The following is a 205,000-nucleotide window of genomic DNA, read 5'->3' as shown; positions in this document are numbered from 1 at the left end:
GCCGTCAGGGCCCCACTGAAGGCCGTCAGGGTCCCAATGAAGGCCGTCAGGGCCCCACTGAAGGTCGTCAGGGCCCCAATGAAGGCCGTCAGGGCCCCACTGAAGGCCGTCAGGGCCCCACTGAAGGTCGTCAGGGCCCCACTGAAGGTCGTCAGGGCCCCAATGAAGGCCGTCAGGGCCCCACTGAAGGTCGTCAGGGCCCCACTGAAGGTCGTCAGGGCCCCACTGAAGGCCGTCAGGGCCCCACTGAAGGCCGTCAGGGTCCCACTGAAGGTCGTCAGGGTCCCACTGAAGGCCGTCAGGGCCCCACTGAAGGCCGTCAGGGCCCCACTGAAGGTCGTCAGGGCCCCACTGAAGGTCGTCAGGGCCCCAATGAAGGCCGTCAGGGCCCCACTGAAGGCCGTCAGGGCCCCACTGAAGGTCGTCAGGGCCCCACTGAAGGTCGTCAGGGCCCCACTGAAGGCCGTCAGGGCCCCACTGAAGGCCGTCAGGGTCCCACTGAAGGTCGTCAGGGTCCCACTGAAGGTCGTCAGGGTCCCACTGAAGGCCGTCAGGGCCCCACTGAAGGCCGTCAGGGCCCCACTGAAGGCCGTCAGGGCCCCACTGAAGGTCGTCAGGGCCCCACTGAAGGCCGTCAGGGTCCCACTGAAGATCGTCAGGGTCCCACTGAAGACCGTCAGGGCCCCACTGAAGGCCGTCAGGGTCCCATTGAAGGTCGTCAGGGTCCCACTGAAGGTCGTCAGGGTCCCATTGAAGGCCGTCAGGGCCCGCCAGGGGCCCGCGGGCCTTGCAATGAAGAATGGCGCTGCACGGCATTATATATATATCAAGAGCATTGTTTGCCTTGTATTATATATATTTAATGTTATACATTGTATTGTTAGCAATGTGCATTGTATGCCATATACGTTGCATATAGTCTAGTCTCTAGTGTTAATTGTATATGGTGTAATGCATTGTTTATGCTGTACAATGTTTCAGTGCAGTCAAAGTAACTTCCTGCTCAAATGAGCATTGGAACATCGGTGCTCATCGCCTGTTTACAGCCCTGAGCTAAAGGTGGAATTCCACATTCCTATGGCGGGGATGAGGAAAGGACGGCCACTGTTTACTTCTCCACAAAGTGGTATAATTTTTCTCGACCACATAGGGATAACGGATGACGGGCTGTGTCACAATGTGCATTATCTATAATGCAATAAGATTGTCTTACATAAGTTTGATTCCGTACACTGCCAACACAAGTGACAATGATGTAGACCGATCCTGGGTCGACTCATCCTCAAATGAGTACCTGGTGTGGTGTTTAAGCATCGCTATTGGGGAGACAAAGGCTGTCGGACGTGGTGCTGGCCACCCACTCTCTCGTGTGCCGTTTCGGCCTTCATAGGTGCTCGCTAACAGCACTTGCCTCTACAGTCTGTTAAGGCTACACGGGGGATCTTTGTCTTCGTGTGTGAGTGTGGGAGGCATCGTGCGTGTGTGCGAGTGCTCCCGGGTGGGACAGTGAGGAGGAGGCGCGTCTGGGTCGCCGGGCCCTGCACAGCAGCTCCCTGTCGTTATTAGGCGGTGCAATTAGCGTCGCCTTGCCTAATTACACTAATGGGTAACAGCCGCGTGCCCCCCCCCTCACCTCGAACTCCCCCCCCAACCACCGTGATGAATGAACAGATTCACTTCAGCCTGGCTCAATGAGCCCGCGACGTCACCGAGGAACAGGTGAGACGTGGGGCAGTGATGATGGTGTTGATCGTAGTGGTTGTTGATGGTGGTGATATTGGTGATGATGGTGGTGATTGTAGTGGTGGGGCGCGGTAGTGTGGCGGTGAGCGCGCTGCGCTACAAACCCGCCTACCCGAGGTCGATTCCCGCTCATCGGTGCTCGCTAATCGCCTTTGGCCCGACAGTCGATGGCGGTGGCGATAGTAGTTGATGAAGGTGGTGGTCTCCTGCTCTCTTCTCCGATCTCCATTCCTCAAGGCCGGTGGCTTAGCAGTGGAGCGAGCGGCTCGTCAGCAGAAGGTTGCGAGTTCCAATCCTGGTTGGAGGTTGACTCAGCCCATCATCCCTCTGAAGGGGCGATACAATTAGTAATACTTTGTGGGGAATATCAACAGTTTTTGTCCTGTGGATAGCCTCATTCCTGCCATAAGAATATGGAATTTCTATAACTGGCTCAGGACTGTAACAAAAAGATGAGCACTAATGCCTCAATGCATTTGGTTTTATCCGTAAACACAACACGTGTAGCAGCATTGATAACAGAAACGAATAAGTAAAAAAATATGTGCACTGCAAATAGACTAAAATAAATCGTTGTAACAACTATCATAAACACTGAGCTGTGCATAAACAAAAACACCAATAATAATATCAATAGATATGCGGAGGGGAGGGGATACAAGGGGTGAGGGATGGGGGTGAGGGACGGGGGCGAGGGATGGGGGCGAGGGATGGGGTCGAGGAGGTTTTCGGGGGAGAAGAGAAGAGCTGAGAAGAGATGGGGAGGTGAGGAGTCTGTGGGTGAGGAGGCCCGTGGTGGGGGTGAGAGCACCTGGTGAGTGGAGATTGTTTTCCCTGCGGTCAAATCGCACGCGATTCGCCCGGGGGCGGAGCCGCACGGCTCGTGCTGGTGGCTGTTGGGGGGCTGTTTGGGGGCTGCTGGGGGGCTGTTGGGGGGCTGTTGGGGGGCTGTTGGGGGGGCTGCTGGGGGGCTGTTGGGGGGCTGTTGGGGGGCTGTTGGGGGGCTGCTGGGGGCTGCTGGGGGCTGTTGGGGGGCTGCTGGGGGGCTGTTGGGGGGCTGCTGGGGGCTGCTGGGGGCTGCTGGGGGGCTGCTGGGGAGCTACTGGGGGGCTGTTGGGGGCTGTTGGGGGGCTGTTGGGGGGCTGTTGGGGGGCTGTTGGGGGGCTGTTGGGGGCTGTTGGGGGGCTGTTGGGGGCTGTTGGGGGGCTGTTGGGGGGCTGTTGGGGGGCTGCTGGTGGCTGCTGGGGGGCTGTTGGGGGGCTGCTGGTGGCTGCTGGTGGCTGCTGGGGGCTGCTGGGGCCACCAACGGGGGGTTATGTGGGAGACCTTCGCCGTTGTGCTGCACGATGCTGACCCGGCTATGCTCCTCGCCTTCCAGCAGTGCCGCCCAGCGCGGTGAAGTATGGTCAAATATAAACATCACGAGCCCGCACGGCGTGGGAAGGCCCCCCCCCATCCAGCAGTGGAGACTGACACGAGAATCTGCTCGTGTTCACAGAGACCTGGGCTAGAGTCCCCTCGCTACTCTCGCCATGGCCCCTTCCTGAGCACGGTCCCTCCCGTCTGTGGGGTCGTGGCATCGAGAACGCCGCTCCCTCGCAATTTCAGCCTCCCGGGTCTCCCCGGGACCCTCCTCCCAGATTTCCCCACGGCACGAGCGGCGCAGGTGAGGCGCAGGTGAGGCGCAGGTGAGGGGAGGAAGAGGGGAGGAAGAGGGGAGGAAGAGGGGAGGAAGAGGGGAGGAAGAGGGGAGGAAGAGGGGAGGAAGAGGGGAGGAAGAGGGGAGGAAGAGGGGAGGAAGAGGGGAGGAAGAGGGGAGGAAGAGGGGAGGAAGAGGGGAGGAAGAGGGGAGGAAGAGGGGAGGAAGAGGGGAGGAAGAGGGGAGGAAGAGGGGAGGAAGAGGGGAGGAAGAGGGGAACACGGTAGAGGTGAGGGCGAGGGTGAGAATGGGCGAGGAGAGAGGAGCCGAGGGTAATGGAGAGTTGTGGTGCGATAGCGGTGAGGTGTGGTGAGTGATGGTGAGGTGTGGTGAGCGGAAGAGAGGTGAGGGAAGCAGTGGTGAGGTTGTTCAGGGGGCGGGGTGAGAGGGAGGGGGCTGAGAAGGGAGGGGGGCGCGAGGTTCGCTACTCGGAGCCCCCGCGCGGGTCCCCCCCCCCTCCCCCGCCCCCCCCCTCTCCCCGTCTAGACGCGGGGTTTCCTCCCGAGCCCCCCGCGCTCCGCTCGGGCCCAGGAATGCGGAGAGCGCGGCCAAGGGCGGCACGGGGCTGGGGGTGCGCTCACCATCACTCACCACTACCTCACCATCACTCACCACTCACCACTACCTCACCATCACTCACCACTACCTCACCACTACCTCACCACTCACCACTACCTCACCACTACCTCACCACTCACCACTACCTCACCACTACCTCACCACTACCTCACCACTCACCACTACCTCACCATCACTCACCAACACTCACCACTACCTCACCACTCACCACTACCTCACCACTACCTCACCACTCACCACTACCTCACCACTACCTCACCACTCACCACTACCTCACCACTACCTCACCACTCACCACTACCTCACCACTCACCACTACCTCACCACTACCTCACCACTACCTCACCACTCACCACTACCTCACCACTACCTCACCACTACCTCACCACTCACCACTACCTAACCATCACTCACCAACACTCACCACTACCTCACCACTCACCACTACCTCACCACTACCTCACCACTACCTCACCACTACCTCACCACTCACCACTACCTCACCACTCACCACTACCTCACCAACACTCACCACTACCTCACCACTCACCACCAGCTCACCAACACTCACCACTACCTCACCACTACCTCACCACTCACCACTACCTCACCAACACTCACCATTACCTCACCACGACCTCACCAACACTCACCACTATACACCAGAATACACACCACAATTCTACGTAACCACCGCACTCCACACCCCTCGCATCACACACCCGCCACCGCCCTGCACGCACCTCACGCACCTCGTGCACCTCACGCACCTCGTGCCCCCTCCAGCTACAGATCCCCATTGGGATCCCCCGGTTCCCCTTGAGGCTCCACGGTGCTCATCCGCTCACTCAGCACTCACCCACTTGCTCACCCACTTGCTCACCCACTTGCTCACCCACTCACTGGTACACTCACTCGAGATCCCCCAGCGCCCTACGCCTGTCGTGGCGGTCTTAGCACGAGATCCGCTCACCCCCCCCATCCCTCACATATCCTCACCCCCACTCCCTTCCCCCCCTCTAAACTCACCCCCTTTCCTCACCTCATTGCCCCCCCCCCATCCCTCACCTCCCCTCACCCCCTCCCCTGGGCTTCCTCGAGACCAGATGTTTCCAGAGGCCGCGTCCCCCACCCCCGCCTCTCGCCCCCTCCCCCCTCGTTTCCATTTCGCTCCGATAACAAAAGCTCCTGTGTGTGTGCGGGCCCACGTGCGGCTGGGACGCAGAGCCCCCCCTCGCACCCCCAGACTCCACTCCTTTGTGGACACCAAACCCCACTCCTAGGACCCCCAAACTCCACTCCTCGGACCCCCAAACTCCACTCCTCGGACCCCCAAACTCCACTCCTCGGACCCCCAAACTCCACTCCTAGGACCCCCAAACTCCACTCCTAGGACCCCCAAACTCCACTTCTAGGACCCCCAAACTCCACTCCCCCCAAACTCCACTCCTCGGACCCCCAAACTCCACTCCTAGGACCCCCAAACTCCACTCCTAGGACCCCCAAACTCCACTCCTAGGACCCCCAAACTCCACTCCTAGGACCCCCAAACTCTACTCCTAGGACCCCCAAACTCCACTCCTAGGACCCCCAAACTCCACTCCTAGGACCCCCAAACTCCACTCCTAGAACCCCCAAACTCCACTCCTAGGACCCCCAAACTCCACTCCTCGGACCCCCAAACTCCACTTCTCGGACCCCCAAACTCCACTCCTCGGACCCCCAAACTCCACTCCTATGACCCCCAAACTGCACTCCCCCCAAACTCCACTCCTCGGACCCCCAAACTCCACTCCTAGAACCCCCAAACTCCACTCCTCGGACCCCCAAACTCCACTCCTAGGACCCCCAAACTCCACTCCTAGGACCCCCAAACTCCACTCCTAGAACCCCCAAACTCCACTCCTAGGACCCCCAAACTCCACTCCTCGGACCCCCAAACTCCACTTCTCGGACCCCCAAACTCCACTCCTCGGACCCCCAAACTCCACTCCTATGACCCCCAAACTGCACTCCCCCCAAACTCCACTCCTCGGACCCCCAAACTCCACTCCTAGAACCCCCAAACTCCACTCCTCGGACCCCCAAACTCCACTCCTCGGACCCCCAAACTGCACTCCCCCCAAACCCCACTCCTCGGACCCCCAAACTCCACTCCTAGAACCCCCAAACTCCACTCCTAGAACCCCCAAACTCCACTCCTCGGACCCCCAAACTCCACTTCTCGGACCCCCAAACTCCACTCCTCGGACCCCCAAACTCCACTCCTATGACCCCCAAACTGCACTCCCCCCAAACCCCACTCCTAGGACCCCCAAACCCCACTCCTAGAACCCCTAAACTCCACTCCTCGGACCCCCAAACTCCACTCCTCGGACCCCCAAACTCCACTCCTAGGACCCCCAAACTCCACTCCTAGGACCCCCAAACTCCACTTCTAGGACCCCCAAACTCCACTCCCCCCAAACTCCACTCCTCGGACCCCCAAACTCCACTCCTAGGACCCCCAAACTCCACTCCTAGGACCCCCAAACTCCACTCCTAGGACCCCCAAACTCCACTCCTAGGACCCCCAAACTCTACTCCTAGGACCCCCAAACTCCACTCCTAGGACCCCCAAACTCCACTCCTCGGACCCCCAAACTCCACTTCTCGGACCCCCAAACTCCACTCCTAGGACCCCCAAACTCCACTCCTAAGACCCCCAAACTCCACTCCTCGGACCCCCAAACTCCACTCATAGGACCCCCAAACTCCACTCCTCGGACCCCCAAACTCCACTCATAGGACCCCCAAACTCCACTCCTAAGACCCCCAAACTCCACTCCTAGGACCCCAAAACCCCCTCATCAGACCCCGTTCGGACCTCTGATCCCCGTCCATATTTGGGTTTCTGAATCCCGCACTTGGACACCACACGCAGAAGCTGGATCCCAGACGCCACAGCGAAGCCCTGGCTACATTCAGCCCCCTCAGTGAGGTGTCAATTCAAAACTGAGTGAGGAGGTGAGTGAGATCGTGAGTAGATGGGTGAGTGAATGGGCGAGGTGTGGGGTGAGTAGATGCGTGGGTGTGTTAGTAGGTGAGTGGGTGAGTGGGTGAATTAGTGAGTGAGTTGAAATATTCTGAGGAAGACTGGAGCTGCGCCAAGCGGTCTCCTGGCGCAGGCGCTGGCTCGGTCGCCCTCTCCATCCTCCTCGCCCTCTCCATCCTCCTCGTTGTCTTCCTCTTCTCCATCCTCCTCTTCATACCCCTCTCTATCCTCTACATCCTCTTCATCCTCATCTCCATCCTCCCCTTCGTCATCAAGGTGAGGGATTGGGGCGAGGAGAGGGGGTTACGTCGTCCTCGTGTAATGGTAGACGTCGGCTCGATTGGCAGAGAGGTGACGAGTTATGAGAATGAATGATGAGGAGGAGTGAGGCGGTAGAGGATGAGCGTTGAAATTCAGTGAATTGAAGCGATGGAGACCGCCTTAAAAAAAAGAAGATATGGATAAGAATGTTGTGATCTGCGATAAAGGAGGAGTGAGAATAAGTGATGAAGATTGGTGATGAAGTGGACGATGGGCGATGAGGGGGGGGGGGTGAGAAGGAGGAGGAAGGGAGGGCGAGGAGGAGTCGCCGCTTCATGTCTGGGTCACGCGAGGAGCTTCCGCTCGCGGAGCGAGAGTCATGGGGGGCCTTACCCGGGGGGCTGGAGGAGGGGGGGGGGGGCTGTGTGTGCGTTTATGTGCGTAGTGTGCGTGTGGCAGGAGTATTTGAGGAGTGTCTGTGTATGTGAGGAGTGTGTGTGTGAGGAAGTGCGTGTGGCCTGTGTATGTGTTTGGTGTGTGTGTGAGCAGTGTGTGAGGTGTGTGTGAGGTGTGTGTGAGGTGTGTGTGAGGTGTGTGTGAGATGTGTGTGTGTGTGAGGTGTATGTGTGTGTGGTGTGTGTGTGTGAGGTGTGTGTGTGTGTGTGAGCAGTGTGTGTACGTGTGGCATGCAGGAGTGTGTGAGGTGTGTGTGTGGTGTGTGTGAGGTGTGTCTGTGGTGTGTGTGTGTGAGGTGTGTGTGTGAGTAGTGTGTGTACGTGTGGCATGCAGGAGTGTGGGAGGTGTGTGTGGTGTGTGTGAGGTGTGTGTGAGGTGTGTGTGAGGTGTGTGTGAGGTGTGTGTGAGGTGTGTGTGTGTGAGGTGTGTGTGTGGTGTGTGTGAGGTGTGTGTGAGATGTGTGTGTGTGTGGCCTGTGTATGGAAGAGACTCGTTAAGGACGCTACTGGGCAGTTGGAGGCAGTCGCCCTCCAACAACAATGGAGGGCAGAGGAGCGACGCTCACAACAACAAGCGGAGTGCCGGGCCGATAAAATACAGCAAGTTGGCAGAGGAGGGGCACAGCTTTGCATCTGCCAGTCATCTCAGTCAGTCAACCCATGGCACCTGGGTCTCAATTTTATTAGAAGAATTTTGTTGCACTTATTGGTGACCTGGTTTAGACCGGCCCGCCTCTGTTGGGTTTGTGCTATATTTGCCCAATGAGCTGTGCCATGCAAAGGCTTTCAGTGCGCGTCACGGCCAGAATAGATTATGACCGATGGTCAAGCATAGCGACGGAGTGGCAGTCAATGGATGGAAAGTTTCCAAGTTGAACGTCCATCGGGGAGATGGAGCGATGGAATCAGCTCGTGTGCGAGTGCTAGATGGATTATCGCATGGAAGGACCGTTGCGACAGGGTTGGTGGCTTGGGGGAGGCCTTCATCCAGCAGTGGCTTGACCAGGGCCAGAGCCAGTGATGAGTGGCGACAATTAGACGTCATCACGCGAGTGGTTTGCTTCATCGCCGCTGTGCGAGCGGCTCCTTGCACGTGTCAGACTGCGGCTACGCCGCTCATCCTGGCATCCTCCAGCTTGTGCGGTTGAGTAACGTTAAGGCGGTCTCCATTCGACCTGGGAGGGCAGCAAAGCATTACACACAAGACAAACGCAAATGTCATCAATTGCAATGTGTATGGGGAGACACATCGCGATAATCGTCGTATCGTTCGACATCGTACCGTCCGTCGAAATGCCGATACGCCCTCGTGTGCACACGTTGCTGGCCGCTGAGTCAGCGGTGAGGCATGCGCAGGTAGGCGCAGGTGTGTGCAGCTTCCAGGGCGGGAGCAGGCGGGCGTGTACAAGTACGTGTACGCAGGCGTGCAGACGCGTGGGGCATCACCAACACCATCATTACCATCACCACCACCATCATCATCACCACCCCCATCACCACCATCATCATAACCACCACCATCATCATCACCACCATCATCACCATTACCACCACCATCACCACCACCACCATCACCATTACCACCACCACCATCACCACCACCATCACCATCATCACCACCCCCATCACCACCATCATCACCACCACCATCATCACCACCATCATCACCATTACCACCACCACCATCATCACCACCACCACCATCATCATCACCACCCCCATCACCACCATCATCATAACCACCACCATCATCATCACCACCATCACCATCATCACCACCCCCATCACCACCACCATCACCACCACCACCATCACCATTACCACCACCACCATCACCACCACCATCACCATCATCACCACCCCCATCACCACCACCATCACCACCACCATCATCACCACCATCATCACCATTACCACCACCACCATCATCACCACCACCACCATCATCACCACCACCATCATCACCATTACCATCATCACCATTACCACCACCACCATCATCACCACCACCCCAATCACCACCACCCCCATCACCACCATCATCATCATCACCACCACCACCACCACCATCATCACCACCACCATCATCACCATCATCATCACCATCATCACCACCACCACCACCATCATCACTACCACCACCATCATCACCACCACCATCATCACCACCACCATTACCATTATCACCACCACCACCATCATCATCACCACCACCCCCATCATCACCACCATCATCACCATCATCATCACCACGACCACCATCATCATCACCACCACCATCATCACCACCACCCCCATCACCACCATCATCACCACCACCACCATCATCACCATTACCACCACCACCATCATCATCACCACCACCACCACCATCATCACCACCACCACCATCATCACCACCACCACCACCATCATCATCACCACCATCATCACCACCACCACCATCATCACCATCACCACCACCCCCATCATCACCACCACCATCATCACCGTCATCATCACCACGACCACCATCATCATCACCACCACCATTACCACCACCACCATCATCATCACCACCACCATCATCACCACCACCATCATCACCACCACCATCATTACCACTACCATCATCACCATCATAGGTCCTCAGTATAGTCTTTAACAAACTGTTATGGTAAGTGCTGTTAGTGAGCACCTATGAAGGCCGGAACGGCACACGAAGGGGTCGGTCGCCAACACCACGCCTGTCTCCCCAGGGGCGATGTTTACACACCGCACCAGGTACTCATTTGAGGCAGAGTCGACCAAGGAGAGGCCCAGGACCGGTTCAGATAATCGTCACTGATGATGGCCGAGAGCGGGAATCGAACTCGGGTCACCGGGTTCATAGGACAGCGCGCAAACCGCTGCACCACCGCGTACACGTGTGGCATCATCACCACCATCACCACCACCATAATCACCACCACCATCATCAATCACCATCATCATCAATCACCATCATCATCAATCACCATCATCATCAATCATCATCATCATCAATCACCATCATCAATCACCATCATCATCAATCACCATCATCAATCACCATCATCTCCGCAATCCGTCACTCGTGGGTGCACACGTATTGTGTAGAGGCGTGTGCACACAGAGGTGTGTGTGTACAGGTGTGTGTACAGGTGTGTGTGCGCACAGGTGTGTGCGCACACACACAGGTGTGTGCGCACAGGTGTGTGCGTACAGGTGTGTGCGTACAGGTGTGTGTGTGTGTACAGGTGTGTGTGTGTACAGGTGTGTGCGCACAGGTGTGTGTGTACAGGTGTGTGTGTACAGGTGTGTGTGTGTACCGGTGTGTGTGTGCACACAGGTGTGTGTGTACAAGTCTGTGTGTGTGTATGTACAGGTGTGTGTGTGTACAGGTGTGTGTGTGTACAGGTGTGTGTGTACAGGTGTGTATGTGTATGTACAGGTGTGTGCGTGTGTGTGTGTACAGGTGTGTACGGGTGCGCGTGTGTGTGTGTGCGTGTCCCCGATGCCCCTGGGCCAGGTGTGTGTCCGCACGGGGACGCGCTGCCCCCGTGAGAGGGCGCGGTGGCCCCTCCCAGCCCCGCGGGGTGGCGGGGAGGGAACGGGCGGGGGAGCGAAGAGGACAGGGGGAGGGAGGGGTTGAGGGCTTTTGATGAGAGGCGTCTCAACTCTCAGTTGACGCCTTCGTTAATAACAACGCCGCGGTCTTTCAAAGAGAAAAAAAACACGAGGCGACGCTTCGGGAATCGGCCCTTCTTCCTAGCACTGTACACATAGAGGCCGGTAGAGAGAGCCAGGGGATGATCAGAGTTGGAGACTGCACTTGTTTACACAAACGGGGCATGTTGTGTGGTGTCTACTGTGTGTACTGTGTGGGGTGACTGTGTGTACTGTGTGCACTATGTGTACTGTGTGTACTGTGTGTACTGTGTGTGGTGTGTGTACTGTGTGTACTGTGTGGTGTGTACTGTGTGTACTGTGTGGTGTGTACTGTATGTGGGGTGTGTACTGTGTGTGGTGTGTGTACTGTGTGTACTGTGTGGTGTGTACTGTGTGTACTGTGTGGTGTGTACTGTATGTGGGGTGTGTACTGTGTGTGGTGTGTGTACTGTGTGTACTGTGTGGTGTGCATTGTGTGCACCATGTGTGGTGTGTACTGTGTGTACTGTGTGTACTGTGTGGTGTGTACTGTGTGTACTGTGTGGTGTGTACTGTATGTGGGGTGTGTACTGTGTGTACTGTGTGGTGTGCATTGTGTGCACCATGTGTGGTGTGTACTGTGTGTACTGTGTGTACTGTGTGGTGTGTACTGTGTGTACTGTGTGGTGTGTACTGTATGTGGGGTGTGTACTGTGTGTACTGTGTGGTGTGCATTGAGTGCACCATGTGTGGTGTGTACCGTGTGTACTGTGTGGTGTGTACTGTGTGTACTGTGTGTACTGTGTGGGGTGTGTACTGTGATCAACATTCCTGCTCTCATCTGGGACCGCGCCCGGGCGACTAAGCCCCCGATCTTGACGCGGTGAGTTGTGAGCGAGCTGAGTCGGTGCGTGAGGTGAGAAGTGAGTGATGGTGGTGGTGGAGGGGTGTGCGAGGTGAGTGATGGTGGAGGGGGGTGAGGTGAGTCGTGGTGGTGGAGGGGGGTGAGGTGAGTGATGGTGGAGGGGGGTGAGGTGAGTCGTGGTGGTGGTGGGGTGTGCGAGGTGAGTGATGGTGGAGGGGGGTGAGGTGAGTGGTGGTGGAGGGGTTTGAGGTGAGTGGTGGTGGTGGAGGGGTGTGCGAGGTGAATGATGGTGGAGGGGGGTGAGGTGAGTGGTGGTGGAGGGGGGTGAGTGGTGAGTAGCGAGGTGTTGGTCGGGGTGCGCGGCCTAGGCGTGGTTGTGAGCCGGGTCCCCGTGTTCTGCCCTCGGGGGGGAAGGGGGGCGACTGCCCCCCCCCCCACCGCAAAACTGATTCCCTCCATCACCCTCCCCCCGCTCATTAAAGAGGCCGTGATGGGTCCACCCCTCCCACCCCATTAAGGAGGCTGTGTCCCTTGTGTGGGATGGGTCCCTGGGATGGGTCCCTCCCCCCCCTCCTCCTCCCTCCCTCCTCCTCCTCCCTCCCTCCTCCTCCTCCCTCCCTCCTCCTCCCTCCCTCCTCCTCCCCCCCTCCTCCTCCCCCTCCTCCTCCCCCAACACTCACTAATGCCCCCCCCGCCCCCCCCCGGCCCTCTCCGCCCCCGCGCCGCCTCTGCCCGAGTCGCGTCTCCACGCGCTTCCGCTCTCTTCTCGCTTTAAAGTGGCGAGGCCGCGCCGACTGCCGCCTCCCTGGCCTCCATCCCCGATCTCCATCCCCTCTCCACGACAGTCCCAGATCCCCTCTCTCCGCAGTTCTCGTCTCGAGTCGTGCCACGGGACCCCCCCCCCGACCCCCCCCTCCGATCCCCCCCCCCCCGATCCCTCCCCCCCTCCGCCGCCGCCCCCACCGCCGCCCCCGCCATGAGCTCGCGTCTCCGCAGCGGCTCCCTGATCCCCGACCCCTCGCCTCTGATCCCTCTCCCGGTCCGCGGGCTCCGAGCTGCCATCCCCGGTCCTGACAGCAGCTCCCTCGCTCCTCTCGCAAGAGCCCCGCTCCCTGATTCCCGCTCGACTCCCTCCTCCCGAATCCCCGAATCTCGTCCCTGATTATCATCATCCCGGTCTCGGCTCCTGACACCGACTCCTGCGCTCGTCCCTACGGTGAGTGAAGTCGTGAGCGAGTGGTGAGGAGTGGTTGTGAGTGGTCTGGTGAGTAGTGTGGTGAGTAGTCTGGTGAGTGGTGAGTGGTCTGGTGAGGGGAGTGGTGAGTGGTCTGGTGAGGGGAGGTGGTGAGTGGTGATGAGTGTGGTGAGGGGAGGTGGTGAGTGGTGAGTGGTCTGGTGAGGTGAGTGGTGAGTGATACGATGAATGTTGTGGTGAGGATCTGCGGTGAGTGATGTGGTGAGTGATGTCGGAGCGGCAGTGCAGCTGTTAGCGCGCTGCGCTACGAACCCGGCCACCCGAGTTCGATTCCCGCTCACAGACAAAATCAGTGACAATGTTTTGAACCGGTCCTAGGCCTCGCCTAGGTCGGCTCAGCCTCAAATGAGTACCAAGTGCAATATGTGAAAACGTCACTGTAAGGGAGACAAAGGCGTCTTCGTGTGTCGTCTTGGCCTTCAAAGGTGTTCCTCGCTAACAGCACTCAGCCCAACAGTCTACGAAGGCTATGGGAGGGATACGTCTGTGTATCGAGCGGAGTGCTGAGAAGCTGTCGTGAATGGCAGTGAGTGATGTGAGAAGGAGATGGAGTGAGTGGTGAGTGATGTGGTGAAGAGGGGGAGCGTGCGATGTCGTAAGTGACATCGTTAAGAGAGGTGGTGAGTGATGTGGTAAAGGTTGTGGTGAGTGATGTGGTGGGGAGATGAAAGTGAGTGATGTGAGGAGAGGTAGTGAGTGACGTGGTGAGATTAGCACGGTGGGCTACGTACGGTGCGAAAGAAGTTCACCATACATGCATTATATAGTGAGTGTTGAGCGGTAGTGAGTGATGTTGTTAAGAGATCTAGTGAGTGTTGGGTCATGTGGTGAGGAGAAGTGGCGGGTGATGTCAAGTATGCTGTGTGTGTGCGTGCGAGTTGACACAATGGGAAGCACAGGAGGTGCATCTGCCAGTCACCCAGAGCAGCACCCGGGTCTGTCCCGTGACCTTCTGCATATCGCCTGGCACAGCAGTCAACCGATAGCACCCGGGTCTGTCCCGTGACCTTTGCTTACACGCAGCAGGGAGCTTTTCACACTTCACATGACGGCGTCAAAGTGCACCTAGCCTGGCACAAGGGATGTGGTGACATCAGCCACTCGTGTACCTGTGCTTGGGATGCACTTGTGCGCTTGTTTATATGCACCACGTGTATGTCTGCGCAATTAATCCGGTGACCTGGGTTCGATTCCAGGCCACGGCTAACATCATTGGAAATCTGCGTATGAAACGGTTCTGGGCTTCCCTAGGTCGACTAAGCCTTAAATAAGAAGCCGCTGTATAAACATCGGCACTTGGGAGACAAATATGCTCGGGCGTGGGGCTGTGCATCCTGCCCCTCGTGTGCCGTGCCAGGCGTTAGAGGTGCTCGCTTGCAACACTCGCCTCAACAGTCTGTTCAGACTATAAGGGGACCTTTATGTACGATTCTGTGTATACTTAGATGTGTATATATGTGTGTGTGTGAGTATATGTATGCGAGTGTGTATCTATATATGTGTGTTGTTTTTATCTGTGTATCTTAGTATCTGTGTGTCAGTGTATATTTGTGAGTTTGTGCATCTGTGTGTGTGGTGAGTGCGTGCCCGTGTGTGTATCTTTTTACATTTGCATGTCTGTGTGTAAGGGGAGCGGTAGGTCAGTGGTTAACGCACCGCGTTACGAACTCGGCGACCCGGGTTCGATTCCTGCTCGCGACCAATAACAGTGGCGAATATTTGAACCGGTCCTAGGCCGCCTCCTAGGTCGTTTGGCCTTAAATGAGTAACTGGTGCCATGTGTAAATATCAGTATTGGAGAGACAACGGTGGCCGGGCATGGTGTTGGTCACCTACTCCTTCGTGTGCCGTGTCGGCCTTCATACGTGCTCGCTTACAGCACTTGTCCACCAGTCTGTTAAAGTCTATAGGGGGATCTTTGGTTCTTGTCTGGATGCGTGTGTGTGTGTCTGTGTGTCTCTATGAGTGTGAATCATCTTTTTCGACCACGTAGTTCGAGAAGGAATTCCTATCTGGTACAGATGCATGTGGTGTATGCTCATGATCTGGTAATTTCTGCGCACTCTGCGGAGGCTGAACCTGGAGCATGCCATTAATATATGGGATCTTACCATCAGCCCAACCAAAAGTAAGCACCTGCCTGGTTATTCTATGTCATAAATCACTCCACCAGCTCAACTCCCCATGAGTGATGGAGCAGTTCTAGAGAGAGTTGAGAAGTGTATTGACCAGTATGCTTATGGCCAGCTCTAGTTTGGCAGCGGAGGTCTCACACCGAATCAGTCGAGCGGTATTATCTTTTCTGCGTAATTCTGTGTGGACGGTATCTAGCCCATTCGCTACACACGAAGCTTAGGACTTCTCATCCACATGTAATGCCCTCTCTTCTATATGCTTGCGAAACGTGGACCGATTAATAGAGCATCTGAGCATGTTAGAAACGTTCAAGCTGGCGTGCCTACGATCCATCCTGGGTTTAACCAGACTAGATTGTGTGAGGAGCTCACATATCCTTGAAAGTTTTTGTCACAGTCCCATCAAGTGAGTGCCTCCGGCCGGCGAGGCTGCGTCAGTTGGGTCATGTAGCCCGCATGCCGAGTCACTGAATGCCCAGGCAGCTGATGTTTGGACGGATAGAGGAGTAAACGGGCGCGGCACTGACGAGAGAAGAGATGTGCTGATGTGGTACAGGAGGATGTGGAGCTGATCGGACTAGGAGGTTACTGGTACCAGCTGATTCAAGATCGGCCTCTGTGGAGGAGGCTCGTGAAGGATGTTAGTTGGAGGCAGTCGCTCTCCAACAACAACAGAGGGAAGATGAGTGACGGTCACAAGATTGCAGCGATTATGCACAAAGGGGAGCACAGGTGATGCACTTGCGAGTCGCCTCAATCAGTCAAGCCAGGGCACCTGGGTCTGTCCCTTGACCTTCCAGCGAGCGTTCGGCACTTCACGTGGCCTCAAGGTGCACCTAGCCTGGCACAAGTGCCGTGGTGACGTCACCGCCAACGGTGGTTGTTGTTGTCGTTGTGTCTCTATGTGCGTGCGAATGTGCGTGACACTGCTCATGAATGGGTCCGGCGAGAAGCATACTGATGGTGACGTCAGTCTTAATGACGGCGTGTGGACCGCTCCCCCCTCCCTCCCCCACTGCCTCCCTCCCTCTGTTCCACACCCCCCTCCCCTGCACGCCGCACGACCCCCCCCCCAACACTCCCTCCTTACTCCCCACCACACACCCCCCTCTCACCACACTCCCTCTGCCCCCCCATCGCTCCCTCCTCGCCACACTCCCCCAACACTCCCCACACCGACCGAGTCTCCGCAACGCTCCCTCCCCGTCTCGCAGCAGGTGCCGCTGACGTGGCCAGGGTTCGGGGTGTCCCGGTGCAGGGCGTCTCTGTGTCTCTGTGTCTCAGTGCAGGGCGTCTCTCTTTCTCACACCGGGCCCCGCAGGGCCAGGGTGTGACAGTGGAGGGTGCGGGTATCTCATTGTCGGGCTTCACTCTGCAGGGAGTCTCTGTGTCTCACTGCAGGGTGTCTCAGTGCAGGGAGTCTCTGTGTCCCAGTGCAGGGAGTCTCTGTGTCCCAGTGCAGGGAGTCTCAGTGCAGGGTGTCTCTGTGTCCCAGTGCAGGGAGTCTCTGTGTCCCAGTGCAGGGAGTCTCTGTGCAGGGTGTCTCTGTGTCCAGTGTCTCTGTGTCTCAGTGCAGGGTGTCTCTGTGTCCAGTGTCTCTGTGTCCAGTGCCTCTGTGTCTCAGTGCAGGGAGTCTCTGTGTCTCAGTGTCTCAGTGCAGGGTGTCTCTGTGTCTCAGTGCAGGGTGTCTCTGTGTCTCAGTGCAGGGTGTCTCTGTGTCTCAGTGTCTCAGTGCAGGGTGTCTCAGTGCAGGGTGTCTCTGTGTCTCAGTGCAGGGTGTCTCAGTGTCTCAGTGTAGGGTGTCTCTGTGTCTCAGTGTCTCAGTGCAGGGTGTCTCTGTGTCCCAGTGCAGGGTGTCTCTGTGTCTCAGTGCACGGAGTCTATGCGGTGTGTAAAACATCGCTACTGGGGAGATAAAGGCGGCCGGACGTGGTGCTGGCCACCCACCCCCTCGTGTGCCGTGCCGGCATTTATAGGTACACGCTAACAGCACTTTCTCCAACATTCTGCTTAAGGCTGTACGGGGATTTTTGTCTTTAGGAGTCTGTGTCTCGGTACAGGGCGTCAGTTTGTCAGTGCAGGACACAGGGTGGGTGTCTCTTTGTGTGTATGTCAGCGGGGAGCGGTCGCAAAGTGGTTAGCGTGCTGCGCTATGAACCCGGTGAACCGGGTTCGATTCCTGCTCACGGTCAATACCAGTAACGATCATTTGAACGGGCCCTGGGCCTCCCCTAGGTCGATTCAGCTTCCAATGAGTACCTGGTGCGGTGTGTAATTATCGCCACTAGGGAGACTTGGGCGACCGAGCGTGGTGCTGACCACCCACCACATCGTGTGCCGTGCCAGACTTCATAGGTGCTCGCCAACCGCATTTGTCCCTAGTCTGTTGAGGATATATGAGGAATCTTTGTCTCTGTATATATGTCGGTGTATATATGTGGGTGTGTGTGTGTGTCTATGTGTGTCCCTGTGTGTGTTTATGTCCCCCTCCCCACTTCTCTCTCGGCCCGGGCACCACAAAGCGCCTCTTGTGCCGTTTCCATGGGGAAGCGGTGAACACACAAGATGCACGCTCACGAGGCAAACACACCCTGATTCATGCCTTCCATTCGTTCACTCACTTCTCCACCTGGGGCTCCTCCCTCCTCCATTCCACTCATTCCCTCCACTCATTCCCTGCCTTCTTCAATCATTCATCTCGAGCCCTCAACCGTAATTTATTCCCTCCCTTTGCTGCCCGTGATGTGGGGTGATGTTGCGCAGTGAGAGGGGTCCCGGTGATTTGGGGATCTTCGACTGGGATTCAGAATCTGGCACTGAGGTGCTGTGCCCGGTAGCAATGGACGCCGTGAGCGATTCACGCTGCTGACTATGATGCGATATTCCCAATCTGTGGGCCTGCCACTGGGATCTGGCACCTGGGTGGTGAATCTGGGATTGAGGATCTAAAACTGCATTCTGAAATTCAGACCTGGGGGGAATTATAATCACAGCGGTATTGTCATCTGACATAACAATTACACTGCGATTGTAATTCACTACTACGGACACAATCTCAAGTGATTGTGAATCTGGGATATGATATCTAGGCCCTATGATTGAGATCTGAAATGTTGAGGCCTGGGATCTGCCATAATACACGTGGGATATTGAATTCGGGATCTGGGACCCAAGGTGATGATCCGTCATTCGGGAACTGGGATGTAGGATCTGAGACCTGGGCCGGGGGAGGCTGGAAGCCGGTGCGCACGTAATGGAGCCCCCCCCCCGCCCCGTGCTTTCATGGCACTAGAATGGGGGGGGGGGGGGTGCTCGTCTCCTTTGAGGGCGGTGCAGGCGATCGCACATGCCACCAAGCTAATGTCAGTGTTTATAAGGAGCCCTTTGTGAGGCCCGGGGCCCCGGCAGCGCCCGTGAATGTCAGGGCAGGCGAGGCCTGAATACCAACGCGGTGGCCATTGTGAGAGAAGCACCCTCCCCGTAATTGAGTCACTCATCCCGAGAGCGCTGCTCCTCCTCCTCCTCCTGCTCCTATCTTCCTCATCATCCTCCTCCTTATCATCTCTTCCTCATCTGTCCCTCAGCCTCTTCTCTCTTCCTCATCTTCCTCCTTCCCAAAATATGCAATTGTCATCGTGCAATTGCATATTTTGATATGCGGAAGAGGTGAGAGAAGGAACGAGGTAGTGAGGGAGGGGGTAGGGAGGGAGGGAACCAGTTGGCGAGACAGGAAGCAGCTGAGTCAAGGAACGAGCTGAGCCAAGGAAGGAGCTGAGTCAAGGAAGGAGCTGAGTCAAGGAAGGAGGTGGTGAGGACGGGAGAGAAGCCGCTTGATAGCCTCCTAGTCTGACCTGAACGTTTCGACCCAGATTATGACCGTGACCCTGTCCCCTACTCCAAGGCCTTAGGAGTATCATGTGGGATTGGAGGGCCCCTATCGGGGCCCCCCTTGCCTCTCACGAGTGAGATCACCACCTGGGGTCACGTCACAGGCCCTCACTACTGCCCTCTTCCCCTCTCCCCTGCCCAGGCACTGCCCTGAGTTGCCCCACGTGGGCCCCGGGGGGCCATGGTGCGCAAGAAGACGCTGCCCCTGCGCACCGTGGTGGCCCCCGCGGGCCCCGAGGACCCGGAGGCCGCAGCCGAGCCGGGCCACGCGGGCGGGGAGGCCTCGGACCCCCTCGCCGACCGCGCCGACGCGGCCCCGCGGGGTGGCGTCGGGGGTCCCTGGAGCCCCGAACTCGACCGGCCCGGCTCCCCGGAGGGGCCCGGGTCCCGGGACGAGGCCGGGCCCGACCCCGCGGGGGCCCCGCCCGGGCAGGACGCCGGGGGTGGCCCCTCGCCGGGAGGTCCCGACGCGAAGGCCCGGGGAGGGTCGCCGGCGGCGGGCGCGCCGGCCATCGCGGCCTCCACGCCGCGGCTGCAGGACTTCACGTGCGGCGCCTGCGGCTACAGCTACCTGGGCGGTGACCCCGCCGACCTCGTGAAGCACGTGCGTCGCTTCCACCTCGGCCTGCACGCCCGTGGCCGGGACCCCGACCCCGACGGGAGCCGGGTCCTGGCGGCGGGGCCCCGCGCCCCGCGCCGCGTCCCAGAGGTGGGCCCTGCCGGGCCCCGCGCCGTTGAGCGGCATCTGCTGTTGCTAAGGGATGGGGCCCAGCCCAGCCCGGGGGCCCATGATGTGCAGGTAGGGGCGATGGCTCTTTCCTAAATTATTTAGCTTTGATCAATCGCTGACAATAAACAGAGGCCACGCTCGACCGATGCTGGGATCCTGCTGGTGCTGACTGCACCCGGTCGCATTCAGTGTAAAGCAGCAGTGAGGGCCATCGATTATAATCCAGCACTAACCAATCACTCTCATCACATGCTCACCGGTGGTCAGTCGTCTCCTTATTGTTCTTCTCATCGCTAAACATAAATAAACCCAACTACCTTACTTATTAGGACTTTGCTTGATTCAAGATCCGTGTTGCCTCTTATATATTATAACTTTAACAGTGCTGTTGTTGCTGACCACTTGCTTCTCTCATACCGCACTGTGCCCCATCCCGTCCTCTACGCTCCCAATCTTTACCGCCCCTCTCCTTGCTTGCCTCGTGCTGCGCCCAGCCTCACTCCCTCATTTCTATCCTTTCTTGCTCCCCCTCACTGGAACCAACTCCCATTGCAGCACATACAACAATAATCTTCACTAATCTGTTCCCATTCCTTCCTTTAAACAACTCATCTCTTCTTCTTTGCCCATCCTGCTACTGCTACTTCCTGCCCCTATGACCAGGCCTACCCCAACTCCTATCACTACCCCAACCCCTATCACTACCCCAACCCCTATCACTACCCCAACCCCTATCACTACCCCAGCCCTATCACTACCCCAACCCCTATCACTACCCCAACCCTATCACTACCCCAACCCCTATCACTACCCCAACCCCTATCACTACCCTATCCCTATCACTACCCCAACCCCTATCACTACCCCTATCACTACCCCAACCCCTATCACTACCCCAATCCCTATCACTACCCCAACCCCTATCACTACCCCAACCCCTATCACTACCCTATCCCTATCACTACCCCAACCCCTATCACTACCCCAACCCCTATCACTACCCCAGCCCTATCACTACCCCAACCCCTATCACTACCCCAATCCCTATCACTACCCCTATCCCTATCACTACCCCAACCCCTATCACTACCCCAGCCCTATCACTACCCCTATCACTACCGCAACCCCTATCACTACCCCAATCCCTATCACTACCCCAATCCCTATCACTACCCAACCCTATCACTACCCAACCCCTATCACTACCCCAACCCCTATCACTACCCCAACCCCTATCACTACCCCAACCCCTATCACTACCCCAACCCCTATCACTACCCCAACCCCTATCACTACCCCAACCCCTATCACTACCCCAACCCCTATCACTACCCCAACCCCTATCACTACCCCAATCCCTATCACTACCCCAACCCCTATCACTACCCCAACCCCTATCACTACCCCAACCCCTATCACTACCCCAATCCCTATCACTACCCCAACCCCTATCACTACCCCAACCCCTATCACTACCCAGCCCCTATCACTACCCCAACCCCTATCACTACCGCAACCCCTATCACTACCCCAGCCCTATCACTACCCCAACCCCTATCACTACCCCAATCCCTATCACTACCCCTATCCCTATCACTACCCCAACCCCTATCACTACCCCAACCCCTATCACTACCCCAACCCCTATCACTACCCCAACCCCTATCACTACCCCAATCTCTATCACTACCCCAACCCCTATCACTACCCCAACCCCTATCACTACCCCAGCCCTATCACTACCCCTATCACTACCGCAACCCCTATCACTACCCCAATCCCTATCACTACCCCAATCCCTATCACTACCCCAACCCCTATCACTACCCCAACCCCTATCACTACCCCAGCCCTATCACTACCCCTATCACTACCGCAACCCCTATCACTACCCCAATCCCTATCACTACCCCAATCCCTATCACTACCCCAACCCCTATCACTACCCCAACCCCTATCACTACCCCAACCCCTATCACTACCCCAACCCCTATCACTACCCCAACCCTATCACTACCCCAACCCCTATCACTACCCCAACCCCTATCACTACCCCAACCCCTATCACTACCCCAACCCCTATCACTACCCCAATCCCTATCACTACCCCAACCCCTATCACTACCCCAACCCCAATCACTACCCCAACCCCTATCACTACCCCAATCCCTATCACTACCCCAACCCCTATCACTACCCCAACCCCTATCACTACCCAGCCCCTATCACTACCCCAACCCCTATCACTACCGCAACCCCTATCACTACCCCAACCCCTATCACTACCCCAACCCCTATCACTACCCCAACCCCTCCTTAACCATTCCTACCTGTCTTCTTAACTATCACCATAACTACACCACTTTAAATAACAACCCCACTATTTTAACCACTATAATCTTACTTGCAATTTAATGATTGTTTGAAAGTACCGTGGATTAAGGTGCTAAGCAAGACATTTTGGGCCTATGCCCAGCAGTGGTGTACAAATCAAGATTGTCATGGAGCACAGTAAGCGATCACAGGAGGTTGGGGCGATGCAGGCTCCGTCTTCACGAGGCCCAGTGGCCGCCCTGGTTAATACTTACGTGTATGAACCCTAACCCAAAACCTAACCCAGTGTCCGCCCTGGTTAATGTTGAGCGTGTATGATCTCTAACCTGAACACAAACCCAGTGTCCGCCCTGGTTAATGTTGAGCGTGTATGATCTCTAACCTGAACCCAAACCCAGTGTCCGCCCTGGTTAATGTTGAGTGTGTATGATCTCTAACCTGAACCCAAACCCAGTGTCCGCCCTGGTTAATGTTGAGCGTGTATGAACTCTAACCTGAACCCAAACCCATTGGCCGCCCTGGTTAATGTTGAGTGTGTATGATCTCTAACCTGAACCCAAACCCAGTGGCCGCCCTGGGTAATACTGCGCGTGTATGAAGCTTCACCCTTGTCATCTGCTTCACAGTGGACGTTAAAGATTCTGTAACGTCATTCGAAAAGGAGTCGGCCATTGTGTGCTGACGTCACCATTCAAATTTGCCAAATAAAAAAAAACACTTTCAAATTTCTTAATTTGGTAAAACTACAAAACATCATCAATCTCTCTCATGAACTATACTCGTTTGTGAAACATCACGCCTTTGTGTTCACCTTGCGCTGCAAGAATGGCGTGAATACCAAATGTACTAAAGTATCATCAATTATCACGATATTTGACATAAAACATCTCGGGCAATAGAGTTAATATAAGAGCGAGTCTAACCTAGAGGTTTATGTACCTCCAGGGGACTTCTAAAGAAAACGGGGTCCGAGGAGACACATGCAGGGTCCCTGTCGCAGAAAACAATGTCCACTGGCTTGGGGCCGAGCAGGGCCAGGGGCAATGTGAATGCAATTTGTCACACATCTACATTGCAAATCGACGGGTTCATTGCGTGTGACATCAGCCGCACATTCCGCACCTCTGATTAGCACGGTTGGCTACGTACTGTGCGAAAGAAGTTAAACATACGAACATCATTACGAAAATCGGAATTTGGTCAGTCGTTTAAAATGTTCTGGTCTCATGCACGATTCGGGCAAAGGGCGTGGCTCCCTGAGGAGTGGGTGGGGTCCGCAGCAGAGTAGGCGGGGCTGTGTGCATCTCCCTCAACGTGAGGCTGGGAAAGATCCTGGCAAGGATTATTTAACATCGCCTTGCAGGGCAGCGTGCTGAGGAGAGTCTTGCAGAGCCCAAGCGTGGTTTTGGGCCGGGGCGATCCTACACAGACTGCATATTATCTGACCATCTGCTACAGAAGAGGTGTATGGAATTTCAATGGCTTCCTTTTCCCTATGTGCACTGCTCCGTCGGTGCTCCCGCTTGACTTGCCCACCCCTCACCTACCTCTCGCCCACCTCTCATCCGCCCCTCACCCGCCCGTTACCTGCCCAGGTGATGTGCCGAGGAACTCACGTGGGCATCGGCCGCAAGACCCCGGACTGTCAGGGCGACACCAAGTACTACCGCTGCAAGTTCTGCAACTTCACCTACCTGGGCAGCTCCCCGGCTGAGCTGGAGACCCACGCCGTCTCGCTTCACCCCAGCAAGGTGAAGGCCGGCACGGGGCCCGGCGTCGGTGGCAAGGACGCCTCCTCTTCCTCTTCGGATGTGCGGCCGCGCGGCCCCCCCGTCGCCGACGCCGAGGGCCAGGGGGCGGTGACGCGAGGCCCCTGCCCGGGCCACGGCGGCACGCCGGGTGCCGTTTACGTGTGGTGCGGCCTCTGTGGCCTGTGCGGCGAGGCCGAAGCCGGGCGGGGAGCGCCGCGGGCCCCCGAGGGGCCCCGAGGGGCCGAGGCGGCCGAGCTGATGGCCTGGAGTGCGGCGGGTGGAGAGGGCCAGGCTTCGGTGATCCGCTGCCCCGGTGGCCTCGAGTCTCCCGGGGGGCAGCAGCAGCCCAGGGGTGGCAGGGACGCGCACGGAGGAGACGGAGGAGGGGGCCGCCTGCTCGATTGCCGGGAGTGCGCCTTCAGGACAGCCGACAGGACTGCCCTCACCACTCACTACAGGTGAGGGTCCTCATGGGTGGAGATCTCACAGGTGAGGTGGTGGTGATGGTGGTGTGTCGGTGATTGTGATTATGGTGTCAGTGTATGTATGTATGTTGAAGTTCTTTCGCACCGTACGTAACCAACCGTGCTAATTGGAGTGGTGTTGATCTTAGCAATGTTTGCACTGTTAGTGTCGGTGGTCTGACTATAGGTGAGGTAGTGTGGTGGTGAGATTAGTGGTGTTGGTGGGGGTGGTGATGGTGGTGATGTTTTCGTCAGGAGGACCCACTCCTGGCTGCAGTGCGGCCACTGTGACTTCGTGACGGATGACTCGGCGGAGCTGGAGGAACACGCATCCCAGGGCCACCAGGACGGGCCTCCCCGCTCGGGCCCCAACGCTGGCCTGGACCCCCCGCTCGCATCGCAGCCAGCCCTGAGGGCCCTGCAGAGGCCCCACGAGGCCTTGGGACCCCTAACTCTGACCCCTGAACAGCCGCCCCGGCAGCGACCAGGACCCAACTCCCCGCCTATTTCCTCTGCCAACCGGCCCATCGCTGGCACTCAGCAGCACCTGAAGCAGCAGCAGCAGCAGCAGCCACAGCACAAGATGAAGGAGGAGCTGCCCTCCCTCATGAGGGTACGGCTGGGCGGGTCGTGGTGCCTGCGGGTCCCACTGTCCCTGTAGACGCCCATGGTCTCTGTAGCCTCTTGTGGTACACCTGAGGTCCCTACGATGAGTTGTGCTTTCTCAGGGTCCCTGGTTGGGTCCACGTGGTTCTCAGTGGGCCCCTGTGGCCTTCAAGGTTCCATCATGGGGCCTGGAAAACCCCACGAAGCTCAGTGGTCACATATAGTCCCCATGGTGCCCCACGGCCACCTGGTGGTTCTTTTTGGTCCTCATTTGGTTTTCGTGATCACAGGTTGTCCCCAGTGGTAGTCGGAAATCGCACACGGTCCCTTGTGATCTCTGCTTGTCTTCCATCTTCTCTACAGGGCTACCATGGTTGCCAGTTGTCTTAAGGGCTCAATTCCAGCCGGGTTTGTCCAGGTTTGGTGACCCAGAAAACATTTCCACACCCGGCACACCATGTCTAGAATACTGCTCACGATGGCTGTGGCTACAGGTAATGTGCCCCCTACTCCGGTAAACCAGCGATGCCTGGAACAGCAGTCCCAGACCACGGTCCCCGGCATCCCCCCTTGAGACTCTGGTTCCGTGTGCGTGGTGCAGAGGCGGCGCGGGGCGGGCGTGTCGTGCGCCAACTGCCTCACGACGCGGACGTCGCTGTGGAGGAAGAACGCGAGCGGCGGCTACGTGTGCAACGCCTGCGGCCTCTACCAGAAATTGCACGCGGTGAGCGGCGCCGCGCCAGTTAAGGTTTGCGGCGTGGTCCTCCCCGCTTCTCGCGTCCCGGCAGCCCCACTCGCGCCACGAGGGCCTATCCGACTCGCGTGGCAGCTGGAGCCTAATCTCGCCGGCGTTTGCCCCCCCCCCCGCCCCTCTCGACACACCCCTCCCACCACCGCAGACGCCGCGGCCCCTCAACATCATCAAGCACAGCAACGGTGAGCAGATCATCCGACGGCGGACACGCAAGCGTGTCCACCCCGAGCCAACGGACGTCGTCGCCGCCGCCGCCAGGCAACTCAAGTGGACGTCCACTGACGACGGAGGCCCAGGCGGCAGCGGTGTTGGCGGCGGCAGCGGCGTTGGCAGCGGCGTTGGCGGCGGCGCTGGCGGTGCTGGCGGTGCCGGCGGCGCCGGTGGGGCTGGCGCGGCTGCGGCCACCAAGGGCCCGCCCGGCAAACACGGTGATCGCCCGCCCCGCGTGGCCACGCCGCCCTGCCACCCTGGCCCGCCCAGGCCGCTCTTCTCCGTGGCCGAAGGTCGCAGCGGCCCGTGCTCGGAGCGGCGGCAGCAGCAGCAGCAGGCGGCAGCGGCAGGGCCAGGCGGCCTCCGGGCCGGGGACCAGCTGTGTCGCACCAGCCCCCCGGAGGACGGCGGGGGTTCGTCCGAGCGGGGCAGCCCCATCGAGAAGTACCTGAGGCCACCGGCACGGGCGGGCGCCACTCCGCCCGGCAGCCCCATAGAGAAGTACCAGTTCCCGGGGCTCGGACTGCCGGTCCCACCAGGCCACGCCGCACCACCACCCTACGCCTACCCGGACAGCGAGTGGCTGCGCTTCTGGTCCAAGTACCGCTCGGCGCTGAGCGGGGGCCCCGCCGCTCAGCTGCTGGTGCTGCAGCCCACGGGGTCCCTGCCCTGGGACCCAGCGTACCCCCCCTATGCGCTGGGACCGCAGGCGCTCGCCTGCGCCGACGCCAGTACCAGTGGCGGCATCAGCAATGCTCCGCTAGACTTGGCGGTGAAACGAGCGCCGGCGGAGGAGGCGGAGGGGCGTGGTGGGGCGCCGGGACGACGGTGGCGCGGCGGCGGCGACGACGGCGGCGACGGTGGCGCAACGACGGTGGAGAGGGGCACGCAGGACGAGGCTCCCCGCTGCCCGCACTGCGGCGTCCTCTTTCTGGATGCCGTGCTGCATGCGCTGCACATGAGCTGCCACGGCGACGGAGGCCCCTTCCACTGCGCTATCTGCGCCTACGCCTGCGCCGACAAGTACGACTTTGCAACCCACATCCAGCGCGGCCTGCACCGCCCTCCGCCCGCCACTCCGGCCAGCCCGCCTGCCAGCCCGCCCGCTAGCCTGCCTGCCGGCCTGCACGCCAGCCCGCAGGTTAGCCCGTGTGTTAGCCCAAATGCCAACCGGCACGCCAGCCCGCGCACCGGCCCGCACGCCAGCCCGCACGCCAGCCCGCACGATAGCCCAAATGTCAACCGGCAGGGCAGCCAGCTCTCCAGTCCCTATTCTAGCCCACAAAGCACCCTCTACATCAGTCCGCATGCCAGCCCACCAGCCTGCCTACGAACCAGCCCCCCGGGCTTTCCAGCCGCTAGCCAGCGCAGCAGTCCATCCACCTGCCCATCGGCCGGCTCGCCAGACGGCCCACTCATTGGGTCGCCCGTCGAAGAGAGGCCTTCCTCGGGGACCGACCCGGGTGGCCGCGAGGAGCTCTAGGTGCGAGGAGCGGGGACTTGAGCAGAGGGGCGGTGACCCCGTCGCGGAACCCGGCGTGCGAGGACAGGGCTGCGCTCGGAGCCGGGAGCACGCTCGCCGGCGGCGTTAAATTGGCTTCGCTAATTAGAATGCGGTAACCGGACTTAAGAATCTGCATGCCCACCGCCGTGTCAGCCAGCAGGGTCGGCAGGATGGCGCGAGGTCCGATATGTTTTGTGACCCAGGCACCGCCTGCACTTGGCTGTGTGAAACTCCTCCGCGTCGGTCACGCGGAGCGGGAGGCGTCGAAAGGAAAACCGCCCCGAGGGGTGTGCGGTGAGTGACGCAGCCTCCTCTCCCCTTGGTCCGTGAGCCAAATCAGAAACCGGTAACACCCTAGGTATCAAAACGTACCGCAAACACTAGTTAATTACTTGATAACCCCACTAATATCAAACGGTTATCGAGTAATTCACGTACATATATTGGAACTACTAAAGTTACTAAAGTTATTCCACCTCTGGTGGTGTACCAACGAGTGAGATATCTGCCTTGGCTCACAGACTCCCTCCCCCCGTGGCTGCCCCCGTCACCACAAGCCCCCCGTGACACCTGCAGAGCGCGACGAAGTGGCAGCAGCAGGAGCCGTTCACACGAAATGGTGGAGGCGTCTCGCTGTGAGGGATGCCGATGGATCCTGCCTCCCTCCTCTCCTTCATCTCTGTGCCTCCCTCTCTGCCCCCCTCCTCCCTCTCAGGCTGCACAGCCACCACCTTTGCCTGCACTGTTTGTGTCCGAGTATGTTTAACACGAAAGTGCTCTCTCTTTCTCTCTCTCTTTCTCTCTATATATATTTGTATATTTTTTATTTACGCAAATTGTACGCGTTCCACTGTTTACGGCCGCATTCGCCACAGACGAGGCGTGCGGCGCGCCTCCAAGAGGTGCGCCAGGGAGCCGTGGGGGCCCTGCCTTAACCTCCGAGCCCCAGCACCCGGGGCCCAACTTTGCACTGAAGCCCCCCCCCCCCCTCTCCCCGAGTCTCCAGAGCGGACGCCTCGCGACGGTGATCTCGGCCGAGAGAGACTCGTGGCTACGCTCACAGACACCCGCCGGCCTTACGGAGCACGGCCGGCGAGCGCCAACTAAGGCGCGATGTGGTGGGGTCGGCACGATGCACGCTCGGCCACCAAGGCCTCCCCAGTGCCGACGTTTACACAACTCGTGCCGGACCACAGAGAGGTCGGGCAAGGTTTGTGGTGCACGATGGGCAAAAATGTAGCGCATTGTGTGTCAGCCACGACACACAGACACGCACGATGACACATGGAGACACGCAGTCGCATGCCACTAATTAACGCTCAATGTTTGAGTCCGCACGAGGGGCAGCCGTAGGGTGAGAGTCCAATGGACTCCATCGGTTCTCAAGTCACTCTCGCCAGCTGGGTCGCTCTCATTGGCTCCACGCTCACGTCCGTTATACAGAACCACCGGAGGAATTTCCGCGTTGCTGTGGAGAAGCCCGGTCTATAGGATTCCATGATGTGTACAACGTTGTGCTCATTTGAGTGGCCCCAAAACAATGATGATAGGCTGAGCCAAGCTGCATTAAATATTGTGTGAAGCGTGATGATTCGAGCCACTCTACCACCCACCACTGGCCACATGTCCCTCACTCACTACACACATCACTCACTACACACATCCCTCACTGCACATGTAACTCACTACACGTGTAACTCACTACACGTGTTCGCTACACGCATCGCCCTGTGCCACTCGCACCTTCAATACAGGCCATGAAACCGGTCACACTGACTGTGCCGTGAACGACACCGACACGCACCTGCCAATCGATGTGAGGGCCTTCCACTAAGAAACACGAGCATTCACACAGCGTTTAGTGACACGCACTCGTCCCAGCAGCCACGAAATTCCTCATGCATTGAAGCCGCGTGGTTGGTGCCCAAGTCAAGACTGCATCGCTCCCTTCCCGCCCCTTCACTGTCAAAGATACGACAGAGGCATGCAAGCAATCCGCTGCATGGCAGCTTAGACATTCGCAGGCGGACGAGTTTGAACATAGCGATGGACGACGTTGCCTTTCTTGGGAGTGAGCAGTTGTCGAACCGCTGTCCACGCTCCTCCGCCTGTCTCGGAGGTCCCCACAGATGGCAGTGCGAAGGGGCTGCCTCCATGCTGTGTGCCGGACGGCCGAGATCTTCCCGTGCTGAACGCCGCTGCCCTCCTCGACAGTCTCGTGGGGTTTCTGACAAATGTCAGCCTGTGGTGCTCGGACAGATCACGATGCTGACTGCACCTTGTTGACTTTCCTGGAAACCAAATTCTGTCGCGCCTTGCATGTCCATATTTTTTTATTTTCTAAAGTTTCCAGCAGGGGACTTGGTTTGAAGCCCTGCAGGAGAACCCGGGAGTTTCCATTCGGTGTTCAAGCACTCGCCTCCTGGATCAGGATTGATCCGGGTTTCATTGGCGGTGGTGATGCGGGACGAGGCTACATTCACTGCCTCCACACAGGAGTCTGGAGGGCGAGGCAGGAGTTAACAGCCTACCCAACGTGGCCATCATCGTGCGTACATTGTTACCCGCCTGTTGTCTATACTCAGGGCTCAACACGAGTCGTGTGGCCCGGAGTTTGTCTCAACCAGGACTCGCACATCTGTCATCTTGGCACATGTTCCGATTGCATCTGATCCACCCATTCACAAACTGCACAACTCGCAGTCGTCACTGTATTGTGGCTTTATTCTTTGTTCCGTTCCACTTGTCCACACGCTCACGACGAAACATAAACAACAGCAACAACTTGCTGCTAGTACTGTATGTGCAATCTTGCAAAGGTGCCGTGCCAACAGATTGAAACGCGTGATGTGTCTGCCATCTAGTGGTAACATCGGTACACGCCGAGTCGTCGCGTATCCCGGCCCCGTGGCGCAGCGGTCGAGCGAGCGTCTCGCACCCACGAGGTCCGTGAAATGAGCACCACACAGTGAGAAAGTCAACAGTGGTTGTCCGCTGGATAGCCTCGCCCCCGCCATAGACACGAACCTTGAGTCCCACGTCAAAGCTCAACGCGAGCAGGAAACTGCCTCTCTGCCCAGTGAATCATTCGCCCCGCAGTTGGTGCCAAGTTCGCGTTGACGTCAGTCGCACGACTGTGACGCTGCCGTGATACCCGAGTCACGAATTCGCTTGGCGTTGACACGACGCCGAGTGCAGTCCCTACGCGCTAGGAGGAGAGGTCGCGTGAGTGTGGTGAGAATCCGGTGAGATGCTGGCGAGTGGTACGAATACGGAGAATCGGGTGAGAGTGGTGAATATCTGGTGAGGTTGGCAGGATGCTGCTGGGGACCTCCATCCTGTCAAGACGTGAGTGTCCCTCTCATCCCGCACGCTGCAATATCATCGCGATCGCTGCAATGACCGCGTCACGACGATGGGTAACACGAGAATGTGGGGCTCAATCATTCAGAGTTTTGCACAACTATACCGTGGTTTCCCTGCCTCGTGTGAGCTGCCATTTTCAGCTGCCCTTATCTCGTACGAAATGTCCTTCCATAACATCAGTGTCCGTTCCCTGTAAGGGATTGCCCTTATGTGCTATCAGCTGCCTTTCCCTGGTACGAGCTGCCCTTCCCCGGAATGCACTGCCCTTCCCTACATACAAGCTGCCCTTGCCTTTGAGCTGCCCTTGCCTTTGAGCTGCCCTTCCCCTTCTCTCCCTGCCGCGGGTTTTCCCGGATTGCTCCGGGCGTCTCTTATCGTTATCTTCGTTTTAATTGCGTCCCCGTGTCCCCGCTGTCCGTCCTTGTGCCATGAGCGGACTCTGTGGCCTGGCTATGGAGGAAAATAAACTCGGATGAACTTTCACCCGCGTGGTCGCATCTGTTCCGATGCCTGCACGTGCACAGGTGCGGTCGCGCGTCACAAGTGGAGGAATCCGCGTCGCCTACGGAAACCACTTTGTAAGAGAGGATAGATGAGTTTGAGTGTAAATAGAACAAAGGGCATTTGAGGAATACAGGTGTCTTGAGACGGGTGCCAGAATCCATGCAGAAGCCCGCAAGAAGACACGGCCGGTGAGTTGGAGATGCGACAAACGGCCACGCTGGGTGGGACCCGTGCAGGATGGGTGAGGGCCCGTTGCCGAGACGGGCATTGAAGCGGTCTCCACGTGCCCAAGGACCAAGGGCCAGGACCTCAGCGGGTGGTGGGAGACCGTGAGGGCAGATCTCGGAAGTCGCCGCGTGTTCTACCCTGTAGCAGCAGCAGCAGCTGCTGCTGCTGTAAGGCTCGTACACGCTGGCAAGGAGGTTCGATTGTATCAACGACTTTAGCCGCACACGATGACTTCTCGATCTGGGTCTCTGATATCATTATGTCATACAATTTTTGTTCCTGGGTAGCAAGTGTTATTTCGTAATTGCTTATGCCTAAAAAGTATAGAAAATGGCCTATTATTCCCCACAAACTTTGCTTTTGTTACCAGGACAGTGATATTTAGAAATTGACCCTTTTTCAATGAGAAAACGGGCGAATGTGTCTCTTTTCGTTCACATAAAGTCAGAAAAAAAACATATGGATCCAAATTAACATGTATTTATGCTAAAGTAATCAAAAAATTACTACAAAAGATTTTGAAGTGAGTAATTTTTCGAGATTTACGATCAATCTGAAAATCACTTTCATGATTCAGTCCCCAAATGTAGTCTCCCATCATGTTCTCGTTGTACTGTCCTTGGTAGCGGCGTTCACAGTCCAGTATATCCTAGTGGAAGCGCTCGCCTTGCTCCTCCGAGTCCGCTCCCATGTTCTCCTTGAATTTATCAAGATGAGCATCAAGGACATGGACTTTGACGGACATCCTACAGCCCATTGTGCCGTAGTTCTTCACCAGAGTTTCAACCAGCTCCACATAAATTTTGATTTAAAGCTTTCGTGACTGCAGGGATTCATATTCTTGGTTCTTTCGGTATAGTAACGTAGAAGGGAAATACGACGTTTCGACTGCAACACAAGCAATCATCATCAGGTGTGAAATCCACAGCAAGAAAATTTTCTTCTACGTGACTTTACCGAAAGAAACAAGAATACAGCTCCACATAGTTTTCGACCTTGTGATTGCCCAGGAAGCCACAAACCACTGCGACAAAGCTGTTCCAAGCCATGTTCTTCCTTACTAGTGAGCTTCTTAGGGAATTCATTGCACTCCAGGATCTTCTTTATCTGTGGTCCGACGACGACACCAGCTTTGACCTTTGCCTCAGACAGCTTCGGTAAGAAGTCTTGAAGGCACTCGAAGGCTTCCGACTCCTTATCTACAGCTCTGACAAATTGTTTCATAAGGCCCAATTTGATGTGCACTGGTGGCATCAGCACCTTCCGGTGGCCCACCAAGTGGCTCCCACTTGACGTTGTTCCCCCACACAGAGAACTCGGTCCGCTGTGGCCAGTCCCGCATGTGGTAGTGTGCCTTGGTGTCACTGCTGTCCCAAAGGCAAAGATAGCAGGGAAACTGGGTAAAACCGCCTTGTAGACCCATCAGGAATGTCATCATTTTTAAGCCTCTGATGACCTCCCAGCCGTATTCATCATAATTCAAGGCATCCAGCAAGGTCCTGATGCTGTTGTAATCCTCTTTGAAGTGCACCGAGTGAGCCAGGGGAAGAGACGGGTACTTGTTACCATTATGGAGCAGCACGGCTTTGAGGCTCATGGATGAGCTGTCAATGAAGAGGTGCCACTCATTCTGGATACAGGCGATTCCGATTGCCTCGAACAGACTGGTCACATGTGGCAGAAGCAGAGCCCATCTTGACGGGTGAAGAAGCTGCAAAACGGTTGGTGACGCTTCCTCTGATCTCTAATCCAACAAGTTCCACTGCTTGAGCCTAGACGTCAAAAGCTCGGCATTGGACTTGGGGAGACCAAGACCTCCGATCAAGTCGTTGATGTATTTTTGGTTGGGATAGGACGGGTTTCTCTCCTCAGCTCCACCTCTGAAATTGTCATCTGGATCTACAGACGGCTGCTCTCTCTGTCCAGAGGAGTAGGTACGGGGAGCTCATGACAGTGTGGCACTGAGGCGATGGATGAAGGAAGGTCCGGATACGTGATAGCAGGTGCATTTTTGCCAGTCCGACGTTTGGAAGGGTCCACCATGCAGAAGTAGCAGTTGCTTGAGTGGTCAGTGGGTTCCCGACAAATTCTTGGGATAGCGAACTTCATGGCTCTCTTTTCCCCTCTGTACCATACATTTATTTCACCCATGACTAATGTGTAAAAAATTCTCGTAACATTTTTCAGAGATGATATATTTTTTCAATAACATTGGAAATTGTAAAACATTTTAAAATTAAAAACTTTAAGAATTTAAAAAAATGTAACAAATTTTATAACATTAAATTCCGAGCAACAATTGTACATCTCACCTCCAAAGTTTGTTTGCATTGTTCGCAGGTGAAATGAGGTGCCCAGGGTTTGTCTTGATCCCCGACAGGCATGCCGAAATATTCCTTGTAGGCCTCACACATCTCAGCAGATGCTTCCACAGAATACTTTTCGCTCTTGTCTTGATAAATTGGCTTAAGGCCCCTGTATTTATACTACTATTTATATTACTGGAAAGTTCTAGAATGTTCTAGAAGTTACTCCGAGTTTTCTCAGCACTAAAACTATCTAGAATGTTTTGGAAAATAGGTAAATTTATAAATATCACTGTTCTGGTCACAAAGGAAAAGTTTGTGGGGAGTCATCGTTTTCTGTACTTTTGAGGCAGAAGCAATTAGCAAATAACACTTACTACCCAGGGACAAAAAACATTGTTACACAGTGTCTTCAGCCATGTTAGCTACAGTATGTACGACTAACTCGCAAGGGTATAGGCCATTGTGTGTCGGCGTCAGGGTTTAAATTTGCCAAATTCGGAGAAAAAAGTGCGTGCAGGCGCCCCCTAGTGGAGGCGTGGAGGCGCCCCTTAGTGCAGGCGCCCCTCGTGGAGGCGCCCCCTAGTGCAGGCGCCCCTCGTGGAGGCGCCCCCTAGTGCAGGCGCCCCTAGTGGAGGCGTGGAGGCGCCCCCTAGTGCAGGCGCCCCTCGTGGAGGCGCCCCCTAGTGCAGGCGCCCCTAGTGGAGGCGCCCCCTAGTGCAGGCGCCCCTAGTGGAGGAGCCCTCTAGTGGAGGCGCCCCCTAGTGCAGGCGCCCCTAGTGGAGGCGCCCCCTAGTGGAGGCGCCCCCTAGTGCAGGCGCCCCTAGTGGAGGCGCCCCTAGTGGAGGCGCCCCTAGTGCAGGCGCCCCTAGTGGAGGCGCCCCCTAGTGGAGGCGCCCCTAGTGGAGTCGCCCCCTAGTGGAGGACCTCTTGACGTGTCGTCCACCCGCTCCCCCCAACACCTTTGGGGACGGCTACGTCATTACGCATGACACATTTGACGTCACCACCGGCTATTGCCACAGCGTGACGTCGCGATACTGATTCCTCACGTGTCATGACGTCATGAAAACGAATTCAGACACCGCGTGACGTCCTTTAGAAGAAGTGACGTCACGTCCTGATCCCACCGCCGCCGCCTCCTCCTCCGCCGCCGCCGCCGCCTCGGCTTTGTGGCCCCGTACCGAGGAGCGGCCACGTGCACCGCGACCAGGGAGCCCCGCTCCGGACCCCCCAAGGCCCCCTCGGTCTCCGTGCCGCCGCCATGGGCGCCTACCTGACGCAGCCCAACGTGGAGAAGGAGTCGTGGGAGCGCAGCTCGGGCCGCCTCTCCTTCGGCGTCTCGGCCATGCAGGGATGGCGCGTCGCCATGGAGGTAAGTGGGACCCTGGAGGACGTGACGAGCCCTGGGGGACGTGGGGGGCCCTGGGGGGCGTGGGGAGCCCTGGGGAACGTGGGGGGCCCTGGGGGACGTGGGGGGCCCTGGGGGACGTGGGGAGCCCTGGAGGACGTGACGAGCCCTGGGGGACGTGGGGGGCCCTGGGGGGCGTGGGGAGCCCTGGGGAACGTGGGGGGCCCTGGGGGACGTGGGGGGCCCTGGGGGACGTGGGGAGCCCTGGAGGACGTGACGAGCCCTGGGGAACGTGGGGGGCCCTGGGGGACGTGGGGGGCCCTGGGGGACGTGGGGAGCCCTGGAGGACGTGACGAGCCCTGGGGGACGTGGGGGGCCCTGGGGGGCGTGGGGAGCCCTGGGGGACGTGGGGGGCCCTGGGGGGCGTGGGGAGCCCTGGGGGACGTGGGGAGCCCTGGGGGACGTGGGGAGCCCTGGGGGACGTGGGGGGCCCTGGGGGGCGTGGGGAGCCCTGGGGAACGTGGGGGGCCCTGGGGGGACGTGGGGAGCCCTGGGGGTCGTGGGGAGCCCTGGGGGTCGTGGGGAGCCCTGGGGGTCGTGGGGAGCCCTGGTGGACGTGGGGAGCCGTGGGGGACGTGGGGGGCCCTGGGGGTCGTGGGGAGCCGTGGGGGACGTGGGGGGCCCTGGGGGTCGTGGGGAGCCCTGGGGGACGTGGGGAGCCCTGGGGGTCGTGGGGAGCCCTGGGGGTCGTGGGGAGCCCTGGGGGACGTGGGGAGCCGTGGGGGACGTGGGGGGCCCTGGGGGTCGTGGGGAGCCCTGGGGGTCGTGGGGAGCCCTGGGGGACGTGGGGAGCCCTGGGGGACGTGGGGAGCCGTGGGGGGCGTGGGGAGCCCTGGGGGTCGTGGGGGGCCCTGGGGGTCGTGGGGGGGCCTGGGGAGCCCTGGGGGTCGTGGGGGGCCCTGGGGGTCGTGGGGAGCCCTGGGGGACGTGGGGAGCCCTGGGGGACGTGGGGAGCCCTGGGGATCGTGGGGAGCCCTGGGGGTCGTGGGGAGCCCTGGGGGACGTGGGGGGCCCTGGGGGACGTGGGGAGCCCTGGGGGACGTGGGGAGCCCTGGGGGTCGTGGGGAGCCCTGGGGGACGTGGGGAGCCCTGGGGGACGTGGGGAGCCCTGGGGGTCGTGGGGAGCCCTGGGGGACGTGGGGGGACGTGGGGGGCCCTGGGGGACGTGGGGAGCCCTGGGGGACGTGGGGGGACGTGGGGGGCCCTGGGGGACGTGGGGAGCCCTGGGGGACGTGGGGAGCCCTGGGGGTCGTGGGGAGCCCTGGGGGACGTGGGGGGACGTGGGGGGCCCTGGGGGATGTGGGGGGACGTGGGGAGCCCTGGGGGTCGTGGGGAGCCCTGGGGGACGTGGGGGGACGTGGGGGGCCCTGGGGGACGTGGGGAGCCCTGGGGGACGTGGGGAGCCCTGGGGGACGTGGGGAGCCCTGGGGGTCGTGGGGAGCCCTGGCGGTCTAAGTCTGCGAGATCAGCCAGGGGGTCTCGCGGGGTCCCCTCTGGCGGGGTCCTCTCTGGGTCCTCTCTGGGTGCGCTGTGCTCGTGGTGTGGTAATGAGGGGGGGGGGGTGCTCGTGCTGTGTGTGCGTATGGCACCTTCACAGGGGGTTTGCCGCGATGTTTCGTGGTTATTGTTGGTGTGTCATTGCTGCTCCGTGTGTGTTGATGGTATCAGTTGTGAACATTGTGATGCGTTATGTTGGTATGGTATGCTAATGATGTGTTGACGGCGTGTGCTGTAATTAATGTCATGTTAGCGCGTTAGTGTGCGAGTTTAGGTGGTGGTTCGTGTCTTTTATGTTTACTATTCTTCAGATTGTTTACCCAGGAAAGCCTCGCCGAGTCGCGAGTGGTTGTTTCAGGAGGATCCGACCACACGATGCTTTCCTCTATATATTACAATTAATTAATGTATCGAGAAACGTGTCAATGGTTTCGATGTGTATTTTAGCGGTGTACGTTAATGGGGTGTGTTGATGTGCCGTGTTGTGGGGTGTGTTGGAGTAGCCATGGTATTAGCCTGTGTCGATGGTGGTGGTGGTGAGTATGGACGGGGTGTGTGTTGTTGTTATATTGTTGGTTGGTGGTGTCCGTGTGCTGTGCCCGGGATGCGCGCCTCACAGGACGCGCACAGCTGCCTGCCGGACCTGGACTCTGAGACGGCGCTCTTTGCTGTCTACGACGGCCACGGAGGTAAGGATTGGAGGCACGAGCGGTGGTGGTGGGGGGGGGGTTCTGACGGTGACGCGAGACGCAGGGCCTCAGCAGCACCTCCTGGTGTGTGATTGCGTCTTGCGCAGGTGCCGAGGTGGCACAGTATTGTGCCAAGTACCTACCGGATGTCATCAAGGAGCAAGCGGCGTACAGGGACGGCAAGCTGCACAAGGTGAGAAACACTCACACGAGACAAGGGGGGTTGGGAGCATGGGATATGGGGTACAGGGACACAGGAATATGAACACATGGTGACAGTGAAATGGAGAAGTGAAAAAACACAAGGCATGGGACATGAGGAACCGGAGACACAGAGACGTGGGGTACGACACAGAGACGTGGCAACACGGAGACACAGGAGCAAGAGAACCGAACGGGAAGAGGACACGGGGACACGGAGACACGGGGACACGGAGACACGGGGACACGGAGATACGGGGACACGGGGACACGGGAGCAAGAGAACATGAGGGGAAGGGGACACAGGAACTCGGGGTCACCGCCGTGTAACTGAGAATGTCGCTGTCTGCAGGCGCTGAAGGACGCGTTCCTGGCGCTGGACGCGCGTCTCACAGACGCTGCCGTCATCCGAGAGCTCAAGGCCATGGCCGTGCACGACACGGGGAAGGGTGGCACTGAAATGGCCGACGAGGACGATGGTAAGAAGGGTGTGAGGGTGAGGTGCATTGTGGTGATGTGAGGATGGTGGTAATTACGTGTTATAAAGGGACATTGCTTGACATGTCACCTATTTTTCCTTTAAAGACTACAGTTTTATTGACGAATGTGTTCGGTTTTTGTTTGTATACGAGTAGTGCTGTATGTGTGAGCACCCGTGTGAAGGAAAAATGTAAGTGAAGAGTGAGTACTGCATGTGTGAGCACCCGTATGAAGCGTGTATTATACTGAAGTGGGTGTGTATGTATGTTGAACTTCTTGCACACCGCACATAACCAATCATGCTAATTGGAGGTTTATTGCATATAATATATTAAAGTGAAGTGTACTGTGTAATTCCTGCTTGCATGGTGTAGATGAGTGGTGAAGTATCGAGATTACGTATATGAGTGGAGTGCGTATGATACGTGGTCGTATATATGTGGAGAGTACGGAATTGCGTGTGTAAGTGCCCGTACGCGTCCGTGTCTCACTCTGGCCCTTCCCCAGTTGATAACGAGGAGGCTGCCCTCCTCCATGAAGAGGCCACGATGACGATGGAGGAGCTGCTGCGGCGCTACGGCCAGGGTGGCAGCGCCGCCCGGGCACGCAAGGGCATCCCTCCCAAGCCAGAGCACGACGGTCTCAACGGGGAGGGCAGCAGCTGCCCCGGGGAGGCCGGGAAGGAAGCGCCGTCCGACGGGAAACCCCACGGTGCCGCCGCCGGCGGCAACGGTGTCCCGGAAAAATCGGCACCAGAACCGGCAGGCGCAGCAGACGCATCCCCGGGGAGTAGTGCCGGCCGTTCGGAAAGCAGTGGCGGTGGGGGAAGCACCGCCGCGTCAACGGACGACCAATCGGGCACATCGGCAGCACCGCCGGCTGCGCCATCATCGTCGGCAGCGACCAAGAAGGGTGCCGGCGCGGCCGCTCGGAGCGCCCGCTCCGCCACCAAGCCGGTGTTCTTTGAGGACAGCGACGACGACTCGGACGCAGACAAAGCGAGCAGCGACGAGGTGAGACGAGGGGAGTGATGGGGAGCCAACGACGAGGGCGTGTGGCCATGTCTATACGTGAGAGTGAGCGTCTGTGTCTGTACGTGTGTCACAGGATGAGGACAGTGAGGATGAGAGCTGCAGCGAGGAAGAGGAGGAGAGCGAGGAGGAGGAGAGCGAGGAGGAGAGCGAGGATGAAGAGGATCCTGATGATGAGGACGTTGGGATCCCAGGAATGGAAATCAGGGAGGAGGTGACAAGGGCTCAAGGGGACTGAGGAGATTTCCAATCAAGGATACCCAGGGGCTCTTATGGCCTCGGGATGATGTCCAGCCCAAGGTGGCCTGGGAAGCTCCTCTCACAATGAGCCTTGGGTCCTAAGCTCAAGTTGATTGGAGCAATTTTACTGAAACAATATTGGCAGCAACAATGTCCTTGTTCTTGTTTATCGTGGACTGCAACATATTGTATAGTGGCACGACAGTGACGGTTGAGTGTTTGTGTCACTGCACATATCTCGCAGCCTGGCTGTGATAGCGGCACTGTGGCGATGATGGCACTGTGGGTTTTATGCGGGAGATGCATTCCAAAAAGAGGCGCATGAACCCAAATAGCATAAAACGAACTCCGTCACCCGACCCATAATGCCCCACACCGGACAGCTGACTGCTTAGTGCATACAGTACAACAACAATGTCCTACATCCGACTGTATAGCCACATCTGAGTGACTTCAAACCACATGTAACGAATTTAGGGTAGAAGTAGGTTAATTGCATTTACGTGAAATCACGGAAACCTAACCCGCTTAAAGAGAGGGAAACCTGTCCTGTTCTATGCTGTCTCCCAGCTTGGCTGTAATGGCACCGTCACGACGGTGCCGTGCCTTTTTATCACCGTTTGTGTCACGACGTTTCTATGTTTTGCTTTCTCCAAGCCTGGCTGCGACAGCGGCACCACGGCAGTGGTGGCGCTGTTGCGTGGGTCGCAACTCGTGGTGGCGAACGCAGGAGACTCGCGCTGCGTGGTGAGCGGCGCCGGCGGCAAGGCGGTGGAGATGTCGTGCGACCACAAACCTGAGGACCAGGCCGAGCTGGAGAGAATCTGTGCGGCGGGGGGCAAAGTGACGATGGATGGGCGAGTCAATGGGGGGCTCAACCTCTCTCGTGCCATCGGTATGGGCCCCCAAAAAACGAAGCCCCCTTATGTGATTCAATGTGTGGTATGGTACCTTATGTGCATGTTGCTGTGTGCGAGTTGTGGTGTTTGTGTTACGCAAGGTCAAAGTTATTTCCTGCTCATTTGAGCATTAAGGCGGTGCTCATCTGTTTACAGTCTTCAGCCAGCGGTGAAAATTCCACATTCTTATGGCAGGGGTATCTCCATAGAACAACCACTTTTGACTTTCCCAGAAAATGATAGATTTTTTAAAATCTCGCAATGTGATAGGCTGAGTCACCTCCCAAATAGGGTTTGAACTCGCAGTCTTCCAATTGTGAGCTGCTCTACCACTGAGCCAACTGTTACGGTGTGCTTGTGCTTGTGTGTGTGCTGCACTCGGTGGGGAGTGGTCGTGTAATGGTTCGAGTGCTGCGCTACGAACCCGGCAACCACGGCCAACACCAGTGACAATTATCTGAACCGGTCCTGGGTCTTCTCTAGGTCGACTCCGCATCAAATGAGTACCTGCGGTGTGTAAAATTATCGGCACTGGGGAGGCAAAGGCGGCCGGGCGTGGTGCTCGCCACCCATCCCCTCGTGCATCGTGCTGGCCTTCATAGGTGCTCGGTAACAGCACTTACCCCAACAGTCTGTTAAGGCTATATAGGGGACTCGCGGGAAGTACCCAGCATTGCCTGGGCGAAAAAGACACACACACGTCAACTTACACACACAGACATGGACCCACACACGTAAATGCATCCACTTACATATACATCGACCCACACACATACACATCGACTTGCATGCGCACACACACACACAGCGACTCTCAATGGCAATGTTTACACATCGCACCAGGTACTCATTTGAGGCTGAGTCTACCTAGGGGAGGACCAGGACTGGGTCAGATAATTGTCACTGGGTGTTGGCCGTGAGCGGGAATCGAATTCGGGTCGCCGAGTTCGTAACGCAGCGCGCTAACCGCTCCACCACCGCACCCCACACACACACATCGACTTGCACACATCGACTTGCACACACACTAATGGACTTACACACTCACATCGACCCACGCACACATAGACTTAGACACACACATGGACTTAGACACACACACATGGACTCACATACATGGACTCACACACATGGACTCACACACATACATGGACTTTCACACACACATACATCGACGCACACACATATATCGACTCGCTCACACATGGACAAAAACACATCGACTTACACACGCACATAGTGCCACACACGCACACATAGACCAACACACACACACATCAACTGACACACATCGACCCACACACAAACACATCGACTTACACAAACACATGTCGACTTACAAACGCACACATTGACTGACACATGGGCACACACACACCGACTAACACACACAAACACATCGACTTTAACACACATACATACTCAAACGCACATGGAACTACGCACACACATGGACTTACACACACATCGACTGACACACTTAAACACACCGCACACACATACACACGGACATACACAAACAAACACAGCGACTGTCACACACACACACGGACTCACACAGACACAACGCACACACATATGGACTCGCACGCACACTCTAACTTTTATATAGACTAAATAAGTTTGTAAATAATAGTTTTCTATGTGCGTGACTTTAGCGAAAAAAGCAAGGGAGAGGGGAAAAAATAATAAGTAAGTAATTAGGAGCGACTGCGAGGGTGTTCTGCCATTTATGTGTAAACATTTGCCAGGAGCAAGAGCGGCAAATTAATGAAAGTCGACGAATACAAAATGAACCTCACCCACCTGTAACTATGAGCAGGTGCGCACCAATCAAGCGTAGTTAACATAACGTCACTGCTCAACCCCGTACTGAGGGGCCAAGTGTAAATATGGAATGAAGACGTAATTGAGAATATTGGTTTGCCCCTGTGCAGTAAGTGATATTGCTTATGCCTCGAGTACAGAATAAGTAATATTTTAAAAAACTTTTTTAAAAAACACGCTTTTATGAAATGTACTAGTAATGGCAGAACTCCATGACTCCAGGAAGTGGCCCCGAAGCTTTGCATAACGTAAGGCACCGTGGCCAATTACAGCCAACGTCAGTTGACCGTGGACAATTAGACCCAAGCCGAAGCATAACATAAAAAAGAATGTAAATTTTTTTTATGATAGAATATAGTATTGTCATCAATATGACATAAGTATACCAAGTTTGCAGTCGATACCACATTGGGAAGTGGGTTAAAATTGAGTTACAAGATTTGAGGATACAACAACGACAACAGTGAGTTAAAAGAAAGCGTGTAAAAAGGCTATTATTCATAAACATTGCTTCATCCCTGTCATGAAATCTTGCCTATAAAAGGCAATTTATAATGAGTCAACAGTCATGGTAATAATTGTTTGAAGGGAGCTGTAAGTCTGTGTGTGTTACCTTGTGCAGTATCCACATGAAAGAGAATTCCCCTCTCACCCCCACGGAACGCGTGTGCCTGCGAGTTGGTAGGGTCGAGCACGTGCTATGCAAGAAATGAATAACCCAAAACAGCACTAAATCGCTAATTAAACTACTTTAAATGTGACGGATGCGAAATCGGAATAGCGCTGGCTCCGCACGGGGCTTATGGCGTGCTACCTGGGTACTTTGTAAAACCGTGTACCCCACGGTTCGCGAGCCAAATCCTTCGCAAGTTTCGGCCACACACAGACAAAAAATGCCTTTTTTGGTAAGTTCTTAAAATTTTCTGCAACGTATGTCATAGTGTGTCATATGGTGTGCCTCACCATAACTTCTTGGCAATTGTGGTATTGATAGGTACTCACTAAAAGCACTCGCCCCAGCAGTCTGAGGATCCACAGGGGATCTGTTTGAATGTGTCGCTGTGTTGGTGTAGGGGACCACTTCTACAAGCAGAACGCCCTGCTTCCCCCAGAGAAGCAGATGATCTCGGCACTGCCAGACGTACGGAGCCTCACGCTGACGGAGGAGCACGAGTTTATGGTCATCGCCTGCGATGGCATCTGGTAAACGGCACTGGCATGCGCGCGTGTGGGTGTAGTGGTTAGAGCAATGCGCTATGTACCTGAGTTCGATTCCCATTCATGGCCAACACCAGTGACGATTATCTAAACCGGTACTGGGCTAGGTCGACTTGGCCTCAAATAAGTACCACAAAGTCCTGGCCACCCATTCCCAACTGTGTTGTGGTGGCCTACATAGGTGCTCGCAAACAGCACTTACTACAAAAGTCTGTTAAGGCTATACGGGGGGATCTTTGCCGTGTGTGTGTGCACGTCTGCATGTGTGCGCATTCGTGTACAATTACGCAGCAGCAGTAGCATACCATGAAAATCCATCGTGCCAAAAACAACGACAGGAGGTGTGTGGGGTTTGTAACTTTCTGACCCGCCCCGACTGGACATTTGTGAAAAAGAGCTTAATAGCTCATCGGATTCCTCCAGTAATACATATTCTGATGCTGTGTATTGCTGCGTGTGTGCTAGTCGTATTGATGGTAGTGTGCACTGGTGGTGGTATGTATTGATGTTACTGTATGTTAATGTATGATATTTGTGTCGTTTGATGTTAGTGCTTGTTGTTGATGTTTTTTGTTGATGTGGATGCTGCCAGGAATGTGCTGAGCAGTCAGGAAGTCGTTGATTTTGTGTCCGAGCGCCTGCACCGGCGCGATGCTCAAGGGAACCTGCTGACTCTATCGGCCATCACGGACGAGGTGTGTGTACCCTGCCTCTACACGCGCGTGCACAAACACATAATTGTTTAAATACACACATTCCCCTTACACTCAACAAGGCACACTCTAGCAAGCTTGCCATTTTTCGCTCACCCATGCGTTTGTGTGTGTATCTGTCTGCGCCATGCTCCATAAGCTGCTGGACCAGTGCCTGGCTCCAGACAACACTGGCGACGGCACCGGCTGTGACAACATGACATGCCTCATCGTGACGTTCACCCTGCGGCCTGGCTGCCCTGCTGCTAGTGCTGCTACTCCTGCCAGCCCCCTCCAGGAGAGCAACAAGCACAAGCTGGAGTCATCCGTGGATGGGGAGGAGGAAGGGGAGAGAGTAAGCGATGGGGAGGTGCGACAAAAAGAGAAGAGGGCCCGTACAGAGGCATGATGGGAGCGTGCGGTTTGTGCAGGTGCTCAGCCACGAGGGGGGAGGAGGCAGGAGGGAGCAGAGGTCGAATTGACAGTCGTGCACACACACACACAAGGGTCCAGGCAAACCGTTGGCCATCGTGAGGCATCCATTCTGCATTGAGGCTGCGCGCGCAAAGTTTTTAAATGGCTGCGTCCGTGCGTTGTGGAAGCGTTAGCTGATTGCTGATGCCGAGGAGTCACGATGTCGGTGGGAGCCATCACAGGGTTAGTGCAGCATCCAGGCACCTTGCTCAGGAGAGCCTTGGCGGTTGATGCGTCGGGGTCACCCAACACCCCTTTGCCCCTTGTCTCCCCGCGCGTCCCCAGTGTGTCGCCGTGGATGCAGACTGTGAGATGCGGGCTAACGGTTTGTAATGTATCTCATAAACCCTACGCTGTCATCGCCACTTTATCTACGCCAAGCAGTGTAAGCTGTCCGTTCTGTCTCCCTGTGATCGTTTACCTGGGCTGGCATCGAATTCTTGTTGCCTTCTGGCCTGTGATCTCGTACCCCCTGACCCCATGCCCACTCCCTGTAACCCTGATAAGCAGTTGAGCCTTCCTGGCAAGTCGGTGTCTGTGCCAAGTATTCACCACAAGGTTTAATTACTCGGGTTTCTGATGATAATTGAACAGATGCCTCAGGCCAAACGTGAGCCTCACGAGGAAAGCCTGTGTTTAAGTCCGTGGCATTGTTGGCTGTGCGGTTCCAGCCTGGCCCAGTGCTGGGGCGAACCCTCACCCGAGTTTTTACAGGGAGGCTGTGGTGTGTGTTAGGCGTCCGTGTGTGGTTGAGTGGTGTCTGGTATCTGCGTGGTGTTCGTGTGGCGCGAGTGTGTCCATGCGGTACATTACGTCCTGTCGGGCAGAGATGGAACATTTCTAAATTACATGTAATGTAAATATGTAATTTAATTACATTTGTAATTGGTATCTAAATTACACACGTTAAAGTAATTGGTCATTTGTATCTACATCACATTTCCTCCAGTAAATTGTAATTTGAGTGTATTTTGCCTGCCTTGCGTTTGAATGGATGGAGTTTTCACTCCGCAGACTCCGTTTGTCGCTGCCCCTCATGTCGCTCAAACACCGCAGTCCTTTTCCGTGGAAAACGCTCCCATGAAGTGAGGTTTAAAAACCAGACCAGGCTGGTGGGGTAATAAGTTTGGGTTAGGAGCTGGGACGAGGAACCTCTCGATGGCCCATGGATTGATTTGCGCTGGGTCTCTCCGGGCCGGCGACCCAGGGAATGTCTCTCGCCACATCCAGGATCCCTCTCGTGAAGGATGCGGCTCCCAGTCGCCTGCCTTCTCTCGTCTACCGATGACCTGGAAAATATTCGGTGAAAAATGAGGCCCTGGTCGTGGTCCCAGGGGGTCGGCATTTTGTTGAGGTTTCATTGAGGCTGCAATGAAGCATTGTGAGGTCTCATTGCTGCAGATTTGTGTTTGACCTCGGACCGGTTTTCTATGATCGTGGCAGTGATGGCGTTAACGCCATCACTGCCCTCGGATGAAGGCAGCGCGCTCGCTCCTCCCTCCACTCGCGATGATCCCATTCCAAAGTCTCCGCTAGGAATGACCAGGTGTGTGTCTCGGCCGGTTCTCGTCTCGTCAATAAAGGATTCGTGTTTTTACTCCACCGCGTTCTCTCGGTTCCTTTACAGGCATGGGGCCTGTGGCCCTTGTTCATTCCACCACTCGCTCGTTCTTTCACTCGCCCCCATCTCCATAGGAAGAGGGTAGCCCCGAGCCAGGGAGCTGGTGAGACGAGCACAGTGGGCTCACCTCACCGACAGCTCGTCTGTGACTCACCCACACCTCACGCCACTCACCTCGTATCTCGTCTACCTACAGCTCGCCTCGCCTCGCCTGCGCCGGACCCACCCCTCAACGACGTTAACGACCCTGTCACGTAATACGCGAGATGAGGCCATCGTGTGCCAATAGCCATCGTCGCCTCCAAGTGAAAACTGAGCAACCTCCTGAAAGAGCCGAGCGAGACTCGTTGAGGCTTTCCTTGGTAAACAACGCGCGTTGGAGATTGCGGCGAGTTGAGACACCGGGACGCAGTTGCTATGGACACCGTTTGGCCATCTTGGGTGGGGATTGAGCAACGGATGTTGACGTCATCGACAGGCGACACGGGGCCCTACGCAACATGGCGTCCAATCGATTGACGGTGGAAGTGGTGAGCCAGGGCGACCTTTGCCCCGGCAGTGAAAGGAGTCGACGGCATGGCGACCAAGAAGGCGGACGCGGCCGTGCCGGCGGAGGAGAGCGACCAGCTGCTCATCCGTCCCCTGTGAGTGCCCGGCCCCAGCCAGCTGGTGCTCCTCCTGCCCCAGCTGGTGCTCCTCCTGCCCCAGCCAGGAGCAGCTCCTGGCTGGGGCTCCTGGTTTTACTCACGAGGTCCCAAGTTACAGGCAGCAGCTCTGGTGAGAAGCTCCCATGTCTCGGCGTGAGCGCTCATCTTGATTTGACTTATTTAGCCAGGATAGGAAGGGCCCTGCTACATCGGGGTGTTTGTTGTATCGAGGCGTGTTTAACCAACTAATAATGTGTGCCTTATACACGTGGGAGGAAACTGGAGCACCTGGATAAAACCCACGCGCGCGCGAGGTGGAAACTGTCGCTGTACGGATGGAAACCGAGGGCGACTAGTCCACTTGCTGTACTGCCTTCTGTCGAGCCAGGGGTTGGCACCCCCTCGACGTCCACGGGAATGGAGTTCACATTTGTGCGATGCATCAACCCTGGCCACCGCAGCGCTGGATTGCAAGCGGCACAGACACCGCCGCCCGGCGAGACGGGAGGCCACCGCTCGCGGGCTGACGCTGCGCTTGTCGTTACAGAGGCGCGGGGCAGGAGGTCGGGAGGTCCTGTATCATCCTCGAGTTCAAGGGAAGGAAAATCATGGTGAGGCTCGCAGGGTCCTTCGCGCGCATCTCCACTCCATCGATGTTCGTGCCTTTCGAGAACATTAATCAGAATTTAACAGCAGTCGCGAACGTCTGCGTGTCTCTTTTATAAACTCATGCCCATCTGTCCATCGGCCCTTCGGACCAACGTTTTCTCTCGACATTTGTTTCAGAAAGCAAACCCTGGATCGGTGTCGCCCTTAAATGTCTCCGAGCCGAGTCGGGCCCCTTGCCTGCTGCTGCTGAGACGCATTGTGTTACTAGAGCATGTACACATGCAGCTGTCTTGTCAGTGCACTGCCGAAAGAGGACCTTCCTACGCTGTGTTGGTCATGGGCATTATTTGACCACACTTAATAAGGCTGGTCGGTGCGGGTTGGTGAATACGGGGAGAATTTTACAGTACAATAATGGATTGGACCACACTGCCCCACAATAAAGCTAACTGCAGCAGCATACCTCTTTTATACAAGGCGGTCACCCATCCTAACACGATCCAAGATAAAACCTGATTTGGTCACAGCAAAGTTCCTACACAATCATTTAAATGTCAGCCAAACTAGCGCATTGCTGTTGAAAGCATCTGGCCAGGAGGCCAGGCGGTGAACTGTTTGGCTCGGGCGCATGTTATGAGAGTGCGGTGTCTGTGTGCCCCCTCCATGTGGTGTCAGCTGGACTGTGGGATCCACCCGGGACTGGACGGAATGGACGCACTGCCCTACATTGACATCATCGACCCCGCCGAGATCGACCTCCTGCTCATCAGCCAGTGAGCATGGGCGAGCGCATAAACACACAGATGGACAGGTAGATGGTCAAAAGGCTATTGCAGATGGGCAGATGCAGATGGGTGAAGGGGGCCGGAAAAGGATTGAGCTGACATAAATTGGATAGAGAAGTTTGCAGACATGCATACAGGTGAGCAGACATGCACATGGATGAGCAGACAGGCTCATGCTTGAGCAAATGGGCTCGCTGGCAAGCCAGTGAGCCTTGTGGCACCAGTGGCGCTTTTAGCCACTGCTGTCACACCAACCCTCGACCTCTGTGTGTGAGCGTAGCTTTCACCTGGATCACTGTGGGGCCCTGCCGTGGTTCCTGCAGAAGACCAGCTTTAAGGGCAGGACTTTCATGACCCACGCCACCAAGGCTATCTACCGCTGGCTGCTGTCCGACTTCGTCAAAGTCAGGTGAGGTGCTTGGTTGTTTGTGATAATGACGCGGAGTGAGTGACGGGCCGTGCAGTCCCCCCATTGGCTGGCCCAGTCGAGATGGACACAGCTTAGAAAGAGGGCTCCTGTATAAGTGAGGTCTCTTACCCCAACCATAACCCAGCACAGCAGTCTACCCTTATCCAAACAGTCTCCTTTACAGTGTGCAGTCATTGGTGACAGGACTGAGACTTGCCTGCACTGGACAAACCCCCTTTATCACGGGTGACTGAAACTCGAATTCGAACCCATGCTCTCTTGGGTGCTGGCTCAGCGCTCTGATCTCTGAGAGCCCGGTCACCTCAAGTCACCTCAAGTCACCTCAAGTCACATCGTTACATAACCGTTCAACCTCTTAACTTAAGTTATCTCTGGAAGCCAAATGTGAACCAAAAATAAGAACACGTCTAAGAAGATGATCACCGTGGAGATTGACAGATGAGATTACTATAGTTCATGTGCAGGAGTGAGATGCATGGTAACAACACTGTACCATGGGGGATGGCGACAGCATGGGCAAGCCTTTATCCAGTAGTGGATAGATAATGGCTTGTGATGATGATGATGACATGAGTGACGTGCGTGCATTTTGTCGCTCCCAGTAACATCTCGGCCGACGACATGCTGTACACAGAGCAGGACCTGGAGGACAGCATGGACAAGATCGAGACCATCAACTTCCATGAGGTGAAGGAGGTGGCCGGCGTCAAGTTCTGGTGCTACAACGCGGGGCACGTGTTGGGCGCCGCCATGTTCATGATCGAGATCGCGGGAGTGAAGGTGAGCAAGGGGTGTGGCGTCTCAAACGCACACGCACCGCCAGCCGGGCAAGCCCAGCTGCGAAGCGGGCCTCGGCTCCACAGTGAGACTCGCTGTGGCACAGACCAAGATGTTGTTGTGGTTGGGTTGTTGGTTTTTGTATTGCTGTGTTGTTGCCGTGATTGAGCATTTCTAATATTGTGGTATTGATGTGTTAATGTTATATTGTTGAGTTTTATTATGTTGTTGAATTTTTTTTGATGTATTGCTGTTGTGCTAATGTGATGGTGAGTTGTTGTTGTTGTTGTAGGTGCTGTACACAGGTGACTTCTCGCGTCAGGAAGACCGACATCTCATGGCCGCCGAGATCCCCAGTGTCAAACCCGACATCCTCATCATCGTGAGTGACACTCACTACTCCCTCACCACTACAGCTGTCGCTCACCACACTGTGAATTACTTACCGCTCGCTACCTGTGCCTCAGTTTAACTCAAAAACGGGTGCAGGAGTGAGCATGTGGCCTGGGAGCGATAGGTGGTGTGTGTGTGATATATGGTGGGGATGCTGTCTGCCTGTGGTGATAGTGATATATGGGGGTCGAGACGGGTGTAGTTTTGTGGTGTCGCATGGTGCGGCTGTGTAGTTGGTGTCATGTGCTGTGGTTACACTTGTGGTGGTTGTGACACAGTGATAATTACTATGGTGATGGTACGGGGAGCGATAGTGGAGAGGTTAGTGCGCGGTGCTACGAACCCAACGACCTGGGTTTAGTTCTCGCTCACGGCCAACACCAGTGACGACTATCTTAACTTGTCCTGGGCCTCCCTCAGGTTGACTCGGACTCAAATGAATACCTGGTGCAGTGTGTAAATATTCGCACGAGGGAGACAAAGGCGGCTGGGCGTGGTACTGGCCACCCACTCGTGTGCCGTGCCGGCCTTCATAGGTGGTACTTACAGCACTTGCCCCAAAAGTCTGCTAAGGCTACACGGGGGAACTTTGTCTTGGGTGGTAACACCTTGTGGTGACGGTGGTGGTAGTGGCACATGTCGTTGCTGTAGTGATGATGGTAGTAACACGTGTTGTTGTTGTGTGCATCGTTACTCAGGAGTCAACGTACGGGACTCACATCCATGAGAAGCGCGAGGAGCGCGAGGCGCGCTTCTGTAACACAGTGCAGGACATCGTGAATCGTGGGGGGCGCTGCCTCATCCCCGTCTTCGCGCTAGGACGGGCGCAGGAGTTGCTGCTCATCCTGGGTGAGAGCACGGAGCACTAGTGTCATGGCCGCTGGCGCCGTGTCACTGGCAGCACTGCCAACACTACACAGCACTCCTGCATCACCGCTACCACCACACAGTGACACTGATTGATCCTCCTGCCATAGTCAGTCAAGGGTGGACATTCATAGCACATGGGTCATGGGCTTGAGTTGATGAACATTTAGTGAATGGACTCACAGCTATTGGTGCTGTATTTATACAGCTGCAAATGTGTCCTATCCTCTTTGCTGTGCATCTTTCTTGGATTTTTCCTGTGCTGTGTCCTCTGCTGTGCTGTGTGGTGTTATGTGCTGTGCTGTTTCTACTGTCTAATGTGTCCTGCCCTGCGCTGTGCTGCTGCACGCAGACGAATATTGGGGGAACCACCCGGAGCTGCACGACATCCCCATCTACTATGCCTCCTCCCTTGCCAAGAAGTGCATGGCCGTGTACCAGACGTATGTGCACGCCATGAACGATAAGATCCGCAAGCAGATCAGCATCAGCAACCCGTTCGTCTTCAAGCACATCAGCAACCTCAAGGTGTGAGTGCACGTGAGATTGCGTGATGCGATACGTGGTCGCGTGGGGTCATTGGGTCACGTGGAGCAGTGTCGAGCAATGTGTTGTCATATGGAGCTGTGTGGAGCTGCTTGGATTCGTTTTGAGCTGCGTGGATATGTGTCGAGCTGTGTAACCTTGTGCGGTGGTCTTATGGTGCGCGTACACAGAGCATGGATCACTTTGATGACATCGGGCCCAGCGTTGTGATGGCCTCCCCGGGGATGATGCAGAGCGGGCTTTCACGCGAGCTCTTTGAGAGTTGGTGCACGGATAAACGTAACGGTGTCATCATCGCCGGCTACTGCGTGGAGGGCACGCTCGCCAAGGTGCCGCTTTCCATACACAGGCCCCCTAGTGTATACACCTAATCCCTAACGCTTACGCATCGTGCGTGCCTGTATCTCACCATGACCCCTAACCAGGTTGGTGACGTGGTCAAGCATAAGTACGTGTGCCGCTTGCTTGTAGTTTGAACGCACGGTTTGAACAAACGGCCACCCTGCTGATAGTTTGGGTGTATTAATCATAGATATGCACTGTCTGCTTCACAGTGGATGTTAAACATCGTAACGTCATTCAAGGAAGAGTAGACCAATGTGTGCCAGCGTCATGGTCCACATTTGCCAAAATAAAATAAAATACTTGCAAATTACTAAATTTTTGAGACGCAACAATTGTTGCTTCCTCCTGTGAAAAGTTAACAGGACCATCCTGAATAAACAAGTGGAATGTGATATGGTTTAAACTATGCCTAACCCTAAAGCCGACAATTTACCTCTAATCTAAACCCCTAAACTACATTTGTTTATGGCTACCCTGGACTCCTCCACTCCTGCCCACTGCTGTCACACATCCTCTGCCTTCCCTGCGACCCTGCCCTGTCGCCGGTGTCTTAACGCCACTGCGTGCCATGTGACCTCAGCACATCATGTCGGAACCTGAGGAGATCATGACCATGTCCGGCCTCAAGCTGCCACTCAAGATGTCGGTGGACTACATCTCGTTCTCGGCGCACACAGACTACCAGCAGACGAGCGAGTTCATCCGCGCACTCAAACCCCCACACGTGGTATGCGAGGACATGGGGGGACGTGGGGGAATGTGGACTTGGAAGCGGGGACATGGCAGGCATGGGGACAGAGGCACGGGTACACAGAGAGAGGGAGACATGCAGACAGAGAGGCACTGGGACATGGGGACACGTGTAGCTGTGGTTGTATTGGAGTGAAGACGTGTATCTGCTCCACATGTGGAGGTGGCGTGTGGTGGCTGTGGCTATGGTTGCCTGCTGATGGTCATGACCGACAGTTGCAGATGACTCTAGTTGTGGCTATGGTTGTGGTTGCGGTTGTGGTCGTGATTGATAGTTGTGGGTGACTGGCTGCGTATGAATACGTGGTTGGTTGTCGTGGGTGACATTCTGTGACTGTAGTCGTTATCGTCGGGTGGGTTGAGCGCAGGTGTTGGTGCACGGGGAGCAGAACGAGATGGGGCGGCTCAAGGCGGCCATCATCCGTGAGTACGAGGACAACAAGGAGGTGTCGATGGAGGTTCACAACCCACGCAACACCGAAGCCGTCGCGCTGCACTTCCGCGGAGAGAAGCTTGCCAAGGTCAGTTGTTCCGTTGCATTGGAACGGCCTCCACGAGTCTGACGGCTCAGGGAAGGCCTAATAGCAGATGGTGGGAGACTGTCAGGGCAGATCGTGGAGATTTCTGAATGTCGATTGTGCAGCAACTGTGGGATCTGGTGGAAAGCAGAAGTCGTTGGTAGCAGGAGGTGTATTGGTGGCATTGATGGCTGTGGGCTTGATTACATCTTGATCTTGACCGCTGTGATAATGAGAAATGAGATGGACGATGGAGAGGAGCCAAATGAAAATCGATTCGGGACCTAAATTGTGACCCTGAATTATGACGCTTTACTCGTCGCGTGCCGAACAGCGGTGGGGCTGTAGTACGCGTGGTGTCGTGTGTCACAGTGTGCTGCTGCCGCCCTCCCCAGGTGATGGGAATGCTGGCGGTGAGAAAGGCCGAGCAGGGGCAGAGGATTTCAGGGATTCTGGTGAAGAGGAACTTCAACTACCACATCCTGGCCCCCAACGACCTGTCCAGTGAGCTCACCCTGCCCCCCTACTGCCACCAGCCCCGATTAGCATGGTTCGCTACGTATGGTGCAAAATAAGTTCAACATACATACCACGCTATCCCTCACGCACTCACACAACCCCTCTCTGCCCCCCACCATTGATACCAGTGATGGAGTCAGTATGGATCTGAGGTTAACTGGAGGTAAGAAGGAGGGTAAAGGAGACGATGGTGAGGAGGAAGAGGTGATTGAGTGTTGTTGTGTTGTGATTCAGATTACACGGAGCTGACGATGAGCCATGTGACCCAGTGCCAGGCGGTGCCGTACACGGGGCCTCTCACACTGCTGGCCCATCACCTCCAGACGCTTGCTGGTACCACACTCACCATCGCCATACTCACCCTCACCACGCTCACCTCACCACACCGCTGCTCTCAACCTCATCATGCTCACCCTTACCACACGACCATGCTGTCTGTGTGCCTGTGTAACGCGGTTTGTGTGTGTGCCTGTGTAACGTGGTGTATATATGCTGTGTGCCTGTGTAACCCGTGTGTGTGCAGGCGACGTGGAGGAGGTGGAGGTTGGAGACAAGCCAGCGCTGCGTGTGTTCCGTGCCGTCACCATCATCCAGGAGCCTGGCATGGTGGTCCTGGAGGTGACATTCTCCCAAAGCCCTCTAGCCCCTCCCCCTGAGCCCCCCAAACCCCCCCCACCTGATGTCCCATGTGTGCTGTATTTGAGTACTGTACATTGTGTGTGTGTACTTTGAATGTGGGCAGAGTGTTAACCACTTTGAATTTGCTGTGTGTAGTTACATGTGCTAAATGCCCAAGAGTGTGCTGAGTTTTTGCAGTGCTGTGTTTGTGCTGTGTGCATCATGTTTGTGCCCGTGTATGCATTGTGTTTGTGTACTATGCCTGTGTTATGTGTGGCCAAGCATGTATTTGTGTGCTTTGTGTAGTGAAGTGGTTAACACTCTGCCCTATGAATCCAGTGTTCCGAGTTCGAATCCCGCTCACTGCCAACACCAGTAACAGCTTATCTGGATCAGTCCTGGGCCTCCCCTAGGTCGACTCAAATGAGAACATGGTGTGGTGTATACATCGGCAGTTGGAAGACAAAGGCAGCAGGGTGTAGTACTGGTCACACCACCCCCTTGTGTGTCATACCAGCCTGAATAAGGTGCTCACTAACAGAACTTGCAATAACAATCTGGGATGCCTGTGCTGTGTGTATCCGTGTATGTATTGTGTGTGTATGCTTAGTGTTCCCTTGCTTTTATAACTGTGTATCTGTATGTAGCTGTATGCGCTGCATTCGGGTACTGTGCGTGTGCCCTGTGTATCGTGTGCAGTGGGTCGCCAACCCCGTGAGTGATATGTACGCCGACGCTGTCGTCACGGTAGTACTGGAAGTTCAATCCAACCCTAAGCTCTGCAAAGGTAACAGCCCATCATATGGGCACGCAGCCGGTGCCGTGCCGGTGGGAGGGGCGCACCAGCAGTAATGGGGGGGGAGGCGCTGGTGGTGCTGGTCTTGACTGACCACCCTCTGTCGTGTGCAGTTCCGCACCATGGACCACCTGAGAAGACGCACAGCGCCGTGTTCCTGCAGAGGGTCCTCACCATGCTTAGGTGTGTGGCCCGCGACCCGTGGTGCTATGAGCGCTACTCACTCCATGTGCTTCGGTTGTGGTATGCCATGGTTCAGTTATTTTTGACTTTGTGGTTCAGTTTAACCAGAGCCGTGTGCCACCCCCACACAGCGACATGTTCGGAGAGGACTCGGTGTCGCTGTCGCAGGCTGGGGATGCCCTCTCGGTGAGCGTGGACGGACGCACGGTCAACGTCTCCCTGGACACGTGTGTGAGTCTCACCCCTCTCATTCCTTGTGGGTAACGGGGCCATGTGTGTGAGTCTCACCCTTCTCACCTTCTTGTGGGTCACGAGGCCACTTGTGTGAGTGAATATACAGTAACCCACTCGTTTCAAAAGGTTATGACATTGAATCATTGTTAGTGGTCAACTACTTGAGGACACACCTCCTCAACTGGTACCGACAAGTGAGATGCCTGGGATAGTGGATTGTGTGTGTTCATGTAACGCTCTCTTTCTAGCTAATTTTTCCTTGTCCTCAGCGTGCCGAGTGTGCCGAGGGGAACGAGGAGGAGGATGAGGTTCTGCGAGAGATGCTGCAGAGCTGCGTCACTCGCCTCTTCCGCTCGCTCGCGCCTGTCATTGTGTGACAAGCATGGGGGGGCCCTGCCAGGGGACCCACGGGACCCCGCGTCAGGAACACAGGAGGCCCACGGAAACAAGCACGGATGGAGACGGGGAGAGCTTGTGACACCAGTTGCAGGCTTGAGCATAGCTCGGTCTCGAACTTGATGATACTGACCCACACCACCCAGTAAATTTTACGAACTCGCTATCCCATACTCCTGGCACCATGACCTTGCCACCGTTTCTCCAGCACTTGCGTTTTCTTACCAGCGAAGCTGTGATGGCGAGGGTGATAGTTGGGAGGAGGAGGTTCTGAGTCGACCTGGAGCTGGGCTGGGCAGTGTGCCAGCCAGGGTGGTGAGATCCGTGCGCTTCAACAACGCACGGCCCTGAGCCCACGCTCATGTGAGCAGTGCATCCACGCTCCACCTGGAGCGGCTCCACACACAGGCTCTCCGTGGAACCAGAGCTGTGGTCAATTATAATTACAATTATAGCATTGTTAGATAACATTACAATTATTTAGAGTGATAGCAATTGGTTATTAGAATTATTTGACCTCGGGTCTTAATGGAGCAATCCTCCACGTGGAGCTGTTGTCTTTGTGGAGCTGCGCTATGTATGGAGCCAGACTTTCGCGTGCAGTGGCAGTCGACGTGAAATGACACGTGTGGTATGTACGAAGAACTTCTTTTGCACCATCCGTGTGAAATAACTGCTTTTTGTGTTTAGTTGCCCTCGCACACCTCCGATTAGCACAGTTGGCAACGTATAGTGCGAAAGAAGTTCAACATGCATATGTAGCCAATTGCACGAATCGGAGGTGCGGCTGAAGGGCAACAAACTAACCCGAATAGATCGTTGGTGAGAATGTGCCCGTTTCGCCATGATGACGCATCCGCTCGTGCGCTCTGCAAGCCCCTCCGTGGCACTGGGCAGGTGGCACCTTGCAGGAGCAGCGACTCTATGGGGGCTACCCTCGGTGCTGCCCAGTGCACAACACGTGCTGGGCACACTTCTTGGCACTGTCCCGAGCTGGGATGTGTCTGGACAGGATACTGCCATCGGGATGGGATGTGTTCCAATAAACGTATTTTGCAGAAACGGTTTGAGGTTTCATCCTGTGTGCGAGTATGTGGAGAGCACGGTGTGACCCTGAGGTAGGCGTTCTCCCCATTTAACATTCACAAGCACGTGTAACATTACAACTTTGTTCCAGAACTCATTCATTCACCAGCATATTCATTCTTCCACTTGGGCATTCATAAACTCGTTCATGCACTAAATGAAAAAATTTCTATCTCTACCAGCTAATTCATTCACCGAGTAATTAACCCACTCATTCACCAGATCGTGCATCCATTCGTCGTTTGATCGAATTACAATTGATATCATTGACCGACTCGGTTAGTCTAACTATTCCGTGAGGATTATGATGCATCACGTGTGGTGATTATGATTATTATCCATCCAGTCTGAAGATTCTAATTACTGATCTCGGACAGTCCCATCCCCGTGACGTCACGCGCTCGGCCCCGCCCCGCTGGCCCCGCCCCTCTGGCCCCGCCCCGCTGGCCCCGCCCCGCTGGCCCCGCCCCGCCCGCTGGCCCCGCCCCGCCCGCTGGCCCCGCCCCGCCCGCTGGCCCCGCCCCGCTGGCCCCGCCCCATGGAATCGCCGCCGCTGATCCCAGAGCGCGGAGCCCGACCCCTGCGATCCCCACGGACCCCTTTTGTCCCCCTCTCCCCTCGACCCCCTCAGCCCCCTCAGCACCCCCTCGAGCGCACGGCAGAACGCGGCTTCGCAGACTCGGGGGGTCGCGGAGGCGGCGCGGGGCCTAGAGACACGGGAAGGCGGGGGAGGCGGGGGAGGCGAGGGGAGCCGAACCCCGGTGAGTGAGGGGACCCCGCTGAGTGAGGGGACCCCGGTGAGTGAGGGGACCCGGTGAGTGAGGGGACTCGGTGAGGGGACCCACACCCCGTTGAGGGGACCAAGGTGAGTGAGGGGACCCGGTGAGGGGACCAAGGTGAGTGAGGGGACCCCGGTGAGTGAGGGGACCCGGTGAGTGAGGGGACTCGGTGAGGGGACCCACACCCCGTTGAGGGGACCAAGGTGAGTGAGGGGACCCGGTGAGGGGACCAAGGTGAGTGAGGGGACCCCGCTGAGGGGACCCCGGTGAGTGAGGGCCCGGGCTGAGTGAGGGGACCCGGCTGAGTGATGTTACCAATATCACCGTGATTGAGGGACCCCTTTGAGTGAGTGGACCCGGTGAGTCAGCATACCCCAGTGAGTGAGGGGACCCACTGAGTCAGCATACCCCAGTGAGTGAGGGGACCCACTGAGTCAGCATACCCCAGTGAGTGAGTGGACCCGGTGAGTCAGCATACCCCAGTGAGTGAGTGGACCTACTGAGTCAGCATACCCCAGTGAGTGAGTGGACCCACTGAGTCAGCATACCCCAGTGAGTGAGTGGACCTACTGAGTCAGCATACCCCAGTGTGTGAGGGGACCCACTGAGTCAGCATACCCCAGTGAGTGAGTGGACCCACTGAGTCAGCATACCCCAGTGAGTGAGTGGACCTACTGAGTCAGCATACCCCAGTGAGTGAGTGGACCTACTGAGTCAGCATACCCCAGTGAGTGAGTGGACCTACTGAGTTAGCATACCCCAGTGAGTGAGTGGACCCACTGAGTCAGCATACCCCAGTGAGTGAGTGGACCTACTGAGTCAGCATACCCCAGTGAGTGAGGGGACCCACTGAGTCAGCATACCCCAGTGAGTGAGTGGACCCACTGAGTCAGCATACCCCAGTGAGTGAGTGGACCTACTGAGTCAGCATACCCTTGTGAGTGAGTGGACCCGGTGAGTCAGCATACCCCCTTGAGTGAGGGGACCCACTGAGTCAGCATACCCCAGTGAGTGAGTGGACCCGGTGAGTCAGCATACCCCCTTGAGTGAGGGGACCCACTGAGTCAGCATACCCCAGTGAGTGAGTGGACCCACTGAGTCAGCATACCCCAGTGAGTGAGTGGACCCACTGAGTCAGCATACCCCAGTGAGTGAGTGGACCTACTGAGTCAGCATACCCTTGTGAGTGAGTGGACCCGATGAGTCAGCATACCCCCTTGAGTGAGGGGACCCACTGAGTCAGCATACCCCAGTGAGTGAGTGGACCCGGTGAGTCAGCATACCCCCTTGAGTGAGGGGACCCACTGAGTCAGCATACCCCAGTGAGTGAGTGGACCCACTGCGTCAGCATACCCCAGTGAGTGAGGGCACCCACTGAGTCAGCATACCCCAGTGAGTGAATGGACCCACTGAGTCAGCATACCCCAGTGAGTGAGTGGACCTACTGAGTCAGCATACCCCAGTGAGTGAGGGGACCCACTGAGTCAGCATACACCAGTGAGTTAGTGGACCTACTGAGTCAGCATACCCCAGTGAGTGAGTGGACCTACTGAGTCAGCATACTCCAGTGAGTGAGTGGACCCACTGAATTAGCATACCCCAGTGAGTTAGTGGACCGACTGAGTCAGCATACCCCAGTGAGTGAGGGGACCTACTGAGTCAGCATACCCCAGTGAGGGGACCCACTGAGTCAGCATACCCCAGTGAGTTAGTGGACCTACTGAGTCAGCATACCCCAGTGAGTGAGTGGACCTACTGAGTCAGCATACTCCAGTGAGTGAGTGGACCCACTGAATCAGCATACCCCAGTGAGTGAGTGGACCCACTGAATCAGCATACCCCAGTGAGTTAGTGGACCTACTGAGTCAGCATACCCCAGTGAGTGAGTGGACCCGGTGAGTCAGCATACCCCAGTGAGTGAGTGGACCTACTGAGTCAGCATACCCCAGTGAGTGAGTGGACCCGGTGAGTGCGGGAACCCAGACTGGTGAATCATGGCTCCTTTATTACACTTTGTGGTCCCATGGTACTTCTGTGTCCCCGTGGTGTCCCCGTGATATCCCCTTGATATCCTGTCTGTCCCCTTTTGTCTCCATGGTGTCCCCGTGATATCCTGTTTGTCCCCATGGTGTCCCCGTGATATCAAACCTTTTCTTTCCCTGTGGGAGTCCCCTTTTCATTACTATCCCCGTGGTGCCCACACGGTCTTCTCAATGGTTATCGACTTGCTATCCGTTTTTTCCTTTGACATCCCCGCATGATCATTCCCATGGTCATCCTCTTGCTATCCCTTTGATATGCCATGGTGTCCCCGTGGTCTCGACCGTGGTTGTCCACTCCCTATGTGCTCTGATATCCCCTTGGTGTTCCCCTCTCTCCTAGCAGGAGGTGCAGGGCTGGGGCCAGCATGGGCAAGCAGAACAGCAAGCTGCGGCCCGAGGCGCTGCAGGACCTGCGGGAGAGCACCGAGTTCTCGGAGCAGGAGCTGCAGGAGTGGTACAAAGGCTTCCTCAAGGACTGTCCAGGGGGCAGCCTCACGGTGGACGAGTTCAAGAAGATCTATGGGAACTTCTTCCCGTACGGCGACGCGTCCAAGTTCGCCGAACACGTGTTTCGTACCTTCGACGCCAACGGCGACGGCACCATCGACTTCCGCGAGTTCATCGTGGCGCTGAGCGTGACGTCGCGCGGCAAGCTCGAGCAGAAGCTCAAATGGGCCTTCAGCATGTACGACCTGGACGGCAACGGCTACATCAGTCGGGAGGAGATGCTAGAGATCGTACAGGTGAGTGGGCGGCGGCAGTGAGGAAGGTGGTGGAGGTGGTGAGGAGGGTGTACGTTAAGTGGTATAGGTGAGGCGGTGATGGATGTGGTAACGAAGGTGATGGGGAGGGAGTGATCTGGGTGGTGAGGCAGAAGAGGTAAAGGGGGGGGGGTTGTAACTGAGGAAGTGAAGGTGGGAATGGATGTAATGGAGATGGAGGTAATGTAGGTGAGGGGGTGGTGGGTGCAGGTGGTGATGTCGTCTAAGTCGGTGTTTGTGGGATTCTCTTGCACACTACATCCATCTCTAGGCCATCTACAAGATGGTCTCCTCCGTGATGAAGATGCCGGAGGATGAGTCGACACCTGAGAAACGCACTGACAAGATCTTCAGGCAGATGGACAAGAACCACGACGGTATGGTGCAGTGACATCACACATGCTCAACCCCCCAGCCCTTGCACTCAGCCTCAATGCGGTATGAGGGATTAGGCTCAGCTGCTTAGTTGAGTGGGCAGCCCCTTCCAAAACCGCTGTGTCAGAGTATGAGTGCACTCTTGTGATGGTCTGTGATTATTGGTGTGTGTGTGTACGTGCCTGTCGCTGTTTTTTATGTGTGGGTTGGTGTGTGTGTGTGTATAGGTGCATTAATGTTTATATTCGTGTAATTGCTGTTTGTGTGTTGGTGTGTGTATTGGTTTGTAACTGGGTGTCTGTGTGCAACAGGCAAACTCTCCCTCGAGGAGTTCATTGCTGGAGCCAAGAATGACCCTTCCATTGTTCGGCTGCTGCAGTGCGACCCGTCCGGCGCCACACAGTTCTGAGGAGGCGAGCGCTCATCCAGCAGCACCAAAGCACGGAGCACGCGACGTCCCGTGTACCTCACAATACCTCGCTTACCATATCACACTTCACGTACCACAATGAGTGTACCAATCGCACCGCATGTATCATCATGCTACACCACGCGCATCGTACCCTACTTTGTGTACAATGCTGCAGCTACCACACCACACATCGCGCAGCACACCTTGCATACCACCCCACGTGTACCACACCAAACACTTCACACCCTGTGTACCATATCACACATTCCACTGTGTATCGCACCACACATCGCCACACGTATCGTGTGACGTAAAACATTCCACATAATATGTATCTCAACACATACAACATCACACCTCAAGTACCACATCACATGTACCACACTCACCGCGCAATGTCTGATGTATGTCATGCACCAAACCTCACATTACCACAGTCGGCGCACAACTCACAAGTACCACACACATTGTGGACCACACACCACACTGTGTATACCAAATTATATATTCCGCATTATGCATGCGCTACACAACATTTCCTGAATACATCACTCCGCATGTACCAGACACACTACACCCACACCGCATGTATTGCGCACACCACAGCATACTCTGGGTACCAAATGACATTCCGTGTTATGCATGCACCACACCACGCGACACTTGGTGTCCACGTACCACAGCAGGACACTCCCTGAATATCTGGGCGGTGGCAGGAAGGGGGGGTGGGGGTTAAAGGCACCATTCTTGGGTGGCACCACCACTTTGGTTGCTTCTTACAGCCCCGGCGGGACCACGGTAGCATCCGGTGGAGCAGGAAGTGCTTGCTCAGCCACCGCTACTTGTCCTCGGCAGTCCTGAGGTTCAGTCGATAGCGTTGTCTTAGGTGTGTGAGTGTAATTTGCCTGCGCGTGTATCCGTTTCGTGTTGAGGGAGCAGCGTGAGGAGCTGCAGGTGGCACGGGCGATGCTGAAACTTCCAGCACGGGGGATATCCGGGGAAATCCAAATGACGCCTCTAGCCCTGTGGGGTCTTGGCGGATGCTGCTCACATTCCCAATGTGTTCAATTTAAAGAGATTATTTATAATTGCTCTTCCAGTGGAGGTTATGAGAGTGGCTGCTGCTGCTGCCTTTTTTGATTCGCTTGATAAAGGGCCCAGAAAGCATTGCTGTCTTAAACGGCTAGCTCAGAACTTGAGCTGGGATAACCGATTATTTAAGTAATCAATCAATTTCTCTCCTAATTACCAGTCCCATTACACGACCAATACCAACATAGTTGGAATAATGTTTATCTCAGTTCCCACGTGTGTCACTTAAGCACAGACGACGTTTAATCAATTCACTTGATCAATTAATCGTCCCAGCTGTCATCTGAACGAGCCCCACCATGCAGTGTCGGGGTTCAGATGAGTCGCAGTGAGTGCTGGTGCTCGTTGCCAGGTGGTGCTGGCTGGGGAGAACAATGGCGGCCCGAGCTCAGGCCCCACCACCATCCAAAACACCGGCCTCACCTGCAGCTCCGGTCGCTGCTTTTGTGTTGCCGTGACGTCGCGGTCGTGTGTCCGTGTGGGGCTATGTGAGCAAAGGGAACACTTTGGGACGCATCTTGACCATATGATGGTGCCGTGGGGGGACGTTCTGGCCTGGGGTCACTGTTGAACCAGGGGTTCTTTGTGAGCCTGGTGTTAAGTGTTGAACGTGGAGTCGTTGGTGAACCCAGTGTCATTGTTGAACCTGGTTATCATTGGTGAGCCCTGAGGCACTTGTAACCTTTGAGTCAACGGTGAACCTGGTCTTTCATATTGAACTTGGAGTTGTTTGTGACTTTTGAGTTGTTAGTGAGCCCACGTGTGCCAGAGGGCATGGCGCTCCGTGCTGGGCACGGTGAGTGGTATGGAACCACGTGAAGCCACGCCGACCTTTGTGGCCTCCAGGCCAAAGAGTGGGACTGCCATGACGCATATGGGGAACGGCCCCATCCTGTGTAAGAAGAACGAGGCTGTGGAGGTGGTTTTGTATTTTAACAATTTTTGTAGTGATGTCCGTAATGTAAGGCCCTCCACACTCCCACAACCTCATCCAGTATTCTTCTCCAAGTCGCCATCCCCAAGCCTGGTTCTCTTGGCGCAATGGGTTTTGCTGTGAGAATGTGTTTCGGGCTGCTTGGGGACAAATCCCTGCGTCGTTGTTGGATTCTGCACTGTGGAGTGGACAGCACTCAATATCCAGGTGTGGAAGGGAAGTCTCGCCTGTGGGGATTGAATTAGGGTTAGGGTGGTTTGGAGGTTTTGTGACCTGGAATGAGTAAATAACTCAACGAGGGAGGTTCCAGAGCACGAGGGGTCTCGTCCGCACAGAGTACGGAGGTGGGGGGCACCTGTGTGGGTTGTGGGGGCCGGGTAGGTGTTGTGCATGATCAGTTTACAGTGAAGCATTTGTAAACATTTCTTCTATAGCATTCCGTCCCACGCTGGCGCAATAAACGCAGCGTGGCCATTAAACGCACCCTGGACTATTGTACTGTCTGGTCCTCGTCTCATCCCGTCTGTCCTTTCCTTTGGTGTCTTGCCCGATCTGTTCCTACCGCTGCCCTATACCTGGGGGGAGTGGGGGTGGACGAGTGCGAGAGTTTGACCCAGGTGAGAGTGGGGAGGATGGGAGGAGCTCCAGCTGCCCCCCCCCCCCCAAGGGGCGCTCAGCGAATTGCGTAAACGTTTGCTCCGTGAAGGGCGCGGGGCAATGCGACTAAAAATAACGGCGCTGAGCGGCGGACGGTGGGGCTGGGGACAGTGACTTGGCGAACACGTGGACATCGACTGTATGTTAACACCAGCTGTAGAATCATCAGATGTGTGAACATCAATTTTACCATCAACTATGTGATGTGTGAACATCAGCTGTTAGTGGATATTTAGGGGGGGGGGGGTAGTTCGCTCATTCTCTTCTGCTGCCTCCATTGTCTGAAACTTCTTCCCCCCAGCCACCCTCGTAGTCAAAGCTCAAGGATTTAATTTATTTTTACTCTGCTCGACTGCCCCGCTCTCAAAATGAATGTCCACAGATGCAGCAGATTGTATTTCAATGCGGTTGCACTATGAAGCGACACTAATCCCAATCGTACCGCACTAATCAGCAGCTGATGCTCGACATCCACCGGCGTTTCGCAATCTCCGCTGTGCATCAGCCGAGTGGCGGCGGCGGTGTAGACGCATCCCCCCGTCCCTGTCCCGTTCTACGAGGCTCGCAGCGGGGGTCATGGGCGACCTCGGTCTGTAATCCTCGCGTGTAGCTGGGAGCTTCGGAGGGGCCATCGCGGCCCAATCCGGGGCGGATTACGGAATAAAGCCGCGGCGCCGCGTCGGTGGCCACGATGACCTAAGCGGCTCCCAGCGCCGCGTCATCTCCCTCCAGCGGGGTCGCTGCTGCTGCTGCTGCTACCACTCAGCACACCACCACTCAGCCCACCACCACACAGGCCACCACCACCACTCAGCCCATCACCACACAGCCCACCGCCACTCAGCCCACCACCACACAGCCCACCACCACACAGGCCACCACCACCACTCAGCCCACCACCACCACTCAGCCCACCACCACCACTACCACTCAGCCCACCACCACCACTCAGCCCACCACCACCACTCAGCCCACCACCACCACTCAGCCCACCACCACCACTCAGCCCACCACCACACAGCCCACCACCACCACTCAGCCCACCACCACCACTCAGCCCACCACCACCACTCAGCCCACCACCACACAGCCCACCACCACTCAGCCCACCACCACACAGCCCACCACCACACAGCCCACCACCACACAGCCCACCACCACCACTCAGCCCACCACCACACAGCCCACCACCACCACTCAGCCCACCACCACACAGCCCACCACCACACAGCCCACCACCACCACTCAGGCCACCACCACCACTCAGGCCACCACCACCACTCAGCCCACCACCACTCAGCCCACCACCACACAGCCCACCACCACCACACAGGCCACCACCACCACTCAGCCCACCACCACTCAGCCCACCACCACCACTCAGCCCACCACCACACAGCCCACCACCACCACCACACAGCCCACCACCACCACTCAGCCCACCACCACACAGCCCACCACCACACAGCCCACCACCACCACTCAGCACACCACCACCACTCAGCCCACCACCACACAGCCCACCACCACCACACAGCCCACCACCACCACCACCACCACACAGCCCACCATCACCACTCAGCCCACCACCACACAGCCCACCACCACACAGCCCACCACCACACAGCCCACCACCACACAGCCCACCACCACCACTCAGCCCACCACCACCACTCAGCCCACCACCACCACTCAGCCCACCACCACACAGCCCACCACCACCACTCAGCCCACCACCACTCAGCCCACCACCACCACTCAGCCCACCACCACCACTCAGCCCACCACCACACAGCCCACCACCACACAGCCCACCACCACCACACAGGCCACCACCACCACTCAGCCCACCACCACTCAGCCCACCACCACCACTCAGCCCACCACCACACAGCCCACCACCACCACCACACAGCCCACCACCACCACTCAGCCCACCACCACACAGCCCACCACCACACAGCCCACCACCACCACTCAGCTCACCACCACCACTCAGCCCACCACCACACAGCCCACCACCACCACACAGCCCACCACCACCACCACCACACAGCCCACCATCACCACTCAGCCCACCACCACACAGCCCACCACCACACAGCCCACCACCACACAGCCCACCACCACCACTCAGCCCACCACCACACAGCCCACCACCACACAGCCCACCACCACCACACAGCCCACCACCACCACTCAGCCCACCACCACTCAGCCCACCACCACCACTCAGCCCACCACCACACAGCCCACCACCACCACCACACAGCCCACCACCACCACACAGCCCACCACCACACAGCCCACCACCACACAGCCCACCACCACCACTCAGCCCACCACCACCACTCAGCCCACCACCACCACTCAGCCCACCACCACCACTCAGCCCACCACCACACAGCCCACCACCACCACTCAGCCCACCACCACTCAGCCCACCACCACCACTCAGCCCACCACCACCACTCAGCCCACCACCACACAGCCCACCACCACCACCACCACACTCCACCACCACCACACTCCACCACCACCATCGCAGCCCACTACCACCCACCACCACCACACAGCCCACCACCACCACGCAGCCCACCACCACCACCACACAGCCCACCACCACCACACAGCCCACCACCACCACGCAGCCTCCCACCACCACGGGCCATGGCCACAGGGGGGGCCCCATCACAGAGACCCCCGACCTGCTACAGAGGCAGGACTTCTGATCGCGGTCTCGATCACGCGGAGACCGCCTCGTCCCCCAAAGATGCACGTGGATAAATGACGTCACGGAATCGCAGCCGGATGACGTCATCAACAAAAAACATGGCGTCATGCACTGACGTCACAGTCGCAGTGACGTTTTTCCGGTTCCGTGCATCGCGAGTCGTGGAATTTCCGGTCCCGGGTCGCGTCCTCTCCTCGCACGCGTGGCCGCCTCCTCCTCCTCGCCCTCCTCCTCCTCCTCATCGTCCTCCTCACCCTCCTACTCCTCGCCCTCCTCCTCATCGTCCTCCTCACCCTCCTACTCCTCGCCCTCCTCCTCATCGTCCTCCTCACCCTCCTACTCCTCGCCCTCCTCCTCATCGTCCTCCTCACCCTCCTCATGGCGCCGCAGGTTCACGCGGAGCGCGACGCGGGGCGCAGCGCGGGGCTCGCGGCCGAGATGCGCCGCGGGATCCGCGCGGTGCTGCTCGGACCCCCGGGGGCCGGGAAGGGGACCCAGGTGAGGACCGTCAGGGGTGGGGGAGGTGAGGGGTGAGGGGGGTGAGGGGTGAGGGGTGGGGGAGGTGAGGGGTGAGGGGTGAGGGAGGTGAGGGGTGAGGGAGGTGAGGGGTGGGGGAGGTGAGGGGTGAGGACCGTCAGGGGTGGGGGAGGTGAGGGGTGAAGGGGGTGAGGGGTGAGGGGAGGTGAGGGGTGAGGGAGGTGAGGGGTGAGGGAGGTGAGGGGTGGGGGAGGTGAGGGGTGAGGACCGTCAGGGGTGGGGGAGGTGAGGGGTGAGGGGTGAGGGGGGTGAGGGGTGAGGGGTGGGGGAGGTGAGGGGTGAGGGGTGGGGGAGGTGAGGGGTGAGGGAGGTGAGGGGTGGGGGAGGTGAGGGGTGGGGGGTGGGGGAGGTGAGGGGTGGGGGAGGTGAGGGGTGAGGGGTGGGGGAGGTGAGGGGTGAGGGGTGGGGGAGGTGAGGGGTGAGGGGTGGGGGAGGTGAGGGGTGAGGGGTGGGGGAGGTGAGGGGTGAGGGGTGGGGGAGGTGAGGCCAAGGGTGGGCGAGGGAGCCCGATGGAGGAGGAGGGGAAGGGGAGTTGACGGGTGAATGTAGGGGAAGGGTCGCGGCGAGGGGAGGTGATGAGAGACGTTTGGTGAAGAGACGGGTTGAGGGTAGAGGTTGGTGGGGAAAGATGAAGTGGTGATTGGATCAGAGGACGGAGAGATTTAATTGAATTCAGGAGAGCTAAAGAGACGTCGGGCTCGAGGGGAGGTATCGGTTTGAGGCGGGCACGGTGCGAGGTGACGAGAAGAGGGGCGAGGCGACAAGGGAGGGGCGAGAAAGGGTCGTGAGAGGTGATGGAGGTCGCGGGTGAGAACTGTACCGTGGTTGGGGCGAGGGGAGGTGGGGTGGGGGCGAGGTGGGGGGTGATGTGGGGTGGAGGTGAGGTGGGGGTGAGGTGGGGGTGAGGTGGACGTGAGGTGGGGGTGGAGGTGAGTTGGGGTGGGGGTGGGGTGGGGGGCGAGGTGGGGGGTGATGTGGGGTGGAGGTGAGGTGGGGGTGAGGTGGGGGTGAGGTGGGGTGGAGGTGAGGTGGAGGTGAGGTGGGGTGGAGGTGAGGTGGGGTGGAGGTGAGGTGGGGTGGAGGTGAGGTGGGGGTGGGGTGGGGGTGAGTTGGGGTGGGGGTGGGGTGGGGGGCGAGGTGGGGGGTGAGGGGGGTGGGGGGCGAGGTGGGGGGTGATGTGGGGTGGAGGTGAGGTGGAGGTGAGGTGGACGTGAGGTGGGGGTGGAGGTGAGTTGGGGTGGGGGTGGGGTGGGGGGCGAGGTGGGGGGTGAGGGGGGTTACGGGGAGGGTGAGAGGGATGCGTGGTGAGGTGTGTTACGAGGACATGGCATGAGGGGTGGGGAGGCCCTGGAATTCGTGTCCCATCTCGGGCGATGCTGACGTCACTGGTGAGGGGCGGGGGGGGGCAGCAGGCCCCCCCCCGCCCCCCGGGTGCCCCCCCCTGCAGCGGGGACGCTGTGCGGCCGGATTCCTGACGGCGGCAAAGCGCCGCGGGACGACGGCTGCACCCACCCACCCTGGCGGGGCCGGGCAGCGCAGCTCACGGCCAGACCGGCCTCAGTTAGCTACCGAGTGCGGTGTGTAAACATCGCCACCGAGGAGACAAAGGCGGTCGGGCGTTGATCTGGCCACCCACCTCGTGTACCCTTTCGGCCTTCATAGGTGCTCGCCTGCAGCACTTGCCTCAAACGTATTTTGAGGCTATAAAGGGGAACTTTGTCTTGTGTGTGAAGGTGTGCGCCTGGCGTCTTTGCGTGCACAATTGTGTGTGTGTGCTTGTGAAGGTGCGTGTGTGAAAGCCTGTCTCTTAGTCAACCCATGGCACCTGGGTCTGTTCTGTGACCTGCCAGCGAGCCTTCGACACTTCACGTGGTGAATGGCGGTGATGTTTGTGTTTTTTGCGTTGCACAATCCTCGCCTAACACAATCGCTGTGTGGACGTGGCTGGCTCTCCGAGGCGAATGGTGGTGGTTGCGGTGTTTATGATGCTGTCTTATCTGTGTATTTGCACGTCTGTTGCAGTGTGATAATGTTTTGTGGGAGAGTTTGCATCTCTGGATGTGTATGAAAGTTTGTACAATGCGTGAATTTGTACATAATGCGTGTGTAAAGGTGTGTACATAATTACCCCAACAGCCTGTTAAGGTTATACGGGGGATCTTTGTCTCTGTACATAATGGGTGTGAAGGTTTGTGTGAATCAAGGGTGTGTGAACTTTTATGTGCTCACCCAAAGAACTTTCCCCAGCAACAGTCTGTTAAAGGGCATCTGTCGGATTATTTACAGGGCGACAGTCTCATTGTGAAACCTTAACCCAAAATATCCAACTGCCACCACATACGGACATTCACGTGAGGTTAAAGGCCAGTCCAGGTCGGCGCACTGGATGACTAAATCTTACGGTTACAGCATTCACCACGGCGGCTTGCTGATTTTGACCCACAAATGGTTAACCCGCGACCACTGACACCGCCCCATGTGTAGTGTATGACATCTGCTGTGTGTGTGTATACTGTATCATGGTGGGGAGCGGTTAGCGTGCTGCGCTACGAACCCGGCAACCCAAGTTCAATTCCCGCTCACGGCCACCAACACCATTAACAATCTAAACTGGTCCTGGGTCTCCCCTGAGTCGACTCAGCCTCAAATGAGTACCTGGTGGGGGAAGTGTAAACATCACCACTCGGGATACACAGGTGGCTGGGCGTGGTGTTGGTCACCCACCCCCTCGTGTGCCGTCCCGGCCTTCATAGGTGCTAGCACTTGCCCCAACAGTCTGTTCAGGCTATATGGAGGATCTTTGTATCATGTATGTCTATGTATGTATAGTGTACTAGCTGTACTACCCGGCTTCGCCCGGGACTTGGATCCACCACGCCCGGCCGCCTTTGTCTCCCAAGTGCCGATGTTAATACGCCACACCAGTTACTCGTTTGAGGCTGAGTCGACCTAGGGGAGGTTCAAATAATCGTCACCGGTGGTGGCCGTGAGCGGGAATCGAACTCGGTTCGCCGGGTTGGTAGCGCAGCGTAGCGTTAAGCACTACACCCACCGCTCCTCACACACCACACACGCACAGACACACACACAGACACACGCAGACACACACAGACAGACACAGACAGACACACACACACACAGACAGCACGCTAAGCACTACACTACCGCTCCCCACACACCACACACGCACACACACAGACACACACACAGACACACACACAGACACACACACAGACACAGACAGCACGCTAAGCACTACACTACCGTTCCCCCTACACAACACACGCGCGCGCGTCCATAGGTACACATACACGCGCTTGCTGCAGACACACACGACTTTCAGGGTGCGTAAGGCAGTAAACGACTGAAATAATAAAGCGGCAATGCTGTGCGAGGAACGCCTTAGACCAGCAACACATTTGTGTAATGCGAGCGTAAACACACAAACACATACAAACACATACACACACATACATACACACACATACACACAAACACATACACACACATACACACACATACAAACACACAGACATACACATACACACAAACACACACATACATGCACACAAACACATACACAATACACACACACATACATGCAGACACACAGACAGACACGTAACACACATACATACACACACATACATACACAGAAACACATACACACACATACATAGACACACACATAGACACACACATACATACACACAAACACATGCACACACGTACATACACACATACATAGAGACACGCAGACATACACATAAAGACATAAAAAAAAACCCACATACATACACACACACATACACACAAACACATACATACACATACATACACACATACATAGAGACACACAGACATACACATAAACACAAACACACATACACATGACCCGGCTTCGCCCGGGACTTGGATCCACGATGCCCCGCCGCCTTTGTCTCCCCAGTGACGATGTTCACACACGACAGCAGTTACGCTTTTGAGGCTGAGTGGACCTAGGGGAGGGCCAGGTCCGTTTCAAATAATCGTCAGCGGTGGTGGGCGTGAGTTGGAATCGAACTGGGGTCGCTCAAGCAGCTTAATGACTGTTTGTACAAAGAACATATAAAGAATCGATTATAATAACCAGGCAAGAGTCCACATTATAGACTGCCAGTACATGCACTCAGCTTCATAAGCAGGCTAGAGTGTACATGATAGAGTGGCAGTACGCTCACCGAGCTTAATAAGCAGGCTACAGTGTACATGATAGACTGGCAGTACGCTCACCCAGCTTAATGAGTATTTGTACAGTGAACATTAAAGTAATCGATTGTTGGCGCGTTGGGTTTAAAAGTAATATTAATAGCACACATTGTGGTGGGGGTGTAGTGAAGAGTAGGAAAAACTTTGATGAATTTACCTCAGAGTGGCGTGGTGGGTGTCGAGGCCTAGTAGCGTGCAAAGCCTGCGGCCTCGCCTAAAATTGTCGGCTTGGAAAAGGCAGGGTACGGGTGGCGTTCCTTCCCCCCCCCCCTAGCGCTCCAACAATACTGTGTAATGGCTATTATTTAATTAAATACGGAGCTTATGAAAGTGGCGAAGGCGTGGCTAGCCGTTGGCAGGGGCAACCGCCGTCCAATGAAACTGCAGCCCTTGGCGAAGGCGTGGCTAGCCGTTGCCAGGTCCAATGAAAGCGGCGAAGGCGTGGCTAGCCGTTGCCAGGGGCAACCGCCGTCCAATGAAAGTGCGTATGGGCCAAAGTCCACACACACACACACAGACAGACAGACATGAACGATTTTATATATATAGATGATTTATGTTTGCGGATGTGTAGTAGATGTCGTGTATGACGTGCTTGTGTAATACATGTGTCGCATATGGTGCGTGTGTGTGCACTGCAGGCCCCACGGCTGGCGGAGGAGTACTGCGTTTGCCACCTGTCCACGGGAGACATGCTGCGTGCCATGGTGTCCAGCGGCTCCACGCTGGGGCGACGCCTCAAGGAGACGATGGACGCCGGAAAGTTGGTGGGCGCCGATTCCCACACACAGACCTCTCGTAGTAGCTTTCCAGGATGGTGGCGCTATTGCTGTTAGCAAGCACCTATGAAGGCTGGCATGGTGCGTGGCCATCTTTATCTAATGCTGATGTTTACACAATGACCAGATACTTATCTGAGGTTGTACGCGTGCGTGCACGTTTGTGTACGTGCCCATGTGTCCATGTGTCTGTGCATCTGTGTTTGTCTTTGTGCAGGTGAGCGATGAGATGGTGGTGGAATTGATTGAGCAGAACTTGGACAGCCCAGCCTGCAGTAAGGGATTCTTGCTGGATGGTTTCCCACGCACTGTGCGCCAGGCCGAGATGGTGAGCGGGGGTCTCCTGTGTGAGTGGGGCGAGTTGCGTGGTGAGGTGGCAAGCAGTGTGTTGAGGGGGTAAGGTGGTGTGGTGACCGGATGAGGTAGGCGAGTGGGTAAGCGGTATGAGTGGGCGAGTGATGATGACGGGTTGTGTGGTGTGGTCAAGGGGTGTGTGACGAGGGAGTGTGTGGTGGTGAATGGTTGTATTATGTGATGAGGGGGTATTATAATAAAGTGGCTTGTATCACACAGCTCGATGATTTGTTGGATCAGAGGAAAGAGAAACTCAACTCTGTCGTCGAGTTCCAAGTGGACGACTCCCTGCTCATCCGTCGCATCTGTGGCCGGTATGGGAGTCATCCACAACCACAAAATCATAGCCACATTCATCGCTATAGTTACAGCCAGTTATAACCACATTCATAGCAACAGTTATGACGACAAACAGAAATTTACCCCACCTAGCCTGCACAGGCTGTTGGGGGAGGTGCTGCGAGCATACCGGCAGTGCACTTGTGATGGCCGGTACAGTGCACGGGGAGGCGGTGTGGTGAGCAACACACCCGGCCATATTTTTATTCTTAGTCCTGATGATGACACACCACGCAGAGTGCTCATTTAAGGCTGCGTTACCCTGGGGAGGGATGCTTTGGAGGAGCGACTCGGATATCACTAGCGGCTGGTGTTAACCATGGCTGGGATTTAAGCTTGGGTCACTGGATTTGTAGCGCAGTATGCTACCACTTCACCACTATCCCACAGTCGCAAATATGGCTACAGCCATAATCATTAAAACTGTAAGAGCACTCTCCCATTAAACACGCAACAGCTCAATGCTGTGCCAGAACCCAGTAATGTCTGTCTTGTCTGCCCGTCGTGTTCCAGGCTGATTCACAAAGAGAGTGGGCGCTCCTACCACGAGGAGTTCAATCCCCCAATTGTGCCCATGCGTGATGACGTGAGTGCCACCCTCGCCATGCCCTTCTGGGCCTGCTTCTTCTGCTCGCGCTACTGTGGAGTGGTTTGGTCCATCGCTCCACTGCGGTGTCCTGAGCGTTTGCCTCGTGTTTCTTCCCCGTGGCGACGCAGGTGACGGGAGAGCCTCTCATCCGGCGCTCGGACGACAACGAGCAGGCGCTGGCGTCGCGGTTGGCGTCGTATCACATGCAAACAAGCCCTCTCATCGGCTACTATCAGCGGCGTGGGCTGCACACCGCGGTGGACGCGGCGCAGTCTCCCGACGTGGTGTTCGCCAGCATCCAGGCGGCCTTCGCTCGCGCAGAAAGTAAAGACCTGGTCGTGTTCCTTTGAGGTCTCGTGGGGTCCGAGGTGCCCGCTTCGGTTGGTGTCTCCGAGGGTCATCGGGGTTTTGCCGAGGGTCTGGCTCGGGGCTCTTCTTTCCGTCCCCTGTGGACGCTCTCCTGCCTCCTGATCTCTTCCCAACCCAGCTCGGGTCATCCCGTTGCCCTGGGGCTCATGACCCCAGCCACACCCTCCAAGAGCTGGGCTGACTGCCCAGGTGAAACGACTGTGGTATCCCCTCTTGGTGATACACCACCCCTCCTCATGAGGCAGTCCATGGCAAGGGAAATTGGATACAATTTTACTCGTTTTATGCCACTTAACACAGATTCCTTCTTGCTGGTGCCTCTCCCCAGAAGGCATTGTCACCCACCTGACCTCTCTCCTTTCTTTCTGTCCTCAATCTCCTCTTGCTTTCTGCCGCTGCAGATTCTATTCGGCATCTCTACGCACGAAGTTGCACTTGGCTGATTAGCTGTACTTGGTGTCTTTGCACGGCCGTTTAACTCGGCCGGTAAATTCGTTTCGGTTTGCACGGCTGGTAAACTCGGCCGGTAAATTCGGTGCGTTTACGACTGGTAAACTAGGATGGTAAATTTGGTGTCTTTGTGCCCCAGAGGTTATGCTCCGAGCTGACCGCACATAACCTCTTGACAATCACTGACTGGGTGCTTGATCACAATTGTCGGGGTGTGCGATGGTGTGGATTTGTGAAATGACGCAGCCACGGTCGCACTGGGAGACCCGCCCTTGACTACTCTGCTGCTGCTGGCTCGGAGTTTAATTTGCACAAATGTTTCTGTTCCAGAACAAGGTCACTAGGCTGAAGCCTCCACTCGCTCTGCTGCCTTGCAGATGAATCTGCGTGCCTCCTTGTCCACCGTTTACAGTCATTGCTGCACATTACTGATGCAATAAACATTTCACTTGGCCAGCGCCCTCTTGCCTCACTCATCTACGGCTCCAGTAATGAATGCACGCAGCACAACACACACGCTGAATGTAGAACCATTCTCCTGGAACACAAACATGTGCATTTTGTGTATGTGGACACCTGTAGGTGTTAGTGGCAGGGACTTGCCCATTTTTTTTTTACCATTAACACTTTGAAAGTGAAATAGGTAAACATTGTGCCTGCTGAGCAACCTATTTATGTCAACAAGGAATTGCAGTTTCTGACCAAATCAAATATAATTCCCAACCAAAAACGCAGTTGCACACAAAGACACAAGTGTAACTTCCATGTGCTGTTCACAAGCACCTAAAAGTTCAGCACACGTTTATTCTCACCCTTCATTATGCGCACACACAAATATCGCAGGTAATTGGGTGCACGTGCGCTGTGGTGGAATCATTTACCAAGCAGAGCAAGGTTGTCACCGATTCACCGAAGCCACTACGCGAGCTCCCTATGCAGAGATGCACAGGCCCAGCAAAAATCGCACGGTGACAGGAGCAGGGTAGACCACTGCGCCGCTGCCCTCAGTCGTCGCTCTTGACACGCAGCACGACTGGCACCGACGTGCAGGGGATCATGCCCACGTCCGTGATGACCATGGCCACAAAGTCGGGCGGCGTCACGTCGTACACCAGGTTCAGCAGCTTGAGGCTGGGCACGTCGCGCCAGCCGCTCAGGGGAGTCTCGTCCCCGCGTGAGCACACCAGGTTGTCCGGGTCGTCTTGGGGGACGCAGAGTTCCCGTGCAGACACACAGACAAAGATCCCCCATATATCCTTAAACAGACTGTGGGGCAAGTGCTGTTAGCGATTAGCACCTTTGAAGGCCGACAGTGTGGCACACGACGGGGTGGATGACCAGCAGCAGCATGTCCAGTGCTGATGTTCACACCGCATCAGGTAACCATTTAAGGTCTAACCAGACACAAAAATACATGCCCAATTTAACCTTATTGACCAAAACCAGAAGTGACCATGATCAGGTTTTTAGGTTTGACGATAAGGGTGATTTTGATTTAAAGCTTTTGTGACTGCAGGGATTCATATTCTTGGTTCTTTCGGTAAAGTCACGTAGAAGGGAAATAATAAAATAATTGAAATATTATAATATTAAATAATACAAATTTAATATTTTTATTACTTTATTATTTACCTTCTACGTGACTTTGCCGAAAGAACCAAAAATATGATAAGGGTGATGTGGCTGCCTTTTGACATGTGCTGCATCAAATGTTGAATAAAAAGGAAAGGGTCGTCATTTTAACATAATGCACCCAGCAGAAGGCAATCCACCAGCAATAAAAACGCTAAATAGAGATTACCTGAAGAGATACTTCAAGCATTTGCTATTCGCATCGTTGGCAAATACCAAATGTAATAATGCCAAGACCGGCATCGGAGCGGTCTCTACGAGTGCGGCGACCAAGTGGAAAACCTAAGAACAGATGGTGGGAGACTTGAGGCAGAATTACGGGTTTCGTCTAAGAGGTCTGTGTCTGGTGCAGTCGCTGCGGGATTGGCAGAGGGAAGAAAGCATTGGTAGCAATGAGACATCTTAATGGCCACGCCATGGCCAGTGTTTAGGGATGGGCGCCGATTACCGAGCTCGTTGGACACGAAGGAGTCGGTCTGCACGCGCTCGCAGAACTTGTATGTCTCGCAGCAGATGAGCACGGGGACGTTGTAGGCCCTGGCCACCAGCGTCACCTGCGAGCTGCCTAGGCGCGACATCACGTAGCCATTGGCCAGGAGAGCGTGGGCACCCAGGAACACCTTGGACACCTGGAAGCGACAGCACCAACGAGAGCTCGGTTTGTCCATACACTTAGGTACAGGAGGATTCTTGGTATCTGTGGTGCTGTGGGGAATCCTAGTATGTGTGGCTTTATTCCATGGGAAAACAAATTGCAGGTAATCGCAAGTAGAATGTGCCACTCAACTAGGCTGCAAAAATATGCAAAAAGCAAAATAGTTCTGCAAAGAAGGATGGGAAAACTGTGGATTGTCACAAATAGCAATAGTGCCAAGGACAATAGTATCCGTGGCCCTACAGCTGTAAACAATCTGAGTTGCAAGTAATAGGATAACTGTTCAGAGTTCTCCCATAATTCATCACGGTTGACCATCGGTTCTATCACTCCACCAATTGGCAAATACAAAAATAGTGCGTCGTCTCTTCGCACGTGTGCCGCTGGACGGGAGGTGACCGGCAGGGCTTGGTGACGTCATCCGTAGCACTGACCACGTCACGCAGGGTGTGCCTCGCAGGGTGGGGGGGGGGTCCTGGAATGTGGGGGCGGCCAATCGCGGTGCGACGGCACGGGCCTCACCTCCTGCATGGCGTAGGCGAGTGCCGTGACGAGGACGTAGGTGCAGGGCACGCCGTGGCGGACCAGGCGCCGCATCGCCTCGCGTGCTTCCATGCGGGGCCGGCTGTCCACCAGCACGACACGGAACGTGCGGCCCCGCGTTCGTGCCTCTACGAGCACCCTGTTCACCAGCGACGAGCTGGGGCGTGGCGGTGAGAGCGTGTGTGGTGAAATTCAGTCATCTTGTCAGTCATCTCGGTCAGTAAAACGCATAGGCACCGGGCCTATCCCTTGACCATGGCGAATGTATGTGCGAGAAGTGTCTATGACGTGTCTGTACGCGTACACATGGTGCAGGCGAGCAGTGTGCATACACGTGTGTGCGTGTGTACGTGACTGGGTAAGCTCGTACCATCCGTACACCAGGATCGTGTCGCCGTCCTTGATTTTCTGAATGGCGAAGTCTGCGATGGCCTTGGCCGCCAGCTCGATCTTATTCTGTACGAAGCTGTCGATCCAATCGCACAGCAACTCCTTGGCCTGAGCGAGAGACACACACACCACTGTCTAGACACACACACACAACTGTCTAGACACACACACCTGTCAAGACACACAGGCATCTGTCTCTAGACGCACACACACCTGTCTCTCGGGAGTGCCGGCAGGGATGCTGCTGATGCAGCTCTTGAGATGCTTGATGGCATTGCCCATGCTCACAGCCAAGGGTCGGCACTGATTCAGGAAGCTGCAGGGAGGAGTAGACATGGGTCAGCTCAGCTTCTCAACTCCTCCTCAAGCCCAGCGCCGATCTCCAGTCCAAAGATTGGCTGCGGGCTGGGTTTAGGCTTCACAGGGTGAGTGGCGAGTCACCTGATGTCGGGCTTAAGTTTGTTGACCAGGTCACGGCACAGGTCCTCGTTGAGGGGTGTGGAGTAGTCACGGATCACCTGCGCACAGCAAGAGCACGGAGGAGGAAGATCGCAACGCCATCGCTCACTCGACAATCCACAATCACCACCACAATCGCTCTACAATGCCAGTACGCGATGGAGAAATGGTGTCGGTACCGCGGCCTGAGCAGTGCCGCGACCTCAGTGGTATGGGGCCCCCCCCGCCGGCTACGGCTGCCGTGCCCCACGTGAGTACGTGCGTGCGCGTGTCGGGCGCTGCTGTGTGGCGGCACCTGCTTGAACACGTGCAGCAGCGCAACGGCGCGCGCGTTGGAGCCCGTGATGAGGCCCTGGGAGTACTGCAGGCCCAGCCGCAGCACGGACGGGTGGATCACACACGAAGACAGGCTGCGTGCAGAATAAAGTAAAATACAAAGATCCCCTGTATAACCTTAATAGACCGTTGGGGCAAGTGCTGTTAGCGATCACCTATGTAGGGTGGCACGGAATACGACGAGGTGGGTGACCAGAACTACGCCAGGCCACCTTTGTCTCCCCAGTGGTGATGTCAAACTCATTTGTGGCTGAGTCGACCTAGTGGAGGCCCAGAACTGGTTCAGATAATCGTCAGTTGTGTTGGCTGTGAGCAGGAATCGAAATCGGGTCGCCGAGTTTGTAGGGCAGAGCGCTAACCACTGTGCTACTACTCTCAACAATACACACACACCCACACACGTTACACTGAGCAGCCAGAGTACACACACAAATAGGTTACACAGTACAGAGTACACACACAGGTTTCACAGTGCAGCTGGGGTACACACAAATAGGTTACAAAGTACCCAGAGTACATACATAGGATACACAGTACACACACAGATTACATAGTGGTGCCAGAGGGGGAACACATCGCTTACACAGTACACGGTACACACAGAGTGCCAGCGTAAGTGAGACACAGGGTGTGATTGAGACATAGGGTGAGGTCGTAAGTGAACACGGGATGAGGTACCTGAGTGATTAAGACACAAAGTGACGGTTGGGTGAATGAGTGGACACGGGTGAGAACCTGAGTGAGGTACCCGAGTGAGACACAGGGTCCAAGTGTGAATGACACACAGCGTGAGGGAGTGAGTGGACATGGGGTAAGGTACCCGAGTGAGACCCGGGGTGAGGTACCTGAGGGAGTGAGTGAGGGACATCTGCCGGCTGTACTGGTGGAGGTGGGAGAAGAGAGTGACCTTGCGTGTCGAGTCCGTTCGCTGTGGCACCTGCAGTGGTGAGAGTGATGAGCGTGCTGAGTGAGAATGGTCAGCAGAGCGAGAGGTGAGTGGGGCGAGCAAGGTAAGTGGGGTGAGCGAGGTGAGCTTAGTGTGGCGAGTAAGGTGAGGAAAGTGAGAGTTTGCGAGCATGGTAAGCATGGCCAGCGAGGCGAGCGAGGTGAGCGTGGCGAGCGTGGCGAGCGAGGCGAGTGGCACCTGCTGCCGCTCGAGTTTCTTGGCGAGTTTCTTCTGAGCGGCCGGGTCGTCAGCCTGCATGTGCTCCGAGACACGCTTCACCACTGCGCACACACCGGCAACTCAACTCAACCTCAATAAGAATGGGCCACAACACAATTCAATAGATCACATCGCAACACAACTAGTCGTAATTAAACTAAACTCAACACAAAGTAACAACTCAAAACAAATAAATATGAGTTTTTGATAAATGGTCGTTGAGGCAGTGCTTATCTCTTTACAGTCCTGCAGAGGCAGTGGTGGAAATTCCACATTCCTGTCAGATTTGAACTCACAACCTTGTTGCAATCCACTCGCTCTACCGCTGAGCCACCTGGTACACAACACAACTTAACACATTTTAATACAACACGTGACTGAACAATTCACAACGCAACATGACACAGCACAGCACAATTTCAGGATACACATATACCTACTTGACATATCCTGATATTATGCAACAATTTAAGAAAACTTAACACATCACAGCCCAACACAAGTGAACGCAACATTGCCGGACGCAAACCTCACCCCACATGCTGTGCATCACCACGAGGTGGGAGGAGGGGGGGGCACATGAGACATTCACATGCGGTTAAGGGGGTGCCGACCCCACTGCTCTCACCGGGGCCCCCGTCCAGCCCAGGGGGTTTGGGTTTCGGGTCGGTGGTTGGGCCGGCTCCCCGAGATTTGGCAGAGGCGCAAGGAGCGAGGGCACCGCTATCCCCCCCGCGCTTCGAGGTCTTGCCGAGCCGCTCGGCCTCCTGGCGCGCGCGCCGCTCTGCACGTAACTCCGCCTTGCTCTTGCCGGGCCCACTCGCTTCTCCCGGAACTCCCCTCTCGTTCGTAAGGGCCGAAGTGGAGGGAGGGGAGGGGGTGGGGGGGGCAGTCACCCTGACCCCACAATCCCTCCCATCGCCACTCGCTGTAGCCGCGGCCGGGATGGGTGGCGCCGCTGGTGCCGGTTCTGAGAGAGGGAAACGCGGGGTGGCAGGGAAACGAATCCTCACTATGCCACCCAGGCACTACTGATTCACACACCTACACCCACTCGCCTACACCCAGAGAGATACACTCACACGCCTACACACAGAGATACACCCACACAGCAACAACAATAACAGCCACAATTCGCCACTCAGTGATGGTGACATCACCATGCTTGTACCAGGCTAGGTGTGCTTTGAGGCCAAGTTCAGTGTCGAAGGTACGCTGGCAGGTCACGGAACAGACCCAGGTGTCATGGGTTGACTGACTGAGATGACTGGCAGGTGCACCACCTGTGCTCACCACTGTACCTACTCGCTGCGTTTTAGCAGCCCGACGCTCCACTCGTTGTTGTGAGTGTTGGTCCTCTTCCCCCTCTGCTGTTGTTGGAGGGCGACTGCCTCCAACTGCCCAGCAGCGTCCTTCACGAGGCCGATCTGACACCACTGGTATCAGTTACCGACATGTCCACTCAATTCCACATAATCCCATCTCTTTTCAAGCTCGTCCTGCGCCCGTTTAGCCCCTTCTATCCTGCCAAACAGAAGCTGCTTGGGCATACAGTGGCTGGGCATGCGGCAAATGCAGCCTCGCCTGCCGGAGGAGTTCACCGATGGGATTGTTTCGAGATCTTTCAAGGCTAATACCTGAAGCTTCGTGTGGTGCGACAGACCAGGTAGCTTCCACACAGCGTTACACAGCTGATGAAAGATAACACCAATCGACTGATTCGTAATGAAACCTTTGCTGCCAAACCGAAGCTGGTCATAAGCACTGCCCAGTATCGGAAACTTTTCCACTCGTGGGGATTTGTGGGCGTGGAGTATTTGTCCACACAAATTACCGAGGCAGGTGCTTGGTTTTGGTGGGGCTGATGGTAAGGACCCACTTCGTGGTGGCAAGTTCCAGGTTCAGCAGCAGATCATCCAACTTCTCCTCAGAGTGAATAGCAATCACCAGATCACCCACGCACCGTTCACACCGCACCAACCTGAACCTCCACCACTGTCGCCTGTGTCCCCGTGCACTTCCTCCTTATTCTTTTTCTTCTTCTGCTGCTGCTTCCTCTCCTTGCGTAGCCTCTGCTTCTCCTCCTTGGAGAGTTCGGGAACCGCCTCCATCTGCCGGGAGCGGGAGGGCGACGCCACCACACTTCTGGGACGCTCGACCGGGACACGCGGGGACCCCGTAACCCCTACCCCGCCCACTTTTATATAACCCCGCCCACCCACGCACTAGCCCCGCCCACGCACTAGCCCCGCCCACCCACGCACTAGCCCCGCCCACTCACGCACTAGCCCCGCCCATTCACGCACTAGCCCCGCCCACTCACGCACTAGCCCCGCCCACTCACGCACTAGCCCCGCCCACTCACGCACTAGCCCCGCCCACTCACGCACTAGCCCCGCCCACTCACGCACTAGCCCCGCCCACTCACGCGATAGCCCCGCCCACTCACGCGATAGCCCCGCCCACCCACGCGCTAGCCCCGCCCACCCACGCACTAGCCCCGCCCACTCACGCACTAGCCCCGCCCACTCACGCGCTAGCCCCGCCCACTCACGCGCTAGCCCCGCCCGCTCACGCGCTAGCCCCGCCCGCTCACGCGCTAGCCCCGCCCGCTCACGCACTAGCCCCGCCCGCTCACGCACTAGCCCCGCCCACTCACGCACTAGCCCCGCCCACTCACGCACTAGCCCCGCCCACTCAGGCACTAGCCCCGCCCACCCAGGCACTAGCCCCGCCCACCCAGGCACTAGCCCCGCCCACTCAGGCACTAGCCCCGCCCACTCACGCGCTAGCCCCGCCCACTCACGCGCTAGCCCCGCCCACTCACGCACTAGCCCCGCCCACTCACGCGCTAGCCCCGCCCACTCACGCGCTAGCCCCGCCCACTCACGCGCTAGCCCCGCCCACTCACTAGCCCCGCCCACTCACGCGCTAGCCCCGCCCACTCACGCGCTAGCCCCGCCCACTCACGCGCTAGCCCCGCCCACGCGGGGGGCAGGGGCGGGCCCTGGATGTGCGTGAAGCGCGCGGCGCGGCACCGGGAACGTGGAGTGGGTGAGGCCACGAGTTTGTAAACGGAGACAAATCCTGAATCTCGCAAAAGCTTCACAGCGAACACGGAGCAGACTTTCTGAAACTACCGCGATTATCCCGGACGAATCGGGATGGACCCGGTAGCTTCAGGAAAATTACACAGGGAGGGAGGGAGATGGGGCACACGGGGAGATGACAGACCCAGGTAGAGGGGGGCCCGGGAGAGGGGGGCACACGGGGAGCGGGGGGACACGGGGAGAGGGGGGCACACGGGGGGACACGGGGAGCGGGGGGACAACGCAGAGGGGACACTGGGAGACACGGGGAGAGGGGAGAGAGGGGGGACCCGAGGGGACGCGGGGAGAGGGGGGAAGGAGTGGGAGAACCAGAGGACAGAGAGGACTTGGGTAAGAGGGGACTCTGGGAGGGAGGAAGACGGGGAGAACGGGGATACCGGGAGAAAGGGGACCGGGTAGAGAGGAGGGAGACGCGGGGAGAGGGGGACCCTCGCACCTCGTCGAGAGCCTTGCCGACTGCTGCAACAGCACTGTACGTCACGTGGCCTACGGCGCATGCGCAGTGGGGCGCGCCCTGCACGTACAGTGCGCCTCACGCTGTTACTGTCGTTAGCGTTGCGTCCGGCGTGGCCGCAGCGATCAACGAACTAACAACGACATCACTAAAATACTAACAACGACATCACTAAAATACTAACAACGACATCACTAAAATACTAACAACGACATCACTAAAATACTCACAGTGACGTCACTGAAATACTCACAGTGACGTCACTAAAATACTCACAGTGACGTCACTAAAATACTCACAGTGACGTCACTAAAATACTCACAGTGACGTCACTAAAATACTCACAGTGACGTCACTAAAATACTCACAGTGACGTCACTAAAATACTCACAGTGACATCACTAAAATACTAACAACGAACACTAAAATACTCAGCGAGCGAACATCACACAGTCAAATGTGCCCCGTGTTTTCAGTTTTCAGCATCATCAGCCACGATATAACCACTGCTGGATGGTGGCCTCCCTTAGCCACCAACACCTCTCGCGATCCTGGGATGTAATAATCCACCAACATTGATCCATCTCCTCGGGAGTCGTCCCCTTGGATGATTTCATCCTTTGGCTGCCGCTCCGTCACTCGTCTGGGCCGTCGGGGCCCAGCGTCCCTCCTGGCCCTGCCGCCCACTTCTCTTCTTGGGATGACGTCTCTCTACCCCGTGTGACTTCTATAATCCACTGCTCTCTGAGTGTAATTCCATGGTATTTATATAAGGTCATAACATTCGGGTATTGCCTGAGTGTTGTTTCCGTTGGACGTGTTGTGATATTTTTCAATATATTTAATATATATATTTACTGCTGTCGGCACACGACCATGAGCACGGCAGGAGATGCCGGCTGCTGTGGACATTCCGTGACTGGATTTGGGAAGTACGGAAACATCTAAATTCGTTCAGCAACCGACGCTAACCAGCGAGAAGCGTGGCCGAGTGACCCCCACGACCCTCGTCCGGGCACTTTGTTATTCATTCTGCCGACTGGTTCAGTCGGGGTTAGATTAACGTCTTTCAAGTGAAAGACGGGGCAGGCACACGCCACCGGTGACTATGCACGGCAGGTTGTCACTGCGCCACGCTGAGCCACGAGGTGGCAGCAGACGCCGCTACCACAGGGCCACCAGGAGAGGGCTTCGTGGCCGCGTGTTGCGGCAATGCCGTACAAATATTATCTAGGTAAAGTCACGTAGATAGGGTCAAAGGACACAACAAAAAATAACAAAGAAACACGTTTCGATCGCAACACAAGCGGTCGTCTTGTTTTGCGATCGAAACGTCGGAGTTTTTATTTTCTTTGAATATTCTACGTGAGCGAAAAAGAACTAAATCTTCAAATCCAGATTACTATCTACGTTACTTTACCAAAAGACCCAAGAATATGAATTCCTACAGCCACGAAAGCTCTTAAGTCAAGACTTATGCCGCACAAAGTGTAATGATGTGTAGTATTTTAGTCGTGAGGCGCAGTATTCGCTGGAAGGTGTAGAGATTAATCGGCTTGTGAGTAAATCGCGCACAACACACGTTCACATTGCCGCATGCTTGTAGCCGTCCGGTCATTGAGGACGTTATACGGACATCTCGATGGCGAATCGTGAACGTTCAAGTGACGTTCAAGTGACGTTATTGGAGACGAAGGTTTTAATGTTGAGGACTTGAGGTGACATAGAAAAACAGTGAACTGCACACACACACAAGAAAGGGAGAGCGACTCAGTGTCCTTTAATGCAACACCAAAGGCTACAATCCAGGAACGCAACCCTGTTTTTACCATACCGCCTATTATTTGGCGAACGCGGTATTGCCTAACACGGCATTTTCCAGGGATGCAGTACCTATGTCTACGTGTGTAGTATACGTGACCAGCTAAGATAGTTTAAATCAGGTGACCACGTGTCTGGGAGACTTCACCTGGGACGCCACTCGCTCCAACCCACACGGGGAGGGGGCAGCCTCCCGGCTCTGACGTTGGCCCCGCCCACGACTCGGGTAGCCCCGCCCACAGAGCTCCAGCCGCTCCACTCAGTTCCTGAATAAGCTCCCCAATACGTGGAACGAAACGTTGGACACCATGCCAAACAATGCGGTACACTCGGAACACACATGGTAGAGCTATGCACGTGTTTGTCCAGGGCGGCGGCATAATTCTGAGACTCGGGGTCGCGGCAACGTGAAGAAGTTATTGCAGTCGGAGTTGCTTTGCCACCAATATGCCACGCTGTGAGCACGGGTAGACCACAGGGGGCCGATGTCGTTCCTGGCCCATGCCACCGATGAGGCAGCTCTTGGTATCCCATGCTCACTCTTTTGTAGGATTCCCCACTGATACGCCACAATGTGAAGCTGAGGGGACTATGGGAGGCTGCTTGTGAATGTTGATGAGCGCCAATAAGGTTCGATTCTGAGACTTCTCGAAAAATATTCTCCACAGCGAGAGGTCCTCCAGCAGCACCCACATCCAGGGTCAAGCCCTGATTGGCCGTTCAGTTGCCAAAAATTATGGCCCAGATTTCCTGGGGCCCACAGCGCTTTGTTAACAGTCTCCGGCCAAGAAACAGAAGCCAAAGGAGCTGATGGAGAAACTCTGTGATTTCATAACTCGGGAGTTTCACAGGCTCCTAACTTGGGAGACTTTGGTCACTGAGAAACCGAGAGACTCAGCAGTACAAACTCGTGATTATGGAACCCAGCTTAGAGACCCAACCCCATGACCCCAGCTTAGGGGACTTCGGCACTTCGAGCACGAGGGAGACAGGAAATACACGAGGGAGACGGACGCTGGGTCACGGTGCACGTGGTGATTTATTATTTGTGATCACGCGGTGGCGTGGGCTCATCGGTCGGAGCACCTTGTCACGGTGCGGGTAGCGGCAAGTCACGCTTCCGGATGTTACCCGGGGCGAGCGCCGTTCATTCTTCAGAGAACAGCACAGACGAATGACTACCCCCGACTGCCCACAACTACGGTCAACTACCCCTAACTACAGCTGACTACCGGTGAAGCTCGCGGGTACACACACCTCCGTGTGATTATTTTCCAACATATATGTGGTGTGTGGCGGGTGTGGTGGAGTGAGGGGAGAGTGGTGGAGTGACGGTAGTAAAGCTATCATACGTCCTGGTTTGGCTGGGACAGTCTCGGTTCAAAAAACCTGTCCCGGTGTCTCACTCCCCACGTGCTTGCTGGTTTAAAACGTCTTGGTCCCCACGCGGGCAAGGGGCGGAGCAACCCGTGTCAGGGGTGGGGCCTGTGAGCAATGGGCTGGGCCTTTAGTGGGCGGAGCCTGTGACCAATGGGCTGGGCCTTTAGTGGGCGGAGCCTGTGAGCAATGGGCTGGGCCTTTAGTGGGCGGAGCCTGTGAGCAATGGGCTGGGCCTTTAGTGGGCGGAGCCTGTGAGCAATGGGCTGGGCCTTTAGTGGGCGGAGCCTGTGAGCAATGGGCTGGGCCTTTAGTGGGCGGAGCCTGCGGGTGGTGTTGCTTGTGGGCGTGGCCATGTAACGTGGGGTGTGGCTGACCAAGAGAGGGGGCTCCCGGTTCACTGTGTCCCAGTTCAGCCAAAAATGTGATAGCTTGAGTGAGTGGTGAATATGGGATGTGAGTGATGAGTGAATAGGGGATGTGAGTGGTGAGTGAATAGGTGATGTGAGTGATGAGTGAGTGGTGAATATGGGATGTGAGTGGTGAGTGAGTGGTGAATAGGGGATGTGAGTGGTGAGTGAATATGGGATGTGAGTGGTGAGTGATTGGTGAATAGGGGATGTGAGTGGTGAGTGAATAGGTGATGTGAGTGGTGAGTGAATAGGTGATGTGAGTGATGAGTGAGTGGTGAATAGGGGATGAGTGATGAGTGAGTGGTGAATAGGGGATGTGAGTGGTGGATAGGGGATGTGAGTGGTGAGTGAATATGGGATGTGAGTGATGAGTGAGTGGTGAATAGGGGATGTGAGTGGTGGATAGGGGATGTGAGTGGTGAGTGAATATGGGATGTGAGTGGTGAGTGAGTGGGGGAGTATTGGGAGTGGGGGTGCACGTGGGAGAGTAGGTCAGCACAGGGGAGCGAATCAGGCGGCAGCACTCGCTGGTTTCCGGATGCCGCAGAAGCTGTAGATCTTCGCGAGCAGCAGAGACACGATCTCCTCCTCCTCCGAGGCCTGGGCAGACACGCGGGACACGTGTGCTCACAAAAAACACTACCCAGACAAGCATGGTAACACACAACATGCTCACACATGTGTTCTCACAAATACAAGATCACCCAAATAGCCTGAAAATATTGTTGGGGCAAGTTATTAGCGAGAAACTATTTGGGTGAAAATAGTGCACGAAAGGTTGGTGTGATCAGAACCACACCAGCCCACCATTCTCATCTCAGTGCTGCTTACCGCAGCAGCTACTAATGTAAGGCTGAGTCGATCTAGGAGAGGCCCAAATCCAGTTCGGATATCACCCATCACTGATGTTGGCCGTGGTTGGCAATCGAACTCGCGTCACCGGATTCATAGCAGTGAGCTAACCACTACACCACCGCTTTCCGAACATACATGCTATCATGCTGGTACTGGTGGGAGACTGGGGAGGGAGGGTAACGGGAGATAAGAGCGATGAATTGGGGAGATGCAAGGGAGGAACTGGGGAGGTGAGGGGGAGGGAACGGGTTTGTCCCAAGGCTTGTGGGACACCAACGCTCACCTCGTGCAACTGCTGCTCCTCGGCGAAGGCGACAAGGATGACGGAGATGAAGAGGTTGAGGAGGGTGAAGCTCATGAAGATGATGCAGGAGCCAATGAGGAGGGGTCCGAGCACAGGGCTCACCTCCATCACCTGCGGAGACACCGCCACGTCAGTCCCAGCTCTCCCTCACAACATCATCCATGATCTCAACATCATCCATGATCTATCCACCGCTGGATGAAGACCTATCACAGTGCCGCAACTTAGTAATCTAACAAGCGCTGTGTGCGAGCCGACTTCATGGCTCCATTTCCTTGGAAGACGTTATGTCGAATGCATTACATTAGCTCCTTTGGCTGGCACTCTGCTGTTAGCGTTGCCCACTGGCCATCGTCCATTCTGGTCACAGCGCGTCCTGCGCACATCCCCAAACCGCGTGCTCCTCCTCTCGGTGTAAACTAAAATCACGTGCCACTCTGCGCTCATTTGTGCACTTTTCAGATTTTGCTCCACGTCCACGTGTCTGATTGGCATGTCGTGGCAGGCGACAACCTCAAACGTATCTCAATAACAGAGACTCGGCGATCGGCGTCCAGGCCCATTGGTCTTCTCGCCGTGTGCTTCAGTGACCGTGTCAAGCTGCTCACCACCACCACCGAGCAAGAGGCGTGGCTGTGTCAGCTGAACAAGAAACCCTGACTGGTGAGCTCCAGAGGGTGGACAGGGTGACTCACGTCACAGGGTGACTCACCTCACGGTGACTCACAGGGTGACTCACCTCACAGGGTGATTCACCTCACGGGGTGACTCACCTCACAGGGTGACTCACCTCACGGGGTGACTCACCTCACAGGGTGACTCACCTCACGGGGTGACTCACCTCACAGGGTGACTCACAGGGTGACTCACCTCACAGGGTGACTCACCTCACGGGGTGACTCACCTCACAGGGTGACTCACCTCACGGGGTGACTCACCTCACAGGGTGACTCACCTCACGGGGTGACTCACCTCACAGGGTGACTCACAGGGTGACTCACCTGACAGGGTGACTCACAGGGTGACTCACCTCACAGGGTAACTCACCTCACGGGGTGACTCACCTCACGGGGTGACTCACCTCACAGGGTGACTCACCTCACGGGGTGACTCACCTCACAGGGTGACTCACAGGGTGACTCACCTGACAGGGTGACTCACAGGGTGACTCACCTCACAGGGTAACTCACCTCACGGGGTGACTCACCTCACAGGGTGACTCACAGGGTGACTCACCTCACAGGGTGACTCACAGGGTGACTCAGCTCACAGGGTAACTCACCTCACGGGGTGACTCACCTCACAGGGTGACTCACAGGGTGACTCACCTCACAGGGTGACTCACAGGGTGACTCACCTCAGGGTGACTCATCGGGTGACTCACAGGGTGACTCACCTCACAGGGTGACTCACAGGGTGACTCACCTCACAGGGTGACTCACAGGGTGACTCACCTCACAGGGTGACTCACAGGGTGACTCACCTCACAGGGTAACTCACCTCACGGGGTGACTCACCTCACAGGGTGACTCACAGGGTGACTCACAGGGTGACTCACCTCACAGGGTGACTCACAGGGTGACTCACCTCAGGGTGACTCACCGGGTGACTCACAGGGTGACTCACCTCACAGGGTGACTTACCTCACGGGGTGACTCACCTCACAGGGTGACTCACCTCACGGGGTGACTCACCTCACAGGGTGACTCACCTCACGGGGTGACTCACCTCACAGGGTGACTCACAGGGTGACTCACCTCACAGGGTGACTCACCTCACGGGGTGACTCACCTCACGGGGTAACTCACCTCACAGGGTGATTCACCTCACGGGGTGACTCACCTCACAGGGTGACTCACCTCACGGGGTGACTCACCTCACAGGGTGACTCACAGGGTGACTCACCTGACAGGGTGACTCACAGGGTGACTCACCTCACAGGGTAACTCACCTCACGGGGTGACTCACCTCACAGGGTGACTCACAGGGTGACTCACCTCACAGGGTGACTCACAGGGTGACTCACCTCACAGGGTAACTCACCTCACGGGGTGACTCACCTCACAGGGTGACTCACAGGGTGACTCACCTCACAGGGTGACTCACAGGGTGACTCACCTCACAGGGTAACTCACCTCACGGGGTGACTCACCTCACAGGGTGACTCACAGGGTGACTCACCTCACAGGGTGACTCACAGGGTGACTCACCTCAGGGTGACTCACCGGGTGACTCACAGGGTGACTCACCTCACAGGGTGACTCACAGGGTGACTCACCTCACAGGGTGACTCACAGGGTGACTCACCTCACAGGGTAACTCACCTCACGGGGTGACTCACCTCACAGGGTGACTCACAGGGTGACTCACAGGGTGACTCACCTCACAGGGTGACTCACCTCAGGGTGACTCACTTCAGGGTGACTCACCTCACAGGGTGACTCACAGGGTGACTCACCTCACGGGGTGACTCACCTCACGGGGTGACTCACAGGGTGACTCACCTCGGGGTGACTCACCTCACAGGGGGACTCACAGGGTGACTCACCTCAGGGTGACCAACCTCACAGGGTGACTCACAGGGTGACTCACCTCACAGGGTGACTCGCCTCACGGGGTGACTCACCTCACAGGGTGACTCACAGGGTGACTCACCTCACAGGGTGACTCACCTCCCGGTAGTTGAATGCCCCCAGCTGGAGGCTGACAAGCGTCTGGAGTGAATCCCAGACGCTTTTGTAGTTCTCCAGGCACCGGCCGAACATCACGTGGCACTGCGCACAACACGTGGGTGGCAGCGGAGCACGAACCGTCACGCTCGTCTCCCACAGCCTGTGTATGTGTGAGTGTGCATGTGTATGTACATGTTTGTGTGAGAGTGCATGTGTATGTGCATGTGCATGTGTGAGTGCATATGTGTATGTGAATATGCATGTGTGTGTATGTGAGTGTACATGTGCATGTGTATGTGTGAATGTACATGTGTATGTGTATGTGTGAATGTGCATGTGTATGTGAATGTGTGTCTGTATGTGCATGTGTGAGTGTGCATGTGTATGTGCATGTGTATGTGTGAATGTACATGTGTATGTGTGCATGTGTATGTGAATGTGTGTCTGTATGTGTATGTGTGAGTGAGTGTGCATGTGTATGTGTGAATGTACATGTGTATGTGTGAATGTGCATGTGTATGTGAATGTGTATGTGTGAGTGTATGTGTGAGAATTTGAGCATGCCTGTGGATCGCAGTGGTGAGCGAGTTGTGCTTCGAAACCAGTAAGTGGAGTGTGACTAGTAATAGGTTTTTACCCTTTCATCAGGTGTCAGTGTTGGTGTCAGATAAAATGGTAAAATCCTATTTCTATATCTTGCTACTGGCAAAGGAGGTCTCATAATGGAGTGTGATTCTTGCTCACAACCAATAACAGTGGCTACAATCTGAAATGGTCTTGGGCCTGCCCTAGGTCGACAAAGGCGGCCAGACACAGTGCTGACCACCCACCCCCTCGTGTGCTGTGCCGGCCTTAATAGATGACAGTGTTAAAGGCTATACGGGGGATCTTCGCCGTTGTGCTTACCGACAGCGCATACGCCCCCAGCGCGACGAGCAGCACGGTGAGGAAGCTCGCCATGTCGCGCCCGGCGCGTGCCAGTGCGCCCGTCAGCAGGCACATCTTGGGATTAAGGCGCAGCAGCCGCCACAGCTTCACAGTGCCCAGCAGCACCAGCAGCGCCAGCACGTAGCCCAGCGCCGAGTCGGCCAGCGCCGTCTCATAGAAGCTCACGAACCTGGGAGAGAACGCCGAAGCAGCATCGGCATCAATGAACCCTGACCCCGAGCTACGCAGGCTCCAGTGTAGCTTGGATGTGCGTCGCTGCTTGTGTACGTGTGCATTCATGTGTACATGTGCTTGTGTGAGTGCATATGTGGGTGTCGTCAGTACGGGAGTGTGTGCATCTACTTGGGTGTACATGTGAAAGTGCGCGTTTGCGTGTGTGTATCCATATATACTTACACACACGCTCATATGTATGTGCGTATGTAGAGGGAGTGAGTCTATCTATAGGACGACTATTGACTTCCCACAAAGTGGTACCCCTTTTATTGACTGTAGAAGGATGATGGGCTGCATCAATCCGCAATCATAATTTGAACTCCAACATTTGTATTGTGAGCTGCTCACGCCTGTGTTGTGTGTTTACACGCTTGTGTGTGTACACGTGTGTGTGTGTGTGTACACGTGTGTGTGTACACGTGTGTGTGTGTGTACACGTGTGTGTGTGTACACGTGTGTGTGTGTGCGTCCACCTGTGCCCACCTGTTGGGGTTTTTCAGGTGCAGGGCGACGTCGCGCTGCCCCAGCAGCAGGCGCTTGGTGAAGAGCGCCAGGCCGGCCCAGCTCAGCACGATGATGGCCACCTCCAGCAGACTCCAGCGGCAGCGCAGGTAGCGCCAACCCAGCCTGCGCACCGTCTTGACCTGCGGCCAGGGAGGTACACGGGAGGTACACGGGAGGTACACGGGGAGGTACACGGGGAGGTACACGGGGAGGTACACGGGAGGTACGCAGGGAGGTACACGGGCCACCTGCTGATGGACGCCCCCACCTGGGCCGGCGCGTGTCCCCACGGTCCGCCGCACCTGAGTGTTGTCCACGTTTCCTCCCGCAGCGGCTTTGTCCATATCTGAGCTATTGGTTGAGCAACACGATTCCCGGTTCAGAAGCGAATTTGCGCTGGTGGTTTGCTCCATCAGTGCCGTTGCTTCTGCATTGGTTACTGGTGAATAGCTGTAATAGTTGTCTCATCCATTGCTGTGTTTTACATTTTATTTATCGCTGATCTCTATCACAATAACTCTGCCAAGCACGCAGTGGCCTCCTCTCCCCAGTTTACTCCAACGGTCAACGTTCAAGATCGTGACAACCGATCTTAGTTTCACGAATGTGAAAGCGATGAAATGCGTCGTTACGAATATCCGAGCCGATCAATGCGTGACGGTGGAATCCGTCTCCAGGGGAGCAACCAGCTGCGCAATCACTCACTCCGGTGAGAGACGTTCACAGAGAAGCTGCTGCTGCTGCTGCTATTGCTGCCGATGTCGCCCAGTAGCTGCGGAGTGAACCGGGCCTAGCGAGTCACCACACAGCCACCCGGCTCTTCGCGCTCGAGGGACCGTTTGCTTTTATGTCGATGGGCATCTGCCACGCACCTGCACCACCATATAGTAGATGATGAAGAGGTAATAGATGATCTCAGCCATCATCACAAAGATGTGCAGAGACCCCGTGTACTGATACAGGCGCAGGCTGTGCAGCTCCACCCAGGGCAGGAAACCTCCTGTGACAACATAGCACGTGGCGTGGAGTACACGTGGTGTGGAATACACGTGGCATGGAGTGCACGTGCTGTGGAGTGCACGTGATACACAGTGTGCACAGTACACGCGACACAGAGTAAAAACTGTACGGAACACACGTGGCACGGAGTGCACATGGGATACACATAGCTGGATGATGCAACACAGTCATCATGAGCCATCGGAGGCCTTCAGCCAGCAGTGGATTGACTACGGCCGATGACGATGAAATGACGATTACTGCATTGCATGACGATGCAGACACGTGTATGAACACTCATCGGTCCCATGCCCGACTGGCCTCGGGCTAGAGGCTTCGTCCAGCAGCGAAGCGAGAATGACGGCTGTTCTGGCGCTCTCTACTCACCCAGGCCGTTGGTTTCCATGACGACGGCGGCGGTGGTGAAGAGGTTGACATTGGCGTTGTAGACGGTGAGCTCCAGCAGCACGGCCCTGGTGCGCGTGTCCAGCCAGCTGCTGTCAAACAGCACCTGCAGCAGCCTGAGTGCAGCACGCGGAGAGATTCAGCACGCGCAGACACACACACAGCACGTGTCAGAACTCGTGCACGGCACACCTGATGCGTCACATGCAGTGCCCAGTGTGGTGCCGGGTTCTGTGCTGAAGGTTGGGATTAGTGTGCGGTGCTGAATGTGGTGCTGAGGGTTGGGATTAGTGCGATGCTATGTGTGGAGTTTGGTGCAGTGCCGAGTGGTGTTGAGGGTTGGGGTGAGTGTGGTGCCGAGTGGTGTTGAGGGTTGGGGTGAGTGTGGTGTTGAGTGGTGTTGAGGGTTGGGGTGAGTGTGGTGTTGAGTGGTGTTGAGGGTTGGGGTGAGTGTGGTGCTGAGTGGTGTTGAGGGTTGGGGTGAGTGTGGTGCTGAGTGGTGTTGAGGGTTGGGGTGAGTGTGGTGCCGAGTGGTGTTGAGGGTTGGGGTGAGTGTGGTGTTGAGTGGTGTTGAGGGTTGGGGTGAGTGTGGTGTTGAGTGGTGTTGAGGGTTGGGGTGAGTGGAGTGCCGAGTGGTGTTGAGGGTTGGGGTGAGTGTGGTGCCGAGTGGTGTTGAGGGTTGGGGTGAGTGTGGTGTTGAGTGGTGTTGAGGGTTGGGGTGAGTGTGGTGTTGAGTGGTGTTGAGGGTTGGGGTGAGTGGAGTGCCGAGTGGTGTTGAGGGTTGGGGTGAGTGTGGTGCCGAGTGGTGTTGAGGATTGGGGTGAGTGGAGTGCCGAGTGGTGTTGAGGGTTGGGGTGAGTGTGGTGCTGAGTGGTGTTGAGGGCTGGGGTGAGTGGAGTGCCGAGTGGTGTTGAGGGTTGGGGTGAGTGTGGTGCTGAGTGGTGTTGAGGGCTGGGGTGAGTGGAGTGCCGAGTGGTGTTGAGGGTTGGGGTGAGTGTGGTGCTGAGTGGTGTTGAGGGCTGGGGTGAGTGGAGTGCCGAGTGGTGTTGAGGGTTGGGGTGAGTGTGGTGTTGAGTGGTGTTGAGGGTTGGGGTGAGTGTGGTGCTGAGTGGTGTTGAGGGTTGGGGTGAATGGAGTGTTGAGTGGTGTTGAGGGTTGGGGTGAGTGTGGTGCTGAGTGGTGTTGAGGGTTGGGGTGAATGGAGTGTTGAGTGGTGTTGAGGGTTGGGGTGAGTGTGGTGCTGAGTGGTGTTGAGGGTTGGGGTGAATGGATGTTGAGTGGTGTTGAGGGTTGGGGTAGTGTGGTGCTGAGTGGTGTTGAGGGTTGGGGTGAGTGTGGTGTTGAGTGGTGTTGAGGGTTGGGTGAGTGTGGTGCTGAGTGGTGTTGAGGGTTGGGTGAGTGTGGTGCTGAGTGTTGTGAGGGTTGGGGTGAGTGTGGTGTTGAGTGGTGTTGAGGGTTGGGGTGAGTGTGGTGCTGAGTGGTGTTGAGGGTTGGGGTGAGTGCAGTGCCGAGTGGTGTTGAGGGTTGGGGTGAGTGGAGTGCCGAGTGGTGTTGAGGGTTGGGGTGAGTGGAGTGCCGAGTGGTGTTGAGGGTTGGGGTGAGTGTGGTGTTGAGTGGTGTTGAGGGTTGGGGTGAGTGTGGTGCTGAGTGGTGTTGAGGGTTGGGGTGAGTGTGGTGCCGAGTGGTGTTGAGGGTTGGGGTGAGTGTGGTGTTGAGTGGTGTTGAGGGTTGGGGTGAGTGTGCTGCTGAGTGGTGTTGAGGGTTGGGGTGAGTGGAGTGCCGAGTGGTGTTGAGGGTTGGGGTGAGTGTGGTGTTGAGTGGTGTTGAGGGTTGGGGTGAGTGTGGTGCTGAGTGGTGTTGAGGGTTGGGGTGAGTGGAGTGCCGAGTGGTGTTGAGGGTTGGGGTGAGTGGAGTGCCGAGTGGTGTTGAGGGTTGGGGTGAGTGTGGTGCTGAGTGCGGTGCTAGAGGCAGCACCGTTGAGCGTGGCCATGATCCGTGCCCAGCTCAGCCACGTAACCTCCGCCGCGGTAGAACGCCAGGCGGCCCCACAACGGGAATGACCTCGACTTGGCCTGGCTGCGGTAGCGCCACACACCGGCCAAGAGCTCACCGGCGTCATCACCCTGAGGGTACCACACCACGTCACACACACCACACACACAACACCACACATCAGACGCACACAAAACACCACACCACGTCACACACACCACATACACAAAACCACACATCAGACACACACCACACACACAACACTACACCACGTCACACACCACACACACAACACCACACATCAGACACACCACACACACAACACCACACCACGTCACACACACCACACACACAACATCACATATCAGACACACACCACACACACAACACCACACATCAGACACACCACACACACAGCACCACACCACGTCACACACACCACACACACAACACCACACATCAGACACACGCCACATACACAACACCACACATCAGACACACACCACACACACACAACACCACACATCAGACACACACCACACACACAACACCACACCACGTCACACACACCACACATACACAACACCACACATCAGACACACACCACATACACAACACCACACATCAGACACACACCACACACACAACACCACACATCATACACATACCACACATCATATACACCACACTATACACACCAAAGACAAAGATCCCCCGTATAGCCTGAACAGACTCTTGGGGCAAATTCTGTTAGTGAGCACCTATAAAGGCTGGCACGGTACACGAGGGAGGGAGGGGGTGGGTGGCCAGCACCACGCCTGGCCGCCTTTGTCTCCCCAGTGACGATGTTTTTACACATTTCACCAGGTACTCATTTGAGTCGGAGTAAACCTAGGGGAGGCCCAATACCCGTGATAATCGTCAGTGGTGTTGGCCGTTAGCAGGAATTTAACTCGGGTCGCTGGTTCATAGGGGAGTGCACTAACAGCGACACTACCACTCCACAAATCACACACCATTACGTACCAGACACACACACACGGACCACTGCTGTGGTGGATGTTAATCGAGCTGTCTGTGACCACAGAGAGTGCGTGTCTATTATCCCACTGGAAGAAGAGAGAGGGGGGGGCGGGGGAAGATGGGGAGGTGGGGCATGAGGATTTGGAGCAGGAGGGTAGAGTCGGGTGAGCGGGTGCCACCGTGGCATTGAGCTGCGGCTGCTTGGCCCACTGCGCCCCGTGGTAGTGCTGCGTGTCCTCGTCCTCCCAGGAGTAGAGCGCGCGGCACGGGGGACTGACGCTGGAGAGCGGCGGCGCCACGCGGCAGCGCCCGGGCGCCACGCGCAGCTGGCGCAGCCTCACTGCCCCCACGAGGCGCGCCGTGCCCCCCACCAGGAAGCCTGTGCCCCACGCCGCGGGGACGACACCGCCTACGGTTAGCACGGTGCCGTGGTTATTGGCGAGTGCCGATATAGGCTCCGAGTGTGGTCATGAATTAAAACGGACTCAAGATGAGTGTCAGATAAAAAAAAAAATCTGATTTCGGATTCAGTAGAACTGTTGTTGAACGCAGCCAGCATCACGAACCATTGTTGGTGTTAAGGTTGGGCCACGTAATGGTCTGGCCAAGTTTTTGTTGTGAAACTCTCCGCCACAATTACGAAGTGTACACACATTTAATGTGCCAATTATTATCCTTTAAGATCACACCTGCAGTGGAAGAGCAATCCTCACAAGTTGAGCAATTAGATGCAGGTTTCACTTGAAGCTGCGTTGAGCATCTTCAGGTCAGCAACCAGGAAGTCAAAACAATATCAATGTCACTATTGGCCGAGTGCGATGAGCCTTTGGCACCGCGCAACTGCGGGCACATTTTGTCGTGCACGGATCCTCAATGAGCTCAAATATAGCTGTCCCAGGACCGCGGTAGAGTGCCTGAAATACTTAGAATTGTCTGCAGTGCGACAGTAAGTACCAGGGGAGAAGGCACCTGCTGACGGATTACATGGGCACTGACATTTACCAGAGAAGAACGTGCACGAGTCGCGGGCGCCAACTGACCGCACGACGTCCATGTGGTGTGCGTAGCGCTACATGGACAACATGGCAGGTGAGTGTCGTATGTATGATCAGTCAAACACAACTGTGCCGTGTGGGGCCACGTGTGCATGATGGGGGAAGGTCGATTGCCGAGACGGGCATCAGACCGGTCTTCATAAAACCGGCGACCTCGGTGAACACCTAAGGCCAGATGGTGGGATGAGACTATCGGGGCAGATCTTGCAGGTTGCCGCATGTCCGCTGTCCAACAGCAGCAGGATCTGGTGGAGGGGAGAACACGTTCGTAGCGAGGTGGTGCGGTGGTGGCATCAACGGCTTTGGCCACAGTGACGTCGCATGAGCACCAGGGTGCCCGCGCTCACCTGGGTGCTCCGCGAACAGCGAGGGCAGCAGCGTCGCGTTGGCCCAGGAGAACACGTCCCGGAGGCTGACGGGGCCCTTGCCCAGCTCCCCAACGAGGCTGGCGCTAAGCGCGCGGTTCAGGTGGTAGGCGTGGGGGTCACGCTGGCCGTACGCCACGAGCAGCAGCATCCAGAGAAAGCACATGTACACTGCAGGCACGGCGATCACAACGCAGATTGGTGTGACAATTGGCACGGAGATCGACATAGCAATTTTCAGAGGTTGGCAGAGTAATTGGTGCATGGCACAAGAAACAACAAAGCAATTAACACAGTAATTGGCACAGCGATTGCAAAGCATAAAGATGGCAATTGGGAAAGAAACTAGCATGGAGATTGGCATAGCGACTGGCGCAGGAGTAATGCAAACAGATCCCAGCCGACACGTGGCTTGCTCAGCATTCCCAACCCCACCGAACGGCAGGGCGTTAACGTAAGGACGCACACAAAATAACTCGTCTAGGGTCTCTCCCGGTAGAGAGAGGAGTGCGAGGAAGTGCCTGTGAGAGGGAGGGTGCGAGTAGGCGAGTGGGAGAGCTGACCCAGGATTTCCCGGAGTAGGCCGTACATGCGCTGCTCCTTTTCGTGCTGCCTCTTGAGCTGCTCCATGCGTGTGCTCGATGGAGGAGTGTAAACCACGCGGCTCCGCTCTGTCTTCTGGGCACCCGGCTCCAACGCTCGGCTCCGCTGGTCTGTAGTGACGCGGACACACACACACATCCCCTGTAGCCTTGACTGGACTATCAAGGCCGACACAGCACACAAGGCGGGGGCCGGCACCACGCCCGGCTGGCTCGACCGAGGGGAGGGGCGGGACCAGTTAAGATGTCACCGATGTAGGTCATAAGCAGGAATCGAACTCATGTAGCCGGGTTCGTCGTGGGGTGCACTTACCATTGCACTGCCACTCCCCCACACAACACCCGCCATTCACCACTAAGTGGCGGTGACGTCAACACAGTGCTGGTGCCAGGCCAGGTGCACTTTAAGGGCACGTGAAGTGTTGAAGGCTCCCTGACAGGTCACGGGATAGACCCAGGTGCCATGGGTTGACTGACTGGAAGATGCACCAGCTGTGCCCCCGACTGTGCCAACTTGCTACATTTTATCCCCCCGGCACTCTGCTCGCTGTTGTGAGTGTCAAGCCTCTGCCGTCCGTTGATGTTAGAGGGCGATTGCCTCCAACTGACCGGTAGCGTTCTTCACGAACCTCCTTCACAGAGGTCGATCTTGACATGACTGGTACCAGTCTTCGGCAATTCCACTCAGCTCTATAACCTCCCGTAGCGCATCTGTCCATCTCTTCCACAGCCCGTGTCATGCCTATTATTGGTTCTTTCGGTAAAGTCACGTAAATAGAATAAAAAATGAAAATAAAACAATTATAAGATGAATTTAAAATAATAAAATGCAATAATAAATTGAAAGTAATAAAAGCAAAACCCACGACGTTTTGATCGCAACACAAGCGGTCTTCATCCGTCTGATGAAGATCGCTTTTTATTTTATTTTTTTCCTTTTTTTTCTCCCTTTTTTTCTATTCACGTGACTTGACCGAAAGAACCAAGAGCATGAATTCCAGCATTCACGAAAGTTGTTCGTGTCATGCCTGTTTAGCCCCCTCTATCTGGCCAAACAGAAGTTGCTTGGGTATGTGGTGGCTGGGCATGCGGGCTACATGACCCAGCCAACGCAGCCTGCCTGAATGTTTCTAACCAGCTCAGATGTCCCATTAGAGGGGTCCACGTTTCGCAAGCGTAGAGAAGGGAGGGAATGACTGTGGCCGAGAAGACCCGAAGCTTCGTGTGGAGCGACAGACCAGGTAGCTGCCACACAGCGTTACGCAACCGATGAAAATATATTGCCGCCCGACTGATTCGGAGTGAGACCTCTGGTGTCAATCTGGAGCCGGTCATGAGCGCACTGCCCAGGTATGGGGGGAAACTCTCCACTCTCCCCGCAACTTCCCCATCGCCAATGCGAACTTGAGGGGGCGGAGTGTTTGGTGGCACAAACCACCCAGGGGGAGGGCGCTTCGCTGTGAGCGAAGCGCCGCTATTCAAGCCCCCCCCCCCCCCCCGTGCACCAGGCGACTAAACACCGCGCAGCAAGCCACACGAGGCTGCACATTAACACAATGCACGCATAATCATGCACAAAGACAAACACACGCACACAGATACACACACACAAGGCTGCACATTAACACAATGCACGCATAATCCTGCACAAAGACAAACACACGCACACAGATACACACACACGAGGACAAAGAACACAAGTAATACAAACACTGTACACAGACGCACGTTGAATCGCACGCGCGCGAAAACGAACACAACGCGCAACAAACCGCCAAGAAACTCGTTAAACAATCAATTTACGCTCCGAAAACAAACAACGATAACACACACTAACAACGATAACAAACACTAACAACGATAACACACAAACAACGATAACACACACTAACAACGATAACACACACTCACAACGCGCACTCACAACACACTCACAACGCGCACTCACAACACACTCACAACGCGCACTCACAACACTCACAACGCGCACTAACAACACACACTCACAACGCGCACTCACAACACATACTCACAACGCGCACTAACAACACACACTCACAACGCGCACTCACAACACACACTCACAACGCGCACTCACAACACACTCACAACGCGCACTCACAAACGCGCACTCACAACACACTCACAACGCACTCACAACACACTCACAACGCGCACTCACAACACACTCACAACGCGCACTAACAACACACACTCACAACGCGCACTCACAACACACACTCACAACGCGCACTCACAACACACTCACAACGCGCACTCACAACACACTCACAACGCGCACTCACAACACACACTCACAACGCGCATTCACAACACACACTCACAACGCGCACTCACAACACATACTCACAACGCGCACTAACAACACACACTCACAACGCGCACTCACAACACATACTCACAACGCGCACTAACAACACACACTCACAACGCGCACTCACAACACACACTCACAACGCGCACTCACAACACACTCACAACGCGCACTCACAACACACTCACAACGCGCACTCACAACACACACTCACAACGCGCACTCACAACACACACTCACAACGCGCACTCACAACACACTCACAACGCGCACTCACAACACACAGTCACAACGCGCACTAACAACGCGCACTAACAACACACACTCACAACGCGCACTCACAACACAAACAACGCCCCGAGGCAGATGCACCACCTGTGCCCCCTACTGTACCAACTTGCTGTGCTTTAGCCACCCGGCGCTCCGCTCGTTGTTGTGAGCGCCACTCCTCCGGCCTCCGTTGTTGTTGGAGGGCGACTGCCTCCAACTGCCCAGTAGCGTCCTTCACGAGCCTCGTCCACAGAGGCCGATCTTGACACCGCTGGTACCAGTCATCAGCAAGTCCACTCAGCTCCACGTCCTCCTGTACCACATCACTCCATCTCTTCTCTAGCCCGTGCCGCGCCCGTTTAGCCCCCTCGATCCGGCCGAATAAAAGCTGTTTCGGCATGCGGTGGCTGGGCATGCGGGCTACATAACCCAGCCAACGCAGCCTTGCCTGCCGGAGGAGCTCACCGATGGGACTTTGACCAGATCTTTCAAGGATTTGTGAGCTCCTCACACAATCCAGCCTGGTTAAACCCAGGATGGATCGTAGGCAGGCCAGCCTAAATGTTTCCAACCGGCGAAGATGCTCCATTAGGGGGGTCCACGTTTCGCAAGCGTAGAGAAGGGAAGGAATGACTGTGGCCGAGAAGACCTGAAGCTTCGTGCGGAGCGACAGACCAGGTAGCTTCCACACAGCGTTACGCAACCGATGAAAAGATATTGCCGCTCGATTGATTCGGAGTGAGACCTCTGCTGTTAAACTGGAGCCGGTCATAAGCACACTGCCCAGGTATGGGAAACTCTCCACTCTCTCCACTACTGCCCCATCACCGATTGGGAGTTGTGGGGGTGGAGTGTCCGATGGTACAAAATACCCAGGCAGGTGCTTAGTTTTGGTGGGGCTGATGGTAAGGCCCCACCTCTTAGTGGCACGCTCCAGTCTCAGCAGCAGCATCTCCAACTCCTCCTCTGAATGAGCAGCTATTACCAAATCATCGGCATACATAACGTGGTTGATCAATAGGGAGCCATCCCTTGATCGCACCCGGGCATCGATCAGCCTCCCATTATATCTATACCAAATGGAAATTCCCCCGGTACAGCTATTGAAGGCTTCACAAACTACGTGGTCAAAATAGATGTTAAATAATGTGGGAGCCAGAGGACATCCCTGTCGCACCCCAAGGTGAACAGGGAATGACTCCGACTCCCGGCCATGTAGTTTTAATCAGGCCCGCTCACCATCATGAAGGTCCTTAATGATCATGAGCAGAGGGTCAGGGACTCCGAAAGCACGAAGAACAACCCAGAGCTGAGGCCTACTGATGGTATCATAGGCCTTGACCAGGTCAATAAAGTAGAGATGTAGGTTTTGTTGGAATTCCATACACCTCTGCTGTAGCAAACGGACAGAAAATATGGCATCTGTGCAGGACCGTGCTTTCCTGAAACCACATTGAGGCTCCGCAAGCCTCTCCTCAGCGTGACTGGCAAGGCGATGTTGAATAATCCTTGCCAGGACCTTTCCCGGCACACTCAGGAGTGAGATGCCCCTGTAGTTGTTACAGTCTGTGCGGTCCCCCTTCTTAAAGAGGAGGACCACAAGGGCATCCTTCCAATCCTGTGGTACCCGTCCAGTGATCCAGACTGTTGTTATGATGTCATGTAGGGCAGTCTCTGCACAAACGCCACCCTCCCTCAGCATTTCGCTTGGGAGATCATCTCTGCCCGGTGCCTTTCCTGGTCTCAGACTCTGGATCACCTTTAGAACTTCCTCAACAGATGGCACCTCAGCCACCCACGATGTTTTCTATGTCGAGGGATTTCCCCTCCCCCAGGACTTCACAGAAATGCTCAGCATATCTGCAAACCTGTTTCTAGGGGTCGGAGATTTGATCACCGTTCTTTCCTCTAATGGTGGTAATAGGTGTGGCGCTGCAGGTTACTTTTTTGATGGAATTAAAGAGCGATTTGTGATCGTGGGCCATTGAGGCCATCTCCTCAGCAACCCACGACCACCACCTATCCTTGCAGCGCTTCACGGCTCTGCGAACCTCCGAGCGAAGGCTGCGGTAAGCCTCCTCATTCTCCGACGTGGGATGCTGTAGCCGATGAGAGTGGCCCTGTCGCTTTTTCTCAGCCAGCTTGAACACCTCCCTCTGTCAGCCAGGGTCTCTAGGGAGGTCTGAACCGTGTACCGAAAGCAGCCATTGCAGCTGCATGAGCCACAGTCCTAAACCTCGCCCATTTCCCCTCGACATCAGGAGGAGTGGGGGACGATGCCAACTCCAGCCGCAAGCGATGATTAAATTCTCGCTTGCAACTTTCATCAGCTAGCTGAGACCATGCCACTAAGGGTTTGAATGGGGTCCTGGGTGTACACCCACCACCGGAGTGGAAGAATAGCAGGCGCATCTTACAGATGGCAAGTCGATGGTCAATGGGCAGATCAGCTCCACGGTAGGTCCTGGTGTCAAGGACATGGGCCCACATCAGCTGTTCCATCACTATGTAGTCCAGCAGATGTTCTTGCTTGGACCCGGCATGCATTTATGATGTTGTGTAGATGCGCCGATGCCAGAACAGCGTGTTGGTAATTACAAGCCCATGGGCTGCACAAAAATCTAGCAGCCTCCTGCCGTTGTTATTGAACTGATCTGGCCCATGCCTTCCAATCACTCCAGACCAGGTGCCAGCATCATGACCAACTTGGGCATTGAAGTCACCCAACAAGATGACTCTATCCCGAGGGGCCACTTTAGCTAGCACCTGTGACAGGCATCTCACTCATCGGCCTTGGCTGTGTAGTGACTGTGATTATCACTGTGTGGTGCCGGGCGGATAATGTCTTGGCATTATGTGTAGCCCGCTTACTGGGCATAGTACCAGCCCTAGCGGGGCTTGGGTGAGCGATGGTCAGCGCGGAGGCACCACGTACAGTGTGCGGTGCGGGCTCCCGGTGAGGGAGCAAGAGGAAGTGTCAGCCAGCGTTGGGGCATGATACGCTGGTTGACTTGCCGACACGTGACGGGATGATATTGTGGACGGGGGCCGCTGGGCGGTCACGTGGTATAAAAGAGCTCTTGGGGAGCCTTCGGGAAAGAGCTCGAGAGATCTAGGAGGTGGGCAGGGCGAGGGGCGGAGCCAGCCCCAGCCCAGGCCGATTTCACAGGGGCCCCGTGAGGGGCTCGGGGTTCTTCGTGTTGCTGGTGATGAAGATCCACGTCGGGTAAAAGAAGCCTCTAGCCACGCGGTCCGGGACCCAGCTTGTGGTCCGGGCCGGGATAGCGTAGCGTGGCTAGATGAGCATTCAACACCCAAGTGTAGGTTGTGTTATGTTATGTTGAGTTATTGAATAAATAGTGCTGCTCCCAAGACAACATCTGCGACTCAGTTGGACTCACTACACCTGTATCCCTCCACGGATGTTCGTCTTCAGTGGGGGCATAAGTAACTTCGACCACCACTCCTTGCCTCTGGTTGATGGGAAGGCGAGACCAAAGTAGCCTGGGGCTTACAGCTTCCCACACCTCACCGCCACGCTCCCACGCCCCCTTCATTCTTTTGTTCAGAAGAAGAGCCACACCCTGTTGTTTGGCAGTCTCCTGCCCCGAGAAGAGGACTGTCCACCCCTCATGGTGGCAGGAGTGAGAGCCGGTCCACTGGACCTCCTGAATACCACAGAGATCCAGGCGGTACCGGTCCAGCTCCCGACAGAGGAGTGGCAGCCTCTCCTCCGCAATGAGCATTCGAACATTCTACGTGGCCACACGTAGTGGTTTTTTATTGTTTCTGGAAGAGCCCCGAGGATAAGGATTCAGTCTCCTGGCTCCGCCAAATGGGGTTTGGCCAGGAGGCGTCATAGACGCCTGTCCCCCCAGGGCCTCCGGCACAAGCTTATTAATTAAACATTTCCATCGTGGTTTAGGGGTAATTAATTGAAGGGGTTACCAGCCCCTCGCACCCATCCAGAGCCCCCTTTTGGCCGCTGTGGTGGTCACAAACGCCATGAGGGGAAAGGCCAATGGGAATTGGCCCGCCCCCCACAGCACTGCCTATGACAGTGTTGCCCATCCGGCTCGACAAGGAGTTAGGGGATTGTTTTGCCGGACACTGAACACACACACACACGTGCACGCACGGCACCGCGACTGACCGGCGATGGCGTCCTCGATCTGCTCTTCGCCATCCTCCACCTCGTCGCCCTTCTTCAGAACCAGAGCGAAGAAGACGGCGAAGCCCAGCACCTGTGCGAGCCAGAGGGTGCGGGCGCACATGGACAGTTGATTGTGGAAGTTTGAGGGGACTGCGTTCAGGAGTGGATCGCAGCCCCATCACGTCAGAGGAGCCGAGCTCGCTTGCTGGAGGCTCAGCCCCCTCGTGAACCCGACTCGCAGACACGGTGTGGGAGAGAAGTGAAACGAGTCCCAGTGCTAGGAGGAGAGGGCGTTTGAGGAGCTGCTTTACTGTGCAGATCACAGCACTTGGACCCTGACTGCAGCTTAAACAGAAGGTGTCGGCATTTGAGAGACAGATGCTGGAAATTTAGTGGCAAGACAAGATAAGCAATGCAGAAGTCTATAAGAAAACATGGCAGGTGAGTATTTTAGATATGATTTGACAAAAATGGTTGCGCTGGATGGGACGCGTGCAGGATGGGTGAGGGCCCGTTGCCGAAACGGGCATTGAAGCGGTCTCCACGGGTCCAGCGACCAAGGGCCAGGACCTCGCAGCGGGTGGTGGGAGACTGAGGGCAGATCTAGGAGTTCGCCGCGTCTCTACCCTGCAGCAGCAGCAGCTATGAGATGTGGCAGAGGGTAGAACGCGCTGACGAGGAGGTGCGGTGGTGACATGAGCAGCTTTGGCCAGGGTGACACCTGGATCTTGATTTGAAATCAGGATCCGAATTCCACCGGATAAAAATTGTAAGTCATGTCGCCCGCGCTGCACCTTGAGCGGCTGAGTGATGAAGATACTTTGGAAGATGGAGATGCTGGTGGTGAGGAGCCACTCGAGCGAACGCTTGCGGCCATACTGCAGGCCGTAGAGCATGGTGAAGAAGGCCGACACGCCGCTGGTGGCCACCACCAAGGCCCAGCCCACGTAGACGCACCACCAGGGCAGCCCGCCTCGCCTGGGAGGCGGGCCAGCGTGAGGCAACATCCTTCACAGACGCGCACAAAGACAAACATCCCCCGTGTAGCCTTAGACTGTTGGGGCAAATGCTGTTAGCGAGCACCTATGAAGGCCAACATGGCACACAAGGGGGTGGGTGGCCAGCACTCATTTGAGGTGGTGTCGACCTAGGGGAGGCCCGAGATCGGTTCGGATAATCATTACTGTTGTTGGTCGTGAGCGGGAATCGAACTCGGGTTGCTGGGTTCGCAGCGCAGCGCCCTGATCAGTGTGCCACAGCTCTCCACAGAGGTGTACACACACAGACGCACACGCGCGTATTCAGACAATACACAATACGCGTGTTCATTCAATATACACAACTCACAAAATGGCGGTGATGTCACCACAGAGCTTAGCCAGGCTATGTGCACTTTGACCAGCCTACACACACATGAATTCACGCAACATACATGCGAATGTTCACGCATATTCATATATACGCAGCTGAAGGTCCGAGGGTCTTCGGCGTTGAGAGTTGTCGCTCTATGGTTACGACGTGACACCACGTCCTGCGTGACCTTGCTACCTGCATGGGCTGGCAACCAGGGTCGATGTTGTGTGGCTGCTCATGTCACCCAGCGTTAATGCCAACGCAGTGTTGGCATTAATGCTGGGTGACATGAGCAGGTCAGAGCGCTGAGCCGGCACCACTGAACTCCTGAGTTCCAAGTTTCAGCTGCCTGTGATTCAACTGGCTTCTCAAGTTCGGTGAATGCACAAAAAAAATCCACGTTAAATTTGCGTTTGCACTTAACATGGCTAAACTGCAGCTAAAATATGTTGACCGTCATGTGATAGACAACACTCTCATATGCAGAGCGAGTGGAAAGAGCTTCCCCCCTACTGTGTGTGGACCAGAGGTCACTTCTCAGAGGTAGCTCGGTGTTATCCTCTTCCACGGGCCGGTCTTCAACACGGAGGGCTGCACCGCTCTGCGTGAGATCCGAAAGGATTCTTGATGCACGATTGGCATGAAATAAATTGGGAGGAAATTGACAAATATATGCGCTTCCAGAGAGGGCCGGACGCGGTGCTCACGAGGTCCCGGAGGCCGGAGAAGGGGCGGTGGGCCCGGGGCGCCCGGGCAGCACGTCCACCTCCCGCATTGCGTCGCCACGGTAATAGAAGCGCCCGGGCAGCACGTCCACCTCCCGCAGGGCGTTGTCGTAGCGACCGAGCTGCCCGGCCAGGACGTCCACCTCCCGCATCACGTCGCCGTAGCGACCGGCGTCCAGGCCGTGCAGCACGCGCTGCAGATGCACGCACAGCTCTGCCGAGTCGGCGCCCGCACCCTCGCCTGACAAGACAAAGATCCCCCGTATAACCTTACCAGACTGTTGGGGCAAGTGCTGTTCGCGAGCACCTATGAAGACCGGCACGGCACACGAAGGGGTGGGTGCCAGCACCATGCTCTGCCATTCTTGTCTCCTTCGTGGCGATGTTCACATCCCACCAGGTACAGCTCCCTCTCGTTTTACATGGGGGGGGGGGGGGGGGGTGTGTTCTTAAAAAAACAGCGTGTAACTCTAAATCCCATAATCAATAAAGTAAATGGTAGGGGTGAGGGAGATCACGCTATCGAACCTCATTCTTACGTCACTGGTTACAGTAACATATTTACAATACTACCATACATGTATAAAGATAGCCTATTTAAATAAAGGAAAATAAAGTTTTAAAAAACTTTTAATACATTGAGATTAATTTTGACTTAAAACTTTCGTGACTGCAGGAATTCATATTTTTTGGTTCTTTTGGTAAAGTCACGTAAATAGAATAAAAATAAGAATAAAAAATAAAGTGAATAAAAAAAACACTAATATAGACTGTAGCCTGGTTATGAAGCTGGGTGAGTGTACTGGCAGTCTATAATGTAGACTGTAGCCTGGTTATTAAGCTGGGTGAGTGTACTGGCAGTCTATAATATAGACTGTAGCCTGGTTCTTAACCTCGGTGAGTGTACTGGCAGTCTATAATGTAGACTGTAGCCTGGTTTTGAAGCTGGTAAGCGTATTGGCAGTCTCGCAGTGCGTTCCGTACACCATGGCCAACGCGCTGGAACACGTTATTTCAATAACCGTGCATGCATAACAAAATAAGTGTAAAATAATCTAACGCGCTATTTCTAAATCGCGTTACATAAACGCGCATAAAACGCGAGGCAACTGTACTTATTTGAGGCTGAGTCGACCTAGGGGAGGTCCAGGAACGGTTTCGATAATAATCACTGGTGTTAGCCGTGAGCGGGAATCGAATGTGAGTCGCCAGGTTCGTAGCGCAGCGCGCTAACCACTACACTACACGAGACACACTTACACGACGACTCACCTACACGACGACTCACGTACACAATGACACAAACATCTCATCTTGCAGACCCTTCATGGTCCTGCCACTGCCTCTCCCTTCTCAGGAGGGCGAGTTCTGAATAGCAACACAATCCTGCACGAGGATCTTCACCTTTGATCTTCAGGAGTTACCATGCCCCCGTGTTACAAACAGTCGGACGGAGCTGACGCTTTCGCCCTCAGTTGGGAGGCATTCGCGATCGCCCTGCGGCGGTGGGGATCCGCCGGGAGAGACGGTGGAGACCCCGGGCGGGTGCAGCTCTCACACCTGGGGGCGGCAGCTTCTCCAGGGCGAGGCACACCGAGTCCAGGTGCCTGCGCTCCGGGCCATAGAAGTCGCCGTTGGCAGAGGCCGGCGCCCGTGCCGCGTCTGACACCAGCGCCAGCAGCCGAGACACTTCCCCGTCCGCGCCGCAGGGCGGCCCCCCACGCTCTTCTCCGCGCCGCTCGCGCGCGCCCCGTCCCCGGCCGAGCGGCGCCACGCGCCGCTCCGGCGCCGCCAGCGTCCTCATCTCGAGCCCCGTGAGGCGGCACGCGTCCGACTCGTCCGCCACGGCGGCCGCCACCCTCGGGGCGTCTCGGGGCCACAGCGCCCGCAGCACGCGGCGCGCCAGCCTGCGCAGCTCCTGCTCGCGACACGGAGGGGGGAGGGGAGGCACGGAAGAGCACGCGGCAGCATGCAGGCCACGCTGCCACGGACCCCGAGTCCGGCTCTGGTTATGGGGCTCTCCTCTCACCTGAACGCTCGCGGGTTTGTTGATAGGGGGCTCGGGTTTGGCAGGGAGGGCGGATCGGGCCGGTTGCCTTGGAGACAGGCGGTTGGGTTTGGGGCGCACGTTGCGGAAGAACTGCACGATGAGGAGGTTGATAGGGAACATAAGGATGGAGCTCTCGATGCCGATCATCACTTCTGTCCACGTGATCTCAATCCCACCTGTGACGACATCGCCGACATCATCACCAACACCATTATTACCATCTACATCACCATTACTACCATCATCACCATTACTACCATCATCACCACCACCCCCCCCCCCATAATAACATCACAACCATCATGACCATTTTCATCATCACCAAATACAAAAATCCCTTGCTTAGCCTACAATACGCTGTTGGGCCGAACGCTGCCAGCGAGTACCCATTGAGCTGGCTACTTCTGTCTCCCCAGCGCTGGTGTTAACACCACGCCAGGTCCTCTTTCAAGGACGAGTCGACCTACGGCAGGTGCGGGACCGGTTCGGATATCGCTTGCCACTGATATTAGCCGCGGCTGAAACTTGAACTCACGTCACTGAATTTGTACCACAGCGCGCTGACCACTCTGCCACCTCTCCCCAGACAAAAAAACCCAAAGATCTCCCATATAGCCTTAACAGGCTGTTGGGGCAAGTGCTGTTAGCGAGCATCTATGAAAGCCGGCACGGCACACGAGGGTAATGGTGGCCAGAACCACGCCTGGCACCTTCATCTCCTGAGCGGCGATGTTTTACATCGCACCAGGTACTCATTTGAGGTTGAGTCGACCTAGGTGAGGCCCAGGACCTATTGGTGGCCGTGAGCGGGAATGGAACTCGGGTCACCGGGTTCGTCACACAGTGCGTGGCCGACCACCACCGCGCCACCTCTCCTCATCCACGCAGATCCACGCAGCTGTAGACACGGGGCCCCGTGGGAGTGAGGCGGGGGGAGAGGAGCGGTGAGGCGGCTGCTCACCAAGATCGAGTTTGGCATTTGGCGGGCCCGTGGGGACGCCCCAGAACATGATGCTGGTGAGCATGGTGCACAGCAACAAGGACAGGCAGCAGGAGACGCGCTGCACGCAGGTGAAAGGGCTGCGGGGTGGGCGGCTCAGCACGGAGAACCAGAGGTGTCCGTCGCGGAAGTCTCGTGTGGTCTTCTGGTAGAAGAGGTTCCTGGGGAGGCGATGCCAGGGCCGGGGAATTGCACGGTTAATTGGTGTCACCGGCGGGCGAGACCTCACCAGGCCAGGTCACCAACTTTGGTCACCAACGTTGACGAAAGCAATAACATTGAATAAGGTGCAGCGATGAAGCAAATATAAATCGGAGCAAAAACAACCGAATACAAATCGGGGCAGACACCACCGGATTACGCAAAAAATCTCAAGCAGTACACAAACATCAATCGATGTGACTTTAAATAAATAAATTATTTTACGGCCGTGCACAGTAAAGTTATAGAACGGCAAAATAGATTTAGGGTGATTCCTGCACTGGTGTGTGAACAGGGACACGTGACAATGCAGCTGCGTGTCAAATATACATGCAGAGGTGATGATGAGATGTGAGGGATGAGGGTGAATGGCGACTAGCATGTGCTTGGAATGGTCAGCGAGGGGTGAGTGTGCAGAGTGGTGAGGGTGAGTGGGGAGCCGTTGGGCGGTGAGCATGAGGTGTGCGCTCCTTGAACTGCGTGCCCACGTGCACACACGTGCATGTGTACATGCACCGCGTTGGCCACACCACGGGTATGCATACACACGTGTTGCACGCACATGTGTGTGTAAGTATGCGTGTGTGTATGCTTGTGCGTGTATGCTTGTGCGTGTGTGCGTGCATGCTGCATGTACGTGCTTGTCTGTGTGCGTATGCGCACTTGTGTAACGTGTGCGTAAGTGTGCGCGTCACCGGAACTGCTTGAGATCCGTGGTGCTCGCCGCTGGGAAGACGCGGTCGAGCGACCCCTCCCCCACATCGAGTGCGAGCCATGCGTCGCACAGGAAGTGGAATCGCTCTTCCTGCTCCAGGTCCTGCACGACCACGCGACTCACGTACCTGTACGACACGCGGCACGACACGCGGCGTGACACGCGGCACGACACGCGGCGTGACACGCGTGTGTACAGAACACGAGACGTGCGTGGGGCGCTGCGTGGTGCGCGTGGCGTGGCGCTCCGTGTGTATTGCGTGCGGTGCGCGGTGCGGTACCAGGACGGGTCTTTCCCCGAGTTGTCGTGCCACAAGCGCACGGCCTGCAGCTCCCCGAGCGGCGCCAGCGTCGTGAGCAGGAACGAGTCGACGCCGCCGCGCTCCAGCAACGGCTTGCGCTCGTCCGCCAGCAGGTGCGGCTCGCTCTCTGCGTCGGCGCCGTACAGCGTCAGCGTCACCTGCCCACGCCCGGGTTCGACACCTCGCTCTTCTCCTCCGCCTGCGCACGTGCGCCCGCCTCTACCGACGCGACCGCGCCACCGCCCCGCCGCGCCACCCCCGGCCCCCGCACCTTGGCGGTCGTGCAGGCCCCGCGCCGGTGGCCCGTGTACACCGTGACGAGGTAGCGCTGCCGGGCCTGGGGGTCGTTATCGGCCAGGACGGTCACCTTCACCTGCGACCGACAGCCAGAGGGATCGTCACTCTCCGGCGAGGGATGCCGCCTGCGCCGCCTGCGCATCAACAAGCGCTCCGAGAGGCTGCACGTATCTGCACGTATCCGCACGCCGATACTATTGCGGATGTGCGCACATGCTCGCGCCGCGCATGCACCTTGGCGAGGTCCTGGCGGTCTTTGCGCCGTGCCCACACCACGATGGGGAGGTAGAGGAGCAGCACGGCGGCCACGACGCTCACCACCACCGGGTTCTCCGACACGGTGGCGAAGAGCTCGGCCGTGCGCGACACATCCACCACATTGGGCATCACCAGGAAGCCCGCGCCGAACGACGTCAGGTGAGAGCACAGGCAGTGGGTGAGCGTCGCGGTGGTGAGGGGGCCCACCTGACACACACACAGCGGGTCACGCGGTGCGGTTGCGGTGTATTGTGCCGTGCTGGGGGTAAGCGAGGCGAGGTGTTATCTGGTGAGATGCGATGCGCTCTGGTATGGCGTGGGGTGATGAAGTGGTCCGTGCTGTGACGCAGCGTGGCGTGGGAAGCACCCACTCTGCACCCATCCCCTGCCCAGCGTCGCTCTGTCTCGTGCCAGTAGAGACAGCGAGTGGCGAACGTTCCCACCCAGAACGACGCGTTTCCTGCAAAAAAACACAACAGCAGCAGCCGCCGCGTCAGACAAACCCCATCCAACCCGCACCCCCAAACCACGGCATCCTCCGCACGGTGCCGATCGGGTCCCCCACCTGTGCCATCGGCGCCGTGCTCTGCCTGCGCGTGCTCTGCCTGCACGTGCTCTGCCTGCACGCCCACGTAGTAAGTTCCGGCGCCCGGCAGCTCCTCGGGCTCCACGAGCCACGTGTACTCGGTGCCTGCACGGCGACAGCGGGGAGGGGGGTGCCGGCGCGTGACCCTGCGCCTCACGCGTGCGCGTGTGCATGCGCGTGTGCATAGCGTGTGTGCATGCGCGTGTGCATAGCGTGTGTGCATGCGCGTGTGCATAGCGTGTGTGCATAGCGTGTGTGCATAGCGTGTGTGCATGCGTGTGTGCACGCGCGTGTGCACGCCTGTGTGCACGCCTGTGTGCATGCGTGTGTGCACGCCTGTGTGCAAGCGTGCGCGTTACCCCGCCGTGCCTCACCGCGCGTGTCCACCGACACGCTCAGGTTGTGCCGCCGCTCTGTCGGTTCCTCTCCCTGCGACAGGAAGAGCGCGAGGCGCATCGCCTGCCCGCCCGTCTCCACGGTGACCACCAGCGTGAGGTCGTCCCGCGTCACGTTCACCTGCAGCAGGGTGAGCCGCCCGTCTCCCGGCACCAGCGCACGGCTCGGCTCCGAGGGAGCGGCCTGCGGCAGCATTATCTGCAACGGCGCGAGGGCGAGGCGGACGATGGCACGGGGTTTGAACAACACGAGCGCCGGGGTGACGTGTGCGCGACCGCACGCGTCACCTCGGGGCGTCGTGGGCGGTCCGAGCAATAGCCCAGACGTTCCGGCGGGCCGCCCCGGTTAATACCCGGGTGTGCATTAACTAAAGCGTATTACCGCTTCCCAGCGGACATTGAATATCCCGTGATGTTGTCGCGACCCCAGTGCTCGCGCGGCATCTCCCAAAGGTCGCTCGTGAAACTTTCCAAGAGGTGGGACGGCAGTCGTGATATTTTAAACGTTTTAAATTGGTCCTCACATCAAAAAAAAATATTCAATACGTTTTCTCCGGGGAATATACACGGCCCATGCCTCGGATTGGCCACTGGCACCTCCCCGCTGCTGTGTGGAGCCCTCACCTCGATGGGCTGGCTCAGGTTGTGCACGGGGATCGGAGCGCGGTCCACGGCGGAGAGAAGGGAGAGGCTGCTGACCGGGCCGCTCACCTCCCCTCCCTCCGCCGACCAGGCAAACGGGTTCGACACGAAGCTCACCATCTACTCGCACACACGCACACGCACGCACGAACACACGCACACAAACGCTCATACGGATACAAATACAAAGATCCCCCGTGTAGCCTTAGCAGACTGTAGGGGCAAGTGGTGTTAGCGAGCACCTATAAATGCCGGCACGGCACACGAGGGGGTGGGTAGCCAACACCACGCCCGGCCGCCTTTGTCTCCCTAGTGGCGATGTTTACACACCGCACCAGGTACTCATTTGAGGCTGAGTCGACCTAGGGGAGGCCCAGGACCGGTTCATGGATACGTGAGCGTTTGGTGGCCAGCGTACAAAGAAACAGCGCAACAGTCGAGTCGGGTGAGGTGAGAGTGGGGCACCGCTTTGGCGAGATGTTCACAACCTCGCCCGATATGCTGGAGGTCGTGGGTTGGATCCCGACCCTGACGCCTGCGGCATCTATGGAGCTTGCGTGTTCTCCACGTGGTGGTCGTCTGGTTTTTTCTATAGGTCCTCCGGTTGTTCCCTCCATATTTAGAATCAACACGCGTTTAGAGCACATGGCTGCCCTAAATGTCCACACGACAAGTCACCTGGTCGAGTTATCATTTGTGGCCGGGTCACTTCTGAAAGAGAGCCATATCGCTCAGTGAGGCTGCCCTTGTTGAGTTTTGATCAGCGAGGGTGAGGTGAGGGCCACCTGGATATCGACAGGCTCTGCAGAGGGGAGAGGTAGCGCGCTGGGCAGGGTGAAGGCCGCCTCCGAGCTCTGGGATCCTCCAATGGCGAAGCCGGACATCGAGTCTCCAGAACGGCTGTCAACCACAACAACCACGACAACCACGACAACCACAACAACCACCACAACCACAAGCAACCACAATAACTGCAACAACCACGTCAACCACCATTGAAGCAAATAGAAATCAGTACAAAAAAAACTGTGTCACATTAAAAATCGACAATATTGCATCAGCATAAATCAGTGTTAAATAAGATATAGTTCCGGTAGCGCGAGTCGGCTCCAGTAGATTATTTTAGACTGATCATCGTACAATTACAAAATCAAGTTAGAGGAACATTCAACATATATAGGGTGACTATTGTGCTGATGAGTAAACAGACACGGATATACGAGTCTAATGCGAACGTGGACAGGCTTTGGATTGCATTGCGTGGTTCGGGCGGTGTGCGTGGTCGCGTGGTGTGCACGGTCGGTACGCACCGGTCCATCGCGAGGGTCAGAGCCGGCGTGGATACGAGCATCGTGCCCTCCCCTGGGACCCGCTTTGAGAGCAGCACGCCCTGCAGAGTGTCCAGGGCCTCCAGAGCCTGCCTCGACACCTTGAGTCACGCACAAAGACAAAGTTCCCACGTATAGCCTTAACAGACTGGAGGAGCAAGTGCTGTTAACGAGCACCTATGAAGGCCGGATTGGCACGTGAGGGGGTGGGTAGCCAGCACGATGCACAGCTGCCTTTGTCTCCTCAGTGGCGATGTTTATACACTGCACCATGTACTCATTTGAGGCTGAGTCTAATTCGGGAAGGCCCAGGACCGGTTCAGATAATCGTTACTTGTGTTGACCTTGAGCGGGAATCGAACCTGGATCGCCGTGTTTGTAGAGCAGCGCACTATCCGCTGCACTACCGCTCCCCACATGCACGAGTACACGTGCACACACGCGCGATTGAACGCACACGTACGTACCCACACACACACGAGTCAAAGTGATTTGCTGCCCTGAGCCAGTCAAGGAAATTCCACATTCCTTTGGTGGGGGGTGAATCCATTCACAGGTGAGCTGTTGTCGACTTCCCCACGGATTGGCCCGAGTTGGCCGATTGGCCGAGTCAATCCTCAACAACCGAGATGTCACCTTCTACCGCGGAGCCACACGCACACACAAGACAAAGAATCCCGTGGAGCCCACGCAGGTTGTTGGGGCAAGTGCCCCCGAGGGCTGGCACGGCGCACAGGGGGGTGGGGCGAGGGCCACGTGCGCGGACAGATGCGCCGCTACCTGGCCCGCGTCGCGGTCTTCTCCTCGGCCGTGAGCCGTCTCCCCGGTGACCTGGAGGATGTTGCTCGCCACGGCTACGAGGCACCGGGCGCCCTGCTCCATACCGGCGGCGCCCTGCTCCCGCTCCTCCCCGTCCCGGACGGCCGCGCCCTGGAGGGACGCGCTCAGCGTGGACAGCGTAGCGCTGGCTCGCAGCTGTCGGGGACACGCGCACGACACGAACGCGCGCCGGTGGTGACGTGGCAGCCCCGGCGCTCGCGGCCACGGTCGAGGGTTGCGGTGTCGGTGCGAGTTGCGGCCGCGCCGCTGGTACCCGCGCTCGGTGGCTGAGCTCGTTGGGTCGCGCGGTGATCTGGCTCAAAGCTTCCGAGAGCTGCTGAGCACCTTGCACCCCGCGGACCGGCATCTCGCCCAGCGCCACGATCATCTTCTCCCTCAGCTGCAGCCCCCAGCACGCACGGCGCACGCACGGCGCACGCACGGTGCACGGTGAACAACGGACGAACACACAGCAGGCATTACACAGGACGCAGTACACAGCAGGCAGCTATGCATCAGTTATTACACAGAATGGAAGAAATAGCAAACGTCAGGATGCAGACAGAACCAACCGGCGTGTGCGCCTGCTCGGCATTGTGTCTCTCCCTGCTTCCGTTCCCGTTCCCGTTCGTGTTCTCATCCGTGCCCATCCCACCTGTGCATTCTGCGGGGGGGTCTCCCCCTCCTCCTGGCTGCTGGGCTGGTTGAGCACGGAGGCCACGGCGTTGGTGAGCTGTGCTAGGGCGCCCACGTTCTCCGTGTGAACCAGCGCCAGTGGGTCGCCCACGTCCAGGCCCACGCCACCCTCCGCCGGGGCTACGCCCACCTACGTGGACAGCACACAACTCACTTCACCACTCATCCCACTCACCACGTACCACACCACACTCACCACTCACCACACTCACCACGCCACACTCGCCACTCACCACGCCACACACCCCACTCACCACTCACCACACTCACCACGCTACACTCGCCACTCACCACGCCACACACCCCACTCACCACGCACTCACCCCACTCACCACGCCACACGCCCCACTCACCACGCCACACACCCCACTCACCTCGCCACACGCCCCACTCACCACACCACTCACCACGCCACTCACCACCCCACTCACCACGTCACTCACCACCCCACTCATCCCACTGACCTCACCACACATGTCACTCACCTCATCACATCTAGATTGAAAACTACTTTCTTTAGAACTACTTTCTGCCTTTAGTTTGTTGTCTTTCCCCCGCACCTTCGATTGCACGGTTAGCTACGTGCGGTGCATACATACAGACACCACGCACCCCACCACACCACAAAGGCCACCCACCTAACCACACACCATTCACCTCTCATCACAAAAATCCTGATCCCACTGGCCCTAACCTCACACTGACCACACATTCACCCCACCACCTGTGATCTCAGCAGGTAAAGCCGTCAGGGTGAGGGTTCAGCACCAATTAATTCCGGTCCCTCGCTCACTCCACTGGCAGTCAGTGGGCTCCTCTTCATACTTGTATCGCTACTGTCATGGTCACTGTTCCCATGAACTTCACTCGTTGATTCCTCCTCCTCCCGTATTGAGGTTTACCAGACTGGTTCATGTCATCATCCACACTGTTCAACCAGTACGCTGAAGGTTACCAACTCACTCGCTCACTCGTGTGAGTGTGCGTGGAATTTTTCAATTTGGTATTTTTTTTTATCGTGACGCCAGCACACAATGGTCTACTCTTCAAACGATGTCACGAGATCTTTAACATGCCCTGCGAAGCAGACGGCCCAAAGTATTTTGTGGTTAATACAATCGCAGTGTTAACCAGGGCGGCCTGCCAGATCTAAACCGTGAACCTCTGCAACGAGCGGCGACGTGCCTCAAGGAGACAGACCGGGCAACGTGTTGCGAGATGGGGCGGCGGCAGCGGCGGCGTCTCACCGTGACCGACACGAGCTGGGAGAGCGCAGCTCCGAGCGCGTCCGTCACGGAGACACGCAGCAGGAGGCGCCCGCCATGCGCTGGATCCCCCGCGGGCAACAGCACCGCCTCCATCATGGGCTCCGCTCCGCACTGCAGCAGGGAGGCTGCGACACCGCAGGAGACACGTCAGTCGGCATGCGCGCGCGAGCAGGTGACGCGCGAGCACGTGCGAGTGTGTGTGTGTACGTGCGGGTGCACGTGCGTGCGTACACGCGTGTCCGTCTTCGGCGGTGAAGCAGTAAACGAGCGGAGGCTCGGGAGAGCTGAACTCTGAGCAGAGCACGGAGAAGCGCGTGGAGAGCGCCCAGCCTGCATCGGGGCTCACGGAGCAGCGGCCGCGGCGCGGGGGCGGCACCACCACCACCGCAAACTCAGCCAGCGCCACGGCGCCCTGGTTGGACACTGCAAAGGAAGGCGATACGTGTCACTCCGTAGCAACACGTAGGAGCAAGCAGCGGCACGCAGGAGCACGCAGGAGCACGAGGTGGGGTCTCACCTGTGACCCGGATGATGCCGTTTCCCGTGTGGTTGCTCAGAGCTCCCGGTGTGAACACGAGGTACGGCTGCTCCCGTCCCGTGGTGCTCGCCGCTGCCCAGTCCACATCCCGTTCCACCAGTGCTGCATCCTAAGCATCCACAACCACCATACAGTCTCCGTAATTGCACCGTGGCATTTGTGCAACGCGTGGCGATGGCTCGCTGAAGAGGAGTCTCCGTGAGTTAACCCTGACCCAGGTTTCCATCAATTAACACGGACCCAGGTCTCCACACACGACGTCTCTCTATTCGCACTCGAACATCTGTACCTGCTCCTCTCGCTGTCTCAGGGACCAGTTGTAGGACACTGGGCCCTGACAGTCGTGACACGTGCAGTGAAGCGCCAGCCGCTGACCCGGGATCACCTTGGCCCCGCAGTTCGAGATGCAGCTGTGGACACGGGAGACACGTTGGGGAGGAGGGGCAGTCTAGGGTCCCCGGGAGCCGCGCGAGGCCACAAGGCCGACTCCAGGATTTGTTCTCACCTCTTGCCTTTGGCCTCGGAGTGCGGGAACTTTGAGAACTTGGCTCGTGTTTCAAACGGGATACATGTAATACATCTCGTAATGATAACCTTCATGACATGTCTAAAGACCACACGTATTGTGGTTTAATGCAGACATGATCCCTTGTAAAAGGTTTCAGTTTGGTGTTCTAACATCTTAACACGGCTGTTTTGTTGCCAGAAAAAAGGGGAAAACCTATTCTCATATTTTGGTACTGGCAAAGGAGGTCCCATGATTCACCAATGCTCTTTACCCTCCGCTAGATCCCACAGCTGCTACACAGCATCCTCCGAGATCTCCCCTCACAGTCTCCCCCCACCACCCACTCTTAGGTCTCCCCCTAGGTCGCCGGACTCGTGAAGACCGCTCCAATGCAATCGGCCCTCTCCCACCCAGCACAGCGGCTTTGCTCAATCATATCTACAGCACTCATCAGCCTCATTCTCTTATTGACTTCTGCATTTCTTATCCTGCCTTGCTATGAAATTCCCAGCATTTGTCTTATTGCGTGTGCCAACACTCCTTTTCGAACCGCTTGGTTGGGGTCCAATTAGACTTGAGGGGTTAATTCGTTTATGCAGAGTCAATTTATCGGTTTTGTTTCAAAGCACGAGCTTTGTTCAGCATAACTAATCAGCCAGCCTGGAGGATCTGACCTTGGCAGTGGCCTCGATCTCAAAAGTTGCCTGGGCCTTGCGGATCCCGGCCGTGAATTGAAGGGCGGATGGGAGCGATGCAGCAGGAGACGGCGCTCGGACACTCGAAGCTCTGACCCCGTGCCCCCCGCATGGGCCCCGTGCCTCCCAGAATCAGAAGTTTATTTATCGAGTAAAGCCCATTGACGTAAGAAGCTTTTTTCAAGAACGACAAAATCAAAGCATGACACAACTACAGCATGCCCTACCCGATCTCCACTCTTGGCACGGCCCCTGTCACCACCATCAGCATCTGCTCAGCCTCGGCACTTGGCTTGCTTGGCGCGGAGACCGTCACCTTCACCGTGACCTCCGATCCCGCCACCAGGCAACCGGAGGGGAGCTCCAGAACCGGGCGGCTCAGAGAGACGGCCTCCAGGCACGAGGGTTCACAAGCATCTGCAGGGATCAAGACCAGAGCACGAGTGGCTCCCGGTCCGAACCGGCCGGAAGCCTGCCCATTCAGCCCTTGCTTCGGTTCGCGTGCGCACGGGACACAGAACACCGCCGTGTGTGCACCTCTAGCTCACGACCACGGGCAGCAACATCGCGAACGCTCAAATACTTCCCTGAGCACAACGCCACGGAGCTCGGCGGACGCCTCCTGTACATTGGCCGAAATGTGTGACTAAGCGTGCCGATTCGCGTTCAAACTTGCGCGAGCGTGACTACCGCTAACAGGGTGCGAGCGTCGTGTGTAATCATGGGCGTCGCGATTGTGGGAGCCACTCACCGCACGCCCAAGAGAAGTTGAGAGCGGTCGGCGCAGCGACGGCCTGGGGGTTCCGTGTGGGAACGGCGAGACCCTCGATGGCCGTGGGGCCCAGGTCCGGGTCGTGCGAGGCAGAGGCGTCGATGAGAACGGGGCGGCCGCTGCTCACTGTGCGCCCCGCGCCACCCACAATAGCCGCCACCAGCGACCCTGGGCGCAACGACACAAACGCCTCGGCGCGGCCAAAGTCTGGTGCCGAGTCAGGCGGCTCAGAGCCATCGCCCCCCTCCCAGCGATCGTCCTCCTCTTCCTCCTCCTCCACATTTCCTCCTCCTCCTCCCATCCAGGCCGTGAACACCACGCGGTGAAGTCCGGGTGCCAGGGTCCGGCCCGGCACCGTGAGCTCGGGGTGGTGAGTCTCCACGGAGATGGGAAAGCGGATGGCTTCATTTGTCTCCATGGAAACCAGCCGCCATTTGTAGCGCAGAAGCCTTCAACACAAACGCGAGGAACCGACGTGGTCACGAGCGTCAAATGCAAATTCCATTGGCAGCCGCTCTGAGAATGTGGGCTCCACAATGCCCACGTGAATATGGCCATCTGCGGTGGTCATGGCTTCCTGTGGCCGGATCGCGAGTCGTGGATGGGAGGAGAGGAGGTCGGGGTGGGATTGAACTTTGTGTACCGAGGCATTAATGTCCATCATGCAGGGGAGGGAGGGGGGGGCGCTGTGAGCAGGTGGTCAGCAGGGCAGGTTTGTATGGTTTGTGAATGCCTGGGGAACCCGCTTTGCGAGAGAAGTGGCGTGAGTCCGAGTGCAAAGAGAAGGGTACTTTGAGGATATGCATTCCTGAACTGAACCCGAACTAAGCAGCCCGAAATGAAGTCGCTGATATTTGAACTCAGGGCTCTGAGACTGATGCTCGGGAGTTCGTGGCAAGACAGGAGAAGCAATACAGATGTCCGCAAGAGAACATGGCCGTGAGCGCTGTAAATACGATTCGGTGGGAGACTGTGAGGGCAGACGTCGGAGGTCGCGGCGTCTCTACCCTGCAGGAGCAGCTGTGAGATCTGGCGCAGGGGAGGGAGTGCTGGTGAGGAGATGTGGTGGTGGCATTGGCGGCTTTGGCCACAGTGACGCTCGTGCAACTTGAAGTGATCCGGGGTGACTGCAGCCATCACGGCTGAAGGGAACGAGTGCCTGCGGCTTACCGCAGTGAGGCGGTGCGGCTGCAATTGGCCGTGACGATGGCACGGAGAGTGAGTGGCCGCCACAGCGCGTGGGGGAGAGCGTCAGCGCGCGCGGCTGCGCCCCCCGCGATTGCAACTCCCACCATCCCACAGTCGGCCCCCTCGCCCGGCTCCACGTGCACCCTCACCTCCAGCGACTCCGCGCTCACCTAGAGCGTCACACCCAGAGAGAGACGAGTCTCACCTACAGCATCACACCCAGAGAGACGAGTCTCACCTACAGCGTCACACCCAGAGAGACGAGTCTCACCTAGAGCGTCACAACCCGGCACCACACTCACCGCGCTCACCTAGAGCATCACAACCCGTCACCACACTCACCGCGCTCACCTACAGCGTCACACCCAGAGAGACACAATTCTCACCTACACCGTCAATAACATGAGAGACATTCCTCAGTTACATTACACACACAGTGCATGCACCCTGTATATAAGATAACACTGTGGTGCAGGGTGAGGGTGCAGGGTGGAGGGTGCTGAGTGCTGGGTGGAGGGTGCAGGGTGTAAGGTGCAGGGTGCATGTGCGGACAGGGCGTGCCTGGTTGCTCAGGTTGAACTGGGCGAGGTAGGTCCCTGGTTGTCGATAAACGTGCCGGATCTGCAGGTCCCTCAGTTGACTGGAACCTGGCACAGGCGACCCAGAATGCATCAGCCACATCGCTCCGTTACTACGCGGCCATGGTTGAGCAGTGACGTTCGTCGACCAATCACCGCAGTAAATCTACGAGTTGTCATGATTCAGGGCGACTTCATTGCTACAGATGTTATGCATGCATTTGTTCCGTCCTGCTTCCTTTCATTAACCGAAAGGCACATCCGCACATAACTAACGCCGGTCATTCAAACGCGATTCTTACGAGTGATCCTCGGAGCATTTAACGTGAGCGTAACAATAGATTGTAATCGATGATTGACGTGTGAGAATAAGGAGTGGGTGAGCGAGTCACCCCAGAGATGAGATGAGTCAGGAAAACCCCACGCCACCCTCACCGCTCCAGGGTGTCGTGCTCACCTGCGCGACCGTCCCCAAAGTCGGCGCTGTAGCGAACGTCGGGGGGCAGGTGGTCCCGGTCACGGGCAGTCGCACGGAACACGGCGCGGCCCGGAGGGGCCGTGACGGTCAGCGTCGCGTCCAGAGATAGCTCGGCGACGCCCCAAACACTCGTCACGTTCCCGGCGAGCGCCGACACGTTGGCAAAGCGGTCGCTTACCGTGACGCGCACCGAGAACACATCTGTCGCACACGTACACAAAGACCCCCGTGTAACCCACACAGGCCGTTGGGGCAATTGCTGTTAGTGAGATCTTATGAAGGCCGATACGGTGCACGAGAGGGTGATGTGGCCAGTACCACGCCCAGCCGCCTTTGTCTCTCCAGTGTTGATGTTTGCAGACAGAACCAGGCACTCATTTGAGGCCGAGTCGACCTAGAGGAGGCCCAGGACCGGTTCAGATAATCATCACTTGTGTTGGCTATCAGCGGGATCCGAACTCGGATCGCCGGGTTGGTAGCACAGTGCGCTAACGGCTACACTACCGCTCCCCCTTACACACACACACATTCACACAAACAAGCTCATGAACATTTACATGCAAACAAACTTGCACAGACAAGTACACATCAAGCGTTCCAGTCCTGCAAGGACAATTTGCGCTGATTACACTCTGTGTAATCACTCTGTGTAATCAGCGCATTGTCCTCTCCGCCAGATCTCACAGCTGCTGCTGCTGCTGCTACTACAAGGTAGATACGCGGCGACCTCCGAGATCTGCCTCACGGTCTCCCACCACCCGCTGTGAGGTCCTGGCCCTAAGTCGCAGGACCCGTGGGGACCGCTCCACGGGCCCTCACCCATCCCTGCGTGCGTCCCACCCAGTGCAGCCATTTTTGCCAAATCATATCCACATATTAGTCTGGCTCAGTGTGAGTTAGTCTGCGTGGCTTTGGGTGAGTCTGGGTGGGAAACTGGTAGGATTTTGGTGGCTTCGGGTGAGTCTGTTGGTGTAGGAAAGTGTGCGTGTGTGCGCGTCAGTCTGGGTGTGTGTCTGTGCCACCTTGCTGGCTGACGGGGATGCGGTAGATCGCGTGGCTGGCATTAGCCGCCTCCCTCTCTTCCGAAACGAGTCCCTTCACTCCCAGAAGCTCGAACAGCACACGCTCTGGGGTGCCAGCCTCCACACGCACCTCCACCTGCATCTCCTACACACACAAGACGAAGACAAGAGATCCCGCGAGTAGCCTTAATAGACTTTGTATCCCGAGTAGCGATGACCACTATTTGAGGCTGAGTTGACCAAGGGGAGGCACCGGACTGGTTCAGAAAATTGTTACTGTTGATGGCCGTGAGCAGGAATCGAACTTAGATGGCTGGGTTAGTACCGCACAGCGCTAACCGCTACACTACCGCTCCCCACACACACGTGCGCACACACACACGTGCGCACACACACACGTGCGCACACACACACACGTGCGCACACACACACACGTGCGCACAAGTACGCAGAAGCATGCGTGCTGTGCAAGGGCAGAGCTGCAGGAGTGGGGAGCAGGAGTGGGGCCCGGGGTGGGACTGTTCCTCCAATATGCCGCCTGGAGAAGGAGGCCAGGTGGTAAACGACGACAGAAGAGGTAGCGCGTGGCTAGCAGCGTGCTCCGTCACAGCGAGAGGTTTCCTGGATGCGGTCCGCCGGGCGCGGAAATATTTTCCGTCCCGCCGGCAGACCAAGCGGAGACGCGTCGTGCGCGCCGGAGCCTCTCACCTGCCCGACCTCGACGAGCGGCGTGGTGACGGTGGCATGGAGGTCCCCCACGGGGCGGCGCAGTGCCAGCAGCAGCGGCGCCTGCACGGGGGCACCATCCGCCGTCACGTTGTTGGTGGCCAGCACGCGCAGCACGTGCTCGCCCTCGCCCACGCGCTCCTGCATGGCCGCCGTGAGCGTCACGTTCTGCGTCTCCGCGCCGTCGGCCGCCGTCCAGCTCGCGAGCACCGTGTCGCGCGCCACCAGCTGGAAGCTCACGTTGGTCCCTGGGAGCCGGTGGGGAGGAGGGGGGTTCTGTTCAGTGCCGGCGGGGGCCGTGCGGCGGCGGTCTCGGCGTCCGGGTCGTACGGACAGAGCGGCCGTCAAGGAGGTTGAGGTCGCGGTGCAGATCGCCTCGTGAGAGCGGATGCAGAACACGGACGATACAAAAGCAGCCACGGCAGTCGACCCAGCAGGCAAACCTTTCTACGATCAGCGCTCCATCCTGCTCGGTTCATACAAAAAGTAAACTGCCCAATCGTGGTGAATAGATCTACACGGTTCAGATCCAGCAGCCCGCCCTGGTAAGCATTTACTGTGGGTGCATTCAACCATAAACCACTTTATATACCATCTGCTGCACAGTGGACGTTCGGGATCTCGTGACGTCAATCGAACAAGATTTGGACATCACGTGCCAGTCTCACGGTACAAACTTGACAAATTAGAAAAGTTACATCGCAAATGACGCAATTTTGAAACACGTAGCCATCATCACCCTCTTCTGAGGAAACCTGGCAGGACCCTCCTGAAAATGAGTCCTGAGATTTTTTTGAATAAACAACCGGTAATCATCATAAAAATAAAAAAGTCTGTGATGCTCGATCAGGCTGCAGAGTACAATTAAGCAGCACGAACACAGAATATAAACATAGATATAGTGTGCGTGTGTGTTTGTGTGTGCGTGTGTGTTTGTGTGTGCGTGTGTGTTTGTGTGTGCGTGTGTGTTTGTGTGTTTGTGTGTGCGTGTGTGCATGTGTGTGCGCGTGTGTGTGTCTCATCCGTGCGGGGAGCGGTAGTGCAGCGGGGAGCGGTAGTGCAGCGCTGCGCTACGAAATCGTCAACCTGAGTTCGACTCCCGCTCACGACCAACACCACTTCGATTCCCGAGATCGACTCAGCCTTAATTGAGTACCTGGTGCTGTGTGTAAAAATCACTACGAGGGAGACAAAGGTGGCTGGGCGTCGCGTTGGCAACACACCCCCTCGTGTGCTTTGCCAGCCTCCATAGGCTCTCGCGAGTAGCACTTGCCCCCCAAGCAGCCTGTTACAGCCAAAGCGGGCGGCGGTGTGCGAGTCGCCAAGTGGGCGGTCAGCTTTGGGGTCGCCGAAAACGACCTCGTCCAGTGTCGCCCGCCTCTACCCAAGCCAGCCCCCCCCCCCGCCTCACCTGCGAGCAGGGACACGGGGAGCGCGAAGTCGTGGCCGAAGCGCACCACGCACTCCGCCTCCACCTGCCACTGCTGCGGCCGCTTGAGGCACCGCGCGGGCGAGAAGCCGCTGATCGGCTGCTGCACGGAGAGCGAGCGGCGCGCCGTCACGTGCCACTCGGCCGCCGCGCACTCCACCTGCAGCGTGAAGGTGCCCGGCAGCGAGTAGCGGTGCGACACCTCGCTCAGCAGCCTGGCGTCACACACACACACACAGGGCGTCACACACACACACCCTACACACACCCTACACACACCCCCTACACACACCCTACACACACCCTACACACCCCCTACACACCCCTACACACACCCTACACACACCCTACACACACACACCCTACACACACCCTACACACACCCTACACACACCCTACACACACCCTACACACACCTACACACCACTCCTACACACCCCCTACACAACACCCTACACACACCCTACACCACATCGCCTACACACACCCTACCACAACCCCTACCCTACACACCTACACACCCCGCTACACACACCCTAAACACACCCCTACAACACACCCTACACACACCCTAACACACACCCTACACACACACACCTACAATCACACCATGCACACTCCCCTACAACACACACCCGACACACACCCTACACACAACCTACAAACACACAACCCTACACACACCCCTACACAACCCTACACAAGCCCCTACACACACCCTACACACAACCCTACACAACACCCTACACACCCTACACACACCATACACACACCCTCACACACAACACGACCCTACACACACCCTACACACACCCTACACACAGCCCTAAACACACCCTACAAACACACACCCTAGACACCACACACCCTACACACACTACCCTACACAACACCCTACACACAGCCCTACACACCCACTCACACACACCCCGAAACCACCCCTACACACACCCTACACACCCCTACACACACCCTACAATACACACACACACCCTAACACAACACCCCCTACACACACCCTACACACACCCTACACACAACCCTACACACACCCTACACACACCCTACACACACCCCCTACACACCCCTACACACACCCTACACACACCCTACACACCCTACACACACACACCCTACACACACCCCCTACACACACCCTAAACACACCCTACACACACCCCCTACACACACCCTACACACACCCTACACACACCCCCTACACACACCCTACACACACCCTACACACACCCTACACACACCCTACACACACACCCTACACACACACACAGGGAGTCACATACACACACACCCTAGTGACTCTACACACACACAGGGCGTCACACACACACCCTACACACACCCTACACACACACACCCTACACACACACGGCGTCACACACACCCTACACACACCCTACACACACTACGCACACAGGGCGTCACACACACCCTACACACACACACTACACACACACCCTACACACACCCTACACACACACCCTACACACACACACAGGGAGTCACATACACACACACCCTAGTGACTCTACACACACACAGGGCGTCACACACACACCCTACACACACACACTACACACACCCTACACACACACGGCGTCACACACACCCTACACACACCCTACACACACTACACACACAGGGCGTCACAACCACACGTGGACACACACTCACGCACACACACAAACGTGGACACACACACGCACACGCGCATTGCTGTGTTGTGCTGTTTAGTTGACCTACTTTGCTTTGTAGCTGTACCATGTCGCCGTGATTCACCGTGTTATGATGTTGTTGTTGTTGTGCCGTGTTGCTAAAATGTTGCCATGTTGCCTCGCTGCTACCCCGTGTTGTTGCCGTGTTGTTGTTGTGTTGTTGTGTTGTTGCCGTGTTGTTGCCGTGTTGTTGTGTTGTTGCCGTGTTGTTGTTGTGTTGTTGTTGTGTTGTTGCCCTGTTGTTGCCGTGTTGTTGTGTTGTTGCCGTGTTGTTGTGTTGTTGCCGTGTTGTTGCCGTGTTGTTGCCCTGTTGTTGCCGTGTTGTTGCCGTGTTGTTGTGTTGTTGCCGTGTTGTTGCCGTGTTGTTGTGTTGTTGCCGTGTTGTTGCCGTGTTGTTGCCGTGTTGTTGTGTTGTTGCCGTGTTGTTGTTGTGTTGTTGTTGTGTTGTTGCCGTGTTGTTGCCGTGTTGTTGTGTTGTTGCCGTGTTGTTGCCGTGTTGTTGTGTTGTTTCCGTGTTGTTGCCGTGTTGTTGTGTTGTTGCCGTATTGTTGTGTTGTTGTTGTGTTGTTGCCCTGTTGTTGCCGTGTTGTTGTGTTGTTGCCGTGTTGTTGTTGTGTTGTTGTTGTGTTGTTGCCCTGTTGTTGCCGTGTTGTTGTGTTGTTGCCGTGTTGTTGCCGTGTTGTTGTTGTGTTGTTGCCGTGTTGTTGTTGTGTTGTTGCCGTGTTGTTGTTGTTGTTGCCGTGTTGTTGCCGTGTTGTTGTTGTGTTGTTGCCGTGTTGTTGTTGTGTTGTTGCCGTGTTGTTGTTGTGTTGTTGCCGTGTTGTTGTTGTTGCCGTGTTGTTGCCGTGTTGTTGTTGTGTTGTTGCCGTGTTGTTGTTGTGTTGTTGCCGTGTTGTTGTTGTGTTGTTGCCGTGTTGTTGCCGTGTTGTGTTGTTGCCGTGTTGTTGCCGTGTTGTGTTGTTGCCGTGTTGCCGTGTTGTTGTGTTGTTGTGTTGTTGCCGTGTTGTGTTGTTGCCGTGTTGTTGTTGTTGTGTTGTTGCCGTGTTGTTGTTGTGTTGTTGTTGTGTTGTTGCCGTGTTGTTGCCGTGTTGTTGTGTTGTTGCCGTGTTGTTGCCGTGTTGTTGTGTTGTTTCCGTGTTGTTGCCGTGTTGTTGTGTTGTTGCCGTATTGTTGTGTTGTTGTTGTGTTGTTGCCCTGTTGTTGCCGTGTTGTTGTGTTGTTGCCGTGTTGTTGTTGTGTTGTTGTTGTGTTGTTGCCCTGTTGTTGCCGTGTTGTTGTGTTGTTGCCGTGTTGTTGCCGTGTTGTTGTTGTGTTGTTGCCGTGTTGTTGTGTTGTTGCCGTGTTGTTGTTGTTGTTGCCGTGTTGTTGCCGTGTTGTTGTTGTGTTGTTGCCGTGTTGTTGTTGTGTTGTTGCCGTGTTGTTGTTGTGTTGTTGCCGTGTTGTTGCCGTGTTGTGTTGTTGCCGTGTTGTTGCCGTGTTGTGTTGTTGCCGTGTTGCCGTGTTGTTGCCGTGTTGTTGTGTTGTTGCCGTGTTGTGTTGTTGCCGTGTTGTTGTTGTTGTGTTGTTGCCGTGTTGTTGTTGTTGTGTTGTTGCCGTGTTGTTGTTGTTGTGTTGTTGCCGTGTTGTTGCCGTGTTGTGTTGTTGCCGTGTTGTTGTTGTTGTGTTGTTGCCGTGTTGTTGCCGTGTTGTTGTTGTTGTGTTGTTGCCGTGTTGTTGTTGCCGTGTTGTTGCCGTGTTGTTGTTGCCGTGTTGTTGTGTTGTTGCCGTGTTGTTGTTGTTGTTGTGTTGTTGCCGTGTTGTTGCCGTGTTGTTGCCGTGTTGTTGTTGTTGTTGTGTTGCTGTGCGCTGTGCACCCGCTCAGGCGGGACGGCTCGATGAGGCGCCCGTCGCCCAGGCTCACGCTGCAGCTCAAGTTGGCGCCCATCGCCTCGGGCAGCAGCCACTCGATGGCGACGGGGACGGTGTCTCCCACAGCAAACACCTCCCCCACCGTCACCCTCAATGCTGCACGCACAACAACAACAACCACCGATGTTAGCGGTGACATGGCCATGGCACTTGGGCAAGGTTAGGTCCACTTTGAGGCCAGTAGGTCATAGAAGAGGGCCGAGTGTTATTGGTGATGAGATGACTGGCAGATGCACGACAATACGATCGCATGAAAACCCAACACACGTGCACCTACCCATATACAGAGCCTCACCATGCCTCACCCTCACCATGCCTCACCCTCACCATGCCTCACCTTCACCACGCCTCACCCTCACCACGCCTCACCTTCACCACGCCTCACCTTCCACACAGTCTCACCCTCACCACGCCTCACCTTCCACCATGCCTCACCCTCACCACAGTCTCACCCTCACCACAGTCTCACCCTCACCACGCCTCACCTTCCACACAGTCTCACCCTCACCACGCCTCACCTTCCACCATGCCTCACCCTCACCACAGTCTCACCCTCACCACAGTCTCACCCTCACCACGCCTCACCTTCTACACAGCCTCACCCTCACCACGCCTCACCCTCACCACGCCTCACCTTCCACACAGCTGTATGACAGGGTGAGGTAGCTGCCCCTGGAGGGACAGGGGTCCCCGAGGAGGGCCGGGTCAGCTCCGGCCTGGCAGACTTGCACACCGCGACAGAGACCTGGAGACACGCGACACACGGGAACACCTGCACACCTGCACACCTGCACCCCTCCCCTCACGCAGCGTGGATGCGACTGCCGGCTGCGTGTCCTGCCACCGTGCAGTGCCACGCACCTGCGACCAGGTCCGTGACGTTCACCGTAGAGCAGCCGTCCTCCTGCGTGTGTCCGTCGGGGCTCGTTTGGCCCCCGGGGGCGTCGGGCTCCGCGGAGGCTCCCGGGCCGACGCCATCGGGGCTGCTGGCGTTGAGCCGACAGAAGTGCGCGTTGCCGCGGCCGAAGGTGGCGACCTCCACCGTGACGACGCGGGCCGAGCCGCAGCGCAGCGTGGCGTTGGTGCCCGCACAGGCGAGCGCCTGGCGCGGGTCTGCGACGCGGACACCGAGTCAGCGACGGCCCCGTTGGGTCTCACGAGGCCATCACGCGACACGGCGTGACCAATGCAGGGTGGCGGCGGTGGCACCACGCGTCACGGGGACACGCTCTGTACACGGGGTGCCATCATTCCGCGTCTGGGCTGAATAGAAGGTACAGGCGCAACCCTGCAACTGTGTCGCTAAAACCACTGCTGGTGGAAGGGGCTCCATTGGAAGGAACTCGAGAGCATTTGGGCTACTCTACCACGGTGACCAGACGTGTTGGAAATGATTGGAGTTACCCACACTTTACCCAACCGCATGTGACATGTCAGTCGACTATACTGCTGGGCAGGCAGAGGTAGTGGGGGGAATTGAGAAACTGAGCTGGTGGGGTCAGGGTGGGGTCAGGGTGGTTGGGAGCCTCACCAATCTGGCACAAGAAAGGCCGTTCCTGCTCGCACCGATCGCTGGCCGCCCAACGGAATGCAGCCTCCGCCGAGAGGAGGCCACAGCGGCCGGCCGGCTCCCCGGGGGCCCAGTCGGGCTCCGTCACGTTAGCGCCGTCCAGCCAGCGCGGAGGCCCCGCTGTTACAGGAGACACGCGATTACAGAGACACGGGGACTCTGTGGGGGGACAAGGAGTGCATTGTCAGCAGGTGCGGGACAGAGAGACGGGAGGAGCCGGGAGGGAGCAGTGCCAATGTGCCACCTAATCTGCCTCGCCTCCTCGTGTGACACGGAGCATGCCACTGGGTGAGCCACTGCTGTGTGAATGCGGCACGAGGTGAGCCCGAGTGGCACACTGAGTGTCTGCTGCTCAACGTCTAACGAGCCACTTCTGTTCGAGGGAATGCGCCGGTGCCGCCTCGCTCACCTGGCCCGTCGTCGTCGTCTCGAGCCAGAAGCCCGATCCACCAGCTGCGCTCGGCTTCGCCGACGAGCCGCTCCTTCGTGGCCGCCCGCGTCACCGCGTCGGGCAGCGTGGCCAGGAGCCCCCCGGCCCGCTCGCACTCGCGCTGCGCCCCCCAGAAGGAGAGCGGCGGCGCGGTCACCGGGAGGAAGCACGAACTCCCGGCCGGGAACTGCGGCGCGGGGCACGCGGCCGTGGACACCGTCATCAGCAGCAAAAGCAGCAGCGGCGGCAGGAGCAGCAACGACAGCTGCGTGGGCACGAGGCCGCCACGAGCTCCCATCGCGGGGAGATCCAACCACCCCCGAGAAGGGGGCTGGCTCCTCGTGGCAGCAGCAGCAACCTGGTGGTAGAGAGATTCATGCAGAGAAAACTTTCTGTCTCAGGACTCCTGCATTTGGCATAAAAGGAATTGTCCAAACTGGCCGGGTGGCTCAGCAGTAGAGCGATTGGCTCACAATCTGAACGTCGTGAGTTCCAATTCTGGTTAGGGGTTCGACTCAGGCCATCATCCATCTGTGGTCAATAAAATCAGCACCACTTTGTGGGGAAGTCAAAACAGGAAAGTGGACATTTCTGGCTCAGGGCTGCAAGACACGAGCACTGCCCCAATGCTCAGGAAACCCACGCAGTCTGACTCGAGGCCGTGGCCGGCTGCTGTGAGCCGCGCCGCGACACAACATCGGGTGGCGCCATGAGAACTTCACGAACACTCCCGCAGTGGCGAGATGCTAACTACTCCCTTACCTCGTATGGAGGTCGTGGGTTCAATTCCGACTCTGACGCATGCTGTATATTTCGAGTGTGCATGCGTTTAGAGTATTTGGCTGCGATAAATGTCCACATGAAAAGCCACTTCATTGAGCTCATAGCTCCGTGGTCCTTACCTGGTAAAATAAAAATTGTTTAGTTAAAATAAAATAGCATCTCTGTGTTGATTTGAAGCTTTCGTGACTGCAGGGATTCACTAAACGGGCGAGCCCCTCCCCCCTCGGATCTACACAATGCCCCGTCACAGCGGCTTCTTCATCTCTCACCTAAAGACGGTTGCTGTTGTTGCGATCGAAACGTCGTGATCTATTTATTAATTGTTATAGCTACGTGACTTTACCGAAAGAGCCCAGGAGTGCAGTGTACCTGTGGTTGAGAGCCCCTCGTTGCTTGAGCTACCAACCCACGAAGGCGCGGGTTCATGTGTCGAGACCAGGACACCGACCGGGCACACAGCGAGGGGACGATCACGAGGGGACCTCAACAGCTGCCGATGTTCACCGAGTTGAGGGCACAAACACCAAACCCCTCCAAAGAAAATGTTCCACTCTCACCTCTCCGCATTCACGTGGCTTGCAGCTCCTCTACGCGATCCTCTTGATACTCATCCGAGACGGCCCCGTCACCCTAACCGACTCTCCAGGTGACTCACATGATTCCACTTGCCTTTGTTTTGTTATTGCTGTCCGCAGTCAGAGAGCCGCTGTTTAGACAATAGGGTGAGCCGCCCGCAGTCTGGGCGGCTGAGATAAGAGCCACAAAAGGGCTGTGACAGATAGTGGAGCCTGCTGCAGAGCGACCATCGCCGACCCGGTTTCTCGTTACCACCAGGGACTCAATTCGGGTCTGTCCGGGTTGGTTACTCAAGGAAAATATTTCTGGATGCCGCGACACCGTGTAAAGAGTGCCTCTCGCTGTGGCTACTATTCACGTACCTACTCCAGTCTGTCTACCAGTGACCTGGAAAATATTCGGTGAGATATGAAGTCCTGATCAAAACGGATCAAATCCGATGACCCTTTAACATCTCAACAGAACATATTGTGAAGCTTGGTTCAAACGAATACGTCTCCATGCTGCCCCGCCATGTAGAACACGCGAGATGGGATTTAGATCTGATCAGTGTCGACTCTGGACCAGCTAAGGGCCCACTGAGCTCTCGCTCTTTTTCAGAAGCTACCTGGCCACAAATGATAGCGAAACGAAGTGGCTTATCACGTGAAAATTTATAGCAGCCAAATACTTTAAACGCATGTTTCTAAATATGGAGGAAAAACTGGAGGACCCGGACACAAATCCACGAGATCACGGGGAAAAAACCGCAAACTCCAAAATACTCATCAGGATTGAGATTGAATCTACGACCTCCTATATACCAGGTGAGGCAGATAACATCTGGCTACCGAGGCGCCCCAAATTCCCAGAAACAGGCTTCCGGCGCGTGGGTTCCACACATAAGACGTTGGCGTTGGGACATTTGTGCCAAGTATGAAATTAAACGCATTTGTCTCACATCTGCATGTCTGGGCGTTCCAATCCCGCATCTTGTCCGGTCCCGCGAGCACCAATCCCTTTCCCCTTGTCCAGGGAGCCTCACTCAACAGGATCCCCATTGCGAGCGGCATCCCTTCATCTCCGCTCGTGTCATTCGCATCGCGATGTTCTCATTCCCACAAGCCTCGTCCCTGATCGCCTCGCCTCCATCGGACACACGATCCTCATGTTTATTTTTCACCTTATTCCGCTTGTTTACCCAGGAAAGCCTCTACCGAGTCTCAAAGCTACTTTTGTCGAGGGTCTTGCCAAGTTTTCGCAGTAGGGTGCAACGATTGCTATGCAATTAAGAGTTATGAAATTAATTAATGTTTCGACATTTTGGACCTTGGCACATAATGGCACGCTTCTACAAAGTCACGGGATCTTTAACGTCCATTGCGAAGCAGATGGCATATATTTAATGGTTAAAACACTCGCAGTATTAACCAGACCGGCCGCTGGACTCGAACCGCAAACCTCTGCAGCAAGCGGTGAATGCGCTACCGCTGGGCCACGCCAAAACCTCACCTCATACACAACCTCACCCAAGACATTCTCACCCGATTCCCACCTGACACCGTCTCCCCCGAGGAGTTTCACCCGAGTGAGTCTCCTCACCCGAGTGAGTCCCACCCGAGTGAGTCCCACCCGAGGAGTTTCACCCGAGTGAGTCCCACCCGAGTGAGTCCCACCCGAGTGAGTCTCCTCACCCGAGTGAGTCCCACCCGAGTGAGTCGTCTCACCTGCACGGTGACCAGTGTGGGGAGCTCCGCAGCAGCAGCAGCCGTTCCTGGGAGCAAGAGCAGCGCGAGTGGACACAGCCGGTCCCCGTCCGTCTCTGCCCTTGTACCCCACTGCCTCTGCCCCCTCTTATCTCGGCATGCCACACTGTGGCACCTGCCCATCGTAAGTCACGGGCGGACCGGCCGTGTCAGAGGCGGCGCTTTGAGCTCCGCTATCTCTCAGCGCCGCCGTGGCTGTGAAAGCGCAACGACAACGACGGTGCGAGAACAAAGACGAGGAGGGCTGCGTGCCTCTTATCAGAGAGGACACGGGGGGGGGGGGGGGCATCCATCACGACCCCCGCTTTGACAATTCAGTCATCACAGACCGCAAGTGCTGTTAGCGAGCACCTATTGGTGTCATCGATGTCGCGGGACAATTCTCACCGAGTCTCGAGACTCATTTTCAGAGGGTCCTGCATTTGTCATAAAAGGAATTGTCGAAATCAACCGGGTGGTGGCGGCTCAGCAGTTGAGGACGCGGCTCGCAATGGGGAAGTTGCGAGTTCACACGCTGGTTGGGGCTGACTCAGTCCATCACCCGTGCGAGGTCCCACTTCGTGTGGATATCAACTATACATAAACTATACATAAACAGCGGAGTGGACCCTTGAGATTCGCGGGGGATACGTGCTTGGAGAACGGCGCAAATATTAAAACCGCGAATGTGTATGAGGGAAATAAGGTTAAGAGCATAAACACTGAATAACGTAAACTGTCAGTTTAACACGTAGTAGGCTTTCACGACCAATATCATTCATAATACAGTTTTTTTGGATTAGATCGTGTAAAAATGTGTCATTAAGCCCACCACCACCCGACACAGCCAATTGGTAAGGTTTGTCACGACAGAGCGAAGAAACTTTCTTAAACGAAGGTTTCTTCGCTCAAGAAGGGCTCAAGTGACGTCATCACATCTATCCCGAAATGTAAGCAACAGGATTGTTCCACAAACCAGGCTGTCGCCTGATGATGCTATTTGTAATTACTGGCGAAACGTCACGGCACTCAGATTGTAAATGTTGTGGCTTGGCTCTCCAACACACCGGTGTGCTGTGCTAGTATACTACATGGTACACTACACTACTATACACTACATACTAGTGCTGTTCTAGTATACTACACTATACACTACACACCACTACACACTACATACTAGTGCTGTTCTAGTATACTACACTATACACTACACACCACACTACATACTAGTGCTGTTCTAGTATACTACACTATACACTACAATACTACACACTAAACGAAACACTACACTATACACTACATACTAGTGCTGTTCTAGTATACTACACTATACACTACATGCTAGTGCTGTACTAGTATACTACACACTACACTACATACTAGTGCTGTTCTAGTATACTACACACTACACTACATACTAGTGCTGTTCTAGTATACTATACACTACACTACATACTAGTGCTGTACTAGGGACGAATTGGCACGTTCTGTTTATGTGACAACCCTTACTAGTTGGCTGTGTCAGGTGGTGGAGGGTTTAACGACACATTTATATATTTACGCGATCTAACCCAAAAAAAACCTATATTATGCACGTAAACTGTACATACATGTATATATCCATGCATATAGCGTGTAGTATTATTGTGTTATTTAACTTATATAAAACGATTTACATAAACATAAAAAAGTGCAAATATGAATAATAACTATGAAACAGGACATCGCTGGCGTGTAAACGGTGCGGCAGGTGAAGGCCGACTGAGGGAGAGCGGCGTGGGGGGACGACATCCGTGCGCTCACGATCCATGCCGCTCCCATGCCTCGTCTCCCCACTAATTTCAAATAAAATCACAAAAAAATTGTTGTGAATACGAAAAATCACGATTATAAACCCTGCAAAAATTAAGAGTTTACTATACCCACCACCCCGATTATATAAATGTGGAAACTCCACCACTGACTCAGGGTTGTAAACAGATGAGCACCGTCTTAATGCTCATTTTAGCAGGAAATCACTTTTTGTCCAAATAAAAGTCAGAATTTAGCGTAATGACAGACAACGTAAATCCCGAGACGAGTTCACAAGCCAATTTGCCACCATTGTATCTATGCTCATGTTTCCACACGGAAATACGCAATTAATGCGGAGTTCACATCGAGGAGATTTGGTCAAAAAACAATTACCATTGAGCACACAAATTCGAGAATGGAACCCGGCCACTGGGAGCGTTAATTATGGGGAAAATTAATGCACCACCGCTCCCCATATGTGCACATACAACATACGCATGGACAGCATGCCCACACACCACACATACAGCACATGCAGTGCATGCACCCATACACAGCTACAACCTCGCATGGCGTGCACTGTGGGAGCAGATTTCGCTGCCCAGACACCCACTCCCCATGCAGTCACAATCGCACAATTACTCAAAGCTCTCGGTTTATTGGCAATGTCTGCTTTCATCCATCATTAAAGCATGACAAGACACTCGCTCAAACTAGAAACGCACAGGGATACAGGACGAGGGTTCCGTACATCCCTCGCGCCTACTGCTCCACAAACACGAAGGATCTGTCCGCGCGGCCGGGAAACACTGCTGCATGGGGGTCGCGGCTCGCCCCGCACCCAACTTGCGCACTCCCGTGCGCTCCCTGCCCATTAAAATGTGACCGTGACGAGCTGGCTTGAGTGGGACGCGCTTGATTCTGTGACGAAATATTAAAAAATAAATAATGGGCGCCAATGGCACCGCGGTGGCCGAATTCGATTCCTCGTTCCAACTGCGTTGCGGTGACCTCTCATCATGACCCCCCAGGGCCGAGTCGCGGTGGCACAGCCAGGGCGCGGTGGCCATTACAAACCGGCCAGGGCGCGTGGCGATTTCGGTAACGAGTCTGTACGACGGGCATCCACGACGATCCTCTGGCGCCAAGCCGAGCGCGGTCACTCGTGCTTGGCTTTGCTCGGCTGCCTCGGCACGGGTTTGCCGGACGCGTCGTCCTCCTCGTAGGAGACTCCAAACTCGTTGGTGCGGGACTTGTCCACGGGGTAGAGCCTGCAGCGATAATGACACCCCCAAACTGCCGTTAGAGGTCGCGAACCCGGCAGGGCAAGATGTCTCTGAACATATTCGTCAGAGTCGGCGGTGACGGCAACAAACACAATCCGTACGACGCAGGGCTCGTGTCCCCCTCTTATTCTGTTTAAATGTTGTGGCTATCGATACTCCCTCCGAGATCAAGTTCAGAGTGTAGAGAGCTGCAGAAGAGACCAGGATGAGCCTCAACTCTTTTTTCACTCAAGTCACAAAAATTACAAAAGCAAAACAAGTATAGCAATGAAGCAACAATGTCTCATCAAAAGCAACTGCGTTGCATGACACATTGAAAATACGACACAAACATACATCAGTGTTAATTAATACATTTCCTATCGCGTGAGTCGGCTTGGGCAGCACATTTTTTGACTGATCGTAGTATAATGACAAAATTAACCATTAAAAAGAAACAGGGTAACCAATTGTACGAATGTGTAAACAGACAAGGATATCCGAGTCAAATGCAACTGCAAGTGAAGTTATGAAGAATCGATATCTCAGCTTAAGATTGTAATTTAGATGGTAGGGTAACCAAGGACATTTTGTAAACGATGGAATTTCAGGTGTCTGTGGAATTAAACAGAATGAGTGAGAACTGCAAGTTTGTATCATTGGTGCAATGCACTTCTCACAAACTCACTTTGACTTTTTTGGGAGGTTCGTATCTCTATCAGGACAGGAGGGGGGTATCTGTGGGTGTTTTACCAAGATACGGCCATCTCTCACACTCTCTTTGGGGAAGGGGGCCCCAATCTGTTCTTGTCTGTGGCTGTGCTGGATCTCCATGGTGGTTTCACCGATTATTTCTGCCGATTGTCACCGCTGATGGTTACTGCACCATCTTCTTTAATAAAAAACATATACTTTACAATTTGGACAAATCTGATGGTTGCTCCTCGTAGCAGGATACTGGGTTAGCAACTTACAATTAGACCATAAGACAAAGGTCCCAAGACGACCCAAGATCGTGTGCTCTGTTGACCAATCACTATTCAAACACATTTGCAACAAACTCTGTTTTCATTGGCTGAAAGGAGCTCTAAAGTTACTCTATGCTGGCAGAGCCAGGACAAGTTTTATCTTGAACTGCAATTACGCCATTTCGAGATTCCTGCGAGTCATTCTTTGCCCAAGTCCTGGGGTCCTCAGCACTCACCATCGCTGATAGAGGTAGATAAGGAAGACAATGTCATCACGGAAACAGGCGAGGCGGTGAGACGTCGGCATGGTGATGATGAAGGCGAAGATGTCATCTATAAATGTGTTGAATGCCTGCAGCGAAGACGGCAAATTGGTCAAGCCAACACACGCACGCACTGCGACACTCGCGACAGACGCGCACCACACTGAATCGTGGAGCACGCGAGAGCAACACAGCCACAATCATAACATGCGCAGACATTATAACACGCACACACATCAATAATATCACATACACATTATCATAACGCACGTGTACGTTATCATAACATACACACGCACCACAATACACAAACACATTTTCATAACACAGATTATCATAATACACGCGCACATACCATAACACTCACATCATCATAACACATTATCATAACACGCTTTATCTTAACATACCCATACTACCCTAACACAAATGCTAATAACACGCATATACATCACGTTACACATACACACGCATCATGTGACAATAACATGCTTACCTCACTATACAAGATCACACACGCATCACTACAATAATACACGTCAACAGACCACTCCCAAACAAAAGTTATTCAACAAAAACAGACAAAGCTGCTCCATTTGCTCACGGTGCCCACGGTGCCCACGTGCTCACGGCGAATTGGCACTCACCTTGTACATGAACGCTCTCCAGGGTAGATGAGCAACAGACTTGAGCTAGAAAGTGCAAAGAAACAATTTAAACACACACACACGCAGTGTAAACACACATACACACAGTGTAAACACACACACACACAGTGTAAACACACACTCGCAGTGTAAACACACACTCGCAGTGTAAACACACACACACGCAGTGTAAACACACACACTCGCAGTGTAAACACACGCAGTGTAAACACACACACAGTGTAAACACACACACACGCAGTGTAAACACACACACTCGCAGTGTAAACACACACAGTGTAAACACACACACACATTGTAAACACACAGTGTAAACACACACACATTGTAAACACACACACAGTGTAAACACACACACAGTGTAAACACACACACAGTGTAAACACACACACACACGCAGTGTAAACACACACACACAGTGTAAACAACAACAGCCACAATTGACCACTAAGTGGCGTCACGACAGTGCCGGTGCCAGGCCAGGTGCACTCCGAGGCCACCAAGGGAAGTGTCGAAGGCTCGCTGACAGGAGGGCACAGGACAGACCCAGGTGCCATGGGTTGACCGAGATGACTGGCAGATGCTCCCTACTGTGCCAACTTGCTGTGTTTTAGCCGTCCAGCACTCCGCTCGTTGTGTCGTTGCTCTGCCCTCTGCTGTTGTTGGGCGATTGCCTCCAACGTTCCAGCTGCATCCTTCACGAGCCTCCTCCATAGAGGACAATCTTGACACCACTGGTACCAGTCTTCGGTAAGTCCACTCGGCTCCACATCCTCCTGTACCACATTAGTCCATCTCTTCTTCGTGCCATGCCCACTTAGCTCCCTCTATCCAGCCAAACAGAAGCTGCTTGGTCACACAGGCTACATGACCCAGCTAACGCGGTCTTGGCCTCCGGAGGAGCTCAATCATGAGAATGTGTCCACATCTTTCCAGGATTTGTGAGCTCCTCACATAATCCAGCCTGCTTAAACCCAGGATGGATCGTACGCAGGCCAACCTGAAAGTTTCAAACTGGCGCAGATATTCCATTACACGGGTCCACGTTTCAGAAGCAAAGAGAAGGGATGGCATGACTGTGGCCAATAAGACCCGTAGCTTCGTGTGGCGTGACAGACCAGGTAGTTCTGACACAGTGTTACTCAGCTGACAAAAATATGCCACTTGGCTGATTTGGAACGAGACCTCTGCTGCCAAACCGAAGGTGGTCATAGGCACACAACCCAAGTACATAAACTTCTCCACTCCCTTCATAACTGTCCTATCACTCGTAGGGAGTTAAGGGGGTGGAGTATTGGATGATACAAATTACCCATGCAGGTGCTTAGTTTGGGTGGGGATGATGGCGAGTCCCCACCTCTTAGTGGCATGACTCCAGATTCAGCAGCAGGACCACCAATTCCTTCTCAGTGAGCAGCAACCACTTGATCGTCAGTGTACATGACATGGTTTACCAGTAGGGAGCGATCCCTTGATCGCACCCAGGCATCGATCAGCCTTAAATTGTATCTGTACCAGATAGAAATTCCACTGGTACAGCCATGGAAGGCTTCTCGAACTACGCGGTAGAAGATGATGTGTAAACACACACAATGTACACATGCACACACAGTCTACACACAGATAGACACATTCGCACACAATGTACAAATACCCAGGCACATAAGAAATCGGCAGATAACAGCGCAGGGGGCAAATATGGATTACAAACATGCAGAGGCATGCAGACAGGGGGCATGTGAACACAGACCAAACAGGCATGTGGACAGAGAAATGCGGACAATGACACCATTACGTGGACCGGTGGAGTTGGAGAGTGACAGGCACGAAGACGTCTGTTACCTTGTAGTTGACAAAGAGTTGTGGCAGCATGAAGAGAAAGCCAAAGGCATAGATTCCTAGCGAGGGTGGAGGGCACAGGGTAAAACGTGTTAAACCAATACTGGGGACCGTGTTCAGCCTCTGCCTGGCTACGCGTTGCCACTAGTCGTTGTTATTGAGTGGGATTCTCAGGCTCGTGAATTTCAGTTCACAGCTGTAAATCGATGATGGACAACACGTGCCAGAAAATACGCGAGAAAAAGGGGATAACGCCATCACGCGGCATAACGGTGGTGCGATTATCTCACTTGTGCATTCTGGAGGACTTTCCCCCAGTTTACATTGTAAAGGTCACCTTGAGTGCGTTCAATGTACTCAGCCACCACAGGGGACCAATGTAAGGCGGCTTGAAGGATTCCTTGATCAAGCCTGACTAGAGAAGCCACATCAAGGCCACTGGACTTAGCGCTACCTGGGTGCTACCCAGCCAGTCGTCACAAGTGTGGGGTCCATGGAGCCGTGTCGCCACTCACCGTTCACCAGGCTGTTAATCACCCACGAGTACCAGCTGCAAGAGACAGGGAGCAGAGGGGCGGCTGTGAGTACACACGACTGTGAGTACACACTGTCACTCTCTACCTTTCATACAGCGCTTAAACAAATAACGAAAAAAAACAGCTGCTCTGGCCGGGAGGGTGGGAGACCTTCCGGAAGTGCAGCGGCAGATGTCCAAAATAGAAATCACCTGACAAGCCACTCAGGTCACGGTGAGGTCACGGCTCGCAGTCAGCTCAGAGTCAGCTGATATTCAACCAAGCAAGAGAAGGTCCTTGCCGAGTTGGGGAAATGGGACACGAGGACAGTTACAGGGTAGGGGAGGCCCCCGTCACCTCTTGTGCGAGACGTAGAGGAGCGAGTAGAGCGCCCCACCGGCACACAGCGGGTAGAGGGCGTACGACAGGTAGCGCATCGCCTGCGGAGAGCAGCACACACGCGCCTCCTCCACGATCCGCATGCCACTGCAGGCGAGCTCAATGTAGCTGCTTGTCCTCCAGTCTGACGAGGCTCACACCACTCTTACATAGCCTCTGGCTGCGGAACCGCGTTTCCTCGGGAAGATCATGCGTGGGTATAATGCACTTGTGTTATCACAAGTCCAATAAACACACGGATGCAGGGAAATAGCCAGGGCGTGTGCGGTGCAGTTCTTCAACCGATGGAAGCAGCCATCGTCGCTGTGGCCAGCAGCTTCCATCGGCTTCTGCAGCCATCGGGCCTCATGTTGCACCCAGAACTCAGGGAGCACCACTTCCATAGTCGTCCATAAGCCAAGCAGGTCGGTCGGTACCACGTGGGGCGGTAAATACGAGAGACACCCTTCCTCCTACTGTCATATTCTAAAAGGTTTCACATTGCAGTCGATTCTCTTCCTTCCAAAATTATATTCCCTATCAAACACACTGTCATTTTTCTTGACATGTGCCATAGTTGCTATTACTACTATAATGAGCCAAGAACGTCTGTTTGTGTGTAACGCGCGTGACGTCACTCCACATGCCACCCCCCCCCCCCCCCCGTCATTAATATTCATGAGCGGGTGGATTTTTACACTCCCGCAGGTCGAGCGGAAATACATTATTTTTTTGCAAATTAAAGTCACTTTAAATTTGACGTTTCTTTATTGAAAGTGAATCTAATAAATAATTATATGCAGCGACAAAGTGGATTTGGTGTCTTTATTTATTTCTTCAGCACTTGAGACAAAAGGTAAGTCTCATTTATGCTTCTACATTATGGTAAAATAGACATTTCTCGGTGATTTTCCAGATATTGTATCGAATTCTAATTTATTTCAACCCCAGCGACTGAAAGCAGAAGAGAATAAAGTATCAGAACTGCGAATTTGATCAAATTGAAGGTCAGTTATATACTGTGCTACAGTGACATGAAGTGGTGTTTTATGACGTAGTTTAGTGCCAGATTCATTGCCATTAAATTTACACAAGATACAATTATATTCTGCTCAATTTTTTCGTAAATATTACAGCTTCCGTCCTAGGACGGGCAAACAAGCTAGTTATAAATCTTGACTTAAAGCGTTCGTGACTGCAGGAATTAATATTCTTTGGGTCTTTCGGTAAAGCCACGTAGATATAAAAATAATCAAAATCACGACGTTTCGATCGCAACACAAGCAATTGTCATCAGGTGAAATAATATATGGTGGAGGAGCTGCTGAGGCAGGATGTTATAAAGGTTTGAGATGGGTGTAGCCCAAGGGTAAGTGGGCGGGGCTCGAGATGAAATTTGCATGTAAATGTGAGATCGGAGAGCTGAGCCATACCGACGACGACGACGACGCTGTGGGCGTGGCCATTGTATTGTGAGAGATTAGCATGTCAATGTAAGCAATTTGCATGTAAATGTAAAATCGTATAGAGCTCGGCAAGAGCGACCGCCACATCGAGGAAAACGAGCAATGATAGCTGTGCTAGTGAATGTAACTCAGAGAGTCGAAAATAACCGCTAACATAGGCAGGTAAGAAGGGAACATCACAGCCAGTTATGACCTAAACTGGTTAATAACGCCCTTCCAATGATTGCTCAGTTTGTACCCATCTTTTACCGAAAAACCCAAAGAATAAGCAAGTTATATATACCTAGTGACATTGCTATTATAGTCATGATCTAGAGATAAAATATTTAAAATAACTGTCAGCATGTGACCCTGGGTGGTACCGTTGAGCTATATCTGAATGAATGGCTCAAGGCTCAGGCTAAGAGTGCAGCTGGGAACCAAAATGTCTCTTTACTGCAGTACCACACAGACTTCCCACGGTCTCACCTGAGAGTCAAACTCATCCGTCTTTCTCTCTGAAGCCGACGAGGGCCCTACCTGCACACACACACGACATCAAGAGCGTTGAGGCCTCTAATTCGCCACCACTTTCCTGGCAGTGCGGTCTAAAGCCCAGTTGCTTCCCTTGCAGCAAAACGCTGTGACTACCTCCACTTTGGGCAGCCAGCCACGCCACGTGAGCTTGAGCTTGAAAGCCTTGGTCACTTTCCAGACCTGCGGCCAGAGAAAGCAGAGGGAGGTCGGGGTGAGAAGAGAGCCGGTTGCGATGCACACAGCTGCTTGCCACAAGCAACGACCGTTTGGCTCCACAGTCGTACGCTCAAATGGAGTCCACGATCCAAAAGTGCGTGTCCCGCGGTGTGGGGACCCCGTCAGCAGGCACCTCGATGAACGTTCCGATGCCGGCTGGCAGGAGCACCAGCATGCTGGTGCGCTCATCCATGAGGAAAAGGAAGATGACCACAGTGCTGAAGCATCTCCATAGCACTGCACAAATACACGCACACACACACACAACAACTACAGGTAGTCCTCTACTTACGATGGAGATGCGTTACGACGACCCCATGGCAAGTCAAAAATATCGTAAGTCGAAGATGGCCTAGCCTACCCAGGAGTCTTAAAGAATGGTGATAATTTAGCAAAACAGAGCAATTTACAGTACCGTACTGTATAAACTATATACTTATGTAATTATTAATTACAATACTGTATTGCACAGTAAAATGTTAAATAAAAAACAAGGTAAATTCTTAGCCGACCTATATGAACTGCAATTTAATAGAAAGTTTTTTCAGGAAACAACCCTATCTGCTCTAAAAACTTTTAACATGCATTGAACGTATCGTGACGTATCGTGCTAACCCTAAAATGAAATCGCTAAAGCTACGTATCATACATACAATTTTGTCGTATCACCATCGTAAGATCGAAATATCGTAAGTCGGACCATCGTAACTCGGGAACTATCTGTATATACACATACACTAAGAGACATGCATGCACACACGCTCACACGTACACACATAGACACCTGCACGCAGGGATGCACATGTCTACACACACCCATATGCAGGCATGAACAGAAATGCAGAATCATGTACACACACAAAGACAAAGATCCCCTCAATAGCCTTGACAAACTGTTGGAGCAAGTGCTATTAGCGAGCACCTATGGAAGACCAGCATGGCACACGAGGGGGTGGTTGGTGAGCACCACAACCGACCGCCTTTGTCTCCCAAGTGGTGAAGTTTTTATATATGTCGGACTCGGTACTCATTTGAGGCTGAGTCGAAATAGGAGAGGCCCACGATCGGTTCAGATAATCATCACTGGTGTTGGCCATGAGCGGGAATTTAACTCGGGTGCGCCGGGTTCATAGCGCAGCGAGATCACACACAAAGTTTTAATACTAAAGTAGTGAGGTCCACAGGTTTTAGTAGTACTACCATCGTGATATTTGCCCATTACCGGGACGAAATACAAACACCGCTGTGGTCTGTGCAATAATCTTCATTTCACCATGAGAGGGGAGCCCATAGTGATGGAGCTGCTGTGCTGTTCTATTCTTGCATATGGCAGCAACATGTTGAGGGATTAGATGCCAATGTTGAGGTCTGCTAGCAGTGGTGAGAGGGCTTCATAAGAGAGTTTGTATAGCTTTGCTATTCCTCCATTGAAGGGGTGCAGATTACAATGGTTGACTATACGGTTCATAAATGTGCTCGTCACAGAACGGTGTGGACAGCATTTTGGGAAATCCCTTGGCAGGGGAAGCAGTCAGCTGCGCCACAGAATGTGCGAGTCGAGGGGTACAGAGAGACTCACCCACGCGGGCAGACATCCCCACCATGTCGCGCTTGCTCTGCCAGAAGCTGATGTCGTTTTTGAAAGCCAGGAAATCAAACAGCAGCTACACGGGATCCCAATACATAACACCCGTGTCACAATGCATCATAACACACACATCACAACACGTCACACAATGCATGTCACAATGCATCATAACAAATATATCACAACGTATCCAAACATACACAGCATCATAACACACACATCACACACACATCATAATATAGTGGACACACATCATAATGCATCATAACACACAGCAAAACATAATCCACGCATCACATACAACACACATCACACCGCATCATAACATGCACAGCAAACGGATTATAACACACAGCCCCATACCACATAAATGACACAGTATAACACAGCCTCATAACACACATCACAGCTTTATAAAACACACAGCAACACCCCAGAATACAAACATTACACAGCATAATACACACCGAGCACACAAAACGCGGCATACGCAGTGTCCATATCGCGGCACACACACACACGAGGGGGAGGGGAGGGAGATACTCACGTGGAAGGCGGCCACGAGGAAGGTGAGACCCAGGAAGTAGAGATTTGTGTCGGCGAAGATCCCCTTCACCTCGTCCACATCCTTCTCCGTGAAGCCTGCGGAAGGGGCCGGTTACATCGACTTAAAACGTGAACTCGCACTTGCAAACTGAACAGCGGAAGTATTTTGTTCAGCGGAGCGATCCTCTGCGAGATGTAATGCGTTAGCCTCGCGCGGAGAATTAGTTTGTATGTGTGTGAGAGTATGTGTGAAAGTGAGTTTGTGAGGAGTGGTAGTGCAGCGGTCAGCGTGGCGTGCTATGAACTCGGCGACCCGAGTTCGATTCCTGCTCACGGCCACCACCAAGTGACAATTATCTGAACAGGTCCTGGGCCTATCCTAGGTCGACTCAACCTCAAATGAATACCTTGTGCGATATATAAAAACTTCGCCACTAGGGAGAAAAAGGTGGCCGGGGGTGGTGCTCACCACCCACCCCCTCGTGTGCCATGCTGGCCTTCATAAATGCTCGCTAATGGCACTTGCCCCAACAGTCTGTTAAGGCTATAGGGGGGATCTTTGTATTTGTGTGCACGGACCCAGTTGCTGCAGGGACTCAATGGCGTGCTGCATGTGCAGCCATAGACGCAGGCGGCTCAGGGAGATGGGGCTGAAGTGCACCGCCAGGGGCAGCATGCCCACGCTGCTCTGCACAACCTGAGGAGACACCCACAAGTGCTTGTAGAACTTGAGAATCCCACACAACGAAACCAATCACACTGTGGTATATAAAACCAGGGTGTGGTGTAGGGATCTGCTCCCCATCCCAGTGTGATGCCAGGAGGGTTATCCCAGCTGAATGTGTACATACAACAAGATCTTTTATGCGGTTGCTCAGCTCATCCACGTAGAGAATAGGCAGGTAGTGGTGTTTGTCTCGAGGTGACCTGGAACAACAGCGCAGACGCAGCACACACATGTTTGTGCGTGATTGCTGTTATCTCTACTGATTCTTCCTCCCCACGACGTTACCAATGGTAACCAGTCTGCATTGATTCCATTCATAAAATCCATTCTCTTACTTCTATTGTGGTGAATGTCGCAGCTCTCTTGCCAGCACGAGTGAGTCACACAGCCCCATCACACGCAGGGAACCAAATAGGGCAATTGATTCGGCACCCGCTACTCGAAGCATTAATCCTGAGCGTAAGATTCTAGTTTACTCAATAAATCACTGCACTGTTACACACCAAATGTGAATAGAACACACTCCAGTGCACACGTGAGCACAACGCACACACACACACACATGCGTGCGCGTGGCCGTGCACTGCCTCTCACTTGGTGAAGTATGGCATGAGCTCGGCAGGCACAGCGCGCGGGTCCAGGGAGACAGCGTCGGCCATTACGGAGAGCGTGAGCTGCGAGCGCCAATGAGTGACCGGGTCCTCTCTGGGTGCTGCTTGTGCCGACTGGGGGAGTCATGGCAAGAGGGCACTCACTCACCCACCGGTGATGCAGCGAGGGTATGTGGTGAGGGCACACGGAAGTGGTAATGTGTGCATGTGGAATGCCCGAGTACGACACAGGCGGCGCTCACCTCATTGCGGGTCATGAGGTTGACCACGTCGGGCCGCGGCACCATGTGCGTGGTGAGCATCGCCACCCCGTGCACTGCTTGCTCGTCCTGCCAGGGCAGCTCCCCGGCACGATGTACGAACACGTGTGCGAACAGGCTGCCGTTGCTGCGCGTGCGCACGGGCAGACTCACGTTCACCTCCCTGCACGCCGCAGACACGCATGGTGTCGGCGTGATGCGGCACTCCGAGACAATGGAGCGAGGGCTTGGTCAGCGCCACGTTGCTCAGGTGCCCTGGCCGTCACAGTAATAAACGAGTTCTCCTGCACGTGCCTCACGTTTACCCCCAGTGACCGCACCTGTGGGACGAGGAATGCACGTCCAAGGGGTCGATGTTCAGGGCGAAGTGAAGGCTGCTCACTCGCCTCACGCTCTGCTCCAGGGCTGTATATACGCTGAGCTGTGAGACACAGAAACACCTCCGTCTCACACACATATCACACACCTCCCAGTCTCACCCACACCTCCCAGTCTCACCCACACCTCCCAGTCTCACCCACGCCTCCCAGTCTCACCCACGCCTTCCTATCTCACCCACGCCTTCCTATTTCACTCACGCCTTCCTATCTCACCCACACCTCCCAGTCTCACCCACACCTCCCAGTCTCACCCACACCTCCCAGTCTCACCCACACCTCCCAGTCTCACCCACACCTCCCAGTCTCACCCACACCTCCCAGTCTCACCCACGCCTCCCAGTCTCACCCACGCCTTCCTATCTCACTCACGCCTTCCTATCTCACCCACACCTCCCAGTCTCACCCACACCTCCCAGTCTCACCCACACCTCCCAGTCTCACCCACGCCTCCCAGTCTCACCCACACCTCCCAGTCTCACCCACGCCTCCCAGTCTCACCCACGCCTTCCTATCTCACCCACGCCTTCCTATCTCACCCACGCCTCCCAGTCTCACCCACGCCTTCCTATCTCACTCACGCCTTCCTATCTCACTCACGCCTTCCTATCTCACCCACGCCTTCCTATCTCACTCACGCCTTCCTATCTCACTCACGCCTTCCTATCTCACCCACGCCTTCCTATCTCACTCACGCCTTCCTATCTCACCCACACCTCCCAGTCTCACCCACACCTCCCAGTCTCACCCACACCTCCCAGTCTCACCCACACCTCCCAGTCTCACCCACGCCTCCCAGTCTCATCCACGCCTTCCTATCTCACCCACGCCTTCCTATCTCACCCACGCCTCCCAGTCTCACCCACGCCTTCCTATCTCACTCACGCCTTCCTATCTCACCCACGCCTTCCTATCTCACCCACGCCTTCCTATCTCACTCACGCCTTCCTATCTCACTCACGCCTTCCTATCTCACTCACGCCTTCCTATCTCACTCACGCCTTCCTATCTCACCCACGCCTTCCTATCTCACTCACGCCTTCCTATCTCACTCACGCCTTCCTATCTCACCCACGCCTTCCTATCTCACCCACGCCTTCCTATCTCACCCACGCCTTCCTATCTCACTCACGCCTTCCTATCCCACACACCTACCAATCTCACCCACCTACCAATCTCACACACCTCCCAGTCTCACTCACGCCTTCCTATCTCACTCACACCTCCCAGTCTCACCCACACCTTCCTATCTCACCCACGCCTTCCTATCCCACACACCAACCAATCTCAGCCACACCTTCCTATCCCACACACACCTACCATTCTCACCCACCTACCAATCTCACACACCTCCCAGTCTCACCTACAACCGCCATTCACCCCTAAGTTGCATTACCGTCACCTCGGCACTTGTGCCAGGCTAGGTGCATCTTGGGGCCGTGTGACATGTCGAAGGCTCGCTAGCAGTCACGGGACAGATCCAGGCGTTATGGGTTAACTTACCATTGCAAATAATCTAACCCCAAGCAGTTATCACTCTGCTATGCAGTGCACACAATCGGCCGATGTTGGAATCCTGCTGCTGTCAAATCTGGGGTGGAGCCCCCAACTTTTGCAACCGATATAATTCAGAGTAGAGCAGTCGTAGTGATTGAATATCCTGCACTCACTCTTCCATGACTACTACAGCTACCTCTCGTTTTACACGGGGGTTGTGTAAATTAAACAGAAATTTCCATAAGAAATAAAGTGGTTGGGGAGATCACGCTATCAAACCTCATTCTAACGTCTACATATTTCACTGGTTACAGTAACATATTTACAATACTACCATACGTGTATAAAGATAGTAACAGCCTATTTAAAGAAATACTTTTTTAAGTTAAACTAAAAGATGTTTAACACGTAGTGAGATGCTTGAGTGTGGTGGTGTACTCAGTGCCGGATTAAGCTCGTGCGAAAGCTTTCAAATTCACCATGGAAGTGGAAAAGGATGGCAAGTTAACATTCCTGGATGTTTTGATCGAGAAGAGACCTGATGGCTCGTTGGGACATTCTGTCTACAGGAAAGCCACCCACACGAATGCCTATCTAAAAAGCCTGACTCCCACCACCATCCAGCCAAGAATAATTCCCTCATGAAAACACTACACCATAGGGCCCATTGCATCTCCGACCAGCACCACCTAGCCAGTGAGTTGGAGCACGTACACCAAGCCCTCAGGATGAATAGACATTCTGACCATACAATCCGCAAAGCTGTCTCCCCAGCCATGGGGAGACAGCCATCTGAGGACCCATTCAAAACCATCACCTTGCCATACATAGCAGGGGTTACCAAAAATATTTCCAAAATCTTAAACAAACACAAGGTCCAGGTTCGTTTCAACACAGTACACAAAATCCGTGATTTGATCCCATCTGTAAAGGAAGTGATTCCTGACATGCAATGTCCTGGTATCTACAAACTAAGTTGTGGCTGCGGCAGCAGTTACATTGAGGAAAACGTAACGACGTCTGGGACCACGTTCGTGAACACAAGGCAGATCTAAAGCACGGTAGAACCAATACCTCTACCGTTGCTGATCATTGTTTTAACGCTGTGGGCACACACAATATTGATTTTTCCAAGACGAAGGTACTCTGCAAACCCACTGGCTATCATCAGAGATTTGTTCATGAAGCCATCCAGATATATAAACACGGACACAACTTCAGCCGAGAAGATGGGGACAAATTGAGCAATCATTGGAAGGACGTGATTAACCAGGTAAAGTCTTAACCTGCTGTGATGTCTCCATCCTTCTTGCGATTTTAGCAGACTCTCTGAGTTGCATTACTAGGTTGGATGTCTTTGTATTGACGGGCTTGGATGTCCTTCTCGCTTGTGCACCAGATCTTATTTATTCATGATGTACTTGCAAAAAAATCCGCAGATTACCTGCTGGATCTCATCTCTGTTTCAAAGAACAAATTTGACCTAAGGTCTACACTCATTTACCAGCTTAACATTCCCTATTGCCGTACATATACTGGAGGAAGGGCCTTTGCTATTGATGCCCCCAGGGTCTGGAATGCTGTTGCAAATAAATTGAAACTTGAGTCACTACCCATGAGATCTTCACTCAAAACTGCTCTAGAGGAGTTGTACACCCCTAGCTGCCAGTGCTATTCAGTGGCCTAAAATAAAATGTTTAGCTCCGGATGATCACTACAAAGTATGACCTGTGTTTTGATTTAGTGTGCTGATCTTAAAGGTGCATTGAAAAATTATAATACTCCTATTGATGCTCCTGCTGTTGCGGAGTGGCTCATGCAGCCAGCTATGGCTGCAAGGATTTGGTAGTACATGTTTATGCCATTTATTGTGAAAATTCCGTCACAGTTCCTATGATTGCTTTTTCATTGCTTTCATGGCTTTATTTTGATTTCTAAAAGTGTATTGGTTTAGCCATGTTTGTTTGTTGTAGTACAGAGTTAGACTGATGGCCTTAATCTAAGTTGTCTTATGGTTGTTGTTGTTGTTGTTTGACTTGCATCCCACTGGGATTTTTGCACACAGCGTTGGTGTACGGTGTTTTTTTCTACAATAGATTGCTGTCTTTTCTTGGATTTTCTGTTTGCACTCAGTCACATATTCACTTTAAGATGTTTTTGTTCATGTTTTTGTTTTTTGTTTGTTGCGGTTGCACCCGATTCAAGAGCCGAATGGCTCACAGGGCTATACTTAATACATGAACTTGAAACTTGAAAACCACCACTCCACCACACGGCACTCCACCACACGGCACTCCACCACACGGCACTCCACCACACGGCACTCCACCACACGGCACTCCACCACACGGCACTCCACCACACGGCACTCCACCACTCCACCACGGCACTCACCCACCACCACCACGCGGCACTCACCCACCACCACCACGCGGCACTCACCCACCACCACCACTGCACCACACGGCACTCACCCACCACCACCACTCCACCACGCGGCACTCACCCACCCGGCCTCCACGGGATGTCACGACACTCATTGCCTCGCACAGCTCCAGTTTAACATTCTCTCTCTTTCCCCAGCCTGTAGAACCCTGCCCTTGCTACATTCATAAAACGTCTAATCTATAACGTTCATACTGCTGTTTGTTGCTTGCCGCTTGGCGTTCTGGGCCCTTAGGTCCGTACGGGCTCGGGGACGACTGACGACACGACGCGTGCGGCACTGCGATGTCGGAGCAGTGCCGAGCCCGGCACAGCAGCCGTGCCCTGATGGAGACTGCGGCGCCCTGCGCTGGCAGCGTCTGAGAGAAGCCCGCAAAGTGTCGCCCGCGTCAGAGGCTCATCGATGAGCACTGCCCAGCGATCGATCTTCCCACTTGGCCCGAACCCAACGCGTCTCTCGGGCCGTCGTTTGCACGACTCTAGCGGCCGGCGGCCCCGAATCAAATGGAGTGGCCAGGAGACTCGACCCCGCCCCCCGCGCCGGGATCGCAGTCGCCCCGAGGCTCGGCACCTGCAGGCGCGGCGCGGGCTCTGCGTGCAGCGCCGAGGTGACGCACTGGGGGCCCTGCGCCGCACGGCTCCGTGTAGAGGACCCCGTGCAGGACGTAGGCGATGTTCGCGAGGTACGCGACGAACGCCACCACCGCCAGGGTCGTCAGCGAGGGCAGCCGCAGAGCCGGCATGGTCCCCGGGCGAGGGAACTCGAGAATATCGAGAATATCGGAAGGGGGGGGGGGGACGACGACTCCTCAGGAGGCTCGACTCCGGGCCTCGGGGAAGCAAAAGGAGCTCCCTCACCGCTCCCCCACCGCTCCCTCGAACCGCACTTCCGGATGAGCGCCGATGCCACGAGCTCGCCTCCCATTGGGCCGCGACCACCACAAGCCGCGCCCCCTTCACGCGCTCGACCAATTGCGCGTCGCCTTCCCGAGGCACGTCAGAGGCCTCGCACGCGATTGGCCAAGCCGCAGCCCCTCCCCCCTCCTCTTGGACGTGAGGGTCTGGTCAGGAAGTTGCGGCGCGCAGCGGCTTGGGTCCACGTGGAAGCCTCTGCCCCCGTCATAGTAACGGTCCCAGTACACGCACAGTGGGTCTGGATTCAGGTTATGCTGTCACATGCACGTCTGAGTTTAACATCCGTACGAAAACACTGCAGTCCAGTAGTGCCATACACCAATTGCACTGTGCGACTGAACATTCAACCCAATTATGGACTATTTACCGCAACCCACTCTGGTCTGCGCCTAACACATGGACTCATCTTGATTTGAAGCTTTCGTGACTGCAGGAAGCCATACTCTTTGGTTCTTTCGGTAAAGTCACGTAGGTAGAAACATTAAAATAAATCAGTCTGCATCAGCAGCAGGCCATGGCTTTCCCACCTGATGACGGACGCTTGTGTTGCGCCAGAAACGTCGTGATTGTATTTTTATACGACATGGACTCGCTCCTGAAGCCCTCTCGCTGCGAGCAGAACTCCACATTGGCAGCAGCACGAGTCCGTCACGGCTGCTGCCACAACACGGACTTACCCATTCACCTCGTAGTGGGGCAGCCGAATTTGGCTCCAGCAGCAGACTAGACACGTGACGGTGGTAATCAACGTGTCGACCAAGACCCCAGCCCGACCACAAGTTTTTAGCGAGCAGCGGAGCTGCGTTTGACGTGGAGCGCGTGACAGGGTCGTCGCCCTTCCCAAGTCTCACGGAATAAGACAAATGTTCTGGAAGCTCCAGGAGCTACGATTCGTGTTTTTATTTTACAATGTATTAAGTTACACTTTACACCACGGTGTAACATGTCTACACGTTTGGCCGGGCTCAGCTGTTCCATTGTGAAAATGACCGACATCGGACGTTCCAATGCACTGCCTTCCCGAGCCCTTCCGAGGCCCCATGGACGTTCACGCATCACAGGGAAGTATGGGCAAGCCTCTCTGTCCACACGCACCGCAGTTGAAGGGGTAACAAAACGGAAACCTAAAGACGCTGCAGCATTCTCTAGGTACAGTTTTAGTGCGAGTTGTAATCTTCGTGGCATTTTGCCTCGGGAAATGTATTAGGGTCTCCCGGTTTGCAATCACAAGCGCAGATGGCCACCAACCATCTCTTTAAAGACAACAATAATTTCCTTTGCCACATTAAATATAACGATATCGGGTCTCTTGCGTTCCTTCAGTGAAAAAACGGCACCATTATTAGAGAGCGGCAGCGTCTACGATTGACCAGCATGAAGCATCGGTCCGAGTGATGAAGAAACAGCAGGCAGCCAGGTGCTTCCTTATAACTTCCCCCATCGTTTGCATCTCACTTGATTACTTCATGATGAAAACTGCAAACATTGATTCACATTACAGTTTCTTAATGATAGCCTTTATGGATATTAAAAATGTGTTTAAATTAAAAAAAGTTTTAAAAACTAAAATTTGAAGTGCCAGCCCGAATGTGTGTAGTGGTGCAGCAGTTCGAGGAGCAGGGCTGGGGCCCAGGGCTCAAGCAGCACGGCAGCGTTGCCAGGTGCAGGCGCCGTCCTGCGCCTACGCTTCGCACGGCTTTTCCCTCCACGCCACACGTCTACCTCCTGCCAAAACGGTTCTTGAAAGCTTTCAGGGTCTTTGCCATCATCGGTGCGACTTCTGTAAAAGACAAAGCGATAGCCTCTATATATGGAACGCATGGAAAATACTTGAGTTTTGTTAAATGACAGTTAAATGATTACTGCGCATTATAAGTGGTTGGGTCGGGTGGTCCCAGGCGCCATACTTTTGACTTGTCTCTTATCTCCGCCTGCTGATGACCCAGATGAGGAGGGTCCTGGGACTGGGCTGAGCGAGCGCGGTCGAACGGATGTCCCATCGGAGTTCCCACCTGCACTCGCCATTGCATGACCCTCCCCACCCAACGGAACCAAGGCAACAGGATTCTTGTCCCTGCAGTGGACAACAGGGATCATAAAACAAACACAATACAACCAGCACAGCACCTACTACTATATCAACATTCACACATGCAGCACACACCACACAATACCAGTACAGCATACACACTCATACAGTAGCTCCCAAAACACTGCCATATGCACAAACAATGGATAGGACACTCTTACCCTCACTAGCACAACAGCTGCCATTTGCCACGAAGTCAGTGGTGACGTCACCACAGGGCTTGTGCAAGTCTAGATGCACCTTTGAGACCACACACAGTTTTGGAGGCTTACTAGCAGGTCACGGGACAGATCCAGGTGTTATGGGTTAACTTACTGAGATGACTGACACATGCACACCAACAAGCATGGATCATACAGCTGCAATGTGTTTCCGCAAAGTGTTGGCGCAATGTTTTGCCGCTGAGGAGTACCGTAAGCGCTCGGTAGCACCGAAAGGCGTGGGACGCCCCGTGCCGTGACGCTCCTGTTTACGGCGCACATCACGCGGTGGCTTCACCGTTGTGTTCACAAATGCCAACTTGACCTGGCGCCCTAGATGGACACCGACCCAGAAAAACCAACGCGTCACCCGGTGACACCGACACACAGACACGTCACGTGGCGCTTTTGGTGCCCTGGCTCTCTGCGCATTGCTGGGCCCTCTTAAATGCCCCAAACACATGGAATTCCATCGCTTCAAAAATGTCCTTGAGGACTCTTCTGTGCCGCAGTTGTTTTCACGACAATTTATATTTGCTTTTACACTAGCGGGAAGTACCCGGTGTTGCCCGGGGGAAGAATATATTTCGAAATTTCTCTTAAAAACATACATCCACAAATACTAAGCTATTGTGAAAGCCTGGCATGCCGTTTGTCTGTCCATTTGTCAACAAAATTATAAGAGGCTTGCAGAAGTCCAAAAAAAAGTGGGGGGTAAATAGTTGATCTAAAAGATTTTCGAAAATTGTCGACCCCCCCCCCCCCTCATAAAATATTTTTACCCCCGCGTAGGCATATACAGTGAGGGAAAAAGTATTTGATCCCCTGCTGATTTTGTACGTTTGCCCACTGACAACGATATGATCAGTCTATAATTTTAATGGTAGGTTTATTTGAACAGTGAGAGACAATCCAGAAAAACGCATGTGAAAAATGTTATAAATTGATTTGCATTTTAATGAGGGAAATAAGTATTTGACCCCTCTGCAAAACATGACTTAGTACTTGGTGGCAAAACCCTTGTTGGCAATCACAGAGGTCAGACGTTTCTTGTAGTTGGCCACCAGGTTTGCACACATCTCAGGAGGGATTTTGTCCCACTCCTCTTTGCAGATCTTCTCCAAGTCATTAAGGTTTCGAGGCTGACGTTTGGCAACTCGAACCTTCAGCTCCCTCCACAGATTTTCTATGGGATTAAGGTCTGGAGACTGGCTAGGCCACTCCAGGACCTTAATGTGCTTCTTCTTGAGCCACTCCTTTGTTGCCTTGGCCGTGTGTTTTGGGTCATTGTCATGCTGGAATACCCATCCACGACCCATTTTCAATGCCCTGGCTGAGGGAAGGAGGTTCTCACCAAAGATTTGACGGTACATGGCCCCGTCCATCGTTCCTTTGATGCGGTGAAGTTGTCCTGTCACCTTAGCAGAAAAACACCCCCAAAGCATAATGTTTCCACTTCCATATTTGACGGTGGGGATGGTGTTCTTGGGGTCATAGGCAGCATTCCTCCTCCTCCAAACACGGCGAGTTGAGTTGATGCCAAAGAGCTCCATTTTGGTCTCATCTGACCACAACACTTTCACCCAGTTGTCCTCTGAATCATTCAGATGTTCATTGGCAAACTTCAGACGGGCATGTATATGTGCTTTCTTGAGCGGGGGGACATTGTGGGCGCTGCAGGATTTCAGTCCTTCACTGCGTAGTGTGTTACCAACTGTTTTCTTGGTGACTATGGTCCCAGCTGCCTTGAGATTATTGACAAGATCCTCCCGTGTAGTTCTGGGCTGATTCCTCACCGTTCTCATGATAATTGCAACTCCACGAGGTGAGATCTTGCATGGAGCCCCAGGCCGAGGGAGATTGACAGTTCTTTTGGGTTTCTTCCATTTGCGAATAATCGCACCAACTGTTGTCACCTTCTCACCAAGCTGCTTGGCGATGGTCTTGTAGCCCATTCCAGCCTTGTGTAGGTCTACAATCTTGTCCCTGACATCCTTGGAGAGCTCTTTGGTCTTGGCCATGGTGGAGAGTTTGGAATCTGATTGATTGCTTCTGTGAACAGGTGTCTTTTATACAGGTAACAAGCTGAGATTAGGAGCACTCCCTTTAAGAGTGTGCTCCTAATCTCAGCTCGTTACCTGTATAAAAGACACCTAGGAGCCAGAAATCTGATTGAGAGGGGGTCAAATAATTATTTCCCTCATTAAAATGCAAATCAATTTATAACATTTTTGACATGCGTTTTTCTGGATTGTTTTGTTGTTATTCTGTCTCTCACTGTTCAAATAAACCTACCATAAAATTATAGACTGATCATTTCTTTGTCAGTGGGAAAACATACAAAATCAGTAGGGGATCAAATACTTTTTTCCCTCACTGTTTACCTACACACCCTACATACAATAGAGTGAGTAGTCTCTACTGACTCTATAGTAGCATCTACTGACTGTATAGTAGTATATAGTGACTCTATAGTAGCATCTACTGACCGTAGTAGTATCTACTGACTGCAGTAGTATCTACCGACTCTATAGTAGTAACGACTGACTCTATAGTAGTATCCAATTACTATAGTAGTAACTACTAACGCTACAGTAGTATATACCGACTCTATAGTAGTATCTACTGACTCTATCGTAGTATCTGACTATAGTCGTAACTACTAACTCTATATCAGTATCTGTTGACTCTACAGTAATATCTACTGACTCTATTGCAGTATCTACCGACTCTGCAGTAGTATCTACCGACTCTATAATAGTATATATCGACTCTATGATAGTATCTAGGATATCTTGACTTAAATCTTTCGTGACTGCAGCTGGCCGAGGTGGCACCTTGGCCGGCTGGGGCTGGGCGACTACCCCCCCCACCCGCACTCCAGTTGTAGTATCTACCGACCCAATAGTAGTAAGTGCACACATTGGAGTGGGGGGGGGGAGAAGAGGACATCACACTTTGAAGAATTTACCTCAGCGTTGTGTGTATTCTTTTTGAATTTTGTACGCAAATTCCCCCCTTCCCCCACCGATCGCGTGTGTGCCTTGCCATGGGAACGTGTCAGCGTTCTCGCGCACACGGAGATGCATGCTTTGGCGTGTGTTCAGCGTAGTAATATAATAGTAATAAATTGTTAATTTAACTACGTTAAAGTTGACGGATGTGAAATACGAATAGCGCCGGCTCACCCCGGGGCTTATCGCGTGGTATCTGGGTACTTTTTTGAAACATGAACCCCACAGCCTGTGAGTTAAAAGCATCACAAGTTGCGTACACAGACAGACAGAAAACGACTTATATAGGTAAGATTATTACAATCCTCACCTCTTGCTTTCTCTTACCTGGTGAAACGACATCAACTTTCATCGTACCTTTAGGTTTGCTGGAGTGGGTGCTGCTGATGGACTGGGTGAGTCGCTTGAGGCGTGCTTCCCGCTCTTCGTACTTGCGCAGGTACAGCTCTCGCCACGATTCGTACTCCTGCCTCGTCTCGTTGCGGAAATCTCGCGCGCAGTGTCCCGCCCACAGCTCAGTCGTCTCCTCCACAAAGCTCTATCAGCAAAAAAGTGTTCAGCACAACCGCCCACCCGGCGCTACTCAATCAAACCTGCGTCCATAGCGCTGGCAGATGGCATGCAATAGTGGAGGTGGCTTGGCCACAGCTCTTGATGGATGAGGCCATCAGTTGTATAAATGCGACATCAACGTGCACTCTTTATTACTCTGGTAGGCTTATCAAGATCAAATTGTCATCGTGGCCAAAGCCGCTGATGCAACCACACCTTTTTCTCTAACCCCTCCCTCTCGCTGCCTCCGCCCCCCTCTGTCTATTTAAGGCCACCCCACAGAGACGATCACCCCTCTCTGTACCTGTGTTGCCCGCTCTGTGTATCTTGGTGATATCTGTCTGCTTATATGTCTGTCTATAATTTTTTCTGGTTAGATTTTATGTCGCTATTTCATTATACCTGATGATGATTGCTTGTGTTGCAATCGAAACGTCGTATGCTATTATTTAATTTATTATTTTTTCTTTATACGTGACTTTACCGAAAGAACCAAAGAATAATTCCTGCAGTCACGAAAGCTCCAAAGTTAAGATTTAACCACACCTTGCCAATGCGTTCTCCCCTCCACCAGATCCCACAGCTGCTGTACTCGTGACACACAGTGTCCTCCAACATCTGCCCTGATAGTCTCCAACTATCTGGTTTTATAATACAGATGCATAAAGCTCTAAAAATCAATTGTTACATACATTATTTAAGCGTGTAACACGAGTGTAAAAATCTACTATTGTGGATTGATGTATTTGTAATTGGTTCACATGAACTATGCTGCCATTGGAGGCACTACATTGATGTGTGTGAGAGAGTCAATTTTAAATGTATTGTGACATCTGTGCAAGCCCGGACGTGTGCCACATACCGGGTTGCAGTCTTCAATGCGGTAGAGCTGCTCCGGCGTGCAACGCAGCAGCACTGGCACCAGTATGTCATAGGGCACCCCGCCAACCTCGTGAATGGCTGCGGCCAGAGGCAGTCAACAGAGCGACGTTACCCACTTGTGTGAAGGCAACGTGACAGAGTCGTGCGAGCGTGGCACCCAGAGAGCGTGCACACAGCCGGTGATGCTGCAAACAGCGTTCATGATGCTCATCGCTACGACTTATGTGGTGGGGTTTTTGCGCCATGGCGCAGTGGAGGGAAAAGCGTGCTCGTGTGCACTCACAGTCGATGTTGTTCTGCAGCACGCGCAGGCATTGCTCGTACAGCGACATCATCTTGGGTAAGAAGGCCGTCTTGGTGCCCGAGTACACAGCCATCTTGCTGTTCAGGCGTTTCCCTGTGAAGCCATCCTCCAGTGGAGCCACAGAGCTCTGCAACACTGCACGAGACAACACGACACGGTGAACGCAACACGATGTTGAGAGTGACGGAACGTGATGACGACAACACGACGAGGCTGACAATACATGGGTGGCAACATAACGATAACATAAGGATTGGCATTTAGAGCGTGTTTAAATGCCTCCGCAACTCTCAATTATCCCAATGTCCAGCTGTGATTGTGTTTATATACAGCAATTCCTCGCCAACCACGGAATTCATGTATACAGAGTTTATTATTTGGATACCAATTTACCAAATGCACCTAGGAAATTTTGAAAATCCACGGGTAAGCAGGAGTCCGCAACACGCAATGACAAATTTTGCACGGCCATGGTTCTCCACTCCACTGCGCTACGCATAGCGCTTTGAAACTGATCAATTGTCCATCTGCTTTGTTGCGATTCTCGCAGCGCATAGACAGCGTCGCTACTCTTGCTGGCAGTGCTTCTAAAAGTGCTAAAGTGAACATAACTGCTGCTGGCCGGATCAACACCACTGATTCAGCCAGCAGCGCCACTGTGCTTGCCTCTGTGGCTGCCCACTCATCTGTCACTGGTCACCTGGAGGAAGAAGAGGAAGTTGGGCTGAGCCCCTTCTCCTAACTACCCCTTCCCCCATCATCGTCATAATCATGGACTTCTACCCTGAATATTAAAGGTATGTAAAGTTAATGTTTATTTATGTTTTATTATGTTAATATAGCTATGAGTCTTACCGTGGTCATGGTTCCCCAAACCCCTCCTGATATCCCATAGGCCCTGTACTTTACCAACCGCGGATTTGCCTACCACAACCTTTTCCAGTATACTAATAGCCTAGGGGACACCGTAATGGCAAGTGTCCCTGTGAGGCACAAGGAGAAACACCGCACCGGCTGCAAGTGGATACTAGTTTACCAGAAAGGAAGCGATGTTGCCATTTGCCTCTGCAAAGAATTTGCGAGGAATACTTCAAATTTGAACGATGATGCCAGCAAACATGGCCTACTCATCTTCGAATAACGTCAAAGGATATGCAACGTCCACTGTGAAGGAGACAGCGCGTGTACGTACGGTTAAACAGGTGCAGCAATAAGGTAAAAGGTCAAGGTGCAGTGCTTTAGGGTGACAATGGGGGATACACTATGATGACACGATGAGGGTGACACGATGAGGGTGACACGAGGGTGACACGAGGGGGGTGGCACGACATTACCTTTCTTCTTTTGTGGTGAGAGCTCAAGGAGCTCTGCCGAGGGCAGGGGCCGGTAGTTCGGTTGAATGAGGGGCAGCGTGATGTCCGGAAGCGAGGGCACCACCTCGTACTTGTGCTGGAGGCAGAGAGGGAGCTCTAAACCACAAGGCCCATGGTCTTCGTGACCTGCTGCTTACCACTTAACAAGTGACTGGAGGGAAACCTGTTACATCCCGTGCATTTTCCTGCATCTCTCATCTCGTTTCCACTGTCTCAGAACTTAAAATATTTTCACTTTTCTTGACTGTCCTCATAACGTTTCCCGCATGTATAAAAATAGTATTCTGCAGCAATTGACTTTTTTGAAATGTCCTTGCTGCCCACGACATAACCCCACAGCACATGACACCTGTTATGCAAGGTGGCCGCCCATCCAAGCACTCTCCGGGCTCAACCCTGCGTGCCTTCCGAGATCGGACAAGATCAGGATGCTTTTCGGGTGATATAGTTATGTGGGAGGAACTGATGGCATTAAATGCTGATTTGTATAGAAGGAAATTGTGCTTTTCTAGTAAGTTAGACTGTGGATTCAGTGTACCCGTACACAAATATACTCACTTTTGTGGAATTTATGGATGACACAGTACTCAAACAGTAGTGGTAACAAGTTTGCAATGAATGTAAAACTCTTCTAAAGGCTTTACCCGAACAGCTGAGGTTACCTCAGGTACTGTTTAAATGTGCCTCAGAACAGCAGCCATCTGGTATATGTACATAATGTCAGCATAGATGTACATAATTATTACCTTGATTATCCAGGAAAGCCTTACTGTCTATAGAGTATTTTTTCAGCAGAGTCCTGTTGTGTTTTTACAGTAGGAGGTGATGACTGCTATGTGTTTACCAATTAAGTGATTTGCGATACAATTTTTTATTCAACAAATTTGGACCTAGACTCGAGCACACAAGGGCATACTCTTCGAATGTCACTGTATCTTTAATATCCACTGTGAAACCGACGGCGCATGTTTACACCAGCAGTATAAAACAGGGCGCCCTGCTGGATTAAAAACGCGAACCTCTGCAGGAAATGGTACACGTCCTGCCGCTGGGCCAAGCTGCTAACCTCGTCTCTCGTGTTCGAGGGGCTCTGTGTTAAATAGAGCACGCTGACATCCAGCAGCTACCGCACCTTCGTATTACTGTACAGGCCGGCCTGGAGGAGAAACCACTCAGACCCTTGCAGACCCTGTGGCTTCCTCCCAGACTCTTGCAGGCTCCAGGGATACCTCCGAATCCTGTGCCTTGACCATCTGACTACACTGTGCTCAGCGAGTGTGTTAGTGCACGAGGTACGGCCGTGTGCATGGGAATACTTGCCTTATTGGATCTGGAGGCACAGGAGGGGTTCTCGAGTCTCCGCTGACCTTCCGAGTTTGCTGGCTGTTTCCTCGATGCCCTTTCAGGCACTGGCTCCACACACTCCGCACTGCCATCCCCCTTCGCTCGGTCCACTGCCTCTGCTGCCGGCGCCATGCTGCGCCACAGTTTCTCACCAACCGGCTCCTCATTACATCTTTTTTTCTTTTTCTTCTGTGGCTGGTCGTAGCTGAGGTAGGACTCAAAGGGCATGGTGGGACTGTCAAAGTCATCATCGCTCAGCAGAGAGCCCTTGGAATGTCTCGGAGCCACTTGCCTCTCAGGCTTCATCTTACTTTCCTTTCGAGAATCTCTGCTGCTGAACTCGGCTCTGGTGCTGGGAATGTCTGTTTGCTGCTCAGTCCTGCTTGCCTTGTGTTTTGTTCTCCCATCCCCAGACGTGTGTTTCTGCTTTTGTGTGCTCTTTCCCAGTGATGGCGTGGGAAGCTCGGATTTTTCTGTCAAGTCCTCAGAGCTGTTTGATTTTGACGTGGTGTGGAGTCCCTCTCTGGACACTGTCTTTACGGTCCTCATGTCGCACGCACCGCCCTTGTTCGCATGTCGCTTGTGGACGATATTGTTGTGGGCCGCGTGATCCTGACGCACAAAGCTTTGTGGAGGCGCTCTGTCTTCCATGTCCGAGTCCCCGTCGCCCTCCTGGGAATACTTGCCACTTGGAGCGTTCTCCGCTGTGTACTCGGGATACCGCTGGTCTCTCCTGCCATGCTCCACACTCCTGTTTCACAAAAGAATATGAGATATGTTTTATGCGATTGAGCTCACTTGAGCTCAGCATTTGTGATGGCATCTGCTGTTTCAAGACCAATGAAAAATTGACAGCAGTGTCCTGTGAACCAGTGCGCACAAGCGCTCACCTGGTTCTCCAGCGCTCACATTGCCTCTCAGGAAGAGTACCCACCGATGGGAGATGGGACGGGGCGCACATTCATCCTGGGGCACCAGCTTCTTCCATTCCAGGACCAGCGCTCGTGCCACGTCACCCACGCGTGGATCTTTACGCAGAGAGTTCACCGATTTTCCAACGCCCGTTTCCTGTGCGCAATTACATCATTGATTATTCACATGCTTGTGTACAAGAAAACCTTCCAATGAGTCTCAAGATTTATTTTCAGGAGGGTCCTGTCAAATGTTCAAAGTAGGGGGCGATGATTGCTTTGCGTTTCAAAATTAATTAATTTGCAAATGTTTTTTTCAAAGTTAGCGAATTTGAAACGTGACGTCACAAAATCTTTAACATCCACTTTGAAGCAGAAAGCTACTTTTTTTGCTGAATACACCAGTGGTATTTAGAGGGAGGCCTGCCAGATTATAACCACATACCTCTACAAGTGGGGAACACGTTACCACTGGGCTGTCGCCGCCTATTTTCCGTGTGGCCATGACATGAACAGTGTGCTCCATGTTACTACTAGATGCAGTCTCTTATCAAGTTTACAATTCCCTTTTGCATTCGGGTCATTCACATGCAGTATTCAAATAAAAGTTATTTGAAAAACCAATAAAGTGGATACAAATTTACCCATCCCATTAAGAAACATAAAACATATTACACATCCTATCAAGAAACTAAAATGTATTTGTCCATTTTATTTCGGAGAAAAACAAATTTAGAATTCAATACGTTGGAGAAACATTCATGGAAATGAAATAACAGTGACTGAGTGAAATGTTCCAAATGTAAAAACAAGTCCTGTCAATCTGAAAACAGTAATTTGTCATCTTTACAACGGCCTACATTTTGGCTACAAAATTGAGTCTCCCAATCTTCACAAGGGAAACACAAAATAAACGTGCGCTTTTTAGAGTGGACGTAAGGACGGAAACCTACCGCCAAAATCTCAACCGTGACTGGCAAAGCGTGCAGTTTCTTCAAAATCTTTAAAACCTGGAATGCAGCAACAGCGGTGACTGCAGGTTATCGCACGACGTTGTGAGCCCACACAAGCCACCACCACCACCCTCAAGTCTTAGACATCACTCGGCGAAGGACATTGAAGAGGTGAAGAGGTATGTGAAGATGGGGGAGAAGGGGTAATGAATAGGAGGCTGCCCAGAAACTCACGGGATGACAAGAGACCACTGGGACACCCATACCCACCCGTTCACCACCATCACACCCTCACCACCGCATGACACCTCACCGACTCCTCAACCCGCCCAGAGGTGACGCGGCCGAGCAGGTGTCACGGTCGCCGTTTGCAGCCGAGGGTCACGGTGCGAATCCTGCGGCCGCCCTGATTACAACTTGGGGTGCAGTAACTGTGGCAATAGGCACAGCGCACTAACAGAACCCCTAACGTCATTCGCGATAGGCCATTGTGTGCCGATGTCTGGGTTCACATTTGGTTAAGTTCGAAACATTACTCAATTGAATACATAGCGGCAATTATCGCCCTCTACTGGCAGGCTGATACCCCACGATCATGATTGTAAACGAGACTATCCTGGTTTCTCCAGTTCTCACTCGGTTAAATAAAATCAACTTGAACTCCACTCCTTCACCTAACCACTCACCTCACCACCCCTTTGCTTCACCCCTTCGTCTCACCACCCTCAACTCGACATTTCACTCCACCACCTCACCACCAGCCTCGCCACCACCCTCACCTTGTCCCCATGCTTCTCGCGCTGGAGGCGGCCCTGGAGGATCGCCACCTCGTCGTACACGGAGGCCATGACACCCGCACACAGCCGCCCCGGAAGAGAATGCCGCGGGTGCGAGGGGGGGTCAAGTGGCGGAAGGGGGCGGGGCTTTGTGAGGGGCGGGGCTGCGGGAGGAGGCGGGGGGAGGAGACGCCACTTCCGGAACATGACGCGTTTCCACGACCACTTTGTCACCAGACCCGAGCCGTGCCGGTACTGTTTCGGTTTCGAACCATCATCACCAGTCATGATCAATCCCTTGACAAAGGACGGTTTGCCTGAGTTAACCAAGTCGGATTGCTCAGCGGCGAGTCCAAATCCTGTTTGGGTGGTGGACTCAGCCCATCAGGGGTGATACAATTCGCACTTTGCGGGGAAGTCAACATAACTGTACTGTAGTCCTATGGATTAACTTGTCCCCGCCGTAAGCATGTAGAATCTTCACCAGTGGCTCAGGACTTAAACTTATGGGCACTGCTCCATGCCCATGTGAACAGCTCATTCCAATCTGTACCTCCACATCATCGCATCCTGCCTGCCTGCCTACCCCAAGAGGGCAATATCATTTTCATATTTGGAATTCACATTAGTATACATTACACATCTGGCTACGCTGTAGAATTGGATGGCAAGGGCTAAAACAAATCACTCAAATAAAACTATCTTTCAAATTGTATCAGAAACATGTTTTCATAGGTTCAGGGCCATTTGCAAGTCCCCTCTTGAGAGCTTATCTAACCCAAATGAGTTTACAGTTGGGCCCAAGATGCATCGTAAGTGGATTACGGTCACGATACCATTGACCTCACATAGTGCAATGTGCCGGCAACATTTCATAATTTTGCATTTAATAAAAATTTGTTAATTTCAAACATTAATTATTTAAGTGTCTGTTAATAACTACAAACAGGTAACTCTACATGTCAATTTTAAAACTGTTCATCAGGAAACATTCGAAAATCGTATTATCTTCATTCAGGTCCCAAGGTGTGGTCTCCAAATCGTAAAACCCACTCTCTGGCCAGTTATGAAGGGCCATGGCCTATTATTTATTTTAAGGCAGTGTCATTGACACAAGTGTAGAGTTGTTGGTAGGAATTGGGTGCTCCACCCTCGAAAAGACAGCAATAAAGTAAATACAGTAGCACCCCGGTTTACATTGGGCACGCGTTCTGAAATGTGCAACGAATATCAAAACGTAAATGAAAGCAATTTCCAGGGTAGGTAGAAGTGCATGCGGAGGTGACGGATATGATAAAGGACGGATGCTGTTAGCGACATGTGAGTTGAGGCAATGCAAATCAGGTAGCGGTATTAGTGACGTATTTGCAAAATGACGTAAAAAGGGGAGACGTAAATCAGAGTATCACTGCATTACAACTTCGGATGAATGTTGACTTTGTCTATCAAAACATTGTTCAAGGCTTGGGCAAAGAAAGCCAAGCATCTTCGATGTTCCTTTGCCATAATAGTAACATTTTGTATAGCCATTCTGAAATAGGTGAGATGATGTTGTTTAAAGCAAGCATAAAGAACACCATTGTTAAACATGGGGAGGAGCCGAGGTTGCCCCATTCAGGTGCTTGTGTGAAGTGGGAGGCAGGCAGTGCAAAAGATGATATGTGGCATACCGCAGAGGCTCAGACAGGCATTGCTTCCTGGATAGACGTGGACGTCAAAGACAACTCGGTGGCAGGGATTTTTAAAATTGTATTTATTAAATGCTTCTGTTGAACAAAAGTTTTTAAGCAATCAGAATAAACCAAGTGTACAACCAGCAGTCGACGAGCCAGAGAAAGGGCCCAACCAAATACGACCTGCACATGTGGGAACTGCTTTAGAGCACTATCTGGACCGCTCCCAATCACTTACACGCATGCCACGATGTACTCTGGCACCAGAGCCCTCCCAGTTATGGATGGAATCTGTTTTCTGAAGACTCAACAATCTGGGAGTCGTCCTTCCTGACAATGAGAGCCAGATACTGCAGGAGAGGATGTCGCACACAGGAACTGGTGGTGAGAGGACGGACGCACATGGACATAGCACGCCTCCAGCGCGCCAGCACAAATACAACAGCACGGTTTCTGTCAAACACCGTCAGTTGTAAAAATTAAAATAAAATAAAAAGATCAGTTGTCTAAAGTAAAACTGTTTATAAACAAGCGACGCCATGTTAACTAACATTTCAAATATTGCACATATTTTAGGAATGGAAACTAAACGGTGCGGACAGGGTAGCATGAGAAACAAAAAGTTAAGGCTAAGATGGCCGATGCATCAAGTTCGCAACTGTACAAGTGTAACCTGCACCACGGGACCATCAGCCCCATTTGAGTGTGAACCCCTTTGGTCCCTTACCTCGAACAATGACCTCAACACGGCTCAGAAATTACACGCAATACAAGGCCTGCCCATACATGCAGTTTCCCTTTAAATATATTACAATTCTGCACAAACACACGCAACCTATCTGGCTGCCGCATGGCATATGGAGTAAAAGCTTCGGCGCCTAGAGATTTGCAAGTCTTGTCAGTGAGGCTTTCCCGTTGGTGCTAAAGGCCAACAACGATTGCAAGGTTGTGTCTCTACCTTACCAAGCCTGACCTCTGCCTTGTATCCCTGGTCTTACCGTGGGTACATCCATGTCAATAGTTTTGAAATACATTTTAAGCAGCAGTGACTTTTTTCTCAGCAACCTAACGTGGCTGTCTTCATAATATCCTATTAAAGGGCAAAGAAAATTGACATGAGGAACAGTGCAATTACCCTGGCTGACATCCCCTCCAAACGCACAAGGTACTGTCCTTCCCACCTCACGCTATTTCTTCACCAGCCTCACATGACCCTTGCACTCTTACTATGCCATTCCGAATTGAGATTTCCTCTGGGCAGTTCAACTCCAGCCTTTGCCAAATTATTTTGTTTGCCCACAAGTCTTCATTTGCAACTTGTGTCTTGTACGGGATAACATGAGAAAGAAAACCGAAACGTGTTATACCTGTTTAATAATTCAGATCCTTATTTATCATAACTTGCCATAAAGCACAAATCAGTGCAACAGTTTGTGCCACTAAGAGCACGCTGGTGCTGCTGGTAGCCAAAAGAAAGCATCAGGCCCATCTTAACAGATTTTAAATGGTTGTCAGGTCAGCCAGCGAGCAAACAAGCTATTGTGTAAATAGACCAGACAATGGGTGACCCAGGCCATGGGCGCTTCATATGTCAGTGTGGATGACCGTGCGTTTGGTCTCGTTCGCTCCGTGCGTCACCGCCGCCAGCCGGGGACTCGGCCCTGCTGGGGGGTCACGCGAGATGGCCCCGGCTGGGGCTTGGGAGGCTGCTGGCCCCGGGTCACTGCAGACAGGTGCTGCAGTGAGGCCGTGAGGGCTGTTTAGCTGTGCCACTGACTCTTTAGGTGGCCCCAGTGGAATAGAGGGGCTTGCCAGAGTGAGAGAAGGGCTGGACGGCCCACTCACCGTGCTTGTGGCACAGGGCCCCATTACAGTGGGCGAGGGCCCCGGCTGGCCATACACAGCACCCATCTGGGCTCCGACGGAAGGGCAACCCTCCAGACGGTCGCTCTCCACCTGCGTAAGTGGCTGGCTATTGGTGGGAGCTGGCGCCATATAACGTGGCGTGGCGTGCGTCTCAGCGCTGTTATTGTGGCTGCTGCCGGTAGTCTTCGTGCTCTCGCGATCAGAGAACTCTGAAAAGTGGCTGGAGTGCGAGTCTGCAACCGATGGCATGGAGTCACTGAGGGACGGGGAGTCCAGCTCGCTGGAGTGCACGCTGCCTCGTTCCAGCAGCTGTGTATCCATGTCTTCACGAACCTCCTGGGAACCAAGGACACAAGTGCATACACGTGTGATCATCAACGCACGCAACAACAATAACAATCGCCATTCGCCACTAAGTGGCGGTGACGTCACCACGGCACTTCTGCCAGGCCAGGTGCACTCCGAAGCTGAATATTTCAAACCAGCGCAGATGTTCCATTAGAGGGTCAACGTTTCACAAGCAAAGAGAAGGGAGGGCATGACTGTGGCCAAGAAGCTTCCACAGTGTTACGCAGCTGACGCGCACACACACTCAAACGTATACATGATGACCAACCCAAATGCAGGGTAATGCAGCAAGAGTCGCCACGATGTAAATAGCGTTGTTGTCCTAGTAGCGAATAACAGCAGGGAAAATGTGTGTAATGGCACCACCCATTACCTTGATCTTCATGCTGGCCTTGCGCTTGCTGCTGGCCTTTCCCTTCTTGCTCAGGCCACACTCTTTCATGCGCTTTCCTCCCTTGTACTTCGTGTCAGGAGGGCCTCTAGCGGGGGCCCCCGCGAACCCCACATCCTCCGTGTTGCCACTGCTTCCACTGCCGTGCCTTGGCTTGCTTGGGCGAGTCTCGATGTCAACCTGCACCTCAATGTTGGTGCCATCCCTGCTGGGCAGAGCGATGTGTTACAAGCGAAAGAACCCTCGCAACAAAGGCAAGCGCAATGTGTGCACATGGGTGAGGCTGCCTGCCTGTCTCGAGCATAGTAGGGGCCGACAATGGAGCCGGCATTGGCTTGGGTGCTGGCGTTGTCGCTCGCAGCCGCCAGGCTCACAGTGGCCGACTCGCCGCTCAAGCTGCAGCGCTCCTTGGCTACGTCGGCATGAACCTCCAGCCTGCACACCATCATCAACACCACCACCGTTACCGTGCGTTACATCCAGCGCAGCGTCGCCTGGTAATTTACCAAGGAACGTTAAGATCCTCTTCGCAAGCCAGTAAGCACGTACCTGCTATAGCAGCTGCCTGTAATGGACGTCCCTGCCAGGGCCATGGTGCTGGCAGTCTCGCTCACGTTGTCACGGATCACCCCCGCACGCTCCATGTGACTCCCACTGGCGCTCAGGCTGGCTGTCAGGCCACCCACACTGCTCTCTCCGATGCTGGGGTTCGTCACGCTGTGCCGTGCCTCGGCCACCGACGCGGTGTCTGCCATTCCAGCACAAGGGCACTTCAGTTTCTCCAGGCACCCATTCGTTGCCGCTCCAATACGTAAGACACAAACACTACAGATACATGCACATTGTGGTACAGAGTTGCTCCACTTCACGCGTACGCAATGTGTGTGCCCCTCACCTCCTACTGTGTTGGTGCCCCCCATGTTGACGTCGTGGTCATCGTCAAACTCGATGCGGACGCCTCTACCGTTGCCGGTGGAGACGCCGCATCCCCCACTGCGGCACAGCGACACGGGCACCACCCCGTACACGTACGCCAGCATAATGGGAACCCCGATTCCTGGCACAGCGCAGACGGGCACCAGTGTCAGCATGGAGCTTCAGTGGGCAAGAGTATAGCTGAGCCTCACGGTTATACAATCAGTGACTGGGGCTAGAGGTTAGAGATATATGCACACCAAAAGTCAAGGTTATGGTCGGAGGGTTCACGGAAATATATGGTTACGGTTAAGTCAGTGATTTCCTCCTCAAATTGAGCATCTAGGTGAAGATCATCCTCCACTTATTGTTGAACCAGTGGTGTAAATTCCTATGTTGGGGATGAGTCTCCACAAGACAACCACTTTTGCCTTCTCCAAAGTGGTATTTTTTTTCTCGACCCTAAAGGAATGATTGGCCGAGTCAATCCCCAGCCAGGATATCAACTCACAAACTTTTGATTGTGAGCCGCTGCTCTGCCACTGAGCCACCTGGCCGACAATAAGGCTAAACATAAATAAACAAGGCCAGAGCATTAAAGGGATTAGATTGTATGGTAAATGGCTGTGATGTTATTTTGGAATGAAACTCGAGTGTAGAATATGTTGTGATATTGGTTAAGATGTAAGGGTTTGGGATTGCAGTGGACAGGTAAGATATAGTATGACATATTCATTTTCTGTCAACAAGAAGGGTTAAGAACAAGAAGGCATCCCCAGTTTTCCCAGCCTCCCACTTCCAGCCCCGCCCACTCCCCCCCCCTCGCCTCACGTCCACGTCCTCCCCCCCTAGCGCTCATGCAGCGCCCCCCTCCCCCTACCCCCCCCTCTCCCCCCTTTCTTACCTATATAACCTCTTGCCACGGCAGCTCTCTCTCACACTTCAGCAAATTTTTATTACTGTGGTTTTCCCACCTGATGATGATTGCTTGTGTTGCAATCGAAACGTCGTGATTTGTTTTATTTTATTTCTAACTACGTGACTTTACCGAAAGAACCAAAGAGTATGTAAAGAAGGGTTAAGGTTGTCATTGATTGGAAACGAGAGTTGCACGTACCAACTGTGACAGCAGCTATGACGGGCGAAACGATGACAGACAGCGCCACGCCACCTGTGATGGCGAGGTTCCGACGATGTCTGGAGACGTTCTTGCCTTCGAGCCGCCGGTGAATCTGCTTGAACGGATTCAGAGAGGACAACTTGAATCTTGAAATACGCGCATCACTCCCATCATTTGCCTATTCCACTGCATTATGCATATCATGCCGTACCCCCTGCTATAACACATTCATCCTTGTACATGTCCTAATTAACTATTATGAGTAAGGCGGAATGGTGAGTGAACGGGTAGGTAAGAGGAAGGGTGGTTGGGTGGATGTGTGGGTATGTGAATGGTATCGTGATTGAGGGGAGCAACAGTGTAACGGCAAGCACACTGCGCTATGAACCCGGTGACCCGAGTTCGATTCCCGTTTACGGCCAACACCAGTGACGATTATCTGAACCAGTCCCGGGCCTTCCCTAGGTTGACTCGGCCTCAAATGAGTACCTGGTGTGATGTATAAACATCACCACTCGGAAGACAAAGGCGGCGAGGCGTGGTATTGGTCACCCACCCCTTGTGTGCTGTGCTGGCCTTCATAGGTGCTCATTAATAGCACTTGCCCCAACAGTCTGTTAAGGCTATACGGGAGATGTTTGTCTTTTGATATTGTGATTAAATAATTGGGTGGGTGAGTAGTTGGGTAATTGAGGGCGAGGGTGGTTGAGTGTGTGGGTAAATATGTGGGTGTGAGCATGTGCGATTGAGTGGATGGTGTGCGCAAAAGTGAATGATTGGGTCGAGTTCGTGGGTAATTGTCCGAGCGGGTGGATGAACGAGTTGGTCACCTTCCTCCCAACGTAGACAGGGATGCCGATTATCATGGCGGGCACGGCAACGCCGGCGATGAGGGCGATGCCAACAGGGGCACCCACTAGGGTGCCCAGCTGCCACAGAATCTTTTTCTTGCGACTCCAAGGCTTCTTTCCCCAAAACGTGCAGCCCGAGGGGCTATGCTCCACCAGACACAGAAATGCATCCAAGTCAAAACTCTCAGTAACTGTTAACATTTACGGGAGACCTTTGAATATCGCAGGTTTATCATTCGCGGTTTATCGTTCACGGTTTCGACCTATCACGGGCAACCTCTTTGTATACCAATTTAGCTATCGCGGGAATTAGTTTTGGCCTTTCGTGAGTATACTGTAGGGTCCAAAGTCCCCCATATAGCCTATTAACAGACTGTTGGGGCAAGTGCTGCGAGTCGACCTTGGGGAGGCCCAGGACCGATTCAGATAATGGTCACTGGTGTTGGGCGTGAGAGGGAATTGAACTTGGGTAGCCGGTTCGCAGCGCGCTAACTATAGCACTATAGTACGAACACACACCTGTTTTAGATTATCATCACCGGTAAGTGCAGCATTTATTCATTATTTATACTGTTTATTGTCTAGGAATCTTTTTTGCATAGGGTTTTTACATGTTTATTATAATTACTTCGTTTTTTTGTGTATTTGGCATACAGAACAGTACTTATTTAAATTGTCACGTGTCTATTTTTGGTTGCTGTGTACCTAACCTTATTACTAAAGGATTAAGTATTGAACATCGCGGATGTAGTAATATCGCGGATGTAGTAGTAGATGTAGTAACATCGCGGACGTAGTAACATCGTAGTAGTAACATCGCGGACGTAGTAACATCGCGGACGTAGTAACATCGCGGACGTAGTAACATCGCAGATGTAGTAACATCGCAGATGTAGTAACATCGTAGTAGTACTAGTGACATCGCGGACGTAGTAACATCGCGGATGTAGTAACATCGCGGACGTAGTAACATCGCAGCTGTAGTACATTGTAGTAGTAGTAGTGACATGGCGGACGTAGTAACATCGCGGATATCACGGTGTAATGCCGGCTCTAGAGGCACGGCGTGGGGTGTAGCGACATCGCGGGCACCACGTACATGTGGGTGCAGTACCGGCCCTAGAGGGGCTCGGTGAGCGCTGACTGACAATGCTAGATGGCACAACGCTCTGCGTGCAGTGCCGACCCCTACAGGATGCGGTGTCAGGGTGCCGGTCAAGGGAATGTGGTTACTATAGGCCACGGTTGACCCTAGAGGACACGTGACTGGTAAAGTCTACACAGGGGCCCCAGGTGGGGGCTAGGGGTGGTCACGTGTCAGGGTCGAGATCCTGCTCGAGGGTTCGAGAAGGTGGTCGTGGCTAAGGGCGGAGCCAGCCATGCCACAGAAGATAGAAGCCGGGTCCCCGAGAGGGACCGGCCGTTGTTGTTCATCCTGAAGAATCTCCATTCCACGTCCTACAAGAGTCACCAACACGTGGACCGGGACCCAAGCTAGGGTCCGGTCCGTCATAGCTAACTCCAGTGTAATTAGTGCAGTTAGCCTGGTGGTCCACCACCAGAGGTTGTTATCTTGTTAAGGGGCAGTACCCCATGTGTTGGTATCAATAAATGTGTTGCCTCCAAGAAGTACATCTGCAACTCAATTGAACTCACTACATATGTAAAATACTAGAAATATACAAATTGCTTTATCATCAGCTATGGTCAATCCACAGCAGAATGAAAGCCACCCCAAGCTGACGCCACCTTTCATCATCATGCGCTACAACCACCCACCAGAGCCCGCACATTAACTGATTTCATCGCTTCATCGCTCCATCTGCTCAGTTTACGTTCTCTTGGACGCATTCCATTCCGTAGTTAGCGCTCCGTTATTCTAGACCATCGTCCAATGTCCCTTCTCGCTGCGAAGTGTCTTGCCCATGCCAATTTACTTTTCTAAATAGTCTGCTTGATGTCATTGAAATGTCTCCCAATGTGATATGAAGACTGCATATCTCCACGCTTCGTTGTGCACAATCCGGTTTTGTTCTATATTTTTTGTTAATGACCATGTTTCTTAACCACATAGCACAACAGGAACACAATTATTACAAATTACTTTCTAATATAGCTGAATGGTTTTAAATGTGCTTCCAAAGGAGAGTAACACATGACAGTCTGTTGAAATTCCACATGCCTGTGGTAGGGGGCAGTTTTACCACAGGAACACCCTTTGAATAAACGCCAATATTCTTATGGACAGTCACAAACTTAATGGATGTCGGAAGCCAACCACTTGTAGGGAGAATTTCAGAATCAAGAGTTGTAAGCACAACTGTTTACCTGAGGTAGTGCAGATCAGAGATTTCCTTCATGCAGAGCCAGCAGAACTCACACCCACACACGGCACACGTCATATGGTTACAGCTGCCGTCGTTCATCTTCATGATGTAAGCGGCACAACGCGGGCATGGTTTGATGTCATCCGCTGCAACCACACACACGTGTGTACGTCAAAAACTGCTCCACACGCACACCACCTCACACGTACGTCACACACCAACCTACATACACACCACACTGCCCCATGTACACACACTTAAAATACAAAGATCCCTCATATAGCCTTGACACTTTTGGACAAGTGCTGTTCGCGAGCACCTATTAAGGCCACACACGGCGAGAGGGTGTGTGGGAAGCACCACTCCCGGCCGCCTTTGCCTCCCTAGCGGCGATGTTTACACACCGCACTTAGTATTCATTTCAGGCGGAATTGACCAGGAGGAGGCCCAGAACCGGTTGAGATAATCGTCACTGGTGTTGGACGTGAGCGGGAATCGAACCTGGGTTGCCGGATTCGTAGCACAGCATGCTAACCGTGACACCACTGCTTCTCACACATCCCACACGACTTTACATGCACAAACGTACACACCACTCCATATGCACATACATCACACACTACTCCACACGCATACATTGTCCCACGCACACATTAACCCAGACACATGTCGCACACCACCCCACCCACTGCGCACATCATACAAATGTATGTTAACTTATAATCATATGCATTTTGTATACTTCATGACATTTAGTCACATTTTTGTACCAATTGAAATATTTGTAATATTGAGCATCAACCAGCTAGGGAGGAGTTTTCAGTATCAGAAATATCACTGGATTCATGAGGACACCAGGAATACCACTCTCTCAAATGTTCACACACACAGGTTAGCACAAGCAAGACATGACAGCTCTGACAATACAAACACCACCAAACAACTCCAGGAAATGGCAGAGCGTTTGCTGGCCCACAGAGCAATACGGCTCCGGCAAAGGTCTCACCATGAGCGCCATCCTGGCTGTAGCTGGCGCTGGCTGACTGAATGGAGCGCAAGCGCAGTGTGGCAGACCGCTGCTGGCGTGCGGCATCACATGTCTGGTTGGGGTGCCACATGGCTTTGCAGTGATAGCAGAACTCGGTGCCACAGCCCTCGCGCTCACAAGTTAGCTTTGGGCAGCTTGCACAGCCTGCAGCAATCACCGCAAACCTAGAAGAGGCACAACACAACCGTGCTTGCATTTTTGCGGCCATTTCAGTGACAATGCTAAACTTAAAGCACATGTTATCCCTATCACTAGGCTCTGGTAGTCCCTCACGAACTTATGCATTCCTGTATCGTTTCAGTCATCAAAAGTGGGTCCCTTCACAGTTCTTATTCTCAAACACTGCTATTACACTTGTTTACCTAAGAAAGTATCGCCGAGTATCGAGACTCAGTTGGAGAGTACTGCTAAGTTTATGCAGTAGGGGGTGATTTCCATATTTTCCAATTAGGTAATTTGAGAAATATTTCGAATTTGAAAATTTGGACTATGATACCGTTACAATGGCCTGCACTTATTCGAATTACGCCACAGCATTTTTAATGTCCACTGTGCATAGTATGTTATGGTTAATGTACTCGACAGTATGAACTAGGCCAATTTGCTGGATGCGAATTACGAACCTCTGCAACAAGTCGAGAATGTGCAGCTGCTGGGCCATGTTAATTATAGACACACATTTTAACCTAAAACACAAATTTACTTGAATCTGAAGCTACTAATATGCACTCCTAGATTATTGAATTAAGACGACTGCAGGAGATGGATTTCAATTGAATTTTAAGTCAGCACATTTCACTTAGACAGCTCTCATCAAAAGGATTTGTATGCAACTAAAAGCTTTAAAATCTGTACCTAACCGTACGAGCACAAAGTGCAATTTCTTTCAAAAAATAAACCTCACATTCGTCAACGCCATGGCCTTAAAAATAAAAAATATATATAATAGGCGACGTTTTGGGTAACGGCCCTTCTTATCGCAAATTCAGAGTACTTATTTTGTTAATTGCAACAGCCACTGCAGCATCATAACATTTTATTTTCTTGAATAATTGTATGGTTATTTTCAACATTTAGACATTATTCCAGACACAAATTTTGTATGTGTTCATCTTCTTGGTTCTTTCGGTAAAGTCACGTAGAAGGGAAGTAATAAAATAATAAAAATAAAACATAATAAAACAATTCTCACGACGTTTCGGCCACAACGCAAGCAGCCGTCCTCAGGCGAAGAATGAAGCACCACCAAGCTTGGAGCGTATATTTAAGCTGGGTTAGAGGGGGGGAGGTGGGAAGAAGAGCGCCTAAACAAAATAATTTGCATATCAAGAGGAATTCAGCATATGGAAAATGCGTAGGAGGTGGGCGGGGGGGGAGTTCCAAATCAATACTATGCCCGTGCATTATGCAGGATTAGCAGCATCAAAGGGGGGGGGAGGGGGTAGCATTAACAAAGGAAAGGAATGTTAATAGTATGTAGCTGCAGTTACTAAACAACCACGTAAAAAACTAAAGTATAAACTGCATAACAAACTAAAGTATAAACTACATAGCATCATCAGTATACTTACTATACTCTACAATAAGTTGAGTTACTAACAGTAAGTAATACATAAAAAATTTTCTACGTTGTAAAAAATTATATAATATGCTTCCATCTAAACTTTATTCTCTTACATCACACGCGTCTATACCGTACTATATACTGCCATAGGCAAACCCAACATTAAATTACATACTGTATTGCTATAAACCACCCTATACCTTATACATTTTAATATAACACTATGTATTATTCTACCCACCCTAATGTGTATCAAAATGGTTTATTACGTCCTTCCAGTGATTGCTAAGCCAGAATCCATCTTCTCGGTTAAAATTGTCTCTGTGTTTGTATATGTGGATCGCCTCATGAACGAATCTCTCATGATAGCCAGATGGCTTGCAGAGAACCTCTGTCTTGGAGAAGTCAATGTCATGTGAGCCCACTGAGTTGTAACAGTGATCTGCCACGGCTGAAGTGTTTGTCCTACCGTGTTTCAGGTCAGCTTTATGTTCACGGATGCGGTCCGAGACATGTCGTTTGGTTTCCCCAATGTAACTGCTACCACAGAGGCAACTTAGTTTGTAGACACCAGGGTACTGTATGTCTGGAACCACATCTTTTACAGACGGTACCAGATCACGGATTTTATGTACTGTGTTGAATCGGACCTGGATCTTGTGTTTAATCAGGATTTTGGAGATCTTTTTTGTGACCCCAGCAATGTAGGGTAAGGTGATGGTCTTGAAAGGCTCCTCAACAGGATCCTTCTTGATGGTTGGAGTGATGACTTTGCGGATTGTGTAGTCGGAGTAACCATTAGCCTTAAGAGCTTGGCGTACGTATTTGAGTTCACTGGAAATGTATTCATGGTCGGAGATGCATTGGGCTCTATGATATAGAGTCTTGATGAGGGAATTCTTCTGGGATGGATGGTGGTGGGAATCCGGTTTTAGATAAGCATCCGTGTGGGTGGCTTTCCTGTAGACAGAGTGGCTCATTGAACCATCAGGTCTCCTTTTGATTAGGACATCCAAAAAGGGGTAGCTTGCCATCATTTTCGACTTCCATGGTGAATCTGATGGCTGGGTGTATGGAATTGATGTGGTCGAGAAATTGGTCTAGAGCAAACCTGATGGTTCAATGAGCCACTCTGTCTACAGGAAAGCCACCCACACGGATGCTTATCTAAAACCGGATTCCCACCACCATCCATCCCAGAAGAATTCCCTCATCAAGACTCTATATCATAGAGCCCAATGCATCTCCGACCATGAACACATTTCCAGTGAACTCAAATACGTACGCCAAGCTCTTAAGGCTAATGGTTACTCCGACTACACAATCCGCAAAGCCATCACTCCAACCATCAAGAAGGATCCTGTTGAGGAGCCTTTCAAGACCATCACCTTACCCTACATTGCTGGGGTCACAAAAAATATCTCCAAAATCCTGATTAAACACAAGATCCAGGTCCGATTCAACACAGTACATAAAATCCGTGATCTGGTACCGTCTGTAAAAGATGTGGTTCCAGACATACAGTACCCTGGTGTCTACAAACTAAGTTTCCTCTGTGGTAGCAGTTACATTGGGGAAACCAAACGACATGTCTCGGACCGCATCCGTGAACATAAAGCTGACCTGAAACACGGTAGGACAAACACCTCAGCCGTGGGAGATCACTGTTACAACTCAGTGGGCTCACATGACATTGACTTCTCCAAGACAGAGGTTCTCTGCAAGCCATCTGGCTATCATGAGAGATTCGTTCATGAGGCGATCCACATATACAAACACAGAGACAATTTTAACCGAGAAGATGGATTCTGGCTTAGCAATCACTGGAAGGACGTAATAAACCATTTTGATACACATTAGGGTGGGTAGAATAATACATAGTGTTATATTAAAATGTATAAGGTATAGGGTGGTTTATAGCAATACAGTATGTAATTTAATGTTGGGTTTGCCTATGGCAGTATATAGTACGGTATAGACGCGTGTGATGTAAGAGATTAAAGTTTAGATGGAAGCATATTATATAATTTTTTACAACGTAGAACATTTTTTATGTATTACTTACTGTTAGTAACTCAACTTATTGTAGAGTATAGTAAGTATACTGATGATGCTATGTAGTTTATACTTTAGTTTGTTATGCAGTTTATACTTTAGTTTTTTACGTGGTTGTTTAGTAACTGCAGCTACATAATATTAACATTCCTTTCCTTTGTTAATGCTACCCCCTCCCCCCCCCCCCTTGATGCTGCTAATCCTGCATAATGCACGGGCATAGTATTGATTTGGAACCCCCCCCTGCCCACCTCCTACGCATTTTCCATATGCTGAATTCCTCTTGATATGCAAATTATTTTGTTTAGGCGCTCTTCTTCCCACCTCCCCACCTCTAACCCAGCTTAAATATACGCTCCAAGCTTGGTAGTGCTTGATTCTTCGCCTGAGGACGGCTGCTTGCGTTGTGGCCGAAACGTCGTGAGAATTGTTTTATTATGTTTTATTTTTATTATTTTATTACTTCCCTTCTACGTGACTTTACCGAAAGAACCAAGAAGATGAATCCCTGCAGTCACGAAAGCTTTAAATCGAAATTTGTATGTGTTGTAACTGTTTTATCTGATAAGCTGGTTGACTATATCAAAAAGCATTATACTTGTTCAGTCCAGATATTGAGTGCATGATGATAGAAATCGGTCGTTTCAAGGAACTCGAACACTTGCATTTTCCCATGGGACTGAAAAATAGACCAGTGCATCATGGCTTAAAAATGGAACAAAGATGCTGAACGTGAAAGCTGGGAGTTACCCAAGGCCAGATGCCAATAAGGGTACAAACCCAACAGTCCTGAACTCAATCACCGAACAATCCACTCACTCATTTACTAACCCAATCACTTGCCCACCAACATGCCGATTTACTCACCCTACCACCTAACTCAGCCAACCATTTGCACACTGACCCATCCACTGGTTATTCACCTACTACACCTCTAACACAATCCCTCTGACCAACCCACTTGCAACCCCTGCAATTCTTACCCACAGTCTGGTGCCGGGCACCACCGACAGTCCGGATCAGCAACGAGGAATCGCCGCAGCATGAACTCCTCGTACTTGCCCATGAGTGTGGCATCCGCCAGGATGCGCTGAATGTCGTGCGGGTTTAGGCGCTCGGCACATTCTGGGCAGCAGATATTGACGCGCGACTCGGAGATCTCGATGCGCAGATACTGTCGCAGGCAGTCGAGGCACGAGCGGTGAGGGCAGGAGAGCAGCTCTGGAAAGTGCTCGGCCGAACGGCGCACCAGACACAGCGGGCACTCCAGTGCATCCGAGCCGCTCACCCGCAAGGCACCAGCGCCGCTGCCCGACGCCAGCGGTGCATCTGACAACACGTCACCTGAGCTGGTGGACATCTTGTCGGCGGATACCATCTCCGAATGGATGCTCTCGATGCTGGCGATGACGCCCTCAGGCGCCGGGTCGGCAGGTCGTGGCTTGGGGCCTGGCTTGCGGCCGAAGAGGCCACGTAAGGAGAAGCGGCGCTGCTTGCGTGGCTTCACAATAGATGGTAGGCTAACTGAGGACGTGGCCGACTGGGAGTCACGCTCGGAACCCATCCTTTGCCGACGATACAGGCTCATATCGTGGGAAAAGAACCACCACTGTACAAGACACAGGATTGAATCACACGGCACACACACACACAGTTATTAACGCAACAGGATCAAGGGTCTAGATCACAAGATGTAGTAGCACGCTCAGTCCTTTTATCATAGATGTGATGTAAACCCACTTCTTCACACCAGACTAGTGTGGTATTATGATACTTAATTGTATCATATCTGTAGGTGTCTAGTAAATAAACACCTGTTTTCATAAGAAATATTGTTAATGTGCATAAAATATGCTAATTGTTAGCAAGCCAGATACATTTTTTTCATAAAAACTTCCACTGCCATCAATGATGCTCCCCTAAAGCAGACATGGACTTAGTTGAGCAACTTTGTCAAAGTAAATCTAAAATATGCTTGGATACCTATCACAGAAATAAACAACACTAGATCATTTTTCGATTTAAAGCTTTCGTGACTGCATGGATTCATCTTCTTGGTTCTTTCGGTAAAGTCACGTAGAAGGGAAGTAATAAAATAATAAAAATAAAACATAATAATGAGAATTGTTTTATTATGTTTTATTTTTATTATTTTATTACTTCCCTTCTACGTGACTTTATCGAAAGAACCAAGATGAACACTAGATCAGTGTTTGTCAAACTTTTTTGGCCAGCGGACCACTTGGCCAATGTAAACATATCCGCAGACCTCACAGTCCCCACCCCTAGTGACAAAACGCATTCTCTAAATGTAGGAATACAAATGATTCATATTACCAGAACATAAATATTTTTTTTACGCAGCTGAAAGTTATTTTTTTAAGGGGGGCATTTAGATGTTAGGGTAGTTTACTTAACCTCATTCATAAATTAAATTAAACATGAGTAAAATATCAATTAATATCCGAAACAAGAAGTATAAACATTGTCATTATTTCCAGATCAACCTGCATCCGCATCAGCCCGCAGACCATCTGGAGGACCATCGCAAGGCCACTGGTGGTCCTGGGGACCACACTTTGAGAACCACTACTCTAGATGAGTTTTCCACAACATGTCAATCGCATAAAACACCAAAACTGGATCTTACGCCTCATATCACTGGTTCTTGCATTATTCTAGTGAAAGGCTCCTATGCCCTTCACACCACAATCATCCCTACCAAAGCCATGACATGAGCAGCAACATGACTCAAGACTTTGTTTCGCTTTTTTTCAGGAAAGTTGTGTAAAGTGTTTGCAGTAGGTGGCAACAATTGCCGTTTTGGTTTGCCAGTTCAGTAATTTGTAAGTAATTTTACAAAGTTGGCATTTTGGACCATGAGGCCAGCACACAACAGATTCTTCTTCGAATGGCACCACGTGTTTTTATGACATCCACTATGAAAAAGACGTCGCATAGTATGTTATCGTTAATACACAAGTGGCCTGCCAGATCAAACCACAAACATCTGCAACAAGTGGCCACGTCACTGACCCTTCTCGAATCGTTATTATCGGACCGGTCTAATTGCGTACCTGGCAAGAATTGTGAAACCAAAAAGGTCTGGTTGAAAGCACGTGCTCAGTGTGGGCCACAGGCAAACAGAAGAAAACAGCAATCCACTTGTCATGCAGGAAGATAATCCAACATTACTTTTTACAGCAACAGACATCTGAGTTTCTAGATTTGGCCTGCAATTAATGTCAAAGGGTCAGTGGACAGTTGAAGTGTGATGCTCTGTTTAATGTTTTTGGACTGGGCCTAAACGAATGCCATACATGTCTGTGCCTTATTGTGGCAAGTTAACCACACAAATGCCACACTTGTGAAACGCATGGATTAAACATCATACACGAAAGCTTGCACTTCTGTTAAAGTGGCCCAGTAACCGTGCATTCCAGCAATGCTCACTTGCCAAGTTTTGGCTTGGATCATAGGCCCACATCAACTGAACTCTCTACCTACCCAAGGGTATAGAAAAGGCCACGCAGGGCAATAAACCATAGACTATTTCTAGAAACATACCAAAAGGGACATTAGCATATGCGGCTTTGCTTCAAGTGTTGCTCTTTGGCAATTACGGTAAATGTGTACGTCTCTGATTGCTGTAGTACAGTACTGTAAACTTTCCATAAGACACTAAGATGGCAAATGTTGCACTGCATCTGACAATGCCACGTTCATACATGGTCAATCATGGTTCAGAGACCTGCACCTATGTGCCAACAACGTCCATGTAATAATTATTTCACCTTGTAACATGCAAAGTATTCATTCACTCTCGAAGACAGAGAATGACTCAGATGCACAAGGAATCACTGACAACCTGGAAGGTAGCCAGGCAATGTGCTGGTACTACCAACAATTTCCCAAGTTGTGCGGTCCTCTATATATTAAGATGTTTTCAGCCAAATAATGATTGTTGTAATGTGGGGGAAAGCCCACGTGTGAGAGGAGGCAACATTCTATCCTGATGGAACAGTTGGAGTCTGCATTTGATTTACCACCTTCTGGCAAGACATGGTGTTTCCCATTTGTGCGATCTACCACCCCTCCCATTTTTACGATGGATTACAGGGATGTGCCACCACTGTCCACCATAGTTCAGCTATTGGACATGCATGTTTTTGTTCGCGTGACGACATTTAAGAGGGAAATTTAGGTTCTGAACTTTGCCATGTCGCCTAAATGTCAGTAAATATTGGGTGCTGCTCCTGCACCGCACGCAGGCGCTAGCTAGGGCAGATTCCTGGGCTCGGGCCCACACGGAGACGGCCCATCCTTGCTCGAGTTCGACATTGTCCCCATTGTAACGTGGTGTAATGTAGTATCCTCATAAAGCCGAGACTTCTGCTTGTCTGCAACACGACATGTGGTAAATTACTTCTTAGACTGTGGATCAATCTCGCTCCGAGTTATTAGACCTTAGTGCTGCTCGACACCACAGACCATATCCTCTTTGGCCATCTCCAAAACTATGCTGGCATCTCTGGTACACTTATCTCCTGGTTCTCCTCTTTCTTTACAATACATCTCCTCCCTCTTGGCAAAATCTACAGTTGTAATTACAATCAGCTCTACAGCACCATTCTCATCATATAGTAATCTCGCTTTCCCATCTCACGTAGTCTTGAAGCCATCTTATCTTGGACTGGTTCTAACGATCATGTAAAGTTGTAAACGTTTACTCTCAGCATACTCCAATTTGAAAATGCACCTCTTTGAACACTTCCAAGTGGCAAAAACATACTAAGAATTATAGTGATAGTTCTATTCTCACATTTCAATCCTGCAGGACTCCATCTCTCAATCGACTCAACATCTCCCGCATCTGCCGTTTCTTTACCGTAGCTGCTGCGACTCTAACCCATGCCTAAATTACATCCCGATTCAACTACTGCAACTCTCTCCTCTTCGGCCACATCAACCCTCTCATCAACGAACTCCAGATGGTCCACAATAACACCGCTACGTCGCACCTATAAGAGACCACGGTCCAACAATGATTCCAATTACTCCACTGGCGTCCCATCAAGTATGGGATCAACTTCAAGATCCCAGTCACCGTCTTCACAATCCACGGACTCGCTCCTGCTTACATCTCTCCTCTAATCTCGCTGTACTCCCCGCACTCTCCTACTTCTCCCCTCACCTCATATACCGCCCTGCTCGCATTCTCCTCTCGCTCCAGTCCCCGCCATACTCTCCGATCTCTCCCCTGCCCTTCTTCACACACTCTCGTTCATCTCTTCTCGCTCTACTCTCCTCCACACACTGTCCGCTTCAGCAACGAAGGCTTCTGTCCAAGCCCAACAGTTAACCTCCTCCCTCTCCGTTGAAGGCGAGACTGAATAACTTCCTTGTTTTCTAGGCATATGGCGAATTCTGTACTACAACACGACCACTGTTTCTGTATCGCGTCTTGATAGAGGCGCGTGTAGACGCCGTATTACACCCACGACGTGCCGCTGTAATATTGTTTATTCGCTGGCCTTACCATGGCGCCGTTGCATAGAGAGGGCAGATCAAGGAGCGCAGGAACGGAAGGGTAAGGAGGGCCGTGGGTGCTGACAAAGACAACTGGGTCGCCAGGGAGAGAGAGGGGCGAGCAATGAGGACGGTACAGAGGGTGAGAAGGGAGAGTACTCGTGCGGGGAGGGCAGGGGGTGAGGAATGAAGGGTGAGGAAGAGGGCGAGGAGGGTTACTAAGGTGGCGAGAGCAGCGTGGGGAGGGTAGCGATGATGGTTTAGAGAGTGAGGGTGAGTATGGTGATGGTGAGTATGGTTAGTATGGTGATGGTGAGTATGGTTAGTATGGTGATGGTGAGTATGGTTAGTATGGTGATGGTGAGTATGGTTAGTATGGTGATGGTGAGTATGGTGAGTATGGTGATGGTGAGTATGGTTAGTATGGTGATGGTGAGTATGGTGATGGTGAGTATGGTTAGTATGGTGATGGTGAGTATGGTGAGTATGGTGAGTATGGTGATGGTGAGTATGGTGATGGTGAGTATGGTGATGGTGAGTATGGTGAGTATGGTGATGGTGAGTATGGTGATGGTGAGTATGGTAAGTATGGTGATGGTATGGTGATGGTGAGTATGAGTATGGTGAGGTTGGTGATGGTGAGGATGGTGATGGTATGGTGATGGTGAGTATGGTTAGTATGGTGATGGTGAGTATGGTTAGTATGGTGATGGTGAGTATGGTGATGGTGAGTGTGAGTATGGTGATGGAGTATGGTAAGTATGGTGATGGTATGGTGATGGTGAGTATGGTTAGTATGGTGATGGTGAGTATGGTGATGGTGAGTGTGAGTATGGTGATGGAGTATGGTAAGTATGGTGATGGTGAGTATGGTTGGGTAAGGTAGGGAGAGTGAGAGTAGGGTGAGGCTAGGTGATGGTTGGGAGAGCGAGGAGGGCGAGTAGGGTAAGGAGAGTAAGGGAAATGGTGAGGGCTTCTAGTAATGGTAGAAGGTGAGAGAGGTGGGCAGGGGAGAGAGGTGGGCAGGGGAGAGAGGTGGGCAGGGGAGAGAGGTGGGCAGGGGAGAGAGGTGGGCAGGGGAGAGAGGGGGGCAGGGGAGAGAGGTGGGCAGGAGAGAGGTGGGCAGGGGAGAGAGGGGGGCAGGGGAGAGAGGGGGGCAGGGGAGAGAGGTGGGCAGGGGAGAGAGGTGGGCAGGGGAGAGAGGTGGGCAGGGGAGAGGTGGGCAGGAGAGAGAGAGGTGGGCAGGGGAGAGAGGTGGGCAGGGGAGAGAGGTGGGCAGGGGAGAGAGGTGGGCAGGGGAGAGAGGTGGGCAGGGGAGAGAGGTGGGCAGGGGAGAGAGGTGGGCAGGGGAGAGAGGTGGGCAGGGGAGAGAGGTGGGCAGGAGAGAGGTGGGCAGGAGAGAGGTGGGCAGGGGAGAGAGGTGGGCAGGGGAGAGAGGTGGGCAGGGAGAGAGGTGGGCAGGGGAGAGAGGTGGGCAGGGGAGAGAGGTGGGCAGGAGAGAGAGAGGTGGGCAGGGGAGAGAGAGGTGGGCAGGGGAGAGAGAGGTGGGCAGGGGAGAGAGAGGTGGGCAGGGGAGAGAGGTGGGCAGGGGAGAGAGGTGGGCAGGGGAGAGAGGTGGGCAGGGGAGAGAGGTGGGCAGGAGAGAGGTGGGCAGGGGAGAGAGGTGGGCAGGAGAGAGAGAGGTGGGCAGGGGAGAGAGGTGGGCAGGAGAGAGGGGTGGGCAGGGGAGAGAGGTGGGCAGGGGAGAGAGGTGGGCAGGGGAGAGAGGTGGGCAGAGGAGGGAGTTCCTCAGCCCGGGCCCTTCCCTAGGCGAGCCAGGCTGGCAGCCTCACAAGGCCTCCCCTCCCCCGCCTCCTCCAACGCCTCCTCCTCAACGCGCTCTTGGCTCGCGGTGTCGCCACCACCACCACCACGTACCGACTGCCACGCCGGCGGGGCGGGTGCGACGGTCGAGGTGAGAACCTCTCACAGCATCGTCGCCTCTACCGCCATTCGGGGCGACGTCGCCTCCAAGATGAGCGCCTCGCCTAACGACAGCGCCAGGCCCGTGACGTCACGCGGCCCCTCCCTGGCGCGACATGACGTCATAGCGCGGCATGACGTCATAGCGCCGACAGATCGTGACGTCAGCACCGTGACTTCGCTGTGTTGCCACACTTGGGACCAATAGCGCGACGCGTCACCGCGAGCCGACGACTCGTCCCGTGACGGAGCTCCGCGTGCGGCTGGAGTCGTCGTCCCCAGCGACTCCCCGCGGCGCAACGCCTCCCGGTGACGTCACCACGTGCTGGAGCCACATTACATTATTTGCGACGTAGAATTGTAATGTATGACTTACTGTTAGTAGCTCAGCTTATTGGAGAGTATATTTAGTATTTTGATGATATTGATGTAGTTTATATTTTAGTTTTTTACGTGGTGGTTTGGCTGCTGCAGCTCCTTACTATTAAAATTCCTTCCCTTTATTACTGATAATCCTACTTCCTCCCTTGGATGCTGCTATTCCTGCACAATGCACGGGCATAATATGACTTTGAGACCCCCCCCCCCACCTCCTACGCATTCCACAAGTAGTGACTAATCCCATATCTGCATTTTCCATAAATATGCTAAATTCCTCTGTTGATATGCAAATTCCTTTGTCAAAGCGCCCTTCCTCCTCGAACCCAGCTTAAATATACGCTGCCAAGCTTGGTGGTGTTCATTCAGACGCTGTCTTTCCGACAGACCTGTTCTTCACCTGAGGACGGCTGCTTGCGTTGTGGCCGAAACGTGAGAGTTGTATTTTATTATGTTTAATTTTTATTATTTTATTATTTCCCTTCTACGTGACTTTACCAAAAGAACCAAGAAGATGAATCCCTGCAGTCACGAAAGCTTTGAATCGAAAAAGAAAATGGGGTGTCTCCTGAAACAGAAAGTAGCAATCAATATTCACAACAAACTAAAACTAATGAATATATTCATATAAAATGTATATCAATATCTCGAATAACAATACAACTGTATATGACTTCACACACTTCTCTTGAATTGGAACTTTATTGAAGATGCGTTCACTTGACATCAGGCGAAGACCCCACTCCAAACAGTCTCGAGTTTCCCGCATATATACCTTATATACCAACCGAGGCCACGCCCCCCTTCTCGATCATTCTCGCGGACTCTGGACGCTCGCTCCACCGGCAGACTCTACCATCCTCTTCCGTCACCTGATCACACTCCCTTCTCGATAATTCCCGTAGCCACCAGTCCCTACGCAGTCACAACTGATACCCCTGTCATTACCTCCCGTGGCCACTAGTGCATTCGCACTGCAGGCTGACTCCCCTGTCATTACCTCCCATGGCCACTTTTCCACTCACACCGCATGCAGGCTCCATTGTCATTACACAACTATTAAACTTTCTTTTTGGTTTATTCATTTTTGGACACCCTGTATAATTAATGTCAGCGTTGTGGGATACAATTAACATGGATTACGCTATATAACATGAAATCCTTACATGAACGAATTTTTATTAAAAGAAAATAAATATTGCTGGTACATTGCATTTTAGCGAGTACTGTTGTAGTGAGGTCAATGCATAAAGTGGAGCAAACAAATCTAGATTGGAGCAAACAAGTGCATAATTTAACAGGAATCGTTACAATTGTCATGCATGCATGAAACTTGCAAGATATTCACAACAGGGTGAATCTTTTGAGAAACAAAAATGGAGCCGCTTGAAAATCCAAGCTGGCAGCCAGTTTTCAAGATGGCCACCAATTATTTATATACATAAAAGAAAAAAAATGTCTGTTTGTGGGTTTGTGTCTGATTGCGTGCTTGTGAACGATTTGCCTCTCTAACGGTGGGGTTACGTTAAAAAAAAGCCAGGTACCAAGCCGTAAGCCCCGCGGTGAGCAAGCGCTATTCCCTTTTCATATCCGTCCACTTAAAATTTGTTTAATTAGCGATTTAGTGGGATTTGTGTGTGCTGCACTTTTATTTATTTATGACGCGTGCACGACCATACCAACTCACGTGCCTTTGGTGGGGGGGACGGTCCATGCCAAGTTGCACCCCTTCGGTGGGAGTGAGGGAGACATTTCCTTTCACGTTAAAAATGCTATAAAAATACTCTAAACGCTAACGTTAATTCTTCACTGTGTGATGTCCCCTCCACAACAATGTGTGCAGTTACTACTATACAGTCGGTAGATGCTACCACTATAGGCCGTAGATATTACTGCAGAGCGGCCGGGGAGACCGTGGCTGGGGGGGGGGGGGGGTCAGTGGTAGCAGCCCAGCCTGCCAAGGTGCCACCTCGGCTGGCTGGACAATCTAGGCGAGGCCGGAGGCTCTGCACGGGACTAGGCCTCACCACGCCACTCTGTCAGGTGTTATAGAGTCGATAAACACAGCTATAGAGTCAGCGTGTACGACTGTAGTGATAGCAGGTACCACCACAGTCGGTATGCACTGCTGTAATCATATCAGGTACCACCACAGTCGGTATGCACTTTTGTTAGATTTTTAAGAGTAAGTTTTAAATATTATTTTGACCCGGGCAACGCCGGGTACTTCCCGCTGGTTTTTAAAAAAATATAATTGACTAAGTTGTCCAGTTTAGAGGATTTAATTGTCCATTTCCATGTTCATGAGCATGCAGTAAGTTTTACAATTCTTTCAAACTTATCAGGTAATTTATATCCATCACTTCAGTACAATGTGAGGAGAATAGGTGAAAATAGTGAATGGAAATGCACTACCAGGGCACATTGGACACATCACTGCTGTGCAATTCAGCATGGGGTTCTGGGCCAGCTCATGCATTTGTATTCCACATTACGGGGATTTAAATATCCGAATGTTGTACAAATCACAATGGACTTAAATTGCACTGAATGAACCATTGATCAGGTTAGGTCTAAACCTATTTGTATCCCATATGTAGTGACATTGGGGATGTCACTGTGGGGTGCCGGCCCGGGAGGCCTGTGGCGTGCGATGTACTTATGTCGCGGATAGCATCGTGTATGTTGCTGAGTAAGACCGGCTCTAGCAGAGCACGGTGTGCGATGCATCGTCATCGCGTACACCCCGTAGGTGGGTGGCGTACCAGCCTTAGCAGGGCTTGGTGTACGCTGGGATAGCGTAGGCACCACACATGGCGTGCAATGCAGGCTCCTACAGGGGGGAGCGGGAGAGTGTCAGCCCGAGGACAGGGTTGCCCCGAGAGGCCCCCAGGTGGGGGGAGCTAGGGAGTGATCACGTTTCCGGGGAGAGCTCTCGAGAGGGATCGAGAGGGAGCTGGAACGTTCGTGAAGGTGGGCGGGGCCAAGGGCGGAGCCGGCCCCGACCCGGGAGGATATAAGGTGGGTCCCTGAGAGGGATTGGGGTCGCTTCGTTCTTCAAGCTGGAAGCTCCACGTCCTACGTCTGAAGAGGCACAAACACGTGGTCGGGACCCGAGTGAGGGTTCGGTCCATCGTAGCTCTAACTCCTGTGTGTAGTGTAGTTTAGCTGGGTGGTCACCACCCTAGGCTGTATCTGGTAAAGGGAAGTTACTCCTTTTGAATATACGTGTTGTGAATAAATGTGTTGCTTCTGAAGAACGTCTGCGACTCAGTTGGACTCGCTACACATACATTAAAGTACTTAGGTGAAAAGTCGTAAAAGGATAAACCCTTGGCCTTGAACGATTAATCTCAACCTCTTAAAATGACCATTCTCGCTTTTAATCTAAATGGAAGAACGACCAGAGCAAATGCTGCATTTGCTAATAGGACAAAAAAGAAAAGCAAGTCACCACAAACATTTCAGAAAGTGCAGATGAAAATCGCTTTAGCATAATTGCAACAAATGTTCCTGTTTCATGCTATCAATACTTTTACCTATCATCCTGGATCCAGCCAAATTAGATGGTGATGGTATAGACCAGGGGTCGGCAACCTACGGCTCCGGAGCCGCATGCGGCTCTTTACGGGCTGCTTCTTGACGATATGTACGTATGTACAGTATGTACTCAGATGCATTGCGGCTCTTGAAATACTGAATTTTGTACCGAATTGGAAAGAAATGGCTCTTCTTGTTATTTTGGTTGCCGACCCCTGGTATAGACAAAGATTCCTCATATAGCCATAACGGACTTTTGGGGCTAGTGCTGTTAGCGAGCATCTACGAAGGCCGGCACGGTACACAGGGTGGATGGCAAGCACCGCACCGACCGCATTTGTCTACCAAATGGCAGTTTATATAGCACCTCTGATTAGCCTGGTTGGCTACATAGTGTGAAAGAAGTTGTACATATGTAAGGACAGTACGGCTCCCCGTGGCCGTGGTTACTAATTGACGTGATGGGAACAGACAGGGTCACGTAAGGGTAATATGGGACCTAAGTGGTCGTTAATAATGATTGACGCGACAGGCATTGACAGGGTTTTGTGAGGATAAGCGACGTGGTCGTAAATAGTAATTGAGACAGACAGGGCCAGGTGCGTGAGTGTTAGGGGAAAAGGGGCGTGGCTGGGTCGTGAAGGGGATAAAAGCCGGCGTGGAAGAGGGCTCTGTGCTGCTGTTGGTTTGGACACCTTGTAGTCTTGGAAGGCTAGAGTTATGTTGTCTCCGTGACGACTATGTGTCCGCTCCTGTGTAGCCAGCCAGCTGCACAGGGAACGTCACGGAGAGTCACAAAAGTTACCCAGGTGTATATAGTCACTCGCGGTTACTCATTAAGTTATCAGTAAGTCACAATAAATATACATATAATCAGACAAGACGGTGTTTCTGAGAGCTACATTACACGTACATAGAGCACCAGGTACTTATTTGAGGCGGATAAACCTAGGTGAGGCCCATGACTGATTCAGATAATCGTCACAGGCGTTAGCCGAGTGGGAATCGAACACGCGTCGCTGGGTACGTAGCGCATTTCGCTAACCAGAGCCACTGCTCCCCATGAATCCACATTGATAAGGAACTAATGGAAATATCAAACCAGCAGATGGATGTTCAACAAAACCAAGTTACAATGGGCTAAAAAAAGACAACCTGTTGAAGCAGCTGTAGAAAAGTGAGAACTAGTAATTCTCAATCGTCCAAATGCTGATAATTGGTTCTTTACCCTTCTATCTGGCAACAAAACTGTCAGTTTTGTTGCCAGATAGAAGGGTAAAGAACCAATTATCATATTTTTACTGGCAAATGAGGTCCCCATAGTGTACGTCCAAATGCTGTTTGTGAGAAAGAGGCTTCAGAATCCTCGAGACAAGCAATAACCATGAAACTCAATGACAGTCTCCAATCATATTTCCCATCTCCCTGTGACGCATCTGTCTGGGCATTACTGCAGATGTAGCATCCCGCTATCAAATGTTTCAGAGAACTTGTCATTGAAAAGAATCCTAGTTTGGGTAAACGATTCCATTCCCGTCATTTTATGTATATCATTCTACTTTTGAGACCTCCACGAGTAGCGCAAACAACGCATACAAGACAGCACTCGATATGATATTGAAATGCTTTATTTGGTATAGCTATAATGGTGAATTTCTATTACAAAATGCATCTTTCATTAAGAACCAACATTGAAATAGTTAAGTTGGAGCTCGCACTACTCAGTGTGATTAAGGCACCAGTGGGCACAGGCATTTATCCATTCACCTGTGTCCAGTTTTGCTGTTAAGAGCACTTGCACAGGATCTTGAAGAGGAATGTCAATGAAATGTGTGTAAACCTTGCAGGGAAGAATCTTGGGAGCATTTGCGCTAAATCCCCAACCTTTCCCACTCTGCAAAACACACGAGGCTTTAATGGGCATTAAGACATCAATGCCTGCTCAGAGGCCTACAGGTTCAATTATAGTGCACCACTTCCAATTTGCTGGAAGTTTCCAATCAATTCGAAAATTTCAGCACAACATTCATGTATGATGGAAGATGCTTGTGATGTAGTGAAAATTACACAAGAAATTTGTCCATGACACTCCTTTGTGTTAAACTCAAATGGAAGTCACACTGCTTACTGTTGTAACTTCCTCTCTAACAGTAAGCACACAATGCATCTGCTAAGTGCTCACAAGTCTTCAAATTGTCTTTTTCTGTCCACGGGCAATTCAAGCTCTTCACACGTTCAGGAAGCCCCTCTTAAGACCACAACTCACAGCACAGCAAGGAGTTCAACAGATATGTTCTCGTTTGCGTAAAGGCAGCTTTTGGATTAAAAAAACATGAAAACAATGATTTTTTTAACAAAGTGCTGACGAGAAGTCAGCGCTTAGTGCTTGCATCTGTTACCCTAGTTGTGAAATTATTCTTTTAACAAAGTAAATGCTGACGAGAAGTCAGCACTTAGTGCTTGCATCTGTTACCCTAGAGGGCCCTCGCCGAAGCTCACAGGCCAGGTCACATGGCTAAAGGTCCTCTTCCCCTATACCCTCAAATGCGTCATTGCTGTGCACGTTGTCAGCTTTCTTGATTCCCGGCAGCCTGAGTGAAAGTCCCAAGGAGGAGTCCATATGTTTGCTCTGATAAACAGCACATGCACAAGCACATATCTGTTTTAGAACATGACTGTCTGCCTCAACAGCAAATCAGGAACAGTTTACATAACAGGTAATTTGGCTTCTCAAGCAATAATGAGGTGGGTACATGGGCTTGAGTTTGCTGCACTAGCAATGATCTGTGTAGTTCTCCTGCCTGGTACCACATGTTTATCAGTCGGCAGCGTCAAGGCCAAAATGATGGCAGTTGTGAGGCAGACTGTAATTGGCACATGGAGACCAATAGAATGAAAACATAGACGTTTGCTGGATCTTGGGTCATAATTCTTGTAACATCACCTGCAGTAATCCTTTCACCAAAATCAATGTTTGGGCTCTTTGACAGTATGCTTTCTGTACCTGCGATTAGCACGGTTGGCTATGTAAGGTGCGAAATAAATTCAACATACACCCAATATTGATTCTTATTTTTTTGGGTTACATCATGTGGGTATAATGTCAGGTGTTAGAGGCAGCATAACTCTCACGGACATTATAATCACAATATTAGACAAAATAGATTTAAAAAAATCTCCAATGTAGCCAGATCTTGCCACTAATTGGACTGTGAGCTCAAACAAATGTGCTAAACTTTACATACAACAGTTCTACTGGTTCCAATAAAAAATATATTTCCATTAAATCCACATACGGCTCATACTAGCGGGCATGTCTTTTATTTATATCCAGTTGAATGGCAAAGACAAAGATCTCTCCAATAGCCTTAATTGACCATTGGGGCCAGTGCTGTTAGATAGCATCTATGAAGGCCAACACGGCACATGAGGGGGTGGGCGGTCAGCACCATGCCCAGCTGCCTATGTTTCCAGTGCTGATGTTTGCACTCCAGACCAGCTCATTATCTGGGTCAACCTGGGGGAAGACCAGGACCAATTTAGATATTTCTCACTGTTATTGGTTGTGAGCAGGAATGGAAATTCGGTCGCTGGGTTTGTAGTGGTGTGCACTAACCACTACGCTACTGCTCCCCACAGCTGGACGGCACAAAACAAGACACACGAGCCTCACCGGAGCTGGTCTGATGAGGGCGTGCTCTCCATTAACCTTTGGGTCTTTGGCTCCATTCACAGATATCTGCAACAACACGATACCCTCCACTAGACATCGATACCAGGAACCTGTCACGAGACATCTAGACCAGCCATCCTCCACTTGACACCGAGACCAGGCAGCAGCAGGGTCACCTGGGTGCTGTCCGATGCTGCTCCTGAACTCATCTTCTCCTTGTCTCGCCCGGCTCGCTGCTGCAGGATCTCATTCACCATGGTTTGTAAGCACAGGCTGAGTGCAATGGCCTGAAATACACGTACCCATACATCCCACACACACATAAGACACGTGGTAAATATGGGTCGCACCACCAGTATGGTTGGCCTGTGACTATAACCAATCAGTAACAATATTATCACAGTACTGTACTTGCATAAAGGTTTTCCATTAGGAAAAAACTGTTAATGCTCATAAAGGAAATACCTATTACGTTGTTTGTTTCCTTGGCTGATGGTAATTATCTGCAAAACCCAAACTGCTGAATGTGGTTGCAGTGGAAGAGGCCATTTGAAGGAAGACCAGGCTATTATGCAATGTGACACCCAACCCAGGTGTGGGTCACCTGCTGCGTGCGTAGCTTGATCCAACGGAGTGTGTCGGGTCGCACCAGGTACTCGAAGGCCAGTTCCAGAACACTGCCAGAGCCCCCTTCTGTTCCACCACCTTCCTCACCACTTACCAAGATCTGTGCCACAGCATTCATAGCAGCAAGATCAGTTGCAATGCAAAACTGACAGCGCTGCAATGTATCCCGCACGCTTCACGTCAAATTGGCGCGAAGACTGGAGCAGCAGATAAACTTGCCAACAATCATCACCTACTTTAGACAAGCTCAAATTAATCATTAGCGTCGTTGCAGAGAATATTAATAAAATAAGCAGACGAACTCTCAGTTTGTTTGTCTGCTCAGGTGCATGCGTAAACACATGCACCTGAGCATACGTGTGCATGAATGTATATGCCCAAATCCAATGGGCACGTACACTCAGTGAATGCACGTGTGCTCACCCACCCGGCTGGTGACGGTCCAGCTGCGAATGCGCGTCACCCTGAAGGTACCCTCCTCCGTGGTCCCCTGGCCACCGGGGCGAGTGGAGCGGCAAGCCAGAACTCCACCACCGGCACGCACCGCAGCCCGGCTGTCTGGTTCAGGCCAGTCGCACTCACACTTGTCCAGGCGCACACAGCCGTACTGTGCAAGCGACTGCGCCACTCGCAAAAACTGCACACGCACGGCACAGCACCCTTTGTGCTTAGCTATTGCCTCAACCTCGTTGCAAGTGAGAAAGGCGAAACTGGTCACAAGCCGGTCAAGCTTTAAGTCCATCAAATAAAATAGGACAACAGGGATGAGAGATGATGAAGGATGGACGTGTCTTACCTCCTCGAATGTGCCATGATTGTGCAACTCGGCAAGTTTCTGTTTCTGTGCTGCATCAACTTCACACCAGCCTCGTTTAATATCAGCCACGGCCTAGCAATGCAACACATTATCCACATCACAACTGTCACCAACAGCTTAAATCTATAACACAATCCTTTTTCTGTAAATTATAGTCACTCAGTCCATCATATTAATGAGGTTCACCTGTTGGTAAAGGAGCTTGAGCCCTACAGCGTCAGCCATCAAGAACTTGTCTAATTCCCTGTCCAGGTAGCTGTATATATATACACACACACATGGTTAACATAACCAGCACACAGCTCACTTAGCAGGGTTTATCCAAGGTTTAGATTGATTAGGTGAGCTTGGTCAGGGTTTAGTTTATCAGGATTGTTTAACCATGTTTCAGGATTTTTTGGTAGGTCTGGCCAGGGTTGAACATACCAAAGACACAGGTTATTGATTTGTCAAAATACTAACCTTTCCATGATGGTGGGTGATACTGAATGAATGGTATTTGAAACTACCACATTGTGAAATGCAATGTGTGGAATGTGCAGAATACTCTGCTGCGTCACACATGGCATACATCAACAGTTATAGGTTACTCTTACATGAATAGGAAAATAAAAACCAGTCTAACCAGCTTGTTGGCTATGACAGACGTAACTCGTAAAAAATTTAATATTCCACAGGTTGTATGCAAATAGTCACGAATTTAACCTAACCATAGAAACACAAGATGAGAAGACAAGGAGAGACACCACCCCACCTGGTGCGAAGGAACAGGCAGGATCCTTTGATGGGCGAGCTGATCACGGATACAAACGGCAACTCAAACTCCTGCAGCCGCCGCACCACTGTAAAGGACAGCACTGCAATTGAGGAATGGGGACGACCAGCACTGACATCATAGGACTCTCATAGAAATAATACTGCCTGGAGCAGCTGCAAGACAGTGACAAAGGTGAATCTGAAGCCAGTTATGCATAGTAAAAAGGACCACCCAAAAGTAGCCGTCACTAATATCCATTATTTTAATGCAACACCAGAGCCAAGGGTCTAGCCATAATTCAAACTTTAACCGATCTACCCCTTTCAATTATTCAAGAGCTCCTCCATTACAGCAGCACAAATAGAAATTAATATTGAAAATACAATGAGTATTGACTACGTGAGCCGCAATGTACATGCATTGGCCCTTTTTCATAAGCATTTTGCAAAAATGTTACGAGGCAGTTTATGCAGTTTCAGTGTTTGTTGTTTTGTAAAATAATTTTTTTTTTAAAACACAGTGTCATGCATATAACTGTATATGCATGTGTGTGTGCAAGTGTGCGCGTGTGACATCGTACATGTTAGCTGCCTTTCCCCCTCCGAGTGTCCCAAAAAGAGACCAAAATTGGGAAGCAGATCATCTGGTATCCCTACAGCTACACCAACAGCCTGCACACTCACACAGGCAGAAGCACCCTGGTGGTTCCTTACAGGCTGCTCAAGCAGGTCCTCTTGGAAATCACTTCAGGACATCAAGGCACATCAGGAATGGTGTCTCCCCAGCCCAGATGTTCATACAATGCTTGAGGCACCATTTTTAGGCCAAGTGCAGTCCCCATATGCACTGACCCAGGATCATAAACAGGTAGACACCTGTGGACAGTGACAAATGCTATAACTAAATCATGACTAGTTTGCTAAAACTCAATTCAGTTACCTAAAACTCTGAAGGAACTATATAATTAGATGTGGAGCAAAGCACTCCTCTATATGGCTGAGTAAGCACCTTGTTCTCGTAATATAATTGTTAATAGACACTACAAATAGTTATGTGGTGTCTTTTACTGAAATTCTCACGGGTGGCTATGTGCTGTTAAGGATTTCCAAAACTACTTTTTTTCCGCTACCACGATACGTATAACAGCGAACACAAAGATAGTTGAAATATACCTACCACAGTTAACATGTTTTAAGCTGAATAGGTTACATGGTATAACAAACACAAGAGCTACCATTTAGAAATGCAAAAACACAGTAAGGAACAAGTTAAGGGATTTATGGGTATATGGTATGAACATTGGGTAGAGATACACAGAGGGAATGGGGGATGGGATGTGAAACAGACATGACTCAGTTCCGTGTTTAATATCACTTCCCGCACAGATGGCAACATATGGTGCAAAATATGTTCAACATACATACACTTCAGAGGAAACAGGGCGACTCCCATAACTGTGGTGGCGATGGCTCCTCATGCTAACCTGCAGCACGCTGTGCGTAGGGGACGTGTTGGGGATGACTACAGGTGAAGTCTCTCCACTTGGTAGCACCACATGCACCTCAACTTGTGCTTCGTGCACCTCCCAAGTGTCCTGCTCTCGCATATGAACACGCACGCAAGAACACACAAAAGATTGTTGAGTTAACTACCATAGCAAACCACTTTTTAAGGCCAGCATACATGGTCACATAGCATGGTGCGGTGACATGACCAAGTGGTAGCGCATTTGCTGTTCTTGGTTTGAGACCTGGGTAACACTATGGGTGTATTACAATAAATACGCATCTTCAGCTTCATAGCAGACATTAAAGATACAATGACATTATTCAGAATAGAGGCCACGTGTGCTGTGCAATGGTCCAAATAAAAAAAAATCGTGAAAATTACTTCAATCCTTCCAGAAATTCATGTGTTGTGATTTGATCAAGGACTGATTCATCTGTTTCATTTTGATCATGTCTTATTTGTATTTCTTGTTGCCTTTTTTGTATATGTTTTACTCCATTAGCTGAAACGTAACAGCATATATTTTCATCAATAACAACATATTTTAACTTATGATGAAATGCATGTATGAGCATAACAATCTACTTTATACATCGAACATCGTTACGTGCCGAACATTTAGGCTGACATGATACGTAAGGGCATGGTGGTAAGGTGTGAAACACAATCATGTGCCTCTACCAAGTGCTATTGTGTACGCACCACATCACAGGACTTAATTTAGGAAGAGTCAGCTCAGGAAAAGTTAAGGTCAAATGATTTGCCAAGAATCAAACGAGGTTTTAGTTATTGTAGTGCAGACTACATATTTCACATACTCCACCGCACATGCACACGGAACTGCTTTATAAATTCCTTCTGTACTTTAATTCCCTCAGCAGCGTTCTACTTCCTCTAATGGGCACCTAAAATGTCACTGATAATCCAGTTTTATTTGAATATACAAGCTTAAGTTGAGCAGTACTCGACATGGCTAGTTTTACAGAAGCTATAACATTTAAGCTTATCGAGTTGAATAGCTGCATTTTTCACAGTGTTAAGAAACATTAACCCAACTTTTCAAGAAACGTTTATATTATTTGAACTCGGCAAAGAGTGCATACACCAAACTGACACACTGAAGGGGCCAGGGGCCCGAGTACCGAACGACTGACACCATTTTATAAATTATCTAGGCCAAGATGTGTCCCAATTCTGTGCCACTACAATGGAATTCATATGATTTGGGTCTTTCGGTAAAGCCACGTAAATATAAAAATAATAACAATATCATGACGTTTCGATCGCAACACAAGCAATTTTCATCAGTTGAAAAATATAGCGGGAGAGCTGCTGAGGCAAAGGAATTGCGTAAATGTAATAGAGAACTTAAGGGCGGTCGGGAACAACGTTTAAATCCGTCATGACTCACATTCACAGACGAGCACTCTCACAAACACAAAATATCACAAATGTACACGCAGACACAAAATCAGTCACAAATACACACCCAGAGCCATGCATATAGCCACTTTCTCTCACACAAAAACCCATACACGTGCACAATCATAAATACTCTTCCCACACAGACATGCGTTGTTATAAACAGAAGATCCCACATGTCACCTTTTAAGAACCTGTTAGTGAGCAACCTTTATGGTCTGCAGGCACATAATAAACGATCACAGACATACCAATGCAAAGTAACACATTAACAATTACACATTTGCACTCACACACTTAAAAAAACATCAATAACAAATATGCAACCTGGACCGGCTGACGAGCATGGTGGCAAGACGTCACATTGCCATCCTGTACAGGGACTTGATGCAACAGCAACCATATTGCATTGGGTTTTCCTGGCAGCTGATTGGCTGCTGGTGCATTGGGACGATGACGTAATCTCTAGCGACCACTGACGCACGTCGTTGTTTTCGATACAGCTGGGACACGGACTCTGGGGGTTCTAAATAAGAATAGGTTTTACCCTTTCTGGAAATAAAACAGTTGTGTTAAGATGTTAAAACACCAAACTGAAACCTTTTGCAAGGAATCATGTCTGCATTAACCGCATGTACATCTGGTGAACATGCAAACAAAAACATGCTCTGGTAGTATGTGCATTGTCTTTGAAACTGATTGGTCCACACTAGAGACAGCTTCTTCAGAGCAGACATTATTCTTGAAAAAGGTTTCAGTTTGGTGTTTTAACATCTTAAAACCTGTTTTATTGCCAGAAAGGGCAAAAACTATTCTTATATTTTGATAGTGGCAAGGGAGGTCCCATGATCTGGGGGTTCTACATTTCTCCATATGGGAGCCGACGCAAATCGCCGCCTGGTTGGCTTTACACATTTGTTCTGAACTCGGGCTCCAGTTATTGCATTTGGTGGACACAGCCACAAATTAGCGTGGTTCACAAACTAGGGAACCAGCAGATGACGAAGTTGTGTAGCTACATAGCATGACGTAGTTGTGTAGTTGAATAGCATGACGTAGTTGTGTAGCTACATAGCATGACGTAGTTGTGTAGCTACATAGCATGACGTAGTTGTGTAGTTAAAGAGCATGACGTAGTTGTGTAGTTGAATAGCATGACGTAGTTGTGTAGCTACATAGCATGACGTAGTTGTGTAGCTACATAGCATGACGTAGTTGTGTAGCTGCATAGCATGACGTAGTTGTGTAGTTGAATAGCATGACGTAGTTGTGTAGCTACATAGCATGACGTAGTTGTGTAGCTACATAGCATGACGTAGTTGTGTAGTTAAAGAGCATGACGTAGTTGTGTAGCTACATAGCATGACGTAGTTGTGTAGTTAAAGAGCATGACGTAGTTGTGTAGCTACATAGCATGACGTAGTTGTGTAGCTACATAGCATGACGTAGTTGTGTAGCTACATAGCATGACGTAGTTGTGTAGCTACATAGCATGACGTAGTTGTGTAGTTGAATAGCATGACGTAGTTGTGTAGCTACATAGCATGACGTAGTTGTGTAGCTACATAGCATGACGTAGTTGTGTAGTTAAAGAGCATGACGTAGTTGTGTAGCTACATAGCATGACGTAGTTGTGTAGCTACATAGCATGACGTAGTTGTGTAGCTACATAGCATGACGAAGTTGTGTAGTTAAAGAGCATGACGTAGTTGTGTAGCTACATAGCATGACGTAGTTGCGTAGTTAAAGAGCATGACGTAGTTGTGTAGTTGAATAGCATGACGTAGTTGTGTAGCTACATAGCATGACGTAGTTGTGTAGCTACATAGCATGACGTAGTTGTGTAGCTACATAGCATGACGTAGTTGTGTAGCTGCATAGCATGACGTAGTTGTGTAGTTGAATAGCATGACGTAGTTGTGTAGCTACATAGCATGACGTAGTTGTGTAGCTACATAGCATGACGTAGTTGTGTAGTTAAAGAGCATGACGTAGTTGTGTAGCTACATAGCATGACGTAGTTGTGTAGTTAAAGAGCATGACGTAGTTGTGTAGCTACATAGCATGACGTAGTTGTGTAGCTACATAGCATGACGTAGTTGTGTAGCTACATAGCATGACGTAGTTGTGTAGCTACATAGCATGACGTAGTTGTGTAGTTGAATAGCATGACGTAGTTGTGTAGCTACATAGCATGACGTAGTTGTGTAGCTACATAGCATGACGTAGTTGTGTAGTTAAAGAGCATGACGTAGTTGTGTAGCTACATAGCATGACGTAGTTGTGTAGCTACATAGCATGACGTAGTTGTGTAGCTACATAGCATGACGAAGTTGTGTAGTTAAAGAGCATGACGTAGTTGTGTAGCTACATAGCATGACGTAGTTGTGTAGTTAAAGAGCATGACGTAGTTGTGTAGTTGAATAGCATGACGTAGTTGTGTAGCTACATAGCATGACGTAGTTGTGTAGCTACATAGCATGACGTAGTTGTGTAGTTAAAGAGCATGACGTAGTTGTGTAGCTACATAGCATGACGTAGTTGTGTAGCTACATAGCATGACGTAGTTGTGTAGCTACATAGCATGACGTAGTTGTGTAGCTACATAGCATGACGTAGTTGTGTAGCTACATAGCATGACGTAGTTGTGTAGCTACATAGCATGACGTAGTTGTGTAGCTACATAGCATGACGTAGTTGTGTAGCTACATAGCATGACGTAGTTGTGTAGCTACATAGCATGACGTAGTTGTGTAGCTACATAGCATGACGTAGTTGTGTAGCTACATAGCATGACGTAGTTGTGTAGCTACATAGCATGACGTAGTTGTGTAGCTACATAGCATGACGTAGTTGTGTAGCTACATAGCATGACGTAGTTGTGTAGCTACATAGCATGACGTAGTTGTGTAGCTACATAGCATGACGTAGTTGTGTAGCTACATAGCATGACGTAGTTGTGTAGCTACATAGCATGACGTAGTTGTGTAGCTACATAGCATGACGTAGTTGTGTAGCTACATAGCATGACGTAGTTGTGTAGTTGAATAGCATGATGTAGTTGTGTAGCTACATAGCAATGACGTAGTTGTGTAGCTACATAGCATGACCGTAGTTGTGTAGTTAAAGAGCATGACGTAGTTGTGTAGCTACATAGCATGACGTAGTTGTGTAGCTACATAGCATGACGTAGTTGTGTAGCTACATAGCATGACGAAGTTGTGTAGTTAAAAGCATGACGTAGTTGTGTAGCTACATAGCATGACGTAGTTGTGTAGTTAAATAGCATGACGTAGTTGTGTAGTTGAATAGCATGACGTAGTTGTGTAGCTACCTAGCATGACGTATGTTGTGTAGCTACATAGCATGACGTAGTTGTGTAGTTAAAGAGCATGACGTAGTTGTGTAGCTACATAGCATGACGTAGTTGTGTAGCTACATAGCATGACGTAGTTGTGTAGCTACATAGCATGACGTAGTTGTGTAGCTACATAGCATGACGTAGTTGTGTAGCTACATAGCATGACGTAGTTGTGTAGCTACATAGCATGACGTAGTTGTGTAGCTACATAGCATGACGTAGTTGTGTAGCTACATAGCATGACGTAGTTGTGTAGCTACATAGCATGACGTAGTTGTGTAGCTACATAGCATGACGTAGTTGTGTAGCTACATAGCATGACGTAGTTGTGTAGCTACATAGCATGACGTAGTTGTGTAGCTACATAGCATGACGTAGTTGTGTAGCTACATAGCATGACGTAGTTGTGTAGCTACATAGCATGACGTAGTTGTGTAGCTACATAGCATGACGTAGTTGTGTAGCTACATAGCATGACGTAGTTGTGTAGCTACATAGCATGACGTAGTTGTGTAGCTACATAGCATGACGTAGTTGTGTAGCTACATAGCATGACGTAGTTGTGTAGCTACATAGCATGACTTAGTTGTGTAGCTACATAGCATGACGTAGTTGTGTAGTTGAATAGCATTACGAAGTTGTGTAGTTGAATAGCATGACGTAGTTGTGTAGTTGAATAGCATGACGTAGTTGTGTAGTTGAATAGCATGACGTAGTTGTGTAGTTAAAGAGCATGACGTAGTTCAGTCCCTCCAGAAAAACGCGGAGATTTTTGGTAATTGTTGCGGGCAAAAATCGTTGATTATGCGGCACGTTTTCTTAAAAAATGCGATGGAATATGCGGGATATTTATGCAATTTTACGCGATTAAATTGCGGGAACTTGCAAAAATTGCGGGAACTTGCAAAAACTGCGGTTTGATGAAAAAGAGAAAAAAAAGTGATTCCCCCAACACCCTATTCACTAGGCTACTACTTTAATGTAAAGAGTCATTTCTTATTACTTCCTATGATAAGCAAGCATACTTCATCACAGAAAGTGCTGGGAATATTTAAGTTCTCATCTTGTTTTATTTCAGACCTTAACAAACAGATGGCTCAAACTTACAAAACATTGAGTCG

The 205,000-nt window shown here is 53.4% G+C and overlaps 11 protein-coding genes across 20 annotated transcripts; 5 read left to right on the top strand and 6 right to left on the bottom strand.

Annotated features, from left to right (window-relative positions):
- The first annotated feature begins 13,223 nt into the window (after positions 1-13,223).
- TRPS1 (transcriptional repressor GATA binding 1) lies at positions 13,224-32,423 on the top strand. 3 transcript variants are annotated; one of them, XR_009756351.1, is made up of 7 exons: positions 13,224-13,500; positions 19,705-20,361; positions 24,222-24,835; positions 25,097-25,454; positions 26,049-26,195; positions 26,347-29,125; positions 29,995-32,423. XR_009756351.1 is itself a non-coding variant. In XM_061569377.1 (6 exons), exons 2-6 carry the CDS (start codon positions 19,744-19,746, stop codon positions 27,892-27,894), a joined length of 3,285 nt encoding a protein of 1,094 aa, XP_061425361.1. In that variant the 5' UTR covers positions 13,224-13,500; positions 19,705-19,743; the 3' UTR covers positions 27,895-32,421. The 3 variants fall into 3 exon arrangements, 2 of the variants coding, with proteins under 2 accessions (XP_061425361.1, XP_061425362.1); XM_061569377.1 differs by having other exon boundaries at positions 26,347-32,421; XM_061569378.1 differs by having other exon boundaries at positions 13,225-13,500; positions 26,049-26,171; positions 26,347-32,421.
- Positions 32,424-35,425: 3,002 nt separating this feature from the next.
- Positions 35,426-46,575, top strand: PPM1G (protein phosphatase, Mg2+/Mn2+ dependent 1G). Its single transcript, XM_061569306.1, has 10 exons — positions 35,426-35,694; positions 37,847-37,916; positions 38,024-38,109; positions 38,470-38,596; positions 39,105-39,610; positions 39,705-39,842; positions 40,526-40,763; positions 43,668-43,797; positions 44,405-44,507; positions 44,665-46,575. The coding sequence occupies exons 1-10, from the start codon at positions 35,584-35,586 to the stop codon at positions 44,911-44,913; spliced, it is 1,758 nt and encodes a 585-aa protein (XP_061425290.1). The 5' UTR covers positions 35,426-35,583; the 3' UTR covers positions 44,914-46,575.
- A 568-nt stretch (positions 46,576-47,143) lies between these two features.
- CPSF3 (cleavage and polyadenylation specific factor 3) lies at positions 47,144-57,074 on the top strand. The gene is made up of 18 exons (XM_061569416.1): positions 47,144-47,243; positions 47,794-47,857; positions 48,531-48,628; positions 48,921-49,049; positions 49,673-49,850; positions 50,140-50,229; positions 50,939-51,089; positions 51,460-51,635; positions 51,824-51,982; positions 52,579-52,725; positions 53,117-53,269; positions 53,662-53,770; positions 54,020-54,118; positions 54,309-54,403; positions 55,103-55,190; positions 55,313-55,382; positions 55,514-55,613; positions 55,886-57,074. The coding sequence occupies exons 1-18, from the start codon at positions 47,176-47,178 to the stop codon at positions 55,991-55,993; spliced, it is 2,082 nt and encodes a 693-aa protein (XP_061425400.1). The 5' UTR covers positions 47,144-47,175; the 3' UTR covers positions 55,994-57,074.
- Positions 57,075-57,635: 561 nt separating this feature from the next.
- On the top strand, positions 57,636-63,982 carry HPCA (hippocalcin). 2 transcript variants are annotated; one of them, XM_061569298.1, is made up of 4 exons: positions 57,636-57,859; positions 60,263-60,662; positions 60,952-61,057; positions 61,367-63,982. In XM_061569298.1, the coding sequence occupies exons 2-4, from the start codon at positions 60,285-60,287 to the stop codon at positions 61,462-61,464; spliced, it is 582 nt and encodes a 193-aa protein (XP_061425282.1). In that variant the 5' UTR covers positions 57,636-57,859; positions 60,263-60,284; the 3' UTR covers positions 61,465-63,982. The 2 variants fall into 2 exon arrangements, with proteins under 2 accessions (XP_061425282.1, XP_061425284.1); XM_061569300.1 differs by lacking the exon at positions 57,636-57,859 and adding an exon at positions 57,985-58,080.
- Positions 63,983-67,034: 3,052 nt separating this feature from the next.
- AK2 (adenylate kinase 2) lies at positions 67,035-75,003 on the top strand. 3 transcript variants are annotated; one of them, XM_061569238.1, is made up of 7 exons: positions 67,035-67,382; positions 72,311-72,436; positions 72,666-72,776; positions 73,022-73,116; positions 73,655-73,727; positions 73,859-74,054; positions 74,880-75,003. In XM_061569238.1, exons 1-7 carry the CDS (start codon positions 67,263-67,265, stop codon positions 74,891-74,893), a joined length of 735 nt encoding a protein of 244 aa, XP_061425222.1. In that variant the 5' UTR covers positions 67,035-67,262; the 3' UTR covers positions 74,894-75,003. The 3 variants fall into 3 exon arrangements, with proteins under 3 accessions (XP_061425222.1, XP_061425221.1, XP_061425223.1); XM_061569237.1 differs by having other exon boundaries at positions 73,859-75,003; XM_061569239.1 differs by lacking the exon at positions 67,035-67,382 and adding an exon at positions 68,886-68,998 and having other exon boundaries at positions 73,859-75,003.
- Positions 75,004-75,303: 300 nt separating this feature from the next.
- EIF2B4 (eukaryotic translation initiation factor 2B subunit delta) lies at positions 75,304-83,419 on the bottom strand. 3 transcript variants are annotated; one of them, XM_061569234.1, is made up of 12 exons: positions 83,276-83,419; positions 81,711-81,840; positions 80,358-80,699; positions 79,709-79,791; positions 79,410-79,501; positions 78,524-78,638; positions 78,211-78,287; positions 77,983-78,085; positions 77,750-77,877; positions 77,359-77,536; positions 76,630-76,810; positions 75,304-75,750 (listed from the first exon to the last, which is right to left on the bottom strand). In XM_061569234.1, the coding sequence occupies exons 2-12, from the start codon at positions 81,838-81,840 to the stop codon at positions 75,554-75,556; spliced, it is 1,626 nt and encodes a 541-aa protein (XP_061425218.1). In that variant the 5' UTR covers positions 83,276-83,419; the 3' UTR covers positions 75,304-75,553. The 3 variants fall into 3 exon arrangements, with proteins under 3 accessions (XP_061425218.1, XP_061425219.1, XP_061425220.1); XM_061569235.1 differs by lacking the exon at positions 83,276-83,419 and adding an exon at positions 82,700-83,092; XM_061569236.1 differs by lacking the exon at positions 83,276-83,419 and adding an exon at positions 82,200-82,212.
- Positions 83,420-86,129: 2,710 nt separating this feature from the next.
- On the bottom strand, positions 86,130-134,962 carry LOC133353331 (polycystin-1-like protein 2). Of its 3 annotated transcripts, XM_061569479.1 has the most exons (48): positions 134,877-134,962; positions 131,791-132,169; positions 131,343-131,501; positions 130,673-130,924; positions 130,446-130,556; positions 129,757-129,907; positions 126,153-126,385; positions 124,724-124,989; positions 124,016-124,160; positions 122,973-123,194; positions 122,499-122,584; positions 121,920-122,107; positions 120,729-121,198; positions 120,205-120,394; positions 119,064-119,184; positions 118,754-118,883; positions 118,468-118,659; positions 118,216-118,361; positions 116,928-117,098; positions 116,547-116,672; positions 116,234-116,428; positions 115,436-115,554; positions 114,911-115,025; positions 114,108-114,245; positions 113,448-113,682; positions 113,068-113,193; positions 112,874-112,962; positions 112,479-112,709; positions 112,219-112,320; positions 111,927-112,105; positions 111,627-111,773; positions 110,692-110,891; positions 109,710-109,906; positions 109,241-109,598; positions 107,663-107,921; positions 106,397-106,610; positions 105,603-105,693; positions 98,806-98,955; positions 98,225-98,413; positions 97,002-97,201; positions 95,782-95,930; positions 93,790-93,923; positions 93,276-93,403; positions 92,383-92,543; positions 91,642-91,852; positions 90,736-90,837; positions 88,043-88,174; positions 86,130-87,504 (listed from the first exon to the last, which is right to left on the bottom strand). In XM_061569479.1, exons 2-48 carry the CDS (start codon positions 132,107-132,109, stop codon positions 87,415-87,417), a joined length of 8,319 nt encoding a protein of 2,772 aa, XP_061425463.1. In that variant the 5' UTR covers positions 132,110-132,169; positions 134,877-134,962; the 3' UTR covers positions 86,130-87,414. The 3 variants fall into 3 exon arrangements, with proteins under 3 accessions (XP_061425463.1, XP_061425462.1, XP_061425464.1); XM_061569478.1 differs by lacking the exon at positions 134,877-134,962 and having other exon boundaries at positions 113,463-113,682; XM_061569480.1 differs by lacking the exons at positions 129,757-129,907; positions 130,446-130,556; positions 130,673-130,924; ... (1 more) ...; positions 131,791-132,169; positions 134,877-134,962 and adding an exon at positions 127,932-128,082.
- A 2,368-nt stretch (positions 134,963-137,330) lies between these two features.
- Positions 137,331-153,713, bottom strand: CLPTM1L (CLPTM1 like). The gene is given in 18 exon segments (XM_061569385.1): positions 137,331-137,959; positions 139,158-139,273; positions 139,832-139,876; positions 141,695-141,750; positions 142,207-142,241; positions 142,564-142,646; positions 144,519-144,569; positions 144,681-144,746; positions 144,916-145,019; positions 146,362-146,446; positions 146,918-147,012; positions 147,496-147,613; positions 147,768-147,843; positions 148,238-148,368; positions 148,497-148,677; positions 148,835-148,935; positions 153,405-153,458; positions 153,460-153,713. Coding segments are annotated over 18 exon segments (1,626 nt in total). The 5' UTR covers positions 153,577-153,713; the 3' UTR covers positions 137,331-137,847.
- Positions 153,714-154,633: 920 nt separating this feature from the next.
- Positions 154,634-166,251, bottom strand: ELOA (elongin A). The gene is made up of 11 exons (XM_061569366.1): positions 166,150-166,251; positions 165,371-165,427; positions 164,441-164,574; positions 163,483-164,257; positions 162,124-162,238; positions 160,769-160,924; positions 160,466-160,563; positions 159,409-159,589; positions 156,250-156,370; positions 155,656-155,822; positions 154,634-155,528 (listed from the first exon to the last, which is right to left on the bottom strand). Exons 1-11 carry the CDS (start codon positions 166,216-166,218, stop codon positions 155,467-155,469), a joined length of 1,935 nt encoding a protein of 644 aa, XP_061425350.1. The 5' UTR covers positions 166,219-166,251; the 3' UTR covers positions 154,634-155,466.
- A 2,924-nt stretch (positions 166,252-169,175) lies between these two features.
- LOC133353332 (E3 ubiquitin-protein ligase RNF19A-like) lies at positions 169,176-187,914 on the bottom strand. Its single transcript, XM_061569481.1, has 11 exons — positions 187,751-187,914; positions 181,288-181,913; positions 176,644-176,849; positions 175,639-175,783; positions 173,290-173,452; positions 172,457-172,571; positions 171,320-171,481; positions 170,974-171,172; positions 170,716-170,859; positions 170,407-170,629; positions 169,176-170,021 (listed from the first exon to the last, which is right to left on the bottom strand). Exons 2-11 carry the CDS (start codon positions 181,890-181,892, stop codon positions 169,404-169,406), a joined length of 2,580 nt encoding a protein of 859 aa, XP_061425465.1. The 5' UTR covers positions 181,893-181,913; positions 187,751-187,914; the 3' UTR covers positions 169,176-169,403.
- Positions 187,915-193,323: 5,409 nt separating this feature from the next.
- Positions 193,324-199,208, bottom strand: SNX17 (sorting nexin 17). Its single transcript, XM_061569367.1, has 10 exons — positions 199,071-199,208; positions 198,168-198,258; positions 197,585-197,672; positions 197,017-197,086; positions 196,810-196,902; positions 196,441-196,650; positions 195,991-196,113; positions 195,563-195,673; positions 195,387-195,452; positions 193,324-194,342 (listed from the first exon to the last, which is right to left on the bottom strand). The coding sequence occupies exons 1-10, from the start codon at positions 199,191-199,193 to the stop codon at positions 194,229-194,231; spliced, it is 1,089 nt and encodes a 362-aa protein (XP_061425351.1). The 5' UTR covers positions 199,194-199,208; the 3' UTR covers positions 193,324-194,228.
- Between the last annotated feature and the right edge of the window lie 5,792 nt (positions 199,209-205,000).

The sequence above is a fragment of the Lethenteron reissneri genome, chromosome 43 (genome assembly GCF_015708825.2).
Source record: "Lethenteron reissneri isolate LAM-NWPU_2019-01 chromosome 43, ASM1570882v1, whole genome shotgun sequence".
Classification (NCBI taxonomy): Eukaryota; Metazoa; Chordata; class Hyperoartia; order Petromyzontiformes; family Petromyzontidae; genus Lethenteron; species Lethenteron reissneri.
This window is presented reverse-complemented; position numbering and strand designations above follow the sequence as displayed.

Excerpts from the sequence above, each read along its gene's own strand:
- TRPS1 (XM_061569377.1), top strand. The coding sequence starts at position 19,744 with ATGGTGCGCAAGAAGACGCTGCCCCTGCGCACCGTGGTGGCCCCCGCG. Across the intron at positions 20,362-24,221 it reads CGGGGGCCCATGATGTGCAG|GTGATGTGCCGAGGAACTCA; the intron begins GTAGGGGCGATG and ends TTACCTGCCCAG. Across the intron at positions 26,196-26,346 it reads GCGGCGCCGCGCCAGTTAAG|ACGCCGCGGCCCCTCAACAT; the intron begins GTTTGCGGCGTG and ends CCACCACCGCAG.
- PPM1G (XM_061569306.1), top strand. The coding sequence starts at position 35,584 with ATGGGCGCCTACCTGACGCAGCCCAACGTGGAGAAGGAGTCGTGGGAG. Across the intron at positions 37,917-38,023 it reads TGTCTACGACGGCCACGGAG|GTGCCGAGGTGGCACAGTAT; the intron begins GTAAGGATTGGA and ends CGTCTTGCGCAG. Across the intron at positions 38,110-38,469 it reads GGGACGGCAAGCTGCACAAG|GCGCTGAAGGACGCGTTCCT; the intron begins GTGAGAAACACT and ends CGCTGTCTGCAG.
- CPSF3 (XM_061569416.1), top strand. The coding sequence starts at position 47,176 with ATGGCGACCAAGAAGGCGGACGCGGCCGTGCCGGCGGAGGAGAGCGAC. Across the intron at positions 47,858-48,530 it reads TCAAGGGAAGGAAAATCATG|CTGGACTGTGGGATCCACCC; the intron begins GTGAGGCTCGCA and ends ATGTGGTGTCAG. Across the intron at positions 51,090-51,459 it reads GGAGTTGCTGCTCATCCTGG|ACGAATATTGGGGGAACCAC; the intron begins GTGAGAGCACGG and ends TGCTGCACGCAG.
- HPCA (XM_061569298.1), top strand. The coding sequence starts at position 60,285 with ATGGGCAAGCAGAACAGCAAGCTGCGGCCCGAGGCGCTGCAGGACCTG. Across the intron at positions 60,663-60,951 it reads AGATGCTAGAGATCGTACAG|GCCATCTACAAGATGGTCTC; the intron begins GTGAGTGGGCGG and ends ATCCATCTCTAG. Across the intron at positions 61,058-61,366 it reads GATGGACAAGAACCACGACG|GCAAACTCTCCCTCGAGGAG; the intron begins GTATGGTGCAGT and ends TGTGTGCAACAG.
- AK2 (XM_061569237.1), top strand. The coding sequence starts at position 67,263 with ATGGCGCCGCAGGTTCACGCGGAGCGCGACGCGGGGCGCAGCGCGGGG. Across the intron at positions 72,437-72,665 it reads CGATGGACGCCGGAAAGTTG|GTGAGCGATGAGATGGTGGT; the intron begins GTGGGCGCCGAT and ends GTCTTTGTGCAG. Across the intron at positions 72,777-73,021 it reads CTGTGCGCCAGGCCGAGATG|CTCGATGATTTGTTGGATCA; the intron begins GTGAGCGGGGGT and ends TGTATCACACAG.
- EIF2B4 (XM_061569234.1), bottom strand. The coding sequence starts at position 81,840 with ATGGAGGCGGTTCCCGAACTCTCCAAGGAGGAGAAGCAGAGGCTACGC. Across the intron at positions 80,700-81,710 it reads CGACAGTGGTGGAGGTTCAG|AACCGGCACCAGCGGCGCCA; the intron begins GTTGGTGCGGTG and ends TCCCTCTCTCAG. Across the intron at positions 75,751-76,629 it reads CTTCGTGTCCAACGAGCTCG|ACGACCCGGACAACCTGGTG; the intron begins GTAATCGGCGCC and ends GCGTCCCCCAAG.
- LOC133353331 (XM_061569479.1), bottom strand. The coding sequence starts at position 132,109 with ATGGGAGCTCGTGGCGGCCTCGTGCCCACGCAGCTGTCGTTGCTGCTC. Across the intron at positions 118,362-118,467 it reads CGCCGAAGACGGACACGCGT|CCTCCCTGCTGCAGTGCGGA; the intron begins GTACGCACGCAC and ends GCGGTGTCGCAG. Across the intron at positions 113,194-113,447 it reads GCGCGGTGAGGCACGGCGGG|GCACCGAGTACACGTGGCTC; the intron begins GTAACGCGCACG and ends GTCGCCGTGCAG.
- ELOA (XM_061569366.1), bottom strand. The coding sequence starts at position 166,218 with ATGGCCTCCGTGTACGACGAGGTGGCGATCCTCCAGGGCCGCCTCCAG. Across the intron at positions 159,590-160,465 it reads GCATTGAAGACTGCAACCCG|AGCTTTGTGGAGGAGACGAC; the intron begins GTATGTGGCACA and ends TTTTGCTGATAG. Across the intron at positions 156,371-159,408 it reads CCACTCCAGCAAACCTAAAG|GGCGCCAGGTCAAGTTGGCA; the intron begins GTACGATGAAAG and ends GTGTCCATCTAG.
- LOC133353332 (XM_061569481.1), bottom strand. The coding sequence starts at position 181,892 with ATGAGCCTGTATCGTCGGCAAAGGATGGGTTCCGAGCGTGACTCCCAG. Across the intron at positions 175,784-176,643 it reads CAGCCAGGATGGCGCTCATG|CGGATGACATCAAACCATGC; the intron begins GTGAGACCTTTG and ends GTGTGGTTGCAG. Across the intron at positions 171,173-171,319 it reads GGGCACCAACACAGTAGGAG|ACACCGCGTCGGTGGCCGAG; the intron begins GTGAGGGGCACA and ends CTGGAATGGCAG.
- SNX17 (XM_061569367.1), bottom strand. The coding sequence starts at position 199,193 with ATGCGAGAGCAGGACACTTGGGAGGTGCACGAAGCACAAGTTGAGGTG. Across the intron at positions 197,673-198,167 it reads GGGGGAAAGGCAGCTAACAT|TGGTGCGGCGGCTGCAGGAG; the intron begins GTACGATGTCAC and ends TGTCCTTTACAG. Across the intron at positions 194,343-195,386 it reads CCCTCATCAGACCAGCTCCG|AGCAAACATATGGACTCCTC; the intron begins GTGAGGCTCGTG and ends GCTGTTTATCAG.